The 287,167-nt window shown below is 42.6% G+C and overlaps 17 protein-coding genes across 21 annotated transcripts; 8 read left to right on the forward strand and 9 right to left on the reverse strand.

The window, feature by feature from the left end:
- Positions 1–1,071: 1,071 nt before the first annotated feature.
- LOC138609102 (homeobox protein Hox-A7-like) lies at positions 1,072–2,615 on the reverse strand. The gene is made up of 2 exons (XM_069681724.1): positions 2,240–2,615; positions 1,072–1,376 (listed from the first exon to the last, which is right to left on the reverse strand). The coding sequence occupies exons 1-2, from the start codon at positions 2,613–2,615 to the stop codon at positions 1,072–1,074; spliced, it is 681 nt and encodes a 226-aa protein (XP_069537825.1).
- A 4,184-nt stretch (positions 2,616–6,799) lies between these two features.
- On the reverse strand, positions 6,800–8,010 carry hoxa9a (homeobox A9a). Its single transcript, XM_069681300.1, has 2 exons — positions 7,418–8,010; positions 6,800–7,041 (listed from the first exon to the last, which is right to left on the reverse strand). The coding sequence occupies exons 1-2, from the start codon at positions 7,971–7,973 to the stop codon at positions 6,800–6,802; spliced, it is 798 nt and encodes a 265-aa protein (XP_069537401.1). The 5' UTR covers positions 7,974–8,010.
- A 4,292-nt stretch (positions 8,011–12,302) lies between these two features.
- On the reverse strand, positions 12,303–14,203 carry LOC138608735 (homeobox protein Hox-A10). Its single transcript, XM_069681299.1, has 2 exons — positions 13,336–14,203; positions 12,303–12,577 (listed from the first exon to the last, which is right to left on the reverse strand). The coding sequence occupies exons 1-2, from the start codon at positions 14,201–14,203 to the stop codon at positions 12,303–12,305; spliced, it is 1,143 nt and encodes a 380-aa protein (XP_069537400.1).
- Positions 14,204–19,959: 5,756 nt separating this feature from the next.
- hoxa11a (homeobox A11a) lies at positions 19,960–21,644 on the reverse strand. The gene is made up of 2 exons (XM_069681635.1): positions 20,978–21,644; positions 19,960–20,192 (listed from the first exon to the last, which is right to left on the reverse strand). Exons 1-2 carry the CDS (start codon positions 21,642–21,644, stop codon positions 19,960–19,962), a joined length of 900 nt encoding a protein of 299 aa, XP_069537736.1.
- A 10,884-nt stretch (positions 21,645–32,528) lies between these two features.
- On the reverse strand, positions 32,529–33,931 carry LOC138608961 (homeobox protein Hox-A13a). The gene is made up of 2 exons (XM_069681560.1): positions 33,271–33,931; positions 32,529–32,776 (listed from the first exon to the last, which is right to left on the reverse strand). The coding sequence occupies exons 1-2, from the start codon at positions 33,929–33,931 to the stop codon at positions 32,529–32,531; spliced, it is 909 nt and encodes a 302-aa protein (XP_069537661.1).
- Positions 33,932–42,757: 8,826 nt separating this feature from the next.
- Positions 42,758–45,339, forward strand: evx1 (even-skipped homeobox 1). 2 transcript variants are annotated; one of them, XM_069681990.1, is made up of 3 exons: positions 42,758–43,127; positions 44,038–44,273; positions 44,812–45,339. In XM_069681990.1, exons 1-3 carry the CDS (start codon positions 42,758–42,760, stop codon positions 45,337–45,339), a joined length of 1,134 nt encoding a protein of 377 aa, XP_069538091.1. The 2 variants fall into 2 exon arrangements, with proteins under 2 accessions (XP_069538091.1, XP_069538092.1); XM_069681991.1 differs by having other exon boundaries at positions 44,128–44,273.
- A 23,009-nt stretch (positions 45,340–68,348) lies between these two features.
- On the reverse strand, positions 68,349–92,857 carry hibadha (3-hydroxyisobutyrate dehydrogenase a). The gene is made up of 8 exons (XM_069681056.1): positions 92,751–92,857; positions 90,370–90,530; positions 89,619–89,728; positions 89,375–89,496; positions 78,299–78,432; positions 76,415–76,491; positions 71,821–71,977; positions 68,349–69,868 (listed from the first exon to the last, which is right to left on the reverse strand). Exons 1-8 carry the CDS (start codon positions 92,818–92,820, stop codon positions 69,710–69,712), a joined length of 990 nt encoding a protein of 329 aa, XP_069537157.1. The 5' UTR covers positions 92,821–92,857; the 3' UTR covers positions 68,349–69,709.
- A 487-nt stretch (positions 92,858–93,344) lies between these two features.
- Positions 93,345–115,062, forward strand: tax1bp1a (Tax1 (human T-cell leukemia virus type I) binding protein 1a). Of its 2 annotated transcripts, none has more exons than XM_069681054.1 (17): positions 93,345–93,449; positions 95,217–95,431; positions 99,470–99,572; positions 100,108–100,298; positions 100,659–100,814; positions 104,565–104,713; positions 105,157–105,247; positions 105,348–105,533; positions 105,652–105,903; positions 105,984–106,175; positions 106,262–106,334; positions 107,703–108,208; positions 110,427–110,513; positions 111,261–111,447; positions 111,524–111,780; positions 112,475–112,557; positions 113,699–115,062. In XM_069681054.1, the coding sequence occupies exons 2-17, from the start codon at positions 95,243–95,245 to the stop codon at positions 113,907–113,909; spliced, it is 2,913 nt and encodes a 970-aa protein (XP_069537155.1). In that variant the 5' UTR covers positions 93,345–93,449; positions 95,217–95,242; the 3' UTR covers positions 113,910–115,062. The 2 variants fall into 2 exon arrangements, with proteins under 2 accessions (XP_069537155.1, XP_069537156.1); XM_069681055.1 differs by having other exon boundaries at positions 111,524–111,732.
- Positions 115,063–117,313: 2,251 nt separating this feature from the next.
- LOC138609538 (juxtaposed with another zinc finger protein 1-like) lies at positions 117,314–130,702 on the reverse strand. 2 transcript variants are annotated; one of them, XM_069682168.1, is made up of 5 exons: positions 130,460–130,702; positions 123,871–123,943; positions 122,021–122,148; positions 120,696–120,865; positions 117,314–117,851 (listed from the first exon to the last, which is right to left on the reverse strand). In XM_069682168.1, the coding sequence occupies exons 1-5, from the start codon at positions 130,572–130,574 to the stop codon at positions 117,675–117,677; spliced, it is 663 nt and encodes a 220-aa protein (XP_069538269.1). In that variant the 5' UTR covers positions 130,575–130,702; the 3' UTR covers positions 117,314–117,674. The 2 variants fall into 2 exon arrangements, with proteins under 2 accessions (XP_069538269.1, XP_069538268.1); XM_069682167.1 differs by having other exon boundaries at positions 121,952–122,148.
- Positions 130,703–135,686: 4,984 nt separating this feature from the next.
- On the forward strand, positions 135,687–153,540 carry LOC138608919 (cyclic AMP-responsive element-binding protein 5-like). Its single transcript, XM_069681504.1, has 11 exons — positions 135,687–135,724; positions 138,143–138,209; positions 138,574–138,667; positions 141,100–141,209; positions 141,585–141,814; positions 146,460–146,586; positions 146,879–146,950; positions 151,052–151,387; positions 151,475–151,744; positions 151,827–151,935; positions 152,758–153,540. Exons 2-11 carry the CDS (start codon positions 138,156–138,158, stop codon positions 152,895–152,897), a joined length of 1,542 nt encoding a protein of 513 aa, XP_069537605.1. The 5' UTR covers positions 135,687–135,724; positions 138,143–138,155; the 3' UTR covers positions 152,898–153,540.
- Positions 153,541–155,297: 1,757 nt separating this feature from the next.
- tril (TLR4 interactor with leucine-rich repeats) lies at positions 155,298–158,313 on the reverse strand. Its single transcript, XM_069681556.1, has one exon. It carries the CDS (start codon positions 158,311–158,313, stop codon positions 155,848–155,850), a length of 2,466 nt encoding a protein of 821 aa, XP_069537657.1. The 3' UTR covers positions 155,298–155,847.
- A 10,309-nt stretch (positions 158,314–168,622) lies between these two features.
- Positions 168,623–187,219, forward strand: LOC138608901 (oxysterol-binding protein-related protein 3-like). The gene is made up of 22 exons (XM_069681486.1): positions 168,623–168,712; positions 174,694–174,885; positions 175,194–175,310; positions 176,082–176,135; positions 176,226–176,339; positions 176,439–176,591; positions 176,700–176,790; positions 176,950–177,053; positions 178,910–178,999; positions 179,085–179,244; positions 179,381–179,505; positions 179,600–179,731; positions 180,566–180,659; positions 181,200–181,435; positions 181,721–181,858; positions 182,556–182,619; positions 183,094–183,172; positions 183,335–183,479; positions 184,610–184,754; positions 184,866–184,992; positions 186,127–186,249; positions 186,459–187,219. Exons 2-22 carry the CDS (start codon positions 174,823–174,825, stop codon positions 186,553–186,555), a joined length of 2,451 nt encoding a protein of 816 aa, XP_069537587.1. The 5' UTR covers positions 168,623–168,712; positions 174,694–174,822; the 3' UTR covers positions 186,556–187,219.
- Positions 187,220–191,876: 4,657 nt separating this feature from the next.
- On the forward strand, positions 191,877–200,719 carry LOC138609055 (gasdermin-E-like). Its single transcript, XM_069681660.1, has 10 exons — positions 191,877–192,131; positions 193,628–193,866; positions 194,010–194,202; positions 194,410–194,587; positions 194,791–194,911; positions 195,241–195,363; positions 197,515–197,636; positions 197,745–197,889; positions 198,762–198,832; positions 199,419–200,719. The coding sequence occupies exons 2-10, from the start codon at positions 193,656–193,658 to the stop codon at positions 199,647–199,649; spliced, it is 1,395 nt and encodes a 464-aa protein (XP_069537761.1). The 5' UTR covers positions 191,877–192,131; positions 193,628–193,655; the 3' UTR covers positions 199,650–200,719.
- A 945-nt stretch (positions 200,720–201,664) lies between these two features.
- On the forward strand, positions 201,665–206,135 carry nup42 (nucleoporin 42). Its single transcript, XM_069681756.1, has 7 exons — positions 201,665–201,950; positions 202,636–202,957; positions 203,043–203,131; positions 203,264–203,340; positions 203,458–203,544; positions 203,636–203,738; positions 205,289–206,135. The coding sequence occupies exons 1-7, from the start codon at positions 201,758–201,760 to the stop codon at positions 205,816–205,818; spliced, it is 1,401 nt and encodes a 466-aa protein (XP_069537857.1). The 5' UTR covers positions 201,665–201,757; the 3' UTR covers positions 205,819–206,135.
- A 5,064-nt stretch (positions 206,136–211,199) lies between these two features.
- rims3 (regulating synaptic membrane exocytosis 3) lies at positions 211,200–254,584 on the forward strand. The gene is made up of 7 exons (XM_069681738.1): positions 211,200–211,367; positions 225,111–225,428; positions 245,329–245,470; positions 245,551–245,663; positions 246,227–246,328; positions 246,416–246,555; positions 248,456–254,584. Exons 2-7 carry the CDS (start codon positions 225,164–225,166, stop codon positions 248,666–248,668), a joined length of 975 nt encoding a protein of 324 aa, XP_069537839.1. The 5' UTR covers positions 211,200–211,367; positions 225,111–225,163; the 3' UTR covers positions 248,669–254,584.
- Positions 254,585–255,738: 1,154 nt separating this feature from the next.
- Positions 255,739–279,513, reverse strand: smap2 (small ArfGAP2). Of its 2 annotated transcripts, none has more exons than XM_069682148.1 (9): positions 279,137–279,513; positions 265,586–265,719; positions 263,671–263,835; positions 263,455–263,514; positions 261,458–261,515; positions 261,138–261,295; positions 259,594–259,774; positions 259,011–259,471; positions 255,739–258,914 (listed from the first exon to the last, which is right to left on the reverse strand). In XM_069682148.1, the coding sequence occupies exons 1-9, from the start codon at positions 279,240–279,242 to the stop codon at positions 258,798–258,800; spliced, it is 1,440 nt and encodes a 479-aa protein (XP_069538249.1). In that variant the 5' UTR covers positions 279,243–279,513; the 3' UTR covers positions 255,739–258,797. The 2 variants fall into 2 exon arrangements, with proteins under 2 accessions (XP_069538249.1, XP_069538248.1); XM_069682147.1 differs by having other exon boundaries at positions 259,011–259,474.
- A 713-nt stretch (positions 279,514–280,226) lies between these two features.
- trappc3 (trafficking protein particle complex subunit 3) lies at positions 280,227–285,026 on the forward strand. Its single transcript, XM_069681301.1, has 5 exons — positions 280,227–280,382; positions 281,421–281,518; positions 282,710–282,809; positions 283,933–284,115; positions 284,321–285,026. Exons 1-5 carry the CDS (start codon positions 280,341–280,343, stop codon positions 284,438–284,440), a joined length of 543 nt encoding a protein of 180 aa, XP_069537402.1. The 5' UTR covers positions 280,227–280,340; the 3' UTR covers positions 284,441–285,026.
- The last annotated feature ends 2,141 nt before the right edge of the window (positions 285,027–287,167 follow it).

Genomic DNA, 287,167 nt, shown 5'->3' on the forward strand with positions numbered 1-287,167 from the left:
ACCTAACTCTCAGAATGGACTTCAACACGTTTCATTACATGCAACCTAATATTGACCGCAGTGAGCGGCGACAAATGATCACTTAGCCGGCTCGTAATTGCTGCGATTATTATCAGGATTGTTGCGGTTATACTGCGTAAAGTTCACAAATATTGACAGCAAACAAAAAGACAGATAAAAGCTATTTTATTCAATTATTATATTTCCATTTACAGATTTAAGACAGGAGAGTGTAAGCTTTTTATTTGTTCACTTGTGATTCACATTTAAACCTGAGCCTAAATGTAGCACAGCTCATGTTGGATTGAAATACTATACATGAAGAAAAGAATAGAAATGAAATGCAATACTGCCTAAATGTAAGTGCATGCATTTATTGTTAAACTGAAATGAATTGTGAAAGATTTTTTTTACAGTGCGCGGCTAAGACTTCAAAATATTTACGTTACGTTATTCCTGTTTACAGTGTAATAAGCAGGGGAGTCTGAGGTAGGTTACATGAGTTCATCCGAAGCTAAACAAATATGTCTGCTAATCCTAAAATGTGTGACGGGTAAAAAAAACACTCTGAGCGATGAGATAATAAAAAAATACGGTGCAGTGGTACTCAGTTGGAGGAATTAAACTAACAAAACATCCACTTTAAAAAGCCTCGATTCTAAATAAGGCACATTTGCCCAAAATGTTACATTTGCTCCCTTTCAAAATAAACCCGGAAGAGAAAAGTGGCTCTGATAGGTAGTTTATATTCATTTACAATCAATTTCAACTTGTGTCAGTGCTTTAGTGTTAGCAGGATAAAATTAGGTAGTTTTTCGTTAAGGAATGTTGATTCAGTAGTACAATCATGTGAGATTACGTTTTGTATTATAAAAAATATACTTCTAATAACATCGCTCTCATGCGGAAACTGCGGTTTGGGTTAAATGTGAAATCAGCCTGTTGTTGTTAAATGCTTGTTACATAATAATACATGATGATATGTGAGCAACGTCTCATAGATCCCTAACAATTAAAAATCAGTGTTTCCTTTTTCTTCTGTGGTTTTTCATGTCTGGTCCGTCTCTTTCGTTATTTTGCAGCCGTTTCTGACTCCGAACCGGCGCTTCGGGCGTCACCAGCTGCGGGCTCCCCGACCTCTGTCTCACCGTCCTTTTCCCCATCGGGTGTCGACACCGGCTCCTCCTTATGGTCTTTCTTCCACTTCATCCTGCGGTTCTGAAACCAGATTTTGATCTGTCTCTCCGAGAGGCAGAGCGCGTGGGCGATCTCGATCCTCCTCCTGCGGGTCAGGTACCGGTTGAAGTGGAACTCCTTCTCCAGCTCCAGGGTCTGGTAGCGGGAGTAGGTCTGCCTCCCCCGCTTTTTGTTTGGATCTGTGGAGACAAAGATGCGCTGGCTACATGTATTTATTTTAACATGTCTGAGAAGTACTACTGCGTAAATTAAAGTGGTTTTAAAATAAAACCTGGGAGTCATTTATTTATTTATGATTGTGCAATTAATAGTGGCTCATATTTTACAGTACCCCCTACACGCACCTTCACAGAACACACTCCTTACACTCATACAGGGGTAATAAGATTTTTTCCTCTGCATCTATTTAAAGTGTTCCTGCTGGGATGTTTGGCCTATGCCTCCTTTGATACTCTGCGCGCCTTTCCAATTAAAAGCCAGCCATCTTCTGCGCACCGAAGGGGCCATAAGTAATTAGATTACAGCCCCCAACACCTTTCTCCTTCACAATTATAACAAAACCCAATGTTTCAAATTACTTGCATTCTAAATCCACTTGACTTCTTTATGTAACCGACAATACTGGGCCATATTGATCCAGAAATGTCTATACGAACCAGGTTCAGAAAACAGCAGAGCCTCTGCACTGCAGACCCAATTAAAAAGGAGCTGCAGAGTGCGAGGGAGCTGATTTACACAACAGGCCGCTCTTTTTTACAACCACAAAGGGGAGAAGAGGCTGTAAGAGTAATAGGAGTGCAGAGAAACCCCCCAGCGGCAAGGTCTCTGCGCACTCAACACACAGGAGCGCTGGCCAAATGAATTTATGGCTGCAGAACTCATTAGTTGCGCAATAAAAGTTTTACGATTCTTTCCATGCAACACCAATGGCTTCACGAAATTAATTGAACCACTAACGGCCAATGTAAGTATCCCAATGTTTTGTAAAAGCAGTGACCTGAGGGCTTTGAAACGCCACATAAGAGACAGAATCAGCACATACCTGATGCTCTCATCCAGGGGTACATCCGGTGTTGTTTGTCCGGCGGCGAGCTGAGGTGTCCCGGCTCCGGATGGCAGCAGCTGTCGGTGAACAGGCGGCTCTGGTCAAACAGGCTGCAGTGCAATGTGTGAGGTGTGTGTGCGTCCTGGCCCTGGCTATAAGCTGGCGTAAACACGGGCCGGCTCTGGTACACTGCGTTGTTGACGCTGTAAACTCCAGACAGGGCCGGGGAGAACGCGATGGCCGCAGCAGTCCGAGCAGAGCCATAGTCCTCTCCAGCGGATCCAATGCTGCAGGACGCTCGCTCCACGTTTGGGAAGAGAGAAGCCGCCGCCGTATATTTGCTAAGAAGACCGTCCACATAATAAGAACTCATATTTTTTCTCTCTGATTTGTTGGCCCAGAATCCTCAGTGTCGTTTTTACGAGGTAGCGTGATATATGACAGCAATACACCCTAGATTTACACCAAACCCCATTTTTACTCTGGACCAAAGAACTCACCCACGTGACTTCGGCCTGGGCACTCTCGTCCAATCAGCAGGCAGATCAGGGTTTCATTATGGCGCAGGACTGCGGATTAACACTTCACATACAACATAAACACATACACACACATAAACACACGCGGGAGATATTCACGCGATCCCGGTGATCTAAAAGTAATTAACGCCTCATTGTGTTCGAACATTTCTTTTACTGCTGAGCCGATCTAAAAATAATCAGCTCTCATTATTTAATTACACGTTTGTTCCTGCTGTGGAATGCTGTTAACCTGGATAATGACAGTAAGCAAAGATGTTACATTACTCCACAATATTACATACCTATTATTATTATTATTAAGTGTTTTATATGCAAAGTATTGGTTGGTTCGCTTGCTCCTAAAATAAATACTAAAATACTAAATACAAAGTCTCGCGTTATAAAAAGAAAAGATTTTGATTTAATATAGTGTAACTTTCACATTATTCCTGCTGTATACAAGAATTTGAACAAAATAGTTTTGAATGTGATCACTGAAACATTTTTTGGAGGCGATAATATGGCAGGAATAGTGATAAAACATTTTAAATTATACAATTATTTATACGACTAATACTACTAATACTTCTTACACTGACGCTACTTGTACTAATAATAAAAGTACTCATAAGTAGTATAATCAATAATTATAATAATACCTATTTTTAAAGTCTTCACAGTGCGATTTACTGTAATTGGTCAATTAATGGAAATACGGAATAAAACATGTTCACCATAAACTGACAGAAATACAACAGACAGAGGGATGATAAAAAATATGAAATATAAAAACAACTATAGTTATGATTTGTAGTACAGGTGAAAAAGAAAAGACGGAAAAATATTTTTTATTAGATTATAAGGTTTATTTTTATTCATTATGATTTATAGTAATTAGAATTATTATAGTAATTAAACAATTAATTTACTCCCTGTACCAATAATAAAACAATAATAATGACAATGATAACATTTATTACCACAGCTACCGTTATAATTTCAATATTATCATTGTTGTTATTTAAGGTAGCAGTAGCAGTGGTAGTGTGATATAACTGCAAACACGCTGCTAGTTTGAATTTGAAATCAGGACGTTTTATTGTTGATTTATGGAGCCGCTTTAAAACTGGCTGTGTTTGTAACTTACATTAAAACCAGAGCAGAGAAGCCTGGTGGAGATTTTAAAATCTAGATTACCTTTGTTTATAAATGCAGTGGGGGGAAACTGACTCTATTTTAAACTAGTCTCATATTTATCCTGCAAAATGTTTAAAACGCACAGCGTACGTATAAAGCCATATGGAAACACCCGAGCTGGACAACATCCAGCAGGCACCGCGTGCTGCCTGTTTCATTGTTTCCGCAGGCTGCAGGAGCAGCTTCTGCTCTGAGACTGTAAAAAGGTGTGAAATTATTCTGCTGGCCTCTTAAAAACGTTACTACAGTTTGCTCCCAGAGCAGGTTCATTAGGGAGAAGTGTTCAAAGTGAGGGGGATGTTGTGGAACAGTGTCGCCACCCTCTGGTGACAAGCAGGAACTGCAAGGTGGGGAGGCTGCTTTGCGCATGCGCTGTTGAGCTCTGCTGCAAAGAAAATAATAATACTGTATTAAAGCAAGAGAAATGAAGCTCAGGGGGTGACTTTGGATTTATAAGGTTGTGATTTGCAGGAAAGCGCTGATGTCTTTGAACAGATTCCTCTGGATGTGTTCTGTAAAACGCATCTTCTATAGGCCCACCACTGTGTTTGAAACACTGTGTTTATTGCTCCCTCTCCTTTAGGACGGGCCCAGCAGAGGAGCAGAGGGCGGAAGGTTCCCAGGTAGAGACAAAGGATCGCTCCAAATGACCGTGAGTCCTGCGCGTCCCCGTCGGGGAGAATCCAATAAAGCTGATCATTTCCGCTCGGCCTTTTGTCCAGGGCGCAGTCTCACAGAAAAGGAAGAAAAAACAAATGGGTGCCATTCTGGAAACGGCCTAATTGTGTCTGGACGGCCATAAAGCCATTAAAACTGGAATGCCAGACAGTATAGCAGACCAGGCGTTTTATTGCACTGTCTCTGGTCGAGTCTTTGAAGTTTGGGTCCATCTGCGGCCCCTAACGCGTCACAACAGCACTCCAGTTTGACTAAAGTCCATGTTACCTTCTAACTATAATCCACCCGTTTCTCTGCAGCCCTTTAATGACGGCTAAATGAGCTGGTGTGTGTGACAGAGCCACGCCGGGCCATGATAGACCTTCACACGTTGCAGCTCTGCAGCTTTAGCTCACATTGGATTTGCTGCTTCTAGTATTTTCTGTCTTTGTGCCAAATATTTTGTCCAACATGCAGAGACTTTAAAACAGACTTACAAACGCAGACGCAACATTTTAAAACTAGGCCTCTTTCTGTTAAACATTTGTAATAAATTATGTAAGTTGTGTTTTAAATCCAAAATTCGTCAAACCATCCTGTTTCACTATTTTTATTCCCCGAGTCTCCATGTTCTTTCCAGGAATTGGTTATGTGGATATGGCACTAATGAAAGAGCTCTCGGCGGAGCGGCCTTGTCATATCTGAGCTGAGCACAAACACACCGGCTGCATTATTTTGGGCTTCAGCTGTCGAAGCGCTCGATGTCTTTTTTTTGCTTTGTGTCCTCTCGCCTCGCAGCGCTTTGCACCCCATAAAAGGTTATAGCGGTAATTGTCTTTTATGGCTGTATACAGCTAACAACATCCTCTGCCAAGACACAGCTCTGTCCCCAATCCAGAAACACCACACACACTCACACTGGTATTCACCTATAGGTGTTTTTCTTTTGATTAGTGTGTGTGCGTGTTAGCGTGTGTGTGTGTGTTTGTGTTAGAGTGTGTGCTCGCTGCAATTGAACCTCTTGAAAAAAATCGTGAAAACGTTTAGATTTGTGTGAATTTGCTCTTTACGCAATTATCCTTTGTATGTCTATTTTGTTGGAGTTTTAGTTACTGTGTGTGTGTGTGTGTGTGTGTGTGTGTGTGTGTGTGTGTGTGTGTGTGTGTGTGTGTGTGTGTGTGTGTGTGTGTGAAAGCAGAAACCTTATATATTTTTGACAGTGCAAAAAGCACCAATAAAAACTTTTCGTGCAGCAGCAAATTTGTGGAATTAGTCATTTTTGAAAACATAATTAATTTCTATGTGAGGCCAAAATGAAATAAGAATGTCACGTGCATGCATTCGCAGATATAATTTGTTTTATTTAATAAATAAAGTACAAATTACATTTGTGAACCAAAAGTCAGACGGTCAGCAGACCGTGAGGTAATCAATAAGTAGCCTACAGTGTTTTAGTTTATTTTCTCTCACTAACAAACATTATGTACTTTAACATGTTAGCTACTCCCTGAAATTCATAGTTCAGCATCTAATGCAAGCAAATCTACAAGAATCCGCCATCGAAAAAAAAATAGGTTATTGTAGGTAGTTGAGGGACATAGGTAGTCACGTAAAATAGCATCTATAACATATCTTAATCTGAGCATTTTAAAGGAGGTTTCTGAGGTTTGAGCACCTACTTCAAAATGCGACCAGTCGGGTTTTTTTTCTTTGTTTGCAATGTTAGATTCAAACTCATGGTCATCAGTCATAGTTCTAGCAGTGAGGGAGAAACACAACAAGGAAATTAATACATTGTACAAACTATACGCTCAGAGGACTCTGTGATAGACAACAAATAGAGCTACAAACCAGAACAAACACAGCTAGGAACATCCATACACAAACGAGCACAGGGACCAGGCCAACTAATACACTTAAACGAGGTATTATTTTAAAAAAAAGAATCAACATAATTGAAGAAATTAAAAAACGAGTGGGCACTGTTTAAATTGTGCAATATAAAGGTAGTCGCATCAAACTGAAGCCCAACATGCTTTTTTTTTACAAGACAATTAAGCCTAATAGCTTCTGTTATATAGAACAATAAGACAATGAAGTTTAAAAACAAGGTCCAGCAGGGTTAAGAGCTTCCACACACAAAGCTCGCTAACAGCCAAAATACTGAATATTTACGCGTCAGTCACTCGTCTTTCGGCGCGCCGTCTTTATTAAACTTCTTCATCTTCATCCTGCGGTTCTGGAACCAGATTTTAACCTGTCTCTCGGTGAGGTTTAGCAGCCTCGCCACCTCGTACCTACGGTCCCGTGTCAGGTAGGTGTTAAAGAGGAACTCTTTCTCCAGCTCCAGGATCTGGTGTTTGGTGTACGGACAGCGCTTTTTTCTCGTGGCACTCGCGTGGAGCCAGTTGGACACTGGGTTATCTGGAAAGAGTGGAGGGAGGAGGGGAGGGGGGCGACACTGGTGTGAGGGGTCCGGAACCGAGTGACCAAATGCAAAAAAATAACATCCCTGATAGCTAAAAAAAGATTCTCCTAATGAGTAGAGGATGGAAAGAAAATGGCTACACATGCGTAAAAGCAGCTCCATCCAAACAACTTCCTCCTTTCTCTCTCTCTCTCTCGCTGAAAGCTGCAGAAGGTTATCAAATATAGTAATGGGACCTGGGCCATTAACAGTCCCCATAAGGAAATGGCACGTTCAGAATGGCATCTGTGCAGACGCGCACCCCCATCACGCACCCCAATCCTCACAGCTTTATGCGGTATAAATAGTAGGCTATAAACATAAAGGACTTACTTGGATCGAGGCCCGGTTTCTCCTCAGCCTCCCCGCTCATGTCCCCTGCCTGGCCGGACAGTGCGTCCTTCTCCCCCGGTGATGCCGTGGCCACCGTGCCGTTTGCGTAATCAGAGAGCAGCAGCGCTGTGTGGGAGCCGGGCAGCGCGCCGTCAGCCCGCGTCCCCAGACCCTCCGGTTTGATCCCGTAATGATGGGTTGTAGGTAATCCGGACATGGGAAGGGAACCGGACATGGGCTCCAGAAGCCATGACTGATATCGGGCGTCTGTTTCTGCACCCACCGGCCCTTGGGGGTGTCCATAGTGGTGGTGATACACAGAGGAGACAGTACCGGGGAACTGAGCAGGAACGTGGCTCCACGACGGCCCGAACACGGGGGGTTTGGACGGGAAGGTGCAGGTCCCGAGTTCACTGTGGTCGCCGATGGAGGAGGCGGACTGTCGGGCGTGCTGGAGCCCAGGACCGGAGGGGTATCTCGGCACAGAGAGCTCCTCGCTCTCGGTCAGAATGAGCGAATCGACGTAGTAACTAGTCAGTGTTCCGGATGTCGACATGGCAGAAAAATGACACGTTCACATGTACGCACTCATACAGCAAGATACATGCAAAAGTAAAACGCGCACACACACACCACACACACATACACACGCAGTAAACCCAGCCTCACAAAATAACAATGTGGAGAAATCAAGTAGCAACTTGGCCCCACAGAGAACTACAGTGGGCTAGTAATGGGGAGCCAGGCTGCCATGCCATTGGGTAGCAGACGCACGTGATCATAAAGGCTGAACAATAAAGGATAAATCAATCCCTTTGGTCATTAAATACTCACCCGCTCTCCTATAACAACCTCTAGTTTTAAAACTAAGAATGATCAAGTTATGAGTTAGATCTGATATCTGGGAGACGGAAAATATGAATGAGTGAATATAGAAACATATTTTACTCGATCTCACCCTGCATGTGCCTCTGCTGCCGTTACAATCCATTCTGCTTCTCCCAAACGATACAGTATGTTTTTGGAAACCTTATTTTACGAGGTACTTTATAGGACACGTAAGCACCCTACCACCACTGCTCACCAAAACACATTTTAACAACCACAGTACTAAAGAAACCGAGCAGCTCGGAGCTGAAACTAATCCTGGATCTCAAATTACAAAGTTACAAGTGATACTTTTTATTTTCTTCTTTTTCGGCTGCTTCGGACATTTTCCACTGTCCGTTTGTTTTTCCCCTTTTTGAGCATTAAACATTAAATATATTTTACAAGCAAAACAGGCAAAGTGAAACTAAGTACTTTAGCCTCATATTATGTGATCCGCATGTTTTAGTGAGTTTAACTTGTGTGAATACAAGACGATTGTTAGTGCGTCTATTCATTTAAAATACAAGCAAAATGTTGTATTTTGTCTATGATAAGCACGTTTCGTGCTGAAGACTAGACGGATACTTCCGCCTCTGTTTATGTTGGAGCCACATCTCAGAAATCTAATCCACAGCATGTGCACAGTTTTAGATACGATGGTGCAGCACATATGCGTATTTCTTACAAGTATTTCTTATAACTGAAAAATAATTAAATGGATATTTCTTAAATAAATGAAAAATATTTTATTTTTAGATTTCCAATCAGATAAAGAAAAAACAGAAGCAGGACATTTTTATTTGTATTTATTCTCGTTACTTTATACAGATGTTTGGCTTTGATTACGGTGTTAAAATATTGATTTACATTCCAAATAATAAAAAAGCAATAATATTTATTAGTTAGCCTTGTGAATGGATGTAATGTAGAACAGAGTGTGTAAATACTGAAAGATAATCGTCACTAAATTAGAAAAACATTTAAAGATAGAATAAAAGAAATTAAATCAAGCAAGGAGAGCTGAATATTTGTGTCGTGTGTGCGCTTTTAACCCGCTAAACTGAAGCACTGTGACCGATTATTTATTCAATATTTTCCAGACAACGTATTAAAGACGGACGCCGGTTTCTCCTCGCTCAACCTGCAGTTTAACCCGTTTATTGTTTACACCGCCGTTATCACTTGTATGCGCCTATACGTCGCCATCATCACCGCCATCAACAAATTAACTGAAATGCCAGCAAGCAGCCGGAGCGTCGGTGTAACGTTACACTTAAATAAGGCTAAAAATATGCGTAATGTGGTGCTTGTGGTTTCCTCCTTTTAAAATTAAATGGCGCGAGGACACAACGGTGGATTTAAAATGTGTGTGTGTGGGGAGGATTGAGATTGTAAAATGTAATAAATAAAGAAAATAAATAAATAAATCCCGGCTCGAGGTGCTGCTATGAAAACACATTTAGAAATACACAAATGTTTCCTTATTCCTGCGTAAAAATCATTCAGCTAAAAACACACTGATGTAAAAAGGACATACAATTTTAACATTTAACTGCGAATTTATAAATCACACAGAAATATAACAAAAGCTGAAACACAATGTGGATGTTTACAGTATGTGAGGGCTATGCGCATCAACGTCCAAAACATCCTAAACCTATAACCCCACATTGCAGCTCACGTCTCCCAAAGCAGCAACCTTGAGTTCTCGCACATTACGCTGCGTGTTTTATTTATTACCAGCAAATAAACGCAGAGCTTGGCCAACACCCCACAAGGCCACAGGCGATCCAGCACGCAGGAATTCTCCCCTCTCTGTTATTGCATTTAAAAGAGAGGCTCAGAGAGAGGAGGTAAAAAAAAAAAAGGCACAAGCTGTCGATAATGTGCACTGCAATTGCGAGCTATCACCTCCCTGGTAGTTGCACATTATTTGGCCAACAGACTTCAAACACGCCGAGGGGGGAAAGGAGCGGCTGTGCGCCTATTTGTGCACTAAAAGTTCGCATAGACAAACACCTTCAGAGCAGGAAAAGACGCCACTCTGCCAATAGCTCTCAGGCTGTAAACCTAAATCAGGGTGTGTTTTTCACCCAGTTTACCGCAGGGGCTATTCACTTCTTTTGCCTCTGCAGATAACAGCCTGTCTGGCGGATCTAAATATCGCCATAAAGCCCTTCCCCTCCTTTTGTCTGAGGCACTATTGCGCACAGGAAGCATCCGGTCTCATTGCCCACGGAGGTCGCTGTTGCCCCATTCACCTTCCCCTTCCCCTCCACTGCAGTGGTCGTAACCGAGGCCTTGTCTGGCGTGTCTGCGTCACTACTACTCACGGAAAACACTCGCGGCTTTACCTCTAATCCCCCCAAGTCCACGACACATACTGCAGCTCAGCTTTGATCACGTTTAAATTCAGCACACAGGCGCGCGCGGGCTCATTTTAACGACGAAAAACAAGCGCAGTAGTCTAAAGAAAACAGGACAGGAGACAGGTTAAGAATATACACAATAGCCAGCCACTCCTCCCCGGATTGTGAGGTAGGGGGTTCAGAACATGCTTCCAAAACACGTCTCCACACTTTTCATCAAATCCCTTCATCTTTATGTCTCTGATTTGCTTTCCGATGTGTGTAACTGGGGCAATTAAGACAGTTTCATGTTGCAGAGTTAGAAATCGACCCCAACAACATGAAACTACCTAAACCACTCGACAGTCGATCCGGGCCTCAAGTGAAACACAATCAGCCAATAGATAAAGCACAGTGGTCGCCGCTCCCGTCATCAAGTGTCCAAAAATGCGTCTGTACAGAAAAAGTACAACTATTGTACACACACTGTAGTAAAGCCGCAGCAACAAGGCGCAAAATGGACAAATACACAATGACACATGGACTTACCCAAATCCTGGAGATGTTAATCCCAGTATTCCCAAAACTAAAGCAGGAGGAAATGTTTTATCCACACACTGTGTCTCTGTACAGTTCAGATTAGTAGCAGAGAGCCGGGCCTCCTCTCCTCTCCGTCTCAAAGGCTCTCCCACGACTGAAGCAGCTCTAAGAGGAGAGGGAGAAACCTCATATACCAGCCAGTCATAAAACTCTACAATAGCCGGCTGGGCATGCAGCAAGACGGCTTATAGCCTAATATCTTAATTATTTCCGATAGCCATTACTTCAGCCTCTAGAAACATTCCTCAAAGCTTGTTCACAAAGAAAGTAGTGCGCCCAAATTATTCTGGATTAAACACAAGCTTTTTGTGCTTCTGCAGAATAAAAAAAAGAGTGGCTGAAAAATATAAACAGAACAAAAATACAAGCAGCTACTCCTCAATGCGAGCTGATAATTTATTAAGCATTACACAAAATCACAATGTCATATGTACACAGAAATATACAATAAAAACATTCCTCCTTCACTTTGCGCATCGTATTCGTGTACACGTCCTCAATGTGAATAAAGATTTCAATTATACATTTAGCTCGTACACAGTTTAGACTTATATCATGGGAGACTACAGCTAATGGTCATATGTGAATTATTCTTCCCTCGGTGATACATGGGCTTTATAATCCAGGGGGATTAAAATAGCTTTTGGAAAAATTGGGGAAACTTTATATCATGCAATTCCAATAAAAATAATAATACTTGGTTAAATTTATAGAATGATCATTTGCCAACAGTGGGGGGAAGTGGACAATTTAAGTTACCATTATGTCTGGGTTTTTTTTAAATTGCGTTCATTTAACTCCGCTGACTCTACCCCAGCATACAGAAACAGGTCGACAATACAAAAACACGACATCAGAAAATAATCAAATAGGGCCCATAAGATTAAATCTGTCCCTTTATCTTTTCTCAGTAGCTCACAGAGGACGATACACATACTTTGTGTGGTAATAAAATGAGAGTTGTACCCCACAGTGAAATGAGTCATTATGCGGACAAAGTGTTGAGGGAGGATGGGTGCCATTGATTTCACCCACTTTCTTCTATTTCAATGTGATCACCTCGTTTATCACGAAAATCCGTAGTTGGAGGTGAGCTCCCGGATCCTGTTCTCCCGCGTCATTTTCTTCAGTTTCATCCTGCGGTTTTGGAACCAGATCTTAACCTGTCTGTCCGTCAGGTGGACGCTCTTACTGATCTCTAGGCGGCGCTCTCGGGTCAGGTACATGTTGAAGAGGAACTCCTTCTCCAGCTCCAGTGTCTGGTGCTTGGTGTATGGACAGCGTTTCTTCCGGCCGCTTTTCGCTGTCAGCCAGTTGGCCGTGTTTTCTCTTTTTGTGTCTCCTAAAGAGAATGGCAGATAGATGGTGTTACGCACTGCAATATGAGAGACTGTAAATGTGTGTGTGTGTGTGTGTGTGTGTGTGTGTGTGTGTGTGTGTGTGTGTGTGTGTGTGTGTGTGTGTGTGTGATGTCTTATGCGTAAAGTATGTTTTATGCGTAAAGTATGGATAATAGCTAGAAAACATTACATATCATTGCATATAACATTTTTTATGTTTTAGTAAATATTGTCTTTTGAAATAAAAACATTGTGTGTGTTTTGTTAAGAGTGAAAGGAAATAAAAACATGGCACAGAAAAAATATATAGGCCTGCACTATTACATGCTGTTACATGCTATTACGCATTGCTATAAAAGAGGCACTAGCTAAGTCCATGGATATTGGGTAGGTACAAAATGTATCATATTGGATCTAACTGAAAATAATTCCTTATTTTAAATGTTTTGTGCAGGATTGTTTAATTACACCAAATGTCGCGTTTCTCTTTCAATCCTCGGCGATTTTTTTAATTTTACGCATAATCTCTCCGCCTACAATCATACACACATACAACACTTTAAAGCATCTAAAAGCTTGTTATAAGTATTAGAGACAATACCTTAATACACAGTTGCAGTACCCGTGTCTTGACTTGTCTCTGCAGTCTAAACAGTAAAATAGCACCTGACAGGTGCCATTAAAAAGTCTCTCTCTCTACCTGCGCTGCATGCAAACATAACAACATTGCAGGACCACACCTTTTACGAACTTTGGTTACCTTTTGTGGCTTTTGTTGGTCTCTCTTTGTCATGTTCTTCCGTCTCGTCACCCGAGGAGGCTTCTGCATCCGAGGACTCGCGTGCCTCCCCGGTCCCCGGTACAGTGTGAGGCTGCAGGTCTGCGTTTGCCGAGGACGCGGGCTCCTCGGTGTTCCTCCCTTCCTGCGCCGTGGCTGGAGCAGAAGTCGGAGTTGGTGGCGTATGGAAGCGAGCGGGAGCAGTGGGGTGTAGGCCAAAATGAGAATGGGAAGGGTTCGGCTGGGGGCCGTTGGTGTTGTAAAGTTTATGAGAATGTGCGTGCGTCTGAGACAAGCGGAAGTAGCCCGGCACAGGCACTGAGCCCCCGCCGCCTCCGCCATCGGTTACTGTACAAGAAGTGGAGCCGAGGCCGGCTGAAGTTAACCTCGAATATGTTAGATCTTCGGCGGTAGAGGCTTTAGGGCACTTGGGCTGCTCATACAGGCAATAGGTGCTCTCTTCCTTAATGTTCTGCGGGAACGTGCAGGGCGCGACCTGGGGACCCGCCGGGTGCTCTTGGTCCATACGACATGACCTCTGCGCGTCCATCCACATCTCCATGCTGGACATGTACGCGCCTGAGCCGGTAACTATGTTTTGTGGACCCACCTCGCTCCGCTTACCCATACCTGGGAAGTATCCATAGTTGTGTAGTCCGTAAGGCACTTCTGTAGCTGCGGTGCTATGGGGCACACACACCGCGCTCCCTGTGTAGTGACCTCCGCCGCTCTCGCTGCGGCCACTGATCAGAGAATCCACTAAAAACGCGTTTCCTGACGGGGTGTCCGAACATGACATTATTGTGGTGTATTTTGGCGTGGGGAGAAGATAGCCCTTTCTGGCTGACATTTCTTGTGCAAAACATGCTGGTTATGATTAGAGGCACCCCCCTTCTCCGCCGTGCGGACTGTAAAACCAATGGAAATGCTGGAATATGGGCAGTCCCTCCCACTCCGCGGCTACGTAGCAGCCGGAGCGAAATCCATCATGGAGCTGAGGCAGAGAAAGGAGACAGCACAGCAATCAGTGTGTTCCCTCACCTCGCCTTAATGCACCACCATTACACCGTAGAAAGGGCGAGGTCCAGCCCGGTACAAAGTTGGAAAAATACAGATTTATTCGGGAGAAGAAGACTTAATTCATCTATTCTTTGAATTAGTTTTGAAATCACTTCTCAAGTGTACAAGCCACAAAATGAAGTCCAAAGCTCTGCTGTCATGCACTTCCCTCCTGCAAATCAAATGTTACCACAAAGCCCAACAATGACAACTGTTAGAAGCATCAGATTTATAAAACCTCAAACCTCCAAGCGGATGTAGCTGAAGTGAGAGACGAGGGAGAAAATATTTTAAATCACACAAAGAATTCTGTACACAATGAAATATGGCCTGAGCTGGAAAATCAAGTTTAAAAGTTTATAACTGCAGAAGCACACTAACAAAGACATACAATTACAAAGCCATCGGACATAGTGGTAATAAAATGTGTTTTAACTGTAGGGAGAATCCGCCTTTGGCGAAATGACTTGGCAAGAAGCCGCTTTATATGGTGCATCCTATAGCCTGAAGACAGCCTCAAGTCTTCCGCACTAAAATCAAAGGTGTTAATGTTTCCTGGAGGTGGAGGGAATAGTATCAAACGCACTACTTTGTTCGTTTTCTTTTTTTGATTGTCGTTTATTTCATTGATTATTTCAAAGGGAAGGTCTTTGAAGTGTTAAATATCTAATTTGAGTATTTTAATTGTCTCAGTGTAGTCTTCAAAAATACTATAATGCAAGAAAAAAAAAGGTTTTAAGTAGGATTTTGTATTTATGTTGATTAATGTGAAATTACCAAAGATAACCCCGTGCGTAAAACAACGGCGATCCAACTCCCTGTCGACCACAACAACAAGAAATCTAAGTATCGAAAAAAGCCTTTACAGAGCGAAAACCTAATTTAATATTTAAAGAATGACATCATCCTTTCAGCATTTCATTCTTTAAATAGTTTATGTGACTATGTTACAGGATGTGCAGTAACTTTCCTAATTAGAGCCTGAAACAGGGATTGGTTTCATTTTAATGATAAATAAAACTTATAGACTAGACGTATATAATTTAATGTTTCAAGCATGACTTTTGTTCCTAATATTTTTGTGAAATAAGAATTTGTGTTAATTATGACGCATTTCTGGGTTATTTTCAATAATTCAAAGTACGGAAAGGTTTTAATCTGTGCCTAAGAAGTCTTTACGCACAGGAACAAAAAAACGCCAAAGCCTGCAGTCACTGATGTTCAAAGGCTAAAAGTGCAAAGATAAAACCATGTTGTGCCGCAGTATTTATCTGTCTTTCTCATACGCATCAACTTATCTAAACTGTGCTCAGTGTAAAAGATCTAATTTGTTAAACTGTCAGAATATTGATCACGGCGTTGTGTGAGAGAACAGGCACAAAGCCCCAAAGCAGACAGAAAGCTTGCACATACAAGTCATCCTGTCGGTCCAATTTGGGGCAATAAGGGCCACAATAAAACTCTCCTTCCATCTCGTAGTGTCCTTGGCCATGTGCACTCTATTGCTCTCTCCAGGTTGAAGTTAATCTCGGCCAGCTTTGCCATTACCAGGCCCAGGTGGCCGCTGCTATACCCCCCTCCCCCGGGTTTGTTTTTCAGCCTGTTGAACTGAATTGAGGAAAAAGTTGGAGAAATTCATAAATTGAGCCCGTTTAGCTTTTTAAACGCTCGTGTCACTGACAGCTCATTTCTGCACACTGGCTGGGATTTTGTTTTAGCGTGCGGAGGGTGGACATTTGTCACTCGCTCGTGGTCAAAACGAGCATATTTCAGGTGACTTAAATGTCCAGAAGTTGGTTAGAGGTTATTTATGTGTGTATTAATATAACACAATAATCCACCTGGAGAGTGAAGTGATATATTACACAAATATAGAAAGTAAAGAGGATTTTCTGCTGTGCTGGATTTTAAAAACAAAGGCCGCGCGCCGAGCGTTTGCGCCCGTTGAGTAAATTCCCTAAAAACCGTAAAATAATTCACTGCAATGTTAACTCACTATATCCACACAAACTCACAGCAACAGTCCAAAGCCTGTGTATCCTTCCCCACGGCGGCCTGTTCCTTATGGGACATATGAGCCAGAGAGGAAACTAAATACATCAATTAATTATGTGTGCCCAGGATTAAATTGTTTTGGACTGCACACTTCATGGTGTTGTACAGGCATGGGGGCCTATCGATATCTGAGTGTTACAGTTATTAATTGTAGCTATTAAATCTTCATTTTCACAGCTGCCCGGCTATTATATCCTCCAAACAGTTTACTCTGACCACTGGCTTTGATCCGGCCCATATAATCGTGGCCGAAGAGGCCGTTTGAGTCGTATCATGTTCGTCCCGAGTGCAGTTATGAACAATAATGCGGCGTTTTATTACATCCAGCGGAAGCATTTATTTTTCACGAGAGACAAAGGAGAACTAGACCCGGTCCGCGCGCATTAAAGGTCCAGAATAGCGACTAGCAACTTGCACTGACACTGATATCCTCACAGTGTCCATGACAGGAAGTAAGGGGACACGCGTTTGCTGCCCTATCGCAGTCCCATCGAGTCTTCTAATAAGAGCTTTTTTACACTTGGCACGTACAGAGAATAATGCGTTTTGGAAGGACGTCAAATGTCGTTAGTGGATTCTTTGAAGAGGAGGAAGAAGAGAGAACATACAAGGCAGCGGCTGTGATTTAAGACGAGCACGAGAGCCATCTAAGAAATGAAATCATTTGTTTTGTATCCAGCAACAACTGCGCGCTGTTGTATCGTTAAGACACTAACTGTATCCTCTCTTAGAATAATTACAGCAGACTTCCCCACAAATCCAAAACATTTGTGCTCAGACTGAACCGCGCTGCAGATCTCTCCAGGTACACGCGGGCCGTGCTGTACTTCAAACATTAAAAAGCTCCAGCTCAGCAAAATGAGTAGCACATGCAGCATGAAGGCTTGGCACAGATGTGTTGCCTTATTAGGGCCCCCAGGAAGACTTTCTCCACCACAAGGCCCAGTGAGCACCGAGAGAAACGTGGAAGCTAAACTTTAAATCTCACACTAACAGGCCTCGCATGCAGGAGGAGAAACAAGAAACACAAAAGGTTTGTTTTTGGAAGAAACTATCAAAGCTCCAGGCTGTGTTGACAACTACTTTTACCTGCGTGCATTGGAGGTGAGCTTGTAGATGAAAAGATCCACGGCCGTGACATTGGTCCCAATAGCGCCGCCCGGTGGCAGAGGGGAGTCTAATCCTGCAGATCGCCACTAACGGGAGTGGAGCTGGATAAAACACACGAGGGGAAAAGGCTCAAATGAAGCCGCAGCGGCGAGCTAGCAGAAGCTTTTCCTCTCCGTCCTCTCCCTGTCGTTGCTCTCGCCTCCTTGGTAACACAGTTAATAACCTTGGGTCTCAGACGGTTTATTGCACTGCACTCCAATTGTACAAATGCCCCAGACTCTCAGACAGCTTTTATGGCCGCGTTGCTGCGGCAACGGGGAGGATGTCCCGTAATTAGGGACGGAATTCCAGCGCGCAGTAAAGGATGCGCAAGGCAAGGCCGGACTATGGCAGAGAGAGGCAACCATAAACTTCAGCCTCTCTCCCCGCGTTTATGGCCCTTTTGACTGTCATATATGAACGCCAATGCGCTGCGGCTAGCTCCCATAAACACAATGATAACAACAGCAAATATGGCGACCCACGCCAAAGGACAGTGCTGTTGGAACAGTGCTTCCAAAGCCAATCAGCGAAATGACAGCTTGCTCACACCCACGCAAACATTAGGACTACAGTGCTACAGAGAGAGAGCATGAAACAAACAGAAAACAGCGTGTAAATGTTAAAATGCTGAATGTTAGGCGACAAGAAATGTCACAGAGAAAGATTCAAGCTGGATGCAACAGCTACAAAGAGCTGTAAACATTTACCTTATGAATTTAGGATTTGTGTTACATCTTAAAGGATTCAAAATATTTAAACATGGGTTAAATAATCGCTGAAACAGCCAACACACAACAAATTCTTTAGTTTCCATCTGTATTTAATCAAAAGAGGCCCATAAATAAAGATTCTTTAAATCCATTTAACAAGAATCAATAGCTTTAATAATTAATTTGTTACTTTATTAACTCTCTTTAAAAACTCAACATATATTTTCTTTGATTTTGAAATAGGAGTGTGTGTTGTGTTGTGTTGTGTTTGCGTCCCTCTGTTAGTTTGGACGGTTCACAATTAGCGCCTGAGCCCTCAAATCGGCTGCACTTAGGTTTTTTATTTGTTTGCTTTACACGAAGACACATAATTGTCAAAGTTCGGATTCAAACTCGACTTACATGAGTTTTATTTGCGTGCGTAAAAAGATTTCACATGTGCGTATTTGTATTCCTCAAACGTGTCACACATCGATCATTCTAATGGAAAAACTGACGTGAAAACAAAAACAATAAACAGTCAGAAATGTTTCTTTTTTTTCAATAATCTTTTCATTTGTTTTTTATTTGGAAATATAGTATAATACACAATAGTTTGGGCATATCAAGCAATAGAGTCAATGCGATGACCCTGACCAGCACACTTGAAAATGTGATCTTTACACTGCAAGTACCAAAGGATCACGAGTCATGAGAAAATATTCTGTTTATGCGTATCAACGTGAGACCGAAGAGGCCCGCTGCATGTCTACCTGTGTGGATCTGTTGGGCGTGTACCCCAGTGCAACTCCACACCGCTCCAGTAGACAAGCTTATCTCTCTGGTGTGGCCTGCATTATCAATACTCGCCTGATAGTCTCCGGAGAATCAAAAAGGACAGCATGGATTTGTGTTTTTTTTGAAAGATACGCAAAATATAAATACGTATAGCCCTCATTGTGCAGGCTGCAGGGGAGACGACAAAAGCTCGTTTTGAGGTCAGCCCAGGCTGAGCACGGAATCCTAACAAGCCTGCCTGTAATAATGGACTTTGACTTGGTTCGCCGTGGCTTTAAAGGAGATAGTAAACGAGTGGCTACAAAATAAATAAGCACACAAAACAGAAACACTTTACATTCTCATCCGTTCGGACTCATCGTTTGGTCACACCAATATAGAATCAAAGTCGCAATCCTAAATGCACCACTTTTCTCATTTCAAAACAGAAATAATACGTAAAATAAATCTTTTTGATTACAAAATACACTGGCTCAGTCAATTAAGTGACTGCTAATTTCTGCCCGCGTGAAAGGAAGAGAAACAAGGCGCCTGTGAGGGACAATAATATTAACATGGGCCTTCGCAGTCATGGCGAAAACAGAAATCCGCTTCTACATTTCACCAAAACAGAGTCAGAAGAGCGAAAAAGAAGTCCACAGACTGTTTTAATTCATGCTCACTCTTTAGGTTTTTTCAGATCACAGGATGCTGTTGTCCTCGAACTTGAAATTAACCACTGAGCAGTGTTGTTGCTGCTGTCGCGGCCATTGTAGTACACAATGTACACTGGGAGAGAGTCACAGCCGGAGTGCCAGTCAGTGTGTCTGTAAACGCAGCCAGTCCCTCAGCAGGGCGCGGTGCTGATCTGACCCTAAAGCAGAGGGTTAGACGTGTAATACTGTAATCTATCTCTGTTCAGTTTCTTCTCCTTCATGCGCCGGTTCTGAAACCAAATCTTCACTTGTCGGTCGGTGAGGTTGAGCATCCGAGACAGTTGCATGCGCTTCTCCTTGTTGATGTACACACTGAAGAAGAATTCTCGTTCAAGTTCTCGGATCTGATATTTGGAATAAGGGCACCTTTTCTTGCGCGTCCTCTGTCCACCTGGACGGAATGAAAAAGGAAAATATAATGGTTAGAAAATTATAAACATTTCAAATTAGCCGTGACTTTGTTAGAAAAAGATTTATACGCCCTGGACGTTGCCAGGATTACGCATGAGCGGATTTCCTCTACATACAGCATTCAATTACGCATTTCCCATTTCAATATTTCAAAATATTCTATTACACTGGAAAGATTACTAATCCACTCGCTGCTGGTTCACTAGACAGTGCACATGGGGTTTGACCTTTTCTAGCAAATCAAAATAAGCTCACTTTCAGATCTAAGCAGCTAACAGCCTCTGTGTTGCACTGTACATGCTACATGAAAATATTGGATTTATAGAGCACGTAAAGGGCAAAATGTACAAATGGGAACAGAGTCCTTGATAGCTTTAACACAAGAGCTCAAGTGTGCTAAACCTTAAACCAGAGGCACCACCCTCATTACATGCAAGTGCTCTTTTAACGCTAAGAAACCGTGAAACAAGCACGTTTATAATACATGGGCTTACGTCTGTGAAGGAATTCACATTCATAACTGGGTGCTTTTTGGAAACGTCAGGGAGTGTTATAGAAAATTCACAGGGCTGATGTCTTTCACGGCCAATTTCAATTCCAAACACGTGATCCTGCAGTTTATAACAAAGTTTTGTTGGGGGGTGGGGGGTCTACAGGCCCTCTATAAACCTTATATGCTTATAAAACAGCATATAAAATTTTTAACAGCAGCGCGCAAGATTGCAAACTTTCTCTCATAACCAAGGCGCTGACTTTAATACGTACTGCTGCTGCTGGATTTCTCCTCATTGTTGCCGGAAGATAACTCCGGGCTGCTCGTCTCCTCCCGCGGCTCCTTCGCCTCTGAGTCCCTGCATGACGGTGCGTCCTCCGGCGCAGAGCTGGGCTGCTTGGTCGGGGTTTTGTCCCCGGAGAAGCCATTTGTGGAGGAGCTCTCCGACGCGTTCCCATACGCCGTCTCGTAAAACTGGTCGAAGGCTTGAGGCAGCACACCGTTTCTGCCCACGTTCCCGTAGAAATTGGAGGCAGCGGAGCCGGCGCTCGTATGGTGGTGGTGGTGGTGGTGATGGTACGCGGCAGCGGCTGCTGCGGGGCTGTTTTTACCGAACATGTCCCCTACCACGGCGGTTTGCGCCGACAGACAGTCCCGGTGCACCATGTCCTCCGCGCTGGGGTAGCCATGGGGCAAGTTCCCCCTGTGAGGCCATTTACTGGACGCGTCAATGGCTGCATAGTCCCTGAACGTCACCTCTCTGACGGGCTGAACCTGCGGCAGGTTAGAGGAGTAGGAGTATGTCATGGGGCGGGTGGACGGGGTCTGGGATAAAAACGAGGGAAGACCGGAGAAATCAGCCCCCGCCGAGACGTAATAAGTGCAACTGGGTAAATACATGTTCGATCCGACGGGGACCCTTTCGTCAAAATCCATCATCGTAGTTCACCCTCCGCTATAACTCTATGTTCGGGTTTGATTCCTCTATAGCCGCCCTGAACATGGCTCTGAAGCGCCGTGCCTCCTGCCTCTTTGAAGCAGGTTCGCTAAGCAGAAATTTGGAGACGTAAGCTGACGTGGAGAGCCATCTCCATCCACTCCACGGAGGAGGAGGTCACGTGACCACGCGGCAGAAATTGACAGATTTTCAGGCTGTGCATGTGTGTGCGTGCCTCTCCCAGTGTGTGTGTGTGTGTGTGTGTGTGTGTGTGTGTGTGTGTGTGTGTGTGTGTGTGTGTGTGTGTGTGTGAGAAGGAAAGAAAAGGAGTGTGTGTTGGAGTGTAAAAGCCATGACTGCTATGTGTCCTAAAGCTTGACATTGGTGGTTCATCGCCATGTCGAAAACCAAAACGAATTCCTCAACATGCAAGGAAGTCAGAGAAAGAAGAAAGTATGTTTGGATGCTGTTTGTTAAAAGGGGGATTTCCATCGAAGCTTTAACTAAAATATCAGTATTAATTAACCAGTTGCTCTGTGCTTTTCCACACTCTTAATCTGCCCTGGGATAAGAAATGTGTGCGTATTTTACGCATTTTTTCAGTTGTCCGTCTTTTTTAATTTTTCATACAGTGTGTGAAAAATAAAAAACGTTTCCGGCAGCTAACTTGTCCGAGCCCTACCTGACAATAACATTAACTAAAGAAGCTTTACTGTGCACAGATAACATGGAGCTGAATTGGAGGAAGGAGACAAACAGCTTATCTCTTGTGTCTGCTTTTAGAAATGTCTGAGTCATCATCATTTGGTGGTTTTACAACGTAACATTTGGCACGGTGGGCATTTGGTTATCAGGGTCATGTTCAAAGTAGCGGCTAATGTTTCAACAGGCCAGAGCCTTGTGTTAGTACTAGTATAAAAAATACCAAATAGAGGGTTTGACGAATAAAGTTAGGATGCTGTCTAAGAGTTTTAAGAATACAAATATAAGGTAACCTAAGACAATTCAATTTTGGTGGTCCGTGAAATCTTACACCCAAAGAAAAGCATGTAAAATGCTATATTTATATTAACAAATACATTTTATTCTTGTACTATTTTGTATTTATTTTTGGATAACAGAATAAAGCAACATATACTTCTCAGAAAACACGGAAGGCTTGCTGTGGGAAATGCGCAGGAATTGACAATCCGTCGCCTACAATCATTAAAACGCCGTGCTTCAATATCAAATGTTACAACCTCTTTAAAAATGTAAACTTACTCTGTTTTTGAATGATCCCTCTCTCGCTGCTTCTGTTTTGCTTCATACTGACTTTTAATGGATCCAGTAACTGCTCTAAAACACGCAACATTCAAGTCCGCTTCACTTTTACGCACGGCTATTTCTTCACGTTTAGGAGCAAACATTTACTCAGATGTGCGTCGTTGAGTAAGAAGACAGCTCCAAGATATTTACAAGACACTTTTATGTTTTGATGAATAATAATTTTCATCAGAAGCCGTTTTTTTCCTGACTATTTATTCACATGACGCATAAACGTATATTTGCGCAAATCCTTTCAAAATACACAGAATCAAAAAGAAGAACATGTTTTTTTTCGAAGCGGATCATGTTGCGTGAGAATGCTCGCAGCTTTAGCTCACATTCATAGCTCAGAATTTATAAGCAACAGCTTATCTGAAAACTTATTTTTAAATCCGGATTGTAGGTAACAGAAATATCTTAAAGCTTTAAATTGTCTTACGGTTATGTCAATAATTTTGAGGTGGAGGTTTATTTTTCAACTTTGCTAAATTAAAGTGAAACAAACCAAGTATTTTTTGAAATGCAGAGATTTCCTCTACTTAATTTGGTCAACATGTTACAGCGCACATTCCCTGAATCTCTGCTCTCAGGCCACCGTGGAGCTTGTTTTGGAGAGGCTGCAACCTGACTCTAATGTGCTGTGAATGAGAGACTTGAGCTGGGATTAAGACCGCCGCGGCTGGCCGGGCCCCACAGCCCGATGTGCACATGGGGATCCAAGTGGCTCCTTGGTGGCACATGTGAAACACAACCTTAAAATATCACAGACATTAAGACTGTGCAAGCACCAACTAACGCCCTGCGAGTGTATCAAAACAGGAAAAAGCATGCAGTCGGTGCTATCCACCGTCCTGCTCACAGGCCGTTTTATTTGGATAAATTGCAGGGGCACAAACAACCAGAGTGTCTCTGCGACCACACGCTCCGCCTCTCAGTCAATCCAGACAAATTCTACGAGTTGTGCTGAAGCTTTTAAGCCGTAATTGAGCACAGGATGCCCAAGAAAACCAAAGCAGGCTCTGCTCAGACCTGCGTTTTTATAGCTGCTATAGTATTCTGCTGCCCCTTTTTTTTTCTCCCCGGCCAGACAGACACCACAAAACTGGTCAAGCGTGATGGGAAGTCGCCACCTACACGGACTCAAAGTCAGCAGCTGAGGATTTTCAACGACATAGAAACATATCATGTTTGTGCACAACTAAGGTAAGAATTCTACTCAGAGTATTCTAGCTTATATCTACAGTTTTGTATGAACTGAATAAAAATAATTACCCTAAAAATAGACACAAGCATTAAAAATAAATGTTAAATATATCAAATGTGTTTTCTATTAAGGAGAGACCTTCTGCGAACCCTCTTTCCAGCCTCCTTGTGCGGTTTTTGCTCATCAAAACTGCAGTCTGGCGCTGCGTAAAAGCTCTCAAAGCCAAAGCTTTGTCTGTACGGTCGACTTCAAGTTCGGGGGAGGGAGAGGGTCCTTCACAGAGAGCAAAGGGCCCAACTGTGCCCCGGATGGAGTTCCTCTAATTGCTTTTGCATTTACGCAGGCTTTAGGTTACAAGAATGGTCGATAATGTGAGCCTGTGAGTCTCAGCTGCATTCGGAAAAGTCAAAGGGACTCCAACTTAGCATTAAGATGCTTTTATTAAGATAAAATAATGTCAAGTGCACTTTTCAATTTAATTTAAATTGTTAATTTTCTTAGTAAAACATTGATACCAACAAGTTAGTTTGGAGAATTTCTCAACCTTTTAGGATGGAAATTCCGTCATTTTGTGCGCTTTACGCAAAGAAAACATCCAGTTTATATCTGGTTTTGGATCAATAAAGGTAACATACAGCCTATAAGATGAACATTAACGCACAGACATTTGGTAATAATCAGCTCTGAGTGACTATGAAGGAGAATAGAGATAGACAGAAACAGTGCATTTACCCAGGGACACTGTTTTCTTGACCTTATAGTTTCCACTGTTTTTACCTCAAAGCGCAGACAGTCAAACACACATACACATTCAGTTAACGTAATTTATATTCACCAAAAACCAAACAAATCTTAAAGAAACTGGATTTACTAACACAAACAAACCATATGTAACTGGAAATAAAGTAAAATAAGTGTTATTTAAGTGCCCTGGAGTGACAGAAGCGCCCTGGTTTGGACAGGAAGAGAATGCGACGCACAGATAGCCCAATCCATGCGCCATAAAACCGTGTTAGACAACAAGTAAACAATCCAGTGTGGGGAGGATCTGAAAGTACAGTTTTACGCCACGTCAGGTAGGCCGAGAGGCTGTAAAGCAGCCTAAATGGGCGCATGCAGTGTCTTGCAAAGAAACCTCCTGTAGTTTTAGTCTTGGAGTGAAATAAAAAGCCCAGAGCTTTAGGAGAGGCTGCTCTGTTGTTTTCATTTTATGGTGGAAAAATGGGGCCACCACACCTGCGTCTGAAAGCTTCTTTTCAGTATTTTCTTAATCACGAAATGAAGACAGTTTGTTGTGCAGCGTGCAGAGCAGGAGGCCGAAAAGATCATGTCTGACCATACAATTAAAAGACGGGCGCCAACTGGGACCTGTTAATGCACACACTTTTGTGCATGCATTAAAAAGATCACAAAGTTAACCAAAGCTAAGAGATTGTAATGCACACAAACAATGGTCGCAGAACCCAAGCGAGGCAGGACTCAGCTAATACATTCATGTTTTCTATTCAGACAAAAGCTGCATTCAGAATAGAAATCAAAGTGTATTTTTGTGTTTTCTCCCCTCTCTGTATTTCTACATGTTTTTTAAAAGTGTTTTTGAACTTGAATGCAGCACAGTCTTTGCTCACACGTTATCATGTTGCTACATTGATACCAGCTCGGATTTTGCAAGGGGGATTATAAAAGCATCAGACTGAAACATGAGACAATCAGAGTTTCATAAGTACCATTAAACGAGCAGAAAAATATCATTAAATGTGAACCTGATTCGGCGACACATCTGTTGATATATCCACAGGTGACAGAGATGTGGGGCCGGCAGGGATGGCGACGACATGAGGGCCCACGCGGACCACACAGGGGCCTGTCGCAGGAGAAGCTGATCAACTCCACGGTCAATGGGAGTCCCTCAGACTGACTCACAATGCTGGATTAGCCTGCACTGGGTATCCTGGGAAACAAGGCGTCAGCAGCAGCGGCGGGCCTGGACAAAAGGACATAAACTGGACTTCAGTGGGGGAGAAATTAAATTTTACAATGGAAAGAAACACAGAAGGGAAAAGAGAAAGGAAGAAATAGGTCCCAATTTAGGTGTAAAGAAGACACAATTTCTACTATCTGGAGAAGGAAGCCGAAATGTAACAACTAAGATGCTGCGTCCGGAAACGCTCGAGTCTTAATTGCGCACTGGCTGTTGATGATAAGGAGATCGCAGAACAAAAAACAATCTATTTACATTATAGTAATACTGCAGCTTGTGAATTGTGTGTTTGTGCTGACAAAAAAATAAAAGGTTAGGTTGAACCTGATGAATATTAGATGTTGTAATATTTGAAGCGATTTGTCTCCGTTGGATTGTTTCATTTTTAGCCACTTTGACTCCAGATGTTCGTACCAGCATATTTATCGCATTAACCTCTGCTCGCTATCTCCCTAAAATATAGAGTAGAACATCAAACAGTCGCAGAGTTGAATTCAGTCTCGTATTAAGTCGTCACAGCATAATTTAAGAGTGTTTTCCTTCTTTAGATTCTTTCATTAAAAGGAAAAAAATCCAAATTTTGCGGATGTTTGGTTTAAAACATATTTATTGCTTTTGACTTTGGATGTTATCTTCCACAACAATATGATATATTAGATGTCACATTATCAAAAGGTTATTTTTCTTCAATGGATTTCTTTCATTTAAAAATCAGCAGACCGATCTGATGCGTCATGTGACTTTAGATGTGATCTCGCACAAACAGATGAAACAGTATAGGCCTGTGTAACAGCCGTGGTGTTATCAGAGCATCCGTGAAATGATCAACCAGCGGCGGGCTGGTGTTATATTCTTATCTGAAATTGTGACATTAAGATAAGCCCAGATTTTATGCTGTTTTTTTTCTAAATATCTAAAGTTCCGAATAACGGCCTTGAACGCAGCTGCGTCAGCTGAAGCAGTTGGATGAAACATATTGTGACTCTAGTCAGGTTTATTCGCTTTAACGAGCAAATGCATCGAAAACGTCGCAGCTGAAGTAAATTTCTCGTGTTTCTGTTTCTCTTGTTTGCGGGTATAAGCCACTAACACAATGTTTATACATAATATACATATATTAATTTAGAATTGCTTTTATACAAAGAAAACAATTAATCTCACGACCGGGAATTGTATTATTATTAACAGATACTTATTGATCCAGGCTCTTAAAGAGTTCAGTCAACACATCCTCACAAAAGAACAGTTGCTACTAAGACTTTAAGTTGTCCCACATATTTGTGTTCATTTAATAGCGTATTAACTTGGGAAGAAGTTATTCCCTGTCGCCTTCAGATTCGTTTATTTCGTGTTAAAACTTAACTTGGCAACATCAAGATCTCGTCCGGACAGGTGAAGAATATTAACCATCTGCTGCAGGTTTTAAAACGCGTTCAAAAACACATCTCCGCAGCATCTCATATCGCTTTTCGTCAACATGTTTCGATGGTGAACACTTTTCTTCAAGCTAAACGTGCTTTAGCGGGCTGAACAAATGATTTAGGTATAACTTTGCCTCACGTTATCTTCTTTTACCTTATGTTTATTCTAAAAGTACCGTTTAATTGAAACATGCAGCCTATTTAGTTTAAGAAATACACTGAAAAGGTGTTTGGAGGGGAAAAAAAAAGCCTCTCAAGCAAACAAAATGCTTTTATTTGTAATCCATGACGCACGCTCCTCGCTGAGTGTTTCTATGAAAATATACATAATCTATACACTAAACCCTTCTTGAATGAATAGTGTAAATTATTAGGCATTTATATTTCAAACTAAATGAGATGAGGACAGGGAAATCCCGCGTGTCTGCGGGGGAAAAGGCGCCGGCTGGTACATGAAGGAGGCTTTCACATAATCTCGGTCAAGTGTTTCTATTTGACCGCTGTCACGGTGCGGGATTAACGTATGTCTGCTCCGCTCTTTGTGCTGTATTACGAGATTACCTTCTAACTGAAGCTTTCAGGCTTGACCAGAGAGCTACGTTACTGTCTGGGTGACTGAAGGTTGCAGGCCTCGCCTCCATTACGCACAGACACAGCGAAGGTCAATGTAAAGAGCAATGTGGGCCTGTCTGTGCTCAGCCACGTCTGACAGGCAGGAGAGGCACAAAGAGCTGCTAGAGGATGTGATCTATAAGAAATACTTACTGATCCAAAATCCTCTCAAGGTATAGGTTCATTATGGATATTAAGAGGTCTACTGAGTTTCTGCCTACATTTATATTCGAGGAATAGGAAGAAAATTAGTCTTTTTAATTAATCAGACTTAAAGCAACCAAAAGCTCTTTTTTCCTTTAAATGGGACCATTTTAAAACATTGTTTAATGTTAGTATAACATGGAATTTAATGGTTAAATAGCACCGGCTTTAAAATAGGGTATATTGTTTGAAAAAGCATCTTTAACGTACTATTTTTTTGTTTAAGTACTTTACTTTGTTCACCTTTTGTGATAAAAGACAACATGGAGGATTTATGGGACTCTATTTATAGCTTTTAATAGAGATAGTACAGGTTATAGAATAGGTTAATTAATTCCTTTTTGAGTACTGAAATAAAGTGTAATTCACAATTTGTCCTTAGTGTGGCAGCAGAGCCCAATTCTTCACAGTCACCCAGCCAGTCTCCTGCGTTTCCTGTCCCATCAAAGATGGCTCGTGCAAGAAGAGGGTTAGGCGGAGCTTAGTGCCGCGAGCGTTGGACTGTCAAATTATGCGTCAGGCTGGAGGCAGGACTTATGTTTGTTTTGGTTCTTAGCAAGCCAATAAGACGCTGCTGTTCTCCCTCACAGCCAATGAGGCGCCACGTTAGCCCAGCCACTGAAGCTAACTTCCGCTACTTCCGCTTTTCTCTGTTTGTAGGCTTCAGAGTGCACCGAGCAGTCAGACATCACACTTTTTCACCCATCTTTGAGTATATTCTCTAACACGTGCGCGCCCCGCCGCGCTTACGTCAGAGGAGGTGGGAGTATAGTAACGCTGCATTCCGTGCTCGCGGACGTAGCTTACCGTCTCATATTTCAGTGTTTCTCTCAGTCAGCCAGCAGGTCATGCGCTCATCATAAACAGCACATCAGACTTCTCACTATTTAAAGATAGTCGAGTTGACGGTGTGCATAATGCTGATTTAATGTTCGAGGAGGCCGCTTTATATTCCGGTTTCTACAAAACTGAGGGAAAAAGGCTCAGCTTTACGTAGGCCAGCTTAAAACTATAGCCTACTATCATATTAGAAAGTGGACTAATAAAGTGTGGTTTCAAAAGTAGAAAACAAACCCATTAGCATGAGATATTAGTTTTATATTCTATTAAAGTTAAGTTGGAAAACAATGATTAAAGACTGCTACAAGTGACAACAGTTACAGTGATAAGAGTGATAATAATAGTCATTTAACCTTGGGGCTAAACCATTAGCCTATCTTTATTATCATAATGAGGCCATTGTATTTATAATCGTAGTGACATTAAGAATGCTGTTGTGGTTATCATTATATACTGTTATTTCTGTAAAGAGAATGTGGACAATCTGGTCTTCTTCGTCCACAAGTGATAAAAGGTTATTTACGTTCGGGCTTCTGAGCGCGTGCAAAGCAATTAATAAATAAAAACAAGAACAGTCTATAGGCCTTTGATAAGAGTGTAAATCACGTGCAAGCAATTACACGAGAAGTAAAAAATAGCCAACAAATTATTAAAGTATATTATAGTATCTTACAATGGTGAGCGCGTTTGCTTGGAATCATTGTTAGATAGGCCCATACGTCATGCGCACAACAAAACAAACGGTCAAAAACAATTAGAACACGGTGTAAACCAGGCTAACAGGTGGGGCTGGCACCCAGAGGAACCGCAGCTCCGAATGAGGAGGGACTTGGTTTCATGCCTGACATCTGAGTGCCAGTAAGACTGAATCATATTCATGAATGCAGCCAAACCAAGCATGCTGGGATGTTACGTTTCTGGCTACAGCTGCGTGTTACAACTGCACTGAGTCACTCAGTGACAAGAAATGCGAAGAACAAATTTATATTAATACTTCAGAGCTCCCACGGTGTTATCAAGAAAATATCACGTAAGGCCCACGAGCAGTCAGGGCTACGAGGAGATACGTTCACGGAAGTTTCAAGTCAATGACTGTATACAGACCGTCTATATGCTTTTATACAGTCTGTTCTTCAAGTTAATGTGTTTTAACACCACAAAACTGCCAATAAAGTTACGATGATTTCATGTAAAATTATTTTCAGTCCAAAATGTAAATCACGTTTTATTATAGGTACAATATTTACAATATTTTACTTTTAAAATGTGTCAAAATAAATAAATTGGTCCTCCGGAAAATTAACCAGATTAATATATAATACAGTCTAAATATTTAGAAGATAATTTTCTATCACAGCGGCAGGACGTCATTTTTTGTCATGTTTTTCTTATTGCAGATTTATTTAATAACCACGGACGGCCTACAGAAAAAAAATACATAATCAAACAGCCTCGCTGAAAGGATTCCTACTGGGATTTAAATGGTATATATGCATAATTATGTAGCTATAGTGTCATATTTAAAAAGCTTAAAAGAGCACATAACGCCACTGAATGCTCAAATTATTTAGCCTTTAAAATAGTCTGCAACACTTCCGCCTACGCCGTTTGGGACCACTCACCTGAACGCAGTGTGTTCGTTTAGTTATTTAGCGTACAAAATGTAGTAAACATCAAGTGATTCCTGTTGCACAAAACCATTCGTCATTTCTTTTATCAGAACAGTTTTTAAACACAGAAGCGTTCAGCGTGTAAAATGGCCGCATGTCCACAAACGCAACCTAAGCAGGGAATGTAAATATCAGAGCGAGGGATTCAAATGTTTGTTTGTCCGCTTTTAAAAAATCAACCTCGAAATATATGAATCTTAACATGTCTCACGTGCTTTATGAATAAAACAAACGATTAAGGAAACAGGCTACACCTTGAAGGGGACATACAGGCCTTCTTTACCTCGATGCCCTTCAGGATTAAATGTCCTACAAATCATTTCAGTTATTATCAATGTACAGTCACACACACACAAGAGTGAGTCACAGGCGATGTTTTGCATTGGTTTGTATATGTTAAATATTGAAATGAAGAGAGCTACATTTGCCACCTGCGTCTGCTTTTACGGAAGCCGACAGGGTCAAAGTCGAATTCAAAATATTAAAATACGAGTTTTGTATAGAACTAAATCAAAATTAAATACTTATTTCAATTCTTATTATTATAAGTATGTTTAATATTACTATTCAGCAGGCCACAAACCTCTGTGTGTGTAATATTTGACCACTGATGACCCACTTGATTATGTCACAAAGTCACCGCTAGATGGCGACGTCCGCCTACATTTCAGCACCGAGCGCCTCAACTGACTTGTTACTCCTTTCCCACAGCCAGACAGAGCTCTGCTACACATTGCTCTCGTTTGAATTTTCATTTTTGGATTAAAAAAAATATGAAATATAAAGTGAGCTGTCTTAATAGTCTCGGATCCATTTTCAACATCACTTGGATAAAATTCAACCAAGTCCATATTTTATTGGGGTGGACTTTAACACCGACACACTGGACTCACACACAAATATCCTGATATCATGCCGGAATTTACTTTATATACAACCACATGAATACGCACACATTATAAAAGTTATCATCGATATGAACACATATCCCGAACGATTATCTAAGCATTATCATAAGAAGGATTGCACCATGGATTGAATGAATATGAATGAGAACACGGGTTCATATGATAAGACTACAAAACTTCATACAAGCGTAGCATGTGAGCAGGTTTTAAAAAAGGAAGCCAGGAGAGATTAATATTTAACATTTCCAAGGTCCAAATCCGTCACTTCCTGTCAATCACCGCGTTTATCACTCTTGTTAAAAGTTGCAGATAAAGGCGTAGCTCGGTGGCGCAAAATGCTCTGAGCTGGGGTCAGTCCTTCCTGTGTTGAGAGTGAGCATGCCAAAAAAAAAAAAAAAAAGTCACACGTACTGCAGATATATTTTCTCTTTTTTTCACCACTTGACTCCTTAAACAATATTTAAAAACAAGTGGCAGGGTCCGCCACTCACGGGAGGCCTCCGATTTTGTTCCAGGAGCTCCGGGAAATCATTTGGCAACTTACAAATAAATCATGTTCAGTCAGGAAGGAGTGTTGTTCCAATCCATGAGTCCAAACTTGTGTGTGTGTGTGTGTGTGTGTGTGTGTGTGTGTGTGTGTGTGTGTGTGTGTGTGTGTGTGTGTGTGTGTGTGTGTGTGTGTGTGAGCGTGTGGGTCTAGTAGTTTATCTCCCACAGATAAGTGTCCGTAATCAGAAACTAGCTGATGGTTTTCAATTTGTTGACCACTTTCTTCTCCTTTACGCGTCTGTTCTGAAACCATATCGTGACCTGCCGCTCGGACAGGTTGGTCTGGGCAGATATCCTCCTTCGTTTGTCCTTCGTGATAAATTTATTGGCGCCGTACTCGCGCTCGAGTTCCTTCAGTTGCACCTTGGTGTATGGCACGCGCTTCTTTCTTCCACGTCGATAAGAAGCAGAGTCTCCCCCGGGGTGGGACACCGCGTCTGAGAGGCAAGAGAGAGAAAAGAAGCTGTTGTGTTGCCTCCTCTCAACAAGTAGTTCAAGTTCACAGAAGCTCCCGGCCAATATATAAAATGTGGTAAAGACTGGACACATTTGAACTTGCTTTCAAATAAAATTAAATATTTCAAGATTTGCTTTAAAAACGTAAAATGCCCTATCTTCCTCAAACAAGGTCAGATAAGGCTGGCTGTTATAAAATCAGCTGATTTATAAATAAATATATATAGCAACATATTTTTGTGATAGAAAATTAAGCAGTGACCTGAGCGCATCGTGCTTTTTCCTGCTCTTATCAGTGTAAGCTAAACATGTTTTTATTATTTCAGTCATATTGTTAAATTAACATTCTCTGTTTGTTATGCAGGTTCACACAGAAGCTGAAATTTCACCTCTATTCTGTACAAAGTGCAACCTGTCTACTGTTTGGTAACACACTAACATGTCTAAAAGCTGGATTTTGAAGGAGGAAGCCTACCTGGTATGGAGGGCTTCCACATGTGTCCGGGCTGCGACTGCTCCTTGGCGCAGTAAACCTGCCCGTTCCAGCCGTTGGCGGCGAGAGTCCACGGCTGGTAGCTCTCCATGGGCAGCAGGGACTCGTGCCTGGCCTCTGATGGCGCACTGATAGTTGGCACAACAGGAACGTCCAGGTAGCTGGGAACAGGTTGGTATGGGCCTGAAGGGTAGGTCGGATAAAAAGCAAATTCCTTTGCCCGAGAGGTGAAGTCGTCTCCCGAGGCGGAGGTGTCCATGTATTTCTCTCCATACGCGGAGGGAGGCTGCGCTCCGCAAGACTTTATGCTGCTGTGATGCGACATTCTGCACGGGTAGTAGCCGCTACCGAAGTACCCATAAGGCAAGGACGCGCTGGATGAATTCTGAGCTGCAGAGCAGGGGCTGCACTGCTTCACTGGCTCGCCCATTCCGGAGGTGGGCACGTCGCTGGACGAGTAAGCCGAGCTGGGTGCCAGGGACGCGGGGTGCGCCATCAGATTCCTACACTGGTTCGCAGCAAAGTTGCCACCAGCAAAACCCTCCATGTTCTTGCTCACTTCATCGGAACCGCCGCCGTTGTCGTAGAGGAACATCACCGTCGGGTCGACCCAGCGCGGACGGAGGAGCAGTGACGTTGTCATAGCACGGCATCCAACATTGAAGCTTCTGGCTCTTTTTTAAAAAGCTCAGAGACTGAAAAAAGGAGATACTGGTTCCCAGAGAGTAATGCCACTCTGACGCGCACAAGAGCGCAGAGGTTGCGCCGTCATTGGCCCAGCTGCTGTCATGTGACCAGGCTATGCAAAGAGGACGGTAAACATCACCCAGTACAGATAATTAAATGGAGAAAAATGCGGCGAAGTAAGGTGACCGTACCTATCAGGGGATTTCGCTTTTGTCGTGTCTGCTTCAACTCAGATGGATTTTGTGCCTTTATTTTGAAAGAGTAAGACACACACAGGAGCAGGCTGCTTTTTACTCATATAAGGTGATAGATTACACAATCCTTAGAGCATGGATTGAATCACATCGGCTTTGAAATGCTTCTTTTTGGTTTTAGTTCAAATAAAAGTCGATTATCTGTAAATAAAAATTTCAACCATTTAAAGAAAACAGACTCATCCTTTACATAAGACTGAAAGGCATATCCTTATGGCCTTTACGCACGCACTACAGCCTGCGTATGCGTCGATACAGAACGTGTTATTACACATGGTTTACCAAAGGAGATTCCCTTATATAAACACAACGTTAAACTATATTGTACTCCAATACTGCATATAATACACAGGAACTAACAGACATCTGTTGCCCGCTGGTGCATAAAGTAGTACCTTTTTTCTGATCGGTTGTGTGAATGCAAAACGGCGCATTCAGGATAAGATGAAGAAATGTTACAGGGCAGTATGAGAGCCGACATATGCTCAGTTATGTTATGCAAACACTATCTCTACAAACAATCAGTCAGACCCCTTTCAGACATCCCCACATACAGTTTCAGGTAGACATAAAGGATGTAACGTCACGCTTATAGGTGAATATTCCAGACACGAGACTTCCGACATGTTTACAATACGCACAGACAGAAAACAGCTCTCCACTTGGCAGTGCGTGCTTGTTTTCGCATAGGAGGTAGACGCGGCTGGAGGCCAAGGTCAAGTTGAAAGTTGCTGTCTAGCCGTCCAGCCTGTCGGGCTATTCACGCTTTGAAGGAACCGTCTGAGCTTTGAAAAGAGCGGAAGAGGGGTGAGAATTCCTGTCCCAATGAAAGCTATTGGAGGACATTAACTTTTACTATCATTTGGGTTTCTCCACCGTTTATTCTCACGGACAGGTCTGTACCCGCTGCTCATGGGTGGTGCGTTTGTGTCCCAGCGTTGGAAATCTAAAAGGAATGTGTCGTTTTTTTATTTGCAGATCTTTTGGAGGTGTTTTTGGCACATATGTGTGAAAATGATGTTGGATAGACGGAATAGACGTGTCGTGTTGCGCGCGCGTGTGTGTGTGTGTGTGTGTGTGTGTGTGTGTGTGTGTACTGTGTAAAGTGTGTGTCTAGTCTGGTGGCTTGTGTTTACGACCAGTGGCTCTCCTTCTCTTCTGTGTTGGAGGAAATGGACTCGGTGGACCTTTCAGTGGATTTGTCACCAGATTTGTTTCAAAGTCCAGCGTGAGTTTAGGTCTGACTGAGGGGGAATTGTCCTGGTGCGTTTTCTGCTGCACGCACAGAAGCTGCCTCTCAAGTGCGTAAAACACTGATGCAGACGTTTGGTTTGCAGCCAGCAGACGAAGAATGTTTATGTAAATTATAAGAAGCTTCTTTGCTCTCTTATGCAGCTTTTGATGTCTCCAAAAATACACTTAAAGGCAACATAAAATTACTTTAAACAACAAAACAAAAATTAAAAAAAAGCTTTATAATACAAATAGAACGACTTTAAAAGGCTAATCACGCATCTATACGGGGAGAATGTGGACCAATTTGTGTCATATGCCTAAAGAATAATGAGGGAATTTAAATAAAAACCTGCACTTAAATATGATGGACAGTTTTTAACAACACAAAAAACACGATTTGGAGGCGGTGTGTGAGGCAGCAACGAAACATTTCAAGCCTACTTTGCTTTGTGCATCATTTCTGCTGCATACAATGTTATTTTGTGTTGTGTTATTATTCAAAGTCATTTAATAGAGGTAATGTGTTCACTTTAATCCAAGTTAGAGGTCTGTATTTGATTCAAAATGTAAAAGTAGCTGATTAATACGGGGCCCTTTCAAAATAAGAGCTATTACATGCAAGTTAAAGCGCTTCTTAAGGTTTATTTTTATAAAAGCAGAGTAACTAACGTACAAAAAAAATTGCAAGAATGCAAGAATAGAAAACACAACAAGCTGCTGTTTGTTTTTGTTGACAATGCGGGATATCTTGCTTCTTGCGTAAATACAGCACAGATTATACTCGTTCAAAAATGGCTCATTTCTAAGCTATTAAACAATTCTCTACTTTTATATCATTACAATAACAATAATTCAAATCAGGTGGGATCATGAGCAATGCGCTCAATCAGCTACATTTGCATATATTGCAACACGTCACAATTTCGCGAGGAGAAATCCCGTAATGTGATTTAAAGTGTGGACGCCTCGTGACTTTATCCAACAAGGGAGCTTTAAAAATGAAATCATTCAGAAGCTCCACGCAAACACTGAGCAATTGAGTAACTGTACAAGGCCCGGCCTGTTGCGCGCTGCCCTGTGGCGTTCACTTCATTGTCGCCAAGTCCTCAAAAATCAACTCTAACGCGTTAATCATTAACTGTCCCAGTTGTCGTCCTAGTGTCATGTTGGATGATAGAGCGTTTCTCACTATCACAGCCGCCATCTCAGGCCCTTTGTGGTTTTTTTAATGTGTTGCTGCGATGTGTTTTGACACAGGCGTGATTTATGTTTCATCCATGTTTGGATCTCTTCTTATTCTTCCTGCTACAGTCACAACAACTCTGCGTCCTCTCCAAGGTGGCCGCCGGCGCGCACATGTGGTCAGTCCAGACTTGAGACATCCCAAAGAACAATGGACACACACTCTGGACAGGGGGGGCGCACACATTGTCCCGCCAAATAGACAGACACACACACTAGCACACACACACACACACACACACACACACTAAGGAGTTAACATTTCGCCCCAGAGAGCCTCCTTTGGGAAAAAGGCGTATTTATTGTTGATCTGAAGCAAAATTCATTTTCAGATTTCTTCAGAAATGTTTGAACCAATCAATGATCAGACCGGATGTTGATTAAAATAGTACTTTTACGCACGTTCTATACAATGCTCTTAAATAAAAGTGCATTTAAACTATTCCATTTCTGATATGGACTTCCCCCATGATCTAGCTGAAGGATCCATGGAGGTTCCTTCAGGTCTCAGGGACTTGGCAGCACAGCCCGGAGGCTTTCTCTGAGGTCATTATCAAGGTTCAACCCCCCTGTTTGTACTAGGATCCAAATTACGCAGCACGCGCGCGAGACAGTACGCATTTATTCCCTGGATCCTGCGCCTGAAGCCTGCACCGGCAGAGGAGGGAAAGGTCTATATAAAGTTATGCTCAGCAATAAATTTCTATCGTAAATAGCATAAATTATGTTATTAAAAAAAGGGTGCTAAGACAAACTACATGCAGTCAAATGTCTCTTTGATGACACGTGTTCGAAGCAGGCTGCTGTCAAAAAGCTGTCAAAGCATAAGAAGCAATATGTTTTTGTGGTTAGAGCAGCGAACCACAGGGCGGTCACACACTTGACTTTTGCATATTTTCTGGACAGCGGCCTGTGGTGCGATTATGAAGGATTGCATAAAAATAAAGGAGGAAAAAAAACACTTCATTTTCAGTCACACGCTGAAACGTCACCTAAAGGTGCACGGTTAACTGGAAACTTTTACTCCCACGGTGTTCTCGATGCGTGTTTCAGTCTGTTTCTATTCGGCCTGCAAAAGTCTTAAATGTTGCGTTAACAGCCTGCTAAAGCTCGAGCCTGTAAGCTGCGTGTGAAATTATTTATTGGCGCGCAGGAATCTCAGCAGATAGAAAGCTCCGCCGGTACGCGCTTCCACATCTGTGGGATTTCTGATTGCAGAGGCCATCAGCCTGCAAATGTGTAAACTTAGATTTAGTTTGTTGGAGGGGAAAAGTGTTGCTACTTTTTAAATGATAAAACTGTGGTCTGTTTCATTCTGACAACAGCCCTTTCCAAAGAGAAACAATTAAAGTACTTCTACTAAGAGCTTATTCTTATAATAATATACAATATTTATATTTTATTTAAGCCCCTTTTGTTTGCTTTGTTCTTGGTAATTACATTTATGGTTATCAGAATACGATGATATCTCTCCAGTCTGCCATAATGGCCTTCTGCTGTGTGCATCCAGCACAAAGGCCGACATTAAAGAACACACTTCTGCGTCCAGCTTTGGCAGCCACGTGCACCACAAATATGAGCTCTACGAAAAAAAAGCTGCATCAAATATCAGTGCAGCCTGTTTAACACACGACTTAGTCATCAGATGACACAATAAGTCTGGTTAAAACGCCTCAATAGTTATAAACACATGTCAAAAATAAAGATGCGTTTACAGTGCAGCTGTGGCGCCGCGTGCACGTGTATTAAGATCCTGCAGTGCGTTGAAAAATGGCTCTTTGTCAAATTTAAACAAAATTGTGAAACGGCGGCCCAGCCTTTAATTATTACGCAATTATCAAGTGTATAAATGATATAGAAAGCTCTGATCTTTGTAAACAACGAAATGGGGAAACATTTATTTTGAAATTGTCTGATGACGTTTATTTTAAGGCAGAACAAAAATAAATTTCCATCGGAAAATATTTGTATTTTCTTTTTGCGCTGTTTCTTTTAATTAATTTGTTACTCTATAAAAGCAAAATCCACGTCTTGGAATTTAAGCGTATTGTGTTCATAAGTTCTTTATAAATATGTGATGTCGGTTTTAATTTATTCTTTTTTTTCAATAAAAAATGTTTTGCATTAAAACATGCTGATCATTTGTTCATGATTTGACTTATTAATAGAACGGGCTCAAACTAAATTGTGTTCAAGGTGCAAACTGAGGCGATTAAAGTGAAGAATTCTGCTTCTTGTACGTTCATTTTGCAACCGTCGATTGAGCTTTTCCCAAACTGTGATTTATAGGTCGACATGACAGATTTGAAAGCTATGATTCAACAACACTGAGTTCACTTCTCTGACGGGGCTGAGTGGAACACACTTCAGATCGGATGCGAATCTGTTGGGCCCACACCACATCAGCACCTGAACTGCACTCGTCGCAAAAGACCCTCGAATTTAAGGAAAACTACAGAAATACGCACAGAAGTGCCCGAACCTCTGGCTAAAAGTCGATAGAGAATAACTTTAATTAACAGAGAGAACATGTACTTGCGATGTAACTGATGACAGCAACACTCCCTAAAAATAAAAACCCATTTGCAAGCAGACAGACTTGTAAATATCACCTCCCTCATGGATGCCAGGGACGCACAGACTCAAGAATTACATGCACTCTTGTGAAACTTCAGGGCTTTGCACCTGGTGTGTTGCCTTGCTACTGCTGAACTGGTGGTAAGCCATGCCCCGTGATGTTTTCCCCTTTAATGGGGTGATACTGGCCGGATTTCAGCGGCTTGCTAAGTCCTTGGTGTAATAGCGAAGGGTTTGCAGGATTGCGCAGAGAATCGCGATAAAAGCGGGTCTTTAGAGCGCACAGATTTCCAGCTGTAGAGTCATCAGGACATGTTTCGCTCCAAGGTCAGTGAGTTAACTCTGTGGTAGCCGCGTCATCCTGTTTCAAGGCCAAGTTGAAGCAAAGGAGAAGGGAGGGGCGAGCATAATGAAGGAGAGGCAGCATGTTATTTCCTTCCAGGTTTTGATTCCATGAGTGAAATGCGCTGCACCTTCAGCCAGAGGCACACTGAACACCCACCGAACCCATTCATGTGCTTTCTATGAAACACTCAAACACTTTTTGCGCTAAAAGCAAATATTCTGACATGTCTGCACTGCCAGGGCCCTGGATTGGATTACATGCGTACTGCGCAGGCTCCATGGTCAAGTTCAAGTTGGGCTGGCTAGTAAAACTGAGGGGCGCATTCTGCAGCGTCTGCCGCGTGGGGCGCCCCCCCTCTTTGATCTCCTCCTGCAAAAGCAGAGCCACGGCTGCAGTCCGGTTTCTGCACTTCTGCCACAAAGAATGCGCAGGGGTTGGGCCGTCTATATGCTTCAGAGATGATGCATAACTTGTCAATGCATAGATGTAAGTAAGGACAAAAAAAGGTTCCACAATCAGCAAATCGTCCAAACCCATCCGTTGCCCTGCACTATCTTAAACACACACTGTATAAGTGACACTACTGTAAACCTGCAAGGCCATTCATCTGTTGCGCAAAACCAGTTTCAATTGCTATCTCCGGATGATCACAAGATCCCATCTGCCCTGGCCAAGACCTGTTTCATAACTCCGGGTAATAGCAAAACAATGAGACCTTTGCCATCCCTGGACGCGTCACTAAAACACAGCATGGTAAAGTTTAGGATCTTCAACCGAAAGCGCATCTAAAAACGAGTCAAATGTTGAGCTGACAAAAGAATATATCCTTGCAGACTAAGATGAGATGAATCAAACAGCACATTTGGGTACATTTTAATTTGCTCTAAATATTTGTTAAACAGAATTCTATGAAAGTAAATGTTCTTACCCAGTCAGCCATAAAATCAGGTCCAAAAGAGCTGAGCAACTTTAGCCTCTGTGCCAGAAAGACAGAAATAAAACTAATTCAATTTGCTCTTTGCCATTCCCCACTTACACAATAACATTTATTTTTAGACAGATGTTCCTTCAGGGTAATTTTAATCAGTTTGTGGGTATTGGTAAACAGTTGTAGACTGTGGCATGTCTCCAAATCTAAAAGAAATGAGTTCATAATTATTATAGATCGATCGATCAGAGACAGTCAGAGATTGAGGTAAAGAGGGAGGATACAGAAATGGAAAGAAGGAGGGGGGTTGTAGGCTACTTTTCCCCTTCGCTGGCCAGATGAAAGAGTGGAGGGAGAAAGCCAGAGGAATTTCCCTCACTTCTCAGCGCCGCGCTGGGTGGGGGAGGGGGCGGCACCGCTCGGGGCCTTTTCCCTCTTTCGGACAGGCGAGGGCGCACAAGGACAGCGGAGGCTGCTGCAGCTGGAGCTGCTCGGTCTGCCTCCCTCTCCTCTCCATGAGACCACATGACTCCACCTCTCGAGTCTACATCATGGCCGTCCAAGTACACCACTTTACCTCACAGCTGTGCTACATCTACAATCTGATTTTAAATAATGGGTCTGCTTCCAAAGATATCAAATAAGGTCACGGTCTTATTTTTTTTTTACCACAACTGCAAATTCATATCTGAGGACAAAGCGGGGCAATATGGCTGACTATACATTATTATAAGTTATATGTTAAGGTAAGTTATCAAGTGCAAGTATTAAAAATATGATATGAACATTAAATATGGAGTGCTACCTTCTTTATTACACGTCCCAATAAACTTGTCTTGCATATTTTTATATAAAGGGAGGATAAATTCTTCTTTCTTTACAGCCCCAATGTTTCAGTAAAAGGGACAGCTGAAGCAAATGCAGATTGAACTCCGTTATAGGAGGCAGAAATCACTGAGTGGACACTCTGTGCACTGCGTCCTTCAGTCACCAAACTACAACTGTTAAACCCTCATCAGGCCTGTGATCTCCGAGAGAGCATGAAGACACCGGAAGTTAATAGTGATAGTAATAGTGATATAATAGTGATAAGTTGATCATTCCTGACAGTAGCTACAGTAACTCCTCCTGCATGCTGTCGCTTTTATTCTAAAACTCTAAGTTCATTAATAAACCGCAACCTCACAAAAAGAACGCTTGATATCAACCATTGCTGTTTGCTGCTGCATTGTCACAGCAGCACACATGTTTTACTGTTAAAATGTGCGCATGAGGGAGCGCAGGCAGGTGTTATGCTTATTAAAAGTTAATTAAAATATATATTGCATACATACATTTGTACGCACATGTAAATAACAGGCTTGATTTTTAAGAGACACAGTTGAGGTTTCTGTCGGGGCATGGTTTTAGTCCATGTTGCTGACTTTCAGGACTTCACGTCAAATTGCCTCTTATCTAAACTCTGACCGGAGGACTTGACCTCTGAGGGCTTTACTTGACTCCACTTTAGGTGGAGATGAGAGGGGCACTAAAGACTGAGAGGATGGAGGTGGGGGTGGGGGGCTTACTAAAATGCATGTAAGATTATTTTACGTTATTTTTTATTCAAAACCAACTCTGCATGGAAATGGTTCAAGAAACTGAGGATGCAATTAATAATAAAATAAGATAATTTTTTTTATGTTTGAAATATAAAGTTCATAAAAATGTAAAAAGAAAAAGAAGAGTAGACGAATTATTCAATATATTTCTATCATAGATAGAGATAGATAGATAGATAGATAGATAGATAGATAGATAGATGTTTTTATGGCTGCTTCTTGTACCCCCACCCCCACGCGACCATCGCTCCGTCTGTTTACCCATACCCAATCAATGCGTGTCGTCATCAGGGGGGGGACCGTCATGACGACAGGCCTATTAAGAATGACAGCTCCGGAGAAAGAGAGAGAGAGAGAGAGGGTAAATGGTGATCCCTCCCAGAGCTCCCTCTGCGCACTCTGGAGCGCTCTCCTCTCAGGGTCACACCGGATTGCATCCCCTCTTTTTCCACAAGCCTCTCCTTCCTTCTTCTTTGGAACTCAGCCCCCCCTACCCACCCACCTCCACACTACACACAAACACACCCCTCCAACCTGAAAACCGTCGCCTTGGTTTTTGACGGCTTGCGGAGTCGAGGTTGTTCAAGTCGCGTCTGTGATGGAAAGCAGAGAGGAGATGGTGATGCTGGCGGAGGGAGGTCAGCTGGGCAAGAGCGGGTCTAATTTATCGGAAGGCATCGGGAGCCCCGAGCTGCGAGATAAGCAGGGGAAGCCGGGCCACAGGAGCTGTCTGAGCCCCGGTGCTGCGCCCTACTCCCGGGACAGGACGGAGGTGATGGTGGAGGAGAGCGCACGGAGGAATCTGTGCGCGGACATGAGGCCGGTTGGCACGTCTTCCTCCGGAGAGAGACACCGGACTGATCATCATCTCCACAAAGACGGCAGTAGCTCAGACACAGAGTCAGACTTCTACGAGGAAATAGATGTGAGCTGCACGCCTGAAAGCATGGACTACCCGACTGCTAAAGGTAGGAGCTGCATGCACTGCGGCTTTTCTGTCACTGCATGCTTGTGCTAAAGACGACAACGTGTATTACGCCAACCAAAAAATACCAGAATACACTCAGACTCTTTTATAAATGCATAAAAATCTGCAAAAAGATCGAAATGTTACAGTTAAGCCTCAAAACCATCAGAATAGGAGTGCAGTGTGTGCTGCACAGCTGTTCTGTCAAGTGACCAGTGTGGCTGGAAACACGCTGAGGTGACACCCACAATCTAACCAGGCATTTTCCCCTCTGACTTTAACAATACAAGCAAATCAGCATATATGTATAGCCTATATTTACTGCATGAGTCGGGATGCAGGGTTTTATGTAAACCACAAGCACAAACGTGGAGGAAAGGCCACTAACATGGGGATTTGTTGGACGTCTGTGTGGTTGCAACGATTTTAAATTGTATGCTGCAAATGTGTGACATGATATACTGAAAATATATGAAGAAATATTCAAATAATTATCAGCTATTCATAATTTCTAGTGGCTGTTTGCCTCAAACCAAAAGGATGACAAGAAGACGAACGAATGACAACAATAAAGCCTCATTATTCAGACTTGTAGTTAACTATATTGATGGTTTAGCGCCATCAAGTTATATTTATTAATAGGCCTATTGTTAATAGAAAATAATATATATTATCTGGTTGTTGTTGCTGGAAAAACTCCTCAAAATGAAGACCTGAGCTGTGTTTTAGGAAGGCCCTGGTAACTTGTAAAATTAGCCTCCCACAACGAAGAAAAAAATCAGATTAAATATGAAACGAATTCAAAAATTAAATATTACAATGTGTTTTTGTTCTATATTAATTTTCCTAATGAATCATGTTTTAAACTGTGTTCTAATTGTATCCGATTTATTTTTCTCGACACACTTCAGGTCGAAACGGGGATTCTCCGGGTCACCAGAGTGAGTCTGGAGCTGACCCGAGTAAGATGATCCCGGGTCAGGGCTCTCTGTCCTATTCAGCGGATCAGATTCGTCGGTACCGGACAGCGTTCACCCGGGAGCAGATCGCCCGGCTGGAGAAGGAGTTCTACCGGGAGAACTACGTGTCCAGGCCGCGGAGATGCGAACTGGCGGCCGCTTTAAATCTACCTGAAACCACCATCAAGGTGAGATTACTGAGCTCAGAGAGGCCTCAGGGTGGGAATACAGGATGGGAATTTGTCAGATTGTATTTATGAAAAAGGTTCATCATAACTAGACTCCTACAACACTGGGGTTCGTTTAAATGTCTGATTCTGAAATGTCATTTATATTTAGATATAGAAAAAAAACACCGCATAAAGTAACCAAAAAACAATTAGCTCATAACAAAGGAGGAGAAGAGTTCAGAACCTGTAGATGTTTACTTCGAGCAGGGGCCTTTATTTTAATTTTAATTTTTTTGCCTTTATTTTTTTTTTTCCTAAGTGGAACAACAACATCAAATTGAAGTCAACTTTTTTTGTAGTAAAATCTCATAGAACCCCCAAAGGAAAATTAAACTAATGCGTAAGTCTCGCTCTAACAAAAGAAACAAAAATTCGTGCGTAAAAGCGGAACTACTGTTCGAGCTCCATGTTTGCTTTTGTTATTGTGGGTTTGTCTTGCACCCTTTGATTTGTGGGACCTGTGGTTAATATTTTACTCTCCATGTCTCCGTCTCAGGTGTGGTTTCAGAACCGCAGGATGAAAGACAAGCGCCAGCGCCTGGCCATGACATGGCCTCACCCCGCAGACCCGGCCTTCTACACCTACATGATGAGCCACGCGGCGGCCACGGGGAACCTGCCCTACCCCTTCCCATCACACCTGCCGCTGCCTTACTACTCCCACCTGGGTGTCGGAGCTGGCTCTGCTCCGGCCGCCACCCCTTTCTCTAACCCTCTGCGCTCCCTGGACAGTTTCCGGATGCTGTCTCACCCCTACCAGAGGCCGGAGCTGCTGTGCGCCTTCAGACACCCCTCCCTGTACCCCGGACCTCCCCACGGCCTCGGTCCCGGAGGAAGCCCGTGCTCCTGCCTGGCCTGTCACTCAAGTCAGTCTAATGGCATCTCATCCAGGCCCTCCGGATCGGACTTCGCTTGCTCCCCAACAAGCAGGACTGACGCTTTTGTCACTTTTACGCCTTCAGTTCTTAGCAAATCCTCATCTGTGACGCTAGACCAGCGGGAGGAAGTGCCTCTGACCAGATAAAACCAAAACTCTTCTTCCATATACGCCTTTAGCATAAGCTTTTTACCCTAACATATTATAAGATCAGGACTGAACAGCATGAAGAGGTAGCCTGTAAGCCATCTTAAAGTGGAGGCAAGATAATTAGCCAGATCTTCAGCGATGTGACGCACAACAGATCTCCCATTACTGACAAATAATAATCCCATTGCAGAGCCAGGACAGTGGGCTGAAATATGACGGCATGGACACAAAAGCAGATTTGATTTTTAGAAGATTAATTTGATGTGTGAGAGAGAAAGGGGGTCCACAGAAACGTTTAAATCCCAGTGATGGATGGCGTTAAGGTTTTATCATTACTTCTCGTCTCTTTACGCGTCCAAATCGTCCTACATGTATTGTTAGTTATCCAAGAATGATGCTTTCCATCTCTCTTTTTAACAAGGGGGATTTGTTAACAGACTGCGGCCGTCTCATTATAACGCAGCTCTCCACACCGCGGGGCCCTCCACGGCGGCGGAAGCCCGGGCAGAAATGTGCAGATGCTAGTGAAAAATTAGGAAGTGATGTATATGTACGACCCGGTGAATTTTGAGTGTTGAATTAATGATAATACCAGGAAGGGATCGTTACTGCCAAAAGGTAACAAGGCGCCAGGGGAACGGATTACCACAGCCAAGCACGGTTTGACGAGGAGGGGGGGAGAGAGAGGAGGAGAGGAAGAAGGAGGAGGAAACAGAAGAGGATGGAGAGACAGAGGGAGGACAATCAGAGGGAAAAAAGAAAATGAACACACTCCTTCAGTTTCCTCTCTAAACGATATGAAAGCCAGTTCTTAAATCTGATAAAAATGTGATTAATATATGACAATAAGCCTCTTAGAATATTTTTTAAACACAGTGGCGGCAGTTTGTGGAGAAAGGGGACGAAAAAGTGACTGATTATATTTGTTTTGTTTTTTTCTATTATTTTTGTTTTCATGTTTACTTCTTGGCTGGGTTGTCCTCAAACGTCTAATTTGCAATAAACACTGTCAAAGAATCAATGAAACAATGGAGTACGTGTCTTCGAAATATCTTACAGATTAATTTTATTTGCAAACAAACGAAAATTTGGTTTCGAAAAATCGAGCAAAAAATGCTGCTTTAATCCAGCAGAAACACATGATTTAGATCTCCTTTACAGGTCATTTTATTTCGTTTGTTCCACGTTAAGGATTTTCTACGCTCAAAATTTGTCCTCCACCCCCCCTCCAATAATAACACTAATTTTCTTCTCAAGTGGTCGGTGTCAAAAACACCCGCGTGCCCCCATTTCTCCTGATGGGACCGCTAGATTGACCGTGACAGTTAAGTGGTCCCCGGGCTCCGCTAACGGCTCTCATATTTTTCTCTCGCAGCGCTTAATAGACACGACAGAATTAGTTGTCTGAAGATATTGGAAAATGCAAAGAGATCGATGATTCAGAGAGGCCCGCCACCAATCAGCGGGGTCTTAATTGGCCGCGTTTGACCGGGGCTGCGCAAATTAAAAGAGTTTTCTGCGCGTAATAGGATCTGTGAGCTCCTGCGGCCCACAGAGAGAGATAGAAATCACGTTTTTAAAAGGGGCTTTACGCAGTAGGTGGGAGAGATTAGAAGTTATTGTAGTAATGTGTGAAGAAATGGTTGGAAGTTAGCGAAGGCCTTAGAATCCACCTGGCAAAAAACTGGCGAACTGTAATCTAACCAGAGAGACGGCCTTATTCGCGCAAAAATACGTTTATTCAAGACAAAACACCATCATGCAGCTTTTAAACCAACGAAAAAAATAGCAAAAAAATATTAATAATTATAGAATTCTATTATTTACACCTTCATGAAAACCGTTTCTGTGCGCAAACTACAAACCAGAAACAAAAATCGCCTCTTAACTCATATTTTCATCCTCCTCTGATACTTTCCAAAGCAGGTCTCTTCCTGATCAGACTGTACTGCACCCGCACATGCAACGCACCAGTGCACCCCTCTCTCCCCCACCTCCCTCCCGCACGCGCGTTTGATTGATGGCCTTATTAACTGCAGTTCTTGTAAGTGTGACCGAGCTGATTAAAATGCATATGTTTGGAATAATACACCGTTTAAGCCGCCCGGGTCGGGGCGAAACCACAAGGCAGATTTATGTAAACTATCAGCCGGTGTCTTTAAGCCTGATGGGGACGCGGGTCATGCAGGAAAGTGGCTTTGGTTGTGCATAATAAAATCGTACTATAAAATAAAGACGAACGGATCAGGGTAGCTGAATATTCAAAAGGCGCAGTCCCTCTAAAATTCTGGTTCTTTTTAACAGCCTGGGAAGCTGATTTTCATTCGGTTACACAGGAGCAGCAGCAAGTATACGATCATCTTCTAAACCCGCGTCACACTGTGCCAGAATGACACATTAAAGTGAGGCAAATTACAACCACATTTACCCAGCCGCGCATATGGATCTCCATCTCTGTTCGCTGCGTAAAACGCGCGGCTGAATCCTCAGCGGCCTAATCCAGCATCAACATGCCATTTAAGCGCTGAAAGATTGCGTATGACCGAGCTTCAAGATATGATGGGCTCGTAGATTGCGCACATAACACCAATTACATCAGCCTTATAAGATCCTACTTTGGGAGAATTGGCTCAGGGCTCCCCAGCTCCCACAACCAGCACAAAGCATCTTGATAGGGGCGGTGCAGTGCAGCTGTCCACCGATGGAAAATTCAAAAAAAGACACCAAATGGATGTGAGGCTGCTGCTGCCGCTGTTTAAATTGGATTACATCCTAATTTACAGGCCCTTGTCGTAACGCAAGGGGCTGGCGGAGGCGTGGACGGAGCAATCACACCGTAATGATGATGAATGGGAGATTAATGCGCATACAAGCAAGACAATTTAAGCCTTCATCTGTTTAAATAGGCTTCCAATATCATTTGGAAACGGGGGTCACGTTAAATCAATCGGGGGACGCGTGAAAGTCGTTTTCAGCGGCGTCTTTATCAACCTTATTTACGGCGCACCGGAGACAGCTATATGCAGCTGCAAAATGGGCCGGCTGCTACGTGCTTATGTGACATACACGAGCAACAAAAACAGAGCAGGATGGATTCAGGGTATGAAAAGAGCCTCTTAAATCCTGAAGTGTAGTTGTTCAAATCAAGTGAAGCCGAATGTGATTCTCAGAGTTTCTGCGCACATTCGTGCCAAAATGATCCTCTTGAACTGAAATTTAAAGTGTCTAATCCTAAATAAAATCATAATGTTGGCTTTTTGTAACAGAGATTCTGCGTAACAAGAAGCGCAATTAAAGAGATGGCGGGACTGCTTTATACAGGCCACAAAAAGATGTGTTCAATGACTGTGGGGGATTGCGTCATTTATCTCACCCCCCAAATATCGTTTTGACCAACAAAGTAGTTACTGTCATCCTTTTTAGGTGTCCATTTATGTTACATTTAGGCTGCGGTAACTAATTCAACTGATAGGCCAAACGAGCGCCAAAACAGGTTTTTGGCGCCAAGATGAGCCATTTACTCTCTCACGTGTACGGGTTACATCTTATTTCATTGTACAGAGTCAAGGCGGGAAACCAAACAGAGAGGGAAAAGAAAACAAAATAAAAAGTTATATGCTTACACATTCAGAAGGTGTCGGATTGATTGAACATTGGCGGGAGCTGCTTCACATCGGAAATGTTCCAACTGTGACATTGCTGTCTGTGGTTCAGGGGGAGATGAAACCAGACTGCATAAACCAGCTGCATTTTATACATCCCCTGCTGCAGGTAAGAGGCTGGACAATACCAGATAGGGGGGAGGCGTAAACACCAAAAGAAAAAATACTTGCAAAAAACAACATCAAATGCAAAAACTTCACATAAAGTATACAATTACAATAATACACGTGCATAAAAATGCAGTGACACATGTTTAACAATACAATAACACAAATTAATGCTGTCATTACACTGCACTCCCCTCCTTAGTTATATGGTCTGTTCCAGGTGCTTTTAAGCAGGTGTGTGGCCCTTTAAAAAGCATTTGCCCGAACACGCAGCCACAGGGAGCACGAGAGACGTGAGTATGCGTCACAGCTCGCGCGTCTTTTCTTTATAAGGTCACTTTTGTACACTTTCAGTCGTCATCTGCAACCTCCTTAAACACAACAGGAATGTGTAAAATACTCAGAGCTCAAAGAAAATTGAAAATCCATATCTCTGCACATGAATCCCTTGTGTATACAAAAACATCGGCCTGGTAATTCAATCAATTACCTATCAGTTATCAATCTATGATTATAGAGCCCAAAATCTCCATTCTGCAGTTCAATAAAAACCATATTAAATAGCATATGAATCTGCTGTTTGTACAGAATGGGCCCATGCGGTCCAGGTTCTCCTCTGTGAACTTTTCAGGTCAGGATGTTGTAATTGAAATATTTGGTGCATATAATTTTTAATGTTTAAAAAAAAAGAGGTTTAATCAATGTATGGTTTTAGTATCTGTTTCTGAGGAATCAATGGACACATTGATAGTGTAGCAATAATCTAATTGTGGAAGATGGGAGGACAAGCCTTCAGCGTACATTTAGTGTGTTAAACAGCAGCACTATTGCTGTTCATTGTCAATCACATCTCTACAACCACAGATGTGTTTTTGCATGTTTCTTTCCCCCATTTGTTTTGCATTCAAATGAACCCCGTGCAGAGGCCCACATTAAAATGGAAGTTGTTTTCCTAAAATGTGCGCAATGGGCTGAATTTTTCTACAGTTATAAAACGTTTTGTAAAGGCATGTTTGTATAGAAATAATGCAAATATACCCCTCACACTAATTTGTAACATTGTAAGGATTTAAAAAGAGCTGAGACAGGATTTCAGTTTTCCATTCTCCATTCATGCATGTCAACATTCTGTCGGGCACTAAAGCCGTATAAGGACAAAACACAGAATACAAAATAAAATGAGTTTTCTATTACACAATAGTAATGATGATACTGTGTGTATCGAAAACACATTGATTAGTCATATCTTCTTCATTGATTATTTTAAATTAAAGGGCACAGACAGGGAGGGTTAAAGTGATACCTCTTGTAAAACAGCTGTTTGGTGACGGGTGTTGAACCAGAACCATCTCCTGAGGGAATCTTATTTGGATCCCCGTTAGACCCGCTATTTCTGATCATCATTAGCTCTTGGACTTAGAGCGATTCCAGACCGGGATAGAGGTTGTGAGAATTTGATTATTGATTTTTTTTAAAAACCACACAAGGATCAGACTTCTTCAGATGCAACAGCACATCATTACAAAGGATTTCAGTGAACTTTGGTTTGTAGTCCGGTTCATTTTTGGTGACCTCTGACCTCTGATTTGGAACCTGCTCTTTTCACAGACACAATTAAGGTTGTAATTTTCCAAAATGTTTGCATGCTTGAGATTAGCTGGTTTTTGATAGTGTTGAATCCACACCTGAAGTACCGCACAGTGTACCAGTAACAATAGCTATTCACAGTGTAATGGACAGTGTGAACAGATGTGTAATAAAAAGCATGCATATGTTTAGCATCATGCTCTATTACATGTATGCAAGATTATGATGTTTTGTTTATTTCTGCATTTTCTCTGCCGTCAGTGACGGAGCAGGAAATGAAAAGAACAGCGGACAAATAGGAAACATAAGGCTTCACACAAACAGATACAAAGCTAACTTTAAAGAACAAATACAGCTGCAGCATTATCCCAGCATCCAAAAATCATCCTCATATGAAACATGTTACCTTTTTTCGGCCTTCATTTCTTGTATAACATTCCTTTCATGACACCATCCCTCTAGGTGTACCCATAGTATTGCTGTAAACTAAAGTTCACCTGCTCTTTGTCCATTGTGATTTGACTCCCTGCAGTGTTAGTTTGAATCACTTTATTTTGCAGAAATATTCATTTTACAGCAGAGAGTCAAAATTTCAGCTTGGCATTCAAGCAGCATGAGTTAAGTCTATCAAAACAAAAGCATTTACATTGGAAGTCAATCAATCAATTTTTTTTTTGTGTCATATTACAACCAGTTAACTTGTGACAGGTCAAGACTGCACTCTTGTACACTCTTGTATTTCCAGAGACCCAACGTTTAAATGAGCAGGCACTTGATGTCACAGACATCTATTGGGTTTCGCAGCCCGGTACTAAACAACCTACGGCCCGGTTTGGTAGCCCCTGCTGTAACAGAACCAAACTCACGTCTGCTGCAACCAGCCGGGCCCTGAGGTGCTCAGTTGTTCATTTACTGATGTGCAAGAAATAAAATTGTTGACAGGGGAAGCAAGAAATTCAGTTTCCTTATTCGGTGATGATGCTGATGAAAAATTGCACTCAGCATTGTTACATTCACTAAATATGCTTTTGTGCAGTGAGTCAGTTCATTCAAGTACCACAGCTGATCCTGGTGATGTCCTCACTCGCTCATGTTTTGTCTCCTCCTGAACTGCGTGACTTGTTCTGATCTACAAATCCATACCTCTAAACTGTTTGATTATACTGTGCACTGTGTGTATGTGCCTTGTTGTTTCTTTGCTGACTTTTAACACCAAAAATGTCCCCGTTGTGGGATCAATAAAGGTTCATCTGGTCTTTTATTATCTTATATGAAAGTCAGTTTGACTCAGTCCCAGGTCTTCATCAGCTGTTATTTGCAATGATAGTGGTAGAAATCTGTTAACTGCAAATCAATGCAGCAAAAGTTGGAGTTTATCAGCCACTTCTATTTCAGATTTAAAATTCAACATTTGTGCTTGATTTGTGTTTGTTTCCATCACCATTCAGACAGAGTTAAACACAGGCTCAGTAATACAGACGTGGCTGTGCTCCTCTGCTCCTCTGATGTACCACTGTCACTTAAACACCAAGTAATGGCCACATAATGGCCGAGTGTCACTTTATTGATAGGAGCTCAGCCACTAAGATCCCCAAAAGTCTTACTCAGCGTTGTGATGATGATCAACTTATTCAATTTCATTTGATTGTTCAGCCTCTTTCCCCATGAGATCATTTTCTTGTTTAGTGGACTTTCATGGAGCACACCACATGGTGCGATATTGTTTTAAAATGATTTAATAAGCACTTTGTTTTACGACAGAGTCTTATTATTTTACGACTCTCTCGGCAGCCAATGGCTTTGCAGATCAGTCCAATTCTCTCCACACCTCATTTTATTTTACTGCACGCTGGCCGCTTTACTGCTCGGCAACGGCGGTGGCGGAAAGCGACAGGAAAAGTTGTGCCCCTTCTTTCCCAGAGAATCAAACAGACTGTGGAGTGGATGAAAGGCCTGTTCCCACAGTCACAACTTGCATTATGGTATTTTACAATTTTACAGTGGGAATGGGCTGATACTGAGGCTTATGATCAGTACCCTCCTCGGTGTGGGTGCACAGTCCGAGTGTGTCCGCTGGTTGGTATGCGTGTGCCTGTGATAGAGCACCTCGTTGCTGCAGTGATGTATCCTCATTATGCCCTCGTCCCATGACCGTCACACCCAGCCCACCGGTCTTCTCCTGTGGGACCAGGATGTCTGGGCTTCCCCTTCTCTCCGGTCCTCCATCTCGCAACCCCCTGCCCTTCTGACTCCAAATCCCCCATCCCCCACCCTGCACTCAGACTGAAGTGCTGAGTCGTCCTGCTGACCAATGGCTGCTGTGTGGTGATGCTAACTGAACATAAATGGCTTACACTGGGAAATACTCACCTCTGAATTAAGGGTCATATAGAGTGACCTCATGATCTGAACAAATGGAACTTGACCTCCATGCTTTTCCAAAAATAAATTCTTATAGGGCAAAAGGGTTCAACTGACTGTTCGCTAATGCCCTCCTGAAAACAGCGATTATAACTTAGTCACCATGGACTGTATGTTGAGAGGGTGGTGCTGGAGACTATTTAGAGGTTAGAAAATCCCAAATTATCAAAGCTATACAGTCTATGTCCTTGGGCTAATTCGTAAACTGGGGATTGAGCTAGCTAACTATTGTGTTATTGTAAGATTTAAGATCGTTTGTGCTAATAGCGGGTTGGAGTTGTTGATTTATTCAACAAAAGAAGCTAAGAGAGCGTGTGCACCGTTGCCTGAAGCTCCTTAGTAGAGAGCAAGGGGTTGTTGAACACCAAGAACTTGATATCTTAAAAGAACTGCTCTTCTCAAGAATAAGGCCGGGCTGGCTATTCACTGGCTGCCTATAAATACATCATTGTATGACACACACTGAATGGCCTAACAAGCCATGACAAGTGCAGATGCCGATTAAAATAACATTACAGATTTTTACTCACTGAAACTGCAGCAAAGACTTTCTTTGGCTTTGCTTTTACTAGATATGACATCTGAAGAGAGACAGAAAATGTGGGGAGTAGAGAGTGGGGGATGACATGCACCAAATGGTCACAGACCGGAAGTCTAACCATCTATCAGTGTGGAGCACTGTAGCCTCTGTATATGTCCGCTCTACCAACTGAACTAAACCAGCGCCAAATATTGACATTTGCATTAAACGATCCCCAAATGGAACCAACAACACAGGCTTGGCTGAGAAGTTCAGTGACCCAGCTGAGTTAGGGCCTGTGTCCACTAACAGCGTTTTTTCAGTGTCCTCAGTGCAAAAACGCCCTCAGCGTCAACTCAATTGAAAATAGTTCAACTCTTGTAACACGGCAGTGCTTGTCAATGTCTCTTTTCCCTCACCGACCAATGAAATCAAGAAGGGACGGGACTTCAGATATCAACTTTGTCAACAATGGCGGAGGAGAAGCTAATCCTTTCGTTTTATCAAGGATACAATTTCCTTGTCTTGTGCTGCTGCTAACGCCAGGACACGATTCCTTTCCTTAGTTTTTATGTTTTCTTTATTAAATTTCTATGAATAAAAGCAAATATTAAGCGTACAGAGCAATTTAAATCATACTTAAAGGAGCAGTTGGCCCCTGGAAAAAGCCTCTGTCAGTCAAAGCTGGTGTTCTCTGTAATCGGTAGAAGCAATAATATTTGAAATTGGCGCCATAGCTGTGGAGAAAGTTGTACAAACAGCTCGTGGTACCGCCCATACTACATTCCTACAACTCCCAGTGTGCATTGCGCCCCTCCCTGTGATAGGAACGGCCCAGCGAGAGACGCTGGAGTGATATACTATCGTTTTCCAGTTAAGAGCATTGAACGCTGCAGGCAATGGCTCAGAGCGGTACACTAGGCTAAATACTTCATGTGGACATCAGCTGAATAAGACCTCTTTAACAAAATATCTGTTTTTAATGGATACAAGCTGCCAGTTTATTGGTAAACTTGATGGCCATCAGCTGGAAGTGAGAGGTCTATTTCGTATACATCTGTCTGAAATCAAAGACCTATTGTTCCAGAAATTTCCAAGATGTTTGTGCATTAAATCTGCCAAGACAAACACCAACACAAATCCCTTTCATGTGTAAACCCACTTGGCAATAAACCCAGATTCTGATTCTGATTATCGTTATATACTTCATCCTTATGTAATTTACTATGCGTGAAGAGAAGAAAGAGTAGCTCATACTAAAGATCAGAGTTTTAAAAGTGCTGCGGTGTGTATGTGTTTGTGTGCTGGGGCTAGATAAGTCTGGGAGGTAAGGTTACACCATGGGAAAGCGAGCAGTGGAGATAGTGGTACCAGATAGCGAGAGCATCAGAAGAAGAACTAAGAGCCTGTGCTTAGTGCTTTAATGGACGATGTGAAGGAACACTCACACTGTTTGGCTACGAGCAGACCTCCCCAAAACTATAAAACTGTTGTAATTGACAAGATGGGGTCAAGTGTGTGTTGTGTGGTGTCTGTGTGTATTCAGTGCTCAAAATGTCTCTACAGACGAGGCTGCCAGGATGATGATATCACAGATACACGTTTATCTGTAGGATTAAAACATCAGTTAGGGGATAAAGAAAGCTAAAGATAAAATAGTATAAGATTACATCTTTGTTTTCAGGATTCCTCTTTTTATGGTAACCTGGCATGCTGGATTTATTTATTGTAAAGATATGTTGCATCGTATTATTATCATAAAATGTTTCTGCACTTGTTTCATGTAAGTATTTTATGTTATCTTTAATAAATGGCATATAATATTCATGTTTTTTTCCATAGTAGTACTCGAGTTTGGTTTCATGTGTGTTTCGTGTGTTAACCTGCATGTGTGTCCAGGTGCCGTCTTGTTCAGCAACAGTTCCTGCCAGGATGCATAAAGAGGCACCATGGATCGTGCCAGCAAATGCAAGAAAGAGCAGAGCATGAGAGATGTTCAATATGTAAGAGAACCATTGATGTGAAGACGGGGACTACCTCATCTCTCCAGGATGCACCCAGAAAAGTAAGTGAGATGCTAAAGTTACTTGGACTGTTGATAACTTTACTGTTAGCTAGCTGCTAGCTAACTTGGACTCGGAGTCAGGTAAGGGGGAATCGACTGGGATTTGGACTTAAGTAATGGGGACTAGACTTTGGGACTAGATTTGGACTTGGACTCAAGTAATGGGGAATCGACTGTGATTTGGACTCGGGTATTGAGGACTCTGACTCAAGCTCAGGTAATAGGGACTAGACTCTGGGACTAGATTCGGACGCGGACTCAGGTAATGGGGACTCGACTCGGACTCAGGTAATGGGGACTCGTCTCGGACTCAGGTAATGGGGACTGGACTCGTACTCAGGTAATGGGCACTCGGACAGGGTCTCCGGTAATTGGGACTTGGACAGTAATTCAGTTAATGGAGACTCGACTCAGTTTTGGACTCAGGTAATGGGAACTCGGACTCAGGTCATTGGGTCTCGACTGGGATTCCTCTTTGGTGACTCGTACTTTGTCTTGAACACTGGGGACTCGATGAGACTTGACTACAACACTGGCCGCAGATATAACCCTGAATGCTTACATTTTACTTCCCGTTATTTATTCACATTTTATTTTCAGTTAATTAGCGACTGTCTGTGATTCTTACATGAGACTTACTCATATTGTGCTCATCTTGTATTTGTTCTCATGTCTCAGATTGTTGATCTTAATGACACTTCCTGAATAAGTAAAGCCTCTAGAAGTATTATTTCAAAATACATTTTACAGCCTTTAACTCAATATGCAATGAAAAAAAGATTAAAAACAGATGTTTGATTTGATATAATATTGTAGTAAAACATTATACAGTATCACAAAGTTGCACTTGTGGAACTTTAATTACATTATTTTTTTTTTATCTGAAAAGCATGTGTTACTTGGGTCTCGCCATGGCAAGCAGGAAGTGATTTAATTCCTGGCAGAAGCCACAGAGTTTTTCAAAAGTAGATAAACAGTGATTCTGTTGAGTAGAGCTGAAGGTCAATAGGCTACCAAAGAGGACAGCAAGTTTTAAAATGTGTACTGATATGAGCAGTACAACTGTTGTGTTTAATCTGAGGACTATCACGTACTCTGCCGGTAAGAGAAATTTGCATCCAAATGTGATCATGGTCTTTTTACAGACAGATAAACATGAGAGCAGTTTGTGAATAGACGTTGATGAATGGCGAGCTGTTTTAATAAGACAGACAGACTGACGCTGACGGATCTGTGGCGTCTTCAGGTTGTGACTCACAGACCAGGAACCCAGATCAAGGGGGGAGAGGGCGTAACGAGGGAGTCCTGCTTTGGTCAGCCGAGGGTGAGGAGGAGGGGGACGGAGAGCGAGGGAGGACGAGTGTAAAAGTTGAAGAAGGATGTAGGGAATCCTGATTTGACTTTGTTTTTAATGTTTACGCTTATAGGGAGGAAGAAATTATATTAAAAAATGGACTGAGGAAGAAGGCAAAGAGTGTGGGAGCGAGAGATGGAGCAGAGGAAGGAGGTTAATGGTGATGCTCTGTTTGTGACGGCTGTCTGCTGGATGAAAACAGGGCCTCTTTAACTCCTCGCGGGTTAATGGAACTTTTATGAGTTTGTCCTGCAATCATGTAACCCCTGGTGTCTCCTTTCCTCTCTGTTTCTCTCTCTCTCTCTCTGTGTCTTTTCTTTTTCCCTCTATCGCAGGGCAGATCAGAGGTGAGCCGCTCCTGTCTCTCTGTAAACACTGCGCTCTCTCTGCTCCGGGTTTACGAGGACGGGACGGGACCAGTTAGGAGGACGTCTAAGTCGGTGGGTGACTCACTGGTCTGGCTTGGTTTACATTAGGTAAAGACTTGTTTAGGCAGTGGTTAGTATAGGCAGATGGAGAGACAGCGGCAGTGTAAAAGTCTTTTTTCGTCCAATTATTGAGAAATAATTGGACCAGAGTGTTGCAGAAGATGTTAATTAGAAATAAAAAGTAGTAGCTCATTCGGTTTATTACAACAACCACATTTGCAACCCCAGACACCAAAATTTCTATGACACAACTCGCCCAAACCCCACAACTAAAAACTCTCCCACCACTTGGCTAAAAGCGGTTACATGTCTGACAACACAAGGTGCATTAAGTACAGTGGAGGTGGGGGTGGATTGATGGAGATTGGAGCAGAAAGGCGATGGGAACACGACCTGGTCTCCCCCATCATAAAGCACGACTGAGGGATGAGTGGCTGCGGGCCAGACGCAACTTTTAATGTCCTGCCATGACTCACGCTGACTGTCAGTAATGAGTTTTATTCACTTCCATCATTTGAGTGTCGATTGCGATCATGGGGCTATCTGAGAGGCATGATTGACGGAGAGGAGTCGAGGTGTGGGGCGGGAGAGAGAGGGATGAAGGAGGACAGGAGGGAGGTGGACACTGATGCTCTTGCTTTGTTGTATTTGGTGGCAAACGTGCAGCAGACTAACTTGTATGTTTTAAGCGTCTAAGTCAAAATCAGAGGCAGAATCATACGGACGACCATTTGAGAACATTAATACAACTGGTTACTGAATGGTGAGTTATAAAATGCTATTGTTAGCAGTTAGCATACACACGCAACGTTAGCTGAGATGCCCTTATTCGTTCTCAAAGGCCCAATCCTAACCTCCATCCTAAAACCAAAGCAGTGAACCCTTACAGACTCTACTGACGTCAGGCGTGCAGTGCGTGAGTGCGTAAGGGAATGGGACAAACTATTATGACATCACACGTTGCCTGGAAACAGGATGCACCTTAAAATAATCAAAAAATACATGCTTGCTTTTTAACATTTAGGGGTTTTTTTTAATTCAAACTTTATTGAGTACTACTTCAATGTACGAACATTTGTTTACATTTAGTGGGGGGCTGGACAATCATGTTTCTATACATCACCAATTTCGCTAGTAACTCTAAGTACTTCCGGAATGGAAGTCTGCAGATATATGCGGACTCATGGAAAGCGCGCAATTTGGTGTTAAAAAGTCCGCATCAGAGCCCTTACGCACTTGATAGTGGAACAGCACTAAGCAGTCATACACGTACAGGGAACGTGCCTTAAAGTCCGCTAGTCTAAATGTGGAGATTGTGATTGGGCCAAAGTCATGAATGTAATGCTAAAAGGAGGCTGAGTAGCAGCTAGTGCCATGTTATTACGGCACAAAACTCACCCCTCCTATGCTCGTCGGCGAAATGAGATCAACACCCCGCACTAAAGTCAACACTCAACACCCACAGGCATCAATACTTGGCCCAAAAATGACGCTAACGCTGCGTGTAAACAGCCAATTGGCTGCAATGTGACTTTTCTCCTGTGATTGGTTTGCAGGATTAATTTTCGTAGTAAATACCCACCTGTAACCACGCCCAGTTTAAACCCAAGGTAAGGAAACTTTGCAGAAACTTCCATCCATCCATGATCTACACCGCTTATCCTGTTCAGGGTCGCGGGGGGCTGGAGTCAATCCCTGCTGTCATTCTGCGAGAGGCGGGGTACACCCTGGACTGATCGCCAGTCAATCACAGGGCTGACACATAGAAACAGACAAACTTTCACGCTCACAGTCACACCTACAGGCAATTTAGAGTCACCAATGAACCTAACGAGCATGTCTTTGGACTGTGGGAGGAAGCCCACGCATCCACGGAGAGAACAAACAAACTCCACACAGAAAGGTACACTACGTCAGAACCGGGACTCGAACCGTGCAGCCCTTGCAGCCCTATTACATAAGACCCTAAGTTACGTAGTTAGAAGGCTATTGTGGATTTGGGTCTGGAGGGGCTTTAAGAACAATGTCGAGAGAAAAGCATATAAAACGCAGGCTCGTTTCACAAACTATTAAACAAATCTAGAGAATATAATTTGCCTTTCATTTGTGTCCTACCATCCATCGAACCACCTACCATTGTTCTTCCCTCTATCTCCAATTCCACTCATACTTTAAATCACAAAGATCCCAAATGATACGCCCAACACAAAAGTCATCGCAGCCTCTCTTTGTTTCCTCAAACCTCCTTTTCACAACACCTTTCGAGTGCAGCAGCTCCGAGCACACGGTCAAAGACAGGCAGTTTAAAGATGATAATCAATATTGATCTCAGTTATAGAGTGAGTGTGGGGCGATGTAAGGGTAGGGAGGGGGTGGGGGGGCTCCTTATTCTGTCTGGATGTTGAAAGGATCAATGAGCTTTAGAGGAGTGAGAATGGATGGTTCCTCGTGTGGAGGCGGCTCGGCGGCTGTGACAAGGCCCGGAGAGATTCTCCAACCTGAGCCTCACATCTCTCTCATCATCCCTTAGTTTCTATCCTCATTTTTATGCAATTTTCCATTTTTTAACAATATAATGAGCAGAAACATTAGTCTGTGTGTGTGCAGGGCAGCTGCTGTGGTGACTTGTGATGGAACAAGACTTATTTTTCAGCCACTCCAGAGTATTGATCTGGAGGCAATAAGGCGGTAATCTGCGAGGCAGTTACATTAAGAAGACATGACATACACACATTCCCCTTTATTAATGGAGCAAGATCATTGGTAGTAAATTACAGAGTGCACATATGTTCGCGCATCAAACCAAAGATCCCTCACTTTTAAGCTGAGATAACAAGAACAGGATGCATTCGTTCTTTTAGAAAGAGGACAGAGGAGACGGCCTGGAAGTGTGGAGGCTGCTCGGAATAGCTGAGGACTCTGGGCGTGGAGGCAAAGGTCCGTCTCAATCGGTCATGCTTACCTGTGACAGTAACAGAGCTTTTTCTATTCCAATAAAGCCTGTCCTCGCTATATTTACCTGCTTAGCACAGTCCAGTGCTCTGGGGCCACTGTGACCTGCCTTATCCTTCCTGTGTGTGTGTGAGAGAGAGTGTGTGTGTGTTGGACGGAGACATAATGGTGACTTAGCACCTGGACACGTCAACGTTATGTAGATTCAGCGATGTTGATGCGGCATCTGAATTGGCAGTGAATGCAAATTTATTTGTGGCCCTGAGTGTGTTGAGGTAGAGGGAGAAAGTTCACCGAGTGTGTATGTGTGTGTGAGAAGGAGATGAAGATTCAGCTGTGTGGGTGAGAGTGTCGGATTAGAGATGACAGCCAAGACGTAGGAATCCCATCATTCCACGTCCAGGGAGCGCTACATTCAGCCAGTGACACGGCCCACTGGGGTGGGGCAGGCCAGTTACGCCCTGTCAGGGGGTCTTATGACCTGATGGATGTGACGCTGCGGGATACAGGGAACACCCTGAATGTTGCCAAGAACAGAGAGGCTGCAGCACACGAGGGCTGCTGCTCACACGCACAGCGTCTTTTTTGCTTCCAGGAAATAGACAGAGACGCACACAAGTTTATTATGCATAGATGAGCACACACACTCTGCAGGATCCCACATGACACTGCTGAGCAGCTCTCCACAACTATCATTGAACTGCAAAGCCCCAAAGTTGCATCTTCTTTTAATAGAATGGCATAATAACTATCCATCAACTCAGCCAGCCAACCATATCTCTCCCTCCTGACGCCCGCAGCCAATCACAATCCTCGATATGTGAGAGCTAATTTGTCACAGTCAGCAGCGTCCCTCCCATTTCTTCCTCTCCCTGAAGTGAGTGTCATTGTCATCCTCAAGCCTCCCAGGATGGTTTTATCATTCCTGCTTAGTACAGCGCTGGGACATGTGACAAACACACATTCATGGGCGTCTTCTCCGCCCGCACGACCACTCTACAGGCTGGTGAAGCCTTTTTATGAGCGTTTAATTTTGCTCCTCTTTTCTCTCTCTCTGCATTCCTCACACACACAGACAATGATGGCTCCCTGTGTGTGTGTGTGTGTGCTGTTTCTCTCCACTCTGCTCTAAACGAACCAATTATGGGTGTTTATGTAGCTTTAATGCGTGTAAGCGTCAGGAGAGAAACATTGCACCGCTCACCACCTAATCAATGAGGCCTTGCATGCTACACCACCCCTCGCTTCGCTCCTCTCGCTCGTCCTCCATCACATCACTCCTTCCTCCTCGGTGCCCCTCATTTTCTCTCTCTCTCTCTCTCCTCCTCCTCCTCCTCTTCCTCTAGCTTGTTCTTTCTGTGTTCAATTAGCAAGAGACAAGAGTGAGCTATCAGGTCAATTGGCCATGAAGAGAGCTTTAAACAGAGCGAGATGAGGCCATCACACAGTTGCTGTGCTCAGGACTGCAAGAGGCTGCACTCTGGTATGTTTAGAGTCACGAAATCTCTCATTAGTTTTTTAAATGGTGCCACAGTCCTGAACTCCATTTCAAAAAAGGTCTTCTCCTCTAAATAAGACACACCGTGTAAGGGATTAGTTAGTGCTGTTAGTGTGTGCTGATCAGACTGTGCTGAAAGGTTTACACTACCTTTATACAACCTGCAGATTTAAACTCTGAACCTGGTCAAATTGTTTATCTTTAAATGACTTCTAATCTAATTTAAACACAACAACCAACAGGAAGTGTCATTGAGACAAGAGGTCAACACGTAAAGTCTCATATCGGTGTCCCTCTGTGTCTTTGGCCTCCAATGTCATTCACGAAAAGAAGGCAAGCCCACATCCTGAATCCATGCCACAAAATGCCTTAATGGGTGACTCTTGGGTCTTCGTCTTCGGCTACCCTCCTCCAAACAGCCTTGATGAAGATGTGCACCTTATTTTATTTCAGGTCAATCCCAAATACATTTTTTATGTACCATAAATACTCAAAAACACACCAAATCAGAAGCTAAAACTGGTCCCCTACAAATACACTGTTTCCTCATGGTCAAAATATGTGTGCAGAAACTACAGTGACCAGCTGCTTTAAGAAAGTACAGTTTTTAATCTCTTAAAAGATAAATGTAGATATGTGACCTGATTTATATCTTCAGAAATAACAAATTGGCCTTGAACTGAGTGAGTGATTGATGGACAGGCTGTGGAAGAGGGAAAGTATTCAGACAAAGAATAGGGCAAGTTTGGGCGGTTATTATCTTTTATAACATGGCTGTGTTAAATACTTGATTCTGATTGGTTAATTACGGCATTCCGAGGTCTGTTCATTCTCCATAACAGACCGTTGCTATGAAGAACAGACTGTTGCTATGAAGAACAGACCGTTATTATGAAGAACAGACCATTGCTTTGAAGAACAGACTATTGCTAGGGACGCAGCACTAATCAATCACACAATGTGGAGGACTAACTGTAATCAAATCAATCCGCCGAAAGAAGTCCGGTAAATTTGACTTCGGTCTGTTTACAGAGGGAAAAAAAGAAAAGAGACAAAACAGCGGAGAAAAAGCAATAATGGTTAAATGAGACAAAAACTGAAGGCTACAAAAGAGAGATCTACAAAACTGAAGACGGCACATGAAGTAAACATTAACCTGAACACAGTCCGGGATACAGCGGTGTTTAAAGACGTGAATGAAGAAGAAAATGACATCGGACTCTGACAGTGACAAGACAGATTCCTGCAGTCCGGTTCACATTGTCAGCTTACCTCACCATCAGTGGAAATGTTTCCATTTAATGTGAGTAAAAACAGCTAGCTTAGCTCATTTTAAGAAGGATACAGAGTTAACCGTTGCTATGGACGCAGCTCTGTGAGTCTAACGGACTATTTTTAAACTAAAAAACAGAAATATAATCATTTTGAATTAATAATATAATTTCCAAATCAATATATTGATTCAAGTAATTGATTTTGTAAGCTTCGCGTCGGGTCCTGCTCACCCTGTCACGGTTCCATTCCACGATAACAACCTGCTCACTATACATTATCACTTACCTATTACACTGTTGTGTTAAATACTTGATTCTGATTGGTTATTTGTGGCATTCCAGGGTCTGTTATTTCTCGATAACTTAAAACAAAATGCATATGGACTTGTGTTTTAACTTCCCCATACTTTAAATTTGTATTCAATAACATTGTTCTCCCTGCAACTGTACAGAGTGCTAAAAATAGCTTAGCATCAATCAGCACTATGGTTCTATCTTTATTTCATTTTTCTTTGCTCCTCTGTACACACTATACAATAACTCCTGAGTAGCTGCAAAGTATCAATAAATGTTTAACTTTATGAGGTTGTTTCTTGGAGTGGGTTCAAACTTTATTAACTATAATATCTTCCAGCTTCCCTAAAACTGCACAGATTTTATTGTGCATGATATGACCAATTCTGAGGCTTTTCATCCGAGTCATTATACAATTTTGTCCTTCTGCTTTAATTTATATTCATAGTCAGTCACTGACTCAGATTGAACTGCCACACAAGTCCCTGGCCTGATCTTCCCTTACATAAAAGTGGTTCCAATGACTTCAGAGCAGTGCAGTGTTAGGTTTCTAAGTTAGGGAGAGGATTGCACTTGTATCCTATTTGTACTTGATACCAACCAGTGTTCAGGTATTGGTAGAGAAATTTGGTAGATACCCATACAGAGCATGCTTGGTGTGAGGCCTTCTCCTGGTCTCGTGGTTGATTCCTCAGTTTATAAACTTGTTCGCACTCCAGATGTCATATTTCATTTGAAGCCATTATCACCACGTACACATTTATCCACAGAACCTCGAACACTTTCCCAAAGGTTGTTGTAAAACACAATATGTCTGCTGAGCCTCACCCACCCTCACCCATTCCACGTCTGAAGCAGCACCCGCAGCCTCTACATCCGGCCTTACCTCCTCCGCTGGCAGAGATGAATGTAGCTCGGTGGGAGCTGCACCCCCCTGGGTATTTAGAGCCCACCCTGGTGGGTCCGACGGTAACGGCGAGGCCGAGGCCCTGTTACAGACACCGGTGATTATTTACCGGGCCTGGGTCTCTGTGGGAACCGGGAGGTGATGAATTCTGACGGGGGCTGATGATCACTCTTCCAATGAGAGTAATTAATATAATGAAGAGCTACTGAGCATGTGCAGGAGTGTGTGATGAATCGAGGGTGCGTGGTGTAGTTACTCACAGGTGACAGAGGGTGTGTGGGGGGTAATATGAAGAGGGGAGTGTATCGAGAAAAGGAAAACAGGATAAGGAAGTATGAATGAATGTTGGAGAGCACACACTGCAAACATGCCTCATGAAATTTAGGACAAAACTTTTTAGATACAATCATGCTCGTGCTTTAAACAAGCAAATTACATGCTTATTTTAATATCTTAAAAATCAGGGACATACGGATTAATCTCCCGTCCAACTTGCAGCAAGTTAAAGTAAAAGTGAGTGAAAACAAGACAGCAGACGCAGATTATACGGCGTCCTTTCTCCCTTAGATGTTTACCCATATTGTTCAGATGCGACCTTTGAACCAGGAAGTGCCTCCATGTTTCACAACAACTCAATACACCCCCAGAGATATTCAAATTATGTCTTCATAGCTATAATTAGCTGCTGTTATGTGCCTCCCTGTCATCTTGACATGTAACATGCTGACCCGCTGTCTGCAACAGAATCATCCTCACTAATGAACCTAAGCGGAGTCAATGACTCAGGATGGGGGGAATGTTGTCTACAAAACAGGAAGAAGACTTGTGTGGGTGCTGTAGACGCTGTGGGTGTGGATATGGGCTCCAGCTAAACGGCCTGACTGTTCATGGTGGGTTCATGTAAAAGATATCACACACGCAGAGAGACAGTGGCTCGTTACGCACCGCCAAACGAGCGCGAGCTATTATACCTGCTGAATCCAGCCACTAATTTCGCCACATGCTACTTAGCGTGCGTTTGATATGAATCACGGCGTGCTTAGAGGAGCCTCTCGCCCCCCTCCCTGCGCCGTGACCCCACCGCTCTCACTTCCTTAAGGAGCGAGTCGTTAAACAGGCGAGAGGATCCACCAGCAGTTATAATGGGGAAATAATGAACGCTGTTGCCTCAGGTATTTATCACAGCGGCAACTCTTAGAGCGGAGGCTGTTTTATTCTCTAAATGGCAGAGAGGGGGGTAAACCAGGTGGGCAATTAACTTCAAAGTCTGAGAAACAACAGCATAAAATTGAAAGATAAAACATTTGATCATCTGCAGACAATGTGCACAAATTGAATTTGAAGACTAGTTTAGCTCAGGTTATGAGTCAGTATCTATGATCAGGAAACAGGCTGTTTAATCCATGAAAAAGTAATAATCTCATAGATCAGCTCAGCATTGTACGGCTCAACACAAGTCTTCCATCAGACACTGAACTCCTGCTGACATCAGACTGGTTTTGCATCCTGGTGCGGACACAATTCCGTGTGGTGTGTCTGGTGTCCCGCCACTGGCTGCCCGGCTGACAGGGTGAGGCCCTCCGGCTCAGACCGGCTGGCTCGGGACTCGGTCGGTCCTTCGGTCGCTCGTATCCCCTTCAGACGTCAGCGCAGGCCGGTCTCACCAAGGCTGCTTTACAGCTTGCTTTCATGTGTCCTTTAATGAGGAAACCGCCGGCTCAGCAGCCTGCTATAAAACACAGGCAAATTAAAACACCCAAATATGAATCAGCTACGCCGCCTAATTCAGCAGGCCAGAGCAGAGGCGTAGCTCGTCTTTAGCGAGACCTCAGGAAGACCAGAGTCTGTTGTCTGCAGAGGACAAAGATGCCGCTGAATCCTGAATCCTGCCTGACATGGAAGAAAGAAATACGCGATACCAGTGGCTGCTTAATGTAAATCTAAAAGTACTTCTCTTTTAAAATCAGATGAAGAAGACACAGCAAGGGCAAGTGCATACTTCCCAAAGAACAATAACAAAGTGAGTCACAAGCCCACGACACAACCCCTGCCACCAACGGCTCGCCGCAGTCTGCAACAACTGCGGCTGCCACTTAGACGACAGCAGCTCCATAAAATGTCGCGAAGAAACCCCAGCACACAGAAAAAAAAGGGGGTAAAATAAAACAAAACCGCATTTGTTTTTTTCCTCTCATTTCATTGTAATGATGGAAATAAGGGCATCATTCTGAGATTAGTGCTGCTATTTCTCCCCGACTGACGTTAAGCGTTATATGAGCGCCTGCTGAAGAGCTTTAGAGGAACAATGGAACAACAGAGAGGGACAGCTGCATCAGTGCAAACTACAGGATCAGAATCAGACATACTTAATTTATCCCTGGGGGGAAATTCGGGTGTTACAGTTGCTCTAATACAGAGAGAAGCATGCAGAAATATAGGGCATGAAGAGGAAATATATTTTGAAGTAAGAAATATGAGCATTATATACACAATAAAATAAGAAATACAGATAAGAGATTAAATGCTGAGAAGTGAATCTATGATTATGGAACTCTACCCCAACACATCCGAGACTGTACCGACCTGACCTCCTTCAAATCACTGATTAAGACCCTTTGAATATCATGATTATTATGCTAGTTTAAATATGAATGCCAGAATGAAAAAATAAGGTTCAATAAGACTGGTGTAACTGCCTCTGAAACAGATGAGAAATACCTTAATTAATAAAACCTAGGAAAAATAAAACTTTTTGGACCCTTCTTACAGGATGAAAGTAATGAGCACAAAGAGGAGATAACGAATGTCCAAAAAGACGGAAGGGTTTGTTTGATCTCAGAAGAAAGGAAATTTTAAATTTAAGCAACTGTAAAGCTAAGTATTTGATTTAAATAAAAATAGGCCTCTAATCTATGACTGCCTGGATATATCATTCTATCCACAGGTCCAAGATTTCCACAACTTCTGGATAGACTGCCATAATACAGACTTACATGGTCCCCTGAAGTTAAATACAACTGACTTTGGTGTTTGCCCAGACTTTTCTGCCAATAACAGGCTGACATCTTTTTTAGTGATGTGTATTTGCAACTAAGAGACTGTTTCCTTTAAACTACAAAAAGAGGATCACTTAGTGTTTTAACCCTTAACCATGCATGCTGAGAAGTCTGGAAATATATGACTGAATATATTTGTTAATGTTAACAGAATGTTTTAAAGTAAGCAGCAGGTCAGTTTTCACCCACCCTGATATATCTAAACATTAAATGAACAAATTGGTACATAACATTGTACAGATATTCAAAACTCATAATTATATCTGTCAAATCTGATGTTTCTAGTGAAATATCTCATCAACTTCTGGATGTTATACCTTAATATAAAGTACATTTATGTCCCCCTTATAGGATGAATTATATGTACTCTGGTGTTTCTCGAATTCTTCATCTGGCAAAATGTCAATTCACCCAGTGCTTCGGTTTAATACCTGCAAACATATTCCTTAGTAAAGTTAGACCATGAACACTGTGAATATACAGTATGTGCTAAACATCAGCATGTTAGCATTCAGCTCAAACACCCCTGTGCAGTACAGCCTCACAAAACCACAAGCTTCTCTCGTTCAAGTTTAACCGGTTGACTTTCTACATACATTTCTTCTGTAGGCATTGATAGTGGCTGCGTAGACATAAGTCATCTGGGTTCATTCTATTAACATGGTTGATATACGCTCTTCACTTTGGTGTCTATGTTTTCATTCATTTGCAGGCAAAATGGCCAAAGAAATGTTATTTAGAAGCCGTATTTTGTGCACCTATGTCAATACCTTCAGCACTGAGAAATAATGAACTATAAAGGCGTCACACTTTAAATAAATCACAAGTTCTCGATCTTCAGCAACACACAGACTAGTTTCAAAAACAGACAAACAGCAGATACACAGAACATCTTTTATTTTAGGCTACAGAGTGACTGAGGATCTGTTTCACAGTGCAGAGACAAACTGTAGACACTAATTATGAATTTTACTAAAAAAAAAAAAAAATGTGACAGTCCATTTAGATTCCTCTTCAATACTACACAACAATATGAAATATACATTATGTACATTTGCTCAGAGCAGGGAGGAACTGTTCCCCGCCCACACTTTACACAGATGTCGTATGAGCTGAGAGAGCCGAGAGACAGAGTGAGAGAGGAGAAATATCTGAGGACCTAAATTAAAGTCAAAGTGGGCGAGAGAAAGTGCCAGACAGTTTGTAGTGAACGGTATAAAATTTAAACAGTGTTGGTCACAAAATAATACTCCAGTGGCTCAATAAGCAGTGGTAGAAGGTCGAGAAGAGAGGTAAAGAGAGTCTGCAACTGTATCAAAATGGCCCGGCACATCGCACTGCGATGCACACAGTGCAAAAATAACCCCGGATATATATCACAGTATTTAAACGAGCAGAACTGGGTGGTCCTGTGAGAAGTGACTTAAGAGTTGTGAAACGTACCGAAGAACTGGAAAAACTGTAACTGTGGTGTATCATGAGGTAAAAAATACACTGATTGAAAAATGAAATGAACAAATGAATGTTTGCTTGTTGGCAGGATGACTGATAATAACACCTTCCTGCAAAAAAATACAGTCAATGTAACAAAACAAGTAAACATGGAGCCCACAGTGTGGCCACTTTTGGTTACTTACAGTAGTGTGTGAATATGGGCTTTGTTTTTCCAGTCAATACAGGGTAACCTAAACTCTGCACTCTCGTCTCATCAGGGAAATCTTTATCGCTATTTGAATCCGTACTGTAGCTTGTGTTTTATCTCTGCCCTCTTTCTAACTGGGACAGGTCCGAGTCATATGGGTAACAGGCAAAAAGCGCAAACCCTACAAAAGCGTACCTTAACAATCATACACTTATTACGTATCAATCATCCTGAAAAACCACTTAATATTAGCATTGTTCCACGACATCCAGCAGCGCCTCATCCTACCTCTCATGTTCCCCTCTGGCCTCTCGGCCCAGACTGGGAGGAGAGTAGGCTTTGTCTCTAGATACTGATCTAAGGTCAGTTTTAGCATTTCCACCACGCAGAGGGCGAGCCGAGGATTGTAAATATGATTCAGCTAATGCAATGAGGGGACACGTGTCGACATACAGTATGTTAATTAGACCGCAGATCTGTGCCTGAGGGCAAGGCCTTAGTCTCTCCTGAGCATAGTGGGATAAGGGGCACTGGGGTGTGTGTGTGTGTGTGTGTGTGTGTGTATGGTAACATCACAGTCTACTGTGCTCCCCCTCCATTCACTGGCCTTCCTCCTCGCGTAGGAATTGGAAGACGGATGAGAAGTCCTTGTTAGCGTAGCCGCGGGAGCACATGACTCTGAAGATCTGGTGGGCGAGGGAGCCCAGAGGGATGGGTGTCTTAGTGTTGGTGGCAGTGTTTTGAGCCAAACCAAGATCCTAGAAACAGAGAGGAAACGAGGCAGAACATCTGATAAGTCTAAGACTAAATAAGATAAAATTAGACTAAAATAATGTTGTCATTATATTTATCTAACAGCTGACTTAAGTGACTGTGACAAAGTAAATGTTTAGCCCAGTTCTATCAGGTTTCTAAAGTGCGGTGTGTCTGATAGAGCTGGCCAGGCTAATATATGCAGAGCACACATTGCATGTGTATTAATAGACACCCAAATGCACAGACTGACCCACACAGAGGAGCTAATGCAGTGACAGTAAAATTAAGTGGCACACAATAAGCCACAGATGGACTGGTGAGGAGGAGAGCAGGGACAAAAGAACAGTTAAACGTGAGACAAAGCAAATCACAGGGTTGAGAGACAAAAAAGAGGCTTACAAGAGAAAAAGACAGAAGAAGTGGAAGCTGACATGATTTTTGAAGTAGTGGATCATCAGGAAATTAATTTTATTTTAATTGTCTGACGACGATATAGCCTCTGAGGACTACGGTGAACATGTCGGGCATGTCTGGTTTAGCCAGTGGTTAGCGATAAACGACTTCCAGCAAAGACTTCCTTTTCCGAGTGCTGCATTGTTTACAGTCCAGTTAACAACTTGAGAAGCGACCGCGTTCAGATCAAAGTGAAGCAAATTTCCCCCCTCTAGATATGTTAGCAAAATAAACAGCGTCATTTTGTTGTTAATTTAATCCCAATCTCAACGTAAATTGTAAAAGTTACACGGAGGCTGCACTCTGGTTTACTTCAGTGGTATGAACCTGAAAAAGAAACTGTTTTTCTTGTGATGGACTTTAATCAACGGATCTTAAGTTTGCCGAAATTTCAACATCATGATGCAGATTAGTTAAAAGTATAAATGAAGCTTTGTCACGTCTGTCCTCAAGAAGAGAAGAAAACTACTTTTAAAATGCTCGTTTGTTAAACAGAGGTCGGATCGATCATTTCTGATTACGGCTCGGCGATATCACGATATAGGATTTTCATATCTCGATAATGATATATATCACGAAATATCATGTTTTCTGGTAATTAGTCTTAATGAAATAACCACATGGTAAAGCCTAATTTTGGATAATCCTGGGTAAATTAAATATTTGGCAAATGAAAAGTACTGAGTTTCTGAGTCCTTTTCTGTGACATTACGATAGAGACGATGTAGAAAAACACATACGATAGACTTTTTCATATTGTTTTAATGATTTATATTGTCATATTGCCCAGCCCTATTTCTGATGCATTCGAGGAAGTTGGGAAATCTAAATTCTGAATGGCTATCGTGACTCAGTGTCAAGGGAATTTATCTCAAGTTGAATTTTTGATGTAGAGCAGATCGTTAGCTGAACTTGCTGCAGATGTCTGTTTATAGAGATTAATAAGAAGCTAAATCGATGACTGCTGATGGGAGCCGGGATGTCATTACGGCGGATTACGTTCCGTTCTCCACATGGGCTGTTTTTCCTGCATACGCGGCAGCCTGCGGATACGTGATTGGTCAATACTACTTGGACTACAAGCGTAGTACAAACGGAAACACTTTAAAAATCCACGTCCCTGCTTACAGATATTTCTATGTAGAATCTGTAAATAGAGATTAATGGATGATTAATCTGAGGGAAATATTTGCACAAACACATTTGCTGCTTATAGCTTCTTAGAAGTAAGGATTTTCTTCTACTGTCTTCTATTATACTGAAAATAAACTTAGATTTTGGGCTAAAGAAGCAATTTTAAGAAAACTTTGGGTTAACTTTGCACTGCAAATTGTATTAGCATTTTTTCATATTTTAAAAGACCAAACAGAAAGAAGAAAAACTTGACAACCAAAAGAAATAAATTGATTAATCAATATTTGTTAAATTTCAGCCCTCAGGAAGAGTCACAGGTGAGGGTGAAGATAAAAAAAGTAACACAAATACAGGGAGCAGGTTGTACCTTGGCCATTAGTGTGGTCCCAAAGCCGCCCTGGTAGTTGTTGGCAGAGGGGACTCCCTCCATGACGCCGGGGGCTGGATTGTACGAGTCGCTGGACCAGCAACGACCTGAGGACATGTTGAGAATTTTTGCCAGCAGCTTTGGGTCCAAACCGAGTCTGTGAAAAGAAGGCCGGGACAGATGTCAGTATCTCCTTAAAACTTACAACTCATTAGTATATAACGGTCAAACTGGGGACATAAACATGCAACATCCTCATGTTTCTCTCACACTGGATCGGCTGGTGTAAAGGTTTAGCCCGTGTTGTCATGAGGAGCTGGGACAGATCGTAAGAGATAGCAGAGCCGATTACGGAATTAATTTCTAAACAGAGCAGAAGAACAAGATGGAAAAAGATGGGTGTGGGGCTGCTGGTGATTGTAGTGACCCCCGTTGAACCTTATGCTAGGCTGCGACCATTCCTCAGTGTTAATGGCTGAAGGCTTTGTAATGCCGGCTAATGCAGTATTGATGTTTACCAGCACATCTATCCTTCATCATCCCCTCTTTCATGAAAAAGTGGAGGAGGAGAAGTGGTTAAGCAGCACAGGGGAGCCATAAACCTCGCTGTCACGTAGAGGAGTGTGCGCTCTCACTTCTACTGCCCCATTTTGCTGCAACCCACTTTCATATGCAAGAGGAGCAAATCTCCAAGCTGTGATAAGAGGACGGGGAGAGCAAATGAGACAGAGGGAGCGCAGACAGACAGAAGCAGGGAGTGAAACAAAGTGCCAACCATTACATTAGAGGAGAGTGGGTGTAACTGTAGCGTCTCTGTCTGTGTAGTGCAGCTTTTGTGTATTAACGGTTTAAAGGCCAGTGTAAAGCTGCCCACATCAAGCCCTGGCTGCCTCAGCTCACTGTTACTTACAGGCCTGTAACTCTATTCTGTTCTCAATATGACTATTAAACCATCATAGGTCCTTAAGGCCAGCACCCTCCCTCTCTCCCTCCCTCCACCTGGCTCTTATTCTGCCATTACAACCACACTTTTTATTAGCTGTCTACTAACTAATTAAGAATGGGAATTGCATTTACACTCTCTCCGTGTCTCTCCCTCCGCCCTTTCCCTCCGTCTCTTTTGTGTCCGCTCAGACTCTCTCGTGTTTTTTTAACAAACTGTTTTGGAAATGTGGCATAAGTGAGACTGCATGCGTGCGCGCATGTGTGTGTGTAAACATGTGTTTCAGCTTGCAGTTGTTTTAACAGCAGTCTCTCTGATGATGGCTTTTTTAGTTTGTCTGTAAGCATCCCTCGCCATCCTCTCCTCTTCCTCCCCCCCTCGTCCTCCCTGCTGACACCTCCCTGTCTGAGGACTCTGGGGGACATATGTTTGACATCGCGCACAAACCCCCCATCTCCCCGCACACACACGCACCAGCATGCAGCCCCTCCCAGCGTTCTGGGTCAGCAGCTGAAAAGGTTACTGGCTGAGCTACAATAAAGCGCGTCCGAGCGCGCAGATCGTTTGTTATAGCGACCAGAGACGCTGACGGGGAGCTGTTGTCCTCTGTTAACGATAAATCAATGAAGTTCCCCTCCTGCTCCCATCACACACGCACACACAACCCCTCACACACACACACACACACACGCGCTCAGCGGTGGTGGTTATTAGCTGACGCAGTGGTGTTGTTCCTCGCCTGTGGTAATTTGCGTGGAGAAGAGGACATGTCACGCTTTAACAAGATTGACATGGATAAACACACAAAGACACGGACAGTGAAACGGACGTGTTGCTGCGCGATGCCGCCGCAGATTGAAGAAGCGCGAGAGGGAGAGAGAGAGATGAAAATAAGAGGGGAGGGCGTTTAATGTGCCCGGAGCTGTAGCAGGTGGAGTTCATTTGCAGAGCTGATATTAACTGTCTGTTTCATTGCGATTAGCTTCTCATCCTTGTCTGATGCCACAGGAGAGGAAGCCAACCCCGGTCCCCATTTATTATGACATTAAAGAGCTAACGAGCACGTAGACACACACAAGCATTTACCATCCCATTTACAGAGGCAACAAGCGCGTTTATCACCCAACTTTAATCTTCATCACAACATATGCTCACAATTCGTTTAAGGAGAGGAGATGCGTGTGTGTTGTGGCAAACCTATTCCAGTCCGTCAACACAAAGGGTTGTGTCTTTTTACACCCTTTGATTCGCCGGTTGTTCTCCCCATAAAATGACTAGAGGAGTAAATGTGTGCGTTCCTCCTTGAGCATCAATGACAGTTCATGTATGCATGAATGAGTGCAGGTACACAGGCGTGCAAGGTGAAGCGTGAGCTGTAAAAAGAAAAAAAAAGCCTCATATCCCCTTCTCGGGCTAGTCACCTCTTCGCTCTTCTTCCTCTCCTTTCATCTTCATGTGCATCATTAAAATCACTGCTGCCTCTCTCTATCCGATACTCTCTGCAGATCCTCATTCCGCTTTTTTACTCACTGCTTGGCTGCGTGCAGAAATTACAGCAGGCAGAAAAGAGCAAGAGGAGAGATGAGGGGATTAAAACAAGAGAATAAAATGAAAGCAAATAGGGATGGATAAGAAAAAGGCTAAAAAAGAGGGAGAGAATTGACAGAAGAAAGGCAGTGTGTGTGTGTGTGAGGGCTAGGGAGCGTGTGTGTGTGTGTGTTCATAATTGTCATGCGTGGCTATTCCTTGCACTAAGAGAACATCACGCTCTGTTGGAGACGGCCCGAGCTTCCATCTGAGATCAACAAATTAGCTCCACGAACAGAGCCGCGAGTCTGTGTGTGTGTGTCAGCCTGCATGTACAGGTAAGACGCACACACACACACACACACACACACACACACACACACACACATACTGGAAGAAAGGGCAGCTCTATCAGGCCCAAGTCCAGCATGATAAAATGTTATTGCCGTTTGCCTGTAAATTGGCCGTGAGTCTCCTTTGTGTCGGACTGTTTCGTGTGTGCGTGTGTGTGTTAGCGTCCGTACACACACACACACGCACACACGCCTGAGAGCGCGTCTTCTCTGCATAAGAGACTGGGCCGCAATGCAGCATGGGAGATTTACGGGTGTGGGCTCTCTCTAAACGATGACAGTCTTTGTCAAACCCCATAATAAAGCCCCAGAGATTGGCTAGCAAGATGGGGGGAAACGAGGAAGCACACACACACACACACACTCACTATACATGTGCACACACACAATCAAGACTGAATACGAGCCAGATTTGCAAAGATGTAAAAAATAATTAGCATTATTATCATATTTAGAGGCAAATGTTACAATAATATGCACAGTGAGTCCAAGTTTTTGTAGTTTGCTGGAAAACTGCTGTCCTCAGTGTCTGCGGATGTAAATCTGTGTGTGTAAGAGTGTGTGCGCGTGTCCATCAGAGACACTGTGGCAATGTGTAAATCTGTGTTGCTCCCTTAATGCCTCCATATTTCAGGGGCCTAGTGGGGGGATTTATGTGCTACTGCTCATGCCAATTTTCCTCCTCTGTCTCAGCACAGATAAATCAGCCGCACTAACACAGCTGCACTGTGAGAGCAGCAATACTCGCACACACATTATACTAGGTGCACATATTTTTTTAAGTTGCAAACCCCATAAAAATACATAACAGTAACACAGAGAACAGGGGAAACACGATTATTAACAGGAGATTTGTATAAATAGAGTCGATAATAATATCACACTTCAAGAACAAACTAATCTGATGGTTAATTTATGTGAGAAATAATTGACTTCGACTCTTTGAAATTCTTTAGCCCGAATATCTAAATGTTTTGGTTTAATTTAAAAGACTTCATATCCCATCATCCCCAGCCTCCTGGCCAAAGAGGCTTTGTGCCGGGGCGAGGCATGATGAATGATGGGAGTTCTAGGCGGTGTTCAGTGACAGGTTTCTGCTGAAAGCTCAATCAGCAGATGTAAATCAGAGCCTGTGGCTCCGCCCACTCATCCATCTCTCTCCGGGAGAGGCGGCTCCGACTCGGGGCAGGGCTGACCCCTTCGCACTTCCTTAGACTACACACACACTAACACACACACACACATTTCCAAATGGGTATTGAAGTAGTAAATTGCTGCCACTGGTATAGTAATTGCTTTTATAGTGACGGCTGTATCTGAGGGTGAGCTTTGAGACCAAATCATGCACGGCTAAAATTTTGAGTGCCATCTTTAAGTTCACGGTGCTTATACCTTCACGACCACGTGTCCAAAAACGTTAACATTTTGTTGACTCTAAAGGAAACGTGAGCTGCTCCACATCTCTCAACACGAGAAAGAAACCCAACTGGATCTACTGTTCCTCTGTTTTCTTTACGTACAGTCACATCACCCCGGGCTACTTCTGCATGGAAGCAGCATTTTTTCATCACTAGCTCATATTCCACTGAAGGCTGAACTTCGTTAGATGCACACTCTTTAGTAGCCCTTTCACAAGTTTCTCTGTCACAATTTCTCCCGGTTATAGCTGCATTACATTTCCCATGTAAATACAAACTTTGAGTTTCATCCATACTTTTCTCGTTAGGATATCAGATAGGAAGCAGCTTAGGGAAACATTGGCTGACAGTACCTGATTCCAAGGTTCATGGTCTCTGCGGTCCCAATCATCCCGATGGCCAGGAGCATGTTGTTGCAGATCTTAGCTGCCTAGAGAGATTTGACAGGAGAGTGAAAAAGGTACTTTAAATGTGTGTATATGAGGAGGTTTGTAAAACAGCATGTAATAAGGAACAAACATTCATTTAAAGGTATATCATACATAATCACAAGATAATCCAGCTTTTAAACATACTTGTGAATATACCTAAACAGTTCCTGCCTAAATATTTTCACCTGGAGGTTTTTGCATTTGTAATCCTGGATTAGTGAGATGAAATCTGTATTTTGTACCACTTATTTATTTTTCAAAACATCCTAAATGTTAATATTAGGGATGCTCTGGTTTCTCACGTAAGAGTAAAGATGGTCTATTGATCTAAATTATGACCGCTTGTTTGATGAAAAACAACTACAGCATAGAGCCACAAGAAATCTTATGTTTAGGGACCTTATCATTAGGTAAAGAAACAGGGGGTTACATGGATTTTCTAAAGAGGAAGCACTTTGTCAGTTATGTCATTTAGATTCAATTTACAGTTGTTATCTCGACGATTTCAGTTGCGTTCTCTTTGGCCCGGTGGCTATGGTGATAAATTGTAACTGCGGGTGCACACTTCCCCGATTTCCAGACAGTGTTGCATGTGTGGCGTCCACAGTTGGCTCCAGTTGTAACTCTTGATTTTCCTCGCTGACAGTCGCTTTCCTTTTTAGACTGTTTGCCTTCATCTGAGCGTCGAATTTGTTTCTTTTTCTTTAGATTTTCACTGATTTTTGAAGTTGTATCTGTAGTCATTGATCTTTTCTTTGTTTGTTCAGCCACAGTAGATTACTGTTAACTCGCAACACTTGCAGAGACCGGAAAAGCAGCCGCTTAGCTCCGCCTACCCTCTCTGGCAGACCAACCACTGCTGGGGGATGGAAAACGCGTCACTAACTGGGCACCGCTTGTGATTTTTTCAGCGAAGGCTTTCATCAGTGGGCCATAGGCTCAATCACCATTGTGTTACCTCATTATAGTGACTTAACAGACATTTATTTAAATGAAAAGATTATCACTTTAAGACAGAGTCAATTTCATTTTTTACACTTCTTAGTAAAAAGTCCCACTTTTAGGGATGTTTGTCTAGAAATAATTGAGTTAGCCTTTTATTCGATCTAGGAATGTAAATATAGATGTTTATATGAGTAAGTTAATTTATAAAGTACTTTGGGGTTTATACAGTTATATCCAAGCTACACAAACCAGTGAAACAAATCAAATAAAGCAGCAAAACATGCTGGAGGCAATTTGAGCAAACAGATGCAAATCGTGGGCAGTCTGTTCTGCAGCTGATCAAAAAAGGAGTAATTTGGGGAAAGAATAAATTCTGGTTTTAATAAGGTATAAGTATAAAGATAGAATCTCCAATACAGTTTCAATTTTATGCCTGGAAAATATAACTAAAGTGGAGCTGAAGGAAGATACTGATTTGGTCAAAGTTCTCCTCAGAGCGAGCAGGAAGGACGTTATAAAAGAACTGGCTTGAAAGGACCAATCCAGACAGGTTTCGGATAGTAGAGGAAACATTTGGAGAAAAAGACTTCTACTATTCTACATGCAGAAGAAGATAAGTTAAATAGAAAATGGGGCAAAATTGATTACGTTTACAAACACATAGAGTCACTGAAAATTTGATTTGTAGTTGTAGCAAAATTTTCCCTTTGCAGTTGTATGTGTCGATGCTATGTCGTGTTTTTACCGACATGAAAAGAGAGAAAATAAAGTGTTGTGTGAGCAAAGATGCAGTTTAAAAAGGGAGAAATGTACCCCTGTGTGTGTGTGTGTGTGTGTGTGTGTGTAAATGTTTTGCTTTACCTGTCCTGTGCCAACCTGTCCACAGTAGACCACATTGGCTCCCATGCAGGTGAGCAACTCCTGAGCAGCGTTGTATTCCTCCTCCACTCCGCCCACCATGAAGGTCAGTTTGGCCATGCTGGCAGCCCCGACACCTGCACACACACACACACACACACACGTTCAGACACAATACTGAGGTTAACTGAGATGAACACACGCTGTTCTTGATGGTACACTCAGTCGACACATTGATCAATAGTCCATCATAAACCTGTGGACCTGCAACATACTGCAAACTTTAGAAGAGCTTCAACTGTGTTTTAGAAAACTCTATCTATATCCGACTTAAATATATGGGTTTGCCGCACAAAAGAACACCATATATCAACCACTTGACTGTTTCAACACTACCAACTGTGTCTAAAAGGTCAGTTGTGTACTTTGCTGTGTGTGTGTGTGTTAGACTTTAAGTGGGACAGGCGTGTTAAGTAGCGGTGCACCAGAGGGACAGAGGCATCTTTAAAAGCCGATTGTTGCCATCATCCACTGCACAACCCTCGTGGGAGCTTTCGCCTTTTGTCCTGTCACCCTTACTCGCTTTCTCTCGCACACACACACACACACACACACTAACACACACCAACAGCTGTGCCTGAGGCCAGCCCCCCTCAAGGGGGTATCAGTGACAGGCGTGAGGGGTAATTAACTTTACACTTTATCATGTTCAATTAGGCGTCCCTCCCCATGCCTGATGGCTTAAGGAGCGTGCCATGTTGTAGGAGGCAACCTCAACTCCCCCCCCCCTCCACAGGGTGCTTAATGCAGAAATAAGCCCCCTTTCAGAGCGGGGTGGACCCAGCCGGCCTGAGCCTCCTCTGCGATGACTGGGTTCCTTAAATGCTTCATTGAGTAGCCACTAACATTAACACAATGAAATCTGGTATACACATAATCCAGCAGAAGTCAGAAGGCTGTGATCATGCAGACAGTCAGTGAAAGAAGGATAGAGAAAAAGAGCAGGGGAGAGAGGGAGTTTAAATTTGTCTTTAGGGTGTCGTCTTGCTCTAATGAAAGGCCTCTTAATAGTGAAAGCCTAATAATGTCGCTGTTAATAATTAAAAGGGAACTGCTCGGGACAAAACAGCTGAAGCCACATTATCAGACTTCACTGCAGAGGAGGAGAGGAGAGACTTACTGTATCTTTCTATGACCCATAAACATAAATATACATCTTTCCCCCTCCCCCTTCTTTAATTGGCTGAGCTGTTGTCAAGTGCACGATGATGCCACTGCACTGTATGTGTGCGTGTGACGTTTGTGAGTCAGCGCTGAGCTGTCAGCAGGTCGTTAGGGCCACATAATGAAGCCCGAAAGCCCACGCTGCGGCAGCTGCCTGCAGACCACGGCAAACACACGCTTAGCATACGGCCGCCACACACACCAATCATACACACATATGGTCCTCAGAGCAGGGATGTGAGAGAGTCAGTTACTTTATGTTGTGGTTTTTTATCCCACTTATATGTTTGATTGAATCTTAAGCGTTTAAAGGAGCCATTCGCACCTGGAAAAAGCAGCTGTCAGAGCTGGTGTTCTCTGTAATCGATAGAAGCAATAATATTTGAAATTGGCGCAATAGCTGTGGAGAAAGTTGTACAAACAGCTTGTGGTTTCGCCCGTTCTATATTCCTACAACACCCAGCATGCATTGCGCCCCTCCTTCTAAAAGGAACGGCCCAGCGAGAGACGCTGGAGTGAAATACTACCGTTTCGCTGCAGGCAACGGCTCAGAGCGGTACAGAATCCGAAATACGACGAGAATATACCGGTGGATCGTCTAAAAAATCTTCAGGTCTGCAGTCTACATTTCAAACCTGATGATTTTGAACGAGACATGACATTGATGGTGGGCGTCCTAGATTGAGGAAGTGTAGTTTAGCGAGCTCCCTGGCCTCTACCAGAGGTTTTCCAGAGCCCATTGGAGAAGCGGAAAGCGTCCTCCAAATGCAGAGTGAAAGTGCATGGCAACTGGCCTTTAAACACCCTTGCTATCATTATGATTTTCAGTTCAAGCTAGTTATAACAGTTCAACTAATGGTATCACTTATTTAGATTAAATTCATTTCCTACTTTTTAATCTTCAGACTGAGTCCCTCTTTCTCTCAGGGACAAATAAATACACGCACACACAAACATAGAAAGAGCAGCGTGACAACTGTGCTAGCTCATTAGTGGAGATCACCGTTTGCGGACGACTAAAGAGGAGATTATTGATAACACAGTCAACGTGCTGATCGATACATCTCGCTAAGGAGAGAAAGAAGGAGAGCAAGACAGAAAGAGAGGGAGGGAGAGAGAGCAGTGGAGAGAGATGTAGAGACGACAGCAGGGAAGGAAAACGATCTCTCTCTTCCTACCTCCCAGCATCCCTCCCAACTCTCCCTCCCTCAAATTAACTAATCACCCATAATAAGCTCTTATGATCTGTAGCGGATTTCTATAGGCAGTGACACCGGGATGATGGAAGATCCTAGTTGGTGGAAGAATAACACATCATTAGCATAACAATGTGTGTGTGTGTGTGTTTGTGTTGGGGGTATCAGTGGGTCTCTACGTTGTGCATGCGCCAAAGTGCATTTTTTGTGTGTGTGTAAAGTGTACTTCTATCATAGTGTCTATGTAGTGTACACTTCTAGCACGTGTGTGTGTGTCTGTGTGTGTGCATGAGGGGACGTCCCGTTCTCGTTCTGGTCCTGTCAGAGACGGATTAAATAGGAATCCTAATGAGGCTTCCTGAGCGCCGGGTCCGCCGGCTCATCCATCCCAGCGGGAGTGACAGTCCTGGATCGTTAGCACTGCACAACTACACAACGCCCCCTAGGGGGGGGAGACAAGGTGCGTGTGTGTGCGAGGGAGAGAGGGAGACAGTGTAAGGGGTGGGGGGCTCGTGACGGAAGATACAGGGTGAAGATATGAGAGGAAAGAGTGGAGGAAAATATTCAAAAGTCATTCATAGGAGCAAAAGTTTTGTAGATAATGTCACACTAAATGTAAAATAAGTGTGTCAGAGTGCTTAAACAGCACATGAAGCCCGCTCTTTGAGGGAGAAAACACATGTTTTAGAATAAAGACTGAATGCCATTATACTCTCAAGCAGGCGATGCTGTTTTAGGAAAGAGCCACCTCTCTCCTCGGTCACTCTCTCTCATCAGACTCCTGGGGATATGTTCCCGTGGCTGAGTTGCAGCGCCCACCTACCCACCCCAAATCACCTGACACACATATTCTCAGAGCATGCTCAATCTGTCTGGACTATTAATAAGACACTGTTGCTTCTACTGTGCAGAAAGTAAGTTATAGGAAGTGGAGAGGGGGGAAAAAGGTGGCTTCTGTATGACGCATGAGGAGGCACAGCACGGTGTGTGTGCGCTCACGGTTGCGTGTGGCCTCGTGCAAGTTAACTTCCTTTCAATTACAAACACATATTGACATCTCCTTCATCTGATCTCCTCTATTAACAAGGTTCAAGTTAATGAGCAGGCAATCAAGCGCTATTAGGACAGATGCTTAACAGCCGGCGTCGACGACAGGCATTAACCGTGAACATGAGGGGGTGATTTCTGTTGTGTGAAGGGAAAGGAAGATCAGAGGAACGACTTTGGTTTGGCCTGTTTGTAGTGAACACTCAATTCATTAGCACTTCTTTCATTACACAGAAAAGAGTCAACCAAAGCGAGCCATGACAGCCTTATAACCTTTAAAACTGTGACTCCTTTTGAAGTGGTGTTTCTATGTACAAAGTAAGTGAGAAAGTCTGTGTGCATGCAGTATCTTTGTGTGTGTGTGTGTTCCTGTGTTTGTATGTGTGTGTACAGGGGACAGGTGCAGATCCCAGAGCCGGCCGCCAATAAGACGTCACTTCTGAGCTTCTGAGGCCGTGTCTCGGAGTTACGAGCCGCATGTTAACCAGTAGGCACTTTTTTATGGGCGGTGGGTTTAAATTAAACTACATTTGTGAATATGAGGCTGCACAAACAACACACGGAGGCGCAGACACACATACACACACAAATGAGGGATGTTCCCAGAGTTTGGTAATGAATGACGCATTTGAAAGCGCGCCACAACCCTGCTTTTTTTCTTCCCCCCGGAGAGTATATACGGAAAAACACTTGGAGCTAAACAACACCTTTAATATCGTCTCTTCCAAACACCTCATTTCCTAAAATGATCTCTTACTTCAAGGAACGCCAGAAATCATTTCACACCTTCATGTCCAAATGTAGTTGGTGTAAACAAACTCTGGCGTTGGCAGAATACGACATTGTTTGCGACTAAGTTTTTTAACTACATGCACATGTAAGGTTAAAGTCTTGGCTCGGCCGTATTCATCTATAATTCAGGCTGAAACGAGCCTTCACACTTACACAGGCTCGAGTCAAAGGGAGATGGCTGCTTGCAGTGGAAGTCAGAGGGGGTAGGATGTTTACAGGCCAGCTACGCAGCCTCCTGTGGTCCACCATTATAATTACACCCAAAGGCAGATCTTTTTCTCAAACTAAATAAAAACCTAAACAGGCCCTGTAAAAAACATGACGGATATCGAGTAAATAAAGAAACGATACGAGGGCGCACGTTAACCACGATCGTTTGCGCACAAAAAAAAATCCACACTTCCAACAATTCATCTGCCAACTTTGCTAATGCTCCTCTGCTACGTTAAAAACAGACTCTTTATCGGCTCCAGTTAACGAGCGCAGAGCCATGAGAACCGACTCCTACACACAAATACTCCATGAGAACCTCGAGCGGGAGCGGGAAAAAAAAAATAGGAATTCAGTTTACAGCGTCAACATAGTTTCTTGCATATACAGCCTTAAGGGTTTAGTTTGCAATGCCCGTCCATTGACCAACAGGCCAGGCCTCATCATCATCATTATCATCATCATCAGTAACTGCTCTGTTCTGCAGGGAGGAGGCTGGTCAATGGTAGGTGACACAGGCTGGAGGGAGCAGGAGAGATCAACAATCAATCCCTTTCCTGGCCCAAAGAGACTCATCTAGGATACAGCAAGTTAATAATGATCCCCAATTAGGCTCTTAGCAGGCAGACACACACACACACACACACACACACACACACACTATTGCGGTGGAGGTGCAGAAAGTGTCCGACACACAGACAGACAATAATTCGCTTTTAGGTGAGTGACATGCAGCTAGGTTTGACGGACAGAGACTTTCCGTATGACTCATTAACCAGCTGACTATTTGTCTGCACACACGCACACACACACATACACACACAGCAGATGACATAGGGGCAAGGAGGAGAGAGCCAGTCCCCAGCTGCTGTGGGTCCACCTCCATCTGGACCATAGGGCTACAGTCCCCCATCACTACTCCCTCCATCATCACTGTCCCCTGGTTGCTTTACCCCCCTGCAATCTTCCCACCCACCGGCCCCCCATTCCCCCCCTCTATGTCACCGGATCCCGTCAGTGAGAGTCTTGTTATGCTAATCTAGTCTTCAGACCGCTCACGCTCTCTAGTGCTAGCTAGCCATCAATTTGACAGCCTGTGACAGCTCCACCCCCTGCCCATCCAACCTGATTCCTTAACTTAGTGTCAGAGACTCATCAGGAACCTTCACTAAACTGACCTCCAGGCTCCCAGGCTCATCTTCTCAATTAATCCCATTCTCAGACTGGATTAGGCTGTTAGAGTGCCCTACTGCCCTTCCTCTGACCAGACGTACCAGTGGCAGGTTCACCAACAGGGCACGCCGGTCTTCTTAAATATGCAAGTCTTAAGCATTTCAGAGTACTTCTAATTTTTACAACTTTTACTACATTAACTTTCCAGAGCATTCACGCTACATTCAGCCCGAAGTCACACAATAAAATACATACACTTTGACAGATGCTAAAACAACAATAGCTGGGTTTACATTATCATGATAATAATCATACCGGGTGAACTGTTTACATGGGGTGTGATCCACAACAATCTGGTGTTTACATGCGCCGACACATTTGATCTGAACAACTGTGTGACATGCGCACATTATGCATTCAGTTCGGCGCCTTTTATATCAGCCCAAGATGGAGATCTATCTGTCTGTTCAGGACAATAGTTGCCGTTGTTACGTATGTAACGTGTGGTTACTGCTACTGGAAGCAATCAAGATAAAAAGAACGGTAGCTTGTGGTTCTTTGTGGCACCTTCGTAGACTTGTTTGAAAAGTTTTAAAGTTTCTGACTTTTCTTCCGTCTATTCGTCCAATAATATTAAGGTGTCTTTATGTCTGAATTTAGAATATGGTCTCTCAGGTTGTCGAGTTTAACTTCCTCACCAAGCAGGAACCTCCTTAACTTTCTCCCCTCGCACTTAAAAACTAAAGGAGGCCGAGCCATTCGGGCGCTGGAATGACTTGCCTGAGGAGATCCGACTCGCTACATCAGCATCATCTTTTAAATCACCTTTGAAGACTGTAACTGCCTTTGTAACTTTTCTTTTTTGGTTTTATTCTGGGTGTTTTATTTATTAATTTATTGCTTTTTCATTCAACCACTTGTTAAAGTTGATCCTCCTTTACTTTTTACTCAATCATTGGTTTTAAGTTGTTCCTCTTTTATTCTGTATGACTTCCTGTCTTATTGTGTCTCCCTGTTTTATTCCTTCATTGTTATGTACTTTATCTTTCGTAAAGCACTTTGTAACCTATGTTTTGATAAGTGCTATACAAAATAAACTTCATTATTATTCTAATTATTATTCTAATTATTATTATTATAACTTGGATGCCGCAATCTTGTGAAACGTACATCACCACGCATTTACATCAAGACGGAGGGCATGACCTGAGGATCTAAACGGGTCAAATCGTTTACATGGTACAATTTTTCATTTGATCAGTTTATGAAAAGGTTTAAACCCCTCAGCAACAGATTGAAATTTCAATCGGTTTGGGCCTTTTTATTCTGATTGAGGTGTTTATATGGAGCATTTTTATTTGGTTCAGGCTTTTAAACCGATTCGGCTATAATCGGAATATTAGGCTCCATGTAAACTCAGCTAATGATGCATCACTACACACATCTGTGACAATTATTAAGTTCCAAATGATCAATTAACTGCTCTAAAGAGTTGAAATGTGTAAATATGTATAATGTATAGAACAGTGAATGAGTGAACAAGGGGGTGATTTAATTCAGGCATGGCAAAACAAAAAAACACTGTTGATACTGAAGCTGCAACAATTATAATTACTACAACATACAAATATATTTTACCTGGTTTTAAAGATCGTCACCCTTAATAAGAAACTTCAAGATTCCACATCAAATATAGTTTATTGGGCCTAGATTGGCTCCCATTCTAGTTTGGACATCACAAAACCCTGCTCTTATGTTCACATCTTAAACTTTTAGATTTACGGTGAGCAAAGAGAAGCTTTGCCCCTTCTACAGATGAATATGAAATCCTTCTAGTATAAAATATGTATGCACGTATGCATCTATCATTCTGCACAGTGACGGTCAAACATCCAGGTGGAGTTACAACAAATAAAATACATCTTGTGAGGTCATGCTTTATCTGAGAAAGTTGCTGCTTTATATAAGAAATAGTCGTGTGATATTGTTAAAAGCTCCATAAAAATAATCGTTTTTCACTAACTTTTATTACCAAAGTCAACAACAGCTGACCTTTAAATGTTTTAAAGATCACACTGAACAGCTTTGGGCAACAAGCGAACTAAAAATGATCCATTACTTCTTAAACTGATCTCATGTGTGAGGTCATGTTAAATGTCACTCTAGTCAAAGTGGATCCTGTGAAGGAAGCCCGAGGACCTTTAGGCCCGGAGGGAGAAACAGAGTCTCTATCAGTCAGCAGAGGAGTCAGTGGATTGGCAGCGTTGACTGACAAACCAACTGGTGCCAGCCTCGTCTCGAACAAGCTCCTACAGGCTGCAGGATGACGTTCAAACTGTCGGCAAATGACACACTGTAACACTCAGGCGTCAGTTTCTGTGGTATGGATATGATTAGAGCGGTGTTGAGACTCAGCCTAAATAGGCAGTTAGCTGAGGATTATAAGAGCTCGCAAACTAGCAGCATTAGCCAGAGTGCTCACGGCCCCACAGCAGCTAGGCTCCCCTTTGCTTTCATTTGCACCGATAGCCCACTTTCCCAGCACTGGGAAAAACACAATGAAAGGTTTTTTAGGGCCTTTTTAAAGCCATCGTCCGTTAGCAATGTGGCAGCCCACCATGGGCACACAGACACAAACACAGGCATTCTGGGTAATTACTGCTAACGACCCCGCCGCTTGTTAGCCAGACCTCCTATTTTTGCCATCGCTGTGCCAACACCCTGAGCCTGTGACATCAGAGCTTGTTTTGTTGTGGGTCAACTTTGCATGCGGACGCTTTTAATGACACCAGACAGTGGTAGGAGTGTGTGTGTGTGTGTGTGTGTGTGTGTGTGTGTGTGTGGGTCTGGGTGTATGTGCAAGCAAATGTTAGCATGCCTTAAGAACCAGTGTCTAAGTTAATATACTTTGAGAGTGTTTGCAAAGAGATTATAACTGTGCGGATATTTATGTGTGTCTGTGTGTATGCGTCAGGACACAGCTGGGTCATGCAGGGCTAAAACCAAGACACTGGTCAATGTGCAAGAATGAAAGCCGGTAAGATGCCCATGAGAAGAAAGTGAAAGTTTCCTTTTTGATTGCTCTTTTAAAAGAGTTATGACTCTGCTATTCAGATCCCACGGTTGGCTGCCAAACCTCCAGTGACGCACACGACATACACACATTTCTGTGTAAAAAAAAAAGGCCACCTCACAAGCCGCACATACACAAAGGAGTCATTTTCTATCAAAAGAAAAATCTGAATAAAACAAATACAGACACCACAAAAAGAGCAGGCTGCGTCTGCAATTGTTGAAGAGTGTGAGAGATCACAGCAGTTTGAGCGTACTGTCAGACAATGCCTTTATTTAAGCCAATTCAACAAAGAGTTTCTACAAGATATAATGGTTTGTATTAATAAAACGTAATATGAATATAATGTAACATTATGGTGTGTCTCATGGGTAATGTAGTATTTTCTGTTTGACTTTTTTGTTACACTGTAATCCATTAGTGGACATACATTATTAATACATGAGCTATGAAGAGTTCTGTTGTTCATAGAGCTGAGCTGATGTCACCCATACTTCTCTCTCTAACACACACATACACTGAGACCTAATGAATATAACAATGCCCTATTTGGGTAGGGTGCCATCTCCTGGTTGGAACAGAGCATGTAACCTCATATCCCACCCAGGCGTATTAAAAGCGGTAGGGGACTGGAGGGAGCACAGTTCTCTGCTATCGCCCGTGAAGTTTCCACATGCTGTCACGAGCTGTATGTCTTCACAGGTTCAGCATGGCTTATCAAAGACACACTATTACACACACAACTTTTATTCCTTAGCTCAGGATGGAGCGGACTGTCTCCATTTGTGCATTTTAGAACTACAACAAACAGTTTCTTTACTTGTGAACTTATCTGCTGATCCTTTTTTTAGATTAAAGGATTAATTGTTTTGTCTATAAAAGTCAAAAAGTATTTAAAAAATGTGGATCACAGGCTCCGTAAACTTAGGTGTAATCTTTATTAATCTTGTTTTGTCTTTAAAACACTCAAAATCTCAAAGACTAATTTCCCATTCACAATAATATGAAACAGAGTAAATCCTTAAATTTCAAAGGCTTTATTTTCTTCATAGATGTCCTAAATTGTTAATAAGCATTTTAACTGGGTTTTATATTTGCTTTCAAGCATTTTATTTTTTTGCATAGATTGTTCTGCTATTGTGCGTTTAACTAGCTGCATGCACTTATGAATATGACTTATGGCTGTCTGGAGGTGACACCGGGTGGGCGGGTGCATGCAACATGCATGCATGAAAGCAGAGTGTCTGCAGGAGTGGTTGCAGAGGCCAGAGGCATTGGGTAAATCATTGGTCATCTCATGCTAGTAAAAGAGGCTTAGTCGAGAGACAGGAGAGGAAGAACCTTCACAGGGGACTGCACACACTAACTGTGCACTTTCTGTAGTATGTAAACAGTGTGTGTTAGGGGAGAGTAACAGGCTTAAGGCTCTGATCTCGCTGACTGCAGTAGGTCTGTTCTCCAGACGCCAGCTGGTAAACATGCCCGTGTGGGCTCAGTCTGTGTTTGTATGGGAGAGGGCGGGACCTACAGTGCGTGTTGTGAACGGATATAAGAAAAAAAGCAAACAGAGTCTGATCACAGTTAGCAGTCAGGTGTGCAGGAGAGTCAGGATGAAGCATACCTTAACTGCATACCTGAATTGAAAGGCTTGCGTGTGGGTGTGTGAGTAACAGAAAGAGAGATGGATAGTTTTACTGCAAAGTGTCTCCTTCATGTCTTATCTCCCTCCTCTCCTCTCCTGCACTCCATGTGAGGGCAGTTTCTCTCCTCTTTATGACTCTTTATCTGACATGAAAGGCACTAACATGGGATACCCGCCATTACGGCTCCATCAACATGAAAAGCTCTGACACGGGATTCTCCGCCGCGGCTCAGCCCATTAAGGACGACTGGCGATCCTGTGCTCTGTCAAGAAGCCGTCACAGGCAGACAGCAGCGACATAATGAGGACTTCAAACCTTAACCTTGCCTTTAAGACCCCTGGTCAAAAGCAGCAATAAAACCTCAAGAGGGCACCCACTGGCTGGCCCGCTCAGTAATTACAACCTGTGTCCTAGCACTCACCCAAAAGGTCCCATGGTTTAGATATACAAAAGAGTGTGAGACAGTTCAGGGGTAAGGCTGAGGGGTCACAATCCTAACACTATGAGTGGCATGCTTGAAGGTACAAGCAGTCTGCTTCTGATACAACTACACCTACTGTACTCTCAGTCCTTTCATATAATGATGCAATGATCTTAATGACAGAAATAAAGCCTGTAATACGATTTGAATTTGCCAATATGTGCAGGGATGGACAGAAGAGTCAAAGACAGCCACTCAAAACGGTGCATATGATTACAAATCCTTTGAGTGACACATTACCTCCTGACACTGGAGCGTCCATGAAAACAGCCCCCGTCTTCTCTGCAGCTAATGCCATCTCTCTTGATACAGCAGGGTCGATGGTGGAGGAGTCAATCAGCAGTGTTCCCTTCTTCACCTTTCTAAGAAAGCAGGACAAAGAGCCTTCGTTTCATATACAGTGCATAAATAGAGAGGTGGGGTGGATGTTTGTATGATATGTCAGAAATGTCACAAACAGTTTGTGATAGTGAAGTTTGCTTACTTGAGGATGCCATTCGGACCCGTGTAGACTTCTATGACATTGGGACTGGAGGGTAGCATTGTAATGATGCGGTCTGCTTTCTCTGCCACCTCTGCTGGAGAGTCTACGACCTGAATGAGTCATAAGCATGCAATAAAATACCGTCATGAACACAACATGCACAACTTAATGAACTTACAATGCAGAGGTTATTTGCCAAAAATATAGTTCTACTGATACCGGACCAGCATCTAAAATGCCTCAGATACAGCCTGAAATGCAGTATTAGATGGCCATGAGTATGCAATTCAATGCATTACCCCCCTGACAAGTTGACTGTTTCTTCTCCAAAACAGTAGCCCTGACAGCAATATTATATATTATGTCTGCCACTAGCGATTGCTGTATTAGAGTGGCAGGAAGAACAGTGCACTAGCTGAGATTGTACTCTGTCAAAGCTAGCAAAATGTCAGCAATCACTGTTAAGTTATGATAATTAACTCCAGTAAAAACAAAGCAGTTTTAACATTCTGATTTTTTAAGACACCCTTCAGCGGACACAGGACTTCAGGAGAGGTCGCATGCACCCGAATATCTCTAATGACAACCTGTTGGCTCAGCTGCACGTATTCATCTAGTAACAAATAGTAACAAATAAACGGGTAGTAAAAGCTTGCAAATACTTGTTAGAATGGAGTGTACTAATGGTTGACTTGGCCAGTTCAATGTAAAGTTTGATATGTTATATACATGTGTAGTATGTGAGTGTTACCTGGGCACCAGTTTCCTGCAGGTCCTTGCAGGACTCAGGGAAGACATCCGTGGCAATAACAGGATAACCGTTTTTTAACAGGTTTTTGGCCATCGGAGTGCCCATGTTTCCCAGACCAATAAAACCCACTGGTGTTTTTGAGGCCATGGATCGTGACGACACTGAGGGAGAAAGACAAAGGCGTCATTAGTGTAAAAAAAAAAGCTTAATTTTGTTTCGTAAAAGACCACAGCAATACACAGTACAAGAGCATTCCAATTTTTAATGTCTTATTCAGTAGTTTTGTTCATAAATGAAATATGTGCCATCAAATACAGTTGCTATCCTTTACTAGCTAAAGTGCAGTTGATTAGTTTGAATCTTCTTTCTAAATAAAGGAAACAAGTTTATGGGCAATGTGGATGAAATTCAAAGTGCTTACACAAAAGAAACGGTAAAAACTGCGATCCTAATACTTTCCAGAGGGAAACTTTCTAATTAGAATTAACAACAGAGTAAATCTTAATGCTCTAACTTACAACCAGCTTTTGGGTTGTCTGGCCAGGCTATTAAACACTGCTGGCTCAGCCAAGGTCCAGAGAGGTTAATAGCAACTAAACAGAGTCAAAGAACCCGACTGCAACAACAGGATTAGGCTTGGAAAGTGAAGCCCACACAGGAAGCCTTACCCACCAACGTTACTCGCATATATCACCAATACTTCATTAATGATACTTTCAACAATGTATTCAAGGGAATAAAGTACTCTTTCACACCTGCCTTTAATAAAAAAAAATATATACCTTATTCAGGTGTTGCTAAAAAGATGCATCCTTACTGATCTAATACCTTTTTTTGTTGAAAAAAGGATCATGAAATAAATATGTATTTATTTAAGTTATCTGTAAAGATAGTGTATCTGAATTGTAAACTGAATTGCATATGGTAAATTAAATCAACAAATTGCTTTAGCTTAACTTTCATGTTGCATGCTATGCATGTTACACTGCTTTCACGGACTGTATACTGATCAAGTGTGCACCAATAAAATCAATGTTTTGTTATCACTTTATTAAGGGCTTTCTCTTTGTTTCCCAATGACTACCATTTCTTCCAGACCAGGGCAACATCTTTGAATCTTCTTGCAGAAGAAACAGTCCAAATCTTATAGTAATTCTAGTCAGTTCACAGTAATATAAAAGCAAGAAAAGCAGAAAATAATCACACAAAAAACAGGATTTTTCCTATTGATTAATCAATGAATTGTTCATTTCAGCACTAATTTTAATCTTAGCATGTCATAGGACCACAATTATTCACTGCTGCAGACGCACTTCCTTTTTGGAAGCATAAGGCAACTGGAGTTGGAGTTTTCAACTAGTTGGGTATTCTGTCTTTTCTGCTCTAAAGTTTTAATTAGGGAATAAAACTATAATACGTGTTTGCTAGAGGCTTATGTATCTATCCTCCATCTATGAAAGATCAGTTTATTTTTATATAGTAATAACTTAATGTAATATCTTCACACAAGTAGGCTCTGTCAACACATTCGAAGCTGCGGTTGGCACTACTTTAGAGTGGACTTTGAAACTGGCTGTACAGGACTCGGGAAAATCCATGTCTGCTTTGTAAAGGCATTATCAGGGAGAAGCACTGTATCTCTATTGGGGCCTTTAGAGGCCAAAACCTTCATGGGAAAAATACTCCTGTAGCCAAACTGAACCAATGCAATGCAGCGCAAACGCAAATAAATATATTTTATAGGCTAACATCACAACTATTTCACTATAGTGAAGAAATGGCCAGCATATTTAAAATATCAAGCCAGCAGTCCATTGAAATGAACAGCATCTAGGATCATTCAAATCAACATTAACTGTGCTGATTCAGAAAATACAATGTCTTATATTGCAGGATGGGCAGGGAGGAGTGGCTACAGTAGACGTTGTTGCAGTGAGGCTAGTTAGCTTATCCAAAGTGTATAATGTAGAACAAACTGTTTTCATGAGAATAGCAACACCTAAAGCAGACTAATACAATCACCGATCAATTTAAAACTTACACATAACCAACTAAGGGTCCATAAAAGGTCATTTTAAGGTAAAATTAGCTGCTACTGATCATTGCTTCATATCCTACTGTGCTCATGTCCATTAAGCACATTTTTCCAACACACTGCATGATTGAACACTTCACAGCAGGTGCAGAATTCAGGGACATTGTGTCCAGACTTTAACACTTAAGTAGCACGCGCAGTAACGTCAGGTTTGCATACTTTCCTCAGAGGGCTAACAAGCTAGCTAACAGGCTGCAGCAGAGTGTTCCGCCTGCACTCGCCTCTGAACACACATTCATTAACGGAAACAAACAGCTCAAGGAAACAATATGAGCGAATACGTTACCAAAGGCAAGGTCGACATGCTTATTCCACCTTAACAATAAATTTCGCGACCCTCTAAACAACGCAGCCATGCTTCTTTCCCCTTGACCTCAGCGTACGGTGACAGCTGTCAAGTCACCAGGAAAGCCAAACCGAACCGTTATGATTGAGTTGGATTTTCGCCAATCGCAGCTCTTCCTGAGCTTTCACAGCCAATGGGAACGAGGCAAAGGTGGGACATCCGGTGCTTTTACTTAATGCCCTTTAGCTCCTTCTCTCTGTGCAATGTTCACTTTAAATGAACAAAAACGTTAAACCTATTCACGTAAAAAGATTTAAATAAGCTGTTAAATATATATTTTGCTCTGTAGCAAATTATACAGAGTTAAAAACTACTTTTGAACTACACAGTCATCCTGCTGTATTATTCTAAATAAAAAGGGATACATGTCTATTAATCAAGGGAGAGGAACTGTAAACTGATTTAAGTAATAAAAAAAAAAAAAGAGTTATCTCCCGTCGTAGACAAATCTGCATCCCCCTCCTTAGCATCCTCAGCATCCTTGTTCCTGCACAGCATCCCGGAAGTTCAGCATCATCTGCTCTTTCAGGAAGAGACGCATCATCGTCAGAGCTTTGACAACAAGGGGGGCAGAGGCAAAACATCGGCCTGTCTGGCAGAAATTCCGTCTTATTTGCAAGTGGAATTCATATGAAACGGGTACTCTTTCTATTTAAAGCTAATTTAACGCCTGTAAATGTCGTGTCTCGTGTCAGCAAGCTAGCTAATCGGCTATGATAATGTTTAGCTAGCCAGTGACGTGACACAACATGGCCTGTTCACGCGCTAATGTTAGCTGCGTAGCAACCGTAAATAAGATTATCCTGTGGTTAGCAGCTTGAAATGGTACAGCATATGTCTAGTTTGCTGCGTCGTGACACATTTACTATGAGTTGGGCGTTGTGACTTAGCATACAGACAATGTTATGTTAGCTTGTTAGCCGAATTGAGGTTCAGTCAGGACTTGAGAGGGGTCCAAATGCAGACCTCTCCCCTCAGGCACCTAGTTCTGTGAGTCAATGGTGTTTGAGCATGGGCACATATGACCTCCATGTTCATGAGGAGAGAGGTCCGAGCTACTGCATTTGGACCCTCTTTCAGGACTTTAACATTAATAGACACGTAAGGCAGGAGTATTTGTTGTTTAGCAACATTGTCATCCAGGGAAGGATGAATGGATGGCATTCACAGATCACATGCAAGCAGCTACACTTTGAAATGTTCATTGAGACATTTAGTCACCACCACAGTGGTGTGGTGGTGTCTAAGTAGATCAGTAAACTGTGGCTTCCAATCCTACATCAGATAGGTCAGATCTCTGTTGGTGGAAGAAGCAGTAAGGTTTTCTAATAGGCCTTTTCCACAGAAGACTTTTTAACATATCACAGTATGAAAAGCGCTGGTGTTTATAGTAGCATTAATGATGGCTGTATTCAATTTAGCTGCTTCAATTTCATGGTCCTGGTTGTGTACGTGCTTCTGCCTGCCATGGCTGCCTCAGAAACACTCTGAACAGATCAGAACCAAAATTAGAAGTCAAAATGCCTGCTATGGAAAAAGCTCATAAAGCTATGTTGCTCCAGTGAGTTTGTATTGCCTTGGGACAAGATGGGACTTTCTGAGAGACACATTTTCAAAAGAAAGGTCCAATTAGATCCTGCAGAGTCATCCTTACTTTTAGTCTCTTCTTTGTTTCTGTCTTTGCACACTCTGGATATTATATGTCTTCTAATGCAACTTCCCTGCTCTCTTAATGCACATTTATAGCCCAAAGCTTTCACTCACACAGGACACATTGTACCACTTCGCTTAGTACAATACCACACACACAAAAACACACTTTAAAATCACTGCATTAAGAGGGATAGTCTGTATATAAAACCCTATGGTCCCTTAAATTCATATCCCTTCACAAATCTCACAGATCATCTCAAAGGTATTTTTCCCAGGCTTGGTGTCGCTTGGTGACAGTGCATTAATTTCTTGGGCGACAGCACTATCTTAAAGGCTGAAGTTATTAACAAAAGTCTTCTTTGTGCGGTAAATATCACAGCAGTATAACAAGACATATTTATAGAAATCAGTAAGAAATATGTGATCAACTGATGCATAGCTGTGGCTTTTTTTTTAAGTCAAATGAATTTTATTTATTCAGGCTAAAGTCATAAAGTTGCCTCAGAGGGCTTTATGCTTGGTATTGCACACAACATCCGCTATCCTTACAAATTAAATTTAGATAGGAATATCATTTATTTTTCACTACATCACTGCTGGATCCGTCACTTAATTCATCATATTCTATTTTTTCTTGGTAAATTATTGATATTGCCTTTGGAAGCCTGCTTTTGCTACATTTCTACATACATTTAATCCTCTGTCCTGTTTATGATACTCAACTTCTCTTTCCTCCGCTCTTTTATCTTCCAGACCAATGAAGTGACCAGCAGGATACAATGTCATCGTTCCAGGTGGTGGACTCCTCGCCGGGCAGCAGCGTCAGCATCATGGAAACATCCAACTTTGCCCACGTCATCTTCCAGAATGTGGGGAAGAGTTTCCTGCCCCAGGCACCCCTGGAGTGTCGCTACACCCTGACCCCTTACATCGCTCCCCACCCCAAAGACTGGGTGGGCATCTTTAAGGTACAACACGCACACCGCAGCTACTTCAAAGCCATAGTGGAGCATGATCAATTACAGACCAGATTTTTTATTTATCTGAATCATTCATGTTACAAAGCGATATTTAGAGATTTGTACAATTACCAGCCCATTTCATACGTGTTTGTGACATGGATTATGTGTTATGGTTTTAATAATTGGCCGTAGGTTTTCAGTTGGCACATTAACACATACATCAGCCTGCACACTAATGGTTCAGCTCTTCACTACATGCCTTTAACCTCACCACAAGCTTTGGTGTGGTTGCCCTGCCTGCAGGAGGAGGAAGAGTGTACATGGTGGGCTGGTTGCAGTTGGTCTTGCTGGGGGGGCAAACATTTGGTGCTTTTAATGAACCACTCTGATTCTTATTAGGACCTCTTTTTCCCCAAGCTTCACTTGCTCGTCCCCCCCTCTGTCTTTCCATCAGTCTTTTCTCTGCTTCCTGTTAACCAACCTCCGCTCCACTCTTTTATCAAGGCCATCAAATCTCACACGTAATTAACAGGAAATGTGTACTAGGAAACTTAATGTCTCGTAAAGTTAAAAAGACAAACATTTTATTGTTGTTAAAGAACTGACTTCAAATCCACCAGCTCAATTAAAAAGGAATAAAGATGCTGGGTTTATATGGAAAAAAGTCAATTGGAAAATTTAATTAATCCCGCTAATGAAATGTGTTTGATGGTCGGTGCTTCATGTCGGAGAACAAGCAGGCTGTGCTTCTTTAATCCTTTTTACGTACATGTCTGTCTTTTTCAGATATTTATCCATGTAAGTCTGGCAAAATCTTGGAAATGTCTGTGTGTGTATGTATATATTATTAACAATTTAATTGTGATGATTCCTTTTTGTTAGTGGAGCATCGATGTATTAAGAGGTCAATATTTATGTTTGACGCCATCCGCTTCTCCAATGGGCCCTGGAAAACCTCCGCCAGACTACGTAAAATGGGTCATCTGGCAGAGGCCAGGGAGCTTGCTAAGCTACAGTTCCTCAATCTAAGATGAGCCGCCTCTGATGTCATGTCTCGTTCAAAAACGTCAGGTTTGAAATGTAGACTGCAGACCTGAAGATTTTTTAGACGATCCACCGGTATATTCTCGTCGTATTTCGGATTCTGTACCGCTCTGAGCCGTTGCCTGAAGCGATCAATATTTTTGACTGGAAAACGGTAGTATTTCACTCCAGCGTCTCTCGCTGGGCCGTTCCTATCAGAGGGAGGGGCACAATGCACGCTGGGTGTTGTAGGAATGTCGAACGGGTGAAACCACGAGCTGTCTGTACAACTTCCTCCACAGCTATGGCGCCAATTTCAAATATTATTGCTTCTATCGATTACAGAGAACACCAGCTTTGACTGACAGCGGCTTTTTCCAGGGGCGAATTGCTCCTTTAATCCCCGAGGGGAAACTCAATGTTTTCACTCTGCTATTACAAACATGCTACACACACGTAGGTCCGAAACACGCATGCACAAACAGGAGATGGAGAGATGTCAGAGTGAGAGGGCCATGAACATGCACCCAGAGCAGTTAGGGGATTTGTTGCCTTGCTCGGGAGCACCTTGACAGTGCCCAGGAAATGACATGGCACTTCTTCAGCTATCAGTCCCAATTTCCACGCTTGATCCGTACCAGGACTTGAGCCGGCCACCCTCCGGTTACCAAGCCAAGTCCCTACAGACTGAGCTACCGTCTACCCTTTCAACTTTCAACTTTCAACCTTGAAAGGTGCTACCCCACTGTCTGTACAAATAAGCACACATAATTACTGAGGCTTTAAAGAGAATAAAAAATATTTTCCTGCCTGCACACAAATCAGATTTTTTGTGCTTGCAGTTTTCTCAGTGTTTGTTGACTCTAATGTTAAATCAACAGGAGGTTGGAATATTAAAAATGATGGATTAGATTTGACATTCCCACTGAGCAGCGATGATCAACATTGATGAGTCGTTTTGCCTCCCAGAGGCAAAACCTTTGTGCAGAGATGACTCAGGTAGAGAACATTTCCCCCACTCTTACATCTCACATCTATAGGCGTTACCTGTTTCTGAGAGAGAGGCTCACTGTCAGGATGACTCAGACTGCACAGACAGGCGCCTTTGAGTTGTGCACAGACACCCCCTAGTGGCTGAAAGTGTTCATAGTACCATAATAAGGGTCCTGGTATAACAAACTCGCTCCTGCATGGTGGTGCACAGCACTCACACGCAGTGTATACACAGTCAACATCAACAGTGTGTACTCTAATCAAGCTAGGCAAGTTTTTTTTGTTGTCCACCATGGGGACTCTTTTTTCCTTACATCACTCATAAATTGAACGTATTTGTTTTCCTTTATTTGTGTGATGAAAGCATGATCGTTTTGTTCGAGCTGGATTTTTGACACACGCACGCACATATACACAGCTCCCTAAAAAGCCCTGTGGAGGTTTTCGGTTGTGGCATGTTTGTAAGGTCGGCCGGGAGAAACCCGTTGTGTAAGTGTATAATTAACGTGTCATCACGCTGTTCCCTCACACCTTGGCTGAATGATTGATAGCTGCTTTGCCTGTGATTATTTTATAACATCACTCCCGTGTTGGAATGCCACACCATACCTAACCAAATGTCAGTCACCTTCACTCTGCAATTAGCAAAATTATTTATGTCTGTTCCCTCTTAAGCAAACACACGTGAGCACACAAGCAAACCTGGCAGGAGTCCACGGCAGCCTCGCTTCACACTGAGATGCTGCTGGATGTGGAAAGAATGTTCTTGGCCTGATCCTTCTCTCTGACAATTACCATTTGTTTGGAATAGTATTATACTCAGTGTAATGTGTTGATATGGCAAACACTGCAATTAGATGTCATGCAACAACATTATCAAACTTGATGTTTTGACAATTGTTTGAGTAGCTCAGTTGATTTATTGTTGCTCGTTAGAGCTTCACAATGCTTTGTCATACTTGGCCTATTCCCTTATTCTTATAGTTCTATTCTTCCCTAAATTCATGTAATTGTTAGTTTAATTGTCATTTATTGAAATATTTACCTGCAGAAACGCTTCTATGTAAACATGCTCAACATTTACTGGCATGTTATGATTTAGTCTTTTAAGGTTATGGCTCCTTTAAAGTTCCACAAAAGCAAGTTACCCCTCCCAGTGTCTTTTGCATCCTATAATTTACTAAACAGTAAAGTCAACCACGTGTTTAAACTGTAATATTGTCTGATTACAATGTGGCGGCTGTCCAACAGAGAAACTTTCTCCCCCCACATCCCTTTTCCCTTCATTTTTAAAATGTAAAAAAGTCCCATAGAACCACAGGTGGTTAAGTTCTCCCCAGCTGAAGCACAGTTATGCAATGTCACAAACATGTATCGCACATGTGAGTTGAAACGAGGTGTGTGTATGTGCGTGAGCGGCCCAGCCGTGGAGAGTGTGCGGTTGTGCGCGACAGATTTACGATGCAGGACCTGAGTTATGATGTTCACAACTCTCTTTCATCATCTGTCACCTCACAACACATGAAATCCATAGAACTACATCTCCCTTGCCATTTTGTGTAAAATTTTCACCTTTTCTTCCCTCGCTCTTTTGCTCTCTTTCTGCCCTCTTCTCGTTTCTGCACGGGTTCCTCTCTCGCTGTCTCACGAGTCTGTGCATGTGTGTACACGCACGCAAAGCCACATACTCCCCAGCCGTCCCACCCCATTCTCACACCTTCAATGCCCCTCTTTAGTGTGAGCCCAAAAGGGGCAGGAACTGGGAGGAAGGAGAGCGGAGGAAGAGGTGTTTTGGAAGAATGAGGGAGCTTGTTTTTAAATGTTTCCATTCTTGCCTTGAACAGTGTATTTAATCCTTGTGCTCTCTATACTTAGTGTGTGTCTGAAAATCTGGTTAACAATGAAATAATTTAAATAGTCCAATTACATTTGATTTTTTCTGATTTGTTTCAACCTCAAACCTTGTTTAACTCTGTCCAGACAGGCACTATTTTTTGTTGCGGATTAACATCTTCTTTACATCCTTAGGTGGGTTGGAGCACAGCCAGAGACTACTACACCTTCCTCTGGTCGCCTATGCCTGAAAACTACGAACCAGGAAGTACTGTGCACAGGACTGTGGTGTTCCAAGGTACACTCACACACACACACACACACGCACACTCTATGTAAACCACTATACACACCCAGGGTATTCCAAAGTAACTCCTCCATTTTACGGCGCATATAAAAACCAGCACTTTTATTTAATAAGGGAACACAACCGCAAACGGCGGCCTGGGACCTGAGCACCTCTCAAACCACACACATACACACACACACACACGCAGGTTGAGGGCCTGCAAACTGGTTTTACTGGGCCTGGAACGGTCAGATATTACACAGTGAAAATATGAGAGCATGCTGTGGTGTGTCAGTAGTCAGTAAAACCGGTTGGCTGCCGGATCTTCTGTACTTACTCCTCCGTCCCCGAGAACCAGGCCGTACATGTGAGTGATGTGTGTGACCTCGCAGGGCCACTGTCGGCTGTTTGGATATTAACATATAAATGATGTGCCCGCTATGAAATTCATATTATTGTTTTTATAGAGGCATTTACAAGGAACTCTGTTGTATTCTTAGATTCTTGTGAATTCACCACAAACACAACTCTTAACTCTCTGCAGGTTATTATGTCCCGAAATCTGACGGAGAGTTCTACCAGTTTTGTTATGTCACGCACGCTGGTGACATCAGAGGAGCCAGCACCCCGTTCCAGTTCAGGTGTGCCACACCCACCGAGGAGCTGCTGACTGTTACCGAGGACGACAGCAACTCAGACATACTGGTCGTCACCACCAAGACTGGGCTGCTAGAGGTGGGCTGCACAAGATGATCCTTTGTGTTTGGCATCTTCTGGGTCTATGGACCAATTTTAAAGTCCTAATGCAACAGAGGTTCAGTTCAGGCCCTGACTGTGACCTCTGACCTCACCGAGTCGGATGAACAGATATAATTTTGGCTTTAATACACTATTAAAGTGTGTTCTTTCTAGACCACCCTGATACAGCAGTCAATATACTTTAAAACTCAATTTAATTTATTATAGAAATGTTCACAATGTGCATCCTAAAACTTGTTTCTAGTGTGCCTGAACACTAAAATCATGCATAAGGAGCAGCAACCACTCTCACCTTTCTTTCTCTTTCCCCTGCCCTCTTCACCTCCTTCCTGGCAGCATGTGGAGGAGGCGCAGCAGGAGCGCAGGGAGCTGCTGATGGCCATGCGTCTCCTCCAGGATGAGAAACAGCAGCTGCAGGAGGAGCAGAAACGACTGGCCAGGGAGAGGGAGCAGGAGAGGGAGACGTGCTGCCTGCTGCGGACGCACAACCAGGTCAGAGAGAGCGGGATGCTGTGAGAGGGAGGTTATGCTGCACTTTGCACACAACTCAGATTAGTACAGATATAATTTAATGATGTGCATTTATATTATAAAATAAAAGTTTAGTGTCACAACCTGAACTGATCTTTTTTAACTTCTTGCAACTCTGCACCCTTTACCAGGCGTTGCTTCATGTCTCAGAAACAGTCCAAATCACATTGCCACAGCTGCACTGAATGGTGGAAAAGGCGGTGTCTGAAATGTAGCATCAAGACTGCATACTGTGAAGGCATACCGAAGGCAGGCATACTGTGGATCCAAAAGCTCCAAAAGACGGCAAAAACCTGCGTTATCTACCACGGAGATGGGCTGGTTGTCCAAAGTAATGAACTCAAGCAAGTTCATTGTAATCTGTTTGGCCTTTTCGCTCTCTCGAGGATATTTATACTTCCGTTTAGAGTCCAGAGCTTCGCCGCAGCAGCCTTTTCCTCTGTTGCTTTAGTGAACGTGCTGTATTCCGTTGCATGAATTGAACGCACTTGACTGCTACCGCCTCGCGAAGTGATCGCATTGCATATATTGCATATATAAGTGGCTGTTGGACTTTTTTTCGCTTTGTAGTTTAAAATGTTTCCACACTGTTGACATTTTAGCCGCGGTGTTGCTAATGCTACGTTACTCGCGTGTTCTCGTTCGATCGCAAATAGTGCTCAGTTTACGACAGTTGACGTAAATGATCAGTGTGAGATGATCGGCTCAAATTGCAGATCCCAGATCAGTTAAAAAATGCCCAGATCGGCGCCGATCCGATAGTTCAGATTGGGATCGGGACATCCCTACTGCATATACTTAATTTCATCTGAGCCATGGCAGCATTACTTAGTATGTCTTTGTTATACCACAGGTGGTCATCTTGATGTAATTAACCACTATAGATCCAAAAAAGATTGTTACATTCCTCCAAAATTCAGCTAATTTGGAGACAATGTACTTTGCAGCCGACACAGAAATTAACAATTAGACATAGGGTGAGTTTCAGTGTGTTTGTATTGGGGGGGATAAGTGTGTACGCAGACAATCCCTATTTGCACGTTGAGTGTGGAGCCTGTTCCTCGCCGCTGATCACAGGTCTGAAAACTTCAAAGCCCCGAATTTATGAATAATCTGCGACCATGTTTGAGAGACACACAAGGAGCCACCACGTGTGTGTGTGTGTGTGTGTGTGTGTGTGTGTGTGTGTGTGTGTGTGTGTGTGTGTGTGTGTGTGTGTGTGTGTGTGTGTGTGTGTGTGTGTGTGTGTGTGTGTGTGTGTGTGTGCGCGCGCGCGCTCCTGTGAGAGCTGTGTGTGTGTGCGCCAGTCTTTCTCTCCCTCTTTTAACGACCTGACTCAGTGGGCCAGAACGGAATTGGGATGCAGTTTTCTTGGGCATCTGGCGTCAGGGACGATGCCATCGCAACCACAGAGTGAACAAACATGACGTCAAACACACAAACACACACACACACACACACACGCTTGTGCTCGTACACAAACTGCCCCCCCTTCACTCTCACACTCACATTCAGGTTCCACACCACAGGGCCCCTCTAATATGCATTCACACAAACACAAGCGCGCACACACAAACACACTCATTATGCCACCCGCTTGCAAACCCTTTTAGTCTGTGTGTGGAATGAGAGGAGGGTAGTCCGCAAAACCGCCTGCCTGAAAAAAGAGCCCTGCCCAGCCTCAGGGACAAACACCACTCAGTCACGCGATTCAGTGGCCACTGCTTTCTCACTGTCTATTTTCTAACCGTCTGTATGTCTCTCACTCAAAGTTGAATTCCTAGCTGGCTTCTGGCATTAAAACATCTTAATTATTTCACTAAAGGAAAGTAAACAACAAAGCTTTTGGATACAAAACTAAACTAATATTTCAAACTTTTTCCTCTTGTATTTACTCCATTGTCTTCCCATTCACTCAACAGGATGAGTCAGATTTCACATTTTAGTATTTTATGAGTTACTCATTTGATAAGCAGTAACTTGGCACACGCGCTTAAAGCAGTCAACTTAGGGAAACTCACTGAAAGCAGGGAGAGGGGGAGGCAGAAGCAGGCAGAGGCGCAGAGAGATCTGTGAGCTTGAATCTAGTCTCTTATCGCCCCCTAGTGCCGCTCGGCGGCGTGGCCTCAGCCTTCAGAGCAGGCTGCTTTCAGTTAGTCCGCTGCTCTTTTTTTACGAAGGACAAAATCGCCATAAATTACGTGGTAATACACACTCACGCACTCTGTTATTACCGAGCTGCTTTTCCTTCAACAGGCATGTCCGTGTGTAGATATATGGCTCATATGAGTAGGTGTGTGTGAAGAGCTTTTGCAGTAGGTGTGTTCACCCAGGCCTGATGAAAATATCCCCAGTTTAACATGAAAACATAAGTACATATTTTGCGGCTGCTAATTTTACGACTACACTTTTTATAAGGTTTTTATGCACTGCTAAAGTGCTTCCCAAACGCCAGCAGTAAAAATCATACAGTAATGTGCGCAGAGCCAAGCCCAGAGGGAGACAGGCCGGAGAGTGCGCCGCTGTATGCATGGGCTCTCTGTGCTATCCGTCTGTCTCCATACGGCCTTGAATGTGCGTCTTTCTGCAGCCATGTGAAGGTGTATGTGAGTGAGTATGTGTGTGCACAAACAGAAAGGAGGGTGTGTGCAGAGGTATTTTATTCTGTCACAAGCAATATTAGCTATGGATGATTTAATGTCCTTCACTGCTGATTTGCAGCAAGTTCAAACAAGGCACTTCCTCAGCTGCCCCACCACACGGAGAAAACAAACCTCATATGATCTCTCGTGCACTACCGAAAACAGGATTTCCCTCTTGCTACGAGGCTTTTAACCACATGTATTCGCCACATTGTGCTACTGGTCCAGTAGCCTCTGATTCTGAATGTGTGTTTTGCGTCGTCAGACGGCTCTCAAGAGGCGTGATTTATGGCTGCTGTGGTGTGATTGATGTGAGTGAGACTTGACTGATCCCCTGAGGGGAAATTCATATGTTACACCTGCACCAGACCCAGGCTGCGGAGGTGGGAAAGAGAAGCAAGAGTTACTTGGAATTAAATGAAAAAATGAAATTTATAGCTACATATAATAAATGCATTTCATCATATTGGGCCATAGACAATTACAATAAAAACCTTTAGTGAAGTGATTTAAGGTCACTTTTAGCAACCCAGGTTTTTAAGGACAAAATACTATACAGTGCAGGCAACAAGTATATATTTATTTTAAGTAACCTGGGTCAGTTTATGGCGATTAAAACTCAAGTAAAATCCAGAAAAGGGCAAAAGTATTTTAAGAAGGGACTTCAAAGAGGTTACTGACTGAGCTGACATGATTTTCTCGGTCACCCTTCCCTGAGCAGATCGTTCCAGAGCAACATGTGCAGATGTAATTTGTTCCATAGTTCATATCTAAAAAGGATTTTTTCAGAGGATTGTGAAGTAATGGACTGCGGTTGTTCCTGATAAAGCAGCCACTCAGTGTAGTTACACATGATGAATACAATGACCTTAAAAACGTCTGATATGTTCTACATCTCCAACATGACACTTCCACGTCACATAAAATATCTCCATCTGTGATTTATGACAAGTGTTGCATCAGCTTCAGCCTTTTTGTCCAGCACTCTTCCTCCTCTGCTTGATTCTGCTGCTGTGATTGGCTGCAGCAGCTGTCACTCCGAATCCACAGCTGCGTCTCTGTCCTGCAGGATCTGCTGCGATCGTCGCAGGGCCTGTCAGAGGAGCGGGAGGAGGTGAGGAGGAGGCTCACGGAGGCCACGGACCGGGTCCGGCAGCTGGAGGAGGACCTGCTGGGAGTCACTCAGAGAGGCCTGCAGAAGGAGACGGAGCTCGATTGGTGAGTGGAGAATGCAAACTCATGACCTGTCAATCATCTGAAGCCATCCATTACTGCGAGGACAGGAGTGCTGTTAAAAATAAGTGTTGGAGGAGGATTCCTTGCCTTCCTTCTGCTTCCTAAACATCTTTGTCATCGACTGGTCGACATTACATGCACAAATAATCCAAAGCAAAATCCTTAAAATAAGGGTTCAATTGATCAGCCCCTTTGATTTTAACATTTTATTAAATGCTTTTTTCTTCCTCTGTTTCTCAATGACCTTTGTTGGTGGACACAACTGAGCCTCCTGGCAAAAACACCAACATTCAGTTGGTCACAGTTAATATTTTGTATAACTGTACACACGTATAATGCCATTTGAGGCCTTCTGAAGTAATATAAACAGCTTGTGAATAAATAGAATATGATTTTGACAGGGGTTTCCTTATTTTACTTCACAGTCTGCGTGACCGTCTGAAGAAGCTCACAGCAGAGCGAGACAGCCTGGAGGGCCAGCTGAAGAACGAGAAGGATGAGAGAGACCTCTACAAGGTGGGAGAAAGCTCAGTACAGTTAAAACACTGGATACATTTAAATGAAGAAACCTTCTGCGATTCTGTCTACATTTTCCTCTGTGCTGTCACATGTGTAGGCCCACCTGCGCAGCACCGAGCTGGAGAACACTAAGCTGAGCGCAGAGCTGCAGATGCTGAAGGCTGTGGAGCTGAACCGGGAGGTGACCATCGCTCAGTTCCAGGAGGAGCTGGACAGGCTCAGAGTGTGTGTTGCACAGAGGGACAGTCTGGAGAAAGAGCTGCTGGCTCACAAGGTCGACAAGGTAGTAGTAGTTGCAATTAAATAGCTAAAATATAAACAGAAATAATACATTATTTGTATATTATCTTGAGTGTGGGAATATACTGTATGTATTTCTGTGTTGTACCATGTGTCTTCAGGCAGAGCTGTCCCGCGTGCGAGAGCAGCTCCGTCAGGCAGAGGAGCAGCTCCAGGCGTCCCGGCAGCAGGCCTCCCTGCTGGCCTCGGAGCTCCGCGACTCAGCCAGCGCCCGTGACCACACCATGACGGAGCTGTACCGCGCCCGCTTGGAAGCTGACAAGCTCCGCGCCAGTCTAGCTGATGCTCAGGCCGAGTGCCAGCGCATGGAGAGCCAGCTGGACCGCATGAGGAGCACTGCACAGAAGGAAGTGGTCAGTGTCTATATGAGGGATCTAGAAAAAGTAATGGAAAAGATTTGTAAGAATCCTGTTCTAATTACCTTCTCTTCAAGGGTGTTGGGACGAGCGGGGAGTTGACACCCAGCATGATGGTGGTGTCGGAGGCAGAGGCCGAGCTGCAGAGAGAGGTGGAGGAGCTGAAGCTGCGTCTTCACATGGCTGCCGAGCACTACAAGGAGAAATACCGGGAGTGTCAGCGCCTCCGCAGGCAGGTCGCCAAACTGAACACAACTGAATCACAGGGGGTGAGTACTATGTAAAGATAATATTCACACAAATACACATGCAGCATAGCAATTTTTCCTTGATGCATACTTATTGTTTTTTGCAGGAGCCAAAGAGAAATGTATCCACGGAGACAACGCTGGAGCCACTGACACCCAGTCCAGAGTCACCAACAGCAGGTACACACACACACTCAAATGACCCTTCGTTAAGCCCCTCCCTTGAACAGCCACTGTCTAAGCCTACGTTAGCAATCGTAACAAGGCGCGGGAGGCTTGTCAAGCTTTCAGAACAAGGAGAAATGCGGAATATGGAATCTGCAAGTCCGACAGCAGGTATCCTCAAAGTTTAGAGGGGTGTCACATTTTTCCCTTTTCCGAAGCCAAAAACTCGAGAGGAGAGATGGACATGGATTATAAATTGTGGAAGACCTCACTCGCAACTTAATCCATCGAAGATCAACAAGTGCTACAAGTTAAGATGCTTACTGACTTGGCTAGGTTAGCATGTTAACAAACAAAGATGGTTGAATATTAATTATAAGTTAATCCAGATCCAATGTATGGATCAAGCCCACAATATGCGAGCAATATCCTGACGCGCTTTAAACATGATTTTAGTTTTGCTAGCAACGGGCTAAATATATTAGATATTGAAAGTTATAGGGATCATAGCTAAACATTAGCTTAGAATAAAACAATATATTGACCTGTACCCCGCAGTACAACAACATTGTTGTTCCTGAATATGATAACCTAAACACGAATTGCTTTGGGACCGTTGAGCTTTTGCCTCGATTTTTATGTCTTCTTCATTCTCAACACACCGCTGACAAATTATATTTTGGATGAAGCTTTCAAATGCGTATTGTCGTCCTTTGTGTCGACTTCTCTCTGATACTTGGGAAATATTTTTCCAGAAATATCCTATTATTTCCCTTGGAACATCTCTCACTGTTACAGTTGAAAACACCCTAATATTTACATGCCGATGCAAAAGCTTGACAGGCGTAGTGACGGTAACCTAGGGGGGCGGGGCTTAGCGGAGGGTCAATTGCAAAAGCATATATTTGCGATTTGTTATATTCTTCAGTATACTATGTATGCATTTAAAAATAGCTACAGTGCATATTTATGAATTGAGTTTGATCCCAAATGAATTAATACAAAAAAACTTTAAATGGATTGAAAATGGTTATGGTTATGGAGTGATGTGCATTGCATTGTGGGCATTACATCACGCAAATGTAATCGAAATGTCATGTTTTACTCTAACAGTGTCTTCATTTAACAGTAATGCATTGCAATGGCATGACATAATTGAACAGTAATTGGTCAGACATTCTTTCACGCCATTGGACAAAACTCTTCCTCTTGCTGTGCTCATACTATCACGCTCTTTGTCTTGCACATCTTAACAACAAGGAGAAAATGCAAAATCTCCCTTCTTGGAGGAGGCAAATAATAAAAATGACAGCCCTTTGTCACTGTTTATTGTTACCTCTGTTATAGTGAAAATAAAAGAGTGGTCTTTGTGTGTTTTTACAGGGAATATAGCTGCTGCCGTCCTACAAGGAGCTGCTGAGATGACAATCACTCCAGAACTTAGTAACAGGGATTCCACACATAGTGATTTATACACCAGCACGGAGAAGGAAGAAAGTCAGAATGAGAACATGCCAAAAGAGAAGGCCGAGGTTGAGGCTGAGGAAGAAGCAACCCAGCAAGAGGACAGAGAGAAGGAAAAAGAGGAGAAGAAGGACAGCCTGCCAGAGGAGAGCCTGAGGATGACGAGCTGGGTGGAGGTGGAGGACGAGAGCCCGAGCGCGAAAGAAAAGCCAAACATCAATGAGGAAGTGGCACCAAAAGCTGAGGATGTTGTGGAGGAGCAGGTGCTGCTGGAGGCGGAGGGGAGGAGCGCGGGGGAGGCAGAGAAGGAGCAGACACGCTCGGTGGAGGAGGAGCTGGCGATGATGGAGGAGAAGTGGAGGCAGCAGTGCGCCATCAACGAGACGCTGAAACAGCGGCTGGCGGACGAGGAGGAGAGATTCAGGGTGAGACGCACGCTTTCACAGAGAAGCTGAAAGGATGAACCGCTGTCTCTTTAAGGCAGCCATTGATTCACCCCCCCCCCCAGTACACTTTAAATATATGTGTCAAAACAAAACACCACATTTTCCTTCCACGTACAGCAACTGCAATTTTAGTGCATCAGACCATCCTGTAATTGCTACACTGTCTTTTTACAACACAATTTTCTAGTCCATCTAACTTTTAACTGGAGCATCACTGGATGCAGCTGGTAACACAAAGGAAAATTGTTTTCACTCAGCTTGTGAGGTTGTAATTAAACCGTAATAACCCATTTTCTTATTTAGACTTAGCCCCCTGGGTCCATAAAACATAATAAATTGCTTAATCATGCTAATCACAAGTTTTCAGAGCCTGAGGCTGACATCCCCAAATATATTTTGTCCCAAAAAAAAACTGGGAAAAAAGAAGAGAAAAAGAAATATACTCACATTTTAGAGGTCGAAACAAGCTAATGTTATGTTTATGTTAAGCCTATCTTTTTGCTAAATGTTGCCTGTTGAATTACTTTAAAAAATCACTTAATTTATCATCAAAGTTGATGTTGATGAATTATATATTTAATACTTAGGGAATTGCTTATGCTGCAGGCAATGGCTCAGAGCGAGACAGAATCTGAAATACGACGAGAACATACCGATGGATCATCGAAAAAATCTTCGGGACTTTAGTCTACATTTCAAACCTGGCGATTTTAAACGAGACATGACTTTGGAGGCAGGCGGCCTAGATTGAGAAAGTGTAGTTTCCAGATGACGTGTTTGACGCAGTCTGGCGGAGGTTTTCCAGGGCCCATCAGAGAAGCGGATAGCTTCCTTCAAAGGCACAGAGCGAAATTGCAATTTTTTTCTACAATAACGGCATTAGCTCCCCGTAATAGCATGATAGGACTGAGGTTGAAAATCCGTAAGTGAACTAAACTTCCTGCAGCTGGAGTTGGAATTCAATTTTTTTTTTTCTTGGCACAGGGATCTAGTTATACTGTCATGGGCGCACGGATGCTTATTCAAGGTTCAAGGGAACACAAAGGGACAGTTGTGTTGATTGATTTATAAATAGCAACAATTGCACACATTTGCAAACGTTCCGTGTTAACCAGAGTAACCCCGGTAACTCACTGAGTCCATGCCTCACATTATCCAATGTGTGTGGTATGTGTGTGCGTGATTCAATCCGAGCTCTGGAGCTTGTTGCGTCTGCGAAGCTCTGTTACAATTTGCGTGCGAATGTCCGCCAAAGTACCTCCCGGCATTTAATCTCCCTGAGTGAGTGTGTGTTTATCGGCGCTGTAAATAAGGCTCTCCTCTGTCTTTGATAGAGTCCTCCTATCTGAGGCGAGTGCCCCGGGGCTCACAGCCGCTCTTAATGGCCCCGGAGACTGACAAGAGAGGCAGCCGCAGAACGCCATGCTTTACGGCTGTTTACATCAGCCACCCAGAGGATGGAGCAGAGGGAGGGAGGGGAGGGGAATAGACGGGGGAGACAGGGGTGGGAGGGCCGCACAGAAATCCACTGTTGCAGAATCCCTTCACCTGAACTTAACCCGCTAATGCTGCGCCGTAAATTAATGAAACGAGGGGGAGAGTGAGAGAGGACGAAGTGAGATGAAAGAGAGTGAGGAGGGAGAGGAAAAGACGCAAACAGAATTTAAGAGTGAAACAAGCAAGACAGACATGAAGCAGAGAGGGGATTTGGACCCTTTGTAATGGGATGAAATGAGAGGGGAGCGACTGGTCATGTAAACTATCCCACAGGGTCAGTCCTGTTAGAGAGTAACAGATTTACTATGATCCCCCGGGCTGCTCCAGTCAGCCCTGAACACGCATGCTGTCTCTGTGGCTTTACAGTAAGAACCACACATCTGACGCCACTGACCAAATATTTTGTTCACGTTTGCCTGCGTGTGTGCCCACTGATATTCCTCTGAGTTAGGTAACACAAATGAAGAGGAGTTCTAACATTAAAGTAAAAGAAAAGAAGAGAATGAATGAGGTCGTCTTAAAACCCACTGATAGATGACTCTATAGGAACAGAAATATAAGCATATAAGCATCAGTGCTGGAGCGTCATCTGATTCTGATCGGTTACTGTCATTTGTTTGTTGTACAGACACATTACTATTACAATAATTGCAGGGTGCATTGTTTTTAACTCCACCCTGATGTGTTTTTGTGTCTGTAGGTGCAGATGGCAGAGAGAGCCAGCGAGGTCACAGAGCTGAAACGCAACCTCGCCCAGGCCCTCCGAGACAAAGAGCAACTACAGGAGGTAAAGCAGCATCATATTAATCCATCAGCTCTTAAAGTTCAGCTTAAATAGCCTGTTGCATCTCCATCTATAGCTTCTTACAGTAGAAATGTGCCTGTATCATCTCTTCCTGTCGCCTCTCCTTCTCTTCTCCATACTCCATCCACCAGCCGCTAATTAATACATCTATACTTGCCTCTTTCGCCCATCGGTACAGCGCCATTAGACAGTGCAAATGCCACGCGACGTGTCTGTTTCACCTTCCCAACCCTGGTTTAAATGTTAAACCTGATAGCTGCGCACTAATGAAGTCTTTAAGGGAGGAGGTCAGGCGGGAGTAGGGGGGAGGAAGGAGGGAGAGGGCGAGCGCCTCCATCTGCAAGGCGAGAGCAGAGGGAGCTGGAGTCTGACACCCATTACAGTAATGAGTAGGGTACTAATGCTCATGCTTCAGATATAATCACAAAGGGCAGAAGCAATGTAGAGGGAAACTTAACTCCGAGAAGGAAATATTAAAGTCCTCGTGTGGCTCCGACGGTGAAAATAGTGCCATGGAAACATTTCAGAGATTCATTTCATGCAGCTTTTCTCATCAGTCGCTCTTTCCCGTCAGACAGATAATGCAGATGATGTCACATTAAGGATCTGTTATTCGAGCAAAAGTGGATTCAAGCATAATGCATCTAAAAAATATAAATGACCACATTTATAAAGGGTCAAAAAAAGAATTGAGGTATGGACAGTGAGAAAGTGTTGTTTCCCCTCCAGGAGCTGCGGCGCTACGTGTGCAGGCAGAGGGAGCAGGACGCTTGTGTTCAGGGTGCTGAGATGAGGCAGCCCATGATGCTGCGCTACCCCCTGCCGTACCCTCAGGACCCCTCTCCTCCGCCCCTCGTCCCACAGAGGCCTGCTGAGCTGCAGTACGGCAACCCCTACTCGACCGACACCTCAAGAGGTCAGAGGAAATAACAGCAAGTCTTTCGTGTTCCCGTCACTATTTGCTTGTGACAATAACAGTTGTGTTTGTCTAGATCGGGTGGATGTCGCCCTGTCCCCAGAGCAGATGTCCCGTCCTCCACCTGAGGCCCCATCCTGCGCCCCGCCCTGCGCACCCCCGATCACACCCCCGAGCCCGAGCGCGGGGGTACCAGACTGGAACCGAGAGGTGGTCCGCATCCAGCCCGCCCGCAGCACCACCCCCTCTGAGAGCGCGGAGCACCCGGCGGAGGAGCCGAGAAATGTGAGCGCGTGTCAGCACGCTGCCGCCAAACATAAAAGCCCATCTGAGGTGACATTTTCTGACAAGCCTGTAATTGATCATTCATTTTAAGTATCTGTGCCAATTGGGTTTTATATGCATCAGATTAGGCACAGATGATTCATTTTATGAGGAACAAATTATTTGGTACATTACAGTAAAATAATTGATTGCAGATTCACTTTGATATCAGAGCAGCAGTATGTTTGGATATCCTTCTGTTGATTTTAAAGCGATGTGAATGCAGAACAAACTCAATTTGGTCTCAGTTTTTTCCCTTTCTGCTCTCCTTTTATCTCTGCCGCATCCACAGAATTGCTGTCACTGTGTTCCCTCGCTCTCTCTCTCTGCGTCTCTGGAGTGCGCCTCTCCGCTGAATAAAGGGAATAGTAGTTTGCCCTTAAAAGATGAGGCTTTGAACTCATTTGCATAAAGCTCTAATTAACGTCACTCCCTCAGAGCTCAAGAGAGACGAGCATAACAAGAGCTTTGGGAGTAATTAAGGGCAATTTTGCAAAGGGACAGACCTAAGATCAGTTAGTAACACATACTTACACACCCTTATCTTCCGTGGTGGTTCAGTCGTTTGGTTGCTATTTCAACCCATTTTCTCCTTTTTCTTAGAAAACGTCTTTGAAGTTAATGTTGTTGTGAACATAAAGTACTACGAGCGCGTAATCCAATGTTAATTTCTTTTCGTGTGTGTTCCGTTCGTCTTTCAAAGGTTGCCGATGGGACTCAGCCATCCTGTGACCATCAGTCCAGCAGACGAAGTGAAACTAGGAGCAGCTTCTGTTTTGACTCCAGGTAGTGTGACTACCCACACACATAATAAGATCATTGTGGCGCGATAGATAGACTTTACAACAAGCTGTTTCACTGATAGACACATCAGCATGGCTGAAAATAGAGCAAGAGAGGCTAGGGGGAGTTGTTCTTCCGGGTAAGTCAGTTAATCGTTGTGCTGAAGTCAAACGAGGTCAAACATTTAAATGACAGTGGCAGTTTTAATGGTCATGTGGAGCTGTAGGACTTAATTTTCATTCCACTTATAGTAGATCCAAAGTTTAACAATTAGGAATTTATGACATACAAACTTAAAGAGATCATGTTTGTCGTGTTTTACCTCAGGCCTTTTAAAGGGAAAATGGGTCTCTTTTAAAGTTGAATGTTACAGCTGTCATTTCTATCAGTTAAGAAGGAACCCCGTAAAACCACAACATCTCTGTCTTCCCATTCTGTTTCTGTATTAAAGGAGCAATTCGCCCTAAAAAGCCACCGTCAGTCAAAGCTGGTGTTCTCTGTAATCGATAGAAGCAATAATAATTGAAATTGGCGCCTTGGCTGTGAGGAAAGTTGTACAAACACCTTGTGGTTTTGCCCATTCTACATTCCTGCAACGACTAGTGTGCATTGCGCCCCTCCCTCTGAAAGGAACGGCCTACCGTTTTGCTGCAGGCAATGGCTCAGTGCGGTACACAATCCGAAATGCGGCGAGAAAATATATCGGTGGATCGTTGGGTCTGCAGTCTACATTTCAAACCTGACGATTTTGAACGAGACATGACATCGGAGTCGGGCATCCTAGATTGAGGAAGTGTGGTTTAGCAAGCTCCCTGGCCTCTGGAGGTTTTCCAGGGCCCATTAGAGAAGCGCATAGCGTCCTCCAAAGGCACAGAGCATTTTTTTCCCTGCCATAATGACATTAGCTCCCCATAACAGCATGACAGGACTGAGGTTGAAAATCGGCGAACTGGCCCTTTAAATCATTTTTGTTGTGTTTAACCTCAGGTTTCTTAAAGTAAAAGTTTGACATCTATGGGAAAATGGGTTTGTTTTATTGTCTAATGTTACAGCTGTCAACATCTCTTTTTATTTGTGTAATAAGGAAGCAAACATGTTTTTTTCAGACACATGCATCAAATAAAAACTCCTTCTTCTTCTCCAGGAGTGACGTCCACAAGCGCTGCCCGCTGTGCGAGGTGATCTTCCCGCCCCACTTCGAGCAGCGCAGCTTCGAGCAGCACGTGGAGAGCCACTGGAAGGTGTGCCCCGTCTGCTCCGAGCAGTTCCCCCTCAACTGCCAGCAGCAGCTCTTCGAGAGACACGTCCTCACGCACTTTGACGGCCACGTGCTCAACTTCGAGCAGATCGAATGAAGGAGAGGCGGTTCTGAATTCTGACGTGGGTAAATGTGTTGTTGGCTATTAGGTCATTATGATCAGGGTTGGGTTAATTTGTCTTGTTGATATACAATCATTAGCACTTTTTTGCGATCTTGACACAGGTTAGAAAGAATGTAGAGCACTTCTAAAAGGTTAAGATTAGTCGTCACCTTAAACCACAGGCGGTCAAAGGATTATTAACACACGGGAATAGTGCCATGGTTTACTTTTGTATCATTTTTATGCGCATCTTTCTGCTTCAAGACACTAAAGCATCATTGGTAGTGCATGCATTTACTCTGCGATCAAACCTACAAAAGGAGAGCTGATTAAGCTAAATTCATTAACAGTAGCAGGAGATTGAACCAGGTTTTAAAAGAAGCTTATGTCAAAGTCTGTTTTTTTTTTATTGTACCCACGATTCGAGGCTCGTGAAGGAAGAAGAGACACAAAAAGGATGATAGAAGTGTAAAATCAGAGCGAGAAGTGATGTCTTAAAGAGTCATGATGAATGTGTATATTCCATTAAAGAGGGCGGTGGAGTTTTTTTTTTTGTTACTTGAACGGGAGGGATCTTTGCCCGAACTGAAGTACCGCTGTACGTATGAAAGTGTTGCTCAAAGGCATCAGACGGTTTGAAGAAAAACAGCACTACGTGATCATGTATCTGCACTAAATAAGGCTTTATTCTGAATGTACTGTACATATGAAAATAAGATGTGAAGAGACCTGTCGTGATCCTCCCATTGTAACTCCCTCCATGTGTCAGTGATGAAAGAGTGACAGACAAATGTTTTACTTTAGCCGCTAAGTTGCTGTTTTTTATTTTAAGGTTCCTGCACATAGACTGCAGGACACTTCAGTTTTAAAAGAATGAAATTGTAAAGAGAAAGCGATTCCGTGCAGTCACGAGTGAGTGTCATTTGTGTCCACAGGGCTCCATTACACTGCTTTCTACTTTCTGTCCTTACACAGTGACTCCTGACAGTGTTGCATTCAGGCTTTAAAACTTGCACATGCCCAGTAATCACAAGGCAATCGTGTTTGTACGTCATGTGTGCGATGCAGCCCTTTTCATGTGAGTGTCCGGACGGTGGTTGACGTGTGCACTTAAAAGATCTTTATGAATAAAGCTCGTCTAAATGCACTCAGCTGTCGTGTCGTTCATCGGGGTTGACGGGGAGTAAGAACACAATCAGTCGGAGCTGCAGAGCTTTTTACTTTATTTTGCTGTTTTTTTCAGTCATTTCCTGTTTACATTTAAGCAGCTTCTCTTTTATATAGAAAGACAGTTTGACATCATTTACAAGTTACTCTGCTCAGAACCTGTCGTCCCCCCATACAAAAAGGAAACAATGGTCTCCACGTTACATACGAAAATATAATTTAAAAGCACTTGACAACAGACACATGTTACATTACATTCACTGTACACTGTACTGGTATATCGAAAACCCCTCCCGCGTCCCCTCCTTCTGCACACAGCCTCCGCTCCTCCGTGTAATACTGCAATTGGCCCCACGTGTGTAGCCGGAACTATTGCCGTGGCGACGGCTGTGTCAGCGACACGGGGATGGTTTTTACGAGTGTTTGACAGGCCTCCAACGGGAGACTCTCTGTCTCCATCCTTCTCGTCCCGTCTCTGCTCTGATCCCTGCCGCGGAAACTCTTAACCGACGCTTTTCTATTGCACGCACGCCATTATCTCAGGGCTGCTTTCAGGGTATTAAGTACACAGGCGTTCTTTGTAACTGATACCAAGATTTGAGAGATCTTGGTTCTTCAGGTCATGTTTGTGCTTATTTGTTAGGTAGCACACAGCTCGAATGCAATGTAAGAACATTACAGGGGAATGTTTTTAAAAAGATAATATCCTAGATTATAAACGAAGGGGCTTAATAAACAAATACCATAACAAAATCTGGAATCTATTTGGTAAAGATGTGGCCAATTAAACCACAAACACAATGCTAACCAGCAGGAGGGAGGACAGGAGGGTGTGTGCACATCAGAGGTCACTGTACCCATCAAAAGGAACAAAAGAGGCTCCAGCTCACGAGCCCTCTGCAGAGTTAAAACGTTCGTGAGGGGAATGATGTCATGAATCAATGTGACTTGGCACATAGCGCAGCGCTGCATGACACCGCTTTTGTTTTTCTTGAGGCAATGAATGATGAAACCCCAGTCAGGGGCAACAAGTTGGCTACCGCTTCACTACATGACGCAACACTGCCAGCCAGCCAGCCATCCTGCTCCACAGGTGTCCAACCAGCGGCCTGGCTGCAGAAAACATGACACAGAACACAGCAACACTCTATAGGCTGATGAGTCGGAAACTGCTGAAATCACACACACACACACACACATTTTACGCACATTCACACAATGAACTGGAATGCTCTTCTACAACGCACACAAATGACAGGTTGTAGATGTTAATCTCTTTCAAATACGAATCCACTTCCTCTTCTTTCACACGTTACATCTCTCTTCACGACACAGAAAGCATGCATGAGAAACATTCTGTTGATTTACATCCACTCATCCACATTTTGGAGGCGCACTGAAGAAGAAAATCATTGCCACAAGTTTGGCGACCTCCAGGGTGAAACCATTACAACTCCCTACCCACCCCCACCCATCCCCACCCCTCATCAGGCACATGGTATGGTCAACGTTTGGCAGTGGAGAGCTGTTGGCAACAATCATGGAAAAACGAAACACCAACAAAGATCTTGGCAACTGGAGTACAGTATGATGCTGAAGAACGCAGCTCTGGCACTCTGAGTGAGGAAACACTGGAGATGTGGAATACATGGATGGCTTTGTGTGGCGGGTGAAGTGTTACAGATATGGATTACTGGCCTGGGCCTTGCTCTCAAACGTTCAGCACTGAGCGTCCCTTCCTGATCAACAGTAAAAATATGGCACACGTTTCAAAGTGTGTCAAACCGAAAGGCTTATTGGCTCCTCGTCTCCTAAACTCAGCCGGCTGTTCGACTCTGAGGCGGCCTCTCAGCAAATAAGGAATGAAAGGAACACTTAGAAAAACATCTAATCTAAAACACTGACAGAAATATATAAAATAAAGCTGTAAAATAAAGTGTAACTATTTATGTATATGCTCATGAATACTTTTATATATCTTTATGTACACATACATATCTATTGTTTATATATCAATATATCTATTTAAAGTATAACTTAACTCTCGCACTTTAACCCCCATAAGTTACTGCCAAGGCACAGATCTAAGCTCAGCAAACTTTCCACAGGTGTGGGAAAGGGAGTGTACTGACTACTGATCTTAGATCAGCACTAATGTCGACTTCTTCCCACTCGAAGACGAGCAGGAAAAGGGGCGGGGCTTGGTTTGCACTTCCTGTTTCACATCCCACAAGTTTCCCTCCGTCTCTTTCTTCGTTTGTTTTTTTGTCTTTTCTTTCAGTTGTTTTTTACAGTTAGCACCTTATGTCAGTCAAACAATAGAAAAACGTAACGTGATAGCATATATACGAATGTGCAAATGTACAACATTAAAAATACTACAAAGATACATTTTTTTTTTACCAAAAATACAAGTGATATAACATGGATAGAAAAATAATATAACAAACAAATAAATGAAGAAAAATAAAAGTAAAAACAACTTAAAGCATGCACTTGATCCTTTAGTGTGAGGGGTGGGTACAAAAGGGTCGGGTGAGGAAAGTCAGGACAGGGCTGTGTTCGGGGTACTTGATTGCCTGACCACAGGCTCTAGCCTTGGATCTTACGCAGGATCTCAGTGGAGACGGGCGGGTGGAAGTTGATGGTGTGGTGTCTCAGGCCCTGCGAGGTCTTGTAGCTCTTGCCGCAGCGACACTTGAAGGGTTTCCTCACACGGATCTGCGTGCGGTGGCCGTTCTTGGCGTGGTACTTGATACCGTTGACATTCTGAAGGGAAGAAGAGATGCATCATAAAAGGGGAGAAGGGCTGCAAGTACCCCTTTCACACACATACAATATCTTCACCCTCACAAAGGTCACTTTCTTGCTTTTTCTTTGCTGTCTCATACAGTGTAAGCTGGTTAGCTTAGCTTAGCATAAAAACTATAAACAGGGGAAAACAACTAGCCTGACTAGTCTGAAGGTAAGAAAACACTACTACCAGCACCTCTAAAGCTCACTTATTAATATGTATTAACTTGCTTTAAGACTTCAGGAAGTCACGGCATCTGATCAAAACTTAATCCTACACATAATTATTGTCTTTTTGTCGATTTAGTACAGATTCATTGAACTTCAGATGGAACCAGGGTAGTTGTTTCAGGGTTTTCAGCCTTTATGCTAAGCTAGGCTAACCAGCATCTGTTTGTTGCTTTAACACACATTCAGACTCTGAGCCTGAAACTTGTGCTGTGTCCGAAACCGCATGCTAACGTACTGCCTACTACATTCTCAAACAGTATATACTGCATACTGCCTACTAACCTGACTATTAGGATGCTGATGGCATCATACTCAGAGCCGTCTTCTCCGTATCACGTGACTTAATCGTTTACGTATGTCCGGTCTGATCTCCGGTCCATCTCCGCCATAGTAGAAGCAAGAAGTAGCCGCAATGCATTTTGGGGCGGTTGAGTACAACCAGTGAGCTCCCGTCTCATACTCAAATATCCAGGCCGATCTAGTATACATCCGGGCATTTCTCGCATACACAAAATTGCATACTATGAGATGGGAACGCATGACATACTCAATTTTACGTCACAGTTAGTATGATTAGTATGATTAGTATGATAGTATGCGGTTTCAGACACACTGATAGACCGTATAAAAAGATGGCCGACATGACAGCCTTAAAAATGCAGCCAAAACGTCTCTAGCGCCCCCTGCTGACTGGCTGCAGTATAGCTCATAAAGCCCACCTCCTCCATGTTAACAGATGGGACATGAGTCAAACTATAAAATCAAAATACACACCAAATATATTTTTCTCAAACAAGGTTTCTGTCATTATAGTTAGTTCTCACCATGCTGATTTACGTCCAAGTTTTAATTTTTCGGACAAGTTTATTTTCAATTAATTATTTGATGCTGTAAAAATGATGATTGACAGCTCTGTTGACAAATACGGCTGCTACAGCCTGTTCTGGATTAGCAGATTATAGGAGGAACGGTGAGAGGAGACTAAAACATTCACAACAGACATTGAAGTTTACATATCTGTGAACCTCTTCTTCAGACCAACACAAGAAGCTGTTCTGCTGTTAAATACGCCGACGTGCGGGATCTTTGCTGTTTTTTTGGTAAGTTATCTCTTATCTGATCTCTACTACACAGCTCTGGCTCCAAATGACCAGTTTTAATTTTGGCAGTTATTTTAGATTTAGATTTAGATTTAGTCTTCAGACAAAAATGCTTCTTAGGTTTAGTCACATTTTAGTAATGTTTTACCCTTTATAGTTTTAGTCTAGTTTTAGTCAACGACAACTCAAAACATTTTAGTCCAGTTTTAGTCAATAAATAGTCATCACATTTTAGTCATTACTTTTAGTCAAAACTTTTCTCTGTTGAGAAAATATGAGCCCTCCAGTGCCCCTCTTCTTGTTTTTACAAGTTTGCTCCAGGTAAACAACATTTTAAATTTCAGCAGATCATCCATACAGTAAAAGAACGAGGAGGACACGGCATCTAAAGATGACTTTTCATCATCGCTTCTCATTTTAACAGTCTGACTGAAGCAGACAGCCGCCGATCGCTCCTTTTTGTGTACACGTAAAACACCACTTTTTCTGTGAGTTAACATATAGAAAGTTCATAACCACCTTTGTGATAAACGTTATCTCCAACAAGGATAGCCAGTAACAGAAACGAATTGCTTGTATTTTGACAGACAGATTAAAACACACAGTGGGGGACAATCTGCATTTTGAATGTCCGACAGCCCACCACTGACATTTGAGTCCCGTCTCGTCTCATTAACGAAAAAAAAACAGTTTTTATTTTTAACAATCTATTTTTAGCTGGTTTTGTTATGTAAAACAAGGTCCTTAACAAAAAATTTTCATCATCATTTTTGTTAACAAAATTAACACTGCAGTGACCTCATGACACACGTTTTGAAAGATCTCCTTATGAAAAATAGAATCAGCAAAGTACTTGTAAAATACATATTCCGCATGTTCCTCAGCTACAGAACAGTGTGATTACAGCTGTCAAAACTAAATCATGTTTATTTTCTTATTGGAGTACCATTACTTTGTTTTAAACATCAAATTACTTCTGGTAACTCTAATACTACTGACTGCCAAAAAATAATTTAACACTTCCATAATTTAAGAGTAAAAACCCTCTTTTCAGCTTTATATGAAAATCAAAAAATGGAAGACCTGCGTTAACCCTGGTCAGATGCTGGGTGGACGAATAAGGTCGGATAACACAAGTGGATCCATTCAGATCAACAAGCATAACTTTATGCCACATCCCTGATTTGGTCTAAAAGGGTATCAGAGAGACGTGTTCCCACAGTGTCCAGCTGTCAAAGAGCGGGGGCTACAAGCTGAATGAGGTTTTTGTGACTGTAATTAAATCCGTCCAAAGCAAATACACCGTGATACATGAATTACTGCTTTCAATCGACATTTTGGATTTGTAATGTGTTTTGAAACCATAATGTCATGGCATGTGATTTTCTAACAAAAGCTCCAGTGTGGACCTTATCAAAAACTATGAAATATCGTGCCCTTTGGTATGCGCGCCTCAGAAGGACTTCTCAGTACTCCGTTACTGCCTTACCTTGTATCTCTTCTTGCAGCCGGGAACGGGGCAGGCGAATGGCTTCTCCTCGCCCCCGTTCATGCACATGGAGCTGAGAATGGACTCAGAGCTGATGGCGCTTTCTGTGGTCCACGACTCATCGCTGTCCGACTCCTCGTAGTCTACCTCCTCTTCATCATACTCACTGCCTGGAGGCACAATGGAAACAAGCAGAAGAAAACCGTCCCTGATGAAATATGGATGTTGACAGACCCAAAAGAACATCATGCCTAGATTCCCATGGGAATTTACCGATCAGTGCTGATATGTAACTTTTTTATCAATACTTCTCTCTATCCTCTGCCCTTGTTATGATTCATTATTGGCTCACATGTCACCGAGAGCAATGATACAAATAGAACAGTAGTGATCTGTGTGTGCTCTATGTGCCTGTGAGTCAAAACGCAGGGACTGGCACAGAAAAAGAGATCATTAAGTGGGAGTGATTCCCTTTGCTCAGCCTGAAAAAGTGCTTTGTTATGTGCAGAACATTTTCCACTCACACACACACACACACACACACACACACATGAAAAGACACAGACACCCACATAACCGAAATGTTCAGGCACACACACACACACAGACCCACTGACCCCCCACCATCTCACAGGAAATGCTGTACCTCAGCATGAGGAAATGGATGGCACCCTGGCACATGTCGAAAGGAGGCGCGTGTGTGTGTGTGTGTGTGTGTGTAGCCCTGCCGGTGTATAAGCCCAGACCTAACACTACGTTTGGAACCATTTGGGCTGGAATTGGACATCTGCTTCTGGGCTGTGCAACACACGGCCCCATGCGAACACACAGCGTGACAGCTGCTATGTAATTAGCAGAGTGTTGACTGGTCTGCTCACTGCAGGAGCCACCAAAGCCTGCACACAAACAACACACAAACACACACGCATGCACACAGCTGCAGCAGACAGTGGCTGGGGTTTAAGCCTCTTCCACTTTCCACTTAGAAGCAGATTTAAAATTGGTAAAGTATTTGCCCTTTAAGGTTCAAAGTGAATAATTAGTGGTTGATGAAATGAGCTGCGTTCCATTTACGTAACATCTACATTTGCTCATCAGGTCGCTGCCTGAATTTGATTGATTGGCTCCTGATGGCGCAACCATAACTGTAGGTTTTTCTGTCGGGTTCATTTGCATTCAACGCCTCCATTCACTCCACACGTATGAGCATCTGTCTTTGTCTCAGACACATTTCAACACACACACACCTGTCGTACCTGTCGGTGTGCTGCTGCGGAAAGAGGAGGAAGGGGTGATGGGGGGCGTGACGGGAGGCGTCAGGTTACCGCTCGTGTGGCGAGGAGGCGTGGCCGTGCTGTTCCTGGACACTCCGCCGGTGATGGACAGGGACAGTTTGGGTGTGGCCTTCTTCTTTATGGTCTCCTGCTCCCGGCGCGCTGCATCCGTCATGAACCTGACGACACAGAAGGGGAGTCATCAGTACATCCCATGACAAGGCAAGGACGATATCATTTACTGACAAACCTCCCGTCTGGCACAGATGCGGATGTCTACTTTTAAATGGAGGAAACGCTGGTGAACAAACTAAACGTTATTAGAAAATCTACAAATATTTAAATCCATCAAAAAGATATCCTTTCACTATCGTACCAACAGACATAAGGCTAAGATATTTTACACAGTCATTGCTACAACAAACAGAGTGTGACGATTTGACAGGTTGTAATCATAGAATGTGTAAAAAGATGGATATGACAGCTCCCTTAAAAGTGAAGCCAAAACATTTTGAGTGCCCCCTGCTGACTGGCTGCAGTATAGGTCACAAAGCCCGCCTCCCGCATGCTAACAGATGGGACATGAGTCAAACTATAAAATCAAAATACACGTCAAATAAATGTTTCTCAAACATGGGATCTGTCATCATAGTTAGTTTATAGTTTGTTTAGTTTTAATTAGCAATTTGATGCTGTCAAAAGGATGATTGACAGCTCTGTTGACATATACGGCTCCTGCAGCCGATCTGTTCCAGACTGGCAGAGTAGGAGACGTAAGTAAAACAATCACTACAGTCGCTGAAGTTTCCATATCTGTGAACGTCTGCTTCAGACCAACACAAGAAACAGTTCTGCTGTTAAATATGCTAACGTGCGAGAGCCTTGCTGTTTCTTCGGTAAGTTAAGTGTGTGTTTTGGCTACGGCGGCTCCACCCGCCGATCTCTACTGCGCAACTCTGGCTCCAAATGACATCACCAATGCAAGATGGCAGCGCCCGTCATGGGGGGCTATTTTGGCATCAATTTCATATAATGAGAGCAGATGGAGACGCGTTATCCATCGGTCATTGGTTGCAATCATGCCAGCCAGCCGCACTATTTGGAATTAAAGCAAAAGGGAGAGCACCTAATGTCGGTAATAAGCCCTTACAAGTTGGAGAGAAAACTAAAGCAGGAAGTCAGTCACCTTTGTTTTCCCTCCCAAGAAAGTTCCGGTGTTAGTTAAACCTGTTTGATGAGGCCCCAGGTCACTGGTAATTAACTGGAATTACACTAAAATAAGGTCTGTTTACGGTGCTATTATTTATATTCTTTGTTTATGCTTTCTCTCTACAGTGTTATTAATTGCTATAATAGTACCCTTTAAGGTTTCATCCTCTCTAATAATGGCTGTTTGTACACTATGAGAAGGAAGTCTGAAGTTCAACACGGCATAAACGATCTGCTGAATGAGCTGCTCCTTTAAACACACATCACTGTCATCACAACACTGCATAGTGAATACAGACAACATTCACCACAGAAAACAAACCTCACGATCTGTTTCTCTTTCACCGTTATCTTTCTCAATGTTACGTCTCGGGGTGATTTAACGCAGTCGGACGTGACACATCGGTTCACCACACAGAAACACAAACATGCCGCAATCCCGAAACGTCGCCTTTGGCCGTGCTGCATGCTGCGCGGAGAATATGGAGTGATTGTCTTGTGTGGTTTTCCTGCACTGGTCTGCGGATGAGTCACTCTCTGCTGGGTCTATGGGAAGACATCCGTCATTTGAGCTGCTCCCCGCAAGCCACATGTACACACACTCACACACACACACACACGGACTTTCTCTGGTGGAGCAATGCTGCCCTCTATGGACGGACACCTTTGTGTTTTTGTGTTAGTGTGTGTACCTGTTGATGTAGCTTAAGGCCAGATAGGTGGGCTGCTGTTGCTCCTGCTTCTCCAGAACCCGCGGATCTGTGTCTGAGAGAGAGAGAGAGAGAGAGAGAGAGACATTCAGATTAATCACCGCTCTCTGTGGAGGGAAAAAGTTCTTAGTAAGTAGCTGACGCATACATCTATTCTTCCTGCCAGACTGGCTGATAGATTACGGGAGGTTTCTCACACTGCCTTCTCTGTATCACTTTATAATATGCGAGAGCCTGCAGATACATTTCGGATACTCTCATAAATGGCGCATTATCACGCCAGCGCCAAGCCTTCTGTAATTTACTATGAAAGCCATTCCAAATGTTACCCAAGGCTGATTAATCACCGCCAGAGTCTGAATGTGGTGAAGAAGAAATTTGTCCCAACGTAAAAAAAAATGTCAGGCTCCCATGAATGTACACAGTGTATAGGTCCAAACACACACACACACACACACGCTTTTCCAGTTGACTTGCTAAGTCAGTCACACTACAGTAGGCTACTTCCACTGCCTGAGGGAAGCAGTGTTAACTTCAAAGCCCCACCTACCTACCCCCCTCTGGAAAACAGGGGCAAGTGTGCATGAAAACACTGCGGGTGGCTGCATCTGTGAAGTACCAGTGCCATCAAGTGTTCAACAGGGGAACGTTCACAGGGACGCACTTTAGAAAATAAAAACACGCTAGGTTTACTCCATGGCGTGCATGGCTTTGTCTGTGTGTGCATAATTGAAGCTTTATATGTAATAGCTAGCAGATGTATTGCAATTCACATCCAAGAACTGGATCATCTCTGCGCAGCAATTAACAACATACTTCTGGACGCTCCTTGCACCGAATCCCCAAAGTGTGTAAGTGTTTGCGTGTTGGCCTTCTTAGCCCTTTGGTTTTTCAGACTTTCACACCTCATAATTAAAAAAGAATGCAGGCGTCCCGCAGCGCAGGAGAACACCAAGGAGACCGGGAAACAAGAAAACAACCTAGAGAGAAAATACACACTGCCAATGCTGCTGCTGCTGCTGCGTGCACCAGCGTCTGAAACATGTGAGGGTCTGTTAAAACACTGGGCAGGCTAGGTGAGGAATATAGATAGCAGGGGCATGCATCCATAAACACACACGAGGTCACGCACAAACACACACATCTGAGGTGGTCCACAGAGGTGGTCCTTTATAGCTGAGCTTTAATAATCCTACCTGCTGCTCTGATGTGGAGACCAGAACCCTCTGTGCATGCACGCGCACGCGCAAACACACTAATGCTCCTCGACCTACATCACTCACACGGTAGTCACAAGGCATTTGAAATCTTTTTGTCCCTTTCCAAATCTTATTTCTGTCTGTGAATAAACATTAAAGACTACAATTACCATCATCCCAAAGTGGCGTCTTTAAAGTAAAGAGCCCTGAGCGCTGTAACATTCTGCTGAAGTCAGCTAAATACCATTCAGGCAAATGTTTGACAGCCCGGTATGAAGGAACACGAAGAAAAAATGCCACGGTTAATAACCTGAGATGTAGGAGCTCTAAGGTAAGTGAGGTAAGTGTGTGCACGTGTGTAGAGAAGGGGGGGGGGGAGGAGCAAGCCAGGTGCAGAGAGAGAGAGAGAGAGAGAGAGAGAGCTGCAGTAAATGTTCACCGGCTTTACGACTTCTGCTCACCTAGCAGGACAGGAAGTTAACTAACACACTGCTGATCCTGCTGCTGGAGCAGGAGGGGACCTGCACACACACATGCACACACACAAACACACACACATTTAAACACAGGCACACAGAAGGCGACATAAGTATACATTTACACTGATTTATATCACAAGTTTTGTATTTAAGCTGCACAAGACATTGTTGCATGTATGTGTGTGTGTGTGTGTGTGTGTGTGTGTGTGTGTGTGTGTGTGTGTGTGTGTGTGTGTGTGCTGCTTCTCCGAGACATTTCAGAGTCTCCAGGGTCTATAAATATTGCCCTAATTATTCCTGTCATTAAAACCAGCAGCCAATCAACAGCCGCTCTGCTCCCTTCAACACAGACATCCATCTCTGGGAGGCAGAGCACTGCTGCCCCCTGCTGAATACACACCGTGTGCATGTGTCCGCATATATGTGCACATGTGTATAGGTCTCTGTGTGTGTCTGTGTGAGTGTGTCTTCACATGTGTGCATGTTTTGAAACCAGGCCAAGAATGCATGGCTTGTTTTGCAGACTGCTAATTAAGCCACAGAGAGCATTTTAACGTGTTTCTAGAGCAGCAGGCAACCGGATGGAGGAAGAGGAGAGGAGGAGGAGGAGGGAGGGGTATGGGTGGGGGAAAAGGCAAACTTCTCTGTAATTACACTTGGCAGTGCTTGGTGGGGCGCTCGGGCCCTGCGACTTCCGAAAAGCAAACTGTGTGACTGTGTGTATAGCGTGAACAGAGAGGGTCTGCAGTTTTCCAGTTCGGGATGCCAGTAGACTAATTGCTCCGCTACACCCTGACAGGTCATTCAGGAAGCATGGAGAACACACGCCCCTTCCCGTGTCACACCTCGGCGAGTAGGATGGGAAATGATGTGGCAACTAAGGCTGGACTGGACTGAATCTCATAAAATACATATCTGTATTTTCTGATATTGATTGACATCAATTAGTCCAGCGACAGATATTGTGAGAAAATATGTACGTTATTGAGTTATGATATAAGTAATTATTCAACAAAAGCGCTTCAGGTTCTTGGGCCCAGCCAGAAGGATAACATCTAAACAAGCTCCTCTTTGGCCTTTCTCTGTTGTATACATTATAAAACTGGATATTTGGGGGGGTTGGGCAGCTGATATTTGAAGGCCTCATAGCAGCCTTCTTAATATTGGGACAGGTCTATTTGTTATTTATTTTAAGACATTCAAATGTATCTTCAAAATGTTACCTGTTACCACAGTTAAGCAGTTATTTACATTTAAAACTGGCCTGGCCTCTATAAAATGCAAAAGTGCAAAGTAAAAAAGTGCCTATAGAAGTTTCCCAGGGTCAAAGGTTGCAGCTCTAAGTGCAGCATTTTTTGCCTGACAATAAGGGCAGAACATTTTAAAGATCTGAGAAGCTGCACAAGGTCAACGTTGCATTTTCCTTTTAACCTTTTTCCCCAAACAATTATCAAAGTTATTGCAGATTATTCTTCTGGCGATCAACTCATTCCTTTGATTCTAATAACACCACAAAAAAAATTCCCCTGAAGATCAATAAACGATAATACTCCATAATTACTAAGCCCCGTTGGCAGCACCAAAGTTGCAATGGCAATTGCTGTGATTTTCCACAAACCTCCTTACCTTTGCACTTATTTAAGAGGGATTTTCCTACCTGGTAATGACACACAGCTTAAAACTGCTTCACCATAATGGCTTTCCATTTGCCTTTTATTTGAGCCTGAATAGATTAAGAAGTACAGCCAAACTTAGCCTGTGGGCTGAATGATTATACAAGTAAATGTGGGTTAATCATCATCATGCTTCAGCAGAGCCCACATGATTACCACACAATGCGGACTGACTCCTCCTGTAAGTCACAGCTCAGGCTTTGATTCACGCTGTGACACCAAATCCGAGTGAATTCCGTCCACACACAGAGCTAGAGATGTTTGGGATTTCCCTCCCTCACTCTGCCCCATATTTTCCCCTTCTTCTTAACCTTCCCTTTCAAATCTCTTCCCCACTTCTAATCTCTACGTGCCCTCCCTCCCAGCTGCTCTTTGTTGAGGTAAAGAGGCAGGTATGCGCTTGTGCAGGTGGGAACACGGCTCGGCAGCGATGCCGTGCACGCAGGCGGACGAGCCTGACATCATTGCATTCCTCAAGTCTTACCTAGAGCCACCGCAGAAAAACCCTCGACAACAACCAAACACTGCTAAACACAGTTCACACAACCTATTTCCTCCTCTCTTCGGATGTAATCTAAATAGTGCGGGTACATTATTGGATGAGGTCAGCACTGTAGACCCGCATGTTACATCATTTTCTCATGGAAAGGAGAGGATCATCTGTTGTGTTTGCTGTGTAAAAGGAGGCAGATAAGATAGATACAAGTTGAGATCATTGACACACTAAAAGGAAGTGCAAAATCTGACTTCTCTGGGGCTATACAGCACATTGGATGTCCAACCACAAGAGGGCAGCACAGTCTACGCTAATGACCTCATGTTTCTGGGACAGGCCTACACTGATTTGACCAGAGAGACCCACTGACTCACTTTAACCGCTATTTCCGTCTAATAGCACCAGCCTGTTGTCACATCTGTCTGGATTATCTGATTTACTGTTGCCGCCTGTTTTTTTTTAATAATCTGTTTGCACTCTGCAGGATCGAGCACATTCAAAGCAATCTGTTATCTACAAAGCCTCCAAAAAGCTTATCTGATGTTGCACATGAAGGAGCTCGGAGGATCAAATTAGCTCATCTATTAGCTTATCTTCTGATTGATTGTTGATCACACACCGCTGCACCTTTTCAAAAACGAAAAAAGGAGGAGTCAAAGCTAAACGGCACTACCACCTCAACCCCCTCCATCAGTCACACTCATCCCCGCGGTAACGGATCCGCGAGCAGTATTGATTAGGCTTTATGTGTGGTTTTGACGCAGCTGATGAACGGAGGAAGCTAGCAGAGGGGAAACTCATTAATCCAAGTGATCTGACTGGTGAGCGGCCTTTCTGCTCAGCTGACGGTTGGGGTCAAAGGTCAAACTAGGAGCCAGATGGGTGCATATATCAGCGACTGAAGAGGCTAAATCTATTCTTGCATTTCTGTTATATTCTTTTTGATTTGGCTGGTTTGGAAAGACATTCAGACGTAAATAGCCACAGTTTAAAAAATAGCTGCTCAAAATGAATATATCTTCCCTTTTTTTGGGTGAATTTGACACTCATCCACGGAGCATATGGTCGGATTAAGCTCAGTCCACAACACCGCCACCCACCACTTTCTCCTCAATCACACACACACACACATACACACACACACACAAACCATAACCCCTTATTTTTTTGAAACATCAGCACATCACTTCTACAATAATGTGACATCACGTTCGAGTGTCACTACCACAGCTGGCTGCTCGGGAGCGCTCTTTGTTGGTGAGACAGCAGGTGTGCAATAACTCAGCCAATATACTGCCCCCCAACCCCTTTGGAGACAGCCAGTTGCCATGGAGACTGGCTCAATGAAGCATCCATTCTACCCCCCTCACCCGCTTCAATCAGCCTCCTGAGGATGGATACATGCGACCAATAATGATTAGCCCACATCAACTTTGCTACACGCTATTGAGGGTCTTAGTGGTTCACAACTCCCTGTGTTCTCCTGTAGTGTTATTTGGTGTGCAGGATTATAAATTCATCTACCAGAGTGTGTAAGACTATTTTGTATTTAAGCAGAAGCAAACATTTAATAATATTTAACATACATTAACTCATATTTTAGTATATCAATATTTTTGTACTAACCAAACCACATCTGAATATGTTTCCTTGTAATATTAGGGCTCTCCCTCATCAAAACAAGGCAATGCTAATGGATAATGCTATGATATTAATTACTGTGCCTGCATTTAAGAGGCATTTCTGCAGGTTGTAGTTTTAAGTTAACAGTGCAATCAAAACATATCTATATTGAGTTGACTAATGCGACAAACTAAGTTTATATTGATCAATACAATTTGATAATGTATCAATTACCATCACTACAGACAACATTAAGCAATAAGTACACTTGTTTACTTATTTTTATATGCTCTTTATTGTGATGTTGCACTATCCACTTGCTGCTGTAACACTGTAATTTCCCCATTGTGGGACGAATAAAGGCGTATCTTATCTCATCTTAAGTATGTCTTTATTACTTAGCAATAAGTCAAAGAAGTTGCACTTATAACTTTTGTCAGTCTGATGTCAAATGTTGGGTAAACTGACACCAGGTGACACTAATAAGATGAAGATCTAATAAGCGGTGCAACAAGTTGAATCTTGTGCATAAAGAAGAAAATCCTATCAGTTCATTGCCTTAACTTGGTTACACTCACACGGTGTCAATGGTAATGAAGTGACACCATCATTATCGGAAAACATTGCAAAAGCATTGATGTCTCGATGCGTTGAAACACCTGAGGTGACAAAAGCGACAGACTTTTTGGCAGCTCAATACACAAACGGCGCGCGACGAGCCCCGGCTGCTGTGCACCAGGCCTGGAGACGTAAACACACCGACTCCTGCGCTGTTAGCCGCCAGACCGCTGCCTGGTCGGAATGCTACTAACACCTATGAAACCTACGCGGCCCTCGTAGTCGAGTCACCGCTGCAAAAGGTAACTATGAGAGCCATTGCAGAATAAAAACAAGCCGGACAGTTATTTTACATAGGAAATATATTTTCCAAAAGAATTAAAGTATCATGCTGGAGAATAACTCTCACTCCGACGAGCGTCGACGGAGAGCAGCAGGAATAGCGGAATGAACCCGAGCCTGTATCTGTGCAGCTAACGAGCTAGGACGAAGCTAACACCAGCTAGCCGCCTAGCTCCGTCTCCCCCCTCCGGCCCGACTCACCGATGTGATTGTCCTCGATGTGGACGATGAGCTCGGAGAGAGACTCGAACTGGAGACCGCAGCCCCCGAACCTGCAGGAATTAGAGAAGAAAGAAGCGGCGGCGATGCCCGTCATGTTTTCAGCGCTGGTGCATTCACCGGGTGAAGGGAAGGGGGGGTCCGGGAGCCGGGGCGGTGAACGAGGAGGCAGAGTCGTCGGGTTCGGGGTGGGAGCGCCGCAGAGCGCGGAGCGGCGGAGCAGACACCGGGCGACCAGACAGGACAGCGGCGGACGCAGCTGGGAGGCAGGCGGGACGGTGGGGGTGGGGATGGGGGGAGGAGGAGGAGGGTTGGTTGGTGGCAGCCTACGTCACGACCTGCCTACCTGTTGGTATCTGAGCCCCCGTGGCTCTGACTTATTATTACAGATGACATCTAACACATTTAAATAAATCAAAGTAACATCTTAGCACATTTGCATGCACCTTAAATATAAAGGATGCATCTAACAAAACGTAAAACATGGAGCTAACTAGAGTACAGGTCTTATGTTTACATAGTCTGATTTGTCAGTTGTAACAGATAGTATCATGTTCATTGAACAAGCAGAGCTAAGACAATTATATGAGCACAGATTTCATTTGTTTTTTAAAAAATAACTGTAAACACCCCAGTTATGTTGTAATTCATGTTGTTGATGAATGTGACATGTAATGCAAAAGCAGCTTTGAGTGGTCGCAAGACTAGAAAAGTTTTATATAAGTACAGTCCATTTACTATTTTACAATTTATACTGTACTTTTGTCCTAAAGTTGATGCTTAACATGTGCAACTGTAACAAATCATTAATAAGAGTCCAGTTAAGATGTAAGAGCTTGTCAACAAATAGGCGAATAGCAGTCATACAGACACTGTTTGGATAGAGGTCAAAGAGGCGGACCAAGCTCCCAGATATCAGCGTCACGTCCAGTCAGGAGTGGCAGCATCATATAATAGTCCCATGACTGTTGTAAGATAGGGATATGATGACAATCATTCATCTGATCTCTTATATTCATCATGGTGATCAGCTGCTGGATTGAAGTTTTTCCAAACGTTGCATAAATGTTCTCTGCCTCTTCTTTCATATCTCATATAGTTACCTTTCATTACTTTTATGTATGAAATGTGCAATAAAAATACTTTTCTTGCCTTGCTTTTTTCTTTTAGTGGAATTGATTCAACGTGCAATGGGCCGGAGCCAACATTTGACACGTTTATAAAACATGTCAGTGCTTGCAACTGCATCAAAACAGACCTAAATGGAGTTGTTGAAATCTAAAAATCAATCACTGTTTGTACCTTTTAAAATTACTGTTGCTTGTTATCCATCTCTTGCAAGATTATTCTAAATAAAGGGGTGCACGTATATCTGTGTGAGTGTCAATATTTAAGTTATAGCAGTTGCATAGCATTGACAGCAGCATCTATTACACCCATAAAGTTTACAGATTAATGTTAGCCCTTTAGGGTTCAGCGGTGAGGTGAGAACTTTGTAGTGTGTGTGGCTCCCAGAGAGAGCAGAATGTCCTTAAATCACAGTGGATGGCTAACCAGGGCCGGCTGGCCTGTGCTGGACCTGTTAATCGAGCGTTAAAACGGCCTGTCATAAACCACTGGCCAGCGATTTCAGCAAACAACTTTAATACCTGGGAACACACTCGCTCTTTTTCTGACTGCCCTCTATCTTACAAATCTTATGAAACACACACACACACATATATATACACACAACAACAAAAAAATAAACAGAAATTCACCATTACAAGTAAGCACAAACTCTTACAAACACACACACACACACTAGCAACATGACATCACTGGTGTGTCCACACTCTCTCACACGTGTACAGTATAGAAACTCAATGACTTCATCAGCCCCGCACAGATGTTCTCTCTTACACACAAACACGTAGACACACACTCAACATAAACACACTCATTACACACACACGCACGGTGTATCAGAACTGTGACAGTGACGCAGTTCCAAGCACCGTTACGTAAATGAGAAGTGGTTGCATGTGTTGTGAAACGCAAGAGAAGAAGGGAGAGACAGAGAGAGAGTTTATGGTGCATGACTTCATCTGATCTGAGGTCTGTGGGTGGCGCGCAGTGTTACACTTTGGGATGGTTTACAAACTAGCACAGATTTTCTGATTATCAGCTACTTTTTCTTTGAAGATGAACAGTCCAAGCAGTCTGATGAACAGCACACAACCCCATCATGTACAGGATGTGCCGTGTGGATTAAATCATAACCAGCAAACACACACTGCATTTAAAAGGGATGTGCATGTAACAGGAGTTGGATGTAAATTTAACTCTTACCATCACATTACATCAGATGACTGTATCTTGTAAACTCAGATGCTGTTTAAAGTATCTGTACTTTTTAAGCTGCACATTAGCACCAGAAATAGTGTTAAACAACCGTGCATCAATTTAAAAGCGTCTGTCAGCCTAGCCTTATGTGTGATGCAGCTACGGTGTGGCTAATGCTAAGGTCAGTAAGTTTGTTTGACCTTTGACCTGAAACTGTATATTTCTACAGACAAGGTGACATCAGGCTCTGAGCAGGCCGCTCTCTAAAGCTCCCAGTCTGGCAGTTAAAAGCCACGCTGAGGTGAAGACGCCACATGCTAATGGCTGCTATAGCCACTGAGTTATGGAGGTAGTTGTAATCTCAGTGGCATTGTCTGCTCCGAGGCTCCAGCCTGAGACTTCCTGGCTGTCGTCATACACTTCTCAGTGTGACTGTGCACTCCTCACAGGCGTGCACACGTGCCGTAAAACATCCCTTATCTTCTCTGAAAACAAAACTCCCTGGTTCACATCCACACTGAGGGAAGAGCTCAAAACACAGAGTGACATCATCACAACTTCCTGTTTCTTCCTGTTGCCATGGCTGTCTGAATTAGCATACTTTAAGCGATTGGTGGATGATGAGTCAGTAGGGTTTGGTCTCATTTTGCAGCGTTAACCACAACAAAACCATATCCCTCTGCTCAGCCCCGGTCAGGCTGGACGACGGAAAGCTTGACCAAACATGGCAGAGATGTTACTCCATGGCTGAGCTCGGGGGAGATGTGAATGATTAAAGTCCCTCCTGTTAGCTTGTATGGTCAGGGGATTTCATGGTACCACATAAATAATCATATAAAGTTACTAAAGAGGGGGCATTTATTTATTTTTGGAAACAATAATAAAAAAGAAAATGTGAATAAATCAAACCTCATATCTGTCTGATCTCTATCAAAAAGGCCAAACCGTTCAGCCTGGTATCCTAGGTTGTCTTCTAATGCAAATCTCAGTGAAGATGAACTTCTTAAATATTGAAGCTGTTCATATATAAAGTGTCTGCCCCGTATATAGATCCATTGTTTCAGGATGAAGCGCAACTCTTTGCCCTTGTCATGACTTATGACATCATTGTAAACACACAATGGCTACCAGTGTGAAGCAATTGTGGAAGTGTTCATGATAACAATAAACACAGTCTATGTCGATGTGTTATCAATAGCACTGCTATAGTTACAACTATTCTACTACAGTGAGCTGCACAGTATATGATCCAGTAATACCTTGATCTTTTATTATAATGGAACTACATTCAGGTAAATGCAACTTTTAAACAGAATGAACTGCAAACAGCTTTCAAGATCGACTCTTTCATTGGCTTAGAAGATTTTATAACTGTTTAGCCCATCTGTAGTGTTTTATATTATAGTTGTAATATAGAATGTACTTAAAGATGTATTTATAATACATATTAATTCTGTTTTATCAGTTGATTTTTAGTTGTCTGACTTAACATATGTAATTTCTTGTATGCTGGATGCTTAGTTGTCTATTATTTATATTTTCAGTCCTCTGGAGAAAAAAGAGATCCAGAGTCAGAATCAACTTTATTAGCTAAGTGTAATCTGCACTTTGAAGTTACTTACACATACTTAAATTATGAATAAATACAAATCAGAAATATTAATAAATATCGACTGAGTAATGTCATCATCACACCTGTTCTTAGATCCCTCCACTGGCTCCCCGTCAAAACCAGAATTGATTTTAAAAATGGCTTTGCTCCTCAGACATGCTAATCAGCTACAACCAGCTAGAACTATAGGTCCGCAGGCAGTGGTCTTTTGACCATCCAATGTACAAACTCCAAAGCAGGGGAGGCTGCTTTTAGTATTTATGCCCCATGACGATGAAAAACCCTGCCTGAGGACCTAAGAGGGGCCCAAACACTGAACCTTTTATTTATTTAATTTTGTTCTTCCTGCTCTGAATTTTGTATGACTTTGGATTTTCATTTTTGTGATAATGTTTTGATTACTCACTTCATGTGAAGCACATTGTGTTACCCTGTGCAAGAAATGTGCTCTATAAATAAAGTTTGACTTGACTTGACTAATACATGACCTGATTATTATAGATTGGTAATAATAGCTATAATAGCTAATAATAGATTAACGTTCAGTATGCAGCATTTATGTTTGACAATGATCGGTAAGAGTTTGTAAAAGCACAGTGTGTATTATAAACAATTAACCTATATAATGTTTTATTATTATTGTCATCATCGTGGTTATTATTCGTTGTTATAATTAAAACTGAAATAAGCTTACTATTGTCAAACCTGTCGTTTGTGGTTGTCACTGCGAGTTTCATTTGTCGTGATCAGTTAGGGACGAGGCACGGCCTAATTCTTCCTCACTACAAGCCTCGTCACGCTTCCGAATACGTTTTTTATTTTGAAAATGAATCAAACTCATCATATCCCCTCAGAAAAGTTTTGAATCGAAAACAAAAACCTTGGGGGCTATTGCTCATTTTGACGCATAAACTCGATGCAGACGCTGGGACGTCCCGTTTCAGACAGACACAGAAGGAAAGTGGGGACGGGGGGGGGACTGGGTTTCACCGCCCACCCGGTCTGCCCCTCGTTCCGTCACGTTGCTGCCGGTGTGTCTGACTTGGCGTGTCTGTCCGTCGGTCCAGCTCAGCTCCACCACCATGTTGCTGCTGTGCCGTCCGGCCCGTCCCCCTACCGGCCGGTGTCGTAACCCCGCCCCCCTGAATCCCTCTCTCCGTACGGGACCGCAATGATTTAGAAGTTCAGGAATCCCACGTGACGTCATCGGGAGAATGATGTAATGCTTCTGTAAATAGAACGTATTGTAATCCCGCTCCAGTCCAACGTGGTTCCTCTCTGGAGCGCCGCTCGTCCCTCTCTACTTGTAGGTAAGCCTCCGCAATTTACTTTCATTCACAAAACTTTAAACCCAACAGCAAGCTTACTCCTAACTCTAACCGCAGTCTGCTGAATGTGTGTTTAAACGTTATTTTAATTTTTTTTAACGCTGCTGGAAAGTTAACGCGTGAAGTTTTTGACTCGCTGTCCCGGTTAAAGTCTCATCACCGGGCTGGACGGCTTGAGCGCGAGCGTCTATTTGGGGGGTGTGACAGCACTCTTCATACAGCTGTGCCGGGCTTGTTTATGAGTTGAACAGGTTGCTTTGCGGAGCGGCGAGGAGGGACACACACCGGCATGTTCTTGAGACACATACAGGCACTGACTGCTTGCTTGCCGGAAGAGTTTGCTGGTTAGAACCGCTGCTTTATGTGGGCTGAGTGAGCTCCAAGTTGATGCCATTCATTTATGAAACATGGCAACTTTGAAAAGTAGTAAGTAGCTAACGCCTGCTCAGTTTGAAAGCCGGATATGGGTATGATTTACAAACACAGGTGTTTTTTAAAGTTGTGAGTGTGCATTGCTTGTCATAAGTGTAACCTACATTTATAACAGAGGAGGAAGCGGGGGGTTTGGAGGCTAAAAATGTAGCTGCCTGAAATGTATCATTTTTTCGAACACAAGTACGACATTAATCCGTCTTGAATTGGCAACATGTTGTCCGGTCCCTTGTCGGATTTATGTATTAAGAATGACGTCATTCTGCATTGATGTAACCACTCTGACAGAAGGTTTTGCTAAAAATGTGCTGAGTCTGCTCCTCTTGTACAAGTGCTGCTAAAAATGGGGACAGACTGAGAGCCAAAAGCTGCAGAAGATTATGATGATGGTCTTCAAATAATCTCGATATCTATATATATTAAAAACAATATGAAATATCACATTATATAATATTATTGCTGCAGGGAACATAACATAGCCTAAAATTGTAGTCTTTTTACACTGATTATTAATCAGTATATCAACGATCGTGTTGTTGGGGACGCTTGTTTGCGTTCACTGTTTTGTAACACACAAACACACACACTGACACACACCTATGAAGTCACCTCTACTTGGCGGGGGTTGGAAAATGGGGGCAGAGGCAGGTTCAAACCTGTCAGGAGGAGTAGGCCTACAGTGCCGCCCTCCCTGTGCCGCCTCCCATCCTCATTCCTTCTCTCTTCCACTCATTGTGTCCTCCTCCTTCCCTCCTTCCCTCTGTCGCTCTCTCTTTCTCTGCCACTTGCCCTTTCCATTCCCCTCTCCATCACCCTGCAATGTCACTCTCACCCCCCCTTTTCCTCCCATCACATACACACATACTTTCCATTTCTTATGGAAGCATGTACTTTTGCCCTCTCTCTCCTCGCTCCTCTCTTAGGCTCTCACTCTTTCCCATAACATCAGGACCCACTTTGCCGCCCTCTCAGCGCTTTCCGCTCACGCAAACTTTCAGAGCGTGTGTTGTGTACCTGTGAATGTACTCAACGCGCTCCCCATCTCCACCTTTAACCCCTTCTCTATCACTTCTTCCTCTCATACTGAATTATCAGTACTAAAGGAGGATGTAGAAGTCGAGGAAGGGTCACCTTATTGACCTTTGGGTCTGCTCTACAAGTGTGTGAATCGTGTTTGGTGACAGTCAGCTGAGAGGAATGCCTGAGGTCAGGGAGTCCAAGGATTCTTCCTTTTGTCTCAGTGGAAAATAAAGAGCCAGAAGCAGACGCACTTGAAAGAAGTCATAATAACCCCCCATCACTCACTTAATATCCTCACTGAAGCGCTAAGAGGGTCAGGCCGAGGGTAACTCTGAATTTGGGGTCATCATCGTGCTGTATTCTGTGTTTGTGTTGATATTCTTGCCCTCGGATGACTTTATTTGTTTGTTACGTATCCTTTCCACACACTGGTATTAATAACTGATGCCCTGATACAAGCCTAATTATAGGTGGAAACAATTACTACACAGGAAAAGTAAAGATTAAGATGCTGTAAGGCCTTGATCCCCTTCAGGTTTTTGCATGTTATTAGTAACGTGCAATGAGTAGTCGGTTGTGTTATACTGTAATACGTGCACTAATAAAAACGACTCTCCCCGCTGGCACCAAAGGGATCATTTTCCTCCAGATAATGCCGTCTCTCAGGCTAAAACATACATCATCTTTGGCATCGTCCTCATTACACATCACCTCAACAATAAAGACTTAATAATAGGAGGATAAATGTATCACACAGGCTTCACGTGTCATTTATCTGAGGGCATTGTCTCTGCGTAAATAAAAATACAGAAGAGAGAACTAGAGGCCTTCCGCTGAGTGAAATCATCGTACAGTAACTGAGGCCTCAGAGGGACACAGTTCCCATCATAATGAGGATGCAGTGTAATATGTTGTTAATATGTTGTTCTCGCTTCTTCTGTTTTGCAGGCTTGTGTATGACATGAATGACAAACAGGACAGGCCTTATGTGTGCAGCGCCCCCGGCTGCTCTCAGGTCAGTTGGATACAGAATGTGTGTTTTGCATGTAAATGGCTAGATTACTATTATTAGCATGAAATTCATACAGTAAAAGTGTAGAAAAGTCAATACAACTGTTTTTTGTTGAAAGTATAACAGAACGATATGTTGTTATATGATCTTTGTACGCTGCAAAAAAGAAACTGGGCCCAATGAGATTTGTTTTTTTACTTAAATATATTTTTCAGACGGTAAATATTCCAACATTTTAGTTTAAATTGTGACAGATTGGCAGCTGTAAGAGAGGTCAGTTGAGTTAACTGTAATTTCATCCCATGTGCCATGTCGTACAGCTGCACACATCTCCTCATGTCTCTCTCACTCTGTCGCTGTGCTGCAGCGCTTCCAGTTAGAGGAGCACCTGGTCATCCACCGACACAAGCATGAGATGACCCTCAAGTTCACCTCCATCAAGACGGATACAGCTTTTACAGGTGAGAGCGCTGTATTTATAAAGTTGGCTAGTATGGACTAATCCTTTTTCACATGTTAAACCTGCTATATGTCACTCTCCAGCTGTGTGCACGCTGCTGACCTCTTTTCAGGATCAGCGCTTGATGAAAAAATGATGACTTCACGTTATACAGTATGAAATCAGATAAGCAGGATACAGGCTTCCTTCTCTCGGATAGTCTGCGCTGTGAAACAGAGCGGCTCGCGTTGCAACATGTACAGTATACCTTATCAGATTAGACCAAGCATGCTGATAAGAGCATCAGTGAGGGCGCATTTTGATTTAAAAACACAGGGGGGAGGTGCAGAGGTCACCACAAACAACCTTAAAGAGGGGGTATTATGCTGTTTCACATTTTAAAGCATATGTATTATTTTACAATGTTGGAAGTCCAGACTAAATGTGGGTGAAGTTTCAAATCTGCAGGTCAAAGTATGTTGGAGTAATCCCCAGGCTTCTCAGCTCAGTCTGCAGGCTGCTGTGAACGCCAGGTTTCACACAGTTTTTTCTACAGGGTGCACTTTGCGACGTCACAAAGTGCAGCCTCAGCAGGCTTCGGAGGGTTGGCCAATCAGAAGAAAGTGGGCTTGTAGGGGCGGGGTTTCTTAAAGGGACAGAGCCGACTGAGTCGTTTCAGGTAGAGCTCTTATGAGGGCCTGCACAGTTTTTTTTTTTACTGTGAATTATGCTAAGCTACTCCACAGGTATCACAGAGTGAAATACGAAGCTTGAAATTAACATATAATGAACTGAGATTGAGAATTGAATATAGGGCAGAGTAAGGGGACGAGAGACAAAAATAAAGTTTGTTACTGTGTGCTTCAGGGTTGGACAATAACAGTATCATAGAATTAGCATTTACCAAGATCAGCTAGATTTCCATGCAACAGTGGCTTACATGCTGTTAATATACCACTTTCTCAGGTCTGATGTCGGATTAACGGCTTCTTTTCTTGATTAAAGTTGTAATCTCCAAGATTTCTGTTTTGTTCCCTTTGGCGGCACCTATGGCGATAAACGGTAATTGCGGGAGCACACTTCTCAGATATCCAGACAGTGTCTCATGTGTGACGTCCACAGTTGGCTCCGGTTGTAACTCTTGATTTTCCTCGCTGACGGTCGCTTTCCTTTTCAGACTGTTTGCCTTCATCTGAGCGTCGAATTTGTTTCTTTTTCTTTGAATTTTCACTTATTTTTGAAGTTGTATCTGTAGTCGTCGATCTTTTCTTTCTTTGTTCAGCCATAGTAGATTACTGTTTACTTGCAACACTTGCAGAGACCGGAAAAGCAGCCGCTTAGCTCCGCCTACCCTCTCTGGCAGACCAACCACTGCTGGGTGATGTAACGCGCCACTGACTGGGCGCTTGGGATTTTGAGGATAAACCAGGCAATTTATCAATTAACTTATCTTTTCCACTCTATGACGCAGTGATATAAGAACTGGAAAACCTCCTGACTTTTTCAACGAATTTCAACTGCTTTCATGTCCTGATTTTTTTTCCACAAGTGAATTTAAAAGGGTTCTTACTGTCCAAAGAGCTGCAGACCCAAAGAGAATCTAATTTTCATGGGATTTTGTGTCGCATGATATTCTAAATGCCACTTCAGATCCTTTTTGTACTTGTAAAAAATCGGAATTAGGGAAAAATGTTCTTAAAAAATCTTATTCAAACCCTCAAGTGCACTGCACGCAGCCAGGAATTGTGAATGCTGTGGTTCTTTACTCCTCTGGGCTGTTAAATAAAACAGAACTACAGCTACTTCAAAGGCAAACTAAATATTATAAAGCCAGTTTTTTAAAGGGAAAATTAAGTAGGCAGTATTTTGCTGTTTTTCTATATATCCTAATCCAGTTGTCACAGCTATAAGGTTGTGAATGTTACTTAGCTTTGTAGCGGTAATGCTAATGAAGGATGCAGGCTAGGTGCATGACAAGTAGTGTCACTAGCCATCAATTGTTTTCTGTTGCACCACCATGATACAGACACATGGCCAGAACGCTGTCACGTGGCGCGGTCTGTAACCATAGTAACAGCGGTCTCTCTGCACACAAACATCAGCCTGACATCTAACCTCTGCAGACTCTCCCTCCGCGCCTCCTCTCTCTCTCTCTGTGTTGCTGTCCTGCAGCCTGTCACGCCTCCTGCAGGAAATCTCATGTCAAAACAAAGAGCTGGGCTGACCTTTGACCCCTGCGTGTTTAGACGGCTCAGAGAGACAGACTGATGTTATCACAGAGAGAGACAGAGAGCACGGCTGAGAGGAGACTCTGCAGGACAGCTTGGACGGCAGCTGATTTCAGCAACAAATAGGCTAAAAAGGAAGAAGCTAGTGCGGCTAAAGAGCAAGTCTACTATTTACTTTCTAACTCATCTCTTTTGTTGTGTGTGTATTTGTACGTTATGCTTCCAGATCAGACTCCAACGCCTACAAGATTTTTGCAGAACTGTGAAGAGGTTGGTCTGTTCAAGGAGATCGAGGAAGAGTTTCTTCAGGCAGAAGAAGAAGAAAAGAGCAAACAGGTATCAAACCAAAGCAACATTTAGCAGGTTAAACTAATAAGAACAGAAAGCAGGAATCACAATGCTCACTTGTGTTGTTGTTTGCTTGTGAGGTCTGTCGCGTTAGTGCTTTGAGTGACACTTGAATGTGAGGGAGATAAAAGCAGTCGGAACCAATTAGACGATTGCAGATATCTGACCTGCTGCAAGGAAAGACACACCAGGCGATCACATTCTCCTCTGTAAATTAAACAGCTAGACATCAAACACTCAAGCACACACACACCTAAGAAATGCATGCACAAACACACACATTAAAATCCTCTTTGGTCACAAAACATACGACTCAGCAAGTTGAAAGCCCAAGCTGATTCTCACTCCCACTTCTCCCCACAGACACTTTCTCATAATGGGCCGTCGTCCTGTATGAACCAGCAGCAGCTCAAACCCCAGCTTCAGCTCCAGCACCCAGCGCTGCACCACCCCCAGACCCATCCCCTGCAGCATCCACAGTCTCATGGCTCCATGTTGGGCCCCAGCTGCAGCCTGGCTGCCCAGCAAGCTCTGTCCTGCTCCCAGTCTGGATCCGTCATCACCCAGGCTCCTTCCACCCTCACACACTCAGGGTAAGTATGATAATTACCACACACATACACACAGCTCATACACACATATATATCTCCTTTTAATGCTGCCTCTTCTCACTCTGTCTTCCTCTCCTTCACCCCGTCTCGCCCATCCTGTTTTGGACGTACTGTAACTCATTCTGTCTGGCACAGACTGGCATTTCCCCCTGCATAATTTATCACTGCGCTAATGAAGTGAGAGAAAGGAGAGAAAAAAATCTAAGTTAATTTACTGAGAGAACAAAGTCAGAGCAGAAGAGATGCAGAGCCGCTGCACAACACCCACTCAAACCCACTGACACTACCCACCCTGCCACCGTAACGTTGCCTCTGTTATGTCTGTTAGGAAGCAGACTGGAGTCTCTCTGTGCCTGTGCAGCTTCCCCGGCTCCCTGGTTATCATCCAGTCCAACACACAGATTAGAGAAGTTCCTGTCTTTCATCTGAGCAGCTCCCAGCAGCTGTTCTTTCTCCTCCTGACATTTAATGATTTATGCCATCTGAATATCTGATTTCAGATATTTTTGAGTTAATGCCTAATTGAAAGAAAGAAAAATGGCATTGCTTCATTTTTATCTCGGGTGTAATTTTAATTAGCCACAGATTAAAAATTAATATGGTTTCTTGCAATGAAAATGGCAACACTGTCGTTGACTGTAGAAGTAGCTCTTGATGATCACCAATGATAGGGTAGCTCACATTTACAACATTTGTCAATATTTTTTTTATTTTACTAAAACATATCTCCAAATTTTTGTTAGATTTAAAACAAATAACAATCATGTATGAATTATATTTATTTTTCATAATCTACAAGATAAAACAAAGGAAGAAAGAAGTGAATTTATTTTTCCTTTATTAAATTTTTATCAAACTTATTTATGAGCAATTGGCCCCTGTCAAAAGCCACTGTCAGTCAAAGCTGGTGTTCTCTGTAATCGATAGAAGCAATAATATCTGAAATTGGCGCCATTGCTGTGGAGAAAGTTGTACAAACAGCTCGTGGTTTCACCCATTCTACATTCCTACAACACCCAGCATGCATTGCGCCCCTCCCTCAGAAAGGAGCGGCCCAGCGAGAGACGCTGGAGTGAAATACTACTGTTTCGCTGCAGGCAACAGCTCAGAGCGGTACAGAATCTGAACTACGACGAGAATATACCGGTGGATCATCTAAAAAATCTTCAGGTCTGCAGTCTACATTTCAAACCTGACGATTTTGAACGAGACATGACATCGGAGGCGGGCGTCCAAGATTGAGGAAGTGTAGTTTAGCGAGCTCCCTGGCCTCCGGCAGATGACGCGTTTTACGTAGTCTGGCGGAGGTTTTCCAGGGCCCATTGGAGAAGCGGATAGCGTCCTCCAAAGGCACAGAGCGAAATGTTTTTCCTATCATAATAGCATTAGCTGCCCATAATAGCATGATAGGACTGAGGTTGAAAATCGGCAAACTGTCCCTTTACAGCTCCTGTGAGGAACTTTCGGTTTGTGTTGATTTTGGCACCTCCTGTGGACAAAGCCGTACCTCTCATCTCTTTGCTGATTTTGTCCTGTACATGCTTAAGTGGTGGTTTTTAACAAAAAATCTCATCCTGCTTTCTCTAACAGTCATATGTATCACTCACTTGTACAAATGTAAACAAAGGCAACGTGCAGTTAATCTCTTCGTCTGACACCTTCCCCCCACCAGCAGTTTCAGGAATTAAAAATAACTATATAGAAATAATCAATCTTGTCGCTGATGGTCTCATTTGCTTTAGGAGGTCATATAAAGTCATCAGAATTAATTTCAGTCTGTTTCATAACCAGCAAAAAAATCCTCACAGGAGCTTTATGCTTATTTCAAGATCCTTTTTCGCTGAATTTTTAAGCTCATATTGCATCTTGTAATTTAGCTGCCATTTTGACTTTTACAAACTATTCTAAATGTTTCATCTGCACATCTCTGCCACGAGTTTACTTTAAGCGTTTCTTACAGAAGGTTCTTTTTATTTTTTATTCTGTACGAGGCATCATTATCACCCTATAAATGAAAATGAGCTGCTGCATTCTTAAGTCGTTTTGGTAGAGCAGACAATAGAGGCAGACATGAGACAGACAAGGTCCTCTGCCAGAACAGAACAAATACATTGTCAATGCCTTGAACACCCACATCACCAGGATGTTTCGCAGTTTGTAGCACTTTTCTCGGCCCTTTGGAGTCGGAGAAAGAATTTCTTGTCAACAGACCTACAACTGTCTCCTCCTTGCAACACATATTGTATATAAACAAAGCCTCTGTCACATCTCTGAGTTTGATTAGATGAATCAAGGCACCAGACTAAATCAGTGACATAATAAACTCCAAACATCTGTCCAGAAAGAGACACAGGACAGTTTGGAGAGAGCTGACAGTCAATATAGGTCGAGTAAATGAGTGCCAGCTGATTCCAGACATCGTGTTTTAGTCACTGAAACCAGCTAAGTGTTACTGAGTGAACCACGAATCTGGTGACTGACTGTTTCCTCTCATGTTTACCACCGGTTTCCATAGCGACCTGGTCTGGGATTGTCTGGCTGCTGGCCCAGTAGAACTGTTGTGGTTACGTTAGGAAATGCTTCTTTGGTTTGTCTGAACTTGGTTGTATGTTAACTGGGCCACATACCCCAGATTCAGTGATGACATCATTGCCGATGACCTCAGCGCGGCCACGAAGGCCCACGCTGTCCGACTGGCGGAGAGCCAGTGCGGTTATGTCAGCACATGGCACCCCGGCTCCCAACATCCCCCGCTGTGATCCCTTTGCTTCTCTCCTTCTTTGTCTGTCACTTTTCTGTTCACTTTTGTCCCCTCAGTAAAGTTTCCATTGTTACTGCTTCACCTTAAACCTCTGTTTACTCCTTTTCACACACAAGCAACACAACTTTGTTGGTTGTGTAAAGTTTTGTTAATTAGTTAACCTAATTAACAAAACGGCATATATCTTGCTTACCACTTTTTTGTTAAAGTTTCCACCTCTCAGATTTCTTCCTCCACCCAGAGTTGCCATGTCTGACCAACACCAACAGGCCCAATGAGAACCTGAAACCAGCATTTCTTCTTCCCTTTTATCTCCTTACACTCTTTTTATATCCAGTACATGATGACATTTTGTTAAAATACACTCACAGATAAATCTGAATGTAGAAAACTATCAACACTTAATCTCTGATCCTCCCTGTTAGATTCTGTGGAGAAATGCATGTGGAAAAAATGTAAACCGTTAAGACATTTCAGGTATTCTATTACGTTAAGGAAATTAAGTAAAAACAGTTAAAATAATGAGAAATGATCACCTTTTATATTTTAATCAGACGAGAACAAATGAAACAGAAATAATGACTTTAAAAGGAGTTCAACAAGATTCAACTGCTAGAATAGAAGTGGAAGTGTTTTATAATAAGGTCGTTTTTATAAGCATCAGCTGTCACAATCCAATAAACTGACTGTAACTGTACTTCTTTTTCAAAGGCCTGTTTGAGGCTGTGTTTTACAGAGTGTGCTCTTTGTCACTGCCAGTTATGTAAGTTTACAAGACTTGCATCAAAGTGTGTTTTGTATTAATACTTATTTTTTATTTACATGTTTACAATGTTTACCACATGTAATGCTCATTCCATTTGGAGGAGCTGTGAAAAGCAGAGTTAAGAGGAAAAATTAAAGTGCATGATCTGAGTGTAAATCCATCCTGGGCCTTTTTGTCGTCACCCTTCACTTCCTAATAATGCTAAAATGTATTTAAAAAACACAACATAAGAAGAGATTTATTAATCTGCATAAGGCATTGTTCTGGCTTAAGATTTGTTAATTGTAAGATAGTTAACTGTTAATAAATGCATAATAAAGTATGTTTTAATCTTAATAAAAACAAAAAAGGCTTTATAAAGATAAGTAGGTCGAACTCAAACAGTGTTGTAATATTATTATCAAAACATTTAAGAAATTCCCCAGGCTTTTACTGACATTTTTATTCAGCAGCCTATAAACTATTAACAAGTTAATTCTAAGTATTTATTGATGTGTTATGATCTGGAAAAAGCCCTGTTTATGATGCTATATTCAACATAGTCTCTCTGAAACATTATAAGCAGTTTATAAGGACTTATGACGTCTTATACCTATTAACTAATGGACCTAAATAAACCATCATATTTTCACTGTATCAACATAAAGGAGCCCATCTGGGGGGAAAAACTGGCTGCCCCGCCTCCACCTCAGCACAATGGAGATAAACAGAATGTTGTTATGGAAACAAATCTTTCCAGAAACAAATCCGGGATATTCTGGGTAATCCAAAGATCAATAGTTTTCATAGGAAATATGTTTTCGGTACAAAGTAGTTCCTACGAAAACTGCTCAGAGTGACGTGGATGGATTACGCAGAGAAACTGGAACATTGTTTCTGATAAAACACATGACTTCAAATGTTATTTTTCAGTGTTTTGAACTATTTATTTCCACGTCGACCTTTTTAAACATATCCATTTATCTCCGTCTCCATCTGCCATTAAGACCCGGCTATAAATGTTTCAACCTGCACCTCTCGCTGAACCCGGATTATTGAAACTTTAGCTGTGGATAGCTGTCTGGTATGACCCGTCTCTCTCTCTGTCTGTCTGACCACAGGCCGGTTCCCGGGCCGCTGTCCTCCCTCCTCCACATGAGGAACAGACACAGACAACCGCTGCCAGCCTCCCTACCTGGCACCCTGCCAGACCCCGCCATGCAAGGGGCATCTGCTCAGCACATGCCTGTAAGTAACGGAGACCGGTTCCTCACACACAAACATTAGCATTCAGACACACCTGCATTTTGATCTATGATTTATAGATGCAGATAAAGTGGCCAAAGTGGTCAAGATCCTCGAGTTAGAAATATTCATGGCTGACAGAAAAACTCACTTCACTCTTTTGGATGAATTAATCAAACTCCTAATGGATGTGACCTTCTGGGGAACTCTTTAAACTCGAGGTTATGTTTGTGCTGAAGCTTCTTCTTGTCACGGTTGAAAGGTTATTTTTGTGTCAATTTCTTCCCGTCTTCAGATAGAGAAGCAGATGTCGTGTTTAATGGGTATACCTGGTCCTGTACACAACCCCTCCTGTTCCTCGCCCCAGGTACTGACCAATCAGCTCCGAGCAATGATGTATTCTTCCTGTTTGTGTGGACTCTCTTCTCTGGAACACTAGTGGCTTTTGTAAAACTGACACCAACAAAATGTTTTCAAGTTGCAGTATTGAATAAATGGTTTCACATGAAATACTTTCTGGCAGGTGAGAGGCTTTATACCAATCTTACATTTGGCTCACATCAAGCAACCAGTAGATAGTTAGCTTAGCTTAGCATAAAGACCGGAAACGGGGGTGAACAGTTAGCCTGGCCCCCTTCAAAGCTAAGAAATCCTGCCTAGTAGCAATTCAAAAGCTCACTTATTTACATCTTATATTTTGGTAAGTGGTAATCTCCAAGATCTCAGTTTCGTTCTCTCTGGTGGCACTTTTGGTGATAAACGGTAATTGCATTCCAGCTTGTCTTGGCGACGCCGATTGTAACTCTTAATTTTCCACGCTGACAGTCGATTTCCTTTTTAGACTGTTTGCCTTCGTTTGAGCGTCGAATTTGTTTCTTTTTCTTTGGATTTTCACTTATTTTTGAAGTGGATCTTTTCTTTGTTTGTTCAGCCATAGTCGATTACTGTTTACTCGCAACACTCGCAGAGACCGGAGAAGCAGCTGCTTTACACATGTGTGTTTGTTGCGTTAGCTCCACAAGTCGCACCAGACACCCAGTCCACAATACTACAAATGCAAAGGCCTTCATCAGTGGGCCATAGGCTCAGTCACCATTGTGTTACCTCATTCGGTGACAGAAAGTGACTTAATAGACATTTATGACAATCTTTGAGATTATTACTTTTATATCTGTACAAAAAACAGGAAGTAAAAACAGCAATTTTCCACTTTACTTTGTGTTTCTGTGCCAGATGATTCCCTAACCGGGGACATGAACTTTCTGAATCTCTGATGGCTTCGAAACTGCTCAGGTCCAAGAAATTGTTTGGCACTTAGTGCCCTGTAAAATATCAAATAGTTGCTTATATACTGCAGTTTGTGTATGAATTACACAAATAAAACACAACAGGATAATAAGTGGGGTTTTGATGTGCTGATAGGCGGATTTTATCACCTTTGACAAAGCCAGTCTAGCTGTTTTCAGTCTTTATGCTAAGCTAAGTTAAACTAAGCTAAGCTAAGCTAACTGTATCCCAAATTTTAAACTTTTCCTTTCACTTATTTACTATATTTACTGTAACTCTAAAATTAAATCCACTAAACCCACTTTTCCTTCTGTTCTGCCTTTGGCTCTTTCCTTTCTAATCAGGATGGACAGGAAACAGAGCATAACTCTACACTTAAAAAACAAACACACACACACACACACACACAGGTCCGTCATAAAACTACACACCATCTCTGGCCTTCCTGGATGTTTTTATTTTCCTTGTGTAGACATGCTCTCAATCTCTCTCGTTGTAAATTTTACATTTCCTCTTTCGAGGTGCATGTAGTATGAATTGTTAAATATATGTGTGCTATCAAAAGCTGCTTGAAAGGGAAAACTGTGAAATCGCCCTGCATCTACACAAACACACACACACACATACACACACACACACATACACGCACACAGGTTATGACTTCATGTGCAGAGCTTGTATGTAGAGCGAGGAAAGAAAAGTGGTGTCGGGTTTCAGAGGCGCTCAGGTCGCAGGTTCAGATCTGAACGTCTCTTCTTCTCCTGTTCGAACACACACACTCAAAAACAGTTATTCTAAAGGCCTGTTTTATTCTAATCTGGTGTAATTTAGTCTCATCAGAAGTCGTGTTTTGCTTGCATTAGGTGTGTAACAGGACTCTGCTTCTGTAAAACCACAGGAGAAGTATTAGCATGCCTCCGTCGTACAGTAACGCCACACTCAGCCCGGGTGGAAAAGTAAACGTTCGACAAGTGGATCAGTGTTTCACGTACAGTTGTGCGTCTTCATTCACTGATCCCTCCAGACAGAAATATCAACGTGGTGTGTCATCCAGTCCAAGGAGATCCATGATGTAATCGCAGGCCCTGGTGTCAGGGTGTTTCTATGTAGTAAACAGAGCTGAAATACTCGTGTCCCGTCCTGTTCTGTGTGTGTGGGGCTGTGCGTGCGTGTTTGACTGGCAGCCTGGCTGGCTGGTTAAGCTGGCACAGACAACTCGGTGACCTCATCGTTTGGCACCCGCTAAATGTGCTCCCTTTTTTCGTTGCTGAATGGTTGAAGGGGGGAAAAAAAAGTCTGCTTCTTCTCTTAAAGAAATATTGTGTAACAGGGAGCAGATAGCAACATTGCTAGGGAGGGAGGGGTGATGTCATGCTCTAAACATGACCTCCTCCTCTCTTGCTCTCCGCTGCTGAGTGTAGGAGAAAGGTGAGATGAGGTTTAATTTAGCTCTTACAGTCTGTTTAGTCAGATGATACACGGGAATGATAAAGTGTGAAGGTATCAAGCTGCAGACGGCAGCATTTATTGGAACACATTAACCCACTTATCCACAGTCCAGTTCACAGTGGGGGATGATTAGCAGAAATGGCGATGATGCAGTAAGTGTGGGACCGGAGCTGAGAGCAACGATCGGTTTAATTTAACACATTTTGTTACATGGAGGTGGGACGCTGTGGGAACGGCTGTTTGACCTGAAGTGGCCTGTAGGTTAGGAGCTTATCTGCTCCTGTTACTAATATAGCTTGTGTAAAGGGGTCAAACACACCCACTGTGAGAGGGATGGAAAATGTTTATGTGTGATGGCAAGCTCTACATATGTGGTGTTTAGTTTAACATGTATCAGCTCAAACAGGATTTAATGATGCTGTGTGGAACATAGTGACATTAATAGGCAGCAAATAAAACATAATGTACGTGAAATATGTGTAACATAGCAAGGTACATATGGAAAAGGGCTTTTCATTTTACCCTTTAGGTGCGTAGTAGGTGTATAACTTGAAATAAGCTAAATATTTCCAGACAGTCTTACCTAGAGCACAAGGGCTGGGACAAAATATCGATATGACAATACAGTATATCGTCATCCTGACTCATGCAATACAATTATCAAAAGGTTGGCACCAATCTTTTGACTCACCGCATCATGTCATGACTCCTCGCAGTGGCGCTGTGACATGAATGAGGGTTATGTAAACGCAAATTGTTTGGCTAAAGAAGAAGTTGACAGCAGGATAAAAGAAGAAGAAGAAGACAGCGGGATAATGTCAAACAGTGGTGAAAAGTAGTTACTTTTCAAATCCAAGTCTGAATTTGTTCTATAGTTCTGTAAATGTAATTTACAGACTGAAAACACAAACATTGTTTATCCTAGTTTGTGTCAAAATCTGTCAAAAGCAGTATATCACTTATCACAAAATCATATTGTTATCGTGGGCCATGATTTAATTGGTGTCATATGAAAATATACACACTCTTATGTATCAAAATGTTATATATTTTAATACTGTATTGATTCTTACAATCACTGTATTGATCTTTTATTAACAGTATTTGCGTCAGATGACGCAATAGCCATGTCAGAGGCTCTTTCATGCTCACAACATAAATATGGGCACAATAGGACAGTAGTTCTCAGTTGGTCTCGCCTCAGGACCCACCACCCCCTTCTTCAGACTGTAGCAAGATCTGTGGCATCCTTAATCATTTTCAACAGAATAGTTTTAAAATCTGTTTCTTATAAAAAATGTAACCCCAAATCCACGTTATGTCACACAAAGGACTTTCAGTAATGTTAAGATACTTTTACCTTACAATAACCTGCGACGCAGTCAACGTCACTTGGGGCTTGCTTAGCACTACAAATCCCAGCATGCACTGTTACATTCCTGGAGGCCATAATAAAAATTTAGGAGAAACATGCAGTTCATCATGTGGTTGATATAAAAGTTATAACCAACTGTAAAAAATTATGCTGACAAGGATCTTTTGTAAAAGAAAAATGAGAAATAAAGAATATGTATATGAGGTGGTTGCATGTTGTAATTAGGTTTAGGTCATTTTCCTGATGGCTGCATATGTGGTGAATCATATTCATAGCAACATTAAGGTGTAAGAGGCTGCCCTCTAGTATTTGCATATATCTTTATTAATGCACAAACATCTTTTTATCTCCACCCAGAGATCCAAACAGACGCTGGGCCATCCTTTCCAACAGCACCACCCAGGAATAGTCGGCGTCAACAACCCTGTGACATCCATGGGTCACATGATGGATATGATGTCACAACGTCATCAGGCGCCTCCGCTACAACACCACCACCATCCTCCTCCTCCTCATCACCATCATCATCATCAGGCACAGCTTCCAGCTCAGCACCTCTCATATCAACCGCGATGCCATGCTCCGCCTCCGCAGCATCTGGGAAGCCCCCACAGGCACCAGCTTCACCAATCACCGCCTCCCAATCTGCACCAGGGCTCGCCTCCTGCACCTCCGCTGTCTGTTCCACCACAGGTACGATGCTTTCAGTAACACACCTGTCAACATATTTTTGCATTCAGAGCGTTTTCACTTTTAAAATGTTTTTTTTTTTTTTTGCAGTTGTCACCAGTTGCACAGCACATGCAGCCCTCCCAGTCATCCCACTCCCAGCATGCAGTGCAGGCAGGTGTTAGCTGCAGTGGCGGTGGTGGAGGAGGAGGCGGTAACCGTCGCAGGAGGACAACAGAGCAGGACCCCGACGAGCGCAGGCAGAAGTTTCTGGAACGTAACCGAGCTGCAGCCACCCGCTGCCGACAGAAAAGGAAAGTTTGGGTGTCGTCGCTGGAAAAGAAAGCGGAAGAGTTGACGCACACGAACCTGCAGCTACAGGTGAGACACACTCTGACAAGCACACACACACACACACAATCTACACAGGGAGGATACTCAGTGTTTCTCTGTGTGTCTGCAGAACGAGGTGACGTCGCTGAGGTCGGAGGTGGGTCAACTGAAGCAGATTCTGCTCACCCATAAGGACTGTCCCGTCACTGCCCGGCAGAGAGAGGCGCAGGGGTTCCCCAGTGAGTAAAACCAACTACCCTGCACCCCCTCTATAGAAATCTCGCCAGCTTTTTCCAGACGCCTGACACCAATCATCTCCATCCACCACTGAGGGTACAATTCAGATACCGTACACCTTGTTCGTGCACATAAGGGAGTCAGCCATGGTTACATGTTGTCTTGTTATGACAAACAGCCCCTCAGCACACACAGGGACCTTGAACTGTATCTTACAGAGTGAAACTAAACAGCACTTAAGAGTAAGAAGTCTGCTTTTAACCCCCACAGGCTCCAATTTTTGGTACATGCACTTTTATTCCTATGGAGAGCCAATCAGGGGGAAGCACTGCACTCTTATCTCTCCATTTAAAAGAGTTTTTCATTCTCATTTTCCTTCTCATTAAATGAACCGGACCTTGATGGTATTTGAAAACCTCTGGAGTGCAATGCAGTATTCTGGCATCGGCTGGTTTGCCTGGCATGAAGCTAGCTTGGAACAACATTTTGCACTCCAGACAGGCTATTGTTAACTTTGAGCAATAACTGAAGCTGCACGTGAGCTTAAATGAAAGAAATTACTGCACCTTGTGGCTTAACTAAAAGCAGCCATCATGTTTAAAGTGTTAAATAGGCTTCAGAGAGCAAAGACGGATGCAATATTGGCAATGTTTTATATTCCTATATTTCTATTGTTGTCTTTTTACCTGTATTTGTTAAAATAAAAGAGATATTTTCCTTAAAATCTACTGGCTTTTCATTCATTCCCACAAAACCCCCCACACACAAAACAGACAATCCTCATAGGGTCAGTGACTTTGATTGACAGCTGTCTCTGTGTCCAGCTGCAGGGGTGAGCCCGGCAGGAAGTCCCACCCCTGTAGGTCCTCCTGGGTCTCATCTGCAGGCCATCCAACACAACAGCATCTCCACCTCCTCGACAGCTGGGGGAGACACAGGGCACGACCTCAAGCCTGGACGCTAAAAACCTCAGCGTTAAGAGGATGGGGTCAGAGTGGATGGCTGAAACCCACCAGACTGAATTATCTCTGTCATAGCTACTCTAAAGTCTCACTCAGCTGTGGATCCATGTCTGTTTTAGATAATATACTGAACTGGATAGGTGAATGTTAGAACCCATGTGAACACTGTGGTGCTTTAAACATTATTTATCACATTCTCTGGTTGGAAAGAGACCAGGCGCACATATTCTGATACATTTCCATAACTGGTTCAAAAACGGCCTTTTGGTTACAACTGGATCCTCTCTCTCTCTGCTCACACCAATCTAACCATTGCCTTCTCCTCACTGACTATGCACATACACAATCCTAACAAGTATTTTTTTTGCTCGTACATCTTGCACTAATTTAAAAACAACAATGCCTCTGTATTAGTTTTATATTTACTGATCTTCTGATGCCTTCTTTGTGATGCAGAGGCAGCTTATCAAAACCATGTATTTTTCTACAAGTGATTAACACTACGACAAAAAAGAAATGCGTATATTAAATGAACCCCATGTCTGTCTTGAGAAGCCATTTAAAACGTGATTGTACAGTATTTCCCTTCAGGCACTTTTTTATAACTACCCCATGACACTAAATAGCTACAAGCTGCACCTTATGTCTCCCTGTCTGTTAATAAAAAAACATTTTCTGGTACTTCCTTGTGTCTTTTGAAATGTCACTTTAAAGTCAAGTTGATGAAATAAAACCTGCTGACACGCAGTCAGTGCAATGACATTATAATGAGTGTGTTTCTGTACGTACAGTTTGGTCTAGTGTGCCATCTAGTGACTGCTTTTGTTAGTGGTAGTTGACCATAATAACTGGAGTGGTCAGCACAGTCGATCACAGCCTGTTTTACGTCTGAACAGTACAAAGAAAAAAGCATTTCTTGATTTATAGTAAACAAAGAAATACTTTGTATTTCCTGCCATCTTCAAATTAAACTTTTAATTTGACTAGTTTTTCCATCACTACAAGAAACTGACCAAACTTAAAGGACTTAGTTTTGCAAGTTTAAATGCAAATAACTTTCGTCAAAATGTTGTGATGTTTCATGTTAAAGTGTTCCATTTGACGTCTTGATGTCAAAAGGGTCAATCTGTTGATATGAAAGTGTTGTGCGTGCATGCACATATGCATGTGTGTGTGATTGGGGCCGAGTGTGGGAGACACTCCACCCTGTCTACTCAAACAAAGGGACTGCTTAACTATTGCCAGACCTCATCTTGACACGCAGGCAAAAGCAGGGATGCACGCGCACACACACACACACACACACACACATCTTCCCCACCCTAAAACATTGTTTAGGCCTAAAAAATGGCTTTATATTAAGGTCCTCATAATAAGCGTTAGTTATAGATAGTGAAACCCTTATAAGTCCTAATAAGACGCTTATTAAAATTAAATGTATGTTAATAAGACTATATGTGTTAATAATAGTATCATAATCATGTTTATTGTTAGATTATAAGACATTTATAAGCACTTATAAGAAACTTGTAAACGATTGTTAATAAGTGCATAATAAAGGGTTTATTAACCTAAATAAGGCACTGTTCTCGCTTTAGATCCATAAGCTGCAAAATGTAACTGTTGAAAAGTGCATAGTTTATCGCTAACTACTCAATTAAAGTATGTAAAGCAACTGTAAAGCTTAGTAAAGACTTAACAATAGGTAAGTGAGTAAGACTCAGTGAATGCTATTATAAACAAAAAATTATGAGGCTTTTATTAACGCTCTTAAGCTGCCAATATATTGTTAACAAGCTTCTTATAAGTGCTTATAAATGTCTTATTTATTTAAATGTCTTAGTCTTATTAACATATATTTAATGTTCATAAGCAACTTATAAGGACTTATAAGGGTCTTTTTAACTATTAACGAACGCTTATTACAAGGACCATAACGTAAAGCATTACCCATTTTTTCCTAAGTGTGTAAACACGAGGCCTTAACAATGTGTGAGTGTGGGGAAGATGTGTGTGCGTGTGCATGCATACCTGCTTTTGCCTAATAATTTGCTTAATTGGTCCAGATTTACAATATAAAATACATGTATTAGGTTACAGCTAATGTTATCACTCAGTAACATGCCAGATGGTATCTGCGAGCAGCCTGACCTGTCTGGCCTGCTGTGGCATATAATGACCATACCATAAGAGTTAAACACAACCAGGAGTTCAAAAGGTCAATGCAAGTAATCTTTGATTATCTGATGTTTATAAATCTATGTATAGAAAACCGTCATATACTCTTTTATCTCTAGAAATATAATCCCTGTGTGCTTTCTATAATCACTGGTTTACATCAAAGATAGATTAACATCTATTGTAGAGGTAAATCATCCATAAACACTCAAATGACAAATCAGTCACATTGTTGGGGATTTTACTTCATCATGTAATGAAAAATGATGTATAAAAGTATAAAAACATGATAGATGTGATACAAAACAAGTGATTTTCTTCCTGCCAACCAGCAGCCATCATTACACACTGTACAAAATGAGACAATATGATGTCTGTGAACTCAATATTAGCACCATAGTTGAAATCAGTGATGAATCATTCGTTCATTCATGCATACACATTTTGCACTCACAACAACATCACGCATTTAGAAACGCACGCAGGTGCAAGGAAATGAAAGAGGAAAGGAGCAAAGCGGGAAGAGGAAGTCCGAGGGATCGGACTTCCTCTGGTGTCTGAAAAGGCACTGATGAGCTCAGCTGTTCTTTTGAGAGTTTAAGAGTATTCGTGTGGGCAAATAGAAAACAAAACACAGCATGGTGGTACCTTTCACAGCCAAAAACACATTTTTACTGCGACAATGCAGCGTGTCCAGAAAGTGGGTTGTATTGCGCAAGACCAAAGACTGCAGCACAAATCTTGCAGCGTCAGTTTTGCATATTTTTTATGGTTTTAGTCAGAGAATCTCTGCATGTCACTGTCTCTGCGAACACTGCTGTTGTCAAGGAAACGGTCACAAGGGAACTCAATGAGGTCCCCTTCCTCTAGTGGTGCGAGTCGTGCAGGTCGATTGCTCTGGTAGCTGGTGAAATCAGTGGACACAGAGGCAGTGGTCATGGCGGGACGAAACGTTCGCCTGGTCGAGTACATGTGCCGCACGTGCACCGCCGACTTCCTCCTCTGCAGCCTCTTCTTCAGGCTCCGCCCCAGCCAGACCCCGCCCACGACGAGCAGCAGCACGGCGTTCCCGGCTAGCGTTGCCACCGTCACCAGCTGGAGGTCAGAGGTCAGGACACCCTCTCGCCTGAGCTCCTCAGGAAGAGTGACCAGGCCTGTACAGTGGTCACGGGGCGCTACTTGACACACGGACCCTCCGACCACGCCTTCCACACACACCATGTAGGTCACGTCTGAGCTGAGTTCTTGCAGGGTTACGGAGCGAGCCGTGCCAACGGTGTAAACGTAGCGAGGGAATCGATCAGGAGTCCCAAACCGGTCGAACAGAATCCGATAGTGGACTTCATCCAGGCCGGGTCCATGTCCTGGTGTGTAGCGGTGATGATCCCTGGTGGTCCAGTAGACGGTGACAGTGCTGGATGTCACATGATCCACTGAAACGTTTGTGATGAAGTGGCGGTTGAACACACACGGATCTGTGATTACAGGTAAAGCCTCGTCGTGATCTGACCGCAGGAGATCAAACTTTTCTCCTGACAGGACTGAAGATTCGGTGGTGACCCCTGTGTTTGGATCAGTGGTGTTCTTGTCCTGGATTACTGCATAGCTTGGTGAGGAAGTAGCTGGTGGATCAGTTCCGGAAATGATGTTGGGCCTTCGTCTCCCTTTGGCACGCTTCCCAGCAGCCTCTGCGGCAGGTCGTGACCTTGGGCTGAGAGCCTCTTTCTTTGATTTCTTTCTCTCCAGTGAAGAAGAGGATGCCGCCACCATCTCTAGACCCCCTTGGTCTCCTTGGATTCCCACCTCCTCCTGTTGCTCTCTCTCACTTTTCCCCTGACCCAAACTTTCTGCCTTCCCCCCCTGGCCTTCTTCTCCTCCTCTCTCCTCCTGCTTTATTGCATCAACTCTTCCTATCTCCTTCACCTCCTTCTTTACCAACACCCCCCCTCCTTGGCTCTCCTCAAGCCCTGCTTGGCTCTTACACAAGTGGGTCCAGTTCCCGAGGGGCTGCAGCTGGGAGCTGTTCACATAGTCTAGATATTTCCCCCTCAGAGTTGCTGGGTAATGACACTGCACAAAAACAGTCAACAATTTTCCCTGAGAGTGCGCAGCAGTCATCCATCTTTTCAGCTCCTCCAGGCGACAGTCGCACGTCCAGTTGTTGCCATTGAGATCCAGGTTGTAAAGCACGTTGTTGAGGGCAAAAATGTCCCCTGACAGGCTGGTGAGCATGTTGTTCTTTAGCTTCAGCACCCTCAGATGTTTAAGTTGGGAGAAAGCTAAAGAGTCCACACTGGATATCCGGTTTCGGCTGAAGTCCAGCTCCTCGACGCGTTCCAGAGAGTCGAGGAGACCGGCGGGGATTTCCTCCAGCTCGTTGCCGTCAATCAGGAGCTCTCTGAGGCTTGACAGCCCTTTCAGAGCTCCGCTGTCCAGCCGAGAGATTCTGTTGTTACTGAGGGACAGCTTGGACAGCTTTTTCAGATTCTGGAAGACGTGATTTCCGACGTATTGAATTTCATTTTCGGACAGCAGCAAAGTTGTCAGAGCTTTGAGTTGGGAAAAAGTGAGGGCATTACGCACGGCAGACTGCTTGTTCTGCGCCAGATTTAGAAAGCGCAGGTTGGTGAGTTTAGAGAAAGCGTTTCTGTGAATGTGATGCAGCTTGTTAGATTCCAGGTGGAGATAATGGAGACTGGTCAAACTTTTAAAAACAGAGTCCTGCAGAACTTCTATTGCGTTACCGTCCAGACGCAATTTAACAAGATTATCCAAATTAGCAAAGAGCTCCGGTGTGATTTTCTTAATGTCATTATTATTCCCATAGAGGATAGTTAATTTCTTCAGGGGCTGCAGAGTCCCAGCGGGTATATTTGATAAAAGATTATGTCCCATGTACAGCTCCTCCAACTTGGAGAGCTTCTCAAATGCTTTTGGGTGAATGGTTTGTAATTGATTGTACTGTAAATTCAGCCTCGCGAGGTTACTGTACCGTGTGAAGTCGAAGGCAGAGATGTTACTAATGAAGTTACCCCCGAGGCTGAAGATCAGCACCTCCTCAGACACACGCGCGGCGGGTTTTGGCACAGTGCGCAACCCGCGGTTGGTGCACATGAGGTGCTGCGGGTGCTGACAGTCACAGGGGTCGGGACAAAAGCCTGCCGCCGGTGAGGAAGAGATAAAGCCATTGAGTGACAGCAGAAAAAAGCAAATCCCCGCCAGGAAATTGCCGGTATCCATCCCCACAGCGCGCTTGGCACAGCCGGAGGCTGATGCGGCATTCGCTTTGAGTATTTCAGGTGCAGTCGCCCCTTTCCACTCTCACGCAGGAGATCCACTCGTCCATATTCCACTTGTTGCTCTGAAAAGTGAAGAGACACATCACGCACACGGCTCCATCACTTTGCAGCATCATCTATAGCGCACATTAATTTGTGCAGTGCGCTCTCATGCTGTCCCAGCAAACCCTCCATCCCCCCAAGTGGTCATCTGCTGCGAATTACAGAGTTCCGCAAAAAAAAAAGCAGAGTTAAGGCGCAGAGCGCGCTCACACATACACACACTCACATTAACACACACACAAAAACTGAAGTAGTCCCTCCCCCCGCAACTCTGCGACCCTGCCAAAAACAGATGTGCAGTCTTGACGCACGAGATCCAGAGCTTTGCGCGTGCACGCGGGTAATCAAACACACACACGAGCCTCTACAGTGAGAGAGAGAGAGAGAGAGAGAGAGAGAGAGGGAGAGAGAGAGATTGAGAAAGCCTTTGACCGAGTTTCCTGCGCGCCCCCGCAGCCACCGGGGGTCTGAGATCTGGATCGGATCCCTGGTATGGACAAAACAGACAGGAAGATTTCCTTCCCACGGAATCCCAAAGGGTCCCCGAAGTCTTGGATTTCCTCGCAGCGGGGCGCAGACAGAGAAATCCAGAGTTCTCATAAAAAGTTTCACAAAACGCTTAATTCATGTCGTCATTGGTTCTGATAAGCTTAGAAAAATTATCATTCAGAAAACAGCTGTAGAAGTGCACAGTTATGCTGCAGTCTGCAAGCCAGAGGACATAAAACCTGAACATTGCTTGCACATAGTGAGAATAAACTACAATCATCACATCAACAGCAGTGTGCACTCTGTACAGTAGGTCTTCATGCAGCTCAGCTATAATTTGCCATTCTCTCATTAACGCGCCTCGTGTTGCTGGGGCCACAAGGAGCACAGATGGTTCACATTTGCAGATGAGGAATTCGGGTCGTGAAGTGTGTGTTAAGACTGACGAGAAGAGGTGCCAAATCTGAGTGAAAGATCTCCAACTTGAAAGTGGGGAAATAAATGCATTTTAAGTGGAGCATGTGAAGATTTTGTGCAGAAATTTGCAGAGTGAGGAATGAATGTCTGCAGTGTACATGAAGGTTGGTGTTCCAGTGCAGTTTGTAAAGCACGCAATGTTACTGCCAAGACAACATTTACGGCACATGAGGTAAAGTGCTTACCCAGCGCAATGTTAGATCAGTGGTTCACAGCCAATTTGTCTGGTAGATCCTTAACACTGATAGAGGGGCTCCTATCGGCCTACACCTTTTTTGACGACACCTGCCATGTTTTAAAACGAAATATTATTCAGCCCAGTGCTATAAATGATATTTTAACTTTCATTTTCTCATATTGAGTCATATAAGTTCGCTGTCTTCAAGTTTGCATGGCTAATAGGCTAATTTCTGCTGCAGAAGCCAACATTTCATCTGTTTATTCATATCCTACTTTTAGCTCACATTAAATAGCTCATTTTAACAAATATAAACATTTATTTATTTTAGCTAACTTTTTAAACTGCACATTCAATCAATTTTTGCTAGCTAGCTGGCTCACGACTTAAATTAAAACCAATTATCTTGCTGTTAGCTAACTATGTACACTGTTTATCACGTTTAGATAGCTGTTTCAGGTGTTTATGTCAAAGGTAGTTATTTCAAATGTTCATCCATTAGCCTATTTGTGCACCTTTTTGAGTGTTTATTCCTTAGCCTACTTTTAGCTTAACGTTATATGCTACTGTAGCTACCTTTAGCTAGCTATGCTGTTAGTCAGCAATAACTAGTTCAAATTTCCACCTGTTACGTTTGGCTAACAACTTTAACTACTTAAGCTTTTTATCCATTACCTTTAGCTTACATTTTTAGTTATAGCCTACTTTTAGCTTTTCTGTATCTTTATCCATTAGCCTACGCTTAGCTAACTGTTTCGACTTCTCTGCTGATTTTCTAAATGTTTTTGACTCCCCGAGTTGCAGCATGTGATGTCATTGTAAAAAAAATACAGATCTGACAACTATAGGAATATTAAATTGTCATTACTCATTCATGCACGCAAAGTCATAAACACATTCATGCACTGACAATTTCTCAACAAACCAATGCTATTGTTTCCAGAGCCAAGCTAATAGATGACTGTTGTAGCTCCCTCCAGCAGAGAGCAGAGGCTCCAAACACTCCCTGATTGGACTCTTTCTCATGCATATCTGTTGGTAGACATCATAGTCAGACATTATAGCTCTGTATGACTGAGTGTCTGTGTGTGAGAGGCAGAGAGAAATATAACCCTTGGGGAAGCCCCCTCTCTCTGGGAGGTCATTTCCTGTCTGGCAAAAAAATGTCTCCATAGCATTTCTTCATCGCTGCTCCCTCATCTGTACCCCTGTCTTTCTAGTCTCTCTTAGGAACACACACATTGAGAAAACAATCAATTTGCCCTCGGACACAGTGGGACCAGTCCAGTTGCTTTATTAGAGTCAACTGGTCTGTGGGTTGGCTTCAATAAAAGGGAAGGACTCATTCCAAGGGGAGCTGAGTCTGTGAATGAGATGTATAGATACAAAAAGAAAGATGGCAACAATAAAGAAAGACAAGATCAAATAATCTGAGGAAAGTGAGCGCAGGGGATCAGAGGAGGAGGGAAGTGAGTGTAATGTTAGACTGATTTAGATACAGATTGTTGTGAGGGGGAAAAAGTGCTCTGGAGTTGACCCAGATTCACAAAGAAGCTGGCACAAAAGGCATCAAGGACCCCGAACAGGGCTGTCTGCCACTGTGCCTGCACACAATGAGGGCTGCAAACTTGTTTCACCAGCACATCCTTTCACTACATCCCTAGCGGGCCTCTTGCTGTCCAATCAACCGGCCATGTGATGTCTCAGTCTCCTGGCAGAGACAGATACAGTGTGTATGCAGAGGAGAAACCTAATACCATCAGGAGGAGAGAGAGAGCAGGGTTAGTATAGCTGTCTGCACCTGATCGTGCCTGTTACATGAGACTGCCAAATTTTATGTATGTGTGTGTCTGCATGAAATAAAGAATATCCAGGTCAGTGCAGGTGAGTTTGTGTGTGCATGTAAATGAGACGATGCTGCAGCGTATGTAGGTCGTCTAGGATAGTGTTATGTTTCTTCTGCAAGGTCTTCGGGTGTTGAGACAGCCTGAATGAAGGAGAGAGACACAGGAGGAGGGGAAGTGTGTGCCTGTGTGGGATGAACAATGTCTATTTATGATGTTAAGTTGCACATGAAACAGTGAGGATTATTATACATGGTTTATATTTCATATTTTCATTATCAGGTAAAATGTAGCTTAATTTTACTTCTTACATTTATTCTAGCACTTTCACTCGTCATATAATAAAAGTGCAGGTGTAATTAATAACTTTTTTTTCGCCCCAAATCATTAGCCATTTACTATGTAGTAGTTCATTACAATCTACAATTGCCTTTTTATCAAGGGGTCAGATTCTGAGTGCCCTCAAAAGTCTCCCCATGGAAACAAACAGGAAGTGCCCATGCATGAATGATACTTTCTGTGATAAACCCACAATGCATTGCGTCACATTTTTAGGAGCGAAATTAACAGATCCTCAAATCTACACCTGGAAGTGATGACACAGAAGGATGACCGTAATTGTCCAAAATCTCAACCAACGGCTCACTATTCAGAGTCCGTTAGTAGGGAGGAGTGATGAGCTAACATTGGAGTGAAATTGGGCTCAGCCCAGGACCCTGAAACTGAAGCAGGTAATGGAATTCAGCCATCATTAATAATTAGGCCTGTTTACACTCCCTTTTCTGTGATATATGGAATTGTCTTCAGTGAAAAAGGAGCTTGGAACTGGATCATATAATCGTCTTTAGCAGGTACTGTTTGTTAATGTTTAATGGAAATGTGGGTGTTCAAACTTTCCAAGTAAGTGGAAAGCCCCTTTTACACTGCCAGTGTAAGGCGGGTTCATTATGTCTCTGTTACACCTTGTCTTCCATGTAAAGGCGGAGTGGTGGGGCGAAGTTGTACTGCCTGTGAGCCGGCATCACGGTGTGGACAGACTGCACGCGCTCAATTCGCCTACAGCCTCGTCTGTCACTTGTTGGCCTGAGTCTTTTCAATCAAACAGCTCCTCACAAGGTTGTATACTTAACAGTACAATACCGTTTTCTTAAAATGGATGATTATGACAAAGCCTAAGTGAGAAAAGCTGTTAAAAAGTGACGCCGCCAGCTTGTTGTGCATTGCTAGGTATCCCAGCATGCTTTGAGGATACCTAGCCACTTTCTAACAACATTTCTCCCTCATTATGTCATATTCATTCATTTTAAGAAGACGGTGGTATACTATTCAGTAAATAAACCTTATGGGGTGTTGGTTTGATTGAAAACACTCCACAATTCACCCCAATAAGTGACCAGCGAGGCTGTGCGGAAGCAAATGTAGGTGAATTGGTCGCGTGCAGTGTGTCCGCACCATCAGAGGTAGTGACAGAGGTGAAACGGCGTCAGTGTAAACCACAGAGCCAGCAGGCAGGAACAGCGGTGTGTGTGTATGTGAAGCATGTGCTGTTTGTTTACACCTTTCACACGTTTTGCTTCCACAATGCTGAAACGCTGTGTAAAACACACACTAGGAAGGCTTTACGCTGGTGTTGTTTGGTGCAATGTAAAATGGCAAAGACGGCATAATGCTGGAGCTTCATCACAGCACTGTGAAATTTCAATGTAAAACGGGTTGAAGAGACTATTTTATCAACTGCCATTTTAAATAGAAATACTGAAGTCAAGCTTAAATTTAAAGTCAATGTGTACAAGAAGTCCTAAAGGTCTCTGTATACTGGAGAGTGAGAACACCAACAGTGTCATCACGACACTGTGTCAAAACTCCAAAACAATTCAGCAAGGCGACCTGAGTTGTGATAGTTGTGTCAACAACAGCAAGACGTCTCATTCAGTTGAAATTAGCGTGGAACAGTTAAAACACATGCAATGACACAATGTTAAAACGTTGCTTGTCATAGTGCAATAGCAACTAAATATTCTGACCATATCTTTGTGTTAAATATGAAGATTTTTATCAGCAGCAGGTTAGCTAAGAAGTTAGCTTAGCATGAAGGCCAAAGTTGGGAAAACAGATGTAAATGTAACAAAGTCAGCCTGTCAGCACCTCCATAGCTCTTTTTAAGCACATTATCACTAGAATACAGACCAGACTGTTTTTAGTCTTTATGCTAAGCTAAGCTAACCTTCTCTTGGCTGTGGTTTTCAGATTGACTGTACAGACATAATCGATCTTTTCATCTCACTCCAGGCAAGAAAGCAAAGTTTCCCAACAATTATTTTAATGGATGTGAATATTTTAGAACTCTGCTTGAGACAAATGATGTTTAAACCAGAAGTATTGCACGCTGCAGCCAAGCCAGTAAAAAAGCAATTCAGACACTGCTTCGTACCATGCTGACACATAATGCACACATTTAGCATGAACAAAAGCACACGTATACACAGAGGACATAAAACACAGTCAGTAAAAGTCTTGAAATGATCAAACACACAGAAATGCACAAATATGTGCACCATGCAGGCCTGACATTGTAAGGGACTAATGAGCCTCATGCAAACTTACAGGAAGTTGTGCTTGTGGAAACATGTGCATCCTATTGTATGCAGGGATCTTAAAGGCTCACTTTTCCCTGAGGGCCTAACACGCATCAGAGAGACACATCCTGGTAACATGACACCGCATGAAACTAGCGGATTATAACAGTAATCCAAGGAGGATGTGCCGCAATGACGACAAACAGCAGCTTTGATCCTCCAACGGAGCTTTTATCAATAGGAAATTAGTCAAACTCATAACAGATTGTGCCTGTGTGCGGCAAACTTGTAAAGCGTGTGAGGGTCTTTATGGGCATTTTTGTGTGTTTGCACTTTTTTTTGTTTAGGAGCATGTTATATGTTTCTTTGTGTGAAGTCTAGTGTTGCTTTGTAGTATCAAAAAATCACTATGCAAGGATAAAGGAAGGAAGAGAGGGGATGAGGAGATGGGATTGTGTGTCTGTCTGTCTATATGTGTGTAAGGAGAGTTTACATGAGCAACAGCTGCAGGGATCATTAAGTGCTTTAGCTAGAGCTGGGAATCACAGATCTAGTCCGAGCTCACATGCTTTAACAGTGTGTGTTTGAGTGTGTCGGTATGTTTGTGAGCGCATGACTGAGTGTGTTTATGCACTTAGAGGGAGATGGTGAAAGAGATTCTAAACTCTCCATGCAACATGTGTGCAGCTCCACTGAAATTGTCGTTGTGAGCAGAGATTAAGGAGAAGAGGATGCAGCCACATTTCAGGTGCTCCTACATTAATATAAATGATAGAAGAAGAGTGGAAGGAACACCTGGTTCCCTTGTGCATGCTCGTGACCCTGCATGTATCCACTGCTCCATTGCTCAACTCCCCCAGGTGGTTCCAATCGAGGGGGACGGAGAAAAGGAGGGCAAGATGGAGGATGAAAGTGAGGAGACAAAGAAAAAGTTCTCTTTAAATCGCTCTGCACAAGAAATAAACAGTCACATTTAAATGGGAGCAACAGAGCATGTCACAAACAGCACGCACAAACGCCTGATTGCAATAAAACAAGCACTTCATGCAATGTGGGAAATGCATCTGCTTCAGCATTCCTTTCTGCTTTGGTAGCGCTCCAACCTCTCCTCTCCTGCATGACCTCCCGGGGTCATGTTTTGTCGTTGAGACCAACATGTTGAACGAGTCTAGGGGGGGAGAAAAGAGGGGCGAAGGAGAGGAGAGGGAGGGGTGGCAGAAGTGTCAGGGTTTCAGTCGACCCTATGAGGGTTCAGAATGGAGGGAAAAGAGAGGAGGAAAAGGAGGAAGGGAGGTACGTGACATCTGGAAAAAATTAGAGAGCATGCTATTGCCCTGTTGAAAGGGTGGAGGGGGAGATAAGGGGGAGGAATAAGGAGGGTAGTGTAAGGGATAGAGTGTGTGTGTGCTGGGAGGACAATGCTTTGATGTAGAGAGTTTGATAGGAACTGTCTGCATGCACATAATCAGCCTCAATCACATAATGACACAAAGGGAACGTAATGCCTCCAGATCTGCAGACGGCTGAGCTGCACAGAGATAAAAACTCAGCCAGGAACTTAAACACCCTTTAAACTGTTACAGTCTGTACAGGGCTGCAATAAAAATGAGAGCAAGCATAAAAACATGCAGTCATAATGCAAAACCAGTCACAAGCAAGAGCAGAGAAAATGTTGGGCTTTATGAGTCACAAAACAAAGTCGCCAGTCAGTAATTTAGAGAGCAGAGACATCTGATCTGCAGCTGTCGAGCCCGAGTCCCCGCTCTGTGCTGCTTCTGTGCAACATCGCCCCCTGCAGCCAAGGAACATTACAGCATGAAGAGGCAACAATACAGTTAGAAGTCAGAGGAAGGCTGTAGTTTCAGGCCCCAGATTCAGGATTCCTTAGCTGTAGATTGACAGGAAATGTGTGGAAGAGAGAGTGGTGTAGACCGATGCATGGAGGGCTTTTCCTCTATACACGGGCCACCTGCTCTAGCATCTGAGCTAAACCAGCGCCCCAACAACTACGCTCTTATCTTATCATTAGCCCTCAGTTTAAACATTCCTGGCCAAGAGTTGCATGAGAAGACTGATGCCACTCTCATTTCTGTAGGCTTAAGCTACCACCAGCAGCAGATTAGCTTCGCATAAAAAAAATAGCTAAGCTAAGCTAGCTGTTTTGTCATGAAGACCAGCATGTCACACAAGTATTGGGGAGAAACATGTGGCTAGAAAAGGGAACAAAATCTGCCTACAAGCACTTCTAAAAGCTCACTACTGGAATAGTTATGTTTACCTTGTTTAATCCATACAAGAAGAATTACGCCTACACAGGAAATAGTCCATGTAGCCCCCCATGAAAGCATAACTTATATTGTTGTTGAAGGGGGTAGACAAACAAGATATAATATGCTTTAGAGTTGCTGGACTAAATAGCTCAACTAAGATAACCTGCTGCTGTTTGTATAGCTTGTATCAAAATTGTGCTGACACTGTGCACTTTACAAAATGCAATTGCGCTTAATCAAGCTAAGCAAGTTGCTGATCTCTAACTACTGCATACAAAGAACACACAGAGTGACTTGTACATCTCCTCCAGTCACTCATGGGTTAATGAGCCCAGGAGCAAAGGTCATGTTCAGCTTTAGAACAGGGATCCTGTCAGCATCTTGCTCAAGGGCCTTTAAACTTCTAAGACCGATATCCTCTAGCTGAAGGGAACTTTTACTCTCTACTTTGCACTCTCAAATTGCAGAGTGCATGGAGCGCATGAGCAAATGACAGACCTTCCTGTGCAGTAAAAGCATCATCAGAGACCTCCCTGCATGTTCTTTAAACAGAAATCCACATGAGCTCAATGAAAACCAGCAGCTCAGTGTGCAGTAACTGTATCTCACCTATAGAGGACACTGTAACACACAATCTGCATGCACAGTGTGTGTATATGTGCCACAAAGGTGATAAGAATATAAATAGGTGTGCTGGAATGCAGAGGCTTTTAAGTGTAGCTTATCAGCATGTATTATATCATCTCATTAATGACTGTCTCTTTCTCTTAACCAGAATAAGATTTAAATTGTGATATTGATAGAAATGTTTGAAAGTCATCACCTGTGTATGTCTTGTTTGCTTCCTCCTTGTATGTGTGAGTAACCTAGTGTGGTTTTGAAGTATGTCAGGGTGTGTTTCCTTGTGTCTTCAGTAAGTTCAAGGGAGTCCACGTTAGGTTTGACAATGAAACTTACATAGATAACAATCCTTCCTTCATGTGTGTGTTCTACATAAAACATGGCACTGCTGCATATCAGCAATAAACATCCATGTTTCTCCCAGTCAGCCCTGAGATTGCAGGCTTACATTCTTTTAAACTCCAAACACTGCCATTAGTGTTGTTGCTTCTGAGTATGTGGACACACCCAACTCCAGCTCTCCCTTTCACAGTCCTTTTTTCCCTCTATTTTATGTTTTCCCTTCCCTCTGTTGCCATAGAAATAAGCCCTGGCAGGAAGCGACAGCCTCATGCCCATGCAAAGGAGGAAATTTGTTTTGTTGGCAAAACAAATCCGAGGCATGAAGGTGCTTTGCAAGGACAATAAAGGTGACCAGAGAGAGCAGAGCGTTCTCCAAAGAAGACCTCATTAGAGAAATACAGATATAAGTAGAAACACACGAACACATGGTCCATTTGTTCACCCACTCGCTCATTCTGTCTGGATGCCATCGCACAACTTCTCTCACTTACTCATCGTCTCAGCGAACAGTCATCACTTGTGGGTAAAGCCAGATTTTGCAATCAGAATGTCAGAGGAAAATCACCAAACAAACAATCTGTCATTGGACCAGACAGATTAGCATAGACATACTGTATCTCCACCCCCACTAGCTTTCAATTTATGAACAAGCTGATTCCTTCATTCCTTTACAGCTATTTGAGAAACTTAGTAAGCAAAGTGCCACATATACCATCCCTTCAGATTAAGTGTTCTTTATACAACACAAGAAATTGAATGACCCCACTTGAGCTTCAGGAAATTTAACAGGCTTTTTTTATTTAATTGTATAAAGATTAGTTGGTAAAATAATTGACACATTACTCAATTTTGAAAAAGACTAGATTAATTGTACCTATTAATTTCTGGGCCTGGGAGCTTACTATATGATGGAGAATGACTGTATCTGACCTCTGACCCCACATGTTACACACCGAGGCTAAAATAACTGTTGTGGTCTGAAATACAAAATATATAGTGGCATTTTTGTTTTGGTAGTTGTATTTGCATGAAAGAAATCAAGCCGAAAGAATCAAGCTTTATCTACACGGCAGAAACAAGGTCAGTGAATGCAATGTAATTGATGTGAAAAGAAACATACAGTGCTACATTAGCACACAGTAGCACGTTAAATCGTGTATTAACATGACTTTGCGTCACTTTAACAGCTTAAGCTCACCTGGCTGCCCTCCATTGTCCGCCTGCTAAACTCCCACCTTGATTGTATCTTTCTGTCTTTGACAATATTGCCTACGTCACTCCATGGTCCGTTCATAAACGTTTCCGCCCAAACCTTGTTCCCTGCCCCTTTTACTACGTCCTCAATTTTGATTGGCTCTTTGCCGCGTCAGTTACTCCTGCCCACTGAGTTGGCCCCGCCTCCTCCACGAATGCTCGGGCTCTGAAACGAGTAGCAGAAGCCCTGAAGCCAATGTACTGTATCTCTCCGCTGTTAGGATGCTGTAGCTTTCGCCACTGAACCGTAAGCATTTCTTTTTATTAATTGTCACAACTCATGTGAAATTATGTGTGTTTTTGCTAGCTTTGTGTAGCTTCTGTCTGAATAAGGCGGCAGAGTTGAAAGCGCTCCTGTCTCCCCTTTAGCTCACGGTGTCAGCGCTGAAGTGAAATACCGCTGTCGATAGAATTATTAATGGACTTCATGGGACTTTTGGAGCTGTATTGGTGTTTGAATACCTCATTGAAACAGTTTGGTGTAATGTTTTGCTTTTATGGAGGTTGTGCTGGGTTTAAGACCACATGGGAAATATGAGACATTTTTTGTCTGCTATGACAAGTTTGAATTGCTGTGCTGGCTGGTGGTAACAGGAACTGAACTGAGCAGGGCTGCAAATTCAAACGGGACACCTGTGGTTTGTACCCGCGGAGTTTGTCCACAATAATGACCATTAAACTTCCAATCGGCATTGGTTTCAGCGCTGACATAATCCCCAGCACAGGCAAAGTTTTACACTTACATTTAACCAGTATGCGTACCTTAAAAAGTCGAATATAGTGAGAATTTCTTGCTTGTGTTATCGGTTATGGTGTGACACTCATGACAAGTTTGTATTTCAGATGTGCAGCACAGCGACAGTTTGTTCTACAGTAGGGTACACACACCATTAAAGCTGCTAAAGAGTGGTTCCAGCTTCTCAAATGTGAACATTTAATTACTAGTCAATGAAATATCTTTGTATATTGCACTATTTAAAGATATCGCATGATAATCTCGATGACTGTTTTCTGAATGAAGTTGGTTGCATCCTTACACACACCATTAATTTGTGAATTGATCAGTAGCCTTTCAGTGCTTTTGCTTCCGGCTCTGGTGACGCTTAAATGACTTTGTTTATTATAGGTTCCTGTAAATCAATACTTGGCCTTAGCACCTCTTAGTCCAGACAGGATCATGTTATGCATGAGTGGTGATGGTTTCACTATCACTGTGCCATTCACAGATTGGCTGTGCACGCACATTGCCTGCCCAGTGCTCGTGCTTGAATAAACAAAACTGTAGCCCTGAAGTTGTTTTTTATGTTAATGCGTCTACTCTAAACTGAGGGTGAGGCCAAGCTAATTGGTATTAAATATTATCGTTGGAGTATAGCTGTAAGAGTCTGCCCTGCAACCATGTGTCCTGTTGAAGTGCCTTTGAGCAAGCCCAGACCTCAGAGGGCGCTGTCCTTGGCTGGCACCCTTGTGATCTTAAGCCAGCCGAGGATTGCACCACAGGAATCAATGAAGTCTGTCAGTCAGCTTATTTATTGTTTATTCCTTCTGCATTGTTTCTGGGCGTAAACATCCAGCGTGGCTGATGTGACTCACTGAGTTATCTCTGTGTCACTCTCTCCTTTACACGACACCCACTGTAAAGCTGGTAATACTGAGCTCTCTTACCGGCACTAATACACCACCTTGGATCTCCTATTGATTTATAAGGTGAAAGGATGCTGTGCCCTAATTCCAGCCAAGCAGTCAGGTCGGCACTGAGACTCATGCTGGTATCGGCACAGGTTCTATAAATAGCCCCATGTATTATGCCCTCAGATTTCACATAAAGAACAAACAGACTGAATATATATTCTTGCCTTTGCCTCTTTCTGTATCCATAGCAACCCCACATTGAGCAGTAACACAAAGTGTCCCTTGTCTCTGCAGGAAAAAGACATAATTAGTGATGTGGTTTTTCAAAAATACAACGTTCAATGTTTGGACATGCTCGCTCTCAATCTTGTTCTCTTTCTGTCGCTCTTTGTGTTCACGTGAAAATAAGTGAGTGCTGAATGGCAGATTGAGGCTGCTGTTTCCTCTTTGATGCTCACATCATTTTTATGTCGGCCTGCTTACAGAAAATGAAGAAACTGTACTACTGTTGGATAAAAACAAGCTTAAAAACAAACTCAGTCAGACACGAGGTCAGAGGTCAGATTAGCTAAGTGCTAATGCTGCTAAAACCATATGCTTCCACACATCCGTTCTCTAGTTTGTTATGAAATGTAGGTGTGGATGTAGCCTGAAAATACCGCCAGATGTGAGTCTATTTAAAGCATGTTGCGCCGGCTCTCAGCTTGATTATCAGTGGATCATGCACAGCATTAACTGGATAATTCTGTGAAGCTGTACCGGAAGACGCTTTATTGGAGGTAGAGTCACAGATGGGCCATCTGTGTGAGGACCTTTTCACAGTCAGCCAGTAATGGGGAGGATGTACAGCTATGTGGATTGCAGGGTTGACGACGGTCCTGCTGCTGCTGCTGCTAGGAGGTGTACAGGCATAAAGCAGATGGACTGGCCGCTAAAGTCAACGTCTGTGTGTTTGTAGTGCCAGGACTGGAAACTCCAGCCTGACGATTCCTCCGGCTGCAGCCTCGTCATCTTGAGATCCTGCCATGGAAACCGGTGAACAATAGACGAGGCTTTGCTTTCTTATACACAGTATGAGTCGCCTGTAAGCGGTGACCAACACAAAAAGGATGTAATGACGCACTTAATGACTTGTTGAATTCTGGTTGTTTGCGTTAGACTTGATTGATGCCCTCTTGAAAAGCAGCATTCCCGAGCGCTTCAAAGAGCATTTCTACACTTGCACACAAAGTTTGTGATGTGGAAGCTCTGAGGAAACACCAGCGGTTAGTGTGACGGCCATGTTGGGATACTTAGCGAGCTTGTTGGTTGCTCAAGCTACAAACTACTTCAGAGCCCCATTAATTAATAAATTAAAGATGATACCAATATTTCCTTTACAATACTTGAACTTGTGTATTGGCCAATACTGATGTACCACTTCAATTCCAGTGGAAAGTATAATCATTTAACAGCCTTAGACCTAAGCTACTTACCTTGTATGGTAACAGTAGTGCTACATCTTCACTGAATCCTTGTGTACTGTACACATCATAGTTTACCAGTGAAATGTTTCCAGGGTAAAATGCTGCCAAACGCCTTACGTTTTGCAAGCTCTGACTAACGTCTCCTAATATATCATAGATTATAAATAGGCTCATGGATCATGGTACTGGATTGGTGCGTAGTCGCTGATACAATCCTGCATTTTCGGCTGTATCAGAGGCACTTGCCATACTGGTATTGGTATTAAAACAACCTAATCTTTTACCCCTTTCCCACCTAAATTAGCGTGTTGACGCAGGTTTTTCAGACCCGCTAATAAATGCAGATTGTCTCTTTTCCCATTGCCAGTGAAGTATACTCCTGTCGGTCTCTTTTCTGCTGCGTCACCATCTGACGTCACAAACGCGCCGGAGACAGGGTTAGTAAACAGTGAAGATGTTACGGTGGTTAGGTCTTTATCGTATCTGTTACTCATTTAGTCTGTGTATGAAACACGGCGGCGACAAATTAGTAACGATGTTCGAGCGCTGCGGGGGTGTTAGGGTGTTCGGCTATAGAGTGATGTTTTTGGTATATCTGTTTTTGTTGTTAGGTTAAAGTTAGTACTTTTTCCTTCAGTGTAGGTATAGATAAAATATGCTGGAAGGACAGAAAGAATATCCTCTTGCTGGGCTGCTTGTCAGACCACACCGCGCTTATGTTTTGCAAAGTGTTACCATTGTCCTCACACAAAACCAATTCATTTCCCATCTCCACCTCCTCCATCCCTTCCTCCGTCCCATCAGCTGATCCCATGAATGCTGACACATCTTAAAAAGAAAAGAAAAACACACATAAAGTGGCCCCCGTCCTTCACCTTTAGACCTTTTATTCCCTCGTTTCGGCCTTGTGACTCGGTTCCATCGGCCCCGGCCTCGCCGCGACAGTGACCCCTTTCCATCTTAACAGATCATTTACAAGGTGTTGTGCCATTAATGATTGACTCCCTGTTACGTAAGTCTGAAGGTAAAACCTCAGCACTTCTAGTCTTACAGGCGCAGGAGGCTCAGTGGTGTACAATGCTACAGTAATCACTCAGGCGAGGTAAGTAGGGCGCTCGCTATGGGGACTGACATCTCCCAGGTTCATTTACAGATTTTACATTTCATCTCAGAGTCGTGAGCTAGTGACACTTCAAACTACTTATTTTCAGAGGTGCAGACACTTTTTGAGGTTTTGCTCAAAGGAAGTGTCTGGTGCAAACTTTGCTGCTGAGTTGTGAAAGGAAAAGAAAAAGAGGATTCAAAGGTAGGGCTTAGTTTGTTATATAAGATGCTTCTCCCTTTACTCACCGCTTATTGTGTTCATATAATCATGGTCGTATTCGTCCTAGAATGCAAATAGAGCTGCAGCATTACCACTGAAGCCCTGTGCACCCAAACTGCATACCGGCTCATGATGTTGGACGCACTCTTGGATGTTTAAAGTCTAGACTACATAGGCAGATATATATGTGCAGAAGGTATGTGCACTGAATTCCTGACATGATTTACATCCATACGAAGCTTCTGATGCCGCTGAAGTCGCCAGACATGTCGCAGCCTGAAAAGTGCGAACACCACAGCTTGTTGAGCTAATTTCAAGCTTCACAAGTGTATCATCTAAAGCCTACTCAAATATGTCCGTCCTTTTAGTCTGTGCTCCGGAGCTGTGAAGTAAGTGGGCTGTCCAGTCTGCTTTTAGCCCAGTGTTGACTGTAGCGAGCTGTGTGTTATGGTGTGTCGGGGGGTATCGAAGCAGGGAGCACATTCTTTCCTGTTGATGACTCACGTCCTGGGCATGGTTCTGACTGTAAGCCAGGCCTTGGGGAACTACAGAATACACACACGCACACACACACATCCACACAAAAAACCACCAGACAGTTTGCAGAGGATGTGTTTTGCTGGCTGCAAAATCCAAGAGTTTACACAAATTTGCATGCGAGCGCGCACAAAGCACACAGGCTTTCCCTTTCGGTGTTAATACAACCGGACAAGTATGAAGAACATGCCTTGCAAACACCTGAGTTCAGTCTTTTCGCACTAAGGGAGTGGCATTACAACACACACAGAGGTATGATATACACAACCAGGTTGGGACATGAGTGAGTAATGAATGTAACATCACAGTGTGAATGTGGTGTTCCCTGCTCGCCCCGTACAACCATAGACGAGTACAGCACGTCTCTGTAGAGACGCAACACCAAACACTTAAAACATGTTAACAAACAGTGGTACTGACTTTCAGTAGGGCCCTCGTGCTAACGTTTTAACACTTCTTATAATGTGAAGTCTGAGCAAACAACTTGACAAGGGCTGTCCCTGAGCTGTCCCTGAGCTGTCCCTGAGCTGTCCCTGAGCTAACAAGGCTTAAATACACAACATTTGGTGAAAGAAACATTCCTTTGGAAATGCAGATACAGACGGAGCAGGCTGGAGGAAGTTCAGTTAATTGAAAGTAGTTTGTGGTGAAGCTACAAGGATCCAGTTCTCACTTTTGCAGTGTGCAAGTTAAGCCGCTTTCCCATCGGTCAAAAAACACGGCTTTTTTACTTAATGGGAAAGGCTACAATCGGCATTCAGACCCGGGTCATATGAGTCTGCAGTAGATCGGCATTGATGTGAACACAAAACCCGTGTCGACACGCTAAACCCCGCCCCCTTTCCGGGGGAAATAATAAAATTAATAACTAATTTCGGTGGGAAAGAGATTAGATATAGTTTTTGGACATGTGTGATAAGAAGTATAACATGCTCATCATGGTAACGCCACAGTCATAAACACTGACTATAAAATGTACGTGTGATCTAAGGAGCTGAAATGTGCCACAACAGAATTGTGTGCGACCTAGAGCTCATGATAAAGATCTAATAGCGTCTCATGCGTTTCTATTCTGTGTCGCTTCCTTATACTACTTTGGACTTTGGGGATTTCATATCCTCAATTAGCTGTTCCACAGTGAATGTGAGTAAGTCATTCCTCCCTGTTTTTTATCTGTCTGCTCCTGCGCGCTGCTACCGTTCTCTTTAAAAATAAGCCTCTGTGCTGCTCTGACATCAGTCGGTTTTCAACCTCTCTCTCTCTCTGCAGTGCTGACTGCTGCGGCGTGGCCTTCAAAGGTCAGGGTGATGCTCCCGGCGGCTCGGCTGTGATCTCGGTTGCTGCGGTTTCCACGGGAACGGGACAACAGTGGGCAGAAGGCAGTGAAGTCGCTAAAAGATGACGTCGCCGTCGCCCACTCACAGTGACAGCAGCGGCTCCTCAAAGCATGACAGTAACCAGGTATGTGTGCGTGCTACTTTATGCTAACAGCTACACTTAGCATTTCTGCATTAGTTTCATAGACTGTTTTTCTATTTGTTTATTATAACAGAATGTTTTTCTCTGTAAACAAACCTCCCTCTCTAAGCAGAAAAAGAACAACAACACTGTTTTCCCAATAACCAGTACTGCTGTTTTGCACTCGAACAGGATGTGTGATGATGATAACATCTGCTATGTTTACATGTTTAGAATGTGTTACACCTCGAGGGAAATACACTCACCTGTCTGTCTAACTCAAACAGCTTTGCGCCTGTGTGTCCCTGCAGGACAGCTGGGAGATCGTGGAGGGGCTTAGGGGGGCTCCTGCCAGCATGCAGGAGCCTGACAGACAGGAGGGCCTCCTGCTCAAGAGGAGGAAGTGGCCCATGAAGGGCTGGCATAAGGTGAGCACCTCTGCATTCCTTTTATAGCCCACAGACAGTAACAGGTCTTATTATAGAGCGCTGATGCTGCCTTTTATTGAACAGTAGAGCTATTTTCTCTCTGAAGTTGATTGCTTTTGATACGAGGGTGTCAAAGAGCGGGCTGTTTTAGGTTGTTTAGATCTGTGATCCTCTACACTATTAGGCAGGCAGACATGACTGATTTAGATAACACTCTAAAACCATTTTTTAAAGATATACTGCATTTTAATTTTTGAGTGATGTCTTTCCTGAGCTGTCGAAGCATTAAGTCCTCCCTTAATGTCTAACTAGAGATCTGACCTGCTATCTTTTAATACCCTGAGCTATTTCGGCATTTCCTCCTCTTCTCCATTAAAGTATTCTATATTTCCTCCTTCCTATTCTTTTTATTCCCAGGCTGATTATACTGTAACCCTGACTCATCATCATCCTCCCCCTCGTCTTCTCTCTCTGACTGTGCTCAGACCTGGAAAGTTCTGGCTTGCAACATGAATGAATTGCCACTTAAACAGGCTCGAGTACTGTGAAAGAGCTTTGTCAGTTTATTCTTTTTATTGTAAAACTTTAAAGCAAGCAAGGTGCACTTGTAAACTGCCTTTTTATGTCTAGTCATGGTCGTTGTCCGTAGATGTCTGCGGTTGTAAAATTTAAAAGGCAGGGTCTTTTAAGTGGTGTTATTCGTACAAAGCTGCAGTTTTAACTATTATGTAATCATACAGTGCAATAAACCTGTGATGTCTTTCCTCTTAGAGATACTTTGTGTTGGAGAAAGGCATCCTGAAGTATGCAAAGCGTGACACTGATGTAGGTATCACCTCAACATCGCCATCTGTCTGCCATTCTTGCATTTAGACTCAAGCACACCCACGTGCTTACAAAGTGTTTTGTTTACAGCTGAAGAAGGGGAAGCTCCACGGCTGCATTGACGTCGGCCTCTCCGTCATGTCAATCAAGAAGAAGGCCATGTGCATCGACCTCGACACAGAGGATAACATCTATCACTTAAAGGTAACACGCCGTTTGTCAGAGATACGCGCCTACACAAACACATCAATACAAAGAGACGTCTCAAAGTTCCTGCTCCTAATTTGACTCTGTGCCACTCAGGTGAAGTCCCCAGAGCTGTTTGAGGAGTGGGTGTCAAAGCTGCGTAATCACCGCGTGTTTCGGCAGAACGAGATTGCCATGTATCCCCACGAGAGGCACCTCTTCCACCCCCACGCCTCCTCCTCCCCCTCCCTCAATGACTCTCTTAGAAAAGTACGTAAAAATGTCTTTGTTGTTGCTTTAAAGCTAACGCAGTAGGGATGTAGTTATGCGAGGTTGCCTATGACTCATCCTCATTTTCTGTGTCCTCTTCCAAAACAGAGGGCTACTCTGACTAAGCAGGCGTCGGTCCACCAGGCTAAGGTCAGTTCTTGGCTGCATTCCTCAGAGGACATGGATAAGTGCAGCAAAGGTCAGTCTTTGTTGTCTATTGTCTTCTTTGTTTCCCCCGTCAACTGTTTTTTAAGTGTGCCTCACTGCAGTGAATCTTTCATGCTCTCTTTTCAGTCTCATCACTGTGCCTGCATGCACCCACATTTTCATCTCATAATAATGTGTGTGTTTCACTCAGACTTGGAGGAATGTGAGTCGTACCTGCTCGAGCTCAACCTGCTGCTAAAGAGCATGGAGGTCCTCCACCGCACTTACTCAGCCCCAGCCATTAGTGCACTACAGGTAAGCACAGGCACACTGATTACGTTGGTCGTAATGCAGAATTAAGTGTTTTTAGATTTTCTAAAACAAGTGGACATCATTTAGTTCGTAATTTTGGCCACCACCATCAACGTTTTTTTGATACAACGAAGCAGGATTTGCAGTTATTGAGGTAACTTCACGGTTAACTCACAGTACTACGAAGGTGGTTCACTTCCTACTGGAGTAGATCGCCATGGTTACTTATGCTGAACACCTATCCTGCTCTGGAGCAGGGTTATGTGCGAGATAAGAGATCAACCTGTACTTATCACCACCCACTGACCAATCAGGTCTCTTGATTCAGGAGCTCTGAGAGCAGATGGTGAGAGCGAGGATAGAGAGAGGCCGGTCAAACACTTCCGCTTTACCGTCTGAGTTTTGATATGAACTATATTCATGAAAGATATTCATCATACGCTACTGATACTTATCTACAATAGAGACTGATCACAGCACTGAAGCCTGAAGTACTTTTGTACTCATAAGATATAAAGAGAGCATTTTTACTGCTTTGAATTGTTGTTTTTAGATTTATTTTTATTTGCTCCATAAAACCGTTTGATACAGCTGGTGCTCAGAGAATAAGTCTAAACCCTAATAAGTCATAAACGCCACAGAAATACATCTGTGTAACACATTAATTTAACATAATACACGAGTATCATTCAAGTCAATGGTGCTCTGATGATGGAGCAGTGATATTTTAGACTTAAGTTGCACATTCACACAGTCAGTCATTTTCATCCAGCTGTCCTTCCTGCAGTCAGCAGCTGCAGCTGAGTGGATTTCAGTCACTCCTTCATATCTTTCTAAAATCATAGTTTACTCTTGAGTTTATAAGATATGCCGATCAGCTGAAGACAGGCTTGTCCCTATGTGTGATTGGTCAGTTGAAACAACAGCCCTTATATGTGAACGCGCTCACAGAAACCCTGGGTTAGTGAAGGTAGTTGTGAGAGTACTTTCTCTGGGTTTGGAAGCAGCCGATACAAAGTGTTCGGGGAACACGACTACTAAGTTTAACTGACGAGTCAAAACGTAAAAAGTCCTTGGGGAAGTAAGCGTATAGTGGTGTAGTGTTCTGACCGGACCTGAACTTATGTTTTATTATATTCTGTTTTTTTGTATCTATTTTTGCTTTGTGTCGCATTTCTCTAAATGTTCTTAATGTTCTGTTTTTAAATGTGTAAAGCACTTTGAATTGCTTTGCATGGTGCTTTATAAATAAACTTGCCTTGCCTTGGGTTGACATATCAAGTTGATAACCAGCGTTGTTTCACTGCTTAGCGCAATGCCCTTTGTTACGCAAAGTGAAGCCAGATCAGAAAAAGATACCCTGGGTATGTTAAACTCGCTTCATATTATAGGCCCCAGAAGTGACCCTAATTAAGCCAGAGGGTGGATACCTATTGTTTGGTCTGGATCCTGGTTAACAGGTAGCTCTAATAGTGACTTGTCAATCATCAAACATCATGCTGTAATGAAGAAGACTTCAAAGGTGAAATTGAGACCATAAACTCATTAGGAAAATTGCTTTCTGAGATAATTTTCTCTTGTGTCTTCAAGCCTTTCAATCAGAGGAGTCTCCCCCTGCTGGCCACTAGGGAGAATGCATGTTGTAGGCTCTTCTACATTGGCTTCACTTTAAAACCAAAAGCTTACCTCCACTTCTTTTGTACAGTCTTGGTAGAAATCCACTGAAAACGGAGGTTAAACAATAATTAGACGTAAAGAAATAAGTCACGGAATTAATAAAAAAACGGATGAACGCATTTACGTTATTGGTGAGTAGGTTAAAACTCCTTTTATATATTTTATTTTTTGCAATACCACAGGCGTCGAACTCTGACATTCCCAAAAAAGAAAAGAGGCCGAGGAGATGGCGCTCCAAAAACAACGGCAAAGACACCAAAGCCACACTACAGGTACATGTACGGCTTATTTTTCTGCTGATAATTCTTCAAAATTAAATCACACAATCATTCACCTTTCTCTTTTTTTGTCCCCCAGGTCCCAAGCTGCATATCCTCCCAATCCCCTCGCCTCCACGCCTCCAACCCGAACCTCTCCACCACGGACGCAAACCCCCAGGAGGTCTGTCCCGAGTCCCCAGACTCGCCTACAGACGTGTCCCGTCTGCAGGAGGACTTCTGCAGGCTGGCCAACAACAGTGAGTCTCTCCTTTTGTCTGCTCAGACGATGCTCTCACTGCAGATAGAAAAGTGTTTGCTTCTATATGGTCCAAGATAGTTTCCATAACAACTCTGTTAACTCCTTTTTTCCTGTCTGTGTTTGCTTCTCTTCAGTCCACTCGACACTGAAATCAGCCTTCAGTTCCCTAGCAGCAGAACGAGACAGACTGCGGCACACCATTGACCTGAAGGCCCCACAGCCAGCGCAGGTCATGGGATTGAAAAGCGCCTATGCCACAGTGAGTGTCACTCAGAAATCATGGTTCTGAATGTACAAATATACGCCCACATCACCACAAGACCAGTTTCACTAAACTGACTTCTTATCGTCAGGAATGTCCGGTTGGATCCCACTCGCTGGTCCATCAGACGTCCAATGAGAGCAGAGCGTCTATCCCAGAGTCCATCTCAGAGTTCTTTGATGCTCAGGAGTACCTCCTCTCCTCCTCCTCCTCTGAGAATGAGGTGAGACACTACCTACTACTTAATCCTCTCCCTGGTCTCTGTGTTTAAAAGAAAATACATGAGTCTATAAATCGTATTTTTTTCTCTCTAAAATGTCAGATTTGGGGAAAATGTTCATTACAATTTCCCAGAGTGAAATTGACACCTGCAGTTGTCTTGCTTTCGGTAATTTCGGTGCTTCAATACCAGGTGTTACAAAATGGTACAATCTGTTATTCATACGTTCCATAGCACTGAAAGGTAATGAAGCTTTGAAAAAACACATCTACAGGCAGGTTTTTAACCCTGGTCTCCGCTTGCGATCCTGTCTGGCCTTCGCTACCACCACCGATGAAATTGGCACAGCCTTTATTTCACCATCCCTTGGTTTGTGCAATTGTTGTGGCAACCTTGTACAGGATTTCGTTGGGCTTTCCTGTTGTGCCTTTATGAGATCCAGTGTCTGGATCAAGCCCACGATATGCAAGCAATATCCTGACAGGCTTTAATCAAAATGAAAAAGTGGAATCATTTAGTTTTGCTAGCAATGGGCTAAAACATATTAGATAATGAAAGCTATAGGGGGTCATAACTAAACATTAGCTTCAACTAAATATAGATTTACCCTGATGCAAGAACACAGTTGTTCCTGAATATGATTGTCCTTAACATGAATTGTCATGTGGTGCCTGATGCTTGCATTGAGACCGGTGAGCTTTTGCCTCAATTTTTATGTCCTCTGTCCTCTCAGAGTTCTTCTTTCGTTGCTGAGGACTTTCAGGATTACTGTATTTGTCCTTTGATTCTATGTCCTGTTTGCCCGCTGCCCTTTTACCATTGATTCTCCGTCTCCAGGTGTCTGACGATGACTCCTACATCAGTGATGTCAGTGACAGCGTCTCCATGGATACCTACAGCAACGAGGGAGGCAGTGAGAGGCACAACTCTGGTAAATGAAACAGTTACAAGTTGTGCGTCTGTGTGAGGGAACATTGACTCCCTTTACAAACAGAAAGAGCTTCTTCTGTCACAAAGGGGCGGGGCTTGTCTATCATAGTGAGTCTGTGATCGAGCCTTTGTCTGTTCTGAGTGTCTGCAAATTCAAATTCATTATAGTTGTCTGGAATCTTAGAAATAACTTACTTTCTTAGAAATACTTACTTTGACAATGTTTGCAACACGATCCCCGCCAACATCCGGACTTGTTTACAAACTCAGCACGATGTTTCATCACTCAGCGTCTGACAAAGCAGCTGTGCACATGCATCATTAAATCCCTGCTACAGATGGCAGATAGATATATGTACTGTATATATAGACCAATATTTAATGACTTTGCTGAGCCCTGAATAAAAAGCTTGTATCTTGACTCTCCTGGTTTAGATAGTATGATTAGGATTGTACAGAGAAAGGTAACTTTTTAAATTGTTTTTGAAAGCTTTTGATAGTGTCGTCTCACCACCCTCCCCTCCGCATTTCTCCCCTTCAGTTAGCAGCGTGTTGACCCTGGCTCGCCGGCGCTCCACGCTGCCCTCCACCAGCCCGACCAGCAGCGTGAGTCTGTGGAACATCCTGAGGAACAACATCGGTAAAGATCTGTCAAAGGTGGCCATGCCAGTGCAGCTCAACGAGCCCCTCAACACCCTGCAGAGGCTGTGTGAGGAGATGGAGTACAGTGAGCTGCTGGACACCGCCAACCAGACCCACGACCCCTACCAGCGCATGGTGAGAGGAAAGCAAAAGCACTTGATAGTAATGCATGGACGAACATCTGCAAGAGCCTGGTCGAAAAACTGGAAATCGGTTGGACAGGAAGCTTTTAAATGCTACTCTGATGATCAAAACTTGTTTTGCAGAGGTTTCAATATAAGTGTTAGATCTCTAAATACTGTAGAATATACAATAAACATTCTAATATATTGTTCTCAACCCCATGTAGATAAACATGCCAATACTTTGAGTTCACACATGTAACACACATTATTAATGCTGTCTGATTTTTTTCTGCAGGTGTATGTTGCTACATTTGCAATAACAGCATATGCATCCACCTACAGTCGAGCAGGAAGTAAACCCTTTAACCCCGTCCTGGGAGAGACGTTCGAGTGTGACCGACCGGACAAAGGCTTCAGGTTTATAGCTGAACAGGTAAAGGTCACATGGTTTCAAACACACATGTGAATAACTGCATGCAGGGATGCAAACTCCTCACCTTTCGGCAAAATTTGCAGTTTTGACATCAACATAGGTCGGGTTGATCGGGTTATAGATGCAGAACTGGTTGGGAGCACAGAATTGCCAGGACCATCTGAGGTGATCCACAGAATTCTAACGATGTGGTTTGAAGCCTTCTACTAATGTAAACCCCGAGAGACGTCTTGAAGGGTGTCTCGTGCCTGACGCCAGGGACACACAGGAGGCAGACACGCTGCAAAGCAAAGTCTGTTCGTAGAGAGAACGCCCAGAAGCCCTGCGCTACGGAGCTCCGCGGCTCGCGATCTGCAGCGATTGTTTCTGCATCTGTTCTGTTTTCTTTGCTCGCGAGCGAATTAGGCAATAAAACACACTGATAACCGGACAAAATAGATAAACAAACACTTTTATGGCCACAGACCAAACTAAACAACACTGGTAACAAACACTGTCTATACTGTGGCCATTCATTCAGTGTTTACTCTGATAAGCGCTCTAGAAATCTCTTGTTGTCTTCTTGTTTTTGTCTTGTTGATGTATTCAGCTCCCACATCTACTGATTCCTTTTGAAACAGCATCATCTTCGTCTGAAGCTTTTGATAAAGTACCAAAGTAACTACCTCATCTTGTGTCTCTCCTTTTTGTTTCCCAGGTGAGTCATCACCCGCCTGTGTCAGCATGTCACTCCGATTCAAGGAACTTCACCTTTTGGCAAGGTGAGCAGGAGAAGGCCTGATCCCTCTGTTTGTCCAGGCTTATATTTAGAATAATTCACTGCCACTGCACCTTTTATGTTTTAAATGCTGTAGGTTATATTTACAGTAAAATTGATGTTGTGGAAGATTAATAGCCTCTTGAATTTACCTCATACGACCCTGGTGGACTCTGTAACTTTCCGCTGCATGATGATGAATTGCTGTGTTTTTACATAATATAACAAAGGCTGAGCAGATAATACTAATGTGACCTTATTTGCCACTTTAAACTCTATTAGTGAGCAGCCATAGATAATCAAAGGCAGTCTCCTGTTTCCTTGTTTGCATTCCCCTCTTTGCACATGAATAAAGATCTGATTGACAAAAAGAAACTGCTGTTTACTGAAGAGACAGATAAAGTGTCAGAGATTAAAATTGAGATAATTTTCATCATCACAAGCGCTCATCTTTTCCTTTGTGATCCGTTTCTTTCAGATGTCCGATGGAAAAATAAATTCTGGGGCAAATCCATGGAAATTGTTCCCATGGGAACCACCCATGTCACGCTACCTGCGTAAGTCCCTCACTAACTGTGTGTGGGTGTGTGTTTGCATCTGCATGAGTGTTGCACTCTTGGATGTTTAATATGAAGGTGCACTCTATAGGCCGAGAGCACTAAGAATAAATCAACATGCATTGTGTGACATTTAAAACACAGCGTGTTTGATCCTTAAAGGTTTGGGGACCACTACGAGTGGAACAAAGTGACATCCTGCATCCACAACATCCTGAGCGGCCAGCGCTGGATCGAACACTACGGAGAGATGTCCATCAAAAATCTCAACAGTGACGACTGCCAGTGTAAAGTCACATTTGTTAAGGTGAGGAAACACACGTTTCTGTTTGGATCAGCAGAGAAACTTTTCCACACGTGATTTTGTGGGGGAAAACATGTAAAAATGTCAAGACTTTACAATACAGAAACAAATCTTTAGTCTACAGGCCTACAGGATGTGACTTGCTTTTGTGTAGTACTACTATAGAGACAAACTGTACCTAATTGTCCTCAACAAATTGTAACTGTTGTTTCCCCCGTTAGTATGCAATGGTTTGTGTTTAACATGAACCTTAGTGAGACACTCTCTGCGTCATCCCCTGAAGAGACATCAGCAATTTGCTTATTGAGAAAAAAGACTGCAGCCTTCTTTAAAGTTATAATCTCAAAGTTCCCAGTTTTGTTCTATTTGGCGGCATCATGTGGCGATAAAAGGCAATCGCGGGTCTTACATCCAGGATAACCAGACGTCCATGGTTGACTCCCTTTGTTATGGTTGTAACTCTTGATTTTCCTCGCTGACGGTCGCTTTCCTTTTCAGACTGTTTGCCTTTATCTGAGCGTCGAGTTTGTTTCTTTTTCTTTGGATTTTCACTTATTTATGAAGTTGTTTCTGTAGTCATCGATCTTTTGTTCAGCCAAAGTAGATTACTGTTTACTCGCAATACTTGCAGAGAGCGGAAAAGCAGCTGCTTAGCTCCGCCTACCCCCTCTGGCAGACCAACCACTGCTGGCTGATGGGAAAACGCGTCACTAACTGGGCGCCACTTGAGATTTTTTCCACGAATGACGCCACAGACACCCAGTCCGTAATACTGCAAATGCAAAGGATTCATCAGTGGGCCATAGGCTCAATCACCATTGTGTCACCTCATTCAGCGATAGTGACTTAACGGACATTTATTTACATGAAAATCTTGTAGATTATCTCTTTGATGTAGTGCTGCCTTCTACCATCAGATATGCTGGTTTTCAGTTTGATGTATGATCATTACTTTTCCGTGTAAACGTCGCCATCTTCTGGACAAATATGGGAATATCAAAACACAAGCATGAACACCCATACAGACATCATACAGTATTTATTATACACATGTCATGTGTGTCTGCTCTCGTCATGTGATGTTAATCTTTCATCTGACACATACAAACATTTTCCTCATCTTCTTTTTTTAGGCTAAATCCTGGAGCTCTACGGTGAACGAGATAGAGGGCGTGGTCACAGATTCAAATGGAAAAGTTGTACACTCCATTTTTGGAAAATGGCACGACTCCATTTTTCAAGGAGACCCCCCTGCTGCCACGTGTATCTGGAGAGCAAGTAAGTGATTGGACCTGGAAACGTCAGATATCAAGTTTCTACATCAGGGCCTTCAACCAAACTGAGTGGGCACTATGTGACAGCTGTTTAATTGTGTGTATGTGTGTTTAGACCCCATGCCAGCAGACCAAGAGCAGTACTACGGCTTCACCCAGTTTGCGGTGGAGTTGAATGAGCTGGACTCCACGCTGAGAGCCCTGCTGCCCCCCACAGACACACGCTTCAGGCCGGACCAGAGGTTGGCACTCTTTACTCTCGTCTGATATGTTGATTTCTACAAGTCTGTCCACAGATATCATCCTTTAAGATTTGTATTAATTTATTTAATATTAAACCAAATATTATGTAGTAAATTACTGTATTCAGTTGATTTATTACTGCCAAATCAATCCACAACCTTTTACATAAAGAAATTAGTAAGCTAAGTCTGATTGAGCCCTTGGGCCGTGAAGCAATAAAATGATGCAGGAGGAGAGTGAGTCTCTTGGTCAATATCATTACAACATATAAGAGGACGTTTCTGAAATACAAACACATAGTTGAAAACATGCCACAGGCAACTGAGGCGAGCAGAAAAGAATATAAAGCAGCAAAACTCTGCTCAGCTTGAACGACGCGAACACCCCGCCCACTCACTCGCATATGTTCAGGACTGTTAACTGCTGCGTTAACACATCAGATCCCCCAGACCACAGGGTGACTTTTACAGGGGGGAGATGGAAGGAAAAAGTCCACTGTTTATCCGGACATGTTGGGAAATTGTCAGGAGTGCAGTGCATGTGTGAAAAGGGTTTAGGATTGTTCTGAGGGTTAAAGAAGTCCGTTACTATCAAGAGGTTCAGGAACCGAATAGGTGGGATTTGTGGATTTAGTTTTGGCTTAACTGCTCTTGTCCGTAGACTGTGTAAAAAGATGGACGACATGACAGCTCCCTAAAAGTGACGCTAAATCATCTCTATCGCCCCCCGCTGACTGGCTGCAGTATAGGTCATAAAGCCCGCCTCCTCCATGTTAACAGATGGGACATGAGTCAAACTATAAAATCAATGCCATCAATTTCTTACCATGAGAGCAGATGGAGACACGTCGTCCATCTATATATACAGTCATTGGGCTTGTCAGTCAAACACTAGCCAAGGCCTAACAGCTCCCTGAGGGTCACTCAAGAGGACACCGGTGTTATACGAAAGTCTTAGGTAGTTAAATTCAGTAGCTATATGGAGAACGGCTATATTGAGACCTTTACTAACTTCTACCTAGAGAAAGGGAAAGCTACAGTTTTCCTGTTTATGTGGGAAAAGAGTGGGATGAATGGTGACGGTGCTCTAGTAGAACTAATTTCCCCATCACTGTTTTTGTCTCCTCCGTCCAGGCTGTTGGAGGAGGGGAACACAGAAGCAGCCGAGGAGCAGAAACAGAGGATCGAGCAGCTCCAGAGGGAGCGGAGGAAAGTGCTGCAGGACAACAACATGACACACCAGCCACGCTTCTTCAAGTATGATACTGTTTGCTTATCTTTGTGCCTCAGTGTCTTTGTGTACAATCAGACAATGTGTTTGTGTTTTTCTGTTTTATTACTCTTTTGCACATGATCACCTCCACAGCCGCCTTTGTGTCTCATGTGGTATAAATGTCTCTGAGTGTCATGGTCTGCAGACTTGTGATGCACAAAAACAGGTCATAAAAACTGTCATGTATTTGCAGGAGGTCTAAAGATGACACGTGGGTGAGCAACAACTCGTACTGGGAGACGCGCAGAGACCCCGGCTTCAGTAAGGGCGACTTCCCTGTGTTGTGGTGACCTCTGGATTTAACCAAACCTCTCCACTACGACTTATCGCAGAAAGGGAAGTTTAAAAACTGAACTGAGAGCAGCCTCAAAGTGTCCTGCCCTGGTGATCATGGACTGTGGGATGTCATGTTAACCCCAAACGTATACGGACTTCCTCTTTCACCGAGCAGAGCCTCTCGAACTCCTGTTGGTTGTCTTTCTGTTGTTTATAACATTACTCCATTAATGTCAGCGTAGACCTTTATCATTATGTTCTGTTGCATCTCAGCATTTTACCAAAGTGCCTTTCATTGCAGTGCCTCACTTAATCTGCTGCTGTTGCATTTATGCAAAAACACTTTGAATCAGAGACTTTCAAAACTCGTTTGGAGGATATAAGTATCACATGTGGACCTCACTGGAGAGAAAAGGATCCGATTTAGACGTGAACTTCTTTACTAGGTCAAAATAAGTATTCCTACATCCAGGCAGCATCATGACCCATGGATTTTTCCATTACTTAAACCAGTGGCTGACTGGAGGATGTAATTATAAAAGAGGGACATCAGCCTTTTTTGCTGCCTTGTTAGAATCAGTCATGGCTGTCACTGGACTGTGGATCATTATCAATGAGAAAATCAGCAATAATTCTCCATGTTCAAAGAAAATAAACTGTATGATGGTGGATAAGCAATGGTGTGTCTCTTTGTTTTTTTTATGTGTGAGGGTTATAACAGTTTTATTCTCTTCTTTAGCTCACTGACACAAATACTGTACGGAAGTCTTCATTACTGGCAGCCATCCGCACATCTTCATTTAAGCTAACTTGCATGTTATTGGGAGTCTAGGAGGAATCTGGAGCATCCAGAGTGGGACCCAGTCTGCTGTGGGGAGAACATGCAAACTCCACACAGACAGGAACACACAAACCCTTCTTCCTGTGAGGAGACAAAGCTAATCATTGCACCACTCTGCCAGCCTCGATCTAATGTTGTGCATCCGTCCGTCCGTCCATCCGTCAAACCATTATCTTCTGCTTATCCGGGGTCGGGTCGCAGGGGCAGCAAGCTAAGCAAGGTGACCCAGGCCTCCCTCTCCCCAGCAACGTTATCTAGGGATATATAACCCCTCCAGCAAGCTTTTGGTCTGCCCCGGGGTCTCCTCCCAGTTGGACGTGCCTGGAAAAGGTCCACAGGGAGGTGTCCAGGGGGCATCCTAATCAGATGCCCAAACCACCTTAACCGGCTCCTTCGATGTGAAGGAGTAGCGGCTCAGGCTCGAGTAGAGTCCGAGCTCCTTACCCTATCTCTGAGGCTGGGCCCAGACACCCTCAGGAGGAAACACATTTCGGCCGCTTGTATTCGGCAGCAGGCTGAATCTTGTGCATGTCTTCCTGTTTTTCATCACCTCTGCTCTGTCATCTTCTTCATGATCTTATTCACAGTTCACCTGAGCTATAATGATTCAACAGGACCATGAACTCCCTCTGGTGGGCAATCTCCTGGAGCATCTTCTGTCCACGGTGTCTGTGCAGAAAGGCTTTCTCATTTTTAACATCAAGACATGGAAGCCTGCCTTTATTCTGGTGCAGCATCCATGGAGATGTTACATTAAATGAGGAAACACTGTAAAGATCTTCCATACTGTCAATATAGAGGTACTGTGCTGTGCTCTCCTTCACTGAAAGACAAAGACAGGACAATGCAAGAGGAACACCACAACACTCTACATTCTCTCCTTTTACCTGAACCTCACCACCTGACACCAGTACATCCAGAACGAGGTTAACCGTTTGAAAAATGGGGAAGGGCGCAGTTCCTCTCTGCCTTAAGTTAAACGGGTGAACGTGGAACTCTCTAAGGTAGATATAACACCATCATTCATACCTCTTAGTACAAAGTAACGATGCATGCACAAGTAGGCATATGAGCACTTTTCTTTGGTTAATAATTGTGTAAGGAGCAACAGGCTGTCGTTTCCCTGCTGGCCGTAATGTTTTAAATCTCTGCACTTCTGTAGCATTGCTGTCTTACCAGTCCTCTGAGCTGCACTGTCTGAAGCTGTTCAACAAGCTGTTCGTCACGCTCACCAAAAAAGTGAATGTGAATATGCTGTCTGAAAATCCATTTAAAAACAATTAATTGGACTGAACTTCACCCTGTAATGTTAGCTCATGTAACAGAAAGTGGGCAGTCCCAACATTGCAAAAGCTAATAATTGCATTACAACAGAATAATTTTGTTATATTTGTTTTTCTGAGTTGCTCCTCCTGATTATTATACTACAAAATTGAAGATAAAGAGATGTATGAGTCTGACCACTAATTAAAAACTTAAAAAACAATGTATAGCAACAGGCAGTTGGTTGTTTATTATAGGTGCACTTAGATTCAAAACACCATGATTAATTCTAAGCTCAATCCAAAAGGCAACTGGACTTGGTTGAAGGTCTTGAAGATGTTTCACCTCTCCTCTGAAAGGCTTCTTCAGTTCTAAACTGACTGGTGGGCAGAGCTACAAAATATAAGCCTCTGTAGGTCATTGGTATGCTAATGTGTACTCTGGGGCTGGTTTCACAAAGATAGACTCTGACTGCGGTTTAGATATCACAAATAGTCAGATTTTCATCCGTTTCACAAAGCTGTTTAGTTCTTGACCATCTTAAACAGGACTATGGCGCACTGAATTCTGGGTGAAATAAGAGTTTTCAATCCTCTTATCAACATGGAAATGGACAAATATGCTTATTTTATGCAAATGTATGTTTCTTATTATTGCAACATTCCAAAAGAATGACAAATACTGTCCAGAATATTCTACAGAATAACCTCAAAGGTACTGCATGCTCAAAAAATATGCTGAAAGCATAACATGGCAATATCACTGATTTCTGTGAGAAGTACACCACATGTAGACATACTCAGTCTGGATTACCCTCTTTCTAGATGCGTATTTCTTACTTCCACACTTCAATTGTACATTTTAATTCACAAACTACTTTAATCTGATCACTTTGCTTTGCTTCAGTCCCCCAACACACCTGCACCTCTGCTCTCTGCATAGCTTTTGGCCCCGCCCCCTCTTTCTGTCTGTCTCTCGGTCTGCTGTGTTGACTGTCTTCATCAGCAGTCGGTTTCATTACGTCACAAAAGTTCTATATTTTCTCTCGCAATTCAGTTCTCACAGCACGTGGGCCGCGTGTGCACGAGGGACGTTATTAATGACGTAGCGATCAAAACGATCGATCGTTACCGAATGACATCTGGTCTTTTAGAAGCTTTATAAACAGCGACAATCAATGCATTTACAATAGGGACATGTGGAGATACACAGTAGGAATGTTTACATTGCGTTACAGAACTGCATATGATTGTGTGCAGACAGAGAGCGTCCTGATGTCCTGTGATTCCTGTCACTGTTTCAGCCTCAACAAGGAGAGCGGGCGAACGACCGCTAATTTGGAGCGTTTCGTTTAATTACGCAGAAATCTGAAGCAGCGGCGGCGCCGCGGCAAAACGTATGTAGCGGAAACACTGCCGGTGGTAACTCAGTTCACATCGACAGTAAATACAAATAACTTTTGTCTTGTCCAGAGAACCACTAGCAGGGCTTTGACGCTGAATTTACCATTAAAAATTTCTCAAACTACGGGGCGGGCGGAGGGTCATAATAATAGAACGCGCGTGTGTTAGATGTTACCATGGTAACATGGGTCTTAGAGCCGAGTTAGCCTGGGGGTGTCTATTTTTTGGGGGGCTTAAATTTAGTCAGTCTTTAATTTTGTGAAACGGTCTAATTTGCATTAGACTAAGCTATGAGCAATATTAAGACCGGCCTAACACTTTAGACCACTCTAAGTCATCCTTGTGAAACCGGCCATCAGGGTGAGTCGTTAGCGGTTAATCGCTTCATCCGACACCTACCCACCACCAGCAGTTTCAGGCATTAAAAATAATTATCAATCTTATCACTGATGGTGTGGTTTGCTTTTGTATGTCATACAGAGTAATCAGAATTTATTTCTGTCTGTTTCATAACCAGCGAAAAACTCCGCACAGGAGCTTTAAGGCCAATCTAAGGTACTTTTACTTTGAACATTTCCATTTAATGCTACTTTATACGTCTGCTTCACCACAATTCAGCAGCTCATAGTGTACTTTCCCCTCTTTAGATAAAGATTTGACCAAAATACAAAAGAAATTATCACTTTGTATAAAATACTGTTATACATTTTCAAATATTATAGGTAGTTAATTAGCTCCACCTCGTCAACAACTTTAAACAAAAGTAAAAATAATGCAGTAATTGGATGAAATCTCTGAAAGAGCCATTATGCAAATTAAGTACTATTATGAGTACACTTTGCTGATATAGTTTAAATTATGTATTTAATACTTTTACATTGGTTAACCCTTTTAATACTTCCTCCACCAATGTCACCAAGCAGCAAAGTAGTCTTGCCCCAGCTGTGACAACATTTGTGCATCATTGTGCAACCATAGCTCAGGGGGACAGAGGAGCATTATCTCTACATCTGAGGGACAACTCCCTGTCAGCCCTCACAAACTCACTACTATCACCACTGGCAATACATGTGACAGAACAAAATACACCCTCCCATTACCCATCGTACAGAAGTCCTTACATCATTTCTCTGAAGCCCCCACACATTACAACTGCGCGCCAACTTTCACCCCAAATTTGGTTTCCTTTTCATAACGGAGTTTTGCCACTGTGACCCACTTCAAGAGCTCACATTCAGCATATTTTTTTAAAATAAGGTTTTGAAAAGGTCAACATGTGCCACTCTGTCAGCATAATTATCTGGCACTGCTCCATGGCACTGACAGGATAAACTGATTTAGCTGCCTTGTGAGCTGTTTGTGTGATTTACCACGTTTTTAAATCCATGTGACTGTTTAAAAAGATCATTATAATGTCTACAAAAAAAATGTTTTTAATCCATTCAATAAATGCGCAGCAAGTGCTCTGCTTTAGACAGGATGTGGTGTGGCTTGTGGTCTGAAGTGTGAAACACCTGTGCCATCTGCTTGCAAAGAACCACCAGTATGCAGATTTGGTGCAAAAGGGTATGAATTATTAAATCACTTAAAGCATTTCCGCTTTAAATTTTTTGATAAAAAAGGAAAATCAAAGAGGCAAGTCTGCTCATGTCCTAAAACACACGCACGCGTGCATGGACGCACGCGCACACGCACAGACACAAATACCAGGGTTCATATGATCATAATTAACTCTTTAGTGAGAGTGGGAGGGGAGGCGGTCTCAGTCCTTTCTTTCCTGCGATGTTAAGTGGATAACTGTACAGTCTAACCTTCTCCCTTCATTCAACCACAGCTCTGACCGAACACAGCAGCTATTAGAAAGTGATTTTACTATTTCCGCCGCGTTATCTAACGGGACATATTCATTTAGTCCTAACACTGCAAGGAAGGCGTCCGTGATCCAACCGGAGGGCTATTTTGGGGCGTGTTTGGACACTTTTCTCAGAAAAACATCGGTGACATTCCAGAAGTGACAACCGGACCTGTGCAAGTAACGACGCTGAGATCTGAAGCTACAGACTTGTTTTAAAGCTAATTTCAGGTAAGAAACAACTTACAATGGAGTGTTTATCAATCATTTTGAGTGTCAGAAAACTCTTAAAAGGACTCTATTTTTACTCCAGTCTACTTGACAAATCTATTTAAATGCTTTTTTGTACTTTTTTGGGGGGAAAAAATGTTTTCCGCTTGTTTTCGTTGATTTTCCATTAATAATCCGAGTCATTCGTTCCTACGGCTCGTGCACTTTACTGTGCGCGCGCGCTTCTCTCAGCCAATGCAGCCTGGATACATTAGAAATAGTGGGCTGCCGGGAAATAGACACGCGCGCTGGCACACGTGCAAGTGTGTGTGTGTGTGTGTGTTAGGTTGTGTATAACTTTCTGTTTACACGCGGCAGGAATGTCGTGGGAGTGACATTTTCTTAATTAGGCCTACGTTTTTTATTTTGGCAGAGGGTTTTATGAGAAATGGTAGTCTATTATTATACATTTTATAAATACACATAGACTACCAGTCAAAAGTTTGGACACATTTTCTCATACAAGTGAATGGGAAGGTGTGTCCAAACCTTTGACTGGTAGTGTATATATAGTAGGCATTTTGTGGATACTGTTGGTTGGCTACTGACTTTATTTAAGGAACCATTATACTTTGTATTTACAGTCACATAACCATTATACATTTGCTTACACATATCCAGGTGCCACTTTTAACCATTTTTATATTTTTTTTCTCGAAAGTTCAAGTTTTTTTTCTATTGTAAATTATTGTTCACTTTCTGGTAACCCCCTGTTAAATCACACTAAAATAAAGAAGCATTCAGTTAGATAAAGAAACAGTACGTTTCAGCTTTTGTTGTTGAGTTCTGGGTTAAGCGTTAGGACAGTTCCCACTGATGTAATCCCAACTTCAATAATTCAGATCAAATGACTCAACTGAAAACTCTCATTCAGACTGAAACTATGTCAGGGCCAGGGGGGAGCTTGTGTTTATGGAAACCCGGTGGCGTTCTTGATTGCATCAAGAGTAAAAGCTCCATTGGTCTTCGCTGTCTCTTGGTATTCACCCTAGCGGACCTCTTTCCCTGTCCTCCTGCCAACGCTGCTCTTATTTGTTTTAACATTCCTCAAACCAACATGGACTCAGATCAAACTTTCTTCCATTCTTTCCTCTCTCTTTCCTCACAGCACAAATCCCCTTTTACGCCTGATTACTTTAAATATTTAAGCTATGAAAACTGAGCCGGCAGGATTAATGAGCCAGGGTGTGTGTGTTTGTGTGTGTGTATATGCATGTGTGTTTGTGGCCATGCAATATTGACAACGTAAAGGGGGACTTCCTTTATGCCCTGTGAGTCACTGCTAACCGTCGGCTGCAGGACTCGAGAGGAGTGTGGGTTTACATAGTACTCACAAACACCCAAACCACACGGGACTTACACAAGGGTAAAACTGGGGAGAATACCTAATCTTGATTGGAAATCACCCTGAGCGATTATAAAGTCAAATTAAATGCTTAAATGTCTCTCTTTTGCAGCTGTCTGCAGCCCTCATCTGCTGAAGCCATGTTTTCCAAAGCCACAGCCAACTTCGTCCGTCAGATTGACCCTGAAGGGAGCCTCATCCACGTGTCCCGAGTGAATGACTCACACAAGCTAGCTCCCATGGCGCTGGTCATCAAACGCAACCGCATCTGGTTCTGGCAAAGGCCAAAGTACCAACCGACAGATTTCACCCTCGGCGACTTGTTGCAGGGCCACGAGGTGCTTAGGCCTGGTATGTAGCTGTGCACTTACAAAATGTCTGTGTGAAGAAATGTCCATTTCAGCTTTTTTTGCAAGACACAGATAGATATTTTCACAGTGCATAAAGCCACATACATTCGTCCTGTATTCATGCTAACAATAATGTGATTTCAGGAGTGTCTGAGGATGATTTCGTGTCCTACAAGGAGACGTTGGGGGACAAACTCTTTGGGAAGCTGGACACCGAGGCCGGCTCTGTCAGCATGACATTGGAGGGGCGAGGGTCCTCTAAGCTCCAGTCGTGTTTTGGCCAGTTGAAGAAAGAGGAACTGGATGTGAAGAAGCTGCTGCAAGACTCCAGCAACAGGTGTTAAATTATTCCTTTTATACTGTTATACTCTAAGTGTAGTTAGACAACTGACATTTGACACCTCAGCCACCTCTGTCCATGTTACTGTTACTAATCACCTTTTCCTTTGAATGCACCAATAGACGACTTAAAATGTATTCGATGCTACATACATATACTACCATGCTGTTGTAGATTAACAGCCAGTTTCCCTCTGTGCATCAGGAAGGTGGACATGCGGCACGTGCTCGTGCAGCAGCTGGAGAAGCGGGCCGAGGTGCTGGCAGTGGTGAAGCAGCGGATCTTCACCACCAACTTGTGCTCCATCACCCACACCAAAAAGGAGCAGTGCACCTTTCAGGGGGTGCTCGGCCTCGTGGGCATGCTGGGGAGCTCTTTTCAGGTGGGTGTGGGTGGGCTTAAACATGCAAACCTAACTGGTTTGCTGCACCGATCTCTGTATTAATTTTGTTATTAATTCTTCTAATGAGATTGTTTAGATTGATTGATTTGTCTTCTGTTCAATAAATCGACTGTTGTTTAAATTCTATATTAACATCAGATGTTATTTCACTCACTTTGAATCCGATGTGTGTGTGTTTCCAGCTTTGTGTGAAGGACAGTAACAACATCGAGGCAGACAGTGATGTGTCCTTGGAGATCCCCTCTGGTACAGTCATCGCATACAGCGTCCTGGAGCTGGAGATCAAAAAAAACGGACAATATGGTGAGTGTGCATGTGTGTGTTTTATTGTGTGTGTATGTTGTTACAGAGAGGAAAACTTTGTTATATGCATGGTAAAAATACATGTCTAGAAAGAAAAGTGTTAATGAAAATGTCACTTCTCCATTTGGGGTTGTTTTCATTGATGTCAAATACAACCAAATCCCCCTCAAAAACCTGCTATGTTGCAGCTTTGCATCTTAAATATACTGCAATAAAAACTGTATTGAAATATGGACAAAGCATAAATGTCCATAAAAACAAGCGCTTGGACTAGAGAAGTGATAGCATCTTTTAACCTGCGTTTCCTCCTCTGTTTTGTGTATTTTTAGACATATGCCTCCGGCCTGGAACAATAGGAGGCATTGAGGCAGACAACACAGTGCACACAGTGGATGGCAACTGCAATGGGAAGCAGGTTCCAGAGACGGTACCTTCAGGTGCATCGCAAAATGGTTTGTGTCCATTTATCCCTTCATGCAAATCAGGACAGTTTTTATTAATGGGAAATAATGTTTCCCATTAATGAAACTGCCTGTTTTTCTTTTTGTCTTTGTGAGGAAGTGAAACACAATAAAGAAATGATGGAACCGCGGTAAGTTCCCTTTGTTCCAGAACAATGGATGCAGCATTTAATTGAAACCACAATGCCGTCAGAGTAATATCTGTTCAAAAGTACTACAGTTAGGCTGACTGGCCTCAGCAGCTAAAAAAATAGATTCAAGGGGCGCTGGTTTGGCTTGGTTGGTAGAGCAGGCGCCCCATGTATAGAGGCTACAGTCCTCGTCGCACTGATCGCAGGTTCAACTCCCTGTCTGCCGATCCATTTGGTGCATGTCATCCCCCACTCTCTGCTCCCCACATTTCCTGTCTCTCTTCGGCTGTCCTATGAATAAAGGCAAAAAGCCAAAAAATAATCTTAAAAAAAAAAAGTCAATTTACCTTTTATACTTATGACATTACTAAGTTCGAATGCTGTGCAGTGATGTATATTTATCTCTCAGTAAAAGTAAAAGATCAATCAATCAGACTTTACTTGTATAGGACAAACATCTAAAATACAGCACAAAGTGCCTTACATAGACAGAAAATAAATAAAAACAAAATACAATCAATCAGCATCCCCACCCCCCAATTCATACACAAGGTTGTAAACAGAAAGCTCAATAAAAACAGGAACTGAGGAAACACAATCATGACTTCATAATGAGGAAACACTGGAGGTTTGATTAAAATGTTAAGACTCAAAATAGCAAAAAATGGAGAACATAAATGAAACAATAAATACACCAGAATAAAATAATAAAACACTAAATAATTAAATGAATAATAATCCAGAAAAATAAAACTTGAGTAAAGTAGCCTAATAAAACACTGAATAAGATAATAACACACTAAATGAATATATATGAATCACTAAGAAGACCGAGATACAAAAGATAAAAAAATAAATAAAGTTAAATTCAGTTAATAGCCAGACTAAAAAGGTAGGTCTTTATTTTGCTTCTAAAAGAGTTGACACTCTGTGCTGCCCTCAGCTCTTCAGGCAGGCTGTTCCCACAGGCGGGGGCCGTGATGATTAAAAGATGCCTCAGTGTAGGTTTTGGTTCTGACTTTTGGCACAAAGTGGGGTTCTCACAGGCTCATAAGTTAGAAGCAAATCTGCTAAATAAATAGCCAATGCAGAGACTTTAAAACCGGTGTGATGTGCGCTCTCTTTCTGGTCTTTGGCAGCATTCGTGCAGCTGAGTTTTGGAGCAGCTGTAGTTGTGAAATATTATTTTTAGGGACCAGAAAGTAGAGCATTACAGTAAACCGATCCTGCAGGTAATAAAAGCGTGACCTAGTGTCTCTGCAGATGTAGTATATCGCTTTATACTGTGATATAAAATGTATATTATCGTATCATTCTGCTAAACGTTTCATTTTATATAGTCAGATTTCCAATAGGAGTGATAGTATAAGCTTATCCAACTAACCACATGAAAAGTAAAGCCTAGACAGTCAAACGGGGCAAACCCCAGCAACAGTCACACAATTCTCTAATTGTGTAACTTTTAAAATGTGAAGTTACCTCATCTGCATCTGAACGTGGTTCTGCTTCAAAATAAACATAGTGAGATTTTTTATGTTTACTCAACCCTGGGAGGGGTAGGGCTTTGTTCAGGAAAAACGCTGTGCAGCATGAGTCAGACGTATGACTATGAGTGCGTTTCATTTATATTTATTACATCATTGTTGCAGCATTGTCAGCATTAAAAAAAATCCTTATTGCATAATTGAATTCAGGAATTACAATAATTGGGCAAGTCTGTGTTGGGAAACAGTGAACGATATGAAAACAAACTGCTATTTAGATGTCTATATAGAACACAAGTTTTGCAATAATACGTTGAATTTTGTTTGTCTCTCAGTTCAGAATTTATGAGCCCAAACCTGCGCTTGTTAATTGATCATAATTCTTAAAACAAGGCTAGTTTCCTCTAAACTATATCAATCAAATGGCAACGCATCCAACATATCAAAGGTGTACGACTGAAGCTGATACCAGCCACATTATGTATGTTGTTGTAAAGTCTGATGCAGTATCTCTTTCTGTCGTGCAGGCTCACACGAGATGGACATTTCCTCTTTGGGGGAGCTCCCCCAGTCTACTCGAGCTGCCTTGTTCCAGAGACTCAAAGAGACTCTGAGGGACAGAGGGGCTCTGTCATATCTGCAGTGTGCGGTGAGTGAGACAATTACATCATGACTTACGTATGACTTGTAAGTTTGAGCTCATCCTCTTTGACACTAGTCATTTTCTGTTCTCTCCACTCCCCCTTCTCTCAATCAGCTGGAGGATTTGTGTAACGGTGAAACACGCGATATGACCGGTCACGAGGAGCTGGAATCATGGTCAGCCGTACTGGACAGTTGCACTGAGGACAGCCAGGGGGCTCGCCTTAATGCCACTCACCTGCTGGTCAGTGCCTTGGAAGGTGAGGAGATAAACCACAGACTGAAGACAGCTGCAAACTAGAGGTCTTCACGGGTCCTAAATGTGGTGCCCGAACCCAGAGACACCCGGAAATGTACGACACGAACCGAACCCATCAGTTATTTGAAAGCTGGGACCCAGACCCAAGCAGAACAGAGAAATGTCGAAACAGACCCGATCAGCACCCATTTCACAGCTGATTGCTATTAACAACTTTTTAACGTGGCGTAGCCTTCTGCCCTGTGCCTGGTCGTGCATATGATCCATCCTCCATCAAGAAAGTTCATAAAACGCATCAGGGGTTTTCTGTTACCCATGTGGTGTTCATAAAAACAGCAATGCTAATCCACTCGTTCTTTCAGATTAAAAGTCCATTTGCTGTCACGCAGACAGATGACAAATGTGCGGCTCGATTAGAAGCAACATTGCTGTTTTGTTGCATCGAGCATAATAAAGATAATTTGCCTATTTGTCCTTTTGAACAATGATAACAATTACTCTATGATCTGTGTTGTCCGAGTCTGACCTGAGCAAAAGCAGCTGGCGCACTCGCTCAGCCTGGTCATTAGTGCCACCTTGTGGCCAACGCTGCACTTTCCTTGCATTTTCTCTACCGTCACACACACACACACGCAGCACTTTCATCATGACCAGCTCTTTCTAATCACGGCCGGGTCTTTCCGGATCCACTTGGGTATTACACATAATGTTGATCAGGCCCAGAGCCCAGGGTTGTGGTTCGGGTCCCAGGTCGTAGGGTTCCAGTGGACCTGTGAAGACCCCTACTGCAAACATTCCCCCCATAGTTTCAAGATAACATTCATGAAAATGGTTTTCTACATGCTCAACTTGGTGTGTTCTCTGTTTTCTTAGAGCTGCCTGATAAAACTCTGAGCATCTTGAGTGAGACCTCTCCTGATTTTCTGGAGGCCTTCGACACACTGGTCAGTTCATCTACATCTTTACAAAATATTGCTTATTTGAAATGATAAAAAACATGTCGCAAATTTGAGAACATTATAAAAAAAAAGATTTTTGCATTGAATAATCACATTTTGATATATATATATAGGCCTATATAGAGATATATATAATAGTGTGACATTTAGGAAAACTGCTTAGTTGATTTAGACCCCTTATGTATGTGCACTAGAGCCAGTTAGCTTAGCTTAGCATAGAGTGGGAAACAGCTAGCCTGTCCGAAGGTAACAACCAATCAGCACCTCTTAAGATACTTTATTAAAACATGTTTCGTTTGTTTTACCATTTAGGCTACAAAAACATAAACAAACAGCAACCTTTTCTGAGACTTTTAGGCTATGCTACTCTAAGCTAGCAGGCTGTAGCTTCATAATAAATGCATATACATGAGAGAAGTGTTAAAATTCTTACGCCTTCATGGGATTAAAGCACCAAAAATTAAATTACTCAAAATTAAAACTATGATTTGCACCTTTAACCCCATGACTGTGCAACAAAGAGGTGTATATCTCTTTAAAAGTCTATCCATCTGTCTATCCATCTCACCAGATGTGCAGGTTAAAGGACAGCAGCGAGCCTCTCTCCACCCAGTGTCTTCCGCTCCTGCTGCAGGACAACCAGGCCTTCCAACAGGCTGAACAGCTGCTCAGCTCCACCAGTGTGACCCTGAGGAGAGACGCAGACCGGCTGTGGATGGAGGCGGGAAGCCAAGGAGTTCTCCCAGTGGTCCTCCGTCTCAGCGTACAGGGATTGTCCTTGCTGTGCAAAGGGGTGAAGTAGGAGAGGTGTTTGCATGTGTACTTTCTGTCCATTTCTTTCTTTACATTTATTGGACTAAGCTTATTAGAGTTTTTTGCGTACAATCTTTATCCTTTTGGTATTGATTTTGTATCCAACAAATATTGTCATTATTGCATATATTTTTATTACTTAGCAAACACACATATACATTACATTCATATTTTTATACAAAAAAGAGAAATGTATATATTTTATGTGATGAAGCTTTGTTCATTGGTGCAGCTCTGACATGTTTCAAAGATGTGTCTCTCTTATATTGCTTGTAGGCCATGAAGAAGTTTTGTACTTTATCAGGCACCTTAGATAGATCTGTCCTACACATTATAATGGTTTTTGTGTAAGTTCGGTTTCGTCATCTTTATTTATTCATTTTGAGCTCCCATTGACAATTTGCTTTGTTTATCAACACATTTTTTCAGTGAAAAATGTTCAATGTAATGCATGCCAACTGTACAAAAAAACAAACATTTATACATATATATATTATGTATGCTAAAAGTTAGATTTCACACCTGCACTTGCCAGATTTTTTGTTAATGATGCTGCATCTTGTCGCTGCTACGTCTGATGAAAAGCTATGAATCATTTTCTATTTATTTATTAGGAAAAATTTATTTTTAGCATTCCCTGAAATATTGGCCTTTACTACAAAAAAATAAAATGCAGTATTGATGTTTAGATTTTTTGTACATGCTACAATGTTTTATAAAGCTACCTTTTACATGTCCTTACCTTACTTTCAGTTAACATTCTTATTTATTGTGGTTTGAAAAAAATACATATTTTACTGTATTATTAAGTCATATGTTTTGAAAAACATTTCTATTATTTATCTGTGTCATTGCTCTGTCAAAGTGTTATTTATCTTGCAGAAATGACAAGCAAAGCTTTTTCTATATTGCATGAACCTGTTCTATATTCATGTAACGTATTTGGTCCCAGACAACATTTGTACGATGTACTTAATGTAACCATTATCATGTGTTGTTGTCAGAAGTTCATCATGGTAATGCTGTCATACAAAATAAACCATACTCATCTATGTTCAGGGTGTTTTTATGGTCAATCTTGACTGAAGACCTGTTCTCAGTACAGTGCGTGTATGTGTTTGGAAACCATGACAAATCAGTTTGCTGCACCAGTTAGTGTACAACCTACACCATTGCTTTTAATTATGTACTCAGGCACCAGTTTGGTTCCGATTTCACTGTGCATGTCATGTTAGGGTTTGGAAAAATTAGTCATTTATAAATATGTCAGAATATTAAAGATATTTGCAAAAAATACATTTGAGCTATTGCTCTATCTTCAATCTTTAAAGTGTCTCTGCATTACCCTGTAAAGGCTAATGTTTTAAAATATACTTTTAAAACTTAAATCATTTTAGTTTTATGTCAGTCACATGGTATATATATAAGAATAGATGTACTTAATCATATGACAACAAAAACGTACAGAATTTCTCTGCCTTATTTAAGAAGTGTAATTAGCCAGAATAATTGCCAACACCTGAGAGAAAGTGCAGCAGGGCCTTTTAATTAAATGTTTATTTATATTTACTAAATTGCCAAACATGCACAAATTTTGCAGCACGATAAATATTAGTAGAAATAGAAATATATTTGGTCTGACTTTTTTATATTTGGTCTAAATAAAACGATTACCACAGAAGGTAACTACGTTAGCATTGTATATCAGGCATACAGGCAGCAAGCATATGAAACATAAAATGTCACATATCATACCTTCTGTGGAGGGAAGTTTGACCTCTGATGTTTAGCACTGTATAATCAGATGAAACTAAATTCCTGCTAAAACATTGTGGCCAACAGAAGAATAACAGAATGGATATGAAATAATTCAAACCAGCTGTGACCTGAACCGCCCGAGTTCCTGTAATTAACTCAACTGCCACGCGAGGGTACTGTTGTCCCTGCTTTTAACAGTTTTAGCCGGTGACGTAAAATCCCTGCGACACCATCTCGTGCGTTATCGTTAGTCGCAGGGAAACTTCTCGGGCGCCGCCGGTGATATTTAGGAGTTTAGAGAGTAAACGTTGCATTTTACTCAAGTAACATCCTGTGAAAATGACAGTGTGCAACTTTTTCCTCCAGGGCCGTTGTCGTTACGGCGACAAATGTTGGAATGAGCACCCGAGGGGAGGAAACCGAGGAGGTGGAGGTGGAGGAGGAGGAGGAGGTGGTGGTGGTGGTGGTGGATATAATAACAACAACTACAACCGCTCTTCTGCTCCACAACAGCCGAGAGGAGGAGGTGGAGGTAACGGCCAGGAGAAAGACATATAGCTTAACTTATACTTCGTAGAATTCACTTTCGTTTTATATTGTTTTGATATTATGGTAGTTTGTTTACTTTCGGTTCGCAGCCGTTGTGGACCCAGTGTTAGCCAGTGTTTAAAGTTTGTCGATTGAAGCATTTCATTTGATATTATCTTTGTTCTTAATCTCGAGTAACCAATAACAATTAAAGTTAGACATCTAACTTGCTGAGAAATGTCATAAGTAGAACAGCACAACAAAATCCATCCTCAAAAATGACCCTGTAGGTGAGAAGAGATCTCCGTAAACAAATAATAACATTAATGAAGGAAGGATTTATTTTATTTAGCCAGGTGTATAAGACTGCATTAGATTTAGCTTAAGTATGTCTGAACATAGGATAGTGAAATTAATTTGTTTTAACATCGTTAGTCTGCAAACCTGTCCAGTGTCCTTACGTTTTGTGATGTCTGCTTTAAAAGAGCTAGTTTGTGAACAAGAGTAGTATTCAAAGAAGTGCTGTAGCAAAATCAGTACTAAAAAGTGGACACGATAAACGAGCATTACAGAGAAATTAATTGCAGAGAACATCAAGTCTCCCCTGTAGTGGAATTGATATCGTGCCTTTAACTTTGAAAAACTGCTATTTCACAGACATCTTATGATGGTGTGTATTTTGGTTTCAGGGTTTGGAAACAGAGTTTGGGTGAATCCTTCCCAGCAAAAAGGAGGATATATCCAGCCTTCATCCTTCTCCTCTAAAGGAAGTGATGACTGGGGCCAAGGGGGAGGTGGAGGTGGAGGAGGAGGAGGAGGAGGAGGAGGAGGAGGGAATGACTGGGGCCGATCAGGCGGTGGAGGGAGAAGAGACAATGCGAAGGCCTCAGAATTCAGCTTCTCGAATCAAAACAGATTTTCATCGCTTGGTACACCAAGCACCTTTGACAGGCGAGACGGAGGAGGAGGGCAGCAGGTGGCGGCTGGGGATGAAGATGATGACAAAAAACTGTGAGTTTGCTTGTTTGTGTGGCAATTATAATTACTGTTATTTAAAGGGATTAATTCATGTGATGTCTTTCCCTCGGTCACGCAGGGAGATCATTCAGATGGACATGGACATTTGGGAGAGTTCAGGGCAGTGGGGCTTCTCCTGTTACTCGAACGCCAAAGCATCTTTATCTGGTCTGTATCATCAGTACATTAAATGACATGATTGCTGTTATCGTCACAACGTCACTTGTAAAAAAAAAACCCATTTATAATACCAATTATTTACCCACCAGCCCCGGATAATGTTATATTTCTTGTGTACAGGTTTCACTGATCTCTCTCCTGAAGAGCTCAGGCTGGAGTATTACTCCACAAGAGCTTCAGGAGACCTGCAGAGCTATGTAAGTTTCATAAATGTCATTCCTAATTTTTCTCTTTATGCCAAAAAGAACTTCTATAGGCTCTTAACTCTGTGTTAATGTGTTAGAGTCTTACAAACTCCTGTTCCATGTGTTTAGGTTAATGGTGTCAATCAGTTGCTCAACCAGTGGAGAAGCAGAGTCCAGGAGCTGAAAGTTATGAATCCAGCCACTCGCACAGCTTTGGTGAGACACAAACACACACACAGGGACTGTATAGTACTCCTGTGAATTCACTAAACATGTCATAATATTCTCTGAATTTACTGGCTTGCAGCTTGCAGAGTTAAACAACCCAGCACCTCAGGCATCTTCAAGTGGCTTTGATTCAGGGACGGCGACTGGATTTGGATCCTCTGCTTCTGGCTTTGGAAGCAAAGGTAAGATAAATTACTGCTTCTTTGTAAAAGTTAAAGGGTTCCATCTAACATCCAGCACAAAGCTGCGCACTGGGCAGTGTATGTGTCATTGCTAGTTTCCGTCTGACGCGGTTGTCTTTTTTTTACACCCACACCCGTCCTTGTTTTGTGAGTAGCAAATGTAATTGCACCGATCCGTGTTCCCATGTTTTTGTTGGTCTCACAATTAGATGTGTTCAGCAGAAGGCAATTGACCAACAGAAACCTGGTCTAAACTCAATGGCGCAGTGTTTTTCCTGCAGGTAAATAGTGTGTGTAATAGGGCTCCCACTCCCCATTAAATACATTTATTTACTCAAATGCAGTCAAATTGAGTTGTTGATATGACAGTAGTAGACACAAGCTTTTGCCCCATCCCCTTACATCATTATACTGTTTTCGGCATTGAACGCACATTCTGGTGATGTCAGAAGACCAAAGACCCTGGACAGAGCTCAACGTGGCCCAAGAACGACACCAACCTCTCTCTGATGCAGGGTGTGTCTGGAGGTCTTCAAATATCCATAAAGTCACGCTCTTGTGCGTAGCTGCGTATCCATCTTCATGGAAAGACACACTTTTTGACAATTGTTAAAAAATGTGTCCGGTCTGAATCAAACAACCAATCAGGGTTAGCTTTCCATGTTACAACCAATCACAGCAACTCTGTACGAACTAGTTTCATCCAGCTTTTACGTGACTTGTGTCAGCAGCGGGCACGCATTGGTTGTGTCAGTCAGGAGCTATGGCAACTTGGTAAATTTCCCGTACCTCCTTTGCTGACAACGGCATGTACTGCTAAAGAAGCAAAAAAAAGGAAGACCTTGGAGGATAAAAAAAAAGCTACAAAGAGAGCCCTAAATAAAAAGGGCTCAGAGAATGGGAGTGTAAGGGGCTGTTGAGCGAAGCGATGCAGAGGTTGCCCTGTTCTTTCTTGACAGGTAACAGTAGCTCTTACGGTAACAGCTAACGGTAGCACTAAGCTCCAACACCTAGAGGTAAAAAGGTGGTCCACAACAAGAATCATAACTATAATGAGAACTTTAGTAGTATCCTTTTCTCAGTGCTGCAGAGTGACGCACCGCACAACAGCTGCACGGCACAACAGCTGCACGGCACACACCAGTTGCAAAATGCGCGTGCATGTTTGGTGCATCATTTGGTGGGAGGGGCTTAGCCGAGTAATACAGAGGTGTGGAAGGTTTTTTCCATTGGAATGTTGATGTTGCTTACTGCCACTTTAATTGACAGATGTGAGTGTTTGAATCGCTTTCCAAGCAAGAAAAGTGCTGAAAAATATCCCATTCTCCTGTGAATATAGTGCTGGAGCAGATGATTTTACTACATCTAATGTTAAAGACTCTAATCAAATGTCTTACTGCTGTGAAGTCAAGAACATGAATGCATCTGATTTGAAGTTTGTGGATTAAAATAACGTGTAGCTTTTTTTGTCCTGTCTGAAGCCGATCAGATAATAAAACCTGTACTGGCTATTGCCCCTGTTTTAAGTTCAAATCTTTCTGATCCTGTAGGTTTTGGGGCTGCAGCACCAGCCCAGGCCAGCACCTTCAGCTTCGCTGCTCCCAGTGGTGGATTCGGTTCCTCAGCTGCACCATCATCCTCCACAGGTTTTGGCAGTGCCTTACCAGCCCCCACGCAGCCTCCCTCTGGGTTTGGTTCCTCCGCGCCAGCCCCCTCTGCTGTTTCAGCTTCTTCTTTCTCCTTCTCCAATCAAACTACAAGCACACCAGCACCCACTTCGGGATTCGGCTCTGCCTCCGGGTTCAGTTTCTCCTCAACAGCCAGCACGGGGGGAGGATTCGGGAGCGGTTTCGGGTCTGCAGCACCAGCTGCAGCACCAGCAGCAGGAGGCAGCAGCAGTGGTTTTGGTCAGCCTGCTCCACCTGCAGCAGGAGCCGGGTCTGCCAGCGGAGCATCGGACAGTCTGTTTTCAACAGAGAGTGAACTTACTCCAGAGGAACTGAGTCAGTTCAAGGCTAAAAGGTTCACTCTAGGCCAGATCCCTTTAAAGCCTCCCCCTGCTGACCTGCTGATGGTGTGATGCTGTCGGGGAAAGCTCACAGGAATTTTGAAATAAAAGGATAATTTATACAAAGCACAGATTTCTGTATAGTTTCTTCTGAGTAGTGCTGCTGTTTGAACCAAAGTCAATGTAAGATAGATCTAATATCAAGGGAAAACTCTGTTTGGTTCCATTTATGTTTTTTTGTATATGCAAAGTTTGCTTGATGTATAGCTGCTCAATACACAGTATATATTTTTAGTTTTTGTCCCATTAAATGCTATTTTAAAGGTTATTAAATGTCTTCCAGGTTGGATTGCCAATTTGACCTTCTTCATCTGTTGAGACACAATAAAAACATGCCTTGAACTCAGTTGCCCAAAGCTTCGACAACAATTCAGCCATAAAATCCTGACAAACCGGGGCGCTGGTTTGGCTCAGTTGGTGGAGCGGGCGCCCCGCGTACAGAGGCTGCAGTCCTCGACCCACTGATCGCAGGTTTGACTCCCGGTCTGCCGATCATTAGGTGCATGTTTTCCCCCCACTCTCTGCTCCCCACATTTCCTCTTTCCTAGCCTATATAATAAAGGCTACACCCCCCTAAAAATCCTGACAAACAAAAATAATTCACTAAATGCTTCATCAGGAGAATAGTGTCATTTCTCCTTAATGTAATACTGTAATCTTCCTTTAATTTATAAATGTTGTAATTGCACCATAGAAACAGGAGAGGGCGTTAGAATAGCAGGAGAAGAAAATCAGGCTTGTCAGATTTTACAAGCATAAACAGATGCTAAACAAGTTTAAATACCTGTTAACCTAACACTAGCTTGAAAAGACGTTTTTTTTTTACCCTTCGCTAATAATGTTTACGCTTTCTATTCAGATTGTAATAAGACACAACATTAAAACAACTCAGCCAGGCCCCTCACTCCATAACCATCCATCCACACCAGCTTTTGGAGAGCCACTAAAAGAGAGGAGAGTATGACAGTGAGTGAGTAAGCCATTCAATACGTATTCATTAGGTGTTGAGCACCCGGTGGGACCACAGGAAGAGGAATACAGCGACAAAGAGACAGCAATAAGCTATTCTGCTGCTATAGGGGCTCCGGCTCTGCTGACTGGAGCATATTTTCAGCTGACGGGGGGTTTGTGATATTGGGAGGAGGTGAAACGGAGCTGTGTGGTGTGGGTTTGTGTGTGGGAAAATATTCAGTAATAAGTCAGTAGTTTGTTGACGGTTAAAGAAATTGTGTGTGTAATTACTGGTTAGTTTATGTACCTATAAATGGCAACACAGCGTTAAAGTTGGGGGGAAGATTTGAGCACATTTACGCTTCTATTCCACTGCTAATCTTTACAAACACTAGATTTCAAATGAAGGTTTTCCTTATAACAGAGTATTATGTGCAATATTTTCTCTGCCTGTAACAGTATGCAACATAAATCTCTCTCCTGCTCCTCAGTCTGTCAGCAGTAACCTCCCACCCACCCCCTGCTTAGCAGATAATACATAAATAATTCAACAGATTAATGAACGATTGAAAGAAAACCAGCTCATGAAAAGGCACTCGCACGCTCATATCAGTGAAACTTGTTAAAAAAAATTGCCTTCATGTGACTCTTTAATACGTCTAACTGAGAAAAATGGGCATTATAGAATCAGCAGATTTAATCAGTAGCTGCTGCGGCAACAAATTGCTGGCCTGCCTGTGTTTATGTAATGTATGCATGAGCTGCACAGGGCGGATCAAAGCAATATTAAAGATGAGTGATTAATGCGCTGATGCCTGCACACAGAGCGTTTTTATTGAGGATGCTTAATCACCCCGGACTAAATTAAAACCTGTATGAGTTGATAACGCAAGGTGCAGTTATTTTATTCTGAGGGAATTATTATATTCCACCGATCTGACTTGTTTAATAGCGGGAAATAAGATTTGTGAGTCATTCCTCATGGGAATTGTTCAGTATTCCCAACAGGGAGCTTGGATTTGAAGAGATGACACACACAAACACACCTTTCATGAACTCTATCTTCCTCCTCTACCCTGCCCCACCCTCCTGTGAGACCATAGCTTACACAAACCCGGTCACATGACCACAATGTAATTCAATTGACCGTGACCTGACTCAAGCTACATGGAGCGCACATACACTGGAGCTTTATGCTGCTTTAATACATTCAACACACTTCTCCATAGGGGCAGTAGAGGCCGTCTGTCTTGTTAACTCCCTGTTTGAGACTCCATATCATGTAGCCGTGTTGTGCTTTGAACGGATCAATCCTTTGAATTATGACTTCTCCCTGCAGCTAATAAAATTGGCTTCGCCACATCAGCATTTTCTGACGACATTCACTACCTAAACGAACACAGTGTTCATTGCAATTACAAAGCCATTGCGGTCTCTACATCAGCTGATGACAGCAACAGATGCTCTTACCACGGCTTGAATCCCCGCTCGCTACAGAATGCCAATGAGCTGATACGGATTCAGCGCTGGTATTAATGTTGGGTGGGGGCTGTTTCCAGTCGACCCTCCTTACTGTTGCAGCGAGGGAACGAGGATTGATTGTGCTCTGCCACAGCGGTTTGCCTATGGGAAAAAGGGCATTGATCCAAGGCCTGTGATATATGCCTATTTTAGTGTGCCGCATGGGTGACTGAGTGGTACATATTTCACCTGCAAGGTCCTGGACCTGGTTTGTGTGCTGCAGATGTTTATGAGTTCATATTAGGATCAGTGCACCACGTTCCTCTGACAGTAATAACACAGCGCAGTGAGTAAATACTGTCAGCACGGAGAATGTATGCTCCGTGTTTGAGAGCAGAGAGGGCGAGGCCTGGATCATCTGACCTGCAGAGGCACTAAAAGGCTATGCAGAAAATTATGTTACATTATATTCATTATATTAATTTCATCTGTGTATGCAGGCGGTGCTGCATGCTCCCTAAGCAGAGAGGAGAACACTCTTTATGCATCTGTTTTCTGCATCAAAGTGCCGTAGACAGTGTTTGGCATGTTTTACCGCATTTAATCCAAATTACAAATGCTTTTTAGAGAACATCATGTCTGCCTTTATTTTTTCTTAAAGTGCACACAGAGAGACACACATGTAAGTTTGACTGCCATAATGTGATGGATGACTTTTCCAAGCAGGTTTGGAGTCTCCAAGTTGACTTTAATAAATCACCAAAGTGGACACAAAGTGGAAATATCCTCTCCACAGAGATCTGAACCCAAATACTCTATTGACTGCACTTCATGGTAGCTTAGCAGCTATGTGGGTTAGAACAACATTTCTTGTCTTAAACAAGCTACAGCTACCACAACTTCCACAATTGCCCCACAAAGCTCCTTTTGTTGTCGTAGTGGGTTTCTTGAATTATTCTTGGTTGAAAAAGAAAAACAGTTGTTAAACAGTGCTGTAAAATATTCTCGTGTATGACATTTTCAAAAACATAAACATTCCTATAATGTTGGAATGCTTAAGGTCCGTTAACTACCGGAGGGAATTTTCACATCTTTAGAAAATCATTATTAAATGCTGCAGCATACTGTATGCGTACATGCTGTGGCTTCTTTGTTAAAGAACTCTTTACCTCTGCAAGGCTGAATTTCCACCTGTGCCAAGTGGGCAACTGCCCTACGGCCTCATACCTTATTTCATTTTTTGGTGATTTTATTAAAATTAAGTTTGCTTTGCTGTGTGTCCATCAAATATGAAGCTATACAGCCAGGAGACTGTTAGCTTAGCTTAGCATAGCATAAAGACTGTACCAGCACCTCTAAAACTCACAGGTTAAGTAGGTGATGATTATATTTAGGGATGCACTATATTGGATTTTTGCCGATATCTGATATGCCGAAATTTTCCAACCCTTTGTGCTGATTTGAATACCGATATATTAGGCACGTTTTTTTTCCACCTATTTGCAGAGATCATCAAGCCTCCCCTGTGGTGGAATTGATATCTTGCCTGCTCTTATTGTAGTGGCCCACTGGCAGATGCAGAAATAACATAATACAGTGCTTTTTAAAATGTACACATTCACTGGGCAATATAAGAAAACTATTTAAACTTAGGTTATGTACAAAATGCCAGATTTGATTGTATGTAACATTTTCTTTTCTGTTTTAAGGGAATCATCGAGCATTTAGGCAAAATTAAAGTGTTGTTTTATCGGCAGAAAAATGACATTTGCCATTATGTCATTTTCAAGGCATAATCTGCAGATACAGATGACGTGCCAATAATATCGTGCATCCCTAATTATATTTCCATTTTTATTTTAGAAATCCGTTCTCACAGTGAGAGCTACGTCCATAGCTCTAGCCTTACAGTGAGCTAACCTAGCTGTTATTACTCGCATTAAATGGAAACATTTCCACTGATGGTGAAGTAAGACAAGGTGAACCGGAAAGCAGAAGGAGGAGGAAACATTTTCATTTCTTTCCATTCACCGTCTTTAGACACCGCCGTATCCTGTACTGCGTTCCGTTTAATGGTTACTTCATACACCGTCTTCAGTTTTGTAGATCTTTATGTCATGGCCTTCAGTTTTTGCGTCTTTTAACCTTTATTGCTTTCTCTCTGCTGTTTTGACTCTTTTTTTTTCTTCTAAACAGACTGCCATCAAATTTTTCGGACTTCTTTCTGCGGATTGATATATTCACAGTTAGTCCTCCGGAGTGCGTTATTAGAGCTGCGTCCCTAGCAGCGGTCTGTTCTTCATAACAACGATCTTTTGTAGAGAAAATAGCAGACCTCAGAATGCTGTAATTAACCAATCAGAATCAAGTATTGAACACAGCCGTGTAATAACACATTATAAAGTGAATGTGTGTATAATGTGAAAATCTTAGCCATGCAACTTCCTGGACTCTTGTCAACGACAAGTTCCCACAGACTACTTGGTTCATATTATTAAACTGTTTTTGACTGCCATTTTTCTTCGTTATCATATTGTGGTTTGTAAATATGAAATATTTGTTAGGTGTCTTTAGGGGCCTCGAAAGTCCTACAAGGCGGATTTTTAAACCATGTTTCTACAGAACTACCTGTTTTCTGCTGCTTCCGGTCTTTATGTTATGCTAAGCTAAACGGCTAATGGCCGTAGCTTAATATTAAGCTAACACGTGAGTGTTGATCGACCTCACCTAACTATCAGAACAAATCCAAATAAGCTTGTTTCCCAAATGTTATCCCACGTGCAATTAAACAAATAGAATTACAAACCTACAGTGCTAATAAATGCTCACATGGCCACACGTGGTCGCTATTTTCCATGCCGCTGGAAGCAACCCGGCCTAATCTCATCACTCCTCTACCCTACCCTACCCTCCCTCCCTCCTCTTCCTCTCCCCCTCTCTTCACAGCAGCGCGTCTCTCACCGCGCCTTGGATGCCGTGTGACCAGCAGCAGTGAGCGGAGAAGCCGTGCAGCAAGATCGCCGTCAGCACCGAAGCACCGCGAAAATACAACCCAAACGATGACATTCTTACAGATACGACATAAGCAAACAATCATTTGACAACTTCCGAGCCTTGCACCTTGCCTTCGCTGCTCCTTGCTGTACGCGGTAAGTGCTCTTTATTCCTGTTTAATTGCAGAGCTCGCGCTGCTCAGTTTCCCGCACAGGGCAGTGACAGCGCCGATGCACAGATGTTGTGAATAATGCAATTAATAGCAGAGCGGGTGATCAGTGATAAGAGGAGCATGCTTGCTCAAACTGGGCGCAGTCATCTGAATTTGTCTTTATTGTCTCAATGTATAGGCCGATTATAGAGGCAATGTGCACTGTAAGATGTTGTCAGCAGGGAAGACTTGCTTTGCTCTTTTATCCCCTCACCTTTGTTGCGTTTTAAGCCTGGCAATTCCAAGATACGCTTACAGCTTCAGTTTAATGCATCCTGCTACTTCACTCAATCTCATTACCTGTTTAAAGGGACTCATATGAGATTGTGTTTGCTAGACAATGAAGATTAAGGCTGAAGGAGAGTGTAATGTCACCTCAATACTCAGAGTTTATCTTCCTGTATTTAAATGGCAAAGAGAGGCAGTAAGTAAGATTTATAGCATGTTGTGTTTGGACATTTAACTTGTACTGGGATTGTTGCAGAAATGGGAAACTAATTGTCCGTATTGATTTAGCAATGTAGGCACAACCATGTCAGAGGTCAACTTTGCACTTCAAGTGATCTATGTCAGGTTTGCAAGGAGTCAAAACATAAAGGTGCCTCAGGCTAAGTCAGCTATGGCAATGTTACCCTGTTATGAATGTGTATATGTGAGTGCATGTAAACGGAGGGAGCAGGGGGAAGGAGAATAAGCACATTTGGAGATGCCTGATCCGGCACTCAGGTCAGGCCAAGTGCATGCTGAGGTGTTAGATTATATCAGATGGCCGCACGCACATGAACGCAGATACAACGTCCAGATCTGAGCTCAAACTGTGCTCCCCCACCTGTAGACGGGGGCAGAAACACGTGATGGGGCTGCAGAGCTTCCAGTGTCCTTCTCTAAATCTTTCAGGGAGTGTAAGAGAAAGCTGTGTAATGTGTCTAACATGTGTTATTGTTGGTATTAAATAGAGTCAGACTGAGAATGGAATTTTAAAGACTGATATAAATACCAATTCTTGTCTTCAGTTGCCTCCTTTCTTAAACAACTCTATTGAAGAATATATAACATTATTATACATTATCCTCCAATTTTAGTGCGGGCCACAATCTGCTCAGCTGTGATTCTCTGTGACTTGTGTGGCAGACCGTGCGGAGAGTTTTTGTAAATGCAATGAAAACTTGGAAGAACTATGTTACAACACCATTTCTAAGTCACCCCAAGCTTTGCTGCCTGCACAATCTCGGATCCCATCGGCTATAGTCTGACGACGATATAGCCTCTGGGGAAGACGGTGAACATGCCGGGAAGATGTCATTACGGCGCATTACGTTCCGCCTGCTTTTGCTCTCCACACTGACTGTTTTTCCTGCATATGCCGCAGCCTGCTGACACGTGATTGGTCAATATTACTCTGACTACAAGTGTAGTAAAAACTGAAACCAGAACACTTGCCTCCCTAAAATCCACGTCCCTGCCTACAGATTCTACATTTCTATGTAGAATCTGTAAATAGAGATTACTGTCTGCAAAATACCTTACAAAAAAGTGTTTATTTTAGAAAACATATAAGCCCAAACAAATATATCTGATATATCGATCCGACTCTAGTGTGAAACAGAGTGTGAGGCATACAGTGAGTACATTAAGGAAGGAGTGGGCCGTCCTTGGCTCTTCTTAAGGAGAAAGAGAATAATTATCCTCGTGCTTAACTCCTGAAATCCTTGCCTGACTCATACTTGATCCTCTGAATAATCCATTGAGACAGAATTGAGACAGTAAAAGCTGGAAAGAGACTCGACCGTGAACTTTGGTAAGCCTCAGTTTCTATCTATCCATTTAGGAATAAGTTTTCTATTTTCCACTAATTCTGAATTCTATACTTGTACAAAAGTGTGCCTTTACATTTAAGACCTCCACGTATATTTGAGATGTGTAATACACAGGTTCAAGAGTGGACGATGAAATATACTGTATATGTGTGTTTCCACAGAGAGAGATGCGTCAGATAGAACCAGATAAACTTGCTACTCAAAAGGCCAGCCTGACCGCCAGGACTGTATCATCTTCCATCAAAGCTCACACACAACGCACACACACTCCTCTGCATTGATGGCTGAAAAGGGCAAAGGCAAAGTCCAGTGCAGCCCACACACACACACTCACATATGCAGTGACACATCTGACCACACTTCAGATCAGTAGCTGGCAGCTGCTGGTCCTGGTCTCCTTTGAAATGAAAATAAAATGAAAACAACCAAGGGGCAGAGCGGACACTTATCATAGTAATGAGCAGGCTTTGTATCTTCATTTGTGTGTTTGTTGTTGCACACCATGTGGCTGTGTACACTTGTAGAAAACCATCTGTAAGGCACAATTTACTGGCCAAGTGGTGCACATCATCAAAGAGAGGAGCTGTGACTGGCTGACGATGATTGTGTGCTCGGTGTCTCGTCTCACTTCAAACCGGTCCTTCTAATGAGCCTCTATAGTCTCACATGGGATTATTTTACACACACACACATTGTACTCGCATCCAATACAGCTCAACCCATATGGATGTGGATGCTGGTTTTGACCTATATTTTTGAAACGTATATTCATTATACAGAGTCAGGTGATCACCCAGTTGAATGCTGATGTATTTTTTCCAGGCTATACCGGCCTCTGCTGTAGCAGTCCTCAGATAATCAATTTAACTCAACACATGATATGTTTGAGGCTGCTGCAGGGGCAAAGGTGACCTCCATGGTATGCATGTGAATTACTCGCTTGCCTAACCTAGCAGCTGCCTAGTACAATAAAAGTCTTCTACACTTCCTGCTAAAATAAAAATGAGAGTATAAAATCCAACAGTGCCAAATCACAACAGAAGTGATCTCATCTTGGTCTAGACTGTAATCTTAGAAATCTTGTTTCCAGAAACGCAACTAAATCCACCATGAGCACAATTGGATGCTGTTGTCAGAAAAAAACAACTTCCTTTTAACTTTTATAGATGGAACATTATTTATTGGGATTGAAATACTACAAAAGAAAATAGTCCCTATAGGACATTTTTAGCTTTGTGTCACAATAAATGCAACCATGTAAGGTAAATAGGGGTGAGAATCGCAGGGTAACTCGCGATACGATACGTGGCCTAACCCTAACCCACGTTAACAATAATATCACGATACAGCTATTCTGTGATAATTGATGTAATGCAAGACAGTCATATAATGATATGTCACGATATCTGATTAACTGAAGAATACAATGCTCCTAAAAGGTAAAGTGCAGGATTAATGTACCATAAAATGTATAAGACGCACTTTTAATACTTTTTTTTTCATCTATATACCAGTGCGACCAGTATACCAGTATAAAATGCAGAGAGAGGCATTTTATTGTGTTTTAATTGCATTTTACCCAGATGATGGCACTGTGATCTAGCTAAAGTTGTCGGGTGTTAATTCGCACCTCTGCACTAAACTGTTTCCGGGTCCAAGGAAAACACAGCTCCTATTTACAATATGCCGCATTGCTGTTTTGTGTTTTCCTCGCTGTTTTAAGCGAGGAAAACACAACCTGATTGTTGCTAACGCTTCGTCACGGACATGTACCGTCATGATTGCCAGTGTAGCCGCCACCCTCAAAACAATCAGCTGCCAGCTACCACTAGCTACAGCACCGGAAGCTAGCAGGATTGCAAACTCGACATAACGAAAACAGATGTTAGGCTGTTATTTTTGTGTGTGTTTTGAATGTGTTTTAAATGAAAATAAATTGAAAGTCTTGTCAACTTCTTCTTCGGCCAGTTAATTTCTGGTCATGTCACCCTCATTCATGTCATAAGCGCCACCAAGAGGAGTCATGAAGTAGTCGAGTAGTCAGGACGACGATATATTGCCGTATCGATGTTTTGTCCCACCCCTAAAGGTAAATGCAGTTTATGCTCCTCATAATGTATGTATATGGACTGCATGGTAAGAATTTAAACTTTAAGTTACATTTCTAATCTGCCAACATAATTGCATATTACGTTTTGCACGACACCCTATATGAATGCAATGGTGGCCAACATTTAAAGCCTCAAAACGTATTTTGGTAATGGCAAATACCACCCAAAGCTTAAATCCAATTGTACTTTAAGTCCACTATCACTCTGACGGATCAGCCAAATACTCAAACACGCAACCAACCAAAAATGGGGTCACATATAAAAGGAACGTCGGACAGAAATGGATTTAAAGCTTGAGATAGAAGTCTTAAAAACAAAAGTGCGTAGAGATAAATATACAGCTCTTATCTTGTCCTCCTGCAGGATCAGACCACGTTCCAATGCGCACATCCCTCCCTGAGGTTAAGCTGTAAATAAGAAAGGGAGGCATGCTTTGGTTGACCCCGGCCGATTCTTCAAAGACGCTTTGTAGCCCCCACTTCAGCGCCAAACATCCCATGGCGTCTAAGCTAGGACTTGGTGATCCAGCAATTGTAAGTGGGGTGAGATCCTGCATGCTGCTCTGCCCCGGGCTGGAAAGCAGCGTCCCAGGTGGGATGGAGAGATGGGTGTGGGTGGGGGGGAGTGGCTGAGGGGTAGCGAGAGAGATGTCACTGACCACATTAGTCATCAGAGAAAGAAGGCCATGAGTCAGGAAAGCTCGCAGTCTCATCCATCACGCCCCTCTTAACCCACTTTCCTTCCAGTCCAGCCACTTCGGCTTTTTATTTGTCTATTTTCTGCGAGCTCTCCATCCCCCGGCTGCTGACGGAGTAACTTTGCCGTCCCTCTTTTCATGGTGATGAAAAGGAGAAGAGGAAAGGTTCAGATTGAGGGTTGAGGGGGAGAGGAGCTTTAAAGTGCAAGAGAAACAGTTAGAAAATAGACTGAAACAAATATTACAGTTAACGCTGTTTCTTTTTGTCAGTGTAGAGAGAGAAAGAAGATAACACAGTGGCATAGTGCATCTCATCCTTATACCAGATTCCCCGTGGTGGTGTGAGGAGAGCAACCCTGTAAGCTGGTGAGACTGCTGAGGGGTGATAAGTGTGGATATTAGAGAGGTCTCACTTCTTCAAAAGACTGCTGGCTCAAATCCTGGACAAGGTATTTGATTCACTGCTGAGACAATAACATTGTATTGCTAGCTCAGCAGTGGAGGGATTAGCCTGGACTATGGTGGGAGCAGGGGATGAGTGAATAACCATTTGAAATGATACTCTGCAGGGCAGTGATTTGATGTTATCAATGTGGCTTACTGCCAGCATTTTATGTCTTGAGCCAGTTTCTGCCTACCTCCAAAGTGTGCGTGTGTGTATACTGTGTGTCTGCTTCATGAACTAGCCTCACGTGAAGAGAAAAGTGTTAGATGGGACTACAATTGTCTGTGTTTAGTTCACCTGTCGTCTATAAAGAGCTATATGTTGCACTTTGCATGGTGATTTGTACTAACAACTCTTGGTTGTAAACATACAGGGGTTGGCTTTACCTCCCAATGACGTGAATGAGATAATCTGGTTGATTGGTAAGCTTGTTGTCTCATTGTCGGACTGCCCACGCTCCGGATACAGATTTTGTTGTTCCATTGTTGCCGTCGTCCCAGATCTCTGTAGACTTAGGACAGTAAGTAGTAGTAATAATAGTAATGGCCAAACAAGTTAGACCCTAATTATCTTAGCATAATGGCTAATGCCAGCACCTTCAAGTATTTATTTGTGTAAACCATAGATTGTATAAAAAAGATGGATGACATGACCGCTCCCTGAAAAGTGAAGCCAAAACATCTCTATCGCCCCTGCTGACTGGGTGCAGTATAGCTCATAAAGCCCGCCTCCTCCATGTTAACAAATGGGACATGAGTCAAACTATAAAATCAAAATACAGGTTAAATACATTTTTCTCAAACATGGTTTCTGTCATTATAGTTAGTTCTTATCATGCTGATTTACATCCAAGTGTTCATTTTTCTGATAAGTTTAGTTTTTTAGTTATTTGATGCTGTGAAAAGGATGATTGACAGCTCTGTTGACAAATACGGCTCCTGCAGCCGACCTGTTCAGGATTAGCAGAGTAGAGGAGGAACGGGGAGAGGAGACGTAACTAAAACAATCACTACAGTCACAGAAGTTTCCATATCTGTGAACGTCTGCTTCAGACCAACAAGAAGCTTTTCTGTTGTTAAATACAGCGACGTGCGGCATCTTTGCTGTTTTTTTTCCTGTAAGTTAAGTGTGTTTTGGTTAGCGGAAGTGGCTACGGCGGCACCACCCGCAGTGGCATCTCTACTGCGCAGCTCTGGCTCCAAATGATGTCACCAGTGCAAGATTGCAGCGTCCATCACGGGGGCTATTTTGGCTTCAATATTGTACAATGAGAGTAGATGGAGATGTGTCGTCCAGCTTTACATACAGTCAATGGTGTAAACGAATACCATTTTTTCTTTTTGTTCCACAATGTTAGCATGTTAGCAAGCACAAAAGTTTGCATATTAGCATAATAGCAGGTTGACACTGCCCCCGTCTAATACTTTTGTATGCTAACAAAATAACCTAGCTACATTTAAGCCACACCGCATTGTAAAATACTTACTAACAAATGTTAACATTGTAAAATATTAGTTTTATTGAGAAATTCTTATCTTAAAATGTAGACTCCCCAAATTAACCCGCATTAGCATGACACGTTTTACAGAACTAGCATGCTAAAGTATTAGCCACGGTTTTTGTGCTCCATCTTGAACTGTTGTTTGCCATATGATAAGAAGTAATTGCTTATCCATGTGTTTATTACCTGCTATCACTGCTAACAGATGTGTGCTGCAGATTTAAATTGACAATTTCAACACCATATTGCATTTTAAACAACCTCAGACAGGCTAATTTGACCCTATAATTGTAGCTCTGATGGATTAAATGCAAAAGCCTTTGCTTCCTTGCCATTGCTGATTCAACACGGCCCGGGCAATTTGTGTGAAAACATGGTGTGACGGATCGAATTTATGTCTGCTGTCACCAGGTGATGTAGAGGGAGTGACTCAATGACTCACCTCATTAAAGATTTTATTGGATAAAAATGTGATTGGGCCAAAGGGGGAAGCAAAGCGAAAGCTCTTCATGAACTCCTGTTTCTGTTCATTTCATGGATGTTAGCATTTGATTCGGATTTGTGCGTGTGTGTTGCACCACGCATATTATTGCTCTGCAAAGTGTGAAATGGGAAATTTGTTAATATCTAATGGTCCTGATGATACACCGTACTCGCTCGTCATTCAATATTTCATCTCTTTCTTCTGGCACCTACATCCAGCTCAGCATATGTCTGTTTGCTCTATCCTGGGTTTCACTGTGTGCGGTTTTGTGTGTGATCCATTTGGCTCTGTGTCGTCCCCCAGCCTGGCACTCTTACTCCATCTCTGTGTGTAGCTGCAAAACCAGCCTTCTGTTTTCTTGCCTTAAGAGACCCCTTATGATCACAGAGACACAACAACCACACACACACCCACACATTAACAACAGGCCAAAAACGATGGCAGCAGACGCCAGGCCGGCACATACAGAATCATGACCTGGGAAGTCTCCATGGTAGCCTCAGCAGGAAGTGCATTACAGCTCCTGCTTGTCCTTGTGCACTGCCGGTGTGATTGCTCATGATGAATATTCTCTTCGAAATTAAATGTATGCAACATATGTAGGATATAAAATGTAAAAATCAGAAAATACATCCTTGTAAATGTTCTCACATCTTTTCTTCTGCACTGCATTTTTCAGCTTTTTAACCATTTTCCGCATCTCCTTTAATTCAGATGTTAATACCAGTTACCTTGGAGAAATGAAGGAAGCACACTTGCCAGTTAATAAAATATCAGCGCTTAGTAAGATTAAAAATACTGCATCCCATTTCAGCCAGGAAAGCCTTTATTAAATTACGAGTGACGCACTGCACTTCAAAGTAAACACCGGTTGTTGGCAGATGACCACACATGGCAGCAGACCAGATCATTGACATTGAAAATGACATTTGCGCGCTATAACAACCAGTAGTTCATTACGGAGGGATACTGTTTTTTTGTTAATTTAGCCATTATTAAGCTTCACTCTCTACTGTCCCATATGGGAAATGTGGCCTGTAGCAGCCAAAACGCACTTGGCAAAAACACATCAAAACAGACTCATTCAGTGGCAAACACATTAAAACGTCAATTAGACAAAATAACAAGCAAATTAATAAATTAGAATAGGTTACAATAAAACATATTCGGCTGTTAATTGGTCCAAATTAATGATGACTCACCTTGGCTTGATGCCGTTTATGTCCTGAGAAGACACTCAGACCCACTGTCTATCTTTACCATCTACTTTGCAGCTTACTCTTAATTAACTGACCAGCAGTGTCAGTGCAGCCTCGATGCTAGAGAGCAACCGTAAGGAGACCATTAACGGATTGCTCAGCCATATCTAATTACGAGGTTGGGGCATCTGTGTTTATGGGAGAAAGTGAAAGGAGAGATCGCATTTTTACTCTTTGCTTCCTTGCATCAGCTTACACTGACTGCAGACAGTCATGCTCCACTGAATCACAACTAGAGTTTTATGGTCTCCTACATTTAAGCTTGCCAACATAGTTTTATGCTAGGTAGTTGGTTACATTTTCACTCCAATCATTTTGGGAATTTGCCATTTATACAACATTTACTGCTGTTTTCTTGCCTTCCTGATTTAACCTGTGAAATATATATGACCTATACACTCAGTGCTGTGCCTGAGCGCATCCTGTGTAGATGTGGATAGAGGAGCCAAGCTTCTGCTGCTGCTCTGCTAACGCAGCGCCCCTCTAAATGTCTTCTGTGTAGACGTGGTGTAGCAATGGGACAAATTAAGATGATGCAGTTCCCACATGGCAGTGGTTGGTGAGGGGTGGAGACCGCTGGTGTTGAGGTGCGGAGGAGGAGCTGATGGCCACCACCAGTCTGGGTGGAAGGGGACAATTTGCTGACAGGAGGAGAAATAAATGAGCTCTGAGATGAGAAGTTAGAGCACAGAGACATATGGCAGGGGAGCTGTCTGGCACCAAGATGAAGATGGATTGGCTCCAGGTGAAACTCCGGGTCCAGCTAAACACTGTGTGGGGACAGGTACATGGTAGCATCTTCAAAGGCAGATTTTAGTGGTTGACAAACCTGCAGGTGTGGGTTTTAGTATTTCTTTAGTTCAACTTCTAAATTCTCACAAGGTTCTCCCACTTTAAACACAATGGTTTATTTTTTAGGGGCGTGATTATTATAACAGTTAGTTATAACAGCACAAGATAAGAAACTTGACGTGTCGAACTAAAACACAACATAATGTGACTTATCGTAACCAAGCATACAGTTACGTGATGTGACTTTACAAAGCGTAAAGTAGCATAACCTAACGTAACGTGACATAACGCAACGTGACGTAATGCATCGTGACTTAACGTATATAGCATGGAGTCACATAGCATAACAGAGCAAAACGTAACGTAACAAAATGTTAAGTATAAAAAACAACAACTTAATGTGACATAGCGTAAGAAAGTGTAACATAACATATTGGAACGTAACAAAGCGTAACGTAACAAAGCATAACGTAACATATTGGAATGTAACAAAGCGTAACGTAACGAAGCGCAAAGTAGCGTAACATGACTTAACATTATATAGTGTAGTCGCCTAGTTTAACAGAGTGAAACATAATTTAACAAAATGTAAAGTAGCATAATGTAACATGACACAGTGTAACAAAGCGTAATGGAACACACTGTAACGTAACAAAGCGTAATGGAACGTAGCAAAATGTAATGTACTGTAACAGCTTAACGTAACGTGATGTAACGAAACAAAGCATAACGCAACTTATTGTAATGTAACATCACAGAGCGCAACGTAACAAAGCGTATAACATAACGTAACTTAACGTTACCAAGCTCAAAGTGGCGTAACATAACATGACGTAATGTGATGTTACATGTGATGTACATACCTAACATTTCTGAAATTAGTACTTTTTTCTAAACCTTATAAAGTAATTTTGGAGGCTGACAAAGCTGAGGCTATTTCACAACATTAATCAAGTGGTAAAATGTTTTTACTTCTCAGTGTGCACTTTGCATTGGCCATTTTTGTGCCGCCACATGATGCAGTGTAAAGAGATCATGTTCATTTTTTGTATTTCTTTGAGATCAGGTTGTAGACGAAACCAACACTATGAATGCTGGGGCAAAACATATATACAGTATACTATATACACTACACTTAAATTCACCCTGCTTCACTCTGGAGCATGTATTCAGCCAGGGACTGAAAGCCACACACACAGCCTGAAGATCTCATCATTAAGAGGAAAGGAGGAATGGATGCATGTCTCATCAGTGTCATCTTCTCCTTTCTCCTTGTCTGCCTTTCACTCCGTTATTCCACACAGATCAGGCCCCAGCTTCCTGCAGTGTTGTTCTCCGTGTCCATTCATTATGAAGCATCCTCTCCTCCCACGATTCTCTCCCTGTCCTTGGTCTTTCCTCACTCGTTCTTGTCAGTCCTCGTGGCTCCCTGAAAGCAAAATTATTCTGTTTATCTCGCTTCTCTCAAAAGCCTCCATGATCCCTCCCCTATCCTCATTTTCTGCTGCTCTGCTCGCTGTGTGTTCACAGTACAGAGGCCCCCCAGAGAGCCCACGAGAAGAGAGTACGGGCTGGAATCTAGAAAAGAAAAGGAGAAGAGGAGGAAGAGGAAAGAAATTTAGGCCATAGGCTCACCTGAATTTCATATTTTTATACCCTCTCTCCTCTTTCATATCCTTTTTCCAGCCATAACAAATGTCACAACTTTAGCTCTTTGCAAAGCATTCAGTCGTCTGCCTCCTCCCTACTTTTTTTTATGACTTGCCTTACAAAATGCCAAAATTTGCCCTTTGCTTTATCACTTCATGCTTGCTCAATAGCCCTCACTTCAGTTATTGTGGTAATGCTGAATGCATCCCTAGAAAAAGTGCTGGTTTAGCAACATCTTTTGGGCTGTAAGCCTCATGGTTGTGCTGGTGTGACAAAGCAGGGCGACGAAGATGACGATGATTTACAGAGACATCTGAAGCGCAGGGCCTTTACATTTGAGTCTTAAACTCCATAGACGTATTAAGGGCACTGTATTGTTCACTGTACTGTGTATGTATTATGCATGATTAACAGTCATGGGAGTTAGCATTTAAGTCACATAGAGAATTTGTGCAGCATTCCCTGCATCAGTGGTATGTATGTGTTGTTTTTAAGTCACGCTAGCAGCATGGTTAGTCCTCCAGTTGCGTGCAGAATGAAACATCCAAACAACTATGTAATGTATTGCCTCAAAATAGATGTTCATGGTCCCAATGTTTTAAATGCTATAGTTCTTCATCCTGATCCTCCGGCTTCCAACCACATTCATTGTTTCCACAGGAGGAATTGTAATAACTTTGTTGCTCCTTTTACTTGGTGTGGTTATGAGCAAATGCTTGCAAAACTAATAACACTCACATAAGCCCATTAGCGCTGTCGCCTTAAAGGTAGAAGGTTCCTGGTTTGAATTCCGGTTCGGACAAAGTGGGCCTTTGTGTGTGGAGTTTGCATGATCTCCCCGTGCATGCGTGGCTTCCCTCTGGGTACTCTGGCCTCCTCCACCACAGTCCAAAGACATGCTCATTAGCTGATTGGTGACTCTAAAATTGGCTGTGAGTGCGAGCATGAGAGGTTGTCTGTTTCCATGTGTCAGCCCTGTGATTGACTGCCGATCAGTCCAGGGTGTACCCCACCTCTCGCCCAATGACAGCTGGGATAGGCTCCAGCCCTAACCCAGGTACAAAGACTTAAAAAGCTGCCATATTTAAATCATTAAGTTCTAAACTTAGCTAACAGCCAAGGGCAGAATTAAATTTGTCTGCATAATGCATCAGAGCCATAGGAAACAACATAGTGCGCTTGTGCTCTGGGCATCATGATGCAAAGCTATACCATATTAGTATTGTCATTGTCAGCCACCATCTGGCTATAGACTGCATTGCAACCAGGTGCTGGAAAAAACAATAGAAGAAATATATTTGTAAAATGAAATAATAGTTGGATTTTTCTATAAACTTTAAGAATCATAACCCATCTCTAATTGTTCACATGATGATATGAGTATTTATATTAAAGCACCACTGTGCTAAAGTACAGCCTCACAGAGCTGTTGGCATGGCTGTAGTTGCATAAATCTGGTGCACACTTAATTTTTAAATCTCAACAGATTTTTAAACTCGGGGGAAACAACAGACGAGGCCACAGATTAAAATGATTTTTAAAATATTTTAATTAAAAGAACACACATCAGATCACTCAGTCAAGAAGCAGGAGTGCACACGAGGCATTTTCAGAGATGTGATTCCAGGGACTGTGGAGGCCTTCATCAGACCTGAAATTGGCCCAGTGTCCTGTGGTGTGGGGCCAGCTTTAGTATTGTTGAATTATCTTGCATTGTGTGTTGGTGTGTCGAATCATGTGAGTTGGACTCGTGGCATTAACTTAATTCCGCAAGGTGCTTATAAAGATGGTTCAGAGACAGAAAAATACTGCATTGCTCTGCTTTATGCATAACCAAAGTAGCGCGACGACAAAAAGAATTACAGCAGGGATGGTAATAATTAACCAAGTGAGAAAGCAGGTGTAAGGGAAAGTTTTATGGAAGTGTTGAAGAGAAGAAAGAGAAATATTAAAGGAGTGTGAAAGCAGGATGTTGGCCACAGTGCAGCTGCATATTTTATGCGCCCCTGGGCTGTCGGTTTAGCGTCAGTATAATCACTGTGACGCTGGGAGAGAGGGAAGGAAAGGAGAGAAGGAAAGAAGTGAAGGAGAGGAGAGAGATTTGATCGTGACAGATTTTTTACTTAGTATTTGTCACATTAGAAGAAGCACAGGTGTAAATAATATAATGAAAGATGGCTTAATTCCATTTAGCTGCTTCAGTTTGCATCCTAGTTCCCTGACTTACTGGGACACTTTGATATCACTGAGCTACAGTAAGTTATTTTTAAACCTTTTTCTGCTGTTAAAAGAAAAAACAGTTTCATAATGCAAAGTTGATCAAACTTTGGCCACACACACACACACACTGGTATCCTCCCAGGATTCAGCCTACCTGTCATAACTTGAGCTGTGTGAGTTTATAATCTGTCACTGTTTAAGGTCAAACACAGAGTAAGATTCCATAAAAAACACACAAGACAAATACCAGCTGACAGGGTCACCCCTCAACAGCAGGCCAGCCCTGACATTTCAGTGTGTGTGTGTGTGTGTGTGTGTGTGTGTGTGTCTGGAGATATTTCTTAACTCACTTGAACAGTCTGCTGCCATCTGCACTGTCCGCATCCGCTGACCTTTGTGTTCTTTTGTTTTCTCAGTGTGCAGAACTATCCAAGACTTTTCCGAGCTTTTCACTTTTCATCTGTCTTTTTATGAGGGAGGAAGTCAGTTCTGCTGCCTCTGCAATAAGTTGAGGATTTAATTGAAAACCAAACTGTGGCTGAAATTTAAACTGGGCGTCCTTCAGCCTCGGGGAGCTGCTGCGTTCGTAAGACGAGCTATAATTCTGTGTTTCATAAGAGAATCTGAACATTCAGACGTCCTGTTCCACCCCTCCCTCCTTGAATCTCTCCTCTTCTCACTTCATGTCCTCTTTTGATCTTCCTTCCTCAGTCCCGCTTCAACTTTCCAGCCCAGCCCATCGGCCCCTCCAGTCCAACGGGACCATGATGCTCAGCAGCTCCGTGGAGGTGCCCAGCCCGGGCGGGTTGAGTGGCCTCAGCGGGCTGAGCGCGGCGGCCCGGAACGTGGTGCGCTCCTCCAGCATCTCGGGGGCCATGTACAGCCTGGAGAAGAGTCCCAGCAGCGGGGGTCCGGACTCCTCGTCGCTGACCGGCAACAAGAAGCGGCGCTCCAGTCTTGGCGCCAAGATGGTGGCCATTGTGGGGCTGTCGCAGTGGAGCAAGAGCACACAGCAGCTCAACCAGCAAGGTCAGCATTCAGTTTGAAATACATCTGTTGGATGTTAATTATATTGACATATTAACATTTTATTTTTAATAAATACAAAATTCAATCGTTTTGACTTAGCTTTAGCATTTCAACATTTTCCACTTGCCTTCAAATGCTTTCCTGCTTCAGTTGAAGCATCTCGATACCCAAATACACAACAGCCTTCTAACAGTGCAATTTGGGATTTTATTTACATGGTAGTAAGCATTTGTAGTGCGTTTAGTATTGACCAATCACGTATCAGCAGGCTTTTGATGCGTGGACGAACAAAAGCCAGTGTGCAGAGCAAAAGGAGGGGGGCACAATCCGCCATAATGCCAACCTGACTTCCATCTGCAATCATGTGACGACTAATGAGCTTTAACTACCGTAAAATTTGGTGTATAAGACGCACTTTTAATACATTTTTTCACCTCAAAAGTGGGCTGCGTCCTGTATACCGATACGACCAAAACACCAGTATAAAATGCAGAGAGAGGCAATATTTTGTGTTACGGCATTTTGACCAGACGATGGCGCTATAATCTCGCTAAAGTTGTCAGTTGTTAAGTGATGACGTCACACCTCCGCATTAAACTGTTTCCGGGTCCAAACCGCTACAACGCCTCTTATTTACAATATGTCGCAGTGCTGTTTTGTGTTTTCCAGTGCTGTTTTAAGCTAACGCCACACTCACAACAATCAACATTACCGTAGGCTGCCAGCTACCGCTAGCTACAGCACCGGTAGCTAGCAGGATTGCAAACTCCACATGCCGAAAACAGATGGTAGGCTGTAATTTGTGTGTGTTTTAAATGAAAATAAATTGAAATAGTGGTGAAATAAACTTTTTCACCTCTGGGATACCCCCCAAAACAGACTGTGAGTTATATTCTGGATTTTTCGGTAATCTCAATAAACAGACATTTGCATGCAAGTGCAGCTAACGATCTGCTCCTCGATGTCATTCCTCAACTCCAACTTCATTCGGCCTCTCAAGTGGCAAGTCAGGAAAAAGGAAGTCTTGGCTGGAAGTCCTTCATAGCTAACCACTGGCTACACAGAAAGCCCCAAAAAGTTAGCCATCACTCCCAGAGGCTATATCGTCATCAGATTATAACCGATGGGTTCCCAGATTGGGTTGGGTTAAGCTTTTAAATACATTATGAACATTCATAATTAATCCCTACATACTGATCATAAGGATAGTGACGTGCAGGTCTTGAGTAATGGGCTTAACAGAACAAGGTTTTGTATTATAGTTTTACATTTTTATTTCATCATCCTTTTTTTAAGTGTATCACATTAGCATAAAGCACTCCAGAGCGTGTTCTGTAGTGCACTGCCTCAATTATAATACCTGTAATATCGTATAACAAGCTCTCACTGGCTTTACCTTTCGTGCTATTATCATTGTAATGAGCCATTTTTAAAAGCCTGCTTCACTATTGTGAGCAGCATTGTTTGCTCAACTCACGAGTGGGAAGTGAAGTGCAGCAGTAGCAGCTTGTTTGCACGGTGGCTGTACGTCAGTTACGGCAGCTCTTTGCTCATATCTGTGTCCTGTGGGGTATAATTACAGATACTGTGCAGCTGCAACAAAAGCGTTTCTCATTGTGCGCCTCGGCGTCGAACACAAACACGCTCGCTCCTGGAGGGAAAGGGGGAAAACATGTCACACACCGAGGCAGGGCCGCGAGGGGCAGAGGTGCAGCTCATTTCAATGCAGTTATATTTTTCTGTCGTCGCTACACATCTTCTGAGCACACTCTGTTTCTCCTTCCAGTACACTGAACTGCAACCTTTTCAGAACAGTGCCTGCATGCGCCTTTATGCTTGCCTGCTCGCTTTAACGTTGTACAGTATGTTCGTCTTAGTCTGTGAGAACATTCAGTCTTCAGTCAAAATCTGAGGGTTGTTGCTTTTGGCTTTGTGTCGCAGGCTGGGGACCGAAGGAACAAGAGTTTCTCTACCAATACAAATAACACATTTCTTCTTTTCCTTAGGGTTAGGGTATAAGGTATATATAAATATCATTATCTTTAAATACTCAATAATCATTTAAATATTATTGTAAGCAAAAATGCCCAAAAATGGCTGGTCCTAGCTTAACAAACGTTTTTACCGTGGGTCGGATGAAACAAGACATTTAAGGTAACCATGGTCGATGGGCTCTCATTTCATGTTTTATAGTTTAAACTAATAGTTTTTTTATTGAGAAAATCAACAGAGTAATCATTAATGAAATTAAATCTTAGTTGCCACAAAATTACACACAAGTGCATAAATGTCAAGGATGATAAAATAAATTCCAAGTCTGATTTAACTTGTGGTTCTTGATGTAGATGAAGAAAGGATGGAGAAGTGGTGACATTATACTCTCAAACAAACCCACCAAATATATAACACACTATCTTCAGTAAAATCAGTAGCCCTTTTTACACTGTGGTTCTGCCTCAACTCTGTAACGAAGCTCCGACGTCATGCAACCTTCGTCATTTTACATTGGACCAATGTTGCGTTGCGCAAGCAAAACTTGTGAGGTGTGTCAGTACCCGATCCGTCCCGGCTGACCGATCCGTTCTGCACATGCGCAAAAGTCAGTGTATGCGCAGAATTGAACCTGTTTTACGACACTGCCCGATTTGTTCCACGCATGCGTGTCTGTATTGATCACTACGTGATTTTGGTAAAACATCTTTTCACAATAAATGTTAATAAAACAAGCAGTTATGCAACCTTTCTGTGCTTTTATGTTGGCTAATAACGGCCACGTACTGTTACTTGTATTGCAGTGTAGTGTATTTGTCTAATATTGTGTTGTTAATAAAGTTATTAAAAAATGCTGCCGTCAAATGTTCATGTCTTGTACAAATCGGGCAGGAATAAGAATGCGCATACGTAGAACAGATCGGGCAGCCAGGACGGATCGGGTACTGACAAGGTGTAAACAAACAGCACATGCTGTGCTACACACAAGCGCCGCTGTTCAACCCTGCCGGCTCCGCTGTGTACACAGATGCCTTCTCGCCTCTGTTACGCCTCTGTTACTACCTCTGATGCCGGCTCAGAGGCGGAAAGATTTCGCCCCACCATTCCGCCTCTGTGCGTTCTACATAAAAGACGGAGCGTAACAAAGGCGTAACAATCCCGCCTTGAACTGGCATGTTAAAAAGGGCTTTTGCAACTAATTATTAAAGTTGTCATGAAACCCAAAAATTTTTTGTAGTCATATATGGGTTGAGCTGATCGTCACCTATACACCATTTGGCCCAACAATGACAAAAAAGTCATTTTGTAGGTATTTTTAATGACATTTAAGAGATTGTCATTTCCTAGAAAACAAGAAAAAGGGTTATTGTCTCAGTAACATGTTTCAGGTATTAACAAAAAGGGAGAGGACCCAGATGCAGACAGAAATTTATTAGAACACAAAAGACAAAATGCTTACTTTTGAAGAATCCAGGTAACAACAAAAAGGACCAACAAAACAGGTGACTCCACAGGAGAAAACACAGGGTACGTTTGACAAACGTTTCACAAAAATAGACGATGATTTCACAAAAGGTTTCACTGTGATAGATGATGTCCAACTGGCACTTTGGCTCCTGTAAACGCCACTCAAAGTGCTAAAACTGTCACGACTGATTTTTGCTACTTCACACCAGGGACAGAATTTGGCCAGTGGTCTAAAAATAGACATTTGATGCCCAGTCTTATTTCAGGGATGTTAACCTCTGAATTTGGGTGACAAGCGTGAGATTTAAAGAACTGTGAACCTTAACTTCATACATGTTCCAATGCCAGCCCTGACATGGTCACCATATCACTAATGGGCAAGGTACACAGGAACACACACCTAAATCCTGCATCATTATATTGCACCGTTACCTGTTTTTGGCACGTAACACTTCGAGAGGCTGTTGCTCCAATACTCAATACACACACGCACACGCACACACAACAAGCTCGGTGCATTCATGCACAGCTGACACTTGTCTGACGCAGGGAGAGCTGTCGATATTTTCACCACAGGGGCTTTCATGTCTCTGTGTCGGTGCTGATGAGGAGAGCACAATGGAGGGGAAAGTGTGGAGACGATGTGGAGAAGAGGAAGGGGAGACGAGGGGAGCGTCTAAATTTAGATGTTCTCGGCTGCCAGAGGAGCACATCGCGCCTGAAACACAGTATCATGCACCGCTCCTGCCGCTTCCATCCGTACAATACTGTACTTGCATGATAGTTCTCTTGGTGTGTTTGCCACAGCAGGTTTTTCAGATGCATTTTAAAAACATACCTCTGACTGACTGAGCTCTTTTATGCATTCTTTTATGCAATAAGCTAATACTGTTTAATTTTGGCATGTGTTTTAATGTTCAGGCAGTGGTAGACCTTTACTGGAAGTGTTAGCTAACGGCAACACAAACTTTTTCACAACTGAGGCGCTGTGTCACTTTAGTTCAGCAGGACAATTTTGGTTTGTGAGTTGGCGTTGTCGACAAAAATTGATGACAAATAATAGTCGGTGATGTCATCGCACATCTTCGGAGCTGAGTATGCCGAGGGGTGAGCTATCTCGAATCCGTAAAGTTGCGCATGCAAAACAGCGACCGGGAAGCGTCAGTTAAACAAAACATAGCAAAATGGCGGCAGCCGATGCAACACCATCGCCTCGTAAAAATTCTAAAGTCTGTGAGCATTTCACCCTCAATGTTGCAAAGAAAAGGATGGCCTGCAAGATTTGCAAAGCGGATCTTGCTTATCACGGGAGCACGTCGGTAATGCGCAAGCATTTGAAGGGAAGTAACGTTGGACTTGTGGATGATGCAGACTCGCCCAGATAAGATTATTAGTTTCTCAGCTAGTTAACGTTAGCTATCTATAGATGGAGTTGTATTAGCTTTTAAGATTAATATAACATTGTAATGCTATAGAAAGAACCTGACGCATTTCCCTTTTAAACATCATCTTAACAGTCCAAAGTTACAGCCACGCTGTGTGATTTTCTGTCCCTCACACACTTCATCTTTTTCTCTCCTTCTCATCTCTTGTTCTTCTTCCTTCTAGTACCCAAATCAGCAGCAAAGTTTATGAAAAAATACGTATTTTTGAATAAAGAACTCATATTCATTGTCTTTATTGCTAGTTAGCACATGCTTCAAAGAACCTCCAACTAAAGGTAATAGCTGAAATAAGAGTCCGACTACTCACTAATCTTTTCAATAATCGATGACTACTCGACTGTCAAAATAGTCGTTAGTTGCAGCCCTATTTGTGATTCAGAAAGAACACCAGCAAGGATGCATTAAACAGATTTATAAATTCTATTAAAAAAAGTCTCAGGTCGGCTTGAAAATAATAGAGTTTCAGGTTATTTAAAGCCGGAAAAGGCAATTTTTCTGAAACCACCAACAATCTGACAATGAGACACTTACGTATGGTATCAAACTGCTTTTCTCTGCCTTTTTTAAGTGACTAAAACTTGCAGGTTGTGAGTGAGTGTGTGCAGGAAAGCAGGTAGGTTTTTTGGACTGGCAGGTAAGCTACCCTATCATTTCATTCTGTCGAAATTAAATGATTGGACAGATTAAAAGTCTGCAAGAGCCTGTAATTAGTCTGATACCAGATCTTTTTCAACTAAAATCCACTAAAAAAACAGATTTTATCACTGTTCTACCAGGAATTAGACATTCTCATGAAACAGCCTGGAATCTACTTCCTGGCTGAAGTGGGCCACCCTAATGCCTCCATAATTCACAGCAGCTAGAGGCAAAATATGTGTGCATATAATTAGCTAAGTGACCCCGGGACAGAAGGTCACAGAGAGACGAACAGAGCGACAGGCAAACATTCCTCCTCGCTCGGTCAAGTTCGATTAGGCTCCTCTCTGTTCCTTCCTGGCGATCATTAAAGGCCCAATCTGCTCAGCTGTCACTGCTCCATGTTCCGAGTGACACATGAATCGATTGGCTGATGGGGCGGGTCGGCCTCTGCGCCGGGACCCCTGCTTTGCTCGGTTGGTCGCCTAACAGCCGATAGGCCACAGGTTGAACTGGTCCCTGAAGAACGGGCAATGTATGAGGGACACATTCAGGACTAGATGTATTCTAGACATTATTTAAAATGTACTGCACCCTTTTTATGACCTAAATATGCTGCTTTTATCGAGTGACTGAACACTGAGGCGGCCAATCGAGACCCAGAGATGTAGAAAAGACTAAGTGAATGGAGACAAACTGGGAATAAGTCAGCGTCTCACTATTAAAGCCCTGTTAGGAGGTAATATCGTTATGGTGTTGTTATTGTGTCACAGTTTCTGCAGGGCATGTTCTAACTGTGCTCCAGTCTGTGAATTGGATCCAGTCAGTTTAGCAGAATCTGTCCCAGTGAGCTCTTATGCAAGAAGGGAAGTGTTGTTGTAGACGTGTCTGAGGTGTTTTTGAAAGAATATCATCCCCAAAATAGTTTCAAACTGTGTAATAATTTAAGTGTTGCATCTACTGGAGAATAGAGGTGTAGATATTACACTCAAGTCATGAAACTTTGGCTTCATTACAGTTCAATGATCTGGCCTTTTGCAATGATCATAATGTCACTTCTTTATGTGATAAGGCTATAACCTCCCTCCATTGTCCCCCCCTCCCCTGGAAGTATTAAGAGCTATAGGTGTGACCCAGGGCATAGAACATGGGCCACTTACAATGTGCGCTTCAGCTGCTTTCAGACGTAATCTGGCACCTTGTGCAGATCTGTGCGTTTTTATTTATGCTTTATTACAATGAAACAACCAGAAAATTACGTGTTAATTCCCTAATTCAGCCCTTTCTTCTCAGTAACGCTGTTCCCTCTCTTCACTCCATCTCTATGTTGCTGACCACCGCTGCTCTTGCTTGCTTGTGTCGCAGCCTCTGTTCGAAAACATGTTTGTAGATCTGTTTCTAAAAGCTGTGGCAGAATGATCAGAGATTGTTTTGTTTCCTAGTCCATTTAGTACTTTCGAAAACCCTAGCCGGCATAACCCTCGCTGTCTTTGAAACATGCAAGCTTCTTGACATAACACAACAAGGTCACAGCAGCAGGAAAATTACAGCGCAAAATTGGTTTTAGGAGGACAAGGACATCTTTGCAGCCTTGTCAATATTTCTCACACAGCAGCTGAGACCTCAGTTCTTAGTGTTAATGGAGGCCTTTTTTTATGATGCCCTCTGGCGTTACTAAACAAAAAATGTGTACGGTTAGTGATTCACAAGATTAATTTAATATTAACAATCCCTTTTGCATTTCAAAATCTTCGCTACTTAATTTTAATACACAGACCCAATATACAGTGGCCCCTGTAGTCCTGATTAATACTCATATGACTTGTCTTATGTGCTCCAGGTTAACTGTGAATAAAGGTGTCAAGGTGAGGTTGATTACAGTCTCAAAGAATAGAGATGTAGGTTAATTAAAAGACTGATCAGGTTCGATATCTTCCTCGGTGTTGTATCTATCTACAGCACAGTCGAAGTTGTATGAAGTTTACTTCCATATTTAGACCTTTGACACTATTTTCATGCATTTAAACAGGTGTGGTGTGTTATGAATCTCAGTTTTCCTCATTCAAAGCCCACCGCCCACTGTGTCGTCGTCTCATTATTCTCGGTTTTGTAACAGCCGAGTGTTGAGGATGGCATTTTGGTTCTGTCTGTGTTCTATATATTACCTGCTATTATTAGCATCAGTGAGGAGAGCACACACATGCGCGCGCACACAATTGGTTTCCCAGGTTTAATGGATGAGTCACTCCGCCGCTGAATATGGTCTTATCTCCTGAGCAGGTTTATCCACCACTGTGAAAATGGAGCCAACAGATCGGCTCCCAGTACACCGCCAGTCTGCACAGAGGGGACGTGGCTTGCGAGGAAACAAGCGCCCCTGGTGACATGCAGTGCGCCGGAAGAGTTAAATAAAAGGAAATCAGGCATGGATGTCTGTTTGTGTGTGTTTTTGGTTAGCACCCCTCTGAAAGGCCTCAACCTGAGCCTCAGTTTATATATACTGTATATGTTTGTGTGTGATTTGCTGGTACCATTCACACTTCATCACCTTACTCTTCCCTGCTCCGTTTAGCTCTCACAGCCCACTCATCAGACATCCACCCATCATCTTCTCTCAACCTCAGTTTTTCACTTTCTTTAAATACTCTTCTTTTCTCTGCGTGTTTATTTCTGTGCGCCTGTAGATGCTGTTGGAAGCACACCAGAGACGCAGAAAAGAAACAGACACCAGAGGAGCATGCTTGTTAGTTTGCTTATTAAATTGATTCCAACCTTGTGTTGCGACCACTCGCCAGCACATTTCTGTGTGTACTGTTGATAAACAAATATTTTTGGGGTGGCCGACTGTAGCTCCAGCTCCATCCTGGGACTGAAGATATGTGAAGGGGCTTTCATCATTTCCAGTAATGTTTTTAAAAAAAACAGTTTACCATACTTCAGACTCCAGGAAATAAAACTGTGTTTCTGTTTCATTTGCATGGCTATAAAAACTATCCTGTTAAGACAAATTCCAAAATGAAAATCCTCCAAATACATTCATGCATTTAAAATAATTCATGGGTTTTGTTTTGTTTTTCTTTTGTTAGCCTTAGCATCCAGTGACATTGTGTCATTAACAGTTAAAGTGGTAAAGGTTTTACTGTTTAAGAGATTACAAGCATTCAAAGTTAAAGACGAGGAGAATTTATTCTCTAAATAATAACAGGAGGGACAAATGTTACACAAAAGTGCACCAAAACATATAAACATCACTTAAAGTACAAACAGTCTCTAGCTTTTGCTGACAACAGCTAATGTAGTCTGTGCTCAACCTCATGACAAGCAGTTGCTAAGCTAACTGAGTGCGGTGTTGTGAAACTAGCTTGTTTTGGGTCTGTTTGATTCAGTTGTTAATATTTTTACTTTTTTGTAGCCTAAATTATGATTAGCTTGTTAGATTTTGATCATCATTATGTACTTAAAAAGTGACCCCACATAGCCTACATAGGCTAGTGCACTTATGCTATTATTTGGTGTTACTAGCGTGTTTTAGCTAGGCTAATGCAAACAGTCAAGACTGCAATCTTTTAGCCTCTTCTGTTCTTAGCTAACATACGCCTACAGTGTCCTGGAGGATTAAATTACTTATAAGAAAAGAGCCGTGCTGACATTATATAACTCTGACGGGACAATGTTTAGCTCAAACTGTGCTTTGATCATTTTAACGTCTTGTTATTTCCTAGATTCTTATGAGCGTTGTGCTCGCCCACATCGAGCTCTGCAGGACAGGCTGATGTGATGCAGACAGGAGATAGCTGTGCTTAACATTGTCAAAGAGTCTGTTTCTACTCTAAAATAAATAAAAACGTTCAGGCTTATCACACACTACTTTATTTACACTATATGCCATTTGTGTGCAGATTTTAAATAGCCTATAAAGGCCTACTTTAGCTGAAAGTCAGATAAAGACTGATGATTTGTATTTTCATTCAGGATTTTTGCTCAACTCATCAATCCTATTTACTGTAAAATGATTGAGATGTTCTGTGGTATTTAAGAATGAAAAAGCACAAGAAAGTCACCCAACACACATCACATTTAAGGCCACAGACTTCTATGTCCACTTAACACCCTCCATATATCTTCTATCGTGCTGCAGCAGACCAGGCCTGGCATGGGTGTTTTCAGGGTGACTCATTCATGCCCTACTTCTAGCTCTGAGTCTGAGTCACAGCTAGGAAACACACACTTCAGGAATTTTGGCAGACATTTTGGAAAGCTAACAAGGTCTGATCCTTTGAGGGAAGAGTCAGTCGTGAAAAGAAATTCTTACAAATCAAGAAAACTCATGAACCGTCTGAGTGGCAGTGTATAAAAAGCTGTGATTTGCCTGAATAGTAACAATAGTAGTTGTTGAATCACTACACTCAAACTGCCCTTTCATATTAAAAGCTTTTTACGGGATGACCTAGCTATTCATATTCGCTATGACTAATGGAAAAATCCTCCTTCTGTCTTTGAGCTGCTATTTCAGGTGAGACTGCTACTCTGTCGTCTCCCTTAAACCACCTCCCACTCGCCCACCGCGCTTTTCTTTTGAAGTGTATTGAGTCACTGACTCTCCTGACAAATACAAACCGAAACATTACTCATGTCTCTAAAAGCTTTCTCTTCCCCACTGGTGCTTTTAAAGGCTACCAAACACCAGCTAAGCTGACCGGCGATCACTTTCTCTCCCTTCTCTCTCTTGCCGTACTCCCTCTTCGCCTTCTTTGTGTTTCCTCCCGCTCGCTGACATCTTAATTTTCCCTCTCCTTTATCTCTCCTCCCTTCATCTCCATCTTTTGTCACTCTCACTTTCAGGCAAAGCGTCTATCATGTTTTCTTAATCTCGCCCACCGACTCCTTCATACTCCATGCTCTATTCTTAGCCAGATTGCTGAAGCATTCAACTGTGAATCTTTCTTTCTTTGTATCTTTAAACCTGCTATTGTGTGCGTAAAAATGTGTGTGCGTGTGCGTAGCTAGCTTTGTAAAACACTGCCTCTGATCCGAGTGTGAACTTATCTCAGTTGTAGCATGCCACCTGCAATGTGATATAATGAATTAATCGACATTCTGGAGAAAATGCTATGTGTGTCCTTGCACCTAATTGCTAAAGCTACCACCTACAGCAGTTAACTTAGTTTAGCACACAGGCTGTAAACAGGGAGACACAGCTAGACTCACTCCAAAGATAACAAAATCTGCCTATCAGCTCCTAAGAGATAAAGAAGTGACAACACTGTGAGGTTGCCACTCAATCAGCGAGGACTCCAGGGTGTTAAGGCGTTGTCACACCAGCTTTCAAGATGCTAAATAAAAAATTAACTGACAGTAAGCAAGCTCGTTCCCTCAGAGCCTTATTCCCCACTTAATTAAAACTCTGAATACATGAAATTATGTGCATCACAGGGGCAGAATACTGTCATGATGGCCTAACCCCGGCATGTCCCAACTGGAAAGCAGGTTTACAGCTAGCTCCCCAGCAACAGTAGTTAACCACCTGCGTGTGGCCTATTCATCTCTAAGGGTCCTGAACCACAAATTTTGCAAAGACAACAGAGGAGTAAATGTAGCCACTGGTAGTCACCAATTGTTTTGTAGTATTCCATTTTAAAGCCTCAAGTTTGGTGGCTGACACCATTTTGGTTTCTTGGCAAAGTGACCAGATTTGGACACTAGGTTGGAATTGAGAAGAGCATGGGGTTAGAAAGTGAACCGAATTAGGCACTTTTCACTGTGGTCGCGACGTATTTACAATATAAACACCATGTTGTATTGAAAATGGCCTAAAACTAGCAATTGAGACCATCAACTTATTAGGAAAATATTCACTGAGGTAGTAAGCAAGTTAGAAATAGGATTATTTTCTCACAGACTTATAAAATCTGACTTCTTTTTGCAACCAGTAAAATTGCCCCCTGCTGGCCATTAGAAAAAGTTTGGGTTTAAGGCACTTCCTCATTAGCTTTACTCTTCAGACCTGGAGGCTACCTCCACTCCTTATACAGTCGGTGGCTCAAATGTGCATATTAATTTTGCTTTGCCACTTTCGCGTGTGACCAGGCCTTGACTGAAGAAACACAATCCCCCACATAACACCCTGTAAGGGCCTGTGACCTATTTTCTACACAAAACCAATGTAGTTCAGCGTTTTCAGCACTCAGCGTCCTAAGCGCAAAATCGCCCTCGGTGTCGGCGTGTCACTGTGCTTAGCTCTTTTAGTTGAAAATGTTCGTAACACTGGCACTCATCATTGTCACTTCTCCCTCACCGACCAAATATAATCAGAAAAGGGGCAGGATTTCCGATAACAAATTCGTCAACAACAATGCCGGAGGAGAAGCTAATCGCTTCGTTATTTTGAGGGTACAATTTTCAGGTCTAGCTGCTGCTAATGCCAGGACACGATTCCTTTCAATTGTTTTTACATTTCCTCCTTGATTAAAAGCAAATATTAGGCATGCAGAGTGATTTAAAACAGAATTAATGGTCATTACCAAGGGAAGCGCAAGTGCTGCCAGACAACTTCGTAGCCTAGCAACATTGTGGTCGTGGGCGCTGCCAGAACAAAAAACACCGTTCGTGGATACAGGCTCTAAAACCACAACTCTTTGTATTTAAACTTTGATTGTTGTAAGCAAAGGAGTAACATGTTAAATAGTTAGCAAAGAGCTGGTTGGGTCTTTTTTTAACCTTTGCATGAAGTCAGGCTAGCTGTTACGCCCTGCTGCGTGTCTTTGTGCTAAGCTAGGCTAACCTGCCTCTGGCTATGGCTTTATTTTATACAAACATACAAACAAACGGAAGTTTTATCCACCCTCTTAACTTGCTCTCAGAAAATAAGCGCATCTTCCAGAAGTAAAACTTTTCCTTTAACAATAAAGAACCTCTTAACTCAAGTAAATAAGTTGACATGTCTTCTGATGTTCATTAACATCATGTCAGAGATTTCACGCAGCAGAGCTAGCTGAGATGTTTGTCCTCATATATGTTACAGGCTTTTAGCTGATCTGGCACTAAGAGCTCTCAGATTGAGCAGCCTGGGTAGAGAATGAGTAAGAGCACTTAGTGGCACCCCAGCAAGGTTTTAACAGGCATTAAAGTGTCACAGAGCTCAAAAGTGTGTGCGAGATGAGTCACTATGTTGTGTGTGGTTTATATGAATGCCTGTGTGTAAAAGATCCATAATCAGGGTATCATTACCACTCCTCTTGACGTAGAGTGCTGTAAACAGACACTTAAACAGCCGTCTGGCGTGTAATGCCGTGACATAAACATGGACAATAGGGAGCAGCATAGGAACAACATACACACAACATACAACGTACAGGCTTCTAAATCTGTGTCATGGCACAGGGAGACTGCTGCTGCACTGCGGGGTAAAAATTCAGTTACGTTTTGAGACTTTAAGTGTGATTCAGAGAGCTCAAAGCTGCCAATATAGTGCAATATTTTCCCCTCTGCTAAATGTAGGTCAATTTGTCTGGGGAAATATTTTGGCCGACGTGTAATTCTTTTCACAGGAAGTGGAATTGTATTACAAATCCTGCTAAAATAATGATACTCAGACTGTCACATGAGAAACTGTTACTTTAGATCCGAAGGAAATGGAAATATCTCATCCTTCACTGGGACTATTTTCTTGCAGGGTACCAGCTATTATTCACTCCTCTGTCTTGCTTTCTGGGTGTGCTGGTGGCAAATGATGTTCAGCCTTTAAAGTGCAACAACAGTTTTATGAAATATGTTCAATTTGTATTTTTTCACCATCTGATTTAATCTGCTTCTTCATTGCGCTTCTTCCCTAGAAGCTGTTCAGCCATCTTGCATCATTTGCTCATCAGCCAGCGTAATCAAGAGGAAATTACATGTGAATTAGATTACACTTTCCCTCATTGTAATTAATTGTCATTAGAACGGATCCCGTGCAGCATATTAACGCAGCGACAGACATCCTGCCGTACATGAAGGTTGTAGATCTGAAGAAATCATTTCCTATATAACATGGTGCTGAGAGAGGCTAATCGCCTGACTTTGACCGCTTCCTGGCTTGTGTCCTTGCCTGAGCTGTTAATGTGATTCACACACACACAAACAGACTCACAAAGGAGATTAGTTTTGTTTAACTCCGATTCATTATCATTAAAGACTGAGTAACACTTGGCATACTGGGCTGCACTTAACTCTCCGCCACATCACAGTTATTTGTTTTTAAATGCTCTGTTAGAGTAACTGTCTTAGAGTAGCAGGTAAATTGTTGAATTAAGGAAATAAAAGGTTTAAAGAAGACCACAAAAGCAGCTGGGAAGGTTTCATAGTTTCGACTAAAGAGGCACATATTCACAGGCCAAATTAATTCAGCTGAAGTGTAAGCGGTTTTATGCTACTTTTAAAAGTGTTACTTTGGTGGCTGATTTTTCTGTTGATGGCCCTCTAAAATGATAGTTGAACATTTTGTTAAATACTTGAAATATCTTTTCCTGCAGATAATCTGAAGAGAAGATTAATTCTACTCTCATAAGTGCAAATAACTGAGCTTTTCTGGTAGGAATTTTGATCCTTTCGCACAAGGCCAGGCTAGCCGTTTCCCCTTGTTTCCAGTTATTATGCTAAACTAAGCTAATCACCTTATGTCTCCAACTACTGTCAAATATAAGAGTTGTATCAATCATCTAACTATTGGCATTTTTCTGCAGTTGTTAAACTATTCCTGTGTACATACAAGGAATTTGACTCTGGTTTTACATTACTATCAATTTATAGACACACAAATTAAACAAAAGACTCAAAAACTTAAAAGATATAAAGTTTTCAGCAGCACTTCATGGGTGTGGTTTGGTCAGATTTGATTGACAGTGGCCAAACAAACAACCCAATTTAAGCACATTCATGTTTAAATATGGTTATAGGTAAGAGTAACCCATCCAGGTTCTTTCCCAAAGGCCCCGCCCCTTTTTGGGTAAAGCAGTCACTCTAGTACGATTGGTGGTAAATAGAACTCCTGTGGTTTTTGACCATTTAATAACTTAAAATAACAATACTGTACGGTTCTAATGCTATTAAGAGCCCACATCCAACAGCCAGTCAGGCCACCAGGTATGTTTTGACCTTACCGATCAAAAATTGGTGTCGTGACATTAAAAATAATTGGCCGTGATTCGAAAACCAGTAGGGAACACAACATTTGGTCTCACAGTAAACCACTTTCATACTCTCTGCAGGCAGCCTGAATCCACAGAGCTCCTCTTTTACTTTCATTTCCTCTTCATGGAAGTAAAGAAAATGTTAAATTGTTTATTTTTACTGTTTGAGACACAAATTCAACGCAGAACCTTAAAGGCACGGTACTGCGAGTGATTTCTAATCTAGCGCCAAACCTTTAACAGCTCTTGTTTCACCCTAAAGAGGGGATGGTCATTCTGGCCAACAGGAACAAACGTATACCTTGATTTGAGCACTTCAAGTGATAATCATGAAGATTTTCACTTTTGTAAATGTCTGTTAAGTTACTATGAGGTAACACAATTATGACTGAGCCTATGGCCCACTGATGAAAGCCTTTGCATTTGCAGTATATAGTATTATTATGGACTGGGTGTCTGTGGCGACATTCGTAGAAAAAATCCCAAAGCGGCGCCCAGTTAGTGACACGTTTTCCATCACCCAGCAGTTGTTGGTCTGCCAGAGAGGGTAGGCGAAGCTAAGCGGCTGCTTTTCCGGTCTCTGCAAGTGTTGCGAGTAAACAGTAATCTACTATGGCTGAACAAACAAAGAAAAGATCGATGACGACAGATACAACTTCAAAAATAAGTGAAAAAGAAACAAATCTGACGCTCAGATGAAGGTCTAACAGTCTAAAAATGAAAGCGACCGTCAGTGAGGAAAATTAAGAGTTACAACCATAACTAAGGGAGCCAACTGTGCATGTCTGGTTAAATTGGGAAGTTTACTCCTGTAGTTGTTTATCGCCATTAATGGTGCCAAATAGAACGAAACTGAAATCTTTGAGATGGCATCTTTAAGTACGTGACGTCACATTTTTTCAGATTAAGAGTTAATTAAGAGCACAGAAACAACAGAAATCATTCAGAAGCCATTTAAAACCACCAAAACTGTTAGAACTATGAAAAAATGTTTGTGTTAAGTTAGAGTGCCATTATTTATATAAAGACTCTGATTAACAAAAAATACTTTTTTCGGGCCTTAAGGTGTTTTTTGAGTCTCCTCATAATGTTGTAGGGCCTTTAAGCGAAGCACTGAAAAAATAAGGCTGTTATTAAATGTGTAAACATGTTTGTATTATGCTTTATCAGCGATATCCTGGAGCGTTAAACCATTAAGCTTCCTTTATAAAAGTTTTTAATTTTCAAAATAAGAGTTCAGTAAATTAGTTAAAAGTTATACAAAGCTTTGTACATTAGGTATGGTCTGGTATACTCAGTATGTTTGTATCATAAGCCATAGCATTATGTAACTGTATGATGAATAAGCCTCTGAATCACAGTCATATATTTATAATCTCCCGTCTTACTTATGCTTATATGTTAAATCTTCCTTTTGACCAAATTTAGCAGCCGTCCAGCGGTAAAGACACCACAACAGAGCCTTCATCTCCGACACTCGTGCTTGGTTACTGTTGCTATGCATGGTGGATCGTTGCCGTCACCGGTGCATCCAATCGGCATGTCGGGGCAGCCGGGGAGTCTAAAAACAGCATCCTATATTACAGCATATAATGAGAAAGGCTTCATCAGTGCTCTCTCCAAATGTCAGAGCAGCTTTAATGATCCGCTGAGCACACACACACACACAGACACACGCACGGGGGCTATATATCATGTGTGAGTGTGCGTGCAGTCACAGTGTGTGGCTCTTTTCTGCATTGCTGGCGTTTTCCCTAATCCCACCTTTCTTTATTTCCCTCCCTGCTATTAATTCTCTCCACAGAAGCTTTTAATTCTCTCTATCCCTATCACTCCTGTCTTCTTTCCCATCCTAATCTTCTTCCCTGTAACTTAAACTTATCCCGATTACCAGTCTAGCTTGCCCAAGTAGCTCCAACGAATACCTCTGTTTAACACGCACAAAGAAAGTTTTGATCGCTCCCCCGGGCTGCAGATTTCTGCGAGCGGGGTCTTCAGGGACGAAGCATTACTCATCACAGTCACTTCTAAGAGCCTTGTAGCTCACAAAGACCAAGAAACCTTCCAGTCGAGCACGATAAAGCACAACAGCTTATGTAATGTTGTTATTTTAGCCGCTCAAACAGGCATATACGGCATGTCAGACTACCTCTAATTACCTCCTCCAGGATGTGTGTGTATTTGAGGTTAACACTGAGTTACAGAGTTAGTTTGGCAGATACACTCTGCTTGTTTTATGTAACGTACTGTTAGTCCTGTTATGTGTGATTTTGCGTCTCCCAAATAAATTGAAATATATATATAATATATAAAATAATATATTATTTTTGTGGAGGGGAAAAAATACTAAATAATTAAGACAGGATGAAGCAGGAAAAGACATAAATAAGAGTTGATAAAGAAGAAAGCGTTTTGAAGATTAAGCTACTACAATAAAGGAAGCAGTGTATCCGGAAAAGGGGGGGTAAAGGATGAAAAAAAGAGAGCAGGCAAACAAAGAGCAGCAATAAAAAACAACAGAAGAGTAGAACCTAGAAGAAGAAGAAGAAGAAGAAGAAGAAGAAGAAGAAGAAGTGGCTGCTTGAGGATTGAGCCTCATGGAGAGGACAATACAGGGGAAGAAAGACACACAACACGCCGGCCGGGGCTCTTGGTGCAATGCAGACGGCATTGCCATGGAAACGGATGGAGGGAAAGCGCAGACGAAGAGGAGGAGGAGGGGATTAAAGAGGAAGGAAGAGATCACTGGAGGAGGGGGTGTTCGGATGAGAGGGGAGGGGCCGGCTGGAAAATGAGTAACAAGTGTGGATGTGAAGTTAAATGGAGAGCTACTTGATGGTTCAAAGATGGGCTTGTAGTGGAGAGGTGCCACTTCGCCCTCATTATAGACAGATTTCACACACCTTCTACCTGGTGAGCTACAGTTTTAAAGCATGTATTCACGAGCAGCCGGCCTGTGTGGGTCAATAATGAGCGTGCCAGGGTTCAGGTTACTGTTGCAGTGATGGTGTGTGTGTGTGTAGTGCAGCAGCCTCTGTGAAATGTTGCCTCGATGGCGCCAGTTGTCTCAGGTGGCATTGTCTGGGTCCAGATCTGAGGGCGGGGGTTGTCATGGCAGCAGGACTACATGGAGTTTGCCTGGGTGTGATATGCTACACACACATTCTCTCGCTCTAACACACACACTATCTGTTGCAAATAGTCTTGACTGCAGGATTAAAAATAGACGGCAGCAGAAGCAGAAGGCAGCACCCCTCTCCTCATCTCCAGCACCCATGGGACCCCCATCATTCTCCTCTTCCTCTTCACCCATTACTCCTCAACGCTCCTCCTCTTCTCTTCTGTTTCCCTCCTCTTTCAATCCCTCTTTCTCTTCTTTAGCGATGGAGGCTGCTTAATGAGCTCGGAGTTGCTCGGGCTAATGAAGTGGGGCGGCTGTACCTGGGTCTTCTTTGGTGACATCACTGCACCGCTCAACTATCTGAGCTCCTGTAGAGACGAGGCGCAGGAGTTTGTTCCTCTTGTTGTTGCAGTGATTTACCTCCAAGCTTAGTCTCTGAACAGTTTGAGACGTTTTCAAGACTTTTTAAAATCCCTAAAACAGGATTAAAAAAATATGCCACCCTATGAGGCCCCGCCAAAATAAAATCCCAGAAATACCACTTTCTAAAGGTCTTTATAAGTGAGCTTTCCCAACCCAACCACTCACGGCAGCTTCCTCATCCTTCCGTCTGACTGAACCGTCACCCCTGAAGCCCAGACTGCTCACGTGCAGACACTGTGTGTGCGCGCGTGTGTGTGTGTGTGTGTGAGTGTAAGCGTTGCACCGAGGTGTGAATGTACAGACGCTAGTGCTGTCTAGCGTCAGCGAGGCATTTGTGTGTGAATGTGTGCACGTGTTTCCGTGGGTTATTGTGAGGAACAGCTTTGTTTTTTTTATGTTGCTTTATTATTTACACTTGTGGACCTCAGGGGGAGGGAAAGTGTTTCATTTTATTTGTAGCTCGCTCTTTTTTACCGCCTCTCTTCAAGCTAGTGCCAGAAACAAGCTTTTATTTCGGTAACAGAAACACTAAAAAACAATGTATGCTTAGACATAATTTCTGATCCCAGCGGTTAACAAATGCATCTATAAAATTTCAGGAAATAATCGACATGCATTAGTGTGTGTTTGTGTGATTTACATTGCCTCATTTCACCCTGAGAACTCTGGGTAATATTGCACGAAGGTCAGCGAGACAAAGATGCGAGTGATAAATTGGATAAGGAAAGGGTTGTCTGCCAAAACCCGCCGAGCGCACGTCCTCACATGTCACATCCTGAACCCAAATCACTCCGACCGTTCCTCACTACTTGGAAGCTCAGCATGTCAAGTCGCACGGAGATTCAGTGTGTCATTACAGGGGATGATGCCCTGAAAGCTTCTTCTGGCGTTCAGCAGCGCTCCGGCTCGCTCCCGTTCTCCCAGCGTCAGCAGAGCTATAAAGCCACACATACACACACACACACACTACCCCCCTCCCTCTCTCTCTTACAGCTCTGCATCCTGACTGTCTTTCTTCACAGCCACTTACAACAAATCTCAAGCCGCCAATTTGTTTTGTTTCTAGAGTCCCCATCTCGAAGCTTATCGCCCCCTGCCTGCAACACCTTTTTTAAAATGGGCCTTACGCGTTTAAAGCGACTCGTAGTAATACCTGCGAATGGAGAGATTTCTCTCCAATAGAGCAGGGACGTCCCAGTGGAAATTAGGTGAGATTGCCTTCTTGCCTGAGTGAACTTGCTTCAAAATAAACAGTGGAGAGACGTGTTTTCTCAAGGCCAACCTCAACTGTTCCTTATTTCTAGTGAGAGATGCATTGTGGGTTTTTCCAGTGCAGCCAATAAAGACTACGAAAAAAAGCATCCATCCTCTGTCTGTTTCTTAAGTGTGTAACTAAGAAAGCATTTAAGGCACAAATCTACCACCACTTTAATTGAAACATCTGCAGAAAAATACATGTCAGGGTTCAGAGTTTGCGTGTAACCGTACGGGCAGCACAACCCAGTAGAAGGCTTATCGTGCAGGTCCAGATCCTGTGTAATACCTGACTTCTGTATCACACAGCTTTATGACTTCCTCCGATTATTATGCTTAGTGGATTATCCTCCTGGAGTCAGGCCACTTAGAGAACGATCTCTTGTGTTTTCCAGACGGCGGCACGAAGAAGCTCCGCAGCACCATCCGGAGGAGCACGGAGACCGGCATCGCCGTGGAGATGAGGAACCGAGTGACACGGCAGGGCAGCAAGGACTCGACCGACGGGAGCACCAACTCCAACAGCTCGGACGGAACGTGAGTGTCAAACCAACATCCATGCATCCATATAGAGTATAAATCAAGCCACTCATTATTCTGCTTCCTCTCTCTTTTAGGTTTGTCTTTCCTACCACACGCCTCGGGCCTGAGAGCCAGTTCAGTGACTTCCTGGACGGACTAGGCCCCGCTCAGATTGTAGGCCGGCAAACACTAGCTACACCCCCCATGGGTAAGACACAATCAAGAAGACCCACAACTGTTCAATTCATCTCATTCTCATCCTGTAAAGTTGGTTTCTACCAAGATTTCAACATAGTCTTTGCACTAGGAGCAAGGTTTCCATGTGTCGAACAATGGCAAAACAGCACATTACATATCATTTTAACTCACAAGCAACCAGACAATCAGAGATAATTAAAGCTGCAAAACAAAAGTATCTAAATATCGTTGGACTGTAGGGTGACAGAGATGCAAATCCAAAAACATCGACATCCATATACCAACAAACAAACTGTTAAACGCGCAGCAGAGTCTAAAAATACTGCATAAAACCAGCGTATTCACTCAGCAGGGAAGATGTTATTCTTGCATGAGGTATAAATCTTTCATGTAAAGGTCATTGCTTGTGGAAAACAGCAGAACAGAGCACAGGGCTCCACCAGACCTGGATGTGCGGCCAGATGCACAGCTCTGTGTCGCCCTCTGCAGTTAGAAACCAGCCATTGCAGCCTCATTGAATCAACAGAACAGTGTTTGAAGTTTGTGGTACGGATTGTGTTTCTCTTGCCACAGGGGATGTCCATGTCGGCATGATGGACAGAGGAGGGCAGCTGGAGGTGGAGGTCAACCAGGCCAGAGGGTTGACCCCCAAACCTGGCTCAAAGAACATACCAGGTACACTTAATATCATATAGTTACTTTCCCACTCTGTAACCCTCTGTCGGAGTGTCACTAAGTCCTGTTCTGTTGCTCTGTCTGCAGCGACCTACGTGAAGGTGTACGTGCTGGAGAACGGTGTGTGCTTGGCCAAGAAGAAAACCAAAGTAGTAAAGAAGAACCTGGACCCCACCTACCAGCAGGCTCTGTTGTTTGATGAGAGTCCTCAGGGCAAAGTCCTACAGGTACTCTCTCTTTACCTTTTCAACCTTTACACAACTTTTTATTCCTTCTGATCATTTCCACGTTCAATACACAAACTACACACTTAGAAATGTCCAGCTTCTGTCATTTTTATCAATACCAGAAGTTGAATTGTGAAATTCATATTGGAATGGAAGAATTTTTAATGTTTAAGATAAGATGAGATAATCCTTTACTGATCCCCAGGAAATGTAGGTGTTGCAACAGCACAAAGTCAACATAGCAAGTAAGTAAATAGAAATAAAATAAGAATAGAAAAATAAATAAAAATGGGAGGTTACAAATGATATGCAAGTAGGAGTAAGTGACAAGTTAAAGTGACATAGCCCTGGATAATGTAAGGTTAATACAGCATTTACAGCAAGCAGCATTTTAACAGTATGAGATCGTACAGTAGGATATGAGGCATAAGGTATTAAGAACAAAGTGCCTTAGCATAAACTTTTTTATACTTAAAGGAAATAAGTGGCTTGGCTTCATTTTTTTTAAACAATATGGTTTTTTTTTTCATTTATAAGTGCATAACATTTAGAGTGGCATGTAAACTTCCCTTAAACAGCCCCCTCCCCACACTGTTTTGCTTATAACAAGAAACATATAATACAAGGTACATATAATAAGAAAAGGAAAGACAAATATAAAAGTGAATACTAATAAGTATATTCCAACATTGAAACACTTACAATAAGAAAAAAAGGAAATAAATACATTATTATTATTTCACAGTCTCAGTATCAGTTTATGCTGCTGTTAAGCCATGTTCTACAAAATGTATCAAAGGTTTCCACATCTTTTCATACAAATTCAATTAGCCTCTGAGAGCGTATGTCATTTTTTCCATCCAGGCCCCCATACGAGGACTTTCTGTTTTCTTTCATTAAAGTCCTAACAACCGTTTTGCTTGCAGAGTGCACATCTTAATAACTGTTATTTCTTCCTCTCTCTATGGGAGATCAGGAGGATACAGTCCCTGAATAATAGTTCTCAGCTCCAATCAATCATACATATCAGCTCAGCCCACAAAGGTTTTATCTTGTCTCATTCCCATATGCAGTGTAAATTCCTTGTAGAAGACCACACTTAAAACAAAGGTCTGCTAATTTAGTTTAGTTTAGTTTAGTTTATTAGTTTACTTGACAGGGGTCGTGCACAACACAACTGTTGGGCCAGAGTTAGCGATATAGCTATTTTACATCCGTGGTCCCTGGGCAGGAAGGTCTAAAAAAACACACATTACAATACAAACAATTAAAAACAATACAAATGAACACATTTCACATAAAAACACATACATTGCAATTATACCTTTCCTTCTCTCCATGTTGGACGGTTCCATACAAAGGTAAAAATCAGTGATCACATGACTGGTTTGCCTTAAGCCATGTTTTAAGTTTTGTTTTACAAATACTGAAGGTCAATACATTTTGAATGATGTAACAGTGGTGGTAGCTCCTCGGAGATAAGTGTGAAAAAAAAAATCACTGAGTGCAGAAAGAGCTTAACTGTGTTGTTTGTGTACATCTGGATATGGACCTCTGGGCAAATCAGGGGCATGTCATTAATATATAAATGAAGTAAAATTGGTCCAAGGATTGATCCCTGTGGGACTCCAATGGTACAATTAGCAAAAAATAGGCTTCAATTTTAAGTTGAGGTTAAAAAGCACTTATAATTGTAAGATTAGTGCCTAAATAAGCAAGAAATATTGATCTTTAGGATGAATTTGATTGACATTAGTTAACCAAACAACCAACCATTAGCCCTCAGATTCCAATTAAAATGTTACGAAATCCTGAATCTTTTCTAAATAAGCCCCGCCCACTTTAAACCAGAAACAGAAAAACAGAAACAAAACAAACAATTCTCTTCTCTCCTGTATAGGTAATAGTGTGGGGGGATTACGGGCGTATGGACCACAAGTGCTTCATGGGAATGGCCCAGATCCTTCTTGAGGACTTGGACCTGTCTGCCACAGTCAGCGGCTGGTACAAGCTGTTCCCTACCTCCTCTCTGGCAGACCCCAGCATCGGACCCCTCACCAGACGCCTCTCCCAGTCCTCCCTGGAGAGCGCCACCAGCCCCTCGTGCACCTAGACACCCAGTAGACACCCAACATGACGCACGGGCACAGGCAGAGTCATGTAGACATGGACACACGTACTGTAAATACACAACGACTGTATTTGAAGTGCAGGACAGGTAGGCATACACACATATACTCATCCGTGCAGGAAAACACATTTCAGAATACGTTACTGGACATAATCTCACTCACTGATCAGTGTTTTTAGTTTAGATTAAATCAAACTTGAAATAGGCATAATTTACCAGAACATGTAGCATTTTCCACCCTCTCATTTCAACATGTCCCACTATGACACAGCGACCCACCAGGTGCCATTTTTCTGCATTTTATGGTACCACGTTTCCGTCACATGACTCATCCCAGGGCCATCCCGATGCCAGTTTCTAAACTCTCTATGCCAAACTAAGAAAAAAACTTTATTTTTTAAAACCAAAGCAATTGTTATTGTTGTTATTATATCTCTAAGTAGTAGGTGAAGTAGTATACAATATAAAGTATGGATATGTAGCAGAGTCAATGACTTAGATGTAATGCAAAAAAAAGAAGATACATTCTACACACATGAGCGGAGAGCGGTAACACACAAACACACCTGGGCGACCTTGTCTGGTGTTCACATAATGGCTATTATGTGAGGTAGCAACACTGCTATTCTATAATTTCCACAGGGCAGAGTTTATATATAGATATACATAAATATATATAAATTGATAGTTAAAGACTTCTTTGTGTTTATGTATGTATCGGCTGCATTCTGCATGTTTGCTTGCAACCCTTGTAGAGACATTTTAAAGTGCTTCAACCTTTTCATTTAGCTTGCCTTGACTGAAGTAACAGGAGTTGTAGTGCCACTTTATTTTGAAATCAGAGGAAAGAGCACTGACTGCAGTGAGAGGGAAGGATTGGTGACAGGGAGAGCGCTATCATCGCCATCTGCAGAAGAATAAAATAGTCAGCCGGCCAATTTGTTCGCTGATTATCACTTTTGTGATCCTGCTTTTATCGGTCGATTATAAAGGACTGTTTTTACCACACAAAGGCAGTCTGGGAAATGTGTCCAGCACTTGTCTTTTGTTCCACATCCAGGGGGTGCCACAGTCTCACTCTCTCTGCGTATACCAGCACCGAGACTTGTTTGAACTTCCTGTTGATTCCCCAGTTTGTATTCTTCTTCCTAATTGATTAATCTGGTTACAGCTACACACTTTTAGCCTCCTACTTTCTATTTATGTCACACTAACTGTAACTAAACCCTGTTGTAAATGTGTAAAACATGATGGAAGCTTTCTTTTTGATATTTAACTATTAACACCAGTGTTACTTTGCTAGCAGGTCAACTGTTAACCTGACATGTGCAGTAGTTTGACTTGTTTCAGGTGCAATATGTCACTCTTCATATTTCCTGTCAGGCAGTGTTAAGATGGCACTTTATTGTAAAATATGTATTATGTCTGAGTATTACAAACATGCAGTGGTTGACCACATGTTTATTTATTTTCATTGTATCTGGTCGCACTGCAGTGTGTACCTCTGAATCTTTTATTGAATGCCAGCATGGAAATGTAACTTGGGTGTATTTTTGGAACTTCGGAGTAAAAGCCTGCTTGGACAGCTGAAACAGGTCGGTTCTGACAAAACTTTAATATGAAAAATCTTAACAGTAATTTCGTGGAAAGAGCTGAGCATAGGCTTATTAAAAACTATATTGTGGGCACATTTAAGTCAGATATTTATCCTTTTCAGACGTTCTGTATATAAAGGATAAATATGCGTGTTCCAAAAAGCCGATCTTTTGCCTTTGCATTTGTTTTATTTAAAGAGGGGGTATTATGCTGTTTCAAATTTTAAGACGTATATATAAAACTAAACTGTTGGATGTCCATACTAAACGTGGGTGCAGTTTCAGATCTGTAGGTAAAAGTATGTTGGAGTAATCCCCAGGCTTCTCAGCTCAGTCTGCTGTGAACGCCAGGTTTCTACATGCTGCACTTTGTGACGTCACAAAGTGCAGTCTCAGGAGGCTTCAGAGCTGGCCAATCAGAAGAAAGGGGGCAGGGTTTCTTAAAGGGACAGAGCCGACTGAGTAGTTTCAGGCAGAGGCTGTATGAGGGCCTGCACAGAGCACCAGGTATCACAGAGTGAAACATGAAGCATGGAATTACTGTGATACCCCCACTTTAAAGAAATTAGTCAACAAAAAACACTTTTTTAAAATATGATTTGAATTTTTTATTCAAGGGATAATATATAGTGAGCAGGTTGTTATCGCTGAATGGAACCCCTGACAGGGTGGGGTCTTATCTCACCCTGAAGGGTCCAAATGAACCGGACTTCTTTCTGCGGATTGATATGATTACAGTTAGTCCTCCGGATTGTGTGATTAGAGCTGCATCCCTAGCAATGGTCTATTCTTCATAGCAACGGTTTGTTATCGAGAAATAACAGACCTCAGAATGCCATAATTAACCAATCAGAATCAGGTATTTATCACAGCTGTGTAATAATGGCATTTTAAACTCAAAAAGGTCCGACTGACCTGTCAGCTGTTCAAATAAATGAGGCTTTTTTTAAAGGGCGATATGAGCTACTGTTATTTTCTGTCTGTCTTAACAACAACACCAAACCTTGTTTATGGATAGAGACACTAAAGACTGTTGTTTTTGTCGTCTTAGGAGACGTGAGTGTCTCAAGCTAAAGGCCATTAGAAGCTTGTGCGTGTTTACGAGCTCACTTTCAGTTTTATCACCACCATATGTTCTATCGTCTAAGAACTGTGTAGCTTGTTCCTCTCTTCGTCTTTCTGCAAAAAAGGGAAACATTTTGTCTTCGCAGCACCTCACACCAACAGAGTTCACACTTCAGCGCTCTTTGAACTTTGGATAAAGGGATCCCTGGCATTCTTGAATTTTTAGGAGGAGGGTGATGGTGTTTTTAAAACCCTCCCTTCATGTATACAACCCTTTTTAGAAGAACCATCAACGTGTTGGTTCACGTTTCTTTTTAATGTTTCTGGGCTATTCCTCGCTGGATCTGTAACTGTATGGTCATGTATATGAAGTATTCATTTGTATCTATTTTTGTGGACAGCTGGCATGATGTAAAAAATAAGGACTTATACTCTTGATATTTGCACACATTCTCTTCAGTGGGCGCCTTTTGTGGAGACAAATAAGTTGGTTGATGAGAGAGAAAAGAACGGTAATCTTAAAGACACGTTAACATCCCTGCTGAATGTTTGATTGTTGGTAAACTCTTTGAAATAGTCTTAATATTTTTCATGTTATATCCAAAAGTTTGGAGCTTTTATGAGACTGTATGTGTCCATTGTTGAATATTGAGAAACCCTAAACATTAACAGTTCTAACAACTGAAAGCAGAGAGCGAGACAATGCAGAAAGTTGTGTTTTTATTGAGAGCAGAGACCAAATTTCTAGTCAAAGAAATCATCTAAGCAACCAAAATGAGACTTAAATATATCGTCTTTCTTTAGAAGTATAGTTCAGTATTGTCACAAGATGCAGTCATTGTACTCTGTGATGCATAACAAAGAGCAGCAGGGCAGCACGATGTGACCAAGAAAGATTTAACGTAAAAATATTTATATTAAAAAAAAACACTTGTCGACCACAGAAGAAGAGCGAACTTAAGGATCAGGGTTTCAGAACATCAACACCTTTTCTCTTGTCATAGCATTTACCATAGATTAAGAGGAGTTTATTATAGAATCACATGATTAAGATGCATTGTCTCATTACATTTATTTATTTTGATGCAAACTCTTCTGCTTTAAGGGAGTTAAAAAAAAAAGCGGGTTTAACGATGGAAGAGCAGATTTAAAGCGGGTTTTCAGAGAGTCTTAATGGTGAAATCGAAGGCAGATGCATGCATGTAGGTTTGCAGGATTGTTGGATTATTTAAAGCGTAGTTTAAAGACTTATAGGGCGGTTTATTTGCAACAGAAACGGAGCATGCAGAGTGTATTAAACAGCGTTTCAGATAAGCTTGAGTTGGACATGGTTTGAGCGTAAAGGCTGCAGACGCTTGGGAATGTAAACCCAGTTGCTTGCTTGCTACCCCGTAAAATCCACCCCTTGCATTCTCTTATCGTGCGCAAAACTTTTTCTAACGTATCTTCAATCAACCTGAGTCGTCTCTTGAGCGCTATGTTTGAAAATGTATTTTATTTTTGTAAAGAAAGAGAGGTTTTATTGTGAGGAGGAAGAAGAGGAGGAGAGGCGGCGTGTACAAAACCTGCCTTGAGGTTCACGTGAAAATGAGGGCTTGTTCCGTTTACAATGGCCTTATTTTGTGTAGGAGACATTGCTTCACTATTGTAGCACACAACTGAAAGTTTTGACAAATGTATTTTGCTTGAAATATTGTACTGAAGTTCTATATGTGTATATGTATAGTTTTATGAATGTATTTCTTAATCCTTACACCAGAGTGTAAATTTTTTTGTCATCTTGTTTGCTATAAGACTTTCCGGGGAGCCTCGCCTGCGTAGGCTCAGGCGGCCCCCCCCTACTTTAACTGTACTGTAAACTTGTATGTCTTATTCTTTGTGTGTTAAAAGAACAGCTCTGTGGTTGAAACAAGCATGAACTCTTGTCTGGCGAAATGCATTTTTATTTATTTAAATCGCCACGATGGGTTTCAAAGCGAAGGGATTGCTTTTCCTCCCCTGCACCGATTTTGAAGCTGACAGAGTTGTTATGATTTTTGTATTTTGAACTAGACAATATTTGCAGCATGGTTACTCTGATGATTTTACTGTATTTAATCTTTACGATGGAATGATTATGATGATTGATGATGATGACAAGTAGCGAGGAAGTCAATTAGGCCCAGGACAAAAGGGAATTCATTGAGGTTCAAACAAAATGTCAAAAATGCTGTATCTTAAAGTAGCATGGAGTTAGCCTTCCTGAAACACTTCTTCTGGCAATAACCATTAGCTGTAGCGTCCACCGTTGCTGGGGCCGTCACTTCTCGGGTCAGCTGACTTTAATTAAAAACATTTTCAACCACTAGAAGCAATTTAGCCTCAACGGAGCATGCGCGGTGCATTTTGAATACCTGCTATTTTATGGTAGCCCCAATGAGCGACAAATGTTTCTTGCTGATTTTACTTTCGTTTTCTAATGAAGCATGCGGTCCATGTCTGTTTGCCGATGTAGCAGCTGTTAACAAGAACAAAACAGACATTATTTTGTAAGCTGAAGGGCAAATTGGAGTTTTTTTGCTGCTGAATTTGTCTCCATCCACGTCTTTAAATGTGTGTAATCACAGCACAAGATTCCTGAGTAGCCATCGTGTCCTGTCAGACTATATTAAGGCCACCGTAGCTCCCCTCCTAGCTGTCAAGACAACCTTTATTTATCAAGCCCAGCAAGCACAAACCTCTGACCTTTGGCTTTAAACTGATTCTCAACGTAAAGTAAATCTTCCATGAGGTTTTGACATCACCAAGCACGTAAAGTAGATCTTGGAATCAAAAAGATGCATAGAAGCATGAAAACTATTTAAATTGGTTTGCTGGTGTTGGTAGATGAGCGGTTGTCTTCTCTCAAACCGGCCTTAACCTTTCCACCGAGCGGTGTTCACAGAGTTCGTTTTAAAAGGGCAAAGCATAGCAGACTGTCGAACGAGAGGATGCGATTTCTGGCAAAGAGGGAGAAAAAGGGAGCTGTAATTTTCTACCTGTGCTTTGTAAATGTTTTCTATGTGCAGTATTTGATAATGTAAAACTGGTATTTTTGTGGTTTGTACGCTGCAGAATTGATTACTTAAGGTGCACGTAGTTTTGTAAGAAAATAGAACCAAACTGAGGAAAAGAAAAAAAAAAGGAACAATTTGGGATTCAGAAGCCTGTATTTGCATGCCCTTTGACATCTGGACGCAAAGTCAATAAAGTTTATTTGAATCACAAACGCTTGTTAGGTGTGTATTTTTTACCTTGTCAACCAAAAGCTAAAATGTGTTTCCATTAAACTGCTACAACCTGCAACAGCCGACTCTTGGCCACTTGGGGGCGGCAGAAGGAACCTGCAAACATTGAGACACAGCATCCTGTTTAATATGGCTAACTTGTACCCTGACAGCAGTTTCAGCATAGATTTAGAGTTGTGTTTCTGACATCTGAGTCCAGTATTCTCTCTTTATTTGGCTCTGTTTTTGTTCCCCATTTTCTCCTGAGACAGAAAATCAGTACTTACATGCTACATGTTAACCAGCTGGCTCCTAAACATCCATCCTTCCATTAGCCTTTCGAGAGGTGGGGTCTGGACATGTTACCAGTCAATCACAGGGATGACGTACAGAAACAGACAGTCTTTGAAGCTCATATTGATACCTACGGGCAATTTAGAGTCACCAATGAACATATCGAGCATGTCTTTGGACTGTGGGAGGAAGCCGGAGAACCCGGAGGGAACCCACGCACAGGGAGAACATGCACACAGAAAGGCCCACTACGTCCCACTTGGGATTCGAACCAGGAACTTTCTAGGTCTGAGGCAACAGAGCTAACCACTGCAACCGTGCAGCCTGCTATTTAACATTTACACATTAGATTTTTGATCTTTTTGACCTTATTACTCTACTTACGAAGCTTTATTGTCTTTATACTGATGAGCAAGATAACAATACAGTGAAATCGTGCTTTGAGCTTCAAAAACGTCCCGCTGTGACCCAAAATGATGCTTTTAGAGCAATTTGAATGAACCGAAACAGTAAAGCTGCGGGCTGTGTGAGCGAAATAATGAGCTGAAGTTATTATGAAGCTCTGAGGAGCAAAGAGGAAGTACAGAGTGATGATTTTCTGTTGGTTCACACAAAGAGACTCACATTGAACTTTGACTTTGATCCACTGACATTGAAAAGTATGATTACAGCCGCTTTGAATTCTTAAAATAGCTTGAAATATGGACATTCTTAACACATTTTCCTGTTGAACCAGGCAGATTTGAACGGAAAACTCACTAATGTCTCATTTACTCCCTCTCTCATTCAAAATTTAAGACATATTACTACATTATAAGTTAAATAAATCTCAAAGGAATGGTAAAAGACAAGGTGTAGAATTTAATCAAAACAATATTTATTATGTATATATTCACAGACAAGAATTGTATGATACAGACTTATTTGGACATGAAATCAAATGGGGCAAAGCATATGAGAAAATGCAGAACTAATATACAGTCCAAGCTTGTTTTATTGTGATAAAGAATAAAGTACACAATATCTTGATTGACAAGTACATAAAAAGATACATTCCTCCGTTTGCTCTTATTTCACAGAAAATATAGCGGACAAAAAAGAAAGCTCAGTCGAACCCTTCCAGATGGACTGTCGCTGCTTTTTCCGGAAACTTCTCACTGCTCGCTGACAGATCTGCTGTTACAGTGCAGAGATGACACATTGTCCTCTGGCGATATTGCTCTCAGCAGAGAAGGCGACCGCTGCTGCCACACGGATGCTTCAAATGACACTGAATGAGCTGAGATTGAAAGAAGCAGCTGAAAGGAATCGATGAGCTTCTGGGTTTTGAAGGCTGTCCTGCTTGTTTGTTCACAGCAGGTAAAAGGACTCTTATTTTGACAGGGTGTGTTCTTTTATTTCTCTTACATTCTTACCCCTCACATTCATATCTTATACCAAAGTGTGTCTACGAAAAAAAAAAAAGATTATTTACATTAATGGTGTCATGCTTTTCATAAGAATGGACATTTTTAGAAGGAGAAATCAGGACACAGAAATGGCTTGCGTAGAAGAAGAGGCGACAGATTGTGGTCGTACAATCACAATGTGGTTTGGCCAAATTGTAAACCTGGTCACAGTTTTCTCCTCACTTGACAGTGGAATCGAACAATTCACCAAAAAGCGGACTGGACGCTGTTGAACATTCAAAGGACACAAGTGTACAGTGCTTAAAAAAAACAAACACACCCGAGCAACACTCAGGTGTATTCAGTACACATACGTGAACACATTCAGGACGCACATTCATCGAGATTTTTTGTTGGTCTTGATCGGACACTGTTCGACATGTAGAGAGAAACATTCAGAGATACACATTCGGATATCTTAATAACCATACAGTACGTACAAAAAAAACATTCCCCTCATGCAATTCAGTGGAAGAATCTGAACCCTCTGTCCTCACTTCTCTCTTATTTACACACATTCAACATTATTTGAGGCCTCTATTGTACAAGGTAGATTATCTTGAGGTGTGTGAGCCTTGACTCCACGTTTATAGATGACATTGCATGCAAGTGACTGTTAAGTGTCTCATCCTTGCTGAGGAGATAGCACAGTGAGTTGATATGCCTAAACATTCGTCGTGTTAAAGGACAGCTGAATTTAATTAACTATTAATCACTAGTTGATTGGCTATACAGGTGTGACAAAGCATTGTTATACTGTACAACCATAATAAAGCTAGCGTTGATCTTTGGTCATCCAAAATCCAGATTAGGACTTTTGACACTTAAAGTTGAGATTATATTAATTCTTAAATAAGCCCTCTGTGAATTCAGGAGAAGACATCATAATTAAGAGCTGTTTAGGTATGTTTTGTAGCTGCTTTACCTTTAGAGACACTGAGGATCTACTAATATCAACGTAAAACATGAATTCTTAAATATCAATATAATTGAATAGGTAGGATAATTTAAGTTTTTATCAAGTTACATATCGTTTTTGTTTTTACATTTTGTTTCAACATAAGCTAAAAACTTTTTCACTTCCTGCCTAGATTTAGGCTGGAAGATTGACACCACTCTCATCTCTTTACAGTTAAGATGCTAACGCTAGCAGCTTCGCACAAAGACTGCAATTTGGTAAAAGCTAGCCTGGCTCTGTCTAACGGTAACATAAGGTGCTTTTCCACCAAAAGTACCAGGAACTTTTAGTTCCAGTTAGCCTGGAACAGTTAGCCTGTTAGCATCCGTCTCAAAGCACGGTGATAAACAATCACGAAGCACGATAGAAATGAGCTTGCAGCTGCTGTCTTTTAAACATGGCGGGTGAAATAACACGCTGCGAGAACTCGATCAGTTAGAAACGATCAGCACTGCAGGAACCGCCGTGAAAGTTCTAGGACCTTTGGAAAGTACTACCCCCCGAGCAGGGACTTTACAGGGGGTAAATTAATTACCCTGGAACTAAATTTAGTTCCTGGGGAAAGTTCCTGCTGTCAAAAAGCACCTAAAATGTACCCATCAGCACATCAAAGCTCCATTATTAACATGTTTAACCATCTCTTATAATCCTTACAAAACCAGGCAACCTCAAGTTGACAACAAGACTCCAGGAAGTTGCTTCACTGGGCAAGAGAACCAATTTTAGCCATTATGCTAATTTATAAAGCTAATTTTGTTTGGATTAAAACAAGTAGGTGTAATGTGTTAAATGACAAAGCTAGGCTATTTCTTCCCCCCAAATCCTGTATTTATGCTAGCTAAGCTATCTGGCTGCTAGCATTAGCGCCATATGTAGCGTAAAAAAGGGGATCAATCTCCTTATCAAACCATTTGCAAAAGAAAAGAAGAAAACTACCAAACAAATTAGCAAATAAAAGCCTTGCAACTAGGTTTGTTTCCCTCCTTTTAGAGTAAATGTTCCTTGTTCCAATATATGTCAATATTCAAGCATCTCAACCAATTGAGTTAAGCTAGGCTAACCTCTGCGCTTTTCTGATTCTGGTAAGAAAAACTATAAAACTCTCCAAAAAACAAACTGGTCTTTTAAGTCAAGCGGTTAGTGACACCCATAAACAGCTGATGCGCGCACACGAACAGGCTAAAGGTAAAAAGAAGGACGTGCAGTCCTCCCCGCTGGATCTCTGAACCCTGTTATTGGTCATCATAAGAAAATGTTCTGAAGGCAAGCATGGAGATATGCAAAACATGGCCATGGATAAGACGAGGAGAGGAAGCATGGGCAGAGAGGAGAGAGAAAGAGAGGTAGTAATGGTTTCCCGAACCTTATTCTTCTTCACACCTATCTCCTCTTCCTCCTCTTCCTCCCTTGCTTTAGAAAATGTCTCATTGTGAGTCTAATCCACAGATTCCTACGACTCTCTTTTGCGGGTAAATTGTTGTTACATCACTTCCTGGACGGAGGAGATCATTTCCAAATGTGTGCCGTCATGTGCGTTGAGCTTGGAGTTGTCGAGCTCCCCATGTGTTGACTGCTATATCCCATCATGCCGTTGGTGTTGTAGAGATTCATGCCGGTCATGTGCTAAAAGCAAAAAAACACAATTTGTCATAAAATACAGACTTTATTATAAATTAAGCTTTTACACACTCTGCCCGAAACAAATACACACACACACACCTGGGCAAAGTTCCACGGTAGCTGCTGGGCTTGTTGCACTCCATACACCTGCTGATGAGGTGCTCCAACCTGCTGCTGCCCCATGATCGCGCTCTGCTGCTGCCCCATAATCCCATTCTGCTGCTGTCCCATGATCGCACTCTGCTGCTGTCCCATCATCCCGCTCTGTTGCTGTCCCATCATCCCACTCTGTTGCTGTCCCATCATTCCCTGGCTCATCCCTGTCATATAAGGTGACGCCATTACTCCACTAGGCTGAGCCATGACACCCTGGGCGCCCATTAAGCCATTCTGCTGTCCCATCATGCCGTTCTGTTGAACTCCAATCATCCCACCCTGTTGCTGCCCCATCATGGCCATGTGCGATGTCATCATGGCCCCTCCCATTCCTCCCGCCTGGGCTAAAGAATGGTACGATCCGTAGGGGTGTGTCGGGTATCCCATTTGGTTCATGTACAAGCCTGCTGGAAATAATCAGAGAGAGAGAGAGAGCGGCCATTTTGGCAGTCGTTAAGCAATTAATAATGCAAATTATTAAAGACACATGGAGAAAACATCTGAGAGATTGTCTTCCAGTTCTCACCGTGAGTAGCCATACTGCTGGCATGTATTGAGGGTGTGGAGGCGTACAGGGAGAGAATAGAGTCCTTGGACAGTTTCTTGACGGTGCCCTCCTCTGCTTTTTGTGCAGGATCCAGGAAAAGACTGAGATTTTCAGGCACCGAGGCAGTCACTCTGTTCTGAAGCATGGAGTTGGAAACAGGCTGAAGAGGCAGGGGGACATGAAGGGAGAAAGAGAGGATGTAGGATGAGGATGTAGGATGAGGGTGTCATCAACGGTAAAAGCAACAAGAGTGAAAAATGAAAGGGAAATTAAAGCACAGCTACAAAGCCATAAGACAACTGAGGCAGCGGCAGATAGTGATAAAACGGGACCCTGGGCACGGAGATGTAAAGGACCCCCAGCCTCCTACATCGCAACAAGACTTGCCAATGTGTTGTTTGTTTTTAAGCTTTTCTTTATCTTTTTTTAGGGGAGATATTTGCTTGTATTTTTTTTTATCATTTTCCATGTCATTGTAGTTTTTTGTATCTTGTAGTTTTTGCTTTCTCTGTCGTCGTTTTGAGTAGCTTCACTGACTTCTCAAAAAAGAATATGATAAGTCACTTTAAAGGAGCCACTGTCAGTCAAAGCTGGTGTTCTCTGTCATCGATAGGAGCAATAATATTTGAAATTGGCGCCATAGCTGTGGAGAAAGTTGTACAAACAGCTCATGGTTTTGCCCATTCTACATTCCTACAACACCCAGCATGCATTGCGGCCCTCTCTTTGAAAGGAACGCAGTCAGGTCTGCAGTCTACATTTCAAACCTGACGATTCTGAGACATGACATCGGAAGCGGGCGTCCTAGATTGAGAAAGTGTAGTTTAACTGTTCCTAGTAAACCCTTTGACTAATCTGTCCATTTAGTTAGGGTCCGTTCTGCCTTGAGCTAAATGCTAACTTGGGCATACTAGCACACTGACAACACAAATGCTGACATGCACAGGTATGTTAGCGTGTTATCATGACACCATTAGCAAAAGCTCTAAAAAAAAATTAGCTGAGGCTGATTAGAATGTTATTAGCTTTGCAGGTATTTGGTCTCAAACTACATAAATGTACGACTTGATGATGGCATCAAATCAGAGGAGAAGCAAGTTCATTGGCACATAAATGCCTGTACTTTGCGGCAATCCATCGCCCAGACATTTTAATCGTACACCAACTGTGAGGAGCTTTCATTTTGTGAAGATTTTGGAGGCCCATGTGGAAAATGTGATATGTCTTATCTCAAAGTTGATCCTGTTCTGCACATGCATGTGCAGTATTTAACTGGCAAATGTACAACTCATTGTTAAGCTGTGCCGGGGAAAATGTAAAACAAACAACTGTGAATGTGTGTACAAAGATTTTCTGACAATCCATCCAGGATGTGTTGAGATATTTTAGTCTGGACCAAAGCGGTGGACTGCCCGTCAGACTGACATTTCCATCCCTTGAGTCCTGCTGCCAGCATGGCTAAGAACATAAAGGCTCTGCGGAGAGCGGACAGAGTACAGTATGTACAGTGTGTTATCGCCTACCGTGGTTTTAGTGGAGGAAGCAGAGGAGGGGGCTGGCAGGGAGCTGAAGAGATCCAGTGCAGAGTGTGCCAGAGTTGGATTAGACACCGCTGGGCTCTCATTACTGTCTGGGACACATCCTCTACCATTAGACACAGCAGGGCTGGGAGCAGGGGCATCTAATGGAGGAGAGATAGAAGCAAGGTATAACATGTCTATTTCAATGACTGATAAAATGAATAGTGCACCTTAAACTTGCAGGACATACACTTGTGACACAAAAGCAATTAAATGAATTGCAATTTTAGCTGTGATTGATTGATGTGTGTGAGGTAGCATACCTAATACAAGCAGGTCTGTGACACACTGCGAATCTGTCTTCGGGCTGACGTCTTTTTTCTATCAAAACAGAGAAAGTCAATAGAATGAATGAACTATTTCTGCAGTGATAAATGAGCTGAAAAACAGAACCCTTTTTCTGCAGACTCCCTGGTGGTGGAATGACCTTCCCACTCTTGTCAAAAACCGCAGAGTTAGTTTCCCCCCTGCTGACTGAAACCTCATCCTTTTATATGTACCTGGTGTCACCTTCTCCTCACTGACTCACACCCCCTCGATGCTCTTTATCCAGCTCCTAAAAAAAGGGTTCCTACGCAATATGAAGTATGAAAAATATTTGTGTTTCCAGACTTTTGCTGCTGTTCTGTATATATTCCAATTGCATTTATAAGTACCATCACAAATAATAATATTTAAACTTGTCTGAACAATGTCAAAAAATGGTTTCTTGGTGGCCGAGGTCAAAATATATTCCCACATGGCCACAGTGAATAAATAAGGCTGCACAGATGCCCTGAAAAGTAGTTTGTTTCTTATCTATAAAAGATACATTAAATGAGGATGGAATAATATTTATTCAATATTTTCAGGCAAATAATACTAAAAAGAGTAGCATAAGTTAGTGTACTTCCTGTTTGGTAAAAGATGTTTGACAGTGGAACAATGTCCAACCAATTTGCATTGCTGGTCACTTATGGTGCTTTTTTGACAGGAGGAACTTTTATTGGGGTGAATTGAGGAGTCTTTTCGATCAAACAAACACCTCACAATGTTTATTTACTGAATAGTGTTTTCCTAAAGCTCCTGTGAGGAGTTTTTCACTGGTTATGAAACAGACTGAAATCAATTATGATGACTCTATATGACCTACAAAAGCAAACCAGACAATCACCAAGTTATTTTTAATGCCTGAAACTGCTTGTGGGGGGTAGGTGTCAGGCGAAGCGGTTAACTGCACGCTGCCTTTGTTTACATTTTCCAGGAAAAAAATGTGAAGTGAGTGATACATATGACTGTTAAAGAAAGCAGGATGAGGTTTATTGTTAAAAGCCACCATTTAAACATGCACAGGACAAAATCAGCAAAGAGATAAGAGGTACGGCTTTGTCCACAGGGGGCGCCAAAATTAACACAAACTGAAAGTTCCTCACAGCAGCTTTAAAATTATTGTGATTGATGATGATTATGACATAACAAGGGAGAAAAGCTGTTAAAAAGTGGCGCCACTTGCCTTGTGCACGTCGCTAGGTATCCCAGCGTGCTTTGAGCAATGAATCTGCCGTTTTCAGTACACAATGAAGGGGGACAAATTTCAGCTGTGTGAGTTTGTTTTTAGTGTGTCCATACCGTTATACGTCGAAGAGCGTGGACTGAACTGCCATAATGGGAAAATACAACTTTTCTGAGAAGCTTGATAATCTCTTTATCTAAAGCCTGGCAAAATAACTTAAATGTTAAGAGTTGGATTTTGAAACTATTTCCATAATAAACATCTAGCTGGGGCTGCACGGTGGTGCAGTGGTTAGCGGTGTTGCATCACAGCTAGAGGGTTCCTGGTTTGGACATAGGAAGCTTTTCTGTGTGGATTTAGTCCGAAGATATGCTCATGACTCTAAATTGCCTGTAGGTGCGAAAGTGAGCGTGAAAGGTTGTCTGTCTGCATGTGTCAGCCCTGTGACTGACTTGCAATCAGTCCAGGATGTAACCCGCCTCTCACCCAATGACAGCTGTGATAGGCTCCAGCCCCCTGGGACCCTGAACAGAATAAGCGGTATCGATAATGCATGGATGGATGGATGGACATCTAGCTATTCCTTGATGTCAAACATGAAAAATACACTCTTGAAACTTGAGTCCGGAAAAAGTATGAATTTCAAAATAAAAAACGTGTAGGAACCTGCTAAAGTGTTACCTTTAAATCAAACAATTTAAGGACAAGATCAGTTCCACCCTTCATGCTGTGATACAAGCAGTGTGAGTAAAGAAATGACAAACTCACCAATTTCATCTTCTCAAACACAACTGGCTCCTTGGGTATGTTGTCACAGCTCTTTTCTTTCTGTACAGAGACAACAAATGGTTTTGCTTAGCAGCAGACAATTCAGGTGGAATGGCCTTTGCTCAAGTCGGACGAGACTAGAATGTTATTCAGTTTATTTTTCCGCTGATCCTGTCTGAGAGAAGCACAAAGCTTTGTCGAAATGTGAGGGCTCACCCTGAGCATCTGGATGTCAATAACCTTGTCCATGTACTTCTTCTTATCGTACTTGTCCCTGATGAACATCTCTGCAGACTGGTCCGTCTCGGGCCGCTGAAAGCACTCAGGTAAGAAAGCCTCATACAGGCGTTTGGCTTTGGCATTTCCCATCTCTTGGACACACTGGAGGCGGCAAAACATAACAAATCAGTGTTAAACAGGGTTATTAACGAAACATACAAGATCCGAGGTTCTATTTGTATTGTGAGGGGGAGTCCTGCTGATAAAACAGTGTGAACTCTTATTGTGAAAGACAAAAATAAAGATGCTGACTGTAAGAGAATCACATTCGAAGCCTGATACTGACAGACTCAGACGAGCTGAACTGCATACTGATGATAGTGTCTCCCTCCTCTGCTGTCTGTACACATACATGTCTTTATATTGAGTCCTGTGACTCCTTCATCTGGCCTTTTATTCTGCAGTCAGAAACACAGTGTTTTTTTATTCTATGAATCAGCTACCAATTAAATACTCAGCGCCTCCAGCATAGCACTAAAGCAAAGTACGGAGAGAAGTCTGGCTAAGCGAAACAAAGTGGCACTTAGATGTAGTTACAGGGGAAGACAACAAGACTCTGGGGGACAAACTTAGAGGGAAGAAGCCATGAATTTGACTAAATAAGACATTAAAGCTAGTCAGGGTTCTCCTCTTTAACCACTATATATCTCAATAGTAGCTTTTAAGTTGGGTGCCTTGACAATTAACTGCCATTAACGGCCATTAGCAAAGGGCAAACAAGTCGTTTTAGTGTACTTTAGTGTATTTCCATAAGAAACAGCACCTAAACCAGGGTCATTCCAAGGAACATGAACAGGTACAGCCTCTACAGTTTAACCTGTAATGTCCCCTGCTGTATACAGTCAGTATGTTCATGTGATCCAAAATTATTTAACAAATCTTTTCTTATTCTATGAGCCTGTTTCACTAAAACTACTTTGCTGCTTAGTTAGTATTCTTTGTGTCATTTTGGCAACATACAGTAACTGAATATATGGACTGTACTGGTAAATGGACTGTACTTATATAGCGCTTTTCTAGTCTTGCTACCACTCAAAGCTGCCTTTACACTACATGTCAAGTTCACTCATTCACACACACATTCAGACACTGATGCTACGTGAAGTGGCCAACTGTCAATCAATCATCGCATTCACACAGCGAGTTAAGCTAAAGTTAGTAGGATATTTACCGGTAAGTAATTTAACCCTCTTGGATTTACTTTCTATTGTCAGACCACACTTAGTGAATTAATCCTCGGAGTTAGTGACTAAATATATTGCTGCTGTAGGATTAGGGTGGGTTGTTATAAATTCTGACAGTCCAGGTCACATTAATATTCTGTGATAAAAAAAACGTGCACTGATTTTCACACATGAACAAAAAGTCTCTTTCTTGATCTAAGGCAGTGGTTCTCAACTGGTCTTGATTCAGGACCCCCCACAACCGCCTTAATGACAAATCGCCAGCCAGATTTCTGATTTTTTCAACCACTCAAATGTATTCAATGAAAAATGGTGTTTGAGACGGAAGAAAACATCACAATATTTCAACATCACAAAAGACAACAGTACAATAGTTAACCAAAATGGTGGCAGTGCGTTAGTGGAAAATACTCCCACTATAGAAATATGCTAAAAACTGCAACATATATGCAACTACTGTAGCTGTGTGACTGAACTACACTACTGCATGTACGTCAAAGGAAACCCATGTCCTTTAAAATAAAAGCGCAGCATCGTCTTTCAGCCACAACTTTTTGTTTTCAAGCACACATCCGCGACCCACTCAAAACAGCTCCGCGACCCACTTTTGGGTCCCAACCCACCAGTTGAAAACCACGGATCTAAGGTATTGCTGTGTGACCTCTGACCTGGACCTGCTCCTGTGTCCACTGGTCCAGATTGACTGATTTGACTTTGGAGATGTGGACCCCCAGGTTTCGATGGATCCCAGCACAGCGGATACAGATGAAGATGCCCAAATTCCAGGATGCCCATCTCGGACCTGACAGAGAGAGGAGAGCAGAATTAAGTATTTGGGTCAGAGGATCTTTAGAGAAGGCCAATAAAGTAATCAGGCAACAGATCAAAAAAAAAGTAAAACGTTAATCTAAGGGTATAATAGAGAGGTAGAAGCATCAGGCAACAGGCTGAAGGAGATGAGAAGAAATAATTTTAGTCCAATTATAGACAGACAAGCCTGAAATTCAATTATGAGTCTGAATTCAGCTGGGAACACATCTAATCCTGTGTAAGTCATGCGCTGCCCTGACACATTATGGGATCCAATAGGAAAGCTAGCCCACATAACGGAGACTGAGAGGAGAGAGGGGGCGTAGAAAGTCACACACACACTCACTCAGAGCCTGGATACCTGCAGGGAAGATTACTCATTTGGTCATGAGCCTGTGCGTGTGGGTGCCTGCTTTTCTAAGTGGGACATTCTGTCCCTCTTACCGCCATATGTATCTTAATATTGTCATTTGATTGCTGTTTGGGTTCAAGCTTTGTGCAGCATTTTGGTGCCTGTGTGTATCTTTCTTCTATCTGCAGAGCTGTCAGGACACTTTCCAGAACAGACAACTCTTCGAGGGCAAAATAAAAACACTGTCAGGCTATTTTTCCGCTCAAATTATGCAACCGTCCTCTTCAGAGAATACAGCCAGCTTCAAAGAGAATCCTGGAGCTTCTCCCTCTCATCTCTCCCCTACATCTCCCTTTCTTCTTGCCCCTCCTCCTCATCCTCTTCTCTTTCCTCCTTCCCTTCCTGCTCCCTCCTCCCTCGCAGAACCACCCTCTGCCTCTGTCTCCACCTCGTCCAAGCTCGAGACCTCGCTACAAGTTGGTGCACTGCGGCCTTTAGACCACTAGGTGGGAGGGCAGCTTTCAATTTTAATTTCCTCCTGTCAGACAAAGTCATGGTGCATTGTTTAGGAAAGGCCATGCAAATGAAAGAGGAAGTTTCAGAAGACAAAACATGCAAATCCTTCCTCTTTAAGCCGTCAAGGAAACAGTGTGTCTGGGTGCAGAGTCAAAAAATAGCACCCTGTCCCGTTTGCATCCTGAGCTAACGCTAAAAGGGTAACTCTGTTTCCAGCATAAGAAATCAAGACTTCTCTGTGTTTTTATGTTTTACTTAGTTTAAAGCAACATTTTTAAATTAGGAAATGGAAAAACAACAATTGGCAAAAATGCACCAGAAGTACAAAGACCATCGCAGAGTGTCAGCAGCAGACAGAGTGTCCATCATCCTGAGCGTCTGGCTGCAGCATTAGCTTCCATGCCGGCTTATAACAGTAGAATTACTCAGCAAAGCCAGCTTAGCTGCTGTAAACATTGGCACTGACACAGAGAAAGAAGAGAATGTCAATTGTGTTGAACTCCCTGAACGCTGGAATCAGTTTGTCCTCTTCATCCTTATTCTAATGCTGCTCTGTGTCCTGGCGGCCATTTTTCTTATCTTGTCTCATTCAACCACTGCTGCCCTCCTCCTCTCCTCCCCTGTCTGTGCCTATCTCACACTCACAGTGCTAATTCTCTCTTTCTGTTACAGTTAACGCCCAGCTGCTGGCTCGTTTTCTTTTCTCTCTGTTTCAGGGGAAAGTTGGTCAGAACTGCAACATCACAACTATTGGATGGATTACCATGAAATTTGGCACAGACCTCACATGATGCCCACAAGATGAATCCTCCAAACTTATCCCTTGACCTTTCCTAGAGCACCACCATGAGTTGACATTTTGGGTTTTTCATGAAACAATTATGTGATAGATGGCCAGAAAATGTGTTAAATGTCCACGGTGCCTTTGAGCGGACTTCAACTGATCCCTTGACTTTTTATCTAGCACTGCCAGTAGGTCAGTTGTAAAACATTTGGTACCATCACTCATGGTTCATGGACGCCGTACCCTAATGACTTTGGTGAACTTACTGCTTTCTTTTTTTCTCGTGCCACCATGAGGTTGACCTTTGTAGTCTTGCCTGAAATGTCTTCTTAACCTTGTGATGGACTGTTAATAAATTAGGTTCCGATTATTAAAGTGGCCCATTTAGGTTTACAATCACACACGACTGATGGTTGGGTACAGTAGTGCTCTTTAGCAAGAGTTAAGATGGATTATTCGGTGTTGGTTTTGCATGATCCTCTTCAGAAAAAATGATCTGTGCAGGCTTGTAGCTGTCTCAGTGTTGCTTAGATGTTTACATTAGGAGCAGTCATTATAACTCTACAGAACCCGTTGTAATCTATAAAGTAATCAGGACACTCTTTGTTTGAACAGTCTGGAAGAAACACAAGCCCCAACTGTGATATCTTCAGAAAAGAGAAGTTTAATTTCAGTGTGTGCTAGGCATTTTCTGACCCAAGCAGCTGACATAAGGCGTAAAACACATCACAAACACATCAAAAAAATATCCTCTAGAACGGCACTTCAACTTTTCCCATTATATTGTATTTTCTTTTATTTTTTGTCTCTTTTACAAACCACTGAGCTGAACAGCTGTTGCGATACCGTGTGCTGCATGTGTAGGTATACAGGGCTGTTGTGCGAAGCAAGACATAGTGCCGAGGGAAAGGGCTGTCTGACGTCAATGACAGCGTACACTTAAACTGAAACGTTTGTTTTTATGTAGGTACGTAGGTATGTAGTGCTTAAACTACATGGTACACTTAGCTCCGTCTGCAGCCGTGCTAAGCTTTGCTTCTGTGTAGGAACTCCGGCCTGCTTCTCCTAACAGGGGCCGAGCTGACATACAACCCCACTTCAAAAAACCTGAACTATCCCTTTAAGACTGCACTGAATGCACATGTTTTTTTCAGTTATTATAGATGTGTATGTGTGTGGTTGAATGCATCTTGGCATGTAGTGAGTGCTATTTTAGTTTGAAGAGAAAAAGCTAATTTGGTTGTGCAATGTGCAAGGACAATAAGGCCGTTCTTTTCTATTCTAATTACCTGCAAAATTAATAGCACCACCCCCAGCTGTTTGGTGCTAATTAGCCAATGTTCATTAAAAAGCCTCTAAACTAAGATGATTAACAAGCTAAACATTATACTTGGTAAATATCAGCATGCAAACATTGTGAGCATGCTGACGTTAGCATTCAGCTCAAAGCGCTGCTGTGCAAAAGTACAGCCTTGCAGAGCAGCTAGCATGTCTGCAGACTCTTGTGTCCAAATACTGCATTATGTTTCTTTTCCAGTGTGTGTCCACGTGTGTGTCCATCCGTCTAGGCACAAATGCAGGCCTCATCTGGCCTGAGTTGAAGGTTATTTAAAGTGAATCGCACCTGCACGATGCACCACAGCAGCCTCTCCGGTTCCAATCAATGCAGGGCTTGAGTAAGAAGCCATATAAAGAACGTCTGTCCAGCAACAATGCACACCTCCAGGTACTTTGAACAGATATAGCGGGGCGAGAGTAGGAGGAACAGACGTCTAAAAATGGAAGGATGGATTGAAGGAAAAATCTGTACAAATCAGATTCTCAGTGTGTTGCAGGGTTTGCATTGCAGCGTCCTGTTTCTCAACTGTTCTGCAAGAGCAGGCTGAAAGCTTCCTCTTCTGCTTTGTAATCAAAGAACGAATGCCAACACCTTCTTTTGAGGTATAATTAAATATATTACATATGACTAATAAATCTGTCCTCACTTTTTATAGGGCAAACTACCCAAAAGAAGAGGGTTTGCATTGGTGGTAGATGAATCATCCTGGCTCTGGTTGTGGTTGTCAAACATGCAGCTTGAAGCGGTCGGGGGACGGCAGAGCGGATCGAGAGCCAAACACAGAGATAAACACGAGAGGGTTTTTGGAGTCATCAAATGGTGGACTTTAGCTGTTTGATGACCTGCTGGGATGAACAGGGGGTATGACGAACACTGAGCACAAACAGAGATCTGTAATGAACCTCTCTGTCACTCACTCACCCACGCGCTCTTGTGTAACACAACACTTTTGAGGACATTTACTGGCTACATGGATTTTGTAATCCTTCACCTTAAAAGTAGGTCTAACTTTGAACCTTGTCACAAATAAAATGACATATTTAAAGGGCCACACCAGGCACACCCTAAAACTACTATGTATAACTTTTAAATGTATTAAATTCAGCTTTAATCCGATTTTGTGTCTAAGCAGCCCCCTGCTGACTGGCTGCAGTATAGGTCATAAAGCCCGCCTCCTCCATGTTAACAGATGGGACATGAGTCAAACTATAAAATCAAAATACATATCAAATAAATGTTTCCCAAACATGGTTTCTGTGATTATAGTTAGTTCTTATCATGCTGATTTACATCCAAGTGTTTATTTTTCTGACAAGTTTAGTTTTAATTAGTTATTTGATGCTGTAAAAATGATGATTGACAGCTCTGTTGACAAATATGGCTCCTGCAGCCGATCTGTTCCGGATTAGAAGAGTAGAGGAGGAATAGCGAGAGGAGACGTAACTAAAACAATCACTACAGTCATTAAAGACTTTGTACATTTCTTTTTTTTCAAACTTGTAAATAAATAATTATTCACTCATAATGAAGTCTCTCCTGATTGAAATGACGTCACCAGTGCAAGATGGCAGCGCCTATCACGGAGGTATTTTGGCTTCAATTTTGTACAATGAGAGCAGATGGAGATGCGTCGTCCGTCTTTATATACAGTCATTGCATTAATTCCTATTTATTTCCAAGGTATGAAAACCAATTAGCAAACACTTGAAACTTGTTGAGTTGTTAAGTTAAAACCCTCTGAGACTCGTTTCATATTTTTGTCTGAATTAATGAAGGTCACTTGTGTAATAGCCTTCAGTAAATGTCAAAGCCTGCATGAATTAAAGTCAAAGGCACATTGTGTGTTCAGACTGGAAATTGGAACTTTGAATTTTAAAGACTCCTAATCATGTGTTACTTGATCAAAAACTTTTATACAGGCTTAATGTTGAAGAAAATCAATTATAGAACTCCAGAGTCTGCCATATTTTTAATAACATATGGGACTAAATGGAAGATAATGACTTGCCTTCAAACTGGGAAGAATATCTCTCACTTATCACACCTTATCATCTTAAATATGGACATAGAGCAATATACACCTGTGAGGCATTACTCTCTCTCTCCTCCACACTCAAACAGCACAGTATTTGCCTTTTTCTCCCCCTGCCAAATCCCCTGTTTATTATCAAGGACTTTTGTCAGACAGTTATCTGAATGGAGAGAGCATTGAAGACCCTCGGGGAAGTGGACAACAAAACTAGATTTTTGGCTACACAAACTAGGTTAACTGATAAAGGAAATCGAAGCCACCTGTCCAATTCTGCTGCTCTGAGTTGCTTTTACGACTCTGCACATGCCCTTAAAGGTCGGTCCAAAAGTTCAGCTCAGTGTGGTACAAAGAATTTTACAACGGAGGAGGCTGGGAGCAACAAAAAGATGGCCTTCGAGTAGGGGGGAAGCCATGCCAACTACGCCGGAGCTACTGTCGCACATGAGCGTCAAACATCTCCCTTTCCATCTTCTGAAACACACAGAAGTCCACGTGTCACACACACAAACACATGTAACTCAATTAGCCTATATCCCACAAGGATAAAGGGTGATCTCTGCATGTGTCCACTTAATCCCACAGAGCCTCAGTCATCAGTGGATCCAACGTCCTCCTACGCACTCCACACAAGCACACGCTCATGTATACACACACTCGTCCCACCCTCACGCCCCTCAGCATCTAAACAGCTCCAGAAACCCTGAGGCCACCCAGTGACCCAGTCCCAGTGTAAACTCAGCAGATGGACCCCTATTGATAATTTACTGATACGCACCCACCATCTGTGTTACGCTGCAAGTGTCACGACTGCGGTGCTGCAGGTGAGTCATGGAGGTTAAACGGCTTATACATCAAAAGATGAGTAAGGCACTTCATAAAGCAGTGTGAGGTTAAGAGTCTTCTCTAAACAACCCATGCTTCATTTTGGCCTTTAGCTGATGACATTGTTCTTTCTCTCTGCAGTTAAGATGATAAATACTACTTTACCTGACAGTAAAAGTACAATACCTGCTTCCTTTGGGATATCGTATGCTTGAACTCTATGGATGTTTGTAGCCTGCACAAACAGGTTTTACTGTATGTCTGGTATTTGGTCTATTTCCTGTAGAGTGGTCAGGTAATCTTGGGTAAACTAGATATAGTAGATTGACTTTTTGAGCTTATCACATTTTTTGTTGTCTTTTTGTCCTTATTTGATAGGACAGAGAAGATAGACAGGAAGTGTGGCGAGGAAAGAGTGGGGACGACATGCACCAAAGGGCCACGAGTTGGAGTTAAGCCCTCAGCTGATGTGTTAAGGACCTTGTCTCGGTGCATGGGGCGCCTGCTCGATTGAGCTTAACCGGTGCCCCTAATCTGTAACTTTGAATGGGAATGTAGAACATACCAGACCAACCAGGGAAGTTGTTTTAAGGCTGTAAGGGCCTGTGTCCACTAACAACATTTTTTGTGCTGGCAGCACCCACAACCTATATTTCAGAGCGCTTCTCACCGGCACTTATTGTTGCTAGGTTACGAAAGTTGTCTGGAGGCACTTCCCTTGGTAGTGACCGTTGCTCTGTATGCTTAATATTTGCTTTTATTCAAGGCAATTTAACAAAGAAAAAAAAATGGAAAGGAATCGTGTCCTAGCATTAGCAGCAGCACTACACCTGGAAATTGTACCCTCCAAAAATGAAAGGATTACGCCTGGATCCCACAGGATCCACGTCTGGCACATTCCGTCTGCGCTGCGGTTCTGGTCCGTCAGACGGCGTGAGCCCTCGCCCACAAGAAGCGTGTCTGGTCCGCAGCGCAGCGGAGCGCTGGCCCAAGCAGCTGGATTCATGAGATCACAAGATCACGGGAGAACTACATTGTCGCACGAGAATTACGAAATCACGCGATAACATCAATGTAAACATCTCCGAAGTTGATTATCTGCTCATTTGGATATCATTCTTTGTTTTTTGTGCTTCTACCATGGTCGAGTACACTACTTAATCAAAAGTGTTATTTTTTCAGATTTCAGTGTGTAAAAACGGGAGTCTGTACTGGTCTGTACATGGTGTTTTATTTTGAAATGACCGGTTGTCTATGCTGTTTTCGTTTCTGTTGAACTATTTTAAGCTGAGAGTGCTGTGAGTGCAGCAACAAAAAACAGCTGACGCTGAGGGCCATTGTGCGCTGAACTGCATTGGTTTATATAGAAAATACGTTGTTAGTGGACACGGGGCCTAAAGGTTTCTTATCATGCCTTGCTCTACAGCAGGGGTGCCCAATCCTGCTCCTGGAGAGCTACCTTCCTGCATGTTTTAGGTTTCTCCATGCTCCACACCTGATTCGAATGTTTTGCTCATTATCAATCCCCTGAGAAGCTTCAGTTGATAACGAGCAGATCATTCAAATCAGCTGTGTTCAAGTACAGAGAAACCTAAAACATGCAGGAAGGTAGCTCTCCAGGAGCAGGATTGGGCACCCCTGCTCTACAGTGTTTAATCGGAGACTGTATACAGTAAATCTAAATGGATGCTAGAGAATTTTTATCCATATTTCCAAGTTGAAAAATTGTTTTCATGATGCCTTTCATTTAGTCTGTTAAGCAATTAGAGGCTGTGTTCCTAACTTTCCAACAACCAGAAGCTCTGTTACTGATGTGTGTCAGTGAGACAGTCATCACCCCTTCTCTTATCAATCTTTCATACTGGAGCAGCAGCCACAAAAAGAGTACAACAGCTTTATTGTGATGAATAACGCATAAGTTCTCCTTTGAACATAAGGTTATTTTTACTGACATTTATCAATGTTCTCTGCACTTTAAAACTTTTATACGTTTGTGCTTGCTAAAAAAGATTCCAGTGCCTTGAGGAACACCTCCCAGGTGCATGTCTCTACCTACAAATTAATTGCTAAGGTTACGGACAACACTCACCACAGTTGCAATGATTTTGCAATATCCATATGGTGCAGCAATTTCCTGAAAAAATACCTCAAAACATCGCAATTTGCATTGCAACTTTTATTGTGAACTCTAGGTTGCAAGAATCACAAAAAAAGGAACGCTATTGAATGCTAATGTTCACACAGCACACAGAGATGGAGGATGTTGGGTGTAAATAGGGAACTAGCATCTTTTCCCCAGGGGCTCCTAGCAGACTAACCCAACCATGGCACCATTACAGTAGGGTATACACAAAGTAACACACTGTTGACTGACATTAGTCTTGATACTGTTATACTCTGAACTCTCTGCCAGCCAGAGGACACAAACAGCCAATCGCCTCATAGTCGCAAAGGAAATCCTTGCTGGCCTCTGATTGGCTCAGACGTGAGGTGAGGAGGGGGGGGGGGGGGGTTAGGTGGAGGCACGATAATGCCAGGTGATATCACCACAGCAACCGGGGCCTGGCGTGTACATAAACACAAGCACAATGGAGACAATAAAGGAGGAAGGCTTTTATGCAAACACACGCGTGCACACACACATATACATGCAGCCCCTTGAGACTGAAGCCAGAGGTTGAAGTGTTGACTACATTATGCACCTGCCTCACCCTCTCTGCCCCATGTCGTCATTATTTCCTGGCAGTATTGTGGATTTACAGTAGAACAGGAAGTGATAAAAAAAGCAAATAATAGAGAACCTCATGCGGTACAGAGGAAGAGAGAGACAGGAAGTTGCAGCACAGGCAGTAACCTGCATAAAGCAGGGATATTGTGTCTGCGGTATCTGTGTAAAGAGCATTGCAGGTAATGGCCTGATAGCGCCGCTAATGTGTTTTTGTGTGTTTTCATGTGCTGGTGTAAGCATGCACTTGGCTCCATACGTCTGCCCACTTCCTCCTCAATCACCCGGAGGGAGGCAGGTGATAAACGTGCAGTAATCTCTGTCAAAGCAAACAAGATTACACCAAACCTCATCAGCCACCATATGGCCAAACGCCTGACTGGAGAAGAGGAAGGGGGAGGGGACTGATGCTTTTTAAAGGTGCGCACATGTGTGTCTGCACGTGTGTGATTTTGTCGGGGGGGTGTGCTTGTTGTCTGCTGCACAGACGAGTAACACTTAAAAAAAGTGCTAATCAGGTAGGAGGATAAACACATCTTCTCAAGCATGAAGCTAGATCACAGCTGATTCATTAGCATGGTCACATGACACAAGGTGGGAAGTGAGATGGATGTGTGACCTTTCAATCCATGCATTATTACACGTTTGAATAATGCATGCAGGACCTATTTTTTGCATGATGAAATAAAACAGTAATGCAGATTATAGTGAGAGACCACTAAAAGATACAGAAGACATTTATTAATATTAAAGCTACAGTCGAGCTTCAGCTTCCTTGTTGTGTGTGTGTGTGTGTGTGTGTGTGTGTGTGTGTCTGCTATTTTCTCCCCTAACCACTACTCTCATCTGCAGTCTAATTAGAGCTGTCGCTTTGAAAGAGGAAAGTCACGCCAATCATAAAAGCAATGCACAGGAATGCTTGATGACTGCATGTTTGAAAAAGAACAAAAGGCGAGTTTGATGTTTTAAATTAACTTTCGTTCACATGTCCCCGATTTAATCCGTTAAAAGCCATCGCTTTGAAAACACTAAAATGATGCCTTATGATTTATGCTCTCAGCTGCAATGGACTCTTCGTTAGATAAGCTGCAACTGTCTGATCACAATGTGCTTTTATAAATTGACTTCTGAACAGTCACAAGTGTGTTTGCCTGAAGTCGAACAGCGTCTGCAGTTCTATTTATGTCTGTTTATAAAAGACATCCTAAGGCCTTCTGAACTGGAACAGAACTTTCTCTTACAAAACAAAGTTCCCACTGTGTTTTTAATCCAACCAAGACGTTAGCATCACGCCATCCCAACCAAAGACTGTACAAGCTTATCATTGTCTGTGAACTGTGCATGTGAAACAGAACATCTAAGTATGAAAAATACCAAGTATAGAGCAAATAAAGAATCTTCATCTATAAAAATGAGGTATAAATATGTTTAAAGGAGCAATTCGCCCCTGGAAAAAGCCACCGTCAGTCAAAGCTGGTGTTCTCTGTAATCGATAGAAGCAATAATATTTGAAATTGGCGCATAGCTGTGGAGAAAGTTGTACAAACAGCTCTTGGTTTCGCCCATTTTACATTCCTACAACACCCATTGTGCATTGCGCCCCTCGTCTACAAGGGCAGTCAACATTTCAAACCTGTCAATTTTGAACGAGACATGACATCAGAGGCGGGCGTCCTAGGTTGAGGAAGTGTAGTTTAGCAAGCTCCCTGGCCTCTTCCAGATGACGCGTTTTACGTAGTCTGACGGAGGTTTTCCAGGGCCCATTGGAGAAGCGGATATCGTCCTCCAAAGGCACAGAGCGAAATACCCTTTTTTTTTTACCATAATGGCGTTAGCTCCTCATAATAGCATGAAAGGACTGAGGTTGATAATTGGCGAACTGGCCCTTTAAGACTGGACGGATTATGTATAGTGGATTTGCTTCTGCAACAGCCCTAATTGCTGACCTAAAGTGTTATTACCAACAGGATTTAAAATGACCTTTGTTCAACTGTGCAAGTGGAAAATAATTACGTCCTCCAGCTAAAACACATTTCTTAAGGTTAATTATATGCTATTGTGATGAATTTGTATTAGTGTTACAATTATATTTTATGTTACGTAAGGTTGCTTGTGATAAATAATTCTCTCCACATCAGAGTCTTTTCCAGGAGCCACCTGACCCCTTAAGTGTTTCTTATGAAATATTTGTGGTGCAGCATCAGCAACCCAGATCGTTTTTCCCTGCATTTGGCGGTGGCCTAAAAGAGATAGAGACATGCAGACAGATATTGAGAAATATCAAAAGAAGCATAGACAGAACACCTGGATGGTGACGGTCAACACAGACAAGCATAACAAGAGGTCAAAAAACCTGTCTGACCTCTCTGTTGCCTACGTGTCTGCACCAAACATTAGAAATGACACAGATTCAGATAAAAGCTTATTGATTTCAAATCTTTCATCCCTTCCTGTCATAAAGCAGAAGTGTTCTTGCAGCCGCTGACAAAGATTAAAGGAGGATTTGAAAGCATGAAGCTGCTGAGACGTGAGAGTGCTTTGTACACTTTGTAATTCCTGGATGGTGTTTGCTTGTGCATTTGTCTGTCTATCTCTGTCTGATAGTGTCTGGCGAGAAACTACACAGATCTGAACCTGAACGCAGTACAACAAAATATATGTGACCCCCTGGTATTATGGGAATCTGCTTACTCATAATATTCATGAAGTTTTCATAAGGAATCCTAAAGGTGTCCCCTGAGTAACAGCTTGCAGTGATTTACCTGCACTCAGGGCCTCCTCTGAAAAATTTATGACTGAGTTGGAAAGTGAGTGACGTGCAGCTGTCCTGTTGAATCATCTCTCGGATAAAGTATGGAGAAGCCAGCCTCATCAATCACAACACCAGCAGTGCCTCTCACTAACATAAGAACCAGTTTTAAAAACTAGCATAGGGCACACAACTTCATCAAGTACACCAACACTAGAGTTATTCCAATACTACTTTTGGAAATGCCTTCAAATGCAGTATCAAGCAATGGTGACTTCACTTGTCAATGCACTAATCCGATATCATAGTTTATAAGCCCTTCCAAAAAACTCTACTTGTTTCTTCTTCTCCAAAACAAGATATATTACGGCTTCCACCAGCAACTTCTGTTTAAGAGCGGCTAACAACAACAGTACTCTGCTAGCCGAGAGTGTAACATTAGCCAGAGCTAGCAAAAATGGAAGCAGCTATCAATGTTGTCCAATCACATTTAGAGGCTGTATTTTTTATTTTAATTTTAAGATAATTAAAATGTAAACAGAAACATAAAGCAGTTTCATGTAAAAATAAAAAAGGGGTTTCTCCACCACTTTTCTGCATAAACAGGAAGTGAGGAGAAGCAGTTAGCTGTGTTGTCGCTAGCGTTAGCACTGCTTGCTAAGTGGGCAGCTTGTTTTTAGGATAGGATTTTTTCATTGTACTGAGCCGGGCAACAATTGTTGCAGTATCCATCCATACAGGGTTATTACTATAGCCTACAGCATTTATTATATTAATATTAATGCGATGTGTAATGTTTTTGCTCACTCTAGTGTTGATAGGGGTGCTTGGTAAGTGCAGGACTAGTCATGTCTAGGTATTAGAATTGGCACTAGAAAGGAACAAAATGGTGTCGTAATATTTCTAGACAATCATAAAAGGAGGTGTCTACTCAAGAATACAGATGCTTCCAACTAAATCTGATGTCACTTGCAACTGGCAACTGTTACTGTCAATCAACAAAGAATAGTTGACAAACTAGCTTTGTCTCTGAGAATTACCAGAGGTTGTGACTTTTGCATTCATGGAACTTTATCTGCATGGATTTGTTGACCTATGTTGGCACATGTGCATATTGTCAGCACAATTGCCTGATCTTATCAACGTATTGACGGTTTATCCGTAAACCTCAATGTTGTACGATAACTTTGTTGATCCAGTCTCCAACTCAGTGTTTTTGTGACCAAGACAGCAGTGTTTACTGTTTACCCACCAGCAGCAGCATGAAAAACAGGTTTAGCAATACTTCATGACATAGTTCAAGGCCTCATTGAGGCTACAAACAGACTGTCGGGTCAGTGCTCATGCAAAAACACAGCAAACTGAGTGCTGGGGTTTCTTATCTGTAGAATAATAATAGCCTACATTTTGGAAGGATTGCAGAAGGATACAAACACCCTAAAAAATTAAAGAAACATGAGGGACAGTGTGACGTCAGTACAACTAGTTCCTTTATTCATTGCATGACATGACAAGTTTTTACTGAGGCTGACAGAATTACAATAACTTCCTATTATGCCATAATAAAGCCTTCATACTAAAGTGGGAATGTTGTGGTGCCCTTATGTTAAGTGTTTGGACTTCCTTTGTCCCAATTTACACTCAGCCTGCAGGAACAGTGCGTTCAGGGTGACTCAAAGTCAGTCAAAGTGTCTTTCTCTAGGTCTGCTGTGGTTTCCATGCTGGGGTTCAGGGAGCTTCAGGTGTCATGCAAGGGTCGCAGTAGATGGAGTCATTATCACTAATGATCACATCTTTAATATAGTTTTCCACCCCTTTTTATAAACAAAAACCTTACAGACTAGAGGTAGTCCTCATAAAACCTAACCTATTGTGACTACCTGGTGATTATGGATATCCTATTACTTAGTGGCATGATGTAGCTGCCTGCCATGCTCCAGCTTTGTGGGGATGTGGCCCCGTGTCTTGCACCATAGTACAACGTAATTGGTCGAGGGATGATGAATGCAATGCCGCATTTTCTAGCGTAGTAAATGTGCAAGAGGGTCGATTCATGCACTGACTGTTTGCAGACATGGAGAGACACCTACCTTTTGATTCGCAGTCAGCGCAGAATTTATTCTCCTCCAGCGCCAGTAAAGAGTTGAGGACAGTCTGGTATCTGTCAACGTCTTTCACAGATTTGCCCGTCATCATGGCACTGGTCCACCTCCTCCACAGCCCCTACAGTCCGAGCCGGCTATTGTCAAACAGCCTCTTATTTGACTTAATCAAAGCAGTGTGCGCGCAGCCGACGTGCTCCGTTCCTCTTCCTCCTCGATGTAAAGCAGAGCGAGTTTGTTTCACGATGGGATAATTGCCCTCCAGCCGAACAGCATGCGGGTTCTTTGAGATGTAAATACTCTACTAAAGACGCAACTTGGAGGAAAAAACCATGTGATAGATAAGATACAAAATCTAAAACACTGTCGTCTTGAACGCGTATCTGTAACCTATCACTGATTGGTACTGAGTCCTCCAGCTCTCAGACAGTCCTCCCTCGCTCTCTCTCTCTCTTTCTCTCTCTTAAACACACACGCGCGCACACACACACACACACACACACACACACGCTCACTCACAGGTACTAACACTCACGCACTTTCACTTTCATATATTTGTATTAAATTAAACTGTGAAATTATGACTAGTCCGTACAATAATATATTTCCAACCGGTATTTACCTGCTTAATAAAAAAAGTCCGGTCTTTTGGCTGATATTACTGTTAATATATTACCAATACTGCCATCTGGTGGTCAACTGTAAAAGTTTTTGAGACGAGTGTCTCACTGTGTTTACCTCCCGGACGCATGAGGGCGATATAAAAACAAGCCAAGAGGAAAATAGCTGAGGAAATGTGAGACAGCTGACTGAACGTCAAGCTGGCAGGATGTATATCGGTAATGCATACATTTTCCTTCAAAATAAAGTCTCTTGTTTATTTTTCCTGGGTAAATGGAGCTCAATATGCAACTACGTGACGTCAAAATTAGGTTTAGGTTTTTAACTCGATTTGCATTCTCAATTACATGGCTTCTTGTCATCTCTGTGTGTTTCTAATATAAACGAACATTGTCAATCATGCTTTCAATTTACACATAACCGGAAGTTCATATATTAATCCAGCCAACTTCACATTACAGGAAGTGCATGACTAAACTCGCGATTACGGAAACAACTGGTTAGAAAGAATCAAATAAATAAAGGATTAATATCGCGTCGCCACCTGTGTTATCCTGTAACACTGTCCACAATGTCCAGGCAATCCAACCGAACAACAGACAGCAAGAAGATGGTAGGCGACCCGCGGGATTAACGTCAGCCGAGCCCAGCTAGCCGAGCTAGCAAAATACTAACTGTAGCCAGATAACTAAGCTAACAGCTGGCTACATCATATTTGTGCGCACTAAGCTGCTTGTCAGCCAAGTACCTTTGTTTGATAAGAGTAACTACGCACATGAAACGCATTTAAATCGGTTAAATAACTATTTCATTCATTGTTTATTGCTAACGGCGTCGAAAGGAAGTGCAGTTCGTTGTAGCGCACAAGCTAAACAGTTAGCCTCCTTTGCTGTACATGCCCCCCTGTTAGTTCCTTTTACTTTGAAATTAACTTTGTAATTGAAATTCATTATATGCAATAATATAGTTTCTCACACGGAATAACGAAAAGAAAATTTTAATTCAATACAACTAATAAGCTGAACTAATGTTTTACTATGAGACGCGGTTTGCCGAAAAACAACTTATTGCAAAGTACAATAGTAAGAAGTGACAGAACAGCACGTCTGAAATCGTGTTCATCTTTCGGTCTGTTTTGTGAACACTTAAATGGTGACATTACAGCTCTACAGCTTCAATGAAAACAGAACCCTCTTGAGCGACTACATAAAATAATTGTCCATGACCTAACTTAATTGTATAGAAATGTTTTTGGACATTGTAAATAAAAACCATACGTTTTTATCACTGCTGTTAGACTTATTTTCAGCACCAGGAGCTGTCCATAGCCCATGCTTTGGGAACTATGCCACCCTCAACTTTGAGTGAACTGATTTTAGATGGCAGTTTCTATCTGGGTGTTTCAAGAGCAAAATAGAGGCTACATTTAAAAGTGTCATTTTATCAGATTCTCTGTATAACGGCTTGCTCCCCTCTGGTCATTTCGATTCTAATATGTGTGATTAAGCCTTTATTTCAAACTAACTAAATGTTCCTTACCACATACAAGTTTACCACACTCAGTCACATATTTCATGCCCTTATTTAGGAAAGCTATTTTATTTCAAGCTGCACAAATAATACAAGAAATCTGTTATATTCTTTGTTGTAGAACTCTGAGCTGTTCACCCTGACCTATGGAGCGCTGGTCACCCAGCTTTGTAAAGACTACGAGAATGACGAGGAAGTCAATAAACAACTGGACAAGATGTAAGTATCCCTATCTATTATCATTAGCTATGTTTACATCCTACATACTTGCTGATGTGAAACCAAGAAAACAAAATACTGAAATACGCACAGAAAGAACCTCATTTTCTTGAAACATTTATTTTTGTGCTACTTTTACTTATGATTTCAAGTAAAACTAGCAGTAGGATACTCTTGTAGCTTTTATTTTTGCATGGTGCAGGAAAGCATTTGGTAATCATATAGTATGTAAGGGCCGGGCTTTATGTATGTAATTTTAACAACCCAATATACATCACAAACTAGCAGGATACCAGTGCCAAAGTACCTTCCAGTACTGAAAATATTGCACATTGGTGTTATACCCTCTGAATACACCATATGAAAAAATAAATGGAGTTGCCATGTTTTTAAACCTTATCATTTGCTTGTTATACCAAAAAAAGAGTAATGATTTTTCTGGCCTCTGGCCTCTCTCCCTTCAACTCACACCTTCACACCACTCTGACACATTCTGCTGCCCTCTCTCATACATAGACACAAACCAGAGCAGAGAGGTGACATAATCGGCTTTTATTTCTAACACTTCTGTGTCAGAGGTTCCCCAGTGTTCCCCTTGGGTCTTGTAATTTCTTAGAATTTATTCGGGCCTTTGAAGAAGAGCGCACTGATACGTGTTTTTAAGAGAGAAAACATTTCTTTGGAAGGCACTGCTGGATACAGTTCTCTGGATACAGTTAGCAAAATAAGATTAAGAAAAATCGATGGTTTTATAACTGAAAAAATTCAAAACATCCTGTCACGTTGACAGGACTTTGGACTGGATGTACTTTGCTTTTCTGGTTGTGCAGCAACCCTAAGCTCTCTCCAAGCTAATCACGATGAGGCTTGTCTTACCTGGCCTTAGAAGGCAGTGAGTCTGCGGTGCCCACTCTGCGAGTCGCCAGCCAACTTGTTAGAGACAGACCATGTTAGGATTGGGACGCATCAGTTGGCTTCAGACCCTGTAGTTAGGATAAGTTGCCATGGCCTTATCATAATTATCAGCATTGCCAAGTATACGACCCAAAAATGTGTTGGAACATTTCTAACAGTCTTCTATCTCTTTCCTGTAATTTCTTTCTCAGAACTTTTTTTATTTTATGTACTAAGAAGAGGAGGAATGACATTATCTTTATTTCTCGTGCTTCTCTCTCTGTCTTTCTTTCAAAGGGGATATAACATCGGAGTGCGTCTAATCGAGGACTTCCTGGCTCGCTCCAGCATCGGCAGGTGTCAGGATTTCCGAGAAACGGCGGATGTCATCGCTAAGGTAATTGGAAGGGTCCAGACCAATCAGAGCATGACCGTGGACTTCTTCCAAGATGGAGGCAGGGAGAAGGGGGCTGAGGGATGACAGGAAAGGAAAGATTACAGGGAATGATGGCGATGAAACATCCTAACCATCGATGAGGGTCAGAAGAAAAGTATGTTGGCAGGAATAGGGAATACTGATTGTAATTGAGTCTCAGTCTGACTCTTAGAAAAATAATAAGAAGGCGAATATTCACATACATGCGCTTCGTACAAGGTGATGCACACTCAGTAACTCTCCTGATCGGCTTCACTGTTCAGGTACATCTATCCCTGCCTGACCCGACTGCATGTTCAGCACTCCAGCTGCTTGTTAGGGGAGTCATTTCACAGATGTAACCCCACACTAGCTCAGGGACTTGGCTCCTGGTCATAAAGAGAAGGGTCATATCTGTAAACTGAGGACCACTGTGGGACAGCGGTTTGGAAGGCTCAACGATAGCCTTGCTCGAGGATATCACATGACCTCTTGCTAAACTCTGAAACCACCTCCGTCATTTGTCAGTTAAATATGCATTGTGGGGGTCTGCCGTACGTTCAGAAACATTGATCATTTTCCATATATAAAAAAAAATTCAGCCGAGCGCCAGGGAATATTTTCATCAGCGTCGATACAATTTCACTATGTTGAAAGAACGATCGATTTGTGCGTGCGTGAGAAAGCATGCAACGCTCCTTTGACACATCACAGGGACAAAGTGCTGCAGAGGAAAGGAAGGAAGAGACCGTAGGTATCAGACATCAGGTGTGTGCAGATATTACATACATGTTTACCTGTAGAAAGTATCACCTAGTTGGTTAGTGGATCACTGTTATGCAATGAGATAGTTACATGTGGTAATTATAGATGTACGCGGACTTATTCTGACACATTTTTTTGTGCTACACTGCAGTTAATCGTCTGTTTTGTACTGCTATATTATGATAGGAGCTACTGTAACTAGAAGCAGTAACTAAAAAGCCTACTGCAACAATTGTCACCAATGTAAAAATCTAACTTCTTCAGCTAAACAGGTGAGAGTCTTTTCAGATGAATTATCCTGCACTCTTCTTCTTTCATCCACTCCTCACCATGCTGCAAGGTTGCATTTAAGATGTACCTGGGAATCACCCCCAGCGTGACCAACTGGAGCCCAGCAGGAGATGAATTCTCCCTCATCCTCGAGAACAACCCGCTTGTAGACTTTGTGGAGCTGCCGGACAACCACAGCACGCTCATCTACTCCAACCTGCTGTGCGGGGTCCTCAGAGGCGCGCTGGAAATGGTAAGGTCAAGGTTACACGACCTATTTTAAGGCAGAAATCCTGAAGTTAAAGGGTCAAGTTTGAATGGAGATGATGCATATTTATAAAGTTATTTGCACTAATGTCAAAAGACAACACTCCCTAAAGGTTTTTAGATAGCAATGGAGGTAAAGTGATGGTTAACCAGGACGAGAACACTTTGTCTGATCTCATTATCTGATTTAGGTCCAGATGGCGGTGGATGTGAGATTTGCTCAGGACACTCTAAGAGGGGATAATGTGACAGAAATTCGCATGAAGTTTATCAAGAGGATCGAAGAAAATCTCCCAGCAGGAGACGAATGATGGAAAAATCCTTCTCTCAATTTCTTGTTTCTCATTTTGGGAGAACACCTTCATGTACAGACTGAAAGGCTGAATGAACTGAACTCGTGGCGCATCTCAGAGGACCAACGGATGCTTAATTTCCCTGCATCTTGTCTGAAATTATATAATAATATTTGTTGATTTCCAGGATCTTCATCTACTGTGTGTTTTCAGAGACGAATACGAGGAATTCGAAGATATCCCGAGGAATCAAAACCCTGTACACTGTTAAAACAAAACACAAGTTCATAACACGCCCCTGCTACCCTGGGTATTATAGGGGAGAAAATAAAGTTACTTGGCACTCGGCTGTGGTCCTGATTAAGTGAAAGATATTGTTGGTCAGTGCCTGGATGACAGCTGTTGCTGTTAAAGAATTTCTTCTTCAGTTGATGATAAAAGTCTTTTCATTTGTCCATGTTTAAACTCTTTTCGTGTGAAGGCTGGAAAACCTTACCATGTCGTGTTTTTATGTTTGTTTTAAGAGATCACACTATATCGCTGCCAATTATAAGGCATGTTAATTTATGTAGATGGATATGTCAAATAAAGGCGACATATTTAACACGATGCTTTTCTCATGTGTCTGTGAGAGTGGAGAGATTTGGCACTTTATAACATGACTTTTGTGCAACCTGCAACAGTTTTAACTGGTCACGCATATCACATACACACACACACTGTGTCCTCTGTACCACCTTGTCAGCTCTGCTCCAGTGTACTGTGGGAGCATTAGTCCTTTTGATTACCGCAGCCGCTCTGCAAAGGCAAACAATAACAGACCTAATGCCTCTCTTATGTTTGTTCAGGGTACATGGAAGTAATCTGCGTGCTTGTGGCTGCGTGTGTGTGTGTGCGTACAAATACCCACCAGTGCTTGGTTCTGGTTATCACACCTGTGAATGGTTTTACATCACCCAGAGGTAACGAACAGAACCTCTCATTTAGTCTCCTGCACACCTCGTCAATAACGGAAAACACAGGCGGCCATTGACAAACGCGCACACACACACACAAATCAAACCCTGGTCTTTCTTTGGAGGCAAAAATGTGGTCTGGATACCACTAAAACATTAGCCATGTTTTTCTTATTCCTTGTCTTTTTTTGTGTTATTGTGTAACCCTACAATAACATTTGTACCACACTCACACGAGTTCGCTGAAAGCACTTAGAGGATGAGATTGTAAGATAGGGATTTCCTTTCTGAGAAATCTGTCAGCTATTAGCTGCTGGAAACCTCCAGGCTCTACACATCCTATTTTATAGCGGCTATTACCTGAACCCATTTCTGCTTTACGGTTTTTAGCACTCAGGCACTTGGAGTAAAATTCTCCCAAAAGCCACCAGAGGTTGCTGTGTACATGAAGTTCCTCTGCTGTGGCCAGCATGGCTCCCAGTATAAGGCTAAAGTCGGGTACTTTAAGCATTTTTTGGCCAAAGATGGGTACTGAGGGAGAAATACATTCCCTTATTTGTGGGAGTGAGGGCCAGAGCTGCCAGAAAACATAAATAAAAGGTTTAAGATTAGGAATATGGGAAGAGCAGAGAATTCGCAGTACTTGAGCTGAGTGGCTGATGCCAGTATGCTTTGATTTGGCCGGAGATTAGACAAACGATGACAACATGCAGCCTTTGTAGCGTATAATCCTGTGAAAGATGTATGACGATGGGATTTCTTTGGTATTATTTACTGTCTTAAGCCCCTGCCGACTCCTGTCTGGGGCAGTGCTCATTTAAAAGGATAAAGAGTGGAAAGTGGAAGCAACCCGACAGCCGTCAGCGTGCAATAAGCCTGGCGAGCCATTAGTTTAGCTCTCAACACATTATGTGCACATATCTATGCACCCTGTAGGCCCGTGATGTGGATGTTGGATGGAAGCAAGCAGGAAATAGTTTTTGTGCAGAAGCTCAATGTAAATGACTTGGCAGAATTAGAGCCGTGTACCTGGGGGATGGATAGACAGCTGGGTTTGTGTATTTGTGAAAACCTGTATTACTCTGCCATATGCTTGCAGGAATTTGACTTGACAAAACCACACATATATGCACACGTACTGTACACGCAGGCCAAAGTGTGGATGAATTTATTGCCACCACTGTACTCACAAATAGGTGTTAATACACACTAGAAGGACCTTATCCAAACACGCAAACAGGCCGTTCTCTCTCTCCCAACACTTCAAGTTCATGTGTACGTCTAGTGAGAGTTTTGTGTTGAGCGTTTTCACAGTTTTAAACAAAGTAGAAAAACTACAAACTAACTAACACTCCATCATGACTTCACTCCTCATAACCTGTGCATCTGTGTTTTCTATTCCCTTTGCAAGAGTGCAGATGTTGTCGCTGAATGAAAACACAAGGAGGGAAAAAAAAAAGGCACTTAAGACTCTTTCCAAAGACATGACGGACTACAAAGATACTATTTTTATGAATTGTTTTTCCCATCTGCCCCTTGTTTGTTTAAAAACACACATGATCTCATTTCCCATCACTCAAATCACAGCTTGTTTGGCGTCTCCTATAGGCACTGTTGTTGTTTCATATTTTCTGTTAGTTCATGTTATTATCTTTACTGTTTTTCTTTTTAGTTGCCTCTATTTTTCAGAAAACTTTATTAAGACAGACCTGGAAAACAAGTAGCAAATGTTACGGGCCCGAGACAACGTGCGCCGATCTGCTTTGAGCCAACTAAACGTTTCCATGTG

This window comes from Semicossyphus pulcher, unplaced genomic scaffold (genome assembly GCF_022749685.1).
Source record: "Semicossyphus pulcher isolate SPU_LCO1_2020_fin unplaced genomic scaffold, fSemPul1.0.p SCAF_5, whole genome shotgun sequence".
Classification (NCBI taxonomy): Eukaryota; Metazoa; Chordata; class Actinopteri; order Labriformes; family Labridae; genus Semicossyphus; species Semicossyphus pulcher.

What these genes read in the sequence shown, in the direction of transcription:
- LOC138609102 (XM_069681724.1), bottom strand. Translation starts at nt 2,615, where the DNA reads ATGAGTTCTTATTATGTGGACGGTCTTCTTAGCAAATATACGGCGGCG. An exon ending in CCCCTGGATGAGAGCATCAG is followed by an intron (nt 1,377 to 2,239) that starts GTATGTGCTGAT and finishes TTGTCTCCACAG; the next exon opens with ATCCAAACAAAAAGCGGGGG.
- hoxa9a (XM_069681300.1), bottom strand. Translation starts at nt 7,973, where the DNA reads ATGTCGACATCCGGAACACTGACTAGTTACTACGTCGATTCGCTCATT. An exon ending in GAAACCGGGCCTCGATCCAA is followed by an intron (nt 7,042 to 7,417) that starts GTAAGTCCTTTA and finishes CACTCTTTCCAG; the next exon opens with ATAACCCAGTGTCCAACTGG.
- LOC138608735 (XM_069681299.1), bottom strand. Translation starts at nt 14,203, where the DNA reads ATGTCAGCCAGAAAGGGCTATCTTCTCCCCACGCCAAAATACACCACA. An exon ending in ACCAACAAAAGCCACAAAAG is followed by an intron (nt 12,578 to 13,335) that starts GTAACCAAAGTT and finishes CATTCTCTTTAG; the next exon opens with GAGACACAAAAAGAGAAAAC.
- hoxa11a (XM_069681635.1), bottom strand. Translation starts at nt 21,644, where the DNA reads ATGATGGATTTTGACGAAAGGGTCCCCGTCGGATCGAACATGTATTTA. An exon ending in GGAGAAATCCAGCAGCAGCA is followed by an intron (nt 20,193 to 20,977) that starts GTACGTATTAAA and finishes CATTCCGTCCAG; the next exon opens with GTGGACAGAGGACGCGCAAG.
- LOC138608961 (XM_069681560.1), bottom strand. Translation starts at nt 33,931, where the DNA reads ATGACAACGTCACTGCTCCTCCGTCCGCGCTGGGTCGACCCGACGGTG. An exon ending in GTGGAAGCCCTCCATACCAG is followed by an intron (nt 32,777 to 33,270) that starts GTAGGCTTCCTC and finishes CTTGCCTCTCAG; the next exon opens with ACGCGGTGTCCCACCCCGGG.
- evx1 (XM_069681990.1), top strand. Translation starts at nt 42,758, where the DNA reads ATGGAAAGCAGAGAGGAGATGGTGATGCTGGCGGAGGGAGGTCAGCTG. An exon ending in GGACTACCCGACTGCTAAAG is followed by an intron (nt 43,128 to 44,037) that starts GTAGGAGCTGCA and finishes GACACACTTCAG; the next exon opens with GTCGAAACGGGGATTCTCCG. An exon ending in TACCTGAAACCACCATCAAG is followed by an intron (nt 44,274 to 44,811) that starts GTGAGATTACTG and finishes TCTCCGTCTCAG; the next exon opens with GTGTGGTTTCAGAACCGCAG.
- hibadha (XM_069681056.1), bottom strand. Translation starts at nt 92,820, where the DNA reads ATGGCTGCGTTGTTTAGAGGGTCGCGAAATTTATTGTTAAGGTGGAAT. An exon ending in GGACGCTCCAGTGTCAGGAG is followed by an intron (nt 78,433 to 89,374) that starts GTAATGTGTCAC and finishes GTGTGTGTGCAG; the next exon opens with GTGTCGGGGCTGCCAGCATG. An exon ending in GGACCACACTAATGGCCAAG is followed by an intron (nt 69,869 to 71,820) that starts GTACAACCTGCT and finishes CTCTGTTTCTAG; the next exon opens with GATCTTGGTTTGGCTCAAAA.
- tax1bp1a (XM_069681054.1), top strand. Translation starts at nt 95,243, where the DNA reads ATGTCATCGTTCCAGGTGGTGGACTCCTCGCCGGGCAGCAGCGTCAGC. An exon ending in GCACTGCACAGAAGGAAGTG is followed by an intron (nt 105,904 to 105,983) that starts GTCAGTGTCTAT and finishes CTTCTCTTCAAG; the next exon opens with GGTGTTGGGACGAGCGGGGA. An exon ending in ACACAACTGAATCACAGGGG is followed by an intron (nt 106,176 to 106,261) that starts GTGAGTACTATG and finishes TGTTTTTTGCAG; the next exon opens with GAGCCAAAGAGAAATGTATC.
- LOC138609538 (XM_069682167.1), bottom strand. Translation starts at nt 130,574, where the DNA reads ATGACGGGCATCGCCGCCGCTTCTTTCTTCTCTAATTCCTGCAGGTTC. An exon ending in GCCTTAAGCTACATCAACAG is followed by an intron (nt 122,149 to 123,870) that starts GTACACACACTA and finishes CTGTGTCGTCAG; the next exon opens with GTTCATGACGGATGCAGCGC. An exon ending in CCGCAGCAGCACACCGACAG is followed by an intron (nt 120,866 to 121,951) that starts GTACGACAGGTG and finishes TTGTGCCTCCAG; the next exon opens with GCAGTGAGTATGATGAAGAG.
- LOC138608919 (XM_069681504.1), top strand. Translation starts at nt 138,156, where the DNA reads ATGAATGACAAACAGGACAGGCCTTATGTGTGCAGCGCCCCCGGCTGC. An exon ending in GCGCCCCCGGCTGCTCTCAG is followed by an intron (nt 138,210 to 138,573) that starts GTCAGTTGGATA and finishes GCTGTGCTGCAG; the next exon opens with CGCTTCCAGTTAGAGGAGCA. An exon ending in GACGGATACAGCTTTTACAG is followed by an intron (nt 138,668 to 141,099) that starts GTGAGAGCGCTG and finishes TTATGCTTCCAG; the next exon opens with ATCAGACTCCAACGCCTACA.
- tril (XM_069681556.1), bottom strand. Translation starts at nt 158,313, where the DNA reads ATGGATACCGGCAATTTCCTGGCGGGGATTTGCTTTTTTCTGCTGTCA.
- LOC138608901 (XM_069681486.1), top strand. Translation starts at nt 174,823, where the DNA reads ATGACGTCGCCGTCGCCCACTCACAGTGACAGCAGCGGCTCCTCAAAG. An exon ending in CAAAGCATGACAGTAACCAG is followed by an intron (nt 174,886 to 175,193) that starts GTATGTGTGCGT and finishes GTGTCCCTGCAG; the next exon opens with GACAGCTGGGAGATCGTGGA. An exon ending in GTAAAGTCACATTTGTTAAG is followed by an intron (nt 183,480 to 184,609) that starts GTGAGGAAACAC and finishes TTCTTTTTTTAG; the next exon opens with GCTAAATCCTGGAGCTCTAC.
- LOC138609055 (XM_069681660.1), top strand. Translation starts at nt 193,656, where the DNA reads ATGTTTTCCAAAGCCACAGCCAACTTCGTCCGTCAGATTGACCCTGAA. An exon ending in CCACGAGGTGCTTAGGCCTG is followed by an intron (nt 193,867 to 194,009) that starts GTATGTAGCTGT and finishes ATGTGATTTCAG; the next exon opens with GAGTGTCTGAGGATGATTTC. An exon ending in TGGAGGCCTTCGACACACTG is followed by an intron (nt 198,833 to 199,418) that starts GTCAGTTCATCT and finishes CCATCTCACCAG; the next exon opens with ATGTGCAGGTTAAAGGACAG.
- nup42 (XM_069681756.1), top strand. Translation starts at nt 201,758, where the DNA reads ATGACAGTGTGCAACTTTTTCCTCCAGGGCCGTTGTCGTTACGGCGAC. An exon ending in GAAGATGATGACAAAAAACT is followed by an intron (nt 202,958 to 203,042) that starts GTGAGTTTGCTT and finishes TCGGTCACGCAG; the next exon opens with GGAGATCATTCAGATGGACA. An exon ending in CAGCCACTCGCACAGCTTTG is followed by an intron (nt 203,545 to 203,635) that starts GTGAGACACAAA and finishes ACTGGCTTGCAG; the next exon opens with CTTGCAGAGTTAAACAACCC.
- rims3 (XM_069681738.1), top strand. Translation starts at nt 225,164, where the DNA reads ATGATGCTCAGCAGCTCCGTGGAGGTGCCCAGCCCGGGCGGGTTGAGT. An exon ending in ACAGCAGCTCAACCAGCAAG is followed by an intron (nt 225,429 to 245,328) that starts GTCAGCATTCAG and finishes TGTGTTTTCCAG; the next exon opens with ACGGCGGCACGAAGAAGCTC. An exon ending in TGGCTCAAAGAACATACCAG is followed by an intron (nt 246,329 to 246,415) that starts GTACACTTAATA and finishes CTCTGTCTGCAG; the next exon opens with CGACCTACGTGAAGGTGTAC.
- smap2 (XM_069682147.1), bottom strand. Translation starts at nt 279,242, where the DNA reads ATGATGACGGGCAAATCTGTGAAAGACGTTGACAGATACCAGACTGTC. An exon ending in CTTCCTCCACTAAAACCACG is followed by an intron (nt 259,775 to 261,137) that starts GTAGGCGATAAC and finishes CTGCCTCTTCAG; the next exon opens with CCTGTTTCCAACTCCATGCT. An exon ending in TACCGTGGAACTTTGCCCAG is followed by an intron (nt 258,915 to 259,010) that starts GTGTGTGTGTGT and finishes TTTTGCTTTTAG; the next exon opens with CACATGACCGGCATGAATCT.
- trappc3 (XM_069681301.1), top strand. Translation starts at nt 280,341, where the DNA reads ATGTCCAGGCAATCCAACCGAACAACAGACAGCAAGAAGATG. An exon ending in CAACAGACAGCAAGAAGATG is followed by an intron (nt 280,383 to 281,420) that starts GTAGGCGACCCG and finishes TCTTTGTTGTAG; the next exon opens with AACTCTGAGCTGTTCACCCT. An exon ending in AATAAACAACTGGACAAGAT is followed by an intron (nt 281,519 to 282,709) that starts GTAAGTATCCCT and finishes TTTCTTTCAAAG; the next exon opens with GGGATATAACATCGGAGTGC.